General features: G+C 40.8%; 2 protein-coding genes across 2 annotated transcripts; one reads left to right on the forward strand and one right to left on the reverse strand.

Annotated features, from left to right (window-relative positions):
* Window positions 1–32,598: 32,598 nt before the first annotated feature.
* On the forward strand, window positions 32,599–194,450 carry LOC126088540 (eukaryotic translation initiation factor 2-alpha kinase 1-like). The gene is made up of 11 exons (XM_049906719.1): window positions 32,599–32,735; window positions 57,139–57,240; window positions 88,678–88,923; window positions 89,379–89,544; window positions 89,686–89,871; window positions 104,629–104,817; window positions 105,788–106,079; window positions 111,781–111,963; window positions 166,600–166,797; window positions 167,301–167,438; window positions 192,974–194,450. Exons 2-11 carry the CDS (start codon window positions 57,159–57,161, stop codon window positions 193,232–193,234), a joined length of 1,941 nt encoding a protein of 646 aa, XP_049762676.1. The 5' UTR covers window positions 32,599–32,735; window positions 57,139–57,158; the 3' UTR covers window positions 193,235–194,450.
* Window positions 193,926–231,493, reverse strand: LOC126088541 (adenosylhomocysteinase). Its single transcript, XM_049906720.1, has 8 exons — window positions 231,356–231,493; window positions 230,930–231,120; window positions 227,830–227,982; window positions 219,189–219,377; window positions 213,957–214,172; window positions 195,077–195,274; window positions 194,808–195,002; window positions 193,926–194,568 (listed from the first exon to the last, which is right to left on the reverse strand). The coding sequence occupies exons 1-8, from the start codon at window positions 231,381–231,383 to the stop codon at window positions 194,437–194,439; spliced, it is 1,302 nt and encodes a 433-aa protein (XP_049762677.1). The 5' UTR covers window positions 231,384–231,493; the 3' UTR covers window positions 193,926–194,436.
* Window positions 231,494–288,358: the final 56,865 nt, after the last annotated feature.

Here is a 288,358-nt window from a genome sequence, read left to right on the forward strand (position 1 = left end):
CGATAAGCAGTGATTTGTCCATCGGATATTTGTGCGAGGCAGGCGGTGAGAGGAGCAAGTCGCTGATGAGGTCCGTATGTGTGTGGAGATGGCTCATCAGGCAGACAAAACGAACGCCATCGTCAGAAATTCCATGGATGTCCAGGAGGTGATCCACTGAGGTGAACCAAGTCTTCGGGTTATCTTTTTGCAAAGCAGGTAGCTTTGGAAACCAGCCAGGTAACACATGTTGAGGCAGCACTGGCAGACCGAGATCAGTGTGAGCAGAGCAGGACACCTCTGACACTGGAAGTATGGTAGTGATGAATCGTGGTTCGCCCAATGTCTGCGTGGGGGGAGGGGGGGGGCAGTGGCTGCATACATCACACCATGTAGAGAGTAGGTGCAAAATCGGCACGGTGTGTTCAAACTGCATGCCAGACGAAGAACGCGGTGTGGGTGTAATGGCCTATGCCACTGCACCAGCGGGCAGTCAGCGATCACGGCTCAGGCACGGGAGGGGGGGGGGGGGGACTGGCCCAGTAAGTCCCGTGGATGGAATGGCCGGCACCATTACAAAAGCGAGCGGAAATGCAGTCGTGGTGCAACCATAATGTGGCGGTCACAGAAACTGGTGGCCATGTTAAGCTGGGCAAGATTAGGTGGCTGCCGATGTGACTGGGCATAAATAATTGTTCACTTTTAACAAAATTCGGATTAGGCACACTTGTCCACTCATGATCGCAAGCAAAGTTAATGAGGCCCATTACACTTGCACTGAAAGACACTGGTAGATCCATGTGGCGGAAACAATGTAGGCTGGCACACCAAATTGGTAAATAACGAAAACAAGCACAAAATAACTCGCATTCACACGATGATGATGTTGTGGTCACCACTGTGGTTATCACATTATGCTTTCAATATCGTAAATACATTTATTAGACACGAAGTAGGAAGAAAAGAACATGGCAGTACGAATGTTGCACACTGAGAGAGACATTGAACAAAGCAGTTCAAAGAGGTCAGAGTCAAAGATAAGCCTCTACACGCCAGAGACGCCACAACCCTATGGACAAGCAACATAGCCCAACAGACATCAATTGTGACTTAAAAATTCTCAAATGTAGCAACAGCCCTCCACAAAGAGTAATAATTGAAGAAAATTATCAAATACAAAATGCCATAGTTGAAGGAAAACAAGTAATAATGGAATACATAGCTCTCTGCAATGGAACTCTGTTGTCCGTTCTCAAAGAATTATTAGGTAACACCAACACTGAGAGTCCCACCCCCACCCCCCACCACTCATACACACAATCTTCCACATAGAATTAATTAATTCCAGGCATAGCCATAACAGGTTCCAAACCATAATTTTTTTCTTACATAATTTGTCTACATTAAGTTGTATATCGTTGCAGATGACAAAGTGTGAAAGAAATCAGTCACTGTAAAAACATAACACATCAGGAAAACGACACCATGTGGTAAAAAGTTTTGAAGTCTTAATTTTATTTGTTTCTTCGAAAATCTTTAATTACGATTTTAAAAACTAATATTTACAAGTATACAAACAGTTAAGAACATTCTTTATATTTTACAGCCGTAAAATAAAAGCCTACTGATGATCCTGCAACTACAGTGAAACATTTTTGCGAAAAAAAACCAACTTGTGTTTTGCTAAAGGCGGGTCCCATCCAAAAATATATGTATTGTTAAAGCAAACACGGACAAAAGAGCTTCAACCCAAAGACGATTATTCAGACAATATTGTCGTAGCAGATCGTACAACTGAAGAACTTATTGCTAATTTGCATGCTTGCATGGCTCACTTTGATCCTGACAAACCAGCTGTGTTGCAAGTTGACGCTTCCTCTTATGAAATCAGTGTAGTGCTTTCACACAGATTTGGTGATAAAGACAGGCCTATTGCTTTTGCATCAAAAGTGTTGTCCATAGCTCAATGTAACTATTCACAAAGAGATAAAGAGGCATTGGCTATTGTGTATGGTGTCACCAAATTGCACCACTGTTTGTGTGGTAGAAAATTTTACTTAATCACCGATCATAACCATTGCAGTCAAGGTTCATTCGTTGAGGCCAGTTCCTGTACGAACTGCCCAAAAATTGCAAAGATGGGCTTTGTTGTTGTCTCAATACCAGTATGAGATTGTGTATCATCCGACAGCTCAACAATGTAATGTGGACGCACTTTCACGTCTTCCGATTGGCCCTCATACAGACTTTGACGCTTCCGCTGCATCTGGCTGTCACATCGATGCTTAGGGTTCTGAATTGCTTCAATCCTTTACTCTGAACTAAAGGAATATGACACAGGCTACGGAATCTGATTCAGATTTGAACATTTTGCTAAAATACATAAGCACATCTTGGCCTCGCTCACTGCACAGCATAAAGAACTCTGTAGTGCGCCAATACTTTGCACGTCGCCATAGCCTCACTATATGGCAAGGTGTGATTCTTGTTCAAAATGACAGTGGACAGTCACGTGTGTTGATCCCAACGCTTTGCAAAAAAAAGTGTTGCTGGTACTTCACCAACGACACTGGGGGACTGTTCGTACGAAACAGTCAGTGCGTCGACAGGATATGGCAGGGTATGGACACCCAAATAGAACAGATGACGTCACAGTGTCACGCATGTGCGGAAAATCAGTCTGTTCCGCCATAAAAATTATCTGCTTGGCCTAAGTTGCAATCACCATGGCAACGTGTGCACATAGATTTTGCGTGACCTTTTTGGAAAACTCGTTGGTTGATTGTGGTAGAATCTTATACGAAGTTTCTGCTTGCTATGCTAATGAACTCGACAACGTCATGTAGCACAGTTCACGCGTTGTCCTCTATTTCTTGCCTCCAAGGTTTGCCTGAAGTCAGAGTGTCAGACAACGGCCCTCAGCTTACGTCAAATCAATTTGAAACATTCTGTGAACGCAAAGTCATTCAGCATCTATCAGGTGCACCATTCCATCCACAGTCCAACGGTGAAGCTGAACGTTTTGTCAGAACCCTCAAGCAGATGGCCAAACTTTGCACCGCACACACCAGATACCAACCATCACAACTGTTTCTCGCTTCCTATCATTCACATCCACGAGATGGACCATCACCGGAGGAATTGCTTTACGGCCGCCACCATCGGACACTGCTCCACCTGCTCAACCCTCCTCAGCGTATGACGCCGAAGGAAGGCCTCAAATATCGCTTCGCGCCACATGATATTGTGTTCTTCAGGGTTTTTAGCGGCAGCAGACGGTGGGCACGAGGCGAGATCCTTCGTCGACTTGGCGCAGGCATTTATCTCATTTGAGGTCCAGACAGATTATAGCGCCGACATCACAATCAAATTAGCCACTGTCATGTGCACGGTGATCCTTCTGTATTTCTTCCCCCAGATTCATGGCTCCCGAGGACAGTGCGACCACAGCAGCAGCCAGAAGGTGTCAACACGATAGCGCGGGACTATCCCTTGGAGATGGAGACTTCACCTCCTCCGCCTTCTCTCGTCCTACTGATGGAGTTGGACCCATCCATGCCACAGCACCTGACGCCTTCTACACTACTGGTCATTAAAAATGCTACACCAAGAAGAAATGCAAATGATAAATAGGTATTCATTGGACAAATATACTATACTAGAACTGACATGTGATTACATTTTCACGCAATTTGGGTGCGTAGATCCTGAGAAATCAGTACCCAGAACAACCACCTCTGGCCGTAATAACGGCCTCGATACGCCTGGGCAATGAGTCAAACAGAGCTTGGATGGCGTGTACAGGTACAGCTGCCCATGCAGCTTCAACACGATACCACAGTTCATCAAGAGTAGTGACTGGCGCATTATGACAAGCCAGTTGCTCGGCCACCATTGACCAGACGTTTTCAGTTGGTGAGAGACCTGGAGAATGTGCTGGCCAGGGCAGCAGTTGAACATTTTCTGTGTCCACAAAGGCCCGTACAGGACCTGCAACATGCGGTCGTGCATTATCCTGCTGAAATGTAGGGTGTCACAGGGATAAATGAAGGGTAGAAAAAAATGGTTCAAATGGCTCTGAGTACTATGGGACTTAACATTTATGGTCATCAGTCCCCTAGAACTTAGAACTACTTAAACCTAACTAACCTAAGGACATCACACAACACCCAGTCATCACGAGGCAGAGAAAATCCCTGACCCCGCCGGGAATCGAACCCGGGAACCCGGGCGCGGGAAGCGAGAACGCTACCGCACGACCAAATGAAGGGTAGAGCCACGGGTCGTAACACATCTGAAATGTAACGTCCACTGTTCAAAGTGCCGTCAATGCGAACAAGAGGTGACCAAGACATGTAACAAATGGCACCCCATACCATCACGCTGGGTGATATGCCAGTATGGCGATGACGAACCATGCTTCCAATGTGCGTTCATCGCGATGTCGCCAAACACGGATGCGACCATCATGATGCTGTAAACAGAACGTGGATTCATCCGAAAAAATGACGTTTTGCCATTCGTGCACCCAGGTTCATCGTTGAGTACACCATCACAAGCGCAGCATCAAGGGTACCCGCAGCCATGGTCTCCGAGCTGATAGTCCATGCTGCTGCAATCGTCGTCGAACTGTTCGTGCAGATGGTTGTTGTCTTGAAAACGTCCCCATCTGTTGACTCAGAGATCGAGACGTGGCTGCACGATGCGTTGCAACCATGGAGATAAGATGCCTGTCATCTCGACTGCTAGTGATACGAGGCCGTCGGGATCCAGCAGGGCGTTCCGTATTACCCTCCTGAACCCACCGATTCCATATTCTGTAACAGTCATTGGATCTCGACCAACGCGAGCAGCAATGTCGCGATAGGATAAATCGCAATATCAGTAGGCTACAATCCGACCTTTATCAAAGTCGGAAACGTGATGGTACGCATTTCTCCTCCTTACACGAGGCATCACGACAACGTTTCACCAGGCAACGCCGGTCAACTGCTGTTTGTGTGTGAGAAATCGGATGGAAACTTTCCTCATGTCAGCACGTTGTAGGTGTCGCCACCTTGTGTGAATGCTCTGAAAAGCTAATCATTTGCATATCACAGCATCTTCTTCCTGTTGGTTAAATTTCGCGTTTGTAGCATGTCATCTTCGTGGTGGCCGGCCGCGGTGGCCGTGCGGTTCTGGCGCTGCAGTCCGAAACCGCGGGACTGCTACGGTCGCAGGTTCGAATCCTGCCTCGGGCATGGGTGTGTGTGATGTCCTTAGGTTAGTTAGGTTTAAGTAGTTCTAAGTTCTAGTGGACTTATGACCTAAGATGTTGAGTCCCATAGTGCTCAGAGCCATTTGAACCATTTTTTTCTTCGTGGTGTGGCAATTTTAATGGTCAGTAGTGTGGACGCATACCCTTCTGGGCGTTTTCCGGAGTATGTTTCCACCAGAGTGAAGCCCAGATGGCGGAGCACGAAATTCCCTGCAGCCACAGCTTCCGGTCCCTCAGAACGTCAGTTCCCCCGCCGTTGTCGTGCTCCCTACACGATGAGGGTCTGTCGCTTGGGGGGGGGGGGGGGGAGGAATGTTATGGCGTGAAGTCAAGCGCCAGCACGCCTGTCGGGAACGACGGAGAAGAGATGGCTGTGAGAAGACGTCAGCCAACCGCACATTGACCGATCCCTCTCCAGGATGACAACGTGACAGTAGCAGCCCCTATGTGAAGAGGAAATAAGCGCCGTGACCGACTGGTGACGGCCTAGACAACTCTAGTCACTTCACTTGTACTCTCTACGTAGCGCAGACTTGGGATTGTTTATACTCTAGAAGATTAATTATTTTGTATGTCGCCCTCTGCTTGCGTAATTGTCAAAGTTAAGTATTGTAGTTTTCTTTTTGTAATAAAACTCATTAATATTACCTGTTTGAATGTTTGTCTAGCGAGCAGAGTATGCAGGCTTCCTAGACACCACATCTCTGTGACATTCTCCCAAGGGTCAAACCAACTTTTGACCATTTGTGCTGCCCTTCTCTGTACATATTCAATATCCCCTTCCAGTTCTATCTAGTACTGATCTCACATACCTGAGCAATATTCTAGGATGGGTAGTACAAGCGATTTGTAAGCAATCTCCTTTGCGGAGTGATTGGAGTTCCCCAATATTTTTTCAATAAACTGAAGTCAGTTACCTGATTTTCCCGTGACTGAGCCAATGAGATCACTCGATTTCAAAGTGATACTTCCAGGTACTTCTACGAGCTTAGAAATTCTAACTATGACTCACTGATATTATATTCGTAGGATACAGCATTTTTGTTTCCTTTTGTGAAGTGCAAAATTTCGTATTGTTGAACATTTCAAGCAAGTTGCCAGTCTTTGCACCATTTTGAAGTCTTATCAAGATCTGACTGAATACTTGTAAAGCTTCGTCCAGACTGCACTTTGTTTTAGATAATTGCATCATCTGTGAAGCGAGGTTACTATCAATACTGACTGCAAGATCGTTAATATACAACACGAACACCAAGGGACCCGATATACGTCTTGGAGTATGCCTGAAATTCCTTCTACATCTGTCGATGACTCTGCAATCCAAGATAACATGCTCCGTTCTTCCTACCAAGAAATCCTCAATCCACTCCAGATTTCGTCTGATACCCCATAGAATTGTACTTTTGATGTGGGTATGCTACTGACTCAAATGGTTTTCGGAAATCGAGAAATAGTCATCTACCTGACTGTGTTGGTTCGCAGCTTTCAGGATGTCATGTCAGAAGAGTGTAATTTAGATTTCACACTCTGTTTTTGTAATACATGCTGGTTGGCATGGAGGAGGTTTTACTGTTCGAGATATCTTATTATGTTTGAGCTCAGAATATGTTCTAAGATACTGCAACAAATAGATATCAAGGATAATGGATGGCAGTTCTGTGGGTCACTTCTTCTATCAGCCGGACGTCGTGGCCGAGCGGTTCTAGGCGCTAGAGTCTGGAACAGCCCGACCGCTACGGTAGCAGGTTCGAATCCTGCCTCGGGCATGGATGTGTGTGTTGTGCTTAGGTTAGTTAGGTTTAAGTAGTTCTAAGTTCTAGGGAACTGATGACCTCAGATGTTAAGTCCTATAGTGCTCAGAGCCATTTGAACCATTTTGAACTTCTGCTATCTTTCTTGTAGACAGGAGTGACCTGTGCTTTCTTTCAGCTACTGTCTACAGCTTTTCGTTTTAGGGATCTGCAATAGATTACACTGAGATGGCAAAAGTCGTGGGATAGCGATATGCACATATTCAGATGGCGGTGGTATCACGTGCTACCATGCGCAAAAGTATCCGAACTACCTGAATTGTGATCCGCTTGATTTGCATGAAACCAACATAACGTAGCTGTCTAGCGGGTCCTCTAATTGCTTTGCGATACAGTCTTTCGACTATACAAAAGTGATATTACGAGAGACCAGTAGACAACACTGTTCTTTAAGGCAATCAGTGCGATGTAACATCACACCATTATACTGCAAAAACTAGAAAAACACGTAATTAGAGATGACTTAGTCCCTAATTATTGTACAGGTTACAATGATTTTCAAAAGCGTTACCACTCATTATAATCTGAAACAACTAACTATGGCACATGAACTATGTAGCAATCCTTAAACAAAGTAAATGTCTGCATGAACAAGATATTCTGAGATAATGTCTGGACTAATAAACGTCTATGACAGTTCGAAGTATTTTTCCTCTGTATAAGGTTTTCCCGCGCCAGCTAAATGTCCCAGTGATGATTGGTTTTTGCATAAACTGGACGTTAAAGGAACTAGTTAAAGAAAACGTGATAGGCAGCGGTAAACGCTCTATAGAAACCGTAATATTAATGGAGTATAATCACTATACTAATTATTCTTGAAGAATTATTTCCTCACATGTTTGAACTATAAATGACATGACGAAATTTTTTCTTCTGGATCTGGACAGAAACCCAGCAGTCGTAGCCAATACCAACTAAAATACACTTTCGCGCCTGTCCGGGACTTGATCAAGGCAACGCTCATCAATGCTCACTAGCCGTAAAGAGACGTGAAATATAAAGGTTTTCACCACATCTGAACGTGAAACGAAATGACGAAATTATTTCTACTACATCAAAACCATTATCGCCCTGTTAACTAACCACGAAAGACGTTTAATACACTCTCCTGCACAAGTAACCAAGTATGCATGTGTTGAAAATTGGAATGCTATGATTTAAAATGTTGTGACGGGATTTTCTACCCAGAACGTTGTCGGATTGTTAAGTAAGTAAAATCAGATGTTAGAAATCGAATTTATTTACCAGCAGCGAGCTGTATTAATATGAGGTGAGTGTACAATTTGTTTTGTTTGCCTCAAATCGAACCTGGCGCATACTGTCGCTGTTTCCCATCCATAAATAGAAGTTAAGTATCAACTGCTTAAACGAGGATAATGGAATGTAGTCGAATTAAGTCGGGTGATGCTGTGGGAATTAGATTAGGAAATGATACACTTAAAGTAGTAAAGGAGTTTTGCTATTTGGGGAGCAAAATAACTGATGATGGTCGAAGTAGAGAGGATATAAAATGTAGACTGGCAATGGCAAGGAAAGCGTTTCTGAAGAAGAGAAATTTGTTAACATCGAGTATAGATTTAAGTGTCAGGAAGTCGTTTCTGAAAGTATTTTATGGAGTGTAGCCATGTATGGAAGTGAAACATGGACGATAAATACACTCCTGGAAATTGAAATAAGAACACCGTGAATTCATTGTCCCAGGAAGGGGAAACTTTATTGCCACATTCCTGGGGTCAGATACATCACATGATCACACTGACAGAACCACAGGCACATAGACACAGGCAACAGAGCATGCACAATGTCGGCACTAGTACAGTGTATATCCACCTTTCGCAGCAATGCAGGCTGCTATTCTCCCATGGAGACGATCGTAGAGATGCTGGATGTAGTCCTGTGGAACGGCTTGCCATGCCATTTCCACCTGGCGCCTCAGTTGGACCAGCGTTCGTGCTGGACGTGCAGACCGCGTGAGACGACGCTTCATCCAGTCCCAAACATGCTCAATGGGGGACAGATCCGGAGATCTTGCTGGCCAGGGTAGTTGACTTACACCTTCTAGAGCACGTTGGGTGGCACGGGATACATGCGGACGTGCATTGTCCTGTTGGAACAGCAAGTTCCCTTGCCGGTCTAGGAATGGTAGAACGATGGGTTCGATGACGGTTTGGATGTACCGTGCACTATTCAGTGTCCCCTCGGCGATCACCAGTGGTGTACGGCCAGTGTAGGAGATCGCTCCCCACACCATGATGCCGGGTGTTGGCCCTGTGTGCCTCGGTCGTATGCAGTCCTGATTGTGGCGCTCACCTGCACGGCGCCAAACACACATACGACCATCATTGGCACCAAGGCAGAAGCGACTCTCATCGCTGAAGACGACACGTCTCCATTCGTCCCTCCATTCACGCCTGTCGCGACACCACTGGAGGCGGGTTGCACGATGTTGGGGCGTGAGCGGAAGACGGCCTAACGGTGTGCGGGACCGTATCCCAGCTTCATGGAGACGGTTGCGAATGGTCCTCGCCGATACCCCAGGAGCAACAGTGTCCCTAATTTGCTGGGAAGTGGCGGTGCGGTCCCCTACGGCACTGCGTAGGGTCCTACGGTCTTGGCGTGCATCCGTGCGTCGCTGCGGTCCGGTCTCAGGTCTACGGTCACGTGCACCTTCCGCCGACCACTGGCGACAACATCGATGTACTGTGGAGACCTCACGCCCCACGTGTTGAGCAATTCGGCGGTACGTCCACCAGGCCTCCCGCATGCCCACTATACGCCCTCGCTCAAAGTCCGTCAACTGCACATACGGTTCACGTCCACGCTGTCGCGGCATGCTACCAGTGTTAAAGACTGCGATGGAGCTCCGTATGCCACGGCAAACTGGCTGACACTGACGGCGGCGGTGCACAAATGCTGCGCAGCTAGCGCAGTTCGACGGCCAACACCGCGGTTCCTGGTGTGTCCGCTGTGCCGTGCGTGTGATCATTGCTTGTACAGCCCTCTCGCAGTGTCCGGAGCAAGTATGGTGGGTCTGACACACCGGTGTCAATGTGTTCTTTTTTCCATTTCCAGGAGTGTAGTTTGGACAAGAAGAGATTAGAAGCTTTTGAAATGTGGGTCTACAGAAGAATGCTGAAGATTAGATGGGTAGATCACGTAACTAATGAGGAGGTATTGAATAGAATTGGGGAGGAGTTTATGGTACAACTTGACTAGAAGAAGGGACCGGTTGGTAGGACATGTTCTGAGGCATCAAGGGATCACAAATTTAGCATTGGAGGACAGCGTGGTGGGTAAAAATCGTAGAGGGATACCAAGATATGAATACACTAAGCAGATTCAGAAGGATGTACGTTGCAGTAAGTACTGGGAGATGAAGAAGCTTGCACAGGATAGAGTAGCATGGAGAGCTGCATCAAACCAGTCTCAGGACTGAAGACAACAACAACATCAACTGCTTGCTCACCAGTAGTGAGACGCTCGCATGTTTCACTAGAAATAACGGTTCCTATCGTTATTGTTGACTATTCATAACAGACATTAAATATGCAAATTATTTTTCGGTGGTAGGTCAGTGTGCACATGTTAGGGCGTAAAATTAAATTATGTTTGTGCTGGACCAGGATTCCAACCCAGATACGTTCCATTCCGAGACATCCGAATTCGAATTCCAGTCGAGGACCAAAAATTGCAACGTCTCAAGTTCAAATTAAATATGAACACTGTGAACGAAATAACCATTCCTAAATTAAATTAAATAAACTTTTTAGAGCTAGTTTACTGGCGACAGAGTTTGTGCCTTCGGCAGCTGCCGCCTTTGTTATGGCGCCATTTAAACAAGCTCTGACGCTGTTGGTAATGAAGGGATATTGTTTTTAATAGCGGATTCTGAACCACTGTGCGAGATTTGACATAAACCATGTTGGATGGCTCTAAGCACTATGTGACTTAACATCTGAGGTCATCAGCCCCCTAGACTTAGAACTACTTAAACCTAACTAACCTAAGGAAATCACACATATCCATGTCCAAGGCAGGATTCGAACCTGCGACCATAGCAGCCCCGCTCTGCCGGACTGAAGCGCCTAGAACCTCTCGGCCTCAGCTGCCAGCAGAAATTATGTTCATTAGAGGCAATGGTGTAGCCGAACTTCTGTCACAGTTTTGGGGTGGATATCAGCAGATGGTTGTGGCGTTTTGTGGGAACTGGATCATCCGCTTGCTAGTCATTGCTACTGTCAAATACTGGAGAACATAATGCTTCTTTCTGTTCGCCAGAGGTTTTCGGGAGGCAGTATAATATTCCAACATGACCGTTCCCCAGTCCATACAGCGAACTGTGTAAAACAATGGTTTCAAATGAATGGAGACATCGATCTCCTGGACTGGTCTCCAAAAGGTGCTGACCTCAATCCTGTAGGGCACGTATGGGCAGAGATAGCGAAAATTATTCGGCGTAGAAGACCTACACCAACAACCAAGGCATCGCTGCCCGAAGCAGTTCATGATTCATGGGAAGAGCTGTAGCAAAATAACAGATTCATCCGGAAACTTGTTGCCGCTGTTCCCCAAAGGCTAAATGCTGTTGTAGAGGAGGATGAAAACTGGACACGATACTGAATCATTGTGTCATTAGGGAGGAAACTTTATGACAAAAGAACGTTTTGTTTACTGTTCGATTACTCTTATTGAGCATTTACGTTACTATGAACAAAAGGAAAATGTGTGTTTGCCTTCAACTTTTTTCAAATGAAGGTGTAATATAACTAAAGCGAAAACGATTGATCATCACCAGCTATGACATTCAATTGAAAGAAGACCATAATATACACATAACTTAATTAGTCTATGTCACTCTTTTTCAGTCATTCAAAAGTCTATTGATTTTAAATTATTTTGTGATCATTGATCAAGAAGATCAAGACGACTATGGGAACATTTTTTTTTCACGTGGAAAATGACGTCAAATTCGATGAGGCCATCAAAGTGAAAGAATTAATTTTGTGTGACGTCAATGAGAAGACGTATTACTTTGAGTTATTTGTGCAGGCAGGACTCCAATGCCGACGGGAGCATGAAAGAGAGATTATTTTTATTTAATACTGAGTGGAAAACACAATACCGAAAGCGAATAATCAGAAAAGTGCTAGTACGACTCGCACTGTGTGAGTTCTGTACAAACACAGTTATGTACTTAGATAACAGTAATTCCTTTTACTTAATGACCTGGTACAAATTTTTGTATTGGACACCACTTCGGTGACTTGTGTGTCCCTAAACTACTCCAGTCATCTAAGTGGGGAGAAGCCAAGTACAGTTAAGTGGGTAAACCGAAACACGCGATGTTTCTTGCCAATCGTTACATCATTGAGAAGTGAACACTAGGTTAAAATGAAGATTGAAAAATCCATCGTATAAACGAGATTCGATCCTGAGACTTTTCTAATTGCAGGCACGCACTTTACCGCTAAACCAGCAGGCTAAATACTTCGGACCAATATTCGTCTGTAGCTTTTATGGATTACGTTTGCAAGTATCATAACGTTTGACATACCAGGCTGTTTCTTTCGAGAGAAGTACCTTAGGAGCTTAAATTTATTTACACAGCCACGGGACCGTAGACCTTAGCACGCGGCACAAATTTCTACTTCATATCTTTACATGTCCTGAGAACAAGAGGTCTTAGCAGACGGAAAAACAGGCAGATGGATAACAAATGGTAAAGAAAATGTATCATCATTACAAATCAATAATTTTTGGATTTATTCCTTTACTTGTACTTTATTACTTTATGTATCTTCACACACTGCTAAATTCCCAACTTTTGTGGTAGTTCTGTGACGCTCCTGTATGACTGTGGTCTGAACATAGACAAAGGGCATTTCGCGGCCGAATTTACATAATCTGTTGGTAATCCTTAACGACTTAGGGTACTCTGAATTAATCAGACAGACGTTTTTTGTACCTTTATCGTGATAAGTTGTATTTCATTTTTCTGAGTATAGTGCATACTAAATACGGACTTTTGATACTTCTGTAAACGAAGCATCCCCCCCCCCCCCCCCCCCGCCTTAAAAATCGTCGCATGAATGACAAAATAGATATAGAACTACGTGACCACGGGATAGTAAAGCTACAGAAATCACTCATCAGATAAATGGGCACTGCACCTGCAAGTATACCAACTGGATTATACACAAAGTATGCGAAAGAACTTACTCCTTTCGTAACATCATTTTACCGTAGATATACTGATGAGTCATCCTAATGATTGGAAAAAAGCACAGGTTATTCTCTTTTTCAGGAAGGGTCCTCGGAAAGATGCACAAAACTATAGGTCTACATTTCTGACGTCGGACTGTTGTAGAACTTCGTAATATGTTTCATGCTCGCACATTCAACAAGTTTCGGAGTTTCAAAATCTACTCTGTAAGAATCAACACGATTTTCGTAAACAAGGGTCGTGTGCAACTCAGAACGCTCTGTCCGCCCACGAGATTCCAGTAAACAGTAGACACAGGTGACCAGGTAGATGCCATGTTCCTGGACTTCTTACAATCTTGACTTCTTACAATCGTTTGACCAATACTTAAATACTGTCCATCATTCTGAGTCCGTACCAGGTAGGATAGCCAAAATAGGGAAGATCCAAGTATTCCTTTAGTTATTGGATTATTTAGTAAGCACGAAAGCGTCAGAGAGTTGCTCATTCAATTCCACGTGAAGACGCTGCAAAAGAGGCAGCCTCGACGGCGGTATGGTCTACTGTTTAATACGTAGACCGTAGGTAACTTGAATAGTCTGGCAATAAACTGCTTCTTCCTACTTATATGTCGCAGAAAGACCGTGAAGATAAAATTACAGAGAGTCTTGCGGACACAGAGGTTTACTATCAATATATTCGCGCCTGGAGTAAACAAATGTGTCGTGTACCACACACCTTAATGTGGCTTGTGAAATATAGATGTAGATGAAATAATGTGTTATTCGCAGTTTATGAAATGTCTTTGTTGATGTTCCCGTTTTGTAATCAGTGTCATGTTGTGGTTTCATCTGTTTTATTATGTGTCAGCAGTAGTGCCAAAGAAATCCTATGTAATAAAAATTATTTTCACGTATTTAATAGCAAAAATAATATTATTTACTCATTCTGTCAACGGCGTCCGGTGATACTACAGAACCTAATCGCTTCAGGAGAATAATTTTTTTTTTAGTTTGCAGTTCTTATAAGACATTACAACAAAAATTGCTACGACAGCTACTTAAAAGGAGAACCCCGTAAATTATTCCCCGATATTTATATCTGATGTTCAAGTTGCAATCGGTAGCTAATTGGCCTTTACGTTTGTTAATTCAGGTCCATGTCAAAGTGATAGCAACACCGGCCAGAGGTTCGATTCTCACTCGTAGCGTCCATTTTTAACATTCACGAAAAGAACTAATTCACCTATGGTAACGCCAAGTCCAGAATGTTAGGTCACACAGTGGTTCAGAATCCGCATTAAACAAAATATCCCTTCACTACCAACAGGGTCAGAGCCTAGCATGTGCACACTGACCTACCACCGACAAATAATTTGCATATTTAATGTCAGTTCATGAATATTCAACAATAACGATAGGTATCGTTATTTCTAGTGAAACATGCGAGCATCTCACTACTGGTGAGCTAGCAGTTGATACTTAACGTCTATTTATGGATAGGAAACAGCGACAGTACGCGCCGTGTTCGATTCCCGGGCAAGCAAAACAAATTGTACCCTCGTATCATATTGATACATCTCGCTGCTGGTAAATAAATTCGATTTATAACATCTGATTTTACTTAGTTAACAATCCGACAACGTGCTGGGTAAAAAATCCCGTCACAACATTTTAAATCATAGCATTCCAATTTTCAGCACATGCATACTTGGTTAATTGTGAAGGAGAGTGTATTAAACGTCTTTCATGGTTAGTTAACAGGGCGATAATGGTTTTGATGTAGTAGAAATAATTTCGTCATTTCGTTTCACGTTCAGATGTGGTGAAAACCTTTATATTTCACGTCTCTTTACGGGTAGTGAGCATTGATGAGCGTTGCCTTGATCAAGTCCCGGACAGGCGCGAAAGTGTATTTTAGTTGGTATTGGCTACGACTGCTGGGTTTCTGTCCAGATCCAGAAGAAAAAATTTCGTCATGTCATTTATAGTTCAAACATGTGGGCAAATAATTCTTCATGAATAATTAGTATAGTGATTATACTCCATTAATATTACGGTTTCTATAGAGCGTTTACCGCTGTTTATCAGGTTTTCTTTAACTAGTTTCTTTAACGACTAGTTTATGTAAAAACCAATCATCACTGGGACATTTAGCAGGTGCGGGAAAACCTTATACAGAGGAAAAATACTTCGATCTGTCATAGACCTTTATTAGTACAGACATTGTCTTAGAATATCTTGTTCATATAAACACTTACTTTGTTTAAGGATTGCTACATAGTTGACGTGCCATAGTTAGATGTTTCAGATTTTAATGAGATGGTAACGCTTTTGAAAATCATTGTAAGTTGTCAAGCGTTAGGGACTAACTCATCTCTAATTACTTGTTTTTCTAGTTTTTGCAGTATCATGGTGTGATGTTACATCGCACTGATTGCCTTAAAGAACAGTGTTGTCTAGTGGTCTCTCGTGGTATCCATTTTGTATAGCAGTATCATGGTGTGATGTTACATCGCACTGATTGCCTTAAAGAACAGTGTTGTCTGGGTGTCTCTCGTGGTATCCATTTTGTATTTTTAAGCGATTAGAGGATCCGCTAGAGAGCTACGTTATGTTGGTTGCATGCAAATCAGGCTTATCACAATTCAGGTCGTTCAGGTACTTTTGCGCATGATAGTACACAAGGTATAAAAAGCATTGCATTGGTGGAGTTCTCATTTGTACTCATGTGATACATGTGAAAATGTTTCCGACGTGATTAAGGCTACACGACGGTAATTAACAGACTCTGAACGCGGAATGGCAGTTGGAGCTAAATGCATGGGACATTCCATTTCAGAAATCATTACAGAATTCAGCATTCAGATCTCCATGGCGTCAAGAGTGTGACGAGACTACAAAATTTCAGGCATTATCTTGTGTCATGGACGACATTGTGACTGATGGGCTTCACTTAACCACTGATAGCAGTAACGTTTTGTAGAGTTGTCAGTACTAACAGACGAGCAGCATTTCGTGAAACAGCCGCAGATATCCATGTGGAATCTACGACGAACATATCCGTTAGGACAGTATTGCGAAATTTTGGCGTTATGGGCTATGGCATCAGATGACCAACTCAAGTTTCTTTGCTAACAGCACGACATCGCCTGCAGTGTCTCCCCTGAGCTTGTGACCATATCCGTTCGACCCCAGACGACCTGAAAACCCTACCCTGATCTGATGAGTCCCGATTTCAGTTGGAGCTGATGGTAGAGTTCGAGTGTGGTGCAGACCCCACGAAGCCATGGACCCTAGTTGTCAACAAGGCACTGTGGAAATTGGTGGTGGCTCCATAATGGAGTAGACTATGTGTTTACATGGAGTCGAACTGATCACTGACTGGAAATGGTTATGTTCAGCTACTTGGAGACCACTTACAGTGATTCATGTACTCTTTGTTGCGAAACAACGGTAGACAATTTATGGATGGCAATGCGTCATTTCATCTGAGCACAATTGTGCACAGTTGGTTTGAAGAACATTCTGGACAATTAGAGCGAATGATTGGTCACCTAAATTGCTCCAAATGAGTCCCACCCAACATTTATGGGATATAATCGAGAGTTCAGTTCATGCACCAAATACTATACCAACAACGTCTTCGCAATTATGAACGGCCATAGAGACAGCATGGCTCAGTATTTCTACAGGGGACTTCCAATGTCTTGTTGAGTCCATTCCATGTCGAGTTGTTGCCCCACGCCGGTCAAAAAAAGGTCAGTGACGATGTTTGTGGGCATCCTATGATTTTCGTCACTGTAGTGTATAGTTAACAGAGGGGCTAACTTAGTGGCAAACTGAATATAGGATCTGATAGGGGTTCCATTGGGCCCTGGGGCTTTGTTCAGTTTTAATGGTTTCAACTGTGTCTCAGCATCATTAATACTAATATCTATTTCATTCATCTTTTCAGTGATACGAGAATTAAACTGGTGCAGTACTCCTGGATTTCCGTTGTAAGGGAACGTTTGAAAACAGATTTAAGCATTTCTGATTACGCTTTGTTATTCTCAACTTCAGTTCCTGCCTTGTCTACGTTTGGCTGGACACTAACTCTGATGCTACTAACGGCCTTTACGCACGACCAGAATTTCTTTAGGTTTTGTGAAAGATATTTCGACAATATTCTGCTGTGGTACTCACTGAAGGCTCTCTTTATTGCTCTCTAGACTGCCACATATATTTCATTCAACATTTCTCAATCTATAGCAGTGTGCTTTGTTTTATGCCCATTATGTAGTAGTTTCTGTTTCTATAGAGGTTTCTTTACTTTGACTGTACACCATGGAGTATCTCTCCGACCATGAACTGTTCTGATGGGTACATATCAATCCAGTGTTTGGTCAACTAGTCATTTAACTTGAGCCATAGTTCCCCTTCATTTTCCTGTCCTGTGTTGAAAGTTTCGAGTTCCTTGTACTTCCTGCAGCTTCTAGTCGTCTGACAGAAGTCAGGGCGATTTCCAGGTGCTTATTAATAGCAACCAACTCATCTCTTGCCTGAGAACAGCAAACAGAATGGGGCTGCACTGTACCTGGCGCAATATTTTAGTGAACTGTAAAGAAATAACTTAAGCCTGGTGCAGTATATTACATATAGTAAGTTTATACTAAACTTGCTGTTTCTCTTCTTATTTATGTGTGATATGATATAAATGTTATCAGTGACCTTTTGGAACTTAAGTGACTCATAGCCAAAAACGAGATACCTATCGCAACAACAGAAAACTTGGTGCAAGTTTTACTGTTTTTATGAAGCGTTTTTCAGTCATGGTCACAGAAAATTCGACAATGGCGTCAATGTACGACAATTGGAGACAATATTGTGTCATGTGGTAATTGCTGCAAGCATATCTCTCGCTTTTCGACTGAGGTCCGCTAGAGGTATAGTTCGAAAGACCAGCTGGTTCGATCTGTAGCGCTCAGGGTAAGCAAGCAATGCCATCATGTGTAGGTGAGGTAAGTGTGGAGCTCCGACAGCGGCACGATGCAGGAGGTTGTTAGCGAGTGTGTTTCAGTGAGTGGAGTTGTGCGCCATCTCGAGGATGTTGTGGTGGATTTTCTGTTAATTGAAGAGAATTTTTTGACGGTTGTCATGAGTGGTTTTTAGACTTGTGTTCAAATGTGAATGTGGTCTTAAATGTTGCAGTTACTGAATAGGTTTGGGCTGTTGCAATTGCGATTAAGTTTTCACGTGGTTTTAAGTGCTGCATAGATCAGCTGAGCAGGCATTGTATTCGTTAGCTTTGTAACAGTTTGTGGTTTAAATTTACGAATGGTTTTCGGTGCTGTTCAGATCAAGTGGGCAGCTGTTGAGTTCATCTGAATTGCTGTAGTTACTGATTGAAATTTCGTGGATTTTAATTGCTGCGCAGATTAGCCAGGCAGCATGTTGAATTGGATTTAATTTCTGTGCAGCTCAAGCGAGGCTGCAGGTTGATACCGGTGGTCCTGACGGCTGTTGTGATTTGAAGGAATCCACTGGCGATATTTACCACTACTGTTAAGGCTGCAGTAGTAGGCACAGGATTCCATGGATACTATACTTCAGCGATTACGAAATTTTCCGTTATTAGAGAACTCAAATCCGTCTGCATCAGAAGGCAAGGATGATAATAGTTTTAAAATGTAGTGAAATAAGTATATCCTGCAGCTCTGAGTAGCTGCCATTAGTGTATGCTCTAGTGGCGCAAGTGAGTTGCCAGTTCTGGTAGCTCATTTGGCTGCTGAAACAATTGGGTGTTAAGGTACTGTAATTAGGATAAATCCCCAGCTCTCCATTCAAGAGTTGCCTGTGGGTTGGTGCTTAGGTTCAGTACACTCCTATTAAAAGACAGAACTAATGTGACACGATATGTTACTTATTTACAGGAACTTTAAACACAACCACCGATTTATTACAAAATATGCTTTTCAGAACACTCTTAAGTTATGAAAATCTTTGCAGGGATCCAAAATATCTCAAAAATATATCTTTTCACATAAATATAAAATGAAATTTAATTTGTTGTGAGCGAATCTGGAAAAGCAATCCTGAGCTCTTCCTTAACAGAATGACCACAGGCCTGTTATTGTTTTTAAATGTAGTTTATGACTGAAAGATGCTATAAATCAAACAGTGGGAAATCCAAGATGGAATGTAATAATATTATGAGAAGGAAAGTTGCTGAATCGCAGTTAGGCACAACAAAAAGACTCTCACAATTGAAGTTTTTGGCCATTGGTCTTCGTCAACAATAGACACACATACACGCACACACACACACACACACACACACATACACACACACACACACACACACACACACACACACACGACTGCAGTCTCAGGCAACTGAAACCAGTGAGACTGCAGCTGTGTGTGTGACATGCTAAAAATTCTTGGCTTGTAAAAGTAATTTTGTTAAGGGTAACAATTTTCAGTGAAGAAGTGGTCTAAAATGAATACTTTGCTCATACATAAAAGTAATTATGATGTGCATTACGTTCTTGTAGCTGGTACACATAATTTATTTATTTTTTATTGATAACAAATGCTGTACTTAATGTATTATTTTCGTTAGTTTTTAACTGAAACTTATCATACATAAGTGCATTACTAATAAATAACAAATGCAATTAAAATAAATAAGATATTAATAGCTAATGAACCGATAATCACATTTAAACAAAAATGAACTTAGGAAAGAAAGTCCACATGCACCAACAGCCATCCAGCTGTTGTCAAGAATGCTAGTGGAGAAATAGAACACCCTACCACAAGAACTCCTTACCAACCTTGTGGTCATCATGGGAGAATGTTGCATAGTATGAACTGTCTACCTGGATCACACATCCTATGAATAATCATGGCCTGCGTTTTTTAATCTCCAGGGAACGATAATTAATTGCAGTGACCTCAGTGTAACTTTTATCTTTCAGCAAGAGTGTGATTTCTGTTCATCTCATTGCATATTTTTTTCAGTTACCGGAGGGTGTATATTGCACTGTACTGTACTATACTGTAACAGTTCTTCCTATATATGGTCCAACTTTCATCGGCTATGTTACTTGGCAGTGACACATTATGCAAAAGTTACTGCCATCATTAAATTTTGCATACCTGTATATATGAAATGTTTGTTTGGTCCACATGCTTTCCTCAGACTTCCAGCTCCTCCCAGAGCTAAATATCCTCAAATGCATCACTATCCTGTTACACTCATTATTGTGATAACCTGATCCTTAAAGCATAGCACAGGAAATTCAACAAGAAATTAATTTCTATTCTGACATAGCACATGACACTTTGGATTCTGAAAAGTTCTGGCCAAATTTTCCTCATACTAATTTTTTTTCTTCTTCTTCAGACTCTACTTCCAGTTCAGTGATACTTAGGCAGTTGTGGTACATTAATAGATTCATCACTTAAAGCGGTTCTTGGAACTTCGTACATAGACTTTATTGGTATAGTTTGTTTTTACCTTCAAGTATGAATGAGTAAGTTTCTTCAATTCTCCCTCATATATCAAAAAAATCTATGACTATCGCGTTGACCTTGTATATCTTCAGTATCCCTTGTTAGTTCCATTTTGTATAGGTTCAGGATACTACATGTTTCATTTTGCAAGTTACACTGTTTTACATTTCTGAAAATTTAAAGTAAGTTGCCAATATCTGCACCACTTTATAGTCTTCTCAATGTGCGCCTGTACGTTAGTACAGATTTTTTATGACAGTACTTCATTATAACTAACTACATCAACTGCAATAGGTTTGAGTTTATTGTTAACATAGTCTACAAAGTCATTAACATAAACCTAAATAGGAAGGGTCCCAACACGCTTTCCTGGGGCGCACTCAAAGTTACTTCTAATCTGTTGATGACTCTCAATACAAGATAGCATGTTGCATCCTCTCTATGATCTTACTTTCGAAAGTAAACATAGCGATGGTACTGAGTAATATGCCTTTTGAAGCAACGAAATACTGTTTCTACCAGACTGCCTTAATACATGGCTGTCAGAATGTCATTTCAGAGAAGTGTACTTCGGTTTTGAATGACTAATTTTTTTGGAAGCTGATTTTGTCAGAGGTACCTCATTATGTATGAGCTCAGAACATGTCCTAAATTTCTGAAACAAATGGATGTCAAGCATACTGAACATACTTCAAAGTTATTTACAGCAAAACTATGTCTGCTTTCGTGTAAGCCAACTCCATTAGCGATAAAAAAGCTAGCTATACTTCATTCCCTCATCCTAATCATGAACATGCTAGAACTCTAACCTACAGAGAACTGACAAACTGCCTGTTGGCTTCTGTCTCACATTTTTCGGCCGACGTTCATCTGATGATTTTTCTCACGTTTCGCCAACACGAGTGGCTAGCATTGTTAAAGGTTCACCCTCCATTGCTGGTGGTGCTCCGGAGCCAGCTCCCAGCAGCAGACTATATGTACCTGATGCGCCAACGTCCAAGGGCTTCTCCGCCATCATTTCCAGTGAGGTTCTCTGCTACCTGCGACGGTCGTTACTGCAGCACAGGAAGGCAGGTTTCGTTTACCTTGAGGCTTTCTTCTTTCTTGTTGAAGCTGTTCTCGTGTTTTTGTGCTTCTCTGAACAAGGAGGTGTGATAGTTCTTCTCTACGGCCAGAACTTTCGTGTCAGTGAATTTTACTACGTGGTCGGCCTCACACAGCAAGTGCTTTGCCACAGCCGATTTCTCCACGTGCCCCAATCAGCAATGTCGCTTATGTTCTGTGATTCTGGTGTTGATCGATCGTCGAGTCATTCCAACATATACCTTATACTATGCACATATTTCCGGCATTGCAAGTGGGTCCCTCATCTCCTTTGACGACCTGAGACACTCTTTGATCATGTTTGTCGGTTTATAGTCTTTAAGCCGTGTCTGCGCAATGTACGGTCGATTGTGTCGGTCACTCTGGGAGTGTATGGCAGAAAGGTCGTGCCCAACATTTCTATTTCTGATTTGTCACTTCATCAAGTGTTTGTCTCTGTTATACTTCTAATATAATTTGTGGAGTACCCATTGCTTCTCAGAACACTTTCCAAGTGTTGTATTTCGCATTTGATGTGCTGCAGCTAAAAATATACATCTTGCCCACATTACGAGCATATTAACGTGCCTCTTTTCTGGTCTGGGTGGTGATTCGACAATTTGTGCAGGTATTGGTCCGTGTGTGTCGATTTTCAATACACTCTGTGTCCCAGGTTTTCACTGTCTCTTGTGACTAGCACATCGAGAAATGGTAGTTTTTTGTCCTTTTCTACTTCAATGAGAAATTTTATGCTGGTATAGAGACTACTCGAGTGTCTCAGGAAGTCACTGAGCTGTTCTCACCATGGCTCCACACAACGAAGGTATCATCGACGTATCTGTACCACACCTTAGGTTTACAAGGTGCCAAGCCCAGTGCCTGGGTTTCAAAGTGTTCCATGAAGAAGTTGACTGCCAATGGACTAAGAGGACTACCCGTGGCGACGCCTTCCAGCTGTTTGTGGAAGTTTCCATTCCAAGTGAAATAGCTCATGGTGAGACATGCGTGAAAGAGCTTTGTGATATCTTGCGGGAAGATGGAACCGATGTGCTCCAGAGTGTCACTGAGTGGCGCTTTTGGAAACAAATCTGAGGGGGTGTCGTTTGGCGCAAGTTTTAGTTTCTCCAGCTTCTCAATGAAATGTCCTGATTCCTTTATATATGTCTCAGTCTTTCCCACATGTGGCTGGAGCAGAGAGGCCAAGTGTTTTGCCAGATTATACATCGGTGAGCCAGGAGTGCTAACAATCGGTCTTTGTGAAACGTTATTTTTATGGAACTTAGGTAATCCATACAGCCGAGGTGGTCGGGCTTCTGTGTTGCGCAGGTTCCTCTGTATGTACGCCAGCAGAGAAGACGCCTTGATTAACGGATTCGTATTCCGTGTGACACGCTGGATCATTGTCCATATTTGGGTTTGCAGCTTTCAGAGATAGAACTGCAAAGCAACACAAAGAATGAGCGTCGGTCCGATAAAATGTCATTACGTGGGACAGAAGGGAAATTTTACACACTACACATGGAACTTGAGGAAGAGGAATCAGCATTTCATATTTTGGAAAGTCGAAGCATCAGTTTTTTTATCTGTTTCGTCAAATTGCAGCCAGAATTACTGAAAAGGAACACAGTGTTACGAGGTGCCATTAGATCCCGTGAAAATTTGGTCTGTTTTAAGGTTAACTTAGTACCTAGAGCAGTGCAAATTTTTGTGCAATGGGCATCTCTCGCTCAAAATTTTCCCCTTCGAGATATATAGGTTTTCTTTACATGTTGTATTTGGCTAAATAGTTCAAGAGCCTTACATATACCACATAAATATTGAACACTGCCACTTGCAAAACTGTTTCATACACAGTCTAGAGAGCTGCTTAATAATACATAGGCCTGCCGCAAATCAGTATTTCAACAAACAACATGCAGTGTCTAAAGGTTTCTGAGCATTTATTTATGTAACACTACGGATGCCTGACAATATACAAATAAATTCCACCTACTAAACCATCTGATTCTAGCCACAATACTTTTTTCACTTGCTGTCGCAGCCATATTGCAATCCATTTGATTGTATGGTACCGGTATCTATAAAAATCCACTTCATAGATTTAGTAGAGGGCAAGTAATTTAGTACGCTCATGTGGTACAATTCAGACTGCTGTCTCACTGCTTCTGTTAATCTGTCGTCATTTATTATAAATTTAAAAAAAAGAAATAATGAAACGAAATATGAAGATTCTTGCATGGCCGTGATCATGAGGAAATGAGCTTGTGGGTCATGTGATAAGCAAAGGACGGATGACGTCAGTCGTCAAATTTTTTACAAATAAACGTTGACGGTGCTGTGACATTCCATGGCTTGACAAGACGGCCGGTGTGGATTCCACCATATGAAATGCATTGCGGAATGTTTTGATGGGATGGAACGTGACGTGACATGATGGCCAGTGTGAACTGGTCTTTGTGCTCTCATACTTTACATTTTGAACGTATTTCATCACACGATTCACGAAGCATCGCGAGGACGTCATTAGACTAATTACAGTGAGGGTTTACAAATAATTCTTCTTGCGTTCCAGTCGTTAATGGAACTGTAGAAAATCACTGTAAGTAGTTCAATGAAAAGTATCTTCTGTCATGCTTTTCACAGAGGTTTGCAGGGTACGGACGTAGACGTAGAAATACCTGCGACTGAACGAAATACGATTGAAGATCCGTATGAGGTAAAAACAACTCCCATTTAGTTGTAAGTAGAACTGGCGTCATGAGGAGGCGCTAAAACATTTCCCTCTCCACATTTTACAGATGAAGTGTGGCAATATTTGGCAACAAGTGCCCTGATTGATGAAAAAATTGAGTTGGGCTGATATCGAACGAGAATTGTCTTGCATGAGTCATAGATAGTCTCGAATATTCACTCTCTACCACTTACATCCGACGGTTACAAATAATTAAACAGGTGCATTTTCTATACATGACCAGTTATCACTGAGGCCATTCAGCTCCAACGTTCGTGTAAGAATTATCTGAGATGTTATTTAGCGGCAGGTCGGCGCACGCTACAGGCGTCTAAGGCTAGCGAAATGAGGGATGCTCAACTACCGGACCTACCGATAGATGGCTCTAGCGCGAGCTGGCAAGAGATCATATCATTGAGTGTCCGCCATATCTGAATTTGGCAAAAAAGGAAGTGTCAAATGTTTTTCGTTCTGCGCCCTCATAAGTCTTTTATATTGGATGTTCTAGATATGTTCACATCAACATAATGAAGTGTTTCTAATCTAGCGAGAAAAGACAGTAACAGTTCTGCTATGAAATTCCTAAATTCGAGTGTGTTTCTGAAGTTTGACAAGCTGACCTATAAATTGTTTACTATTAATTTTATGAGTGCTTTACTTATTTGCCCGTTTTAAAATACTATTTAAGATTCAATGGAGGTCAACAAATTACCTTGGTTGCCGAAGCTTTTAACTACAGGTAAAATTCGGAAAATAAAGTGTGGAAAACAGTGAAGGCGCCTCTTGAAAAAAAGTTGACATCGTTTGCGTAGGGGTACCTCTACTGACAACAGAAATTACAACTGAGCTATTAAAGTATTACTTACTTATAAACGGAAAAATTGTTATTTTTCTTTATCTGTAGTGATGCATTACCGATCTGGATATATGCTGACACTGTAATTGCAACATGCACTTACGAATTTGGCTCTCTCTTTGATCATAAATTTGAATGCCATGATTTTATTAACGCCTGTACATGAAACGGTGTATTTTAACTGAGTGATAAGGTAGAAGCACCAGTTTTTGACATTGCTTCAGTCTTTGATACGTGACAAGAAATACATTTAAATGAGATAAACACAAAGGCCAACGTTAAGGCTCCTCTTAAATGCATAACTTGTATCATTTGGAAGTTAAGTGTAGTAATAATATTATATTGGACTGATCCATGATGTAGGAAGTGAAGGAACTTGTTGAAAATAACATCGATCACAGCTGTTAATTTTAAGGTTGGGGTGTCTTAAACCTGTAATTTTCCATTCTGACACCCAAACAGTGACTGGTACCATGGATTTATTTTAAAATTGAATTCAAAACATGTCAGCGAGCAAAATTAATTACACTATGAATTACAACCATGGAATTTTATTTCTGTGAATCTTGGTTCCAGTCTTTGACATGGTGTCTATCACTGGAATGACTGGTTGTCATGATATGGCCCAAGCAAAAAACAAACCTGAAAGCGAAAGCTGCAGAAGCTGGCCAGACAGGCACACCAATGGCTGCTACAATCTGTATGAGACAAGGGTGACATTATATTGCAAATTTAGTGTAAAATGTTCCATATTGTCTGAATTTGTCCAGTCCAGACCAGTCGATTTTCTTATCTGCAAAAGTACACTAGCCAATACCAGTGGTACAAAGGTAGTGCCAAATTACAAACTATCCAGTAAAAACAGAAGTATTGCTGGACAATGTACAGTAAATAATATGTAATAACTTGAGAAATTGAGAATTGGTTTGAAGAAATAGAACAGTATTTGGAAAGAGAGTAACGTTTTGAAAATAACAAATGACAAGTAGAGTTTCCGGTTCTTATGAAAGCACGCTTAATTAATTAATTAATTAGTTTATTTATTTTCCCCTCCTCTCTCTTCTCCATTCTCAAGGGAAAAATGTGATAACATAAAAGTGCAAGAAAGTTGTGTACAATGCTGGAAATGATGAAAAAGAAAATCTCACTATGCTTTTAACAGCATATGCTGCTGTAATGCTTGCTCCTCCTAAGAACATGATTTTTTCTGGTACAGACGTCTGATACAACAATTCCACAGAAAAACTTACTTTCAATAGGTGTGGTAGCAGTGCACTCCCATAGGATAACAGAACATTATGTCCTCCAGGAATCACATTGGGTACACCACTTACAGCATAAACTGTACAGCAACTACAATGTTTTGTGAGCAAGTAATACCAGTCAGCATCTTTAATTTTAACATAACTCTTGACTCCCATAATTACCTGCTTATACGTGTGTTTGTACTACAGGTTATTGGTAAAGCAAATACTTATTGAATAGGTATTCACACTTTTAATACTTAGCTGAAATTCTGAAAAAAGTAAATTCTTTTATTACTGTATCACCTCTAAGGTGAATTAAGAGGTACTGACTGGTCTCTTTGAACATTTAATAGAAGCCTTCTTTTTACCTGCTATTGATAAAGAGCCATTCCAAGTTCTGTACAGAACAATCTCTTACATTTTTCATGAGGTTTGTTATTCTGTACACTAATATTTCTTCTTCTAAATGGTAAATATCGCATCCAGACATTGTTGGTATTAAAGGTAATTCATGAAATAAATTATATTTAAACCAGAAAATTAAAGGTTCCACATGGCACATGAAAAGTACCTTGTTACACACATGTATGTACAGATTCCAAAATGTCTGTGAATTTGAGTTACAAACTTTTTTTTAAATAGAAATATGAAGATCACAATACTTTGGGTCTGCAATAACTCAAACATAAAATACTTTAGTTCCCTATGGGAAACTTTGTTCTTTACGTGACTTGTGCAACTGCTTTCACTCTTAATGGAAAACTAAATGGTTTATGACAAAGTGTAACCATTATTAGATAATTTCTGTGAAGTAAGATTCCTTAATGTTAATTCCTTCCTTTGTCATCATAACTTGATAATTTCAGTTCCATATGGGACATATGAACTGAAAAAAAAGAAGAAGAAGAAGAAATGCTTTTATTACTATGACCAAACAAAATCTTTTTAACATGTAGTACACAGTTCAAATCAGCAAAAAGTTTAACTGTATAATTAAGGTAAATGTTGATGAAAATTAGGCATGTAACATGAATACTGAAATTTCCTAGTCCGCAGCTCGTGGTCATGCGGTAGCATTCTCGCTTCCCGCGCCCAGATTCAATTCCCGGCGGGGTCAGGGATTTTCTCTGCCTCGTGATGACTGGGTGTTGTGTGATGTCCATAGGTTAGTTAGGTTTAAGTAGTCCTAGAGCCATTTGAACCATTTTTTTGAAATTTCCTAGATTTCCAAGTGTAACTGTAATCACTGTATTCTGTACTTTGTAGTGCTAGAAACGTAATTCTGTATGGCTCTGAGCACTATGCAACTTAACTTCTGAGGTCATCAGTCGCCTAGAACCCAACTAACCTAAGGACAGCACACACATCCATGCCCGAGGCAGGATTTGAGCCTGCGACCGTAGCGGTCGCTCGGCTCCAGACAGTAGTGCCTAGAACCACACGACCACTACGGCCGGCCTAATTCTGTATGATTATTTGCATTCTCTCCCCCCCCCCCAACATAGGAAAATATAATAGAAAGACCTCCTAGCAAAATAAAGACAAAATTCAGAAAATTAGGTTTTGCCTGAATCAGGCCCCCTTATTCTAGAATGATTCTAAAGTAATAAGAATGCTTACGATCAATTGGAACATTGTGTTCATTCTAGGAAGTATTAAAACAAGAATTAAGAGAGTAACAATTTTATTGCTCTTATGTTGCAGAGTATCCACAAACATTACTGTTTGAATCATAGGGCCACTGCGTACTCCATTAGATCACATCCATTAAACTGTTTTCTTAAACTGAAAAACTCAAGTTAACACAATTATTGAGGGAAATATTTTCTCACACTGAAAGCTATCTGTCAAATAAGTCTCAGAACATTTTTTTCCCATTAATTTCACACAAATCACCTGTTTTTAATGCAAGTGCATATTTTGAGACTTACCAAACAAAAGCGCTGGCAGGTCGATAGACACACAAACAAACACAAACATACACACAAAATTCTAGCTTTCGCAGCCAACGGCTGCTTCATCAGGAAAGAGGGAAGGAGAGGGAAAGACGAAAGGATGTGGGTTTTAAGGAAGAGGGTAAGGAGTCATTCCAATCCCGGGAGCAGAAAGACTTACCTTAGGGGGAAAAAAGGACGGGTATACACTCGCGCACACACACATATCCATCCACACATATACATACACAAGCAGATATAATTTTCCTACGTGGAATGTTGCCCTCTATTATATTCAAGTGCATATTTTGTAACACCAAACAGCTTAAAATAAGCATGTGTAATAAACAATTATAATTTTGTTACAATATCTACACAGGATGTAAAGAGTTAATTTTACTTCCATGTGATTCATGGTTCAAATGGCTCTGAGCACTATGGGACTTAACATCTATGGTCATCAGTCCCCTAGAACTTAGAACTACTTAAACCTAACTAACCTAAGGACATCACACAACACCCAGTCATCACGAGGCAGAGAAAATCCCTGACCCCACTGGGAATCGAACCTGGGAACCCAATGTGATTCATCCTTTGAAGTTCATCATTATACAACAACAAATCTATGGACAAAATAGTTTTAAAAATCTGTCAAAATGTCACACCCATCTGCATGGAATGTCCCATTACATAATCTTTTCCAATTTGAGCACTATACATGATGAAACAATATGAGTTTATTTAACTTCTGCCTTATACTTGATTTGTTGTTTAAAATTTTCTCAGTAGGCTTTTTTTTCATGTGTTTTTAAGCGTGTGCACGAGTACATGGATGCAATCTTACAAACAAGTTGAGCCTGATGTAAGTCCTCAATCCCAATTTCATAATGGTAACCATGACCAAGAGCAGGAGCAGGAAATGGGTAATCTACAAATTTATTTTTAACATAACACAATGCAAAATCTTGGCCAGTATATGTTTCTGTCACATATCCCCAGCAATCACAAACATCTGAAACAGTTTCTGAGTATTGTACAACAGAGTACACACAGTCACTTGTTTTAACCAGTTTTCCCCAGTTAATAAAATTTACAAATGCATTTCTATTGGCCATATTGGGAAAAGCATAGAGATAAATACATTCTAATGCAGATTTAGCTACTGGTGGCTTCAGTATGTGAAGACAGTCTTTGCATGTGATCTGCCTTGAAAGGCACAATGACACATACCCTGCAATATAATACAGTATGTTTTGCTTGTAAAATGAGAACTTAATCTTATCATCAAGAAGTGCACACCACTTCTCTACTTCATTTTCTGCAGCACTTTCATCACTTTCTACTACATGCTTTCTTGCATGAAAATCATAAACAGGTGGCAAACACCACACATTAAAATTTGAGCAATTCCCATTCATTGCAGTGACAGTGTTACCCAAGAGCAACTTTCTCATGAACTGGTATGCATTTGGATTGTTGTTCCAACCACCTCTGGACCGAATGCAGGAAATGGTCTTGTGACAGTTTATAATTTAGGAAATACTTCAGAGGAGATTCAGCACGAAGCATACTTGCCAGAGCTGTATGTGCCTGACTGATTGCATATTGAAAATTATCCCAAAAGCAAAAGTATTTCTTGCATGAAGCAGCAATGGAACACCAATGATTTTTAAGCTTTTGATATAATTTTCAGTGTCTCTGAAAATACCAAGCCAATAAGATTTGTTGTCAAGCCTCAGGGGGCTCTTATACCCTTTACCTAATGGAGTTCTGGAGTTCAGAATATCAAAAATCCTATCAATATAATACAAAAATTCTACTGTTACTTCACTTCCTTTAAAATTTGGATCACCAACCCTCCTCAAAAACTCTATACCATCTGCCACACTAGAACTCAAAGTCTGTGCAGCTAATGAAACATTCATGTTTCTATTTACATAACTTATATGTTGTCCTGATAGTTTGTTGCAAATGTCATACCATCTTCTTGTAGTACCTTGTTCAATTGCTCAATGAAATGCCATCTAATAATGCCAGTTGGAGACTCAATAGCAGATACTTCTGCTAGAGCATTTCTGGCAAACTTAATCATATGACAGATGTCCAAGATACAATAAACATTGTATTTTTCCACAGGATGAGGAAAGTAGCTTTTAAAATCACCCTTGGAAAAATTTAAAGTACAGCCAAGTGAACGTAAAGTGCTTATATTTACCTTACAGCTGTCACATGTAACACACCAAACCCTAATGCCAGAACTATGCAGCCTCTCTAAAGCAGATTTTATCACTGTGACCTGATTATTTGCCTGTACACCAGATTATTTGCCTGTACACCGTTGATAAAGAAATATGCAATCGGGCATTTAAATTTGCCATTAATAGAGACAAGCATGAAAACCAGAGCCTCAGATGCCTCTATTACTTCTTTTGACTGAGGCACTTCCCCACCAAAGTCTAAAAAACCTGTGTATTGCTGAGTTCCTTGGTCTCAAACTACTTGCTTTCTAATTGCCATACTGTCTACAATTAGACATGAATCGCTGAACTGGTCCCTTACAATTGGGTTCAAATCAATGTACTTAAAAACATCTTTTAAGAAGCCAGGTTCACAGTCTAAACTTGCCACCCATTTGGAAATCAATGATTTATGGGGCAGAGGCATTAATTTTTGCAGGTATTCATATGCTGCTGGTGAATAAAAGTAGACAGTCATCGCAAACATTTTCATATTTGTTGTGTATCTATTACTCTTTGAGGAGAGAGAGTTGTTCACTAAATTGCACACTAATTCCACTTGTGTTCCTTTCTGATGATTGAGGAAGTTGTGTAACTTCTCAGGAAGATGCCCCTTCTCCTTCAATGAACTTATGATGTCATCCATGGAAAACACTTTCTTCTCTCTTCTTCGAAGTTTTTCACAGACACACTTCAGTTAACGTTTTAATTCGTGCACAGTGTCTGAGAAAAAAAAGTGCAAGTTTCAGTTGCCTTGTCTTCCATTTCTACTTTCGACTGTATACCACAATCAATTACTGAAGAACCAACTGCACTCTGATATAAATAATTTAGTTCTGTATGATTGAAACAACTCAAGGCTTGATGAAAAAATATTATAAGAAAACTTTGGGGGTGTGAAAACATCCTTATACTAACGTTTTCGACACAATTCGCAGCTTCTGTATTGGATAAAAGGGACATTCTTTCCACGGAAGAATTCTCATTGAGAACATTCTCCACGCAATCAGTAGCGTCTGCAGTGGGCAAATCGAGCACAGATTCCATCACAGAACGCTAAAAACAAAAATATGGACCTGTATTACAACATTGCTTAGGCCTACGTATTCCATTTGTATCCGTACGAAATAAATTCACAAAAGTAAAAATCACACACATAGCAAGGAAATTAATTAGCTACCTCAAATGGAGAATCATCGTTGTCACTCAAAATCCTAACAACATGTCGTCGTGGCTGTTTATTTGGTGGCATCAAATGTGTTGGAAAGTCAAAAACTGATGGCACTGCTTCGGGTTTGAGACGTTTCTTCCACGTTCCAGGGCTCACTACGTAATCATCTTGTCGGAAATGGTTTCCGCAAAGAAAACTGCAAGACGTAGGAATAAAATCTTTCCGCTTCACTGATGTAATCTACGTCTTTAGTAGCTCTGGGTGCTTTAGAGGAAACCTGTTCAAAAACATCGAATTGGCAATCTCACAAGTCTGTATTTTTATCGTATTGATCGGTAGTCCTATTACCTGTGAAATGATATGTCACTTTCCTTACTCCATCGCTTCGTACAATTGAAAGCGGAACAAGAAATCACCATTTCGATAGTCCTTAATTCCTTATACACCGTACACACCGAGAGAAACTTCTTGCCAAATTCGAATATGGCGGGCAATACAGACGACAGTAAACAGCTGGTAGAGCCATCTATCGGTAGGTCCGTTAGTTGAGCATCCCTCATTTCGCTAGCTTTAGACGCCTGTGCGCACGCTTGACTGCGGTGCGGTATCGGCATGTGAGGTCTAGTTTGGACTTGTCAGGTTGCCTTTGTGTATTGTTGGTTAGGAGTGATTTGTGTTAGCCGATAAGCTGAAGTTGGAGAAAAAGTTTCACAGGTGCTGCAGCTGTGAGTATAGTATCAGGCACAAAAATTATAGAAAGGCTGTATTTTCGATTCAGTGTCTCTGTGACATACAGAAGTCAAGTTTTTTTCGAAGTAAATAAGTGGCCAGTTCTGTAATAGCATACGCTTTAAGTAAGAAAATAGAGTTTTTCATTCACAGATTTGTTTCATACATTGAATTGTTATTTAATATAACTGCAAAAAAGAATACATTTGTTCCATTTTGTCAAAGTCTACCCTGAACCCGTGAAATTGAAGACCAGACACTGCTGCTTGTTTTCAAATAGGCTTATGTTTGTTTTTGTTTTCTCCTTTCATAGAGCATTAGTATTCTTTCGTTCATGGAATGATTTAATCAGTGGACATCATGGTAAGTTTGCTTATCAGTTTCATTCCAACCCATCGAAGAATGCGGAATTAAACTTTTGATGAGATAATATATGCAGAATTATTGATTATTCAGAATATAATATTAATTCATTATGGACAGTTGTAAAAAAGGCGGAAACGATGGTATTTCGATTTAGGTAAATAGTGGAAGTTATGAAAGAACATGTACGTGTAGCATATGTTGCACACTGAGGAAGCAATAGATAGAAAATTTAATTTCACACGCATGTTCTTGAGAAATAGGGAAAATTGACACTTTTAAACGAAATAACATCCTTGTGCTTAATAGTATGTGCATTAATGCACAAGAAAGGTGTGACCTTATGATATATGGAGTTCAATTTATGATTATACATTCAGTGTAATTTGTTAGTCTTCATCACTATTTAATCACTTTCCACAATTTTTGCAGAGGTATTGTACTGAATTGTTGTTCCTGTACACAAACGATGTATTTGGCTAATGCAGTTTATGATTTAGAAGGACTTTGTAACTTACCCATTTTAATTACTAGAGATAGTGATTATAAAGTAAATTTTATATTTAATTTAGTAACTTCAGCACACAATAAAGCTGTGTTGACGGCTACACAGTTTGGGATTCACAACTCATCATTCGGCTGTCCACGTTTAAAGCATCAAAATGCATAGCTATTTGTTAGCATTGGTTTATTGTGTAGTGTACAGTAAATAAATATAGCAATGCGGATGTGCCTTTGTAATGAAATGATTGTGTACATTCAGTTATCATCTAAGTAATAAAGTTTTAGATGTAAAATATCGCCAACTGAGATTTTTTGTATCTTCTTCATGTTACTTAATTGTACCAATCCTAACATTTTGTGTAGTTTAAAGTTTCAACGTATCTTGTGTGAAGTATGCCTTAGATTTCTGAGTTTTTCCTAACTATGTTTACAAACAAAACCAAGAAACATTTTTTTCAAGTTTGTCATCACAAACATCTGTGTTCTTGTGTTACAAGTAGGGTAAGTAATTACATAGTATATTTGCACAGTAACATATGATAGTAGAATGCTGAAAAGTGCGCACCCTGAATCATCTGGTCTAGCAATGTAAACTGAATTATCTTTTTTGAAATTATTACCATCTTTTGCACAAACTGGGTGGCATTTAACCAGAAATAAAAGTAAATGGTTCATTCAGATTTACAACAGGACATGACATACGAAAAACAAGTTAAAAGTTTTGGGTGTACTTATTGGTGAAAATTTAGACCAGAAATATTACTTTGTGGATCTTTTGAAATAATTATGTTCAATTCTAATGCCTTAAGAGTAGTTGCCAAATTTTGGTAGACATAAATGAGTAGTCTATTATAGCTTGCATATTTTTATCCTCTAGTGGATATTCTCTTATAGATTCTGGTCAGAGCTGCCATTGATAGTGGTCATGTGTGCGTGAGGGATTACAGAAGTCAGATTCCACTCATCTTTGACCCATGACGTCGTCATATGGCGGAATGGCTATTCTAAGCGTCTAAGCGTACATATAAAGAAAACAATAATATCTCCCTCCAAACTACAATCAAATTAACAGGACAACCACAGGGAAATTTGGGTTTTAGGGTGGGGACAAACTACATATAATAGTTAAAAAAAAACACACACCACGATCCTAAAACACACAATATGACGAACACAAAAAAAGAATTTACAAAAATCTACAGGAATCGGGCGCTTCCCTTGACCTGTGCGTGAGATATACTTGCTTGTGTACTTTTTTCTCCACTGAAGAAGGTTGTGCTCAAAAGCTATAATATGTAAGTGTGTCTTCATTGGGCCTACAGCTCAATGGGTCATCTTTCCCATGAGTATCAATCTATTATTTGCCTATTTTGTTGTGGTCTTCAATTTGAAGACTGGTTTGATACAGCTCCCCATGTTATTTTGTCCTGTGCAAGCCTATCTCAGAGTAACTATACTGCAACCTACATCCTTTTGAATCTGCATACTATATTCATCTCTTGGTCTCCCTCTACACTGTAGACACCCCCCCCCCCCCCACTCTGCCCCCACATTTCCCTCCAGTAATAAATTGGTGACCTCTTGATGTCTCATGATCCTTCTTCTAGTCAGGTTGTGTCGCAAATTGTTTTGCTCTCCAATTCTGTTAAGTACCTCCTAATTAGATATGTGATTATCCATCTGGGCTTAAGCATTATTCTGTACCACCACATTTCCAAAGATTCTCTTCTCTTATTGTCTAAAACGTTTATCGTCAATGTTTCACTTCCATACATGACTACGCCCCATCCAAATACTTTCAGAAAAGACTTCTTAATGTTAAGAAATTTCTCTTCTTCAGAAATGCTTTTATTGCCATTGTCAGTCTACATTTTATATCCTTTTTACTTAGGCCATCACAGTTATTTTGCTGCCCAAATACCAAGACTTATCTACTACTTTGTCTCAATTCCTAATCTGATTTTCTCAGCATCACACTGTATAATTTGACTACATTCCATTATCCTTGTTTTGCTTTTGTTGATGTTCATCTTGTACATTTCTTGCAAGACACTGTCCATTCCACTCAAATGCTGTTCCAAGTCCTTTGCTCCCTCTAACAGAATTAAAATATCATTGGCAAACCTCATAGTTCTGACTTCTCCCTATACTCTAATTCCTACTCCAATTTTTTTTTGTTTACTTTACTACTTGCTCAATATACAGATTGAATAACATCGTGGGTAGGCAACACCCCTGTCGCACTCCCTTCTCAAGCACTGTTTCCCTTTCGTGCCCTTCAACTCTTATAACTGCCATCTGGTTTCTATACAAATTGTAAATAGCCTTTCACTCCCTGTATTTTACCCCTATCACCTTTAGAATTTGAAAGAGAATATTCCAGTCAACATTATCAAAAGCTTTCTCTAACTCTACAAATGCAACAAATGAGAAGTCAAAGGGTCAATATTAACTCGCGTGTTCCTACATTTCTCCGGAATCCAAACTGATCTTCTCCGAGGTCGGCTTTACTGGTTTTTTCATTGTTCTGTTAAGAATTTGAGTTAATATTTTGCAGTCATGACTTATTAAACTGATAGATCATTAATTTTTACATCTGTCAGCGCCTGCTTTCTTTGGAAATGGTATTATTATATTCTTCTTGAAGTCTGTGGGTGTTTTGCCCGTCTCATACGTCTTGCTTACCAGATGGAAGACTTTTGTCATAGATGGCTCTCCCAAGGCTATGAGTAGTTCTAACAGAATGTTGTCTACTCCCAGGGCCTCGTTTGACTTAGATCTTCCAGTACTCTATCAAATTCTTCGTATCTCCCATATCATCTTCATCTGCATCTTTCTCTATTTCTATATTACTGCTGTCAAGTACATCTCCCTTGTACAGTCCCTCTACATTCTGCTTCCATCGTTTAGTTTTCCCTACTCTGCTTAGCACTAGTTTTCTACTGAACTCTTAATGTTCATACAGGTGGTTCTCTTCCCTTCAAAGGCCTATAGGCAGCATTCATCTTTCCCCTAGTGATATATGCTTCTACATCCTTGCATTTGTCCCCTTAGCCATTCCTGCTTAGACATTTTGCATTTCCTGTCTAATTCATTTTTTAGAGGTTTGTGTTCCCCTTCACCTGTTTCAGTTACTGCATTTTTATATTTTCACCTTTTATCAATGAAATTCTTGTGTTACCCAAGAATTTCTACTATGCCTCATCTTTTTACCTATTTGTCCTCTGCTGCCTTCAGTCTTCCATCTCTCAAAGCTACCCATTCTTCCTCTGCTGTAATCCTATCTCCTGTCCTTATCAGTCATTCCCTAATGCTTGCTTTGAAACTCTGACCAACCTGTGGTTCTTACAGTTTATTCAGGTCTTATCTCTTTGATGTCCTACCTTTTTGGAGTGTCTTCATTTTTAATCTACAGTTCAAAACCAATAAGTTGTAGTCAGTATCCACATCTGCCCCAGAAATATTTTAAAATTTAAAATGTGTTTCAGAAATCTCTGTCTTACCGTTATATAATCTATCTGAAACCTTCCATTGTCTCCAGGTCTGTTCCCCACAAAACTTTTTAGCTACCCAGTAATAATATTTTTAGCCACCCAGTAATATTAATAATAATGATATTCTTAGCATATTAGGTCTGCTGTGAGGAACAACAGGCCAGTCAACACACTAATGTAACTGAGAAATGAGAAACTTAACAAATTGCAAACATTATAAAAGATCTTTTAACTTTGCAGTTATGATTAGCACTGCTATAAGAGAAATACATAGTCTAACAAATTCTTCATAATTACTAAAAAACTTATATATTTATTACTGAGCCTGAAGATGGTGACAAATGCTGTGTCTTGAGCCTTGGCATCAAAATGTAAGCTGTTGATGTCCTTTAACGTTAGACTGCATGGAGATTTTCAACTAAGACATAATTTCACAAGTTTATTTGAAAAATATTTATAACCAGGATGACCACACCTTTTTTTTTCTCTGGTAAATGCTGCTGAAACTTCTAGCACAAGGGTTTCCGTAAAATATATCTGTATCTCATCTTTCCATCTAGTTAACAGGATAGGATTCTGGTGAACATACTTCACAGGAAAACTAGATGAAGAAGTAACTAAGAAACAGCAAAAGTCACCATTAATATTATAATTACTTTAACAAGATACTTGATTTGGTTTCTGTTCTGGTTGTAATCTGAAAATTTGTTTATTATAATGATACTCATGCAATACTGGGAACAGAAAGTTGTCTGAAACAGCAGCAAAGTTCCAGATTCCAATTGGAATGGGCTGTAGTATCTAGTGAGGTTATTATGGATTCTGAATGTGAGATTGTGGGTAAAGGTCAGCTGTAGAATGGAAGAAAATCATATAATTAAAACTGGAACCAGAGAAAGGGATTCGTATGAGATTATTTTTCAATGGCTTGTCTAAAAATTACACCCAGTAGATAGTTACAGAACCAATGTACAAGGGCAATGACTAACTAGTACCCTAAACTTTTCAAATCAATTTACATTGAGGAGGGTATGGGCAATGATAAAGCTGTGTTAGCCTCAGTAACTACAGGTATTACTAGAAAAGTTTAAATAAAGTGGAAAATATTTTTGATTAGCAAGAATGACAGTGTAGAAATTGCGGAGTATCTAAGTAGTAAACTTCAAGTATTCAGCTCCGAGGACGAAACCATGATGTACAAATAGGTAAATCTGAAAAGCATTGTAGAATATATCTTAGATGAGTGTGTGGGGAACAGTATTGTGAGGGATGGAAAAAAACCGCTGTAGTTTAACAGCTGCGTTATTAAGTTGCTGTAAAACCAAATAACTTCTCCAATTTAAGTTAAAGTCTGGTAGACAAACAAAACTTGAATGTCTTCACTTAAAACTTCTGGGCTGATAGGCTGTGGTTGAAGTATAAAACTCTCCCCTGACGTTTTGTCTCCGACTGTGGGAGACATCCTCAGAGGTACAGCGGCAAACTGCGAAGAGAACTCGAGGAAGTGCTGATTATATAGGCAGTACAGAGAGCTCCACTGTACTGCCTATATAATCAGTGCTTCCTCGAGTTCTCTTCGCAGCTCACCGCTGTACCTCCGAGGATGTCTCCCGCAGTCGGAGACGAAACGTTTGGGGAGAGTTTATACTTAGAGCACGGCCTATCAGCCCGGAAGTTTTAAGTGAAGGCAATACCGGCCGTGAAAGCTTACATTGTATGATCAAAACTTGAATGAATGTATGGGGAGGGTGAAATAAATTTCAAAATAAAATTTTTCCTAACAATCTGACAAAAAATCCTAATAACTTTTGGTCTTACATAAAATCAATAAATTTTCTGAAATCATCCATTCAGTCAGTGGCACTGAACAACAGAAAAAGTCCAAAATAATAAATTCAGTTTGAAATTCGTGGAAGAAGATAATAAGGTTCCTCTTTTTAATTGTCGAACGAATGCCGAAATGCCAGATATTGAGATAAGTGATTGCAGGGTAGCAAGTCAACTAAAACTGCTGTATGTTGTAAAGCAACAGGATGGGATGAGATACCTGTGAGGTTCAACAAATATTATCCAAAAGAAATTGGTCCCCTTCTAGCAGTAATTTATCATAGGTCACTGCTACAATGAAGTGTAACGAGCAATTAGGAAACACTGCAAGTCAGTCCCAATTTCAATAAGCGTTACCAGATAGACTTGCATAATTATAGGCCCAAATTGTTGCTGATGTCCATTGATTATAAAGTTAAGTAGCATGTTTTATGCTTGTGTGGTATAACATTTTTGGAGGACAAAAATCTCCATAAATATCAGTGTAGATTCCACAAACACAGGCTTCCAAAACTCAGCTTGTGCTGTTAATCTTAAGAGATCCAGGGCACTGCAGATGAAGGTGCTTAGGTTGCTACCATGTTCCCTGACATTCAGAAGCCAATTGGTACAGTTCTACAGAGTCATTTAGTGAACAGAATACACCTTAGAGTATTGGGCCAGATTTTTGATTGAATACAGGACTTCCTTGCAGATGGAACTCAACATCTTGTGCATAATGGAACAAAACTGATAAATGTAAAGGTAATTTTGGGAGCGCACCAAGATGTTACAGGACCATTACTATTTACAATTTATATTAATGATCTAGTGGATAACACTGGAGGATCCATCAGGCTATTCATAGATGATAATGTTACCTACAGGGAGGTTGTAATGCCAGAAGACTAGCAAAATGCAGGAAGACCAGCAGAGCACCAACGGTCCTTGCAGGTACTACCAGTGAACCAGGAACATAAGTAAATGCAATGTACTGTACATAAATAGACAAAGAGTTCCACTACTGTTTGATTAAGCTGTTGATGACAGATAGTTTGTAACTGTAATCTCCATAAAATACCTAGAAATAACCAATTCGAGTGAACTAAAGTTGAATTACCACATAACACACAGTAGATGTCACACTGAGTATCAGTTGAAGGAAATGTAGTATATCCACAAATGCAATGGCTTGCAAAACACTTGTTCACCAATTCTTGAGTATTGTTCGTCATTCTGGGACTCCTAGCAAGTAGGATTCATAGATGAGATAGAAAAGACCTAACAGAAAGTGGTGTGTTTTGTCGCGGGATCATTTATGGAGGTGCTCAGCAAACTCAGGCTGCAGGTATAAAGTAAAGGTGTTGTGCATCTTCTTCTGTGCTGTCCACATATCATTCAGGGGGGGACAATTTCTTCAAAAATACAACACATGAGTCATTAAAGTCCTTCATTGGTTGGAGTTTGGTATAAATGGTTGTCAGAGCACATGGAAAAATCTTCACATGACTATGCCCTTAACATTATTAAATATGTGTCCCGAAGGGGTACAGTTTCAAGATCATCATAACCTAGTTCCATGTGCACAGTGGGTGAAGCACCCACCGGGATTAAAGAACTAGATGGTACATATATAGTAGGCCTAGTGTGATTTTTCTGCTTTTTCTGTAAAAAAATGTAGATTCATCTATAAAAAATGATCACTCTTTGAATAAACTTCCACAGTTTATGAGTCTCATAATAATAGACTAAAACAATGTGACATTACATAATACCATATCCTAATCTCTGCTTGTAAGAAATATAAATTAGTTTTCATTCTGCTTCTGCACTAATAGCCTAAAATTCAAGGTAGCACCATCTGTATGTATAACTACATACATGAAGAAGGTGTCTAAGTTAAGGATAGAACTTTCCAAAACAGACTGCTTTAACTTACCTCATTCTGAAATAAATTACCTTATAATGTTTCTCAGCCATTTGCATAATATTTCTATAGCTATAATACTTTTCCTAAATGAGTGCCCAAGACTTAATGTGCTATATGAATTTCATACCTCTTTGCAGAAAGGCAGAAATAAGAATTAGCAGTTGCAACAGCTAAGGAGGCAATGCTTTGAGACAGTGTCACATACATACAATGGTTGCAGTTCAGCAGGTAGACTGCATCCGTACCCTCCACTGAAAAGACTCGCTTTCTTCTATCCTGCTTCCCTCCCAATCCACTCCTTTGCCATCTTCTGCTGCACAAACTCATCAGCGGCGGTGCCTGTGTGTCACATTCCTATTCAGTTGATTTCTAATTGATTGCCACATCCAGAAGAGTCTGACAGAAAGTAGATATCTGGGCCTCTAGCACACACCCTTCAATCAGAGGAGGTTGAGGTTATACAACATTAAACAGTCACACTCCCACCCGTGACATGTTTCACGTGTATGAGCTTTGGGTGCACATTCTTCCTATGAACTAGAGCGATACCCTTTGTCGGAATTAAAGAAGACGAACTTTCCCCCCAATTATGTGTGAACAATCCCCAGCATTCATTAACTTGTCAAGAACAACTGTTGTCCCATTCATCAATATGCCATGCGTTGAGAAAAAGAAAAAGAAAAAAAAAAATAAAACACTTGATAATTAATGATTCCAGGAAAAGTGCAAATGATTGCACACTGTCAGTTTGCTAATAAAACTTTGCCAATACAGTAACAAAAACTTGAGCTGATAGAAAGACTGCGAGACGTACAATTTTGCCAACACCTTGGTCTAGCCATAGTATTAAATAGACAAACTGTCGGAGGAAGAAGACATCAGACACCTGTATTGGGGAACTCAAGTCCTCGTATGGAACTTATGTAATACCAGATTCATCTGGCATCACATAGACTGGGGTTAGACAATCTTTTTTACCTACCACCCACTTTTGTAACTGTTGGCAGCAAAATTCTCGAAATGCCCACCAATTCCTCAGTAATGGCAATTAAGAAAATGAGGAAGTACCTTTACTTTACAAAATTTATAAAGCAGAGTTGCAACAGGCAAAAGCATATAACAACAATTACTTACCAAATACTTTGTTAAAGGTTTATGAAAATGTTTTTAAAACCCCTACCACCTACTGCCCCCCATGAAAGCTTGAATGTGCCCACTAGTGGGTGGTAGAGACCAGATTGACTACCACTGACTAGGAATTTCTCACTGGTGTCCTCTTCCCATCATACAGCAAACCGACAACCAGGTATCAGCAAATGGCTTGAAGCAGAACAACTCCTTTACCTAGCACATACAATACAGAGTTCAGCCTACGACAACATGACAGCACCATAAGTGTATGTACAAAATAAATTCTGCTGGGGAGTAACAGGCTTTGAAGTTTATCTCACTGCTTAGTATACCTGTAATTCAATTTTAAGTGGAACTGGATTGATTATGGCAAAGATCAGCTTACCAATCATTAGGGAGAACATCAGTTTACTGGACACAATGAAACATGAAAGAATTCCCTTCCAGGTTATATTCAAATTAATTTGGAAACACTTGAACATTGTGGTATGTAATGAAACACAATAGAGACAAATAATAAAATCACTGAGTGCCGTAATGTGATACTGAATGACAATGCAGTCAGTTAACAGAAGTGCACACACACGAATGCATGCATGTGCCCACACATGTGTGCATGCCCACGTAGAATAATTTAAACAAGTTGCTTAGGGGTATGTAACATAAAACATTGTATAAACAAAGTACGAATATCTTCTAGGCAAGGAAAGTGCTTGTTAGTATTTTCAAACTTTCGAATCTTATCTTCTGTGCGTTTTTAACTACAATAATGGATACATTCATGATGCAGGAACTGATTTTAATTAATAGGGAGAAAGTAGCAAAATTGAGCACACAGTTTTAACTATATGTCACCTGTATTCTTTTATAAAATCAAGCTGTTCAGATTTGAGACTGTTGCTGCAGAAGACAACACTAGTATGCTGCCAACACAGATGTATAACTGCAGTTCCCATCTCCAGTCCCATAATTGTTAGCAAGCCGTCACTCATTTAAACACTGTGGACGTGCTTTTGTATTGACTTGGTCATCGTGAACAGCTTGATGAGCATGTACAATGCACTCATCACAGTATCTGGATCAGCAAGCTTAGGCACTTCTCTCTTTACCAAGTGCCAGGTTGGTAATTCACCCATATTGTGCCCCACACAGCACAGTTAATATTGGCACCAAAAGCCAGCAGAAGATACCGCAGACCAGTCACTCACTCAACATATTGAAACAAACAACCAGCAGATGGAATTGCAATCTAGTTGGGGACAGGTAGAAAAATTATCATCTGCTTGTGGAGTCAGTATCATAGTCTTAATCACAGCCTCCTTGTGGCAGATCACTTTCTCCTTCACCGTCCCAGTAACTGAATTGGGGAAAATCCTCACAAGGTCCATAAGACAAGAACAAACCGAAGGTGAAACAGATCTGATAGCTTCAACCCAGCAGATGTTATCTCATCTGAAACAGCCCATGAATGTAGGCACAGTACCTCGCTAACAGACGGAACATAAAGAAATAGCAAAGTAACCGATGCTCGTGTGCCCACACAGGGTAATAATCCAGTGAAATTGTAATGGATATTTTCTTTATCTGGCCAAGCTCCTGAAATGGATGGCTATCCACCTTCTGGATTACTTTGTGTTACAAGAAGCAAGAGTATTTGAAAACCAACATCCAACTCTCAGAAGCTATCACACTTATTACAGAAAATGTCAATACTGAATGAGTCAGGAGTGGACTGCAAGCTGGTGTGCTGAGATACCTGCAGCAAGCAACTACTTTCGGTACTACATTAGAAGTTAAGGAAGTTTGAATTGTAATGACAATGTAACTTCAATACTACATTAGAAGCTATGGCAGTTTGAATCCTGATGGCAAAGCATGAGTATCTTTCAGGCAAGGAAAATGTTTGTTATTATTTTCAAACTTTCGAATCTAACTTCTGTTCGTTTTTAACAACAAAAATGAATTCATAAGTATTCGTGACACAGGAACTGATTTTAATATAGGGAGAAAGTAGCAAGATTGAGAACACAGTTTTAACTGTATGTCACCTGTATTCTTTGATAAAATCATGCTGTTCAAATTTAAGACTGTTGCTGCAGAAGACAACACCGGTGTGCTGCCAACACAGATGTGTAACTGCAATCCCCACCTCCAGTCCCAAAATTGTTAGCAAGCCGTCACGTGTTAAAACATCATGGATGTGCTTTTGTATCAACTTGGACATCTTGAACATCTCGATGAGCTTTTACAGTGCACTCAGCATAGTATTTGGGCCATCAAGTATAGGCGCAACCCTTTTTGTCAAGTGCCAGAATGGGAAGTCCTCCATATTGTGCTCCACACAGCACAGTTAATATTGTTGCACCAACAGCCAGCAGAAGATACCAAAGACCAGTCAGCAACTACTCATTCAACATACTGAATGTAATTGCAATCTACTTTTGGTAGACACAACCAAGAACCATTTCATTTATGCTTTAGTTAATGGGTTTCCATGGTGTTTTAGTCCCAACCTCATCGCTGAACCAGAACATGATGAAACCCAGCACCTGAGCAATGATGATAAGACACATTCTCACAACATTTAACAGTATTCGGCATGCAGCTGAATTTTTGTCTCAGTAATAGGAAAATAATCATCCCTATTTTGAAACCAGAGAAAACATCACACTTCACTAATAACTATGGGCCAATCAGCCTAAGGAATGGCTTATGTACAGTGCTCGAGCAGGTATACCATTTGAAACATTTGGAGATCACAATCCAAAAGGCTTTTGTCCCTGAAGATCTAGGTGTCCTGCAAAATAAGTAAGAAACTACTTTTCACCACTACTTACATTCAACACTGTATGTTGGAGGTTTTTGGGGTGCCTTCTAGTCTTTATGCATACCACAGTCAATGAAGAACAAAAGCAGTCAGCTGGGGAAAAAAAAGTTCGTGTAGTCGCAAATTTTTACACACTGGTAGAGGGAGTGCAATGAGCAACATACTAAAAATCATGACCGATGGGACATGAGTATTGGGATGGAGGGGCATTGAAAAGTCACTTTTTGATTTTTTTTATGAATAGCTAAAAAACTGCAGCTTCTAACAAAAATGTTTTCCGGGACAAAATTAAAGTGCATTAAATTGCCTACAAAAGAAGCTTCTATTCATTTTTTATCTATGTCTAATAGTTTTTCACTGCAGGGGATGGAAAAATCATAGATTATTAAAAAGTTTGTTTTTACAGTATAAAATTAATGTTTAAATGAAATGGGTGAAAAACAAATATTAAATGTATGTACCACATCTAAGTGCGTGGGTGCTGTGTTAGGGAATAAGTTGTGTTCTAGGGATGCAACAGGTTGGAGGGGGGGGGGGGGGGAGGTTGATGTATGTATGGGGTAGAAGAGTGAGAGAAGGTACTTTCCAGTTTTGATATAGCTGATTTCATGAATGTGAAAACATGGTGCCCCAAGAACTAAATCTGAATACACAAAACTTTTTTCTCTCAAATGATTGGTAGTTATCGACTTAATATTTCTAAGTATATTTCAGTGGCCCAAGGTACGTGTGTATATGTTATTAAAATGAATATAGATCCACCTTTTTTGATTCAGCTTCGGGAATCACATCCTCATATAATTAAATCCAACAGATTTTTAAATAAACCTGGAAATATTCACAAAAATATTTGTTCATATTCCCTTAATATTAGCTTAAACAGAACACTGAGAATCTGAAATGGAAAAAAAAGTCAGAATGATTGAGAAAATCCTGTCGTGTATCAGCAAAATAAACAAAAAATGCCACATAAATACACCCCCCCCCCCCCCCCCCCCCTGAAGTTTTGAAACAAGGAATAAACTTCAAAAAATAGTCTTATTCAACACTGATGCCATCTACAACATATTATTTGTTTACAGAACTTCAAGTCTGATCATGTTAATGGAGTTATTGCATTACCACCACGCATTCTGTTTTTTAAGTGTTTACTGGCATAACTAAAACTAAACAAAATGTGTTCTGGAAGGTGCAATTTTTGGCTTGTGTAGGGAAATTATGGCCCATGGCCAGCACCTCTAGATGAATGTGGAAAATTCACATTGTAGGTGGTTGGTAGGTTTTAATAGTCTAGGACTGAATAAAGACAATTCTTATCTCTCCAGTTTGTCACAGTATTGTGCAGCCATACCAAGTGGACTGCTGAATTTGTGACTTTGTCTGCATGTATTTCTGTGTTTGCACACCATAGAGAAGCTCCCAATTCCTAGAGAATTTTGATCCTGAAATGTCACATTATTTGTTTCTAGCGCAGAATTTAAATTTTTAAAAATTTTTTTATTCATGCAGTTGGTTCACAGATTGAGCATAGATGTAAGCAACTACAGTATAGCATTGCCGTGTGCTTCAAAGGCACTAAAATTTCTCTTCCATGTCATTTAGATGTATGATCAATACAAAATGGATAGCCACATAGGGAAGGCAGTCAGCAGCAGAAAGTCACACTGAAAGTAGACTGTTAGATAATGTAATGAATCAGACAAGAGTCCTCCTTCAGAGGTATAAACACGTACACAAACATTCACATACGCCTAACACAGAAACACATCTACTGTCATCTCCGGACACTTTGGCCTGACTGCAGTGAACTGTGATCCCAGTTGGGGCAGGCAGTGGGGGTTCAGAAGAGGCCTGAGATGGAAAGGGGAAGGGGTTGAAGGGTAGGGCTAGGGGAAGATACTGCATTTGTAGTGTGCAGGAACAGGATGGTGGGTTGGTAGGTGAAGCATAGTGAGACAGTGTTGGGTGTGTGTGTGTGAGGGGGGGGGAGGGGGAGAAAAGAAGGTAGAAGCAAGGAAGGGGAAAGAACTATGTAAGTGTAGTGGGGGGACAGAGGGCATGTGTGAATCTAGAGAAGAAGCAGGAAAGCGTGTAGAAGCAGATGGAGGACAGAGGCTAGTGGAGGTTGGAACCAAGGGGCATACAGGAATAAAGGAGATGTTGTGGGGAGAATTTCCATGTGCACAACTCGGAAAGGCTGGCAGTAGTGGGAAGAATGCAGATGGCATGGGCTGTGAAGTAGTCTTTGAAGTCAGGCACATTGTGTTGGCTGGCATGCTCTGCAAGTGGATTGTCCAACAGTTTGGTGGTGGCCATTCATAGCTTTCACAGGTGACCATGCCTTTGACAAGGTAGGAGATGCCTGTGACAAAACTGGAGTAGGTGGCAATGGGAGAATGTATGGATAGGTCTTCTATCTACATCTATTATAGAGATGTGAGCCATGGGGCTAAGGGATATGGGGATGGATAAGGATATTGCATAGGTTGCGTTAGTGTCAGAATAGCAGGAAGGATATTTCTTATACAAGAGGTGGTTGAAACCCTGGTGGAATGTATGATTCAGATATTCCAGTCTTTGGTGGTGCTGAGTGACAGTGAAGGTATGTTGGGGGGTGGTAGGTGTCTGGGAAGACAGTGCTAGAGATCTGTTTCTGGACAAGGCAAGAAGGGTAATTTCAGTCTGCGAAGGCCTCACCCAGAGTGACTTTGCTATATTTGGAGAAGGACTGATTATCATGGCAGATGTGATGACCATGCATTATTTGATCAAAAGCCTGTGGACACTTGTTAGTGGACATTAATATGGAGTGTGTCCACCATTGTCTTTATGATGGCTTGAACTTTGCTGGGGACACTTTCAGTGAAGTATCTGGATTCCTGTGGAACTGTGGCAGCCCATTCTTAATCAGGAGCCAAAACCAGACTAAGTAGTGGTGTAGGACACTGGCATCTGGAGTCAAGTCGATGTAACTCACCCCAGAAGTGTACCATTGAGCTCAGGTTGGGATTCTTGGGCAAACCAGTCAGTTTAAAGAAATTTACTGTCCACGAACCATTGCCTCACATATGCTGCTTTGTGACAGGATGTGGTGTCATGCTGATAAAAACAATCATCATCCCTGATTTGTTCCTCTAGGTGTACACAGTACACAATACTGTAAAAAGTGTTCATATACTTCTGCATTTATAATTTTCTTAAGTGCTAAAAGGAAACAACACCCTAACCACAAAAAATGCCTCCATAATGTAACATCGCCTCCTCCATACTTCACTTTTGGCACTATACGTAACGGCTAGTAATGTTCTCCAGGCATTTGTCAAACCTAAGCCCTTCCAATGCCACAGGATAAAACATGATTAATCAGTCCAAATCAACTGTTTCAATTCATCCACTGTCAAGTGGCATTGCTCTTTACAGCACCTCAAGCGTTACTTAGCATTTACTACAGAAATGTGCTGCTTATGAGGAGCTGTACTACAGAAATGTGCTGCTTATGAGGAGCTGATCGACCATAGTACCTCTTCTTTTTTAACTCCCTAAGCACAGTCATTGTACTAGCTGGACTGCTGGTAGCACTGTGGAACACACGAGTGATTCCTTCTGCTGATTTCATGTGATTTTTTTACAATCACTCTCCACAATGCTTGATGATCCCTGTCCGTCACTATATGAGATCTAGGTTTAGCTATTGTTTTTCCTTCGCATTTCCACTTCACAGTCACAACACCAACAGCTGGTTTGGGCAGCTGAAGAAAGTGTAATATGTCTCTGATGGATTTGTTACTCAGGTGACATCCAACAACTAGTCCACTTTCAAAGTCACTGAGCTCTCCTGGCTGACCCATTCTGCTGGTACTCCTTCTCTAATGACAACACAGTACTCCCCAACTCCTTTTATACTTGCAGGTCTGTCTCTCGTGATATCTAGCGGTCAAGTCTGTTTTACGTAGGGGTGTTTGGAGTCTTTCGATCAGATAGTATGAGTGGTTAGTCTGTATAAAATGGATTATTGGTGTGGAATGGGTGGCAGTTATTGAAACAGAGGTATTTTTGGTAGTTGGTAGGATGGAGGTACTGATTGTGCCATGCTTTGAGATGAAGGTTGTAGGATGGAGGTATTGATGATGCCATGCTTCAGATGAAGGTTAACTTTGAAGAAGGTTGCTTATTTGGTTGAGGAGGACCAGGTGGAGCATATAGGGGAGATAGTGTTGAGTTTCTGGAGGAGTGTGGATAGTATGATCTCACTCTTGGTCCAGGTCATGAAGGTATAATCAATGAATCTGAAATAGATGAGGCTTTTAGAATTTTCGGTGACTAGGAAGGATACCTCTAGATGGTCCATGAATATGTTGGCATAGGATGGTGCCATGTAGGTGCTTGTGGCTTTACCATGGATTTGTTTGTAGGAGAAGAAATTGTCAGCAAGCCATCACAGGTTGTCTTCATGCACAGACACATGTTATATTACTTTTGTGATTTTTTTGTCTTGCAAAGAGGGAGAGTGTCATGTGAATTTAGGATGAATCATATGCATATTAACTGCTGCTATTTTATGATGTTCTGGATACTGATGACTTGATCAGCATGCCAAGGGTTGGACTGACTACTTTCTGCAGCACAATAAGGGTTGAATGAGGAAGTGACAGGGAAAAGATTGAAGACACGAACTTAGCATGGTTCTGTAAAGGCTGACATCCTGCTTGATTGCAGAACAGTGGAAAAACTGTTGCCACATCAAGGAATCATCACAATTTCCCACGAACAAGAAAGACAACTAAGGAAATCAAAGGTATATAGAGACTGCTAAAGTCACAGCATTTCCTGACAGTTATCTTTAAGAAGCCTGTACGCAGATTCCAGAAGGGACCAAATGTACCCCTCCCCCTGCTTGGAGGACACCTGTGAATGTATACTAATGTTCCGCCAATTAAACTCGTGCTGAGTACTTTCACTGATTCAAGGCAATACAGCCACATGCGGAACTTTACCTCTGTAATCAAGTAGTTGAAATAATATAAAAATCCACTTTATAGACTCCTATCTGATAACTAAATAACATATACATCAGCTAAAGACTAGTTATATCACAAAACTGAATGCTTCCCATTTCTTCTGTAACATCTGCTGGGTAGCAAACCACTCATTTGTCGTATGTTTCTACAACACACCAGTTTTGGTCTGTATGGGCTACCAAGGCTTAGAATATGGATCAGTAATGCTATTGGCACTATGTTTGCGAGCTGAATCAGATATCCCACCATTGTGCATTTGACTGCAACATTTCATAACAAATTATGCAATAACAACCTCCCCAATTTGGTCTTGTTTAATAATCTGGTTGTGTCTTGTCCAGTCTGGTCTTGTTTAATACTCAAGGGTTTAGTGTCTTCATAAATCACTATAGGGTACATTTATGCTGCAGCCTCGCAGTTGGCACATAACACCTCACTGCTTGCTGGGAGCCTTGTTGCATTTATGCTGCAGCCTCTACGCTTGCCAGGAGTAATTACCCAGCAGCTGCTCACATTGCTAGCAGAGTTGAGCATGGCACTGTTGGAGTGACCTTGAAGTAGCCAGTCACAGCTCAAGTTTCAGGACATGCAACAATGGTCACAGTGAGAAATATAAACAAGTTTGATATCTTCGCCTGACAAGGACTGTAGTGAGCAGTGGGACAAGCAGCGATGGTGAAGTTTAAATGGGCCGGTAAAACTCAGTGCACTTGTTTCATCATCACTGGGCCATGCAAGTGAGCAGTGAGGTGGCAGCATAAACGCAGCCTTAAAACAGGTAATCGATGGTGATACGCACTAACACTATTTGGAACTTTGGCTCCCTACTTTGGGCTCTATGTACAGAGCTCTTGTCCAAGCTATCACACAGTGTGTAACTGCCCTCAAGATTGATTGGATCTGATCAGAGAATCAGAGGAATTGGATATTCCTTCAACTTTTGGTGTTTATCTCTGTCCAACACAAATACTCTAACTCAGAAACCAACCATGAAGATGGGTTAAAAGTAGGTTCTGTTCATATATACATAGAGGGTCAGGATTAAAACTCATTGCCGTGGCTGAATTTATAGCCATCACAAGAGCCCTTACATTTGCACGTAAACACACATAGTTCTTAGTATCCAGCATTTCAATGACTAGTTGTTAATTGATAGATCAATGTTATTCACTAGTATCAAGTATTCAAGTTCTACTTTTTGACATTAACAACTTTCACGTGGATTCCAAGTCAAACAGAATTTCGAGGATAGAAACTTGCTGATCAGTTGACCAATAAGCCAGCCCCAAAGGAGTACTAGAAGTGATTGTGTGAGGTGAATTGAGGCATGTAATTTTGAAAGATTGAAAATCAGTATGGCAAGCCATTGCCCTCCTAAATAAACTACAAACAATCAAGGTATCCTTTCTTGCAGGATGATACACCTTCTGAACTTCTCAGAAAGAATCAATGGTTCTTTGTTCATTGCATAATGGCCCCACTAGTCTCACTCTCACCCTCGGCCTCAGCTTCATCTGACAGCAAGTGGACCCTTTCTGGTGTGGTTATGGTGCTGTCCCTGTCCCAACAGTAGCTCACATTTTTGTATAATGTACCAGTATAACTGAATTAGTATGAAAACTAGAGTAGAGCGACTTACTACCTTCAGTGCTCACAGGTGATGTGTGAGCATTATATTAGGTCATACAGTTTATTAAGAGAGTGATTGATTTTTATTCTAAAATATAGTGGTATTTACAGTGTTTTACTATCTCTGGGACAAGCGTAGGGGGAGCATCTCTTGCCCTGAAATAGCTGCGCCTCTCCCCCTTTCTGAGACTACTAGTTGTGCTTGGTCCTGAAACCAACATAAGTTATGAATGTTTCAGAATCTTTCAAGCATTCCCCCACTCTTAGATCTTTGAACATCATGTCTTAGACTTTGTAATTGTAAAAAAAAAGGTCAATATCATTATTATTATTATTATTGAATACAGGACACTGTGTCTTGCTGACTACAGAAAAGAGCATGGTGGGTGGGACTGGAATGTGTATCTCGGGCCCTTGTTGTCAGCCCTGGGAAACCGCCAGCTGGACCTTTCCCTACTTTGACAGCCGCCGCCCCCTATACTCACTTTTTTCATTTTACTAATATTCTTTTTGGATAACAAGGCATGTTTTAACTCTGAAAATGGTGATTTTTAGCATTTGCTCTGTTTGGTGTCAGTGTACTCACAAAGCAACTGGATTGATGACTTTGACCTGTTTAGTGGCTTTACATACGCTTTATTCAACTTTTGTTTGTCCAAGAAGCTTTGGCTCATTTAAATGTGTGGTGGAGCTCTCCTTGCTTTCACAGCACCTTTCAGATATAGTTATTGAACCATGGTGGGCCATTCCTGTTATGAATAAGCTCACTTGACACACACAACACTGTTGAATTTTAACCATTGATACTCCACATTTTCAGTCTTGGAGATGAAAATTTGATGCTAACTGCCCAAGCAGCCATCAGTCTATTTCTTCTTGAACTTGCAAAGTATAAATGTTTTTCTGGCTTTCTTAACATTCTTTTTAATACTTTTAGTCAGCATTATAATCGTTGATGCCATCTTCTACATCTCTCTAATATTTTGGGTTTGTTTGTCGTCATGAGATTCAAGTTTGTTATCTAGAGTCATTTCTTAACTGACTGCTCAGAGTCAGATAAGGTGTTCAGTACAATGTCACATGAATCTACACTCCTGGAAATTGAAATAAGAACACCGTGAATTCATTGTCCCAGGAAGGGGAAACTTTATTGACACATTCCTGGGGTCAGATACATCACATGATCACACTGACAGAACCACAGGCACATAGACACAGGCAACAGAGCATGCACAATGTCGGCACTAGTACAGTGTATATCCACCTTTCGCAGCAATGCAGGCTGCTATTCTCCCATGGAGACGATCGTAGAGATGCTGGATGTAGTCCTGTGGAACGGCTTGCCATGCCATTTCCACCTGGCGCCTCAGTTGGACCAGCGTTCGTGCTGGACTCAGTTGGACCAGCGTTCGTGCTGGACGTGCAGACCGCGTGAGACGACGCTTCAGCCAGTCCCAAACATGCTCAATGGGGGACAGATCCGGAGATCTTGCTGGCCAGGGTAGTTGACTTACACCTTCTAGAGCACTTTGGGTGGCACGGGATACATGCGGACGTGCATTGTCCTGTTGGAACAGCAAGTTCCCTTGCCGGTCTAGGAATGGTAGAACGATGGGTTCGATGACGGTTTGGATGTACCGTGCACTATTCAGTGTCCCCTCGGCGATCACCAGTGGTGTACGGCCAGTGTAGGAGATCGCTCCCCACACCATGATGCCGGGTGTTGGCCCTGTGTGCCTCGGTCGTATGCAGTCCTGATTGTGGCGCTCACCTGCACGGCGCCAAACACACATACGACCATCATTGGCACCAAGGCAGAAGCGACTCTCATCGCTGAAGACGACACGTCTCCATTCGTCCCTCCATTCACGCCTGTCGCGACACCACTGGAGGCGGGCTGCACGATGTTGGGGCGTGAGCAGAAGACGGCCTAACGGTGTGCGGGACCGTAGCCCAGCTTCATGGAGACGGTTGCGAATGGTCCTCGCCGATACCCCAAGAGCAACAGTGTCCCTAATTTGCTGGGAAGTGGCGGTGCGGTCCCCTACGGCACTGCGTAGGATCCTACGGTCTTGGCGTGCATCCGTGCGTCGCTGCGGTCCGGTCCCAGGTCGACGGGCATGTGCACCTTCCGCCGACCACTGGCGACAACATCGATGTACTGTGGAGACCTCACGCCCCATGTGTTGAGCAATTCGGCGGTACGTCCACCCGGCCTCCCGCATGCCCACTATACGCCCTCGCTCAAAGTCCGTCAACTGCACATACGGTTCACGTCCACGCTGTCGCGGCATGCTACCAGTGTTAAAGACTGCGATGGAGCTCCGTATGCCACGGCAAACTGGCTGACACTGACGGCGGCGGTGCACAAATGCTGCGCAGCTAGCGCCATTCGACGGCCAACACCGCGGTTCCTGGTGTGTCCGCTGTGCCGTGCGTATGATCATTGCTTGTACAGCCCTCTCGCAGTGTCCGGAGCAAGTATGGTGGGTCTGACACACCGGTGTCAATGTGTTCTTTTTTCCATTTCCAGGAGTGTATATTTTATTCTTGTGCTCTAATCAGAGTATCCCAGTCAGTACCTGAAAGGTTTAATCTACATTTACATACATACTGTCCCTGTAGGATGGAGGGTACCTCATATCATTGTTAATTGTTCCATTTTCTGTTCCACTCACAGATGGAGTAAGGGAAAAATGATTCTCTGTATGCCTCCATATGAGCCCTATTTCTCGTATCTTGTCTTGACAGTCCTTATACAAAATGTACATTGGTGGCAGTAGAATCATTCTACAAACAGCTGTAAGTGCACATTCTCTCAATTTTCTCTGTATTTTTTGTGAAAAGAATGTTGTCTTCCCTCCACATATTCCCATTTGAATTCATCTAGCACCTTTGTAACAATCACGTATGGGATCCCAAACACATGAATAGTATTAAAGAATGGGTTGCACAGTCACCTTTATAGAAGAGCTACACTTTCCTAGGATTCTCACAATACACCAAGGTCGACCATTTGCCTTCACACTACTGTCCTTATGTGCTTGTTCCATTTCATATCACTTCGCTTAATTACACACAGATATTTAATCTACATGGCTGTGTCAAGCAGCATGCCACCAAGACTGTATCTGAACATCACATGATTGTTTTCCCCACTTGTCTGAATAACTTACATTTTTCCCCATTTAGGGCAAGTTTCCATTCACCACAGCAAATAGAAATTTTGTCTTAAGTCATCCTATACCCTTCTACAGCCACTCAGTGTCAATAATTTCCTGTATATTACAGTGTCATCAGCTAACAATCACAGATTTATTCTCACCCTACCTGGCAGATCATTTATGTACTGGGTGATTATAATTGAAGTTTATAATTGAAGTGCACCTATTCACAGAAACATGATAGATATGCTAATGCGTTGATGTGGAAACAAATTAGTTCCAGTTCTGGCTACCAAGGACAAATCTGGTGCTGTACACTGTTTGTATGATTGTATGACATCCATGTTGTCATTTGGCAAGCCATAACATGAGTGAAGAGTATGGTGATTGAGAAGATAGACTGTGAGATTTTAGTGAAACTGTTTTTTGTGAACAGCAGCTTTGAGAGAGTATCAGTGACTGAAAGGTCTGGGGAGATGCCTGATACATTTAAATGGTTTAAAGAACGTATTAATGTAATTTGAAAATGCGGATGAGTTCAGAGTGACACCTGGAAGAGGAATGCATCCTATGCTAGTGGAAATTATTGATGAGACTGAGACTGTTGTTGCTGTAAATTACCATGCAGCATGTGCCTTGGGTAGTGCTGGTGCTCTGAGAGTTGTCCATCCCATGGTCAACAGTACGGAAAAATTTGCTGTCTATTTTACAATGGTACCTGTAAGAGACCCAGACTGTGCAGCAAATGGGACCTAGTGATCTGCAGAAATGTTCTGAATTTGCTATTGGGTTTCTGTCACAGATTGAAGTTGAAGACATGTGACCAACCAATATTCTATGTAGTGATGAGGCACATTCTGCACTACAGGGTGCAATGAATACACAGAACTGCTGGATTTGAGATAGTGTTAAACCGTGTATCGTGCACAAAGAGCCACTGCACTCACTGTAAGTGGCTGTGTGGTGTGGATTCACCTGCACCTTTATTCTTGGTTTGTTCTTCTTTGAAGAGAATACACCCAGAGGACCTGTGTGGTGTACCATGACATGATTCTTCAATGTCTGCTTGTCACTGATATCTCCTTGTACAGTGTATGATTCTTGCTTTGGAAGAAAATAACTGTGTGGAAACCACTGTTTTTCTGCAACACTTCATGTCACTCACCCAGTGAAAGATCTGCTTATTGCAACCTTCCATGAATGTTTTACATCCATACATTGTCCAGAGACATGGCCTTGCAAGATCACCTGATCTGAGTGCATGTGACTTTTGGCTCTGGGAATATCTAAGAGATTGTGTTTACCAGGGACATGTTTGGTCTCTACCCGATCTGAAGGCCAGTATACAGGAACACATTGCTCGGATTCCACCAGAACTGCTGCAAGCAACTGTTTATCATGTAATTTTATGGATGCAGCATCTCGTTGATGTACCCAGTGTTCATACTGAACAAATTGTGTAAGCACCAGTTAATACGAAAATCAATATTACGCCTGCCTCACATGTCTCACCTTTCCTGCCCACATCCCGTTTCTAATCCCTTACATGTGGAAACATTTCTGTACAGCTTTCTTGCATTCACAGTGCCAGATTTGCACCTGGTGGCTGAAATTGGAACTAATTCTTTTTTCAGCATAAATCAGTTCTGCATTAATGCATTAGAATATCTACCAAGTTTTGCTGCCATGTGGTAATTACAGCCCACTCTGGACCCTCTGTGAGTAACTGCACTTTAATTATAGCCTGGCATAGAAAGAACACGAGCACTCCTATCAGTTCTCATGGGCACTCCAGACAGTATCCTTATCTCTGATGAACATTTGCTAGCAAGGACAAATACTGGGATTTATAACATTTTCTAAGTTCTTTTTGGAGAGGAGGAGACCTGTTTTTATTCTAGCTGTTAGTACATTGTTGTATTTCTCTTAACACCTTGTGTGATTTCCTGGCTTCTGTGTACTAGACAGAAAGTGTTAGCATGTTTCCAGTAGACTGTAAGCAGTCAACCATATACTTTTTGTGATTTTTTTTTTTTTTCAGTTGTCAGTATCTATGAACAATTTGTCTTTGTTTCTTGTGAGTACTGTACGGCATGACACGAATTTGTACATAGAATTATTTACATTCTTGTTTAAATAATGCAAGAGGAAGAAAGAATATGTATGTGATAAATGAATGTAATATTAGCATAACTCTCAGAGGTAATGGTAATGTATGTTAAGTGCTTTTCCTTATACGGATGAGGCAGCAGTTACTTCACTTTATAACTGCAACACTGACTGCTGTTCAGTAGTGGAATGTTCGTTAAATAGTCTCTGCTAAACAATGTAGTGTGAACTGCAGAGTGATCATGTAGATGTAGAGATACAGTTATAACCACTCAACAATAACTGCACAGTTCTTCCAATCTCACATTTTGTGTGTGCTATACATATTGCCTGTTTGAAGTTTCAGGTTATTACATTGAAATATTAATGTATAATTTAACACTGTGTTGCAAGCTTGCTTATGGTCTGTTGTTATTTTTTAAAGGATATAGCAAATGTTCCAATATGGATGCAGGATCACATCAGCAGGGAGATGATGAGGATGATGTCTTGCCATCTTTACAAACAGTCACGAATTTTGATGATGGTATGAGCTTTTACTATCATGTGCTATGTTATCTAATATTAAGTAATACTCGTAATAAGTGAGTAAAACTACCAGCACTAACAAAACGTCCAGTGAATTAAGAACTAAACATAAACAAAGAAATATTTGATGATTCTTTAGATATCTGGCAATTCCTCCATGGCCAAAAAGTTTTTACCGTTCTTGGGAAATGAGTTCTGTATGTAGTAACCTGTTGGTTACTGCACCTTTCACTCACAGCAGACATAAGTCGGCCCTCTACGGCAAGTGTAATGCCTGCCAACACTAGGATAGCCTGACCACTGACCGTCGTCAGCAGCATTGCTTGGTGCACGCAGCACTACACCAGTGACACCTGACATGGATAGCATCTTTGTAAGGGCATGCACAGACCTCTGAGCCAGTCATTCTTAAATGTGTTTGAGACGTGTAAAGTACGGGTGTTGTTCAATAAGTAAGGCCCCACATTTTTTTAAAAAGCCATTAAGACACATAGACAAACGTCTTTGGTGGTGCTTCATATTTAATGTTTGTTCTGTGAAGTTTAACCATTCTGGCAGATGGCAGAGCCATAGTAAAACATCAAAAAGGTGTCTACATACGACTCGCATTACAATTAGCGTGCTGTTATTGAATTCTTGTGTGCGAAAAAGGAAACTGTGGTGAACAGCCAAAAATGTTTGTGTGCTGTGTATGGTGATGCTGCAGCTGATAGGAGTACAGTTGTGCGATGGGTAAACAAAGTTACAGCCTCAGGAAATGCAGAAACACAGCTACATGATCAGCCATGTTCGGGATGTCCTGTCACGGCCTCTGCTCCAGACATGCTGAATTGTACGGATGCATTATTCATGCCGATTGGCGCATCACAACTCGATAATTGGCTCTACAGTTGTCAGTCAACATTGGGAGTGTGTCTGCAATGATCGAGACTCTCGGATATTCAAAGAGGTACTCACAGTGGACCATAAGAGTCAAAGAAAGGCCATTTCACCCGAATTGTTGGAGCATTCTGAGACCGATGGAGAGGCCTTTCTGTTACTGATCGCAACGAGGGACAAAAGTTGGGTGTACCACTTCGCGCTGGAAAGAGCTTTTACCAGCACGGAATACATGCTCTTCACAACGTTGGCATATGGCCATAGAATGTGATGGAGACTATGTAGAAAAATAGGACATGAACAAGACTTGTTGATATGTATGTCACCAAATTCTGACTCTTTAACAGTAAATGTGTTCCGAGGAAAATAAATGTGGGCCATTACTTATGAACGACCCTTATACTTTCAAATTATTCTTGTGGATATCACTCCATGACCCATTAAATTGTGTCTGATTTTATGGCCATTTGTTCCTATTTAGAGTACAAGTGGTGACGTCGAGGATCGAATTTTTGTGTGTTTTGGATTCTGTGGTTTTTCTGCCATTTGACTCTTTCATGTAGGCTTTAGTCGGGTCACTTCTGCAACTACAGCAGGTGCATATGGCCATGTTAGAACAGTTGTTGGCTACTTTGACCCAGACTGAGCTGACGGCTGTTCATTTGCTGCTGTTCCCCCTTATGATGAATCCACAGTCACTTGTGCACCTGCCTCCTTTCACATTTTTTTAGAACAGCTTATGATTGTTGTCTCTCATCACACCTGTCATCTTCTTCAACATTTCATGGCATTCTGGGTGATTGACACAGAGGGCTGGGCTCTAAGGTTCATTTTTTACTGTGAGTACCCCCCCTCTTATGTATCAATAACTGTGCCAGTTAGCTCCTCTTCAAAAATCAGCTTTACTTTCTTTTGATGATACGTGTAATTTATGTTCTCCTTTCACCACAACCATATCCATGTGGTCACTGAAAGTGTTAAATCCCACTGATGTCGCAAACAGCTGCAGCAATTGTATCGAGCTTGTGCAGCTGAGCTTCACAACCGCATTTCGTAAGTGTCAGGAGTCTTATGCAGACAGTATGGTCAGAGGCGCAATCATTTGTTTGATCCAAGATAAGGAGGTGTTCCAGTGGAACCCTGTGTTAGAAGAGGTTTTAAATATTGCACAATCTTTCAAGATCTCCTGCTTCTCCAATTAGAGACTTGGCGTGATGTCACCCTTGTTGACAGTATGTAGCCATGGAGCATGGAGACTAGCATGCTGGGAGAAGAACTAGCTGCAGCACAAACCGACATTCGGGTTTGATGCAGAAAACACGTTGTCAGCGACAGAAACAGTGAACACGACTTCCTTTGTGCTCATCAATTCACACTGTATCAGCAGATGGCCTGCCCCAAGTGGTAGGACTCTTGCAAAAAAAAAAAAGAAGAAGAAGAAGAAGAAAAAAGGTCACTCTCTGACCCCTCCCCCACTCTACCTCCTGTTTCCCCTCTACCTCCCCTTTCCCCCTCCACCTCCCTTTCCCCTGCCCCATCCCAGGAGTCATTGCAGGAATCAATGGACACCAATGTTCATATTGTTTGGTCATTGTGTTAACTGTTGTCTGTGGGCCAAAACAAACTTTTCATTGAAGTGTGGGTGATGGATAAGCCATTAATCCTACAGGTAGACACGGAAGCTGCTGTGTCCCTAGTCAACTCACAATCATATGCCAAGTTAGGGTCCCCACCATTGGCATGCATTGTGCGTTGGTTGGTTACAATATAACAAACAGCAAATTCCTATTCTTGAGCAATTCATGGTGGTCACAGTTTATGAATCAGCTGTCTGTTCATACTTGCTGGATAATAATGCAAGTACTGAAAATGTGTGTGGTTCAGATGCCTGTGCTACATTTGGTTTTTATTGTGAATATGGTGCATCTGGTGTAAGATCAAGTGCCCTTTCACAAATTGGATTCCTCGTGTTCTGAGTTTTCGGTTCTGTTTACCCCAGGATTAGGATGTGCAAATAATTTCACGGCACACATCACCTTCAAAACCTCTGCCTGCTCTCACTTTCTATGGCCAAGGTCAGTGCCAGTGGCTGTATATGATCAAGTTAACACAGAGGTGGATTGTTTATTGTTATTTGGAGTGATTAGAAAATTTCGTCGGCTCTTTGGCAACTTCAAGGTCACTACTTACCCCCTGCCTTGCCTGGAGGAGTTGGTCACAGAGTTGGCTGGTGGTCAGTTCTTTCCGAAAACCAACTTGGCTGAATCCCACCTTTATATTCCACTGGATGAGATATCAAACCAGCTGCTTGTGGTTGATACACCTTTTAACACCTATCACTATCAATGGCTAATGTTTGGGGTCACTTGTGCACCTGCGTCCTTTCAACATTTTTTAGGTCAGCTTATGATGATTGTCTCTCATTGCACATGTCATCTTTCAACATCTTTAGCACATCTTTTGAGAGTCATCCCTCATTGCATTAGCTACCTTGATGAGATTGTCATGACAGGTGCTATCGTGGAGGATCACCTACATAACCTCTTTTAAAAAGAGTAACCTGCTATTTGATTGTGTATTGTTATGTGGATGGCTTCCCCATCACAAGTTCCCACATTGCGTCTGCTGTGGCACAGGTCTGGTGTTCTGGCAATTTGTACACCTGATACAACATGGGTGCCCTGACTGTCCAATAGGTCGAACATTGACCCACTTCATAATTTTTATGCGTTGTGCTTTCGTTTCTCCCTCCTCGATTGTCTTATTCTCCTGTCAACGGAAGGATTTACTCCCCAAATCATGGTTTCAATGGCATTATGTGGGGAGGTCCTCTGGTTATTACATCATGGTCATTGGGGGACTTGCATACAGAACTGTTGGCATGCCCACCATGTGTTATGGCCAGGCATCAATCGGGATGTGGAACACCTTGCTGCAGCATGCCACAAGTGTTCCCAGTCAGCAGATGGTGCCGCACACTGTTTTTTGCCATAGTCAGCCCCTACATTGCCTTGGGAAAGAGTCCACATTGATTTCACTGGTCCCTTTTAGAGACTTTCTGGTTTTTGGCAATTGAGGCTTTTTCTCATTTTCCTTATGTTGTTCGCTGTCCATCTGCAACAGCAGATGTGATTGTCAAAGCGTGTCAGAGATGTTCTCCATAGAAGGCTTCCTTGTGGACTGGATTTGGACAATGGTCCTTAGTTCGAGGCACAGTCTTTCAAGGACATATTGTACACACTATGTCATTTGCCACGTCAAGCAGATCCTTTCCATCTGCAATCGAACAGCGAGGTGGAATGCCATCTCTGAACATTTGATATGCAGATGCGCAAGCACTTTGAAGGTACACTTCGAAGGTATCCTGTCAGAGAAGGCTCTCATATTTTTTTAAGCTCTTACTGAATGATGCCAATTGGGGCAAGAGCCCTACCAAGTTCCTGCTTGGTCGTTAGCCATAGACACTGCTCAACCTCTTGTTGCTGGGTAGGTGTCCCCCATGGCACCCCTTTTGTTGATGTTCACGTCTGCCACACCAGTCTGGGCCAGGGCATTTTGATGATGCCCTCATGGGATTCCAGCCATCGTCCACAGCCAGTGTGGTTTCCGTGTCTTCATGTTTTACACCAAAGATTGACTTGTGACATGCCACCAGACCCATTTGTGTCCCAGGATGGGTTCAGGCTCCCCTCCTCATGTTGTGGGACTGACACCTCGTTCTTCATTGGCTTTGGCCACTCTTGAGGGTGGAGGCATCACCGATGGTGGGTTTGCCTCCTGCAGCCAATGCTGGCACCTCTCATGGTGCTGAGCAGATGCTGCTGTTAACAAGGATGGAAGCCAGGTCTCCATTGCCAAAGGCTCTCCACCATCATTGCTGCCCCTGCTGGCACCTGATGCTGTGGAATCTGATGTGCAAATGGCGGCTCCCCCCTCCCCCTCCTGTCGCCAGTCTTGTCCACCAGTTGCCCCAGGGTCCACAAGCAGCAAGGGTGCGATCATCCCACTAACTTTTTTCTGTATGCACTGGTCTGGGCAGCTTGGGCACTGCTCGCACCTGCAACCACCACCCCCAGCACCATTACGAATGCCCCCCAGGGGGCTCACCACTCTTTGGTGAGTTTGTTCGTGGCTACCACTGGGCCCCCATCCTTTGCAACACCTTTTCCCTTTCCATGCTGCGTGTCTATCCTCCTGCTATTCTCCATCCCCTCTGTTGGGGAACATGTCTGAGATATTTTTGGGAATATGTTCTGAAGTTTTAGTAGGCTGAGATCAGAGCAGTCCTTCAACTGTTTTTTCTTTCTTTCTTCATTCTCCACCTCCTACCCTTCCTCTGCTTTGTTTCTTCATCCTCCCTGTACAGTCCTGAAGTCCAGCCCACAAGTTTTTGATGTATAATAGGGGACTGAGTAGCACGTAATTCCCAACCTTGGGTCAACAGGTAGGGTTCGCACAGACCCCCTGGTAAAGGCCAGGCCCAGGGAGAGGTGACTGCAGGCTGTGACCTTCCCAAATTGCCAATTGGTCCCTCTGTCTGGAGTTCAGGAGGTGTGTCCTGTGGTGTGAACAGTTATCTAAAGCAGGTAAGCCTCTCTCTGAGGGGGCCCCCATTGGAAGGAGCATGTCATTGGAGACACTGGCAATCATGGCGGATTTTTTTCACAATGAGTCAGTCACCATCTCAGTCCACGTCTACTAAACATAAATGGAAGTGGCTAAAGATTCAAAGACTCTCATAGCTGCACCTCAGTTCCTCATGGTATCACATACTGTAGGTCAGTCCTTTTCTATAGTTGAGAGACATGTTGATGCAGTTGCAGGCCCTATGAAATCCTGCTCTCATTTATCCAATAGGGCTTTGCTCCTGGAGACCAGTAGCGATTTTCAAGCCCAATAACTGCTTACAGCTTCGCTCCTCCACAGCTATCCTGTTCATGTTGAGGCCCATTGAATGCAGAATTCTTCGTGTGGTGTTATTTACACTCGCCTTTTTGATAGTCTAACTGAGGGAGGAATCAAAACTTACCTCTCTGATCAGGGCATGACTGCAGTCTATCGAGAAATGAAAAAGGTTGATGAAACCTTATTGCCTACACACATGCTTTTTCTTACGTTTGATCGAGTAGTACTTTCATCGAAGATCAAAGCAGGCTATGAAGTCATCATGGTCCGACCATACATTCCCAACCTGATGCATTGCTACCATTGTCAACGTTACAGTCACACTTGGATGTCCTGTAAAAACATGGCCAAATGTGTTAACTTGTGTTAGGGATGCTCATGAGGGCAATTGCCCACCTTCTTCTCCCTGCTGTGTCAATTGTAATCGCGACCATCCCGCCTCATCCCGTGAATGACCCATGTATCTAGATGAGTGGGCCATCCAGGAGAACCAGGTGTAGGAAGAAGTACCTTATCTTGTCGCTCTCAAGTTGTTGGCTAGTCGAAAGCCCTGCATCTCTACCATCCGGCACTCACAGTACCGTTCTTGCTACTCCTTGCTCAACAAAGGACATGGCCACACTGACTTGTGACCTCCAATTTAGCACTGCAGTTGTAAAATTGCACATTATCATGGTAGTATCCCAGTCTCATTCTCCTCTAGCTGTGCAACAAACCACCAAATCTTAGCCTGTGGTGGCAATTGACCTGTTACACAACTGGCAGGCCAAAGAGGACAAAAGGAATGCTCCTGTGAAGACTTTTTATGTCCCTACAGCAAACAAACATCTGAGTCTTCATTTATCAACCACAAAGGCTCTAAGAAATCAAACATAGGCAAGCTGTCTTCCCCTTCCCTGACCTGGAGATCCTCTTCAGTAGTGTGGCCGTTTCACTGGTGCACACCACTTACCGTTTTTCTGCCCTAGAATCCACAGGCCAACACTTCTGTAGATCTTAAGGAACAGGATCTTCTAGTCTGTGTGCCCCGCAGCAGTCTTCGAAGGCTGGCACTCGGTAGATGCCAAGGTGACTGCCCTTCATTTGTTCCCTCCTCCCCAATCCCTGTTATGACTCTTCATAAGTGGAACATTTGCAGCATTAGAACCAACAAGGAGAAATTTATGGCTGTTCTTGGAATCGCAACGTCCACTCTTTCTCTGACTCCAAAAAACAAAACTGTGTCCTTGCGATCGTCTTGGCGTCGTTCATTTTCTTCCAGTCTGCTTTGGTGCCCTCAGGGGCTCAGCATTCATTTGCTGGGTACAGGCTCGGTGACCCCAGGGTCCCTTAGCTGGGGACAGGTAAGCAACTCCAGTCCCCTGACACTGTAAGCTCTGGGCATGCTTCAGCGACCACCATACTGTGCAGCGGTGGAACGTTGTGTGTCTCAGGGACCAGGGATCTCAGCTTGACCGCATGGATCATAAGGACTGCATAAACCTCTATAAGAAGTCCCTCACTCTCAAGGTGTGCTGCGCATTGATGGGATGCATGGCTGTTGAAGTGGATCAGTCGTTAGCGGGCAACCTGTGGGGAACCTACCACACCTCAGTTGTATAAGGCTTACTTAGGCATGTGGGGCTCTGTCTGATTGGACCCTTACTTCCCTAGCTGCATGAGGGACTGTAATGGATTCTTCAAAATTTTCTTTCCCCCTCCCAGCGGAAAGAGTGGGCCGCTGAAAGGTAACAACAACCAGTCTAACAAGAGGGCTTGTGTAGCCATTCTTCCTAAATGGGTCCATTGTAGCAGAATGCATGCTGTTTTGGAGAATGTGTTTCGCATAGTTAAAAGAAGATAGGAGAATATTGTGAAATTTTCACCATTTTACATAGAGAAAGGCTTAGAAGGCATTGCTGGCACATCAAAATCTGTTAAGTTCTTGTGCAATGGGACTCTGTCGGTCGAAACATCTAGCTTCCAGCAAGTAAAGAACCTACAGAAAGCTCAATGCCTCAGGGAGTATGCAATAGACACTGAATTGCGCAACACCTTGAACTACAGCAAAGGTGTTGTGACTTGCAGGGATCTAATTGACATTCCCTGAGAAGAGCTGAAAGCCAAATGACCTCAGGAAGGCATTGTCGATGTGCAAAACATTATGGCGGTCGTGTGAAATCAGGCTCTTTTATCCTTAAACTTTCAATAGCACCAAACTTTCAGAGCATGTCAAGGCAGGTTTCTTACACCCAAGTGTATGACCTTATTTTCCAAATCCAGTGCTGTGTTTTAAACTTTTAGCACACCATGCTTGGCTGTAAAGAGGAAGCCACTTGTGGGAAATGTGGTAAAGTCGCCCCTTGACGGAGTTGGTTGCTCCTCTCCTCCAAAGTGTGTCAGCTGCTCTGGATGTTGAGCAGGGCTGCCGTATTTTCCTTGAGAAATGAAAGATTCAGGAGATCAAAACAACAAAGTGCATCCTGTATGGTGAAGTCAAAAAGTTATAAAAGTCCTTGCTGTCCCCCACATTCACTGACTCCTTTTCTTTCATATTGAAACAGCCAGTCCTTAAAAGTGATGCTGCTACACAAACAGAGGTTGCTACTGTCAGCACTAGCACCTGTGTTTGTCAATGCACTTGTGCTGCTAAAGTTCCTTTGAAGCCTGCCCCTCCCCCTAGAACTTCAGAAAAGGCTGTGGTTACTGACATCATGGAACTTCCTGCCCCTCCACAGGTCAAGTCTTGAGCATTGCCCAGCACTGCTACCACAACTACCACTTCCGAGGTTGTGACTTCAAAGCCAGCTCAGACCAAAAAATCGAAGTTTAACGTGAAGAACCACCCACTGAAGGAGACAAGAGGTACAGTCAGATAATGTTGATATACTATCTGACGTCTCTTTCGAATCTTCTGCAGAGGCAGTGGAGCTTGATGTCGGACTGGGGCAATCATCTCGCCCCAAGACTTAGCTTCCACCCATTGTGGGCTCCCTTACATGGCAGAAAGTTAGGATGAAAGTACTACCCCTGTGATAGGTGGTTCCATTTAGACAGCGGAACATTAATGGATTTAGGACACATGTGGAAGAACTGAAACTCCTAGCCCACCACTGCCCCCATGCTTGTGTTTACAGGAAACACATTTTAAAAGCATCTGATGCTGCTGTACTACAAGGCTATATGCTACATCACAAGGATGACCTGATTGGCCAAAGGAGGGGTTGCCATGTTTGTCAATAATGTGCACCACTCCTCTGCTCTTCCCCTGGCTACTGACCTGCAAGCAGTTGTAGTTGAAATCCATGCATGTTGTAGGATTACAGTTTGCTCTTTTTATTTACCTCTGCTGGATGCAATAGACTCTGAGGCTCTCACAGATATGGAACAATTCCCTCGACCATTTCTCCTCCTGGGAGATTTCAGTATCCATCATGTCCTGTGGGGCTTGATCTCGCCTTGACCTCGGGTTTGGGTTTTGGAGAGCCTTTTGACATCTCATGAGCTGTGCATCCTAAACACTGGTACTCCAACTCATTTCTGTGCTGTTACTGACTCATTCTCGACCATCGACCTCTCTCTTCAGCCCTCACTGACTCTGTTCACTGGGAGGTCATTGATGACCTTCATTCCAGTGACCACTGCCCAGTCTATATTCACATACTGCATGGTGGATTGCTGAGCAGAGTCACCAACATGGATGATTGGCAGGGCTACCTGGCCACTTTTCAGCCAGTTGGAACCACACCACGTGTGTGATCCATAGTACTGCTACTTAACCACTCCACAGTCTTTTGGTCCTCTTAGGAGGCGACATATACCTTGGTGGACAGAAGAGTGCCATTCAGCCATTGTTCCAGATGTGTGGTTCTTAGGTGGTTTAAATGCTGCCTGACAGTGGGCAACCTCACAGCATTTCGAATCGCAAGAGCCAAAGCTTGCTGTGTCATTAAGAAGAGCAAGAAACAGTCATGGCAAGCGCTCTTGGACTACATCAACGGTTCCACTTGTTCTTCAAAAAGTATGGGAAGCCATCTGGAGGATTTCCAGTAAACACAGTTGTTTACCAATAGCAGCAGCGCTGAAGTAGGGGTGTCACATCGCTCAGACACTGGCCAATCATTTTGCAAATACTACAGCTGATGCAAGCCAGGATCCGGTATTTTGTTGCTACTATGCAACTGTCAAGAAGGGCAAGTTGGATGTCAGAGCCAACTGTTCCTTTCTCCATGCAGGAAGTTGAATTACCACTGTCTGAGACTTGTGATACTACACCCGGTCATGACCAAATCCAGTACTGCATGCTTTGCTATTTGCCAGCGGTGTCAAAGGAAATCTTCCTCAAGGAAATCTTATATGGCAGAGAGGCAACTTCCTGAACTCATGAAGGGAGGCGGTTCTGATACCTCTCCTGAAACCAGGAAGGGACGTACATCTCCCAGTAGGTACAGGAGTATCACCTTAAAGGGCTGTGTAGGAAAGATGCTGGAGTGAATGGTTAACTGTTGTGTGGTCTGATTGTTAGAGACCAGACATCTCCTTAGCCCCTCTCAGTATGGATTCCGGAGATATTGGTCCACTGTCGACAACCCAATCCTGTTAGAGGCAGCTATTCAGCAGTCTTTCTTACGCAACCAACATTGTTTCAGTATATTCTTGGATATCAGTAAGGTGTATGATACTACTTGGAGACAACTGCATCAGTGGGGCTTTCATGACCACTTCCCCATCTTCATATGGTCTTTCCTTTCTCAACATTTTTTTCAGACTCGAGTTGGGGACTGGCTCTCAGATCGTTTTGAGCGGGAGAATGCTGTCCCTCAGGGCAGTGTTTTAGGTGTTACGCTCTATGCCATAGCATAAATAGTATGCAATCTATGGTAAGGATTCCTGTACAGTGCTCCTTAATTGGGGACAATTTGGCTGTTTTCTGTTCCTCCTCGCCATCAGTTGCAGCTTACAGTGCAGAGGTTAGAGGAGTGTAAGGACAGTAAGCCCAGTAAGGACAAACACCTTCCTTCTAGCTACCACCGCATTTCTCTCACCAGCTGTGTTTGCAAGGTGAAGGAACATGTAATTCATGGCTGGTTGGTATCGTGGCTTGAATCTCGCAAATATACTAACCACTGCAAAAATGTAGATTTCGATTGCACCGTTCTGCAGTTGACATCTCGTCACTTTGTCAATCCATGTCATTAATGATTTTCTGCAGAAATACCAGTGTGTGGCCATGTTTTTTGATTTGGAGAAAGTCTGTGACACCTGCTGGAGGACTGGTATCCTTCGTACTCTACACGTGGGGCTTCTGAGGCCCATTTCCTTCAGGAATTTTGAAAAGATTGAGTTTTCAAGGTACATGTGGAATTAGCTTTGTCAGAAACCTTCATCCAGGAGAAAGGGGTGCCTCAAGGCTCTGTCCTGAACATCTTTCTCTTTGCCATAGCCATTAACTCTATTGTGGTCTGTCACCTGCCAGGCACCTCCGGCTCCTTTTATGTTGACGGTTCTGCAATCTATTGCAGTTCTCCACAAACCTGTTTCCTTGAGTGGCATCTACAGTGATGACTTAGTTGTGTTTACTCAGGGAGTATCGACAATGGATTTTGCTTTTCCACTGACAAAACGGTTTGTATGAATTTCTGGTGGCACAGTTGGTGTCTTCCATCGTCTTTACATCTTGGGCCTGTTCTTTTTCAATTTGCTGAAACTATGAAATTTCTGGGTCTTGTGCTTGATAGAAAACTTTCTTTGTCCCACGTGTCTTACTTGGCCGCACTCTGTACCTGGTCTCTCTGTGTCCTGTACGTGGGCCGGTGAAACATGTCACTTGACATCTCGCGTGTGGTTGGCTATACTGTGATTGCGAGGTTGCAATAACTACCACCGCACATGCCCACAACTCTGAAGTACATTTTGTAAATGTAAGCTACAATCAACGTTTATATGTTAAGTGCAACAAAGTACGTTTTTCTAAGAATGGAGAGAACGACGACGGAGACTAAGCGTTTGATAGTGTATGAAACAGGGAAATAAAAACACCCGAAGTTAATGACAATATCTGTGAAATGTCGTTCCAAATTGTTGCCGTAATAGCTGCACGTAAAACGTTGTATAATAATGTAAACCTAAGCATACCAAAGAACATGCTGTCGACACTTATAGAAAGAAATAAACCAAAACATGCATAGCCTACCTGATTGCAGAGAGAAAGCTTTAATTCTGTATACATTTACACTCACCAATTGACATTGTCAATGACACAGTTCCATCCAGTTCTCCTTCACTATCATCAGAATCGGCACCAAAACTGTTGTCTTCATCATCATCATCATCATCATCATCATCGTCGTCATCATAAAAGAAATCATTAATTGTTAGGTTTCATTTTAACTGCCGTCTATAGTCTGTGCTTCCATTATGAGTTCAGCAACATGGTCTTCTTTTTACCACCGTGAGGTAACGTCTACAGTAGCAAGACCTTCACGTAACAGTCCTTCCACTTCTGTTGTATTAAAAGTCTTATTGTTACTTCTAATGTACACCTTGACTTCACTCCAAACCAATTCAATTGGATTAAAATGACAGTGATAAGGCGGTAGCCTAATTACCAAGTGACTCTGTTTGCTTGCAATTTCATCTACAACACATTTAGGTGTCTCAGGCTTATTTTGTTTTATGAGCGAGTATAGCAGCAGCTTTGTCAGTCTCATGTCAGCAGCAATGTCTCTCACCTGCAATCGCTGTGTCATAATTTCTTTACGGTCACTAGTGGTGTGAGTTTTATCTAAAATCACGGAATGGTACAGTGCATTGTCCATCAGAAACACTGTTGGAACACTAAACTGGGGCAACAAATTTTTAAACCACTGTAGAAACCGTGGGTGGTCCATATCCTCATGATAGTCACCAGTTTTCTTCGATCGAAAAACTAAAAGTACTTCTGGCACAAAGCTGTTTGAAGACCCTGCATGGGTCCCAATTAATCGGAATCCTCTTCCTGTTGGCTGATGACTGCTGCTATTCGGAGTATCATCTGTCCAGCATTTCTCAACTGATTCTCCAGTGTTGACCCAGGTTTTGTGTAACCATATGACTGAGTGTATGTCCCTTCCTACAGTTTTGTGTAAGAAAATGGTACGAGCTGCAACAACATGAGCTTTTTCAAGTAACAGTTTTCATCCATCTAACTTTTTAAAATGGAAGCCCATACTTTTTAATAACATCTTAAGTGACGTTTCCACCCCCCCCTCCCCCCTGAGAAAAGTTCACTTTCTTTTAAAGAAATTAGCAGCTTCGCTATTGTGGGGTATTCTTTCATTTTATAGTATCCATATATGTGCCGACGAATTGCATCGGATTGGAAAGAATCAGTATCTAAACAGGACGAGGCTGCCTTTTTTTTTTCTTTCCCAGAGTACTTAAAACCACACTGTTTCTCCCACAGGGGCTTTCTTCCACATGGTTTACTTCACTGTCATGTAAGTCTTGAAGCAGCACCCCTTTCCTTATAATTGTTCTTTCACTGAGTCCTAGAGTTTTTGAGGTATGCTCTAAAACTTTATCGGCAGGAATCGACGCATGCTCATGAACAAAAACAAACTCTTTTTCTTGCTCGTAAAACTCACACGTTCTCTGTGGCAATTCCAAAGCCTGACTATTTAATGGCATTCCATGGCACAACAGATTGTTGCTTGGTGAACAACATTGTTTTGGTGACATTGTTTAACAAACGAAAACTGTAGTCGAGGCGGTAACACAACACAACACAACAGCAGGTGTTCGTGCACTAACATATAATGTTTACACGGAAGCCGACAACGTGGTAGCATTGATGCCGGAACCGGCTTTTGTTCAGTGCTATTATTGGTTCAGAAGACAGCACCTTGCATTCCTCATTTATTTGTTAGTTATATTACCAACTCTACGGCACTTGTGTACACTAATGGGTCTAAGATTGACTGTGGTGTTGGGTGTGCTTTCATCATTGGCACCGACCATTTTCAGTATGGGCTTCCAGAACACTGCTCAATGTTTATGGCAGAGCTTTTCACCCTCTATCAGGCCACCCAGCACATCTGGCAACACAGACTTTTTAATTGTGTCATATGCTCCAATTCTCTCAGTGCCCTTCACAGCCTCTGCGTGCTGTAGAAAATCCATCCCTTAGTGCAATGGGTCCAAGAAAGCTTCCACTCTCTCGCTGTTCTTGTGGGTTCTTGGTCACATTGGTCTGACGGGAAGTGAGACTGCTGACGCTGACGGGAAGCGAGATGCTGACGCTGCTGTCAAAGCCGCAGTCTTTCTACCTCTGTCCGCTAACTCTTCCATCCCTTCGGATGATCTCCATGTTGCCCTCTGTCAGCAGGTGGTGTCACTTTGGCATCACTGCTGGTTTTCCCATCATGGGAACAAACTCCAGGAAATTAGACCTCTCCCAGCAGTTTGGCCAACCTTATCTCGGCCCTCTCACCATTAGGAGATCATTTTAGCTAGGTTGCATATGGAGCATTGTCATTTTAGCCATCACCATATGTTGTGATTTCCCACCAATTTGGTCTCATTGTCGTCAACATTTGACAATTCGCCATTTCCTGACTGAATTCCCTTTTTTTAACATTTACATTCTCGTGTATGTTTGCCGTCTGAGCAAATGACGTGTGGGCTGTTGACTGTGTTTCACTTTATATCCATCTTAGCAACATGGCGAAGGACATTTAATTTTTGGTTTGAACTTCCACTGTTTCTACAGCATATTTTGTGGACCTTTCTCCATGAGGAAGACATTGTTCTTAGCTTGCTTTCCTTTTATTGATAGGGCTTAATGTATAGTCACTTTGACATTATTTTACTTCTTGATGATCTAAGGTTATGATATGGGCATTTATAACCTTAGTTGTTTTTGTGTCCTGAGGAAAAAAAAGCTACCTAATTGCAGATGGCAGGGATGCCCCTTCAGTCGCATCATCACAGATGGTGATGCATGGTCTTTCCCTCCGCAAGGAAGGAGAAGTGTAGTAACCCATTGGTTACTACATCTACCCACAGCAGACGTAAGTGGGACAAGTGCGGCAAGTGTTGTGCACACTGACATTCAGATGGCACATCTACTACTACCTGAGGTGGTCATCAGCCCGATGCCCTCAGGGGCCGAGCATTCGTTTGCTGAGTATGGGTTTGGTGACCCCAGGGTTCCTGAGCCGGGGACTAGTAAGTGCCGCCAATCTCCTGTTACCGTAATCTCCTGTTACCGTAAGCTCTGGGCATGCTTCAGTGATCACTGTGCGGTATGACAGTGGAACGTTATGAGTTACAGGGAACGGGGATCTTGGCTTGACCAGCCGGATCGCGAGGATGGTAAAAACCTGCATAAAAAATCACTCAATCTCAAGGTGTGCTGCGCACTGGTGAGATGCATGGCTGTTGAGGTGGAACAGTCGTTAGCAGGCAACCTCTGGGGAACCTGCCGCACCTTAGTTGTAAAATGTTTACTCAGGCATGCTGGGCTCTGTCTGAGTGGACCATTGTTTCCCTTGCTGTTTGTGGGACCGAGATGGAACCCTCAAAATCATCTTCTCCTCCTCCCAGTGGGTAGGGTGTACCACCTGGGAGTATTCACACCCAATCATCCAAACGAATGAGGGATGCTAGCCGTCCTGTTAATCTGCATTGACTGAATTATGTTAACAAGGCTCAAGGAGTCATAAACCAAAACGTGTTTTTGGTCATTAAGAGGAAGGAGGGGACATTTGAAAAAGTGTCCCCCTTCTATATCCATAAAGGCTTGGAAGAACTAGCTGTAAGCTTGAAGTCTGTTAAGCGGCTGCAGAATGGTTCTCTACTGGTGGAGGGCGAAGCAGGTGGAACTACTTACAAAGACTGAAAAATTAAGTGAATATGGCGTAACTGTTGAACTGCATAACTCCCTTAACTCTATGGTCACATGCCGTGACATTATGGATATCGACATAGTATACCGATGCCTCTTCTTTAGTCTTCTTCTTGTTTCTTGTTTATCCCAGCGTCTTAAGATCTCTTGTGAAGAGAGATTTTACAACACATCCAGTAGTGGCGTGGGACAATCAGTGAAGTTACACAACAGTTAGTAATTTAACTTTTGAAACCACTGGTTTATTGGCATTTCTGGAAATAAAATCACTCTCATACTCTCAGCAAATTTCGTGTAACAGTTTGTATGTGTAATGGGACTTATTGTGTCACAAATCCTTCTAATGAATTAATTAATCTGCATTACAGTGTTGCTAAGCAACGTGATAAACAAGATGATATGTGTCTCAAAACAGAACCTCGATATTTTGAATAAACTTTCGGTTCATTTTTGTCAAAATCAGCACTTGTCTCAAAATTAATTTCCAACTTTGTGCATTAAGTCCAAGCATGTTTGCAACTATTGTATGCGATTCACTGGACAGCTCGATCACGTACTAGCATATAACGTATTTCAAATCGAGCACGCAGGTTTCAGATTTCCCTAAACGAGTCTTTTGTAATAATGTGGTATGTCTATCTCATGTAAAGTCGAAATGAAACTGGATTTGTCTCCATTTGGGTCAAAATCACAAAAAATAAAATTCATCGCACAGGTCAGCAAATTGTACATGCACCCTTTTTGCATTCTAAGTGATAACTCATCTCAGAGTAAAAGCCGCACATAAATTAACACTTTTTCATGAACACAAAATTCAAAACACCTTTATATTAAACAGATAAATTATGGCCTGAAATTATTAATTAACATCTCCCAATCTGAATAAAATTCGAGAACTTGTATTTCATAATCAATAAAATGTTATCACTGGATAGAAACTAATAGTTTGCTAAAACGGATTCAAATTACGGTCAACTCATGTCTAGTCAATGTTGTCATGAATTGATACTTGCTTGGAATGAATGAAATGCCTGTACTGAAAAATACTGTCCGTTGAGTAATTTACTGACTTTTATAACAAATTTGTACACTTTGCGTCATTACAATAGCCAAACTTAAACAGGAATGGGCATTACAGGGGATAGTGGATGTGGAGCAAAGGATGTGTAGGAATAATGGAGAAATTGAGAAGGCCGACACCTTTAATTCTCCAACGTTGCCTGACCACACCACTGTTGGTTTCCTCCAACTTAGGGTTAGGCCTTATCTACCTAACCCTATGTGGTGCTGCAAATGCCAGCGTTGTGGTCTCACAACACTGAGTCGCAGGAGTGAAGCGGCCTGTGGGAAATGTGGAAAGGCAGCCCATGAAGCTGGGATTGACTGTCCATCTCCAGCAGTCTGCAGTAACTGCTCTGGGAGCCACCCAGTCTGGAGCTGAGACTGCCCTGTTTTTGCAGAAGAACAAAAACTTCAAGAACCAAAAGTCACCAAGCAGATCCCCTATGCTGAAGCAAAAAAGGAATATAAGGCTACAAAGCCTCCCATCTTTATCACTTCTTATGTGTCCATGGCATAGAAACCTGTTCCTAAGGTTGTGGAGCAAAGGCACATGACAAGCAAAGTCTCTCTCAATGCCCCCTTTCCCCCTCATCCTTGAAGGGACGGGGTGCAAGGAAAGGTTCATGACGTTCGGGTCAAAAGCTGTCCCGAGTGCCATCACATGTCATTATTTCACGTCTGACTGATTAGGAGAACATCATGGAGTTAGATGCCTTGGCTGCAGGCAGTCCCTACTCTCCCCCTCACTCTACAAGTGCTTCACCTCTGTGGTGCAAAGATAAAGGTAAATTAAAACCACATCAATGAAATGGCTCCCATCCTGCAGTGGAACTTGCAGGGGTTCAGGACACATGTGGAGGAACTCCGACCACTGTGTCTGTGTCTCCAGGAGACTCTTTTCCATCAATCGTACACCCTTGAGCTACAAGGCTATGTACTCCACAAAAAGGACGACCTGACTGGAGAGAGAGCTGAGGAAGCATAGGTATTTTCATCAGTACCGACTACCCCTCCTCGCCTCTCTCACTTCCAACGACTTTACAAGCAGTTGCTGTATCGGTGCACATGCATCATCCATTGACAATACGTTCCCTTACTTGCCCCCATGTGATGCACTTGATCAAAAGGCCCTAACCGACCTTATTATATAGCTCCCCTGCCCCTTCCATCCTCTGTGGTGATTTTAATGCACACAATGTGCTTTGGGGCCCTGAAGCTACCTGCCCCAGGTGTAGAGCAATTGAGAGGCTTCTTGTGTCATCATGTGCATACTTGCTAAACGCAGGACAGAGCACTCACTTCTGCACAGCAACTGGGTCGTTCTCTGCTATTGATCTCTCGCTTTACTCTCCAGCTCTCTTTCACACTGCTCAATGGGAAGTGGTTGATGAGTTGCATGGAACTTCCCGATATGGATTCACCGGTCAGATGGGATGGAACCCAAAAGGAAACCATCGCGATGTGTGCTCGCTAGAGCCGACTGGACACTTTATAACCAGTTGGCCCAGTTCAAATATTGTGTGAATGTTGTGGCATGGGTGGATCATATTACCAAAATGATCCACGATGCCACTGCAGCATTCAATCCACAGTCTATCGGACAACGGGAGAGGCAACCTGACCCTTGTTGGAGTGCTGAATGTTGCTCTGCAATCAGAATCAGGCATGCAGATCTCCCTAGGATCAAGTGTTGACCAACTGCAGAGAATCTTGCAGCCTTCCAGGTCGCGAGAGCAAAGTGTCACTGAATTACTCAAGAGAGCAAAATGAGGTCATGGCAACAGTTCCTGAACACCATTAATCATTCTACAACAAATTCTGTTGTGTGGGAGACCATAGGAGAATTTCTGGGAGAGGAGACAGGTGCCCCATGGATGCTATAATGGGGAACGGCATTCTACAAACCAGTCCGTGAGACATTGCCCAGACTATGGCGGTGTATTTTGCCACAGTTACTGCAACATTCAGTTAGGATCCATGTTTCCAGCGCCATAGAGCAGTTGCTGAGAGGTGTAGTTTGGCTTCCGGTCCGCCTATGATGAAGATTGCAACTGCCCATTTTGCATGTGGGAGCTGGATTCTGCATTGTCTACAGCTCGTGACACATCCCTTGGTCACGACAGGATCCATTAGAGTATGCTGCAACACCTCACAAGGCGAAACAAAGCTATCCACCTCACACTTTTTAATGCCATTTAGGCGTCAGGTCACTTTCCCGACTCGTGGTGTGAGACAATTTTAATTCCTCTTTTAAAATCTGGGAAAGACAGTACATGCCCAAGTAGTTACAATGGTGTTGCTCACACTAGCTGCATGGGGAGACCTTGGAGTGGATGGTCAACCATTGCCTTGTCTGGATTTTAGAATCCAGGCAAATCCTTAGTCGCTTTCAGTGTGGGTTCAGGAGGTATCGCTCTGCCTTTGATAACCTTGCCCTCCTGGAGACGGCTATACAACAGGCTTTCCTATACTGGCAGCACCTTCTAAGTATATTTTTTGACATAAAGAAGGCCTATGATACTACTTGGAAGCCTCTTATCCTGGAGCAGCTTCACGAATGGGGTTTACGTGGTTGACTTCCCATTTTTATTCAGTCCTTCCTCTCGCCACGATATTTGAGATAACGAGTCAGTGAATCCTGTCTGATCACTTTCAGCAGGAGAACGGTATCCCTCAAGGTTGCATTTTAAGTGTGACTGCCTTTGCCATAGCTATTAACAGCATCATGTCCATAGTGAAAAGTCCTGTCCAGTGTTCTTTTGTGGATGACTTCTCTGTTTTGCTCTTCTTCAAGCCTCGCAACGACAGTACATCAGTTGCAATTAACTCTTCCACGTTTGGATGAATGGGCGCAGAAGAGTGCTTTTAAGTTTTCCACCGAGAAGTCTGTGTGTGTTCTTTTTAACCATTCTCGTTCCATTTTAAACATTCCTGAGTTGACGATGAGGGACACTGACCTTACTTTTAAAGACACAGTGAGGTTTCTGGGCCTCAAATTTTAAGTTTATGTAGTTACCATATCTTAAGGACCTGAAAAAATACTCACTTAAGGCTTTGTGTATTTTAAAATGTCGTAGTCACGGTACATGGGGAGCAGACAGGACATGTCTGCTCTGGTTTTACAGGGCATTTGTGCGATCCGGGCTCGATTATGGGTGCATGGTGTATGTGTTTGTGAGACCCTCTTATTTAAAGATGTTGGATGTGGTGCACCATGAAGGGATTCGATTGGCCACTGCAGGATTTCCACCTTGGCTTCTCCAGAGGCCCAGACTTATTTTAGACTTGACAAATTTTAAGTAAGATCATACGTCAGATTTTACATTTCAATCTCTGTTTTTGTAACATTTTAGATATGCATCACAGTTTCAAAGTAGTTTACACTGATGGCTTCAAATAAGGGAATTCCCTTGGCTGCTCTGTCGTGTTCCCCGACCACGTCACCAGGACTCGCCTTCCTGAGGAGTATACCATTTTCTCAGTGGAGCCCCACGCGCGGCACTGGAACAGATGCATCATATTTGGGGCAAATGGTTTTTCATTGGCTCCAGTTCCCTTAGTGCCTCACAATCAGTACCCAGCTGAGGAGTTGGTCTGGCTGATATATGGCAAACTGTACTTGATCCAATGGCAGGGTAAGCAGGTGTCATTCTGCTGGGTGCCAGCTCACTTAGGGATATGGGGAAATGAACAGCCCAATCAGGCTGCCAAGGAGGCTTGCAGAGGACAGGATGTGGCTCAGTGTCCTATTCCCTTGAAGGCTGTAGTTTCTGCACTACGCAGGAAGTGCATGCAGTTGTGGGATGAGGAGTGGCTGGTGGTGATGGCCAATAAGCTGCGTTTGGTGAAGTCAACAACCCAGCTGTGGTGTTCCTCCTGCCAGTTGCTCAGGCGGGATGAAGGGACCCTCGCGTGTCTTAGAATTGGGCACTGCCCTCTCACACATAGCTTTTTACTAAGGCAAGAGGATCCTCCGTTTTGTGATGCTTGTGGCATGCACATCTCTATCCACCATATTGTAATGTAGTTCATTTTATATCATGATGCAAGGGCAGATGCAAATACTGGTGGGGATATGCCCTTTATCTTAGTTGATAATGAGACGAGTGTGACTATGGTTTTAAAGTTTTGTGATTTGTCTGGACTATGGTATAAACTTTAAGGCTGGAGGTTTTAGTGTGTTGCAGAGTGGCTCGCTATTCCTTTTTTTTCCTTCTCATCAGCCATCTGCTATATTGTTTTATCTCCTTACACCATGTTCTTCCTATGTCATTAATGTTTTACAACTGACACAATAGTTCATTACGTGATTCTGAGTGGGTAATAGTTTTTCAGCTTTTGTTAACTCCATTTTATGTGCTGTTTTATCTTCCTGTTTTGCGTATTTTACTGACACTCGTCTCAATCTGTTTTCGCACTGGCGCTAAAGACCTTGCTGCCATGTGCCCATACAAACATGTCCATATCCATGTCCATGTCCATGCCCATCAGCCTGGTCACCGGCCGCCATCGCCAGGTCTAGCATGTGCTTGCAGCATTACATCAGTGACACCTGGTCTGTATAGCATCTTTATAAGGGCCCAGTTGTTAAATGTGTTTGAGATGTGTTAACTACTTTTGTTGTATTCTTGTGGATGTCACTCAGTGACCCAATAAATTGGATCTCTTTTATTGCCATGTGTTTTTTGTGTTCCTAGTTAGAGCACTGTAAGATTCACATCTTGCATCACTTCAGGTATCTGACTCAGCAGAAATGAGGGTAAGGTACACATGATTTGTTATATGTGTACATTTCAAGGAAGTAAAAAATATCTTTGGTTTTTGGTATTACTCATATGGGCACTTAAAGCTTTCTTTGGCAATCCAGAATAAAAATAGATGTTTCAAGGATATAATTATTTCCAAGACACTGTGTTCATTAAAACTGTAGTGCTTATACATTGTTAGGGATCTAAGGTAATTACTGAAAATTTTGTCAGGTTACCTTCCATTCAGAAAGCTGTTGCACTCAGCGACTGTTATATTGACTTGTAAATTATAGATTGCAGCAATCAGTCGTCCTTTTTAAATTTTATTGTGCAGATCTAGATTTCGGCTAGAAGCTAGCCATTCTCAATGCACTATTATTTTCACTCAATGCACGTAATGCCTGTTGGTTGGGCTTCATTCACAGTTCATTGAATACTCAATGCATGTAATGCCTGTTGGTATTACATGCATTGAGCATTCAGACATTCATTAAGTATTCAGATATAGGTATTAATGAAGTAAATGAGTGGCTGCAGAATGGCAAAGATGCTGGCTGTGGTATGATGACATTTGTTAAACTGCAGACAACGGTGGTAGTGGTGATGGATTTGCTGACGAAGCTGGTGCATTCAGCCAGTCATGTACTTCATTAATACCTATGTCTGAATACTCAATGAACTGTGGATGAAGCCTGACCAACAGGCATTACATACATTGAGCGAAAATAATAGTGCATTGAGAATGGCTAGCTTCTAGCCGAAATATAGATCTGCACAATAAAATTTAAAAAGGATGACTGATCACTGCAATCTATAATTTACAAGTGAAAATTTTGTTCTGTAACCTATTTTCTTTATTCATTACTCAGAATGAAAGAGAAAACAAGAAAGTAAAACTACTGGTGAGTAGCAGAACTAAAGAAAGAAATTTTTCAGTATAAGATCAGCACTTTTAATGCATACGAAGTATGAAGCTTACTCTGAATTCTTAAGACAGTGGAATTTAAATTATCCAGACAGTATGGAATCGTAGTTCTTCTGAATTATAAAAAATCTGGATAACCGCGAAGTTCAGAAAAAAAATTATGATCCCATAAAGACATAGACTATGTTTGATTCCATGTAAACACACAAACTATATTATTTTCAGATAAATATTGAACACACATAAGAAAAAAAATACCAACAGTGAGTTTTATACACTGAACTATTAAGTAAATTTCTTTTGAACAAGATTTGTATGTTGTTTATGTGCAGCACAACAACACAAACATTTGGTAAGCAGTTGTTCAGCTAAAGTTGTTTCTGCCCACCATTCCAAATAAACCATTATTTTATCCAGGTAGGTTGTTTCCCCTTTATGTGTCAAAATGGATGCAGATTGAACACCGGCTTCGTCAGCCAATCCATCACCTCTATCACTGTTGTCTGCACATTAACAAATGTCATCACCACAGCCAGCATCTTTGCCATTCTGTAGCCTTGTAGGTGACAGTGTTGTAGGTGGTTGTGGGATCACTCATGGAAAAATTCCTGTAGTAGTTGGTGTTAGAGCTGCACCTTTTTTAGATTGAAGTCAGCTTTAGGTGTACCTGCTTAAATGGAGTCCCTCTATCTAAGGGCTGACCTTCAGAGGATGTCATGTTTCCAAATAGAGAAGGAATTAGCATATTTTGTCAAAATATAAGAGGTATTTGAGATAAAGTTACTGAACTGCTTATAGATGTTGACTTTGAAATTATTGCTATGTCGGAGCACCACTTTTTCGACGATTTCCTTGTGGGGTGGGGGAGTGGCCATGTACATAAAAAACAGTATTTCATTTGAGTCCATAATGTACCAAGGCACTGCACTGAACACATATTTGAATGTTGTGTAAGGGCAGTTGAATTTAGTGAAACTAAACTTCTAATTGTTGTTATTTATAGGTCCCCTAACTATGACTTCAGAGCATTTCTGCTTGAGCTAGAGAGGGTTCTTGATTCACTTTGTAGGAAGTACCAGAAATTAGTTATGTGTGGTGACTTCAATATAAATTTTATATATGATGGTGCAAGAAAAAGAATGTTGGTAGATATCCTAAATTCATATGATCTGATGCAGACTGTGTTTTTTCCAACTAGGGTGCAGGGGAATAGTAGCACATCCATAGACAATATTTTTATTCATTCTTCATTACTAGATGGGCATTCTGTTAGTAAAAGGGTGAATGGCCCTTAAGAGCATGAGGCACAAATTTTAACACTAAGAGGCTTTTGTACTCAAACAAATGTCATATAATTACTAACAATATAGGAAAATTTATCAAACAGTAGAGAGTTTTTTAAACCTTGTCAAGGAACAAGAGTGGCAGGATGTAAAATAGTGCTGATAACATAGATGATAAATATAATGCCTTCCTTAACACATTTCTCGTGCTCTTTGAGAGTTGCTTTCCATTAGAATGTCCTAAACGGGGTACTAGCAGTAATAGGCAGCTGCGGGGCTGACTAGTGGGATAAGGATATCATGTAGAACAAAGTGAGAATTATATCAAAATGTTAGAAGTAGTCACAATCAAGCTGCAGTAGCTCATTACAAACAGTATTACAAGGTGCTTAAAACTATTGTTGGGAAGGCAAAGAGTATGTGGTATGCAGTTAGGATAGTTAATTCACAGGATGAAATTAAAACAATATGGTCAGTTGTGAAGGAAGTTTCTGCTCAACAGCACAAGGTCGATGATATAAAGTCAGTTTGTAGTAAAAATATTTCTGTTACTGATAAATCAGATATATGCATAGTATTTCTGAGCATTGCTGGTGAATTAAATAAAATTTAGTTTCTACAGAGAATTGTATAACTTTCTTGGTAAATGCCTTTCCGAGATCGATGTTTGAAATACTCCTCAGTGATACAGGCAAGGGGGAGATTGAGTCAGTAATTAAATCACTGAAGACTAAGGACTCTCATGATTATGATGGAGTGCCTAGCAGAATATTAAAGTACTGTCCTGTATTTAGCCATATTTGTAATTTTTCCTTTAGGAATAGTCATTTTCCTGAATGATTAAAGTACTTATTACTAAAGCCGCTTTATAAAAATGGAGAAAGGGATAATGTAGACAATTTTAGACCTATTTCTATCAGTGATTGCTAAAGTTATTGAAAAGGCTGTGTATGTAAGGATAATTGATCATTTTATATCACACAATTTGCTATCAATTGCACAGTTCGGCTTTAGAAGTCATTTAACAACTGAAAATGCTATATTCTCTGGATAGGTTAAACAAAAGGTTTGAATGCTGGGCATATATTTTGATTTAACTAAGGCATTTGATTGTGTTGATCACAAAATATTGCTCCAGAAGTTGGACCATTAATACTAGGAGTAGCTCACAATTGGTTCACCTCTTACTTTAGCAACAGACAGCAAAAGGTCATTATTCACAATGTTGAGAATGGCTGTGATGTGGGGTCTTAGTGGGGTGCAGTCAAGTGGGGATGCCCCAGGGATCAGTGTTGGGGCCACTCCTGTTCCTTATTTATATAAATGATATGCCCTCCAGTATTACAGGTAACTCTAAAATATTTCTGTTTGCTGATGGCACTAGCTTGTTAGTAAAGGATGTTGTGTGTAACATTGGCTCGGTTTCAAATAGTGCAGTTCATGACCTAAGTTCATGGCTTGTAGAAAATAAACTGACGCTAAAGCACAGGAAGACCCAGTTTTTACAGTTTCTAACACACAATTCAACAAAACCTGACATTTTAATTTCACAGAATAGGTATGATTAGTGAAACTGAACAGTTCAAATTACTAGGTGTTCAGATAGTAAACTGTTGTGGAAAGGCCATGTTCAGGATCTTGTTCAAAGACTTAATGCTGCCATTTTTACTATTCGAACGGTATCTGAAGTGAGGGATCGTTTGACACGAAAATTAGTCTACTTTACTTATTTTCATTTGCTTATGTCGTATGGTATTATATTTTGGGGAAACTCTTCCCATTCTTAAAGGATATTTTTGGCTCAGAAATGGGCAGTTTGTGCAATAAGTGGTGTAAGTTCACGAACCTCTTGTCGACCCCTGTTCACGAGTCAGGGTATTTTGACATTGGCCTCTCAAAAAATAAACATAATAAATAAATACTGTCATTTCTTGTTAACAATATTAGCTTATTCCCAAGAATAAGCAGCTTTCACTCAGTTAATTCTCAGCAGAAATCAGACCTGCATTTGGATCGGACTTCCTTAACTCTTGTGCAGAAAGGTGTGCAATATACTGCTGCAACCATTTTCAATAAGCTACCACTCAAATCCAAAAATCTTAGCAGTAATCCCCGTGCTTTCAAATCGAAACTGAAGAGTTTCCTCATGGGACACTCCTTCTATTGTTGAGGAGTTCCTTGAAAAATTAAGCTGATTCTTGCTGTATTGTTGATTGTGTTTACTTAAACTTATGAATTGACTTTTTCGGATTCATAAACATTTTATTCTTATCTGTTTTTACTTTTATGTTATAATTTCGTGTGCTGACATGTTTCATTTCATGACCTTGGAGATTTGCTCCTCAATTTGGTCCTACGGAATTTCTCGACAAACTTACTCAATAGTTGTCCTTCTCCACACACTTAATATTTTCTAGAGTTCCTTGGTCCATTGGCTGCAAATGTTGTTACATTTTTAGGTAGCAGAAATTTTACTTTGAAGCGACGACCCTGACTTGTTCTACTTCCCGATGTGACAAAGCATTGTCAGTCAACAATATGACATTCAAACACAAACCTTGGCAAAAAATTTTCAGAGAACATGGCTAGGAGGAACAATTTGTGTGTTTTAAAGCATGAGGATATTTTATTTCTCTCTTAACACAGAAAGGATTTTATGTTTCCCAACCGCATTACTGCAAGCCATTATTGTAACACTGTACTTTTTCTTTTTATAGTTTTTTGTGGAGTCATCTCATCTGGAATCTAATGATGTCTTATTGGATAGCATCTGATAAACAAATTCATCAGCATTATAAACTTATTATGGAGTCAATTAGTCAAAGGACATCTGATTTTTTAATTCCTTTTTGAAATTTTCAGCAGCTACTGTAGTCACTGGAAGGGTTTCACCAGTCATTGACAGTTGACAATGTCCGTGTCAATCTATCTACATTTGCAGCCAGCGCTGGCTGACTGTGAAGTTATGATCGCCATTAAAAAGTGTCTTGTTTAAATTTATTCCTCTTTCCTGCAATATTAGGCCTGAACCCCTAAAACCTCTAGTAAAGTACGTCATCTGGCGAGTCATTTTTTGCTTTTTTTGGTTTCCCCCTAGTTCTGTAAACTGTCCTTTATTATCATTTTGGAACAAAAGTCTTCAGTTTTTTCATGCTGCTCTTCCAGTATGATACCACTGGAGTTTTGTTCATGGACAAAACATTAAATATCCTTTTTAGGGTGGATAAAGGAAAATTGTTGGAAAAAATAATGTTCCTCTTTTACGTCTTTTACACTTGCAGCAAATTCAATTTCAACTTGTTAACAGCACCATTGCTAGGATCTGTGTCTGGCAGTTGACTGACTCTAAATTTAATGGTTGTGTCATCAATTGTTATTGCTTTTACTTTCAGAGTATCAAATAAAATATAGTTGCTGTACTAAGAAACAAAAATAATAATGATGATTTTGAGATCTGCATTAATGAGGGCCAAATAAGCAAAGTTCCACTGTATTTATGCTTTCTATTATTTTTTAAAGAAAATAATTAACAAATGTGATACTCCGCAGTGATATTACCTTTATCTAACACTGCAGTTAAGGTGCTAAAATCGTAAATTGATTGTACATTTATGTAGACACTAATACACATAGGGAACAAAATATCATTTTATTCAGATATATTTGTCACTATATTGTGCAAGCTACTTAATAACAAATATTATAGAGCTGTTTTACAGCAGCTATTGTTTAAAATTTCCCCATTGTAGTTTGTTGAGTGTAAATTCTCAAAACTTTATGATGGTGACATATTTCCATTACATTTTATCAATAATTACCCCTTTTTTTGTTGATAAGTACCATGGACATTATCTAATTCAAATGAATCAGTTTTCATTGATTGCTCCAATGTACTGTGTTATTGGCTAAAAATTAATTTCTTTCATGTGTTTTCAGATTTTGTTTTTCATTTACTGCTTTTTTGTAATCTGTGTCCAGTGCTTTCTGTTCATTGTCACTAACTTCAACATTGCCTGTTAACAGGTTAAACAATATTTGACCCTCAATGGAGTCCTGTGGCACCCTATGCTTTATGACCCTGATTTCAGATTTGCATCTTTTCTATTTATTAGTCACAAACTGCTTTTTTTCCATCATAAGATTTCCACTTTGTGTGTCCACATAGCAGTTATTCCGTTAACTAGTGCGACAAGCTTTTAACAGATATAGAAACATTGCAGATACTTTGTATCATTTTGTTAGTCTAGACAAATCAGCTTGAAGTAGATTTTTTGAAACCATGTAGAGCTGTGATAAGTTTACTGTGTTTCATGGGGAATGTAATTAATCTAAGTGCATTACTACTGTATGTCCACAACATTCTGCCACTGGGCTCGCTCATGTTACTTTTCTACATCTATAATTTGCAAACCATCATGAGGTGCATGACAGAGGGTGCATTCCCATTTTGCAGTTATTAGGCATTCTTCCTGTTCCATTCACATATGGAGCACAGGAAGAATGTTTGCATGAATGTCTCTGTGCATGCAGTAATTATTGTTATCTTATCCTCATGATCCCTATGTGAGCAATATGTAGGGGGTTGAAGTATATCCCTAGAGAAATCATTTAAAGCTAGTTCTTGAAACATTGTTAATAGACTTTCTCTGGGCATTTATGCCATGTCTTCAAGAGTCTGCCAGTTCAGTTCCATCAGTATCTCTGTGACACTCTCCCAAGGATTAAACAAACCTGCGACCTTCTCTGTATACATTCAATATCACCTGTTAGTCTTATCTGGTACGGGTCCCACACTCTTGAGCAACATTCTAGAACTGGTCGCATGAGTGATTTGTAAGCAATCTCTTTCGTAGGCTTATTGCACTTCCCCTGTATTCCACCTATAAACTGAAGTCTACCATCTGCTTTAACCATAACTGAACCTATGCGATCATTCCATTTCATACCCCTACAAAATGTTACACCCAGGTATTTGTATTAGTTGGCCGATTCAAACAGTGACTCATTGATATTATAGTCATTGGAAACAACTTTTTTTTTTTAATTTTGAGAAGTGCAAAATTTTGTATTTCTTAACATTTAGAGCAACTTGCCAGTCTCTGCGCCACTTCGAAATCTTAACAACATCTGATTGAATATTTATGCAGCTTCTCTCAGATAGTACTTCGTTATAGATAACTGCATCATCTGAAAAAGTCTGATTTTACTATTAATGTTGTCCGCAAGGTCATTAATATACAACATGAACTGGAAGGGTCATAGCACACTTCCCTGGGGCATGCCCAAAATTACTTCTACATCTGACGATGTCTCTCCATCCAAGATAACATGCTGTGTTCTCCCTATCAAAACATCCTCAATTCAGTCACAAATTTCACTTGATACTCCGTAGGATTGTTCTTTTGACAATAAGCATAGATGCGATACTAAGTCAAAAGCTTCTCAAAGATCAAGGAACACTGCACCTATCTGGTTGCCTTGATCCAAAGCTTTCAGTATGTCATATGATAAAAATGTGAGTTGGGTTTCACATGATAGATGTTTTCGAAATCCATGATGGTTGGCACTGTGGAGGTCATTCTGTTCAAGATACCTCATTGTGTTTGAGCTCAGAATATGTTCTAAGATTTTACAACAAATCGATGTCAAGGTTATTGGACAGTAGTTTTGTGGATCACTTGTACTACCCTTCTTGTAGATGGGTGTGACCTGTGCCTTTTTCCAAAAACTGGACACAATTTTTTGTTTGAGGGATCTATAATAGATTATAGATACAAGAGAAGCGAACTTGGCTGCAAATTCAATATAGAATCTGACAGGGAATTGCAGCCTGGAGCTTTGTTCAGTTTTTCAACACCACTGACACTAATACTCATTTCATTCAACTTTTCAGTGGTACAAGGATTAAATTGGGGCAGTTCTCCTGGGTTTTCCTTCGTAAAGGAACATTTGAAAATGGAATTAAGCATTTCAGCTTTGGCTTTGCTACCCTCAGTTTCAGTCTCATTCACTAGGAACTAGACACTAACTTTGATCCCACTAACTGCCTTTACAGATGACCAGAATTTCTTTGGATTCTGTGAAAGATCGCTTGACAGTATTCTGCTATGGTAGTTACTGAAGGCGTTATACATTGCTCTCTTGACAGCCAAACACATTTCATTCAGCATCTCTCTGTCTATAGCACTACACTTTGTTTCACACCTATTATGCAGTAATCTCTGTTTCTTTACAGTGACTGTGTACCATGGAGGTTTCCTCCCACTATGAACTGTTCTGCTGGGTACATAGGTATCCAGTGCTCGGTCAACTATCTTTTTAAACTTGAGCCAAAGTTCCTTGACATGCTGCTGACCTGCACTGAAAGTTGCAAGTTTCTCGTTGAGATGTGACACTACTGGTTTTTTTTTTATCTAGTTTACTGAACATATACATCTTTCTGCTTGTTTTTAGTTGTTCTTTGTACTTTGGTAATCATTGTTGCCACAACTGTATTGTGGTCACTGATACCAGTTTCGATGTGGACATCCTCAAAAACGTCAGGTCTATTTGTTTCCATTGGATCATATATATTGCCATCATGAGTGGGGTTCCTACCTGTCTGTTCTAGGTATTTTTCAGAAAAGGCATTTAATAAAGTTTCACAGGATATCTTACCACATTGGAGCCAAGTGGTCAACTTTGGCATGCTAATCTTTTTTGTCCAGTCACTCCCAACATAAAATGATGTAATTATGACTTAATTATGGTGCTGTGCCATGCCAAACCAGTAAGCAGTGTCTTGTGCCAGCACTGTGTGATGAAAGCATGGTTTGTTCCCCCACACAGCCTCACCCCTCTTGGCAGCCCATGTCCGGGCAGAACTTGCTTCCTCCACTCCTTGCACACCTCTGAGAATTCGTTCTGGATATTGTAAACAAACTATAATTCTGTTATTTTGTTTGTATATGTTGAAGAACTGATGTGTAGTTGTCTGCATCAACCTTGTTCTTCCAACAGGTAGGTTTAGAGTATGATGTGTCAGTATAGTGCTAAAGTCTACTAAAAACAGAACATAATTGTTGTTTGCGCCTTGTGCTTAGAGCATTTCAACCCAATGTTAATTTTTTCATTTATTTATAATCCTGACTTTGCTCCTGACTTGTTCTGTTTCTTGGATTTTTTTGTTTGTGTACTTACTGCAGAGCACCACATTGTGATCAGAGATTGCTGTTTCCTGAATATAGTCTTATCAATATTGCTGGTGGTGTTATAAGTGATTGGCCTTAATCAACCACTCTCTTAAGACCCTGTTTAGTTCTTGTTTCAGTTTTAATTTCATTCCCACATTAATTTTGTAATCTCTACATATTATAATATTTATTGCTTGAATCTTCAGCAACAATAGCACTGCTTTTTTTTTCAGGCACTTTCGCTGTTACCATTGGAAGCGTATAAACATAAAATTCTTAATTCTTTTGTTCATTATGAGTAAATTAATTTTTTTTTTTATGTTGGTAAGCTTACACATTTAGAGAACTCAGTCTCTTAAAATTACCCATTTTCTTCATTTACGTAGCTACACTTTCACCTGCTTTTAGTAGAAATATTACAAAGGCTAACTTCAAGAATAAGTACCAAGTAATTAATCACCTATTTCCATTTACTAGAAAAAACTCGTTACTACAGAATTATTTTTCACCACAATTCTATTCTCTGGGGTATAATAGATACAGTACAGTTAACTATGAATGAATAATGATGATTATTTCTTGATTTATCATTGTAGGAAATGGTGATGTTCCTGAGCCTACTGATACTGAAAATGGTTTTTGCTTTGAAGATTCTCCAGTTGTTGCAAGTAGAAGTCTAATAAGGCCAGAAGTTACTCGACTTGCTGGAGAAGATGATGCAGGTCTTGTGGTAGAAGCAGAGTTTCCTTCACAGGAAACGAGCTTTTTAATTGAATCATTGGTTAAACAACTTTGCAAGTTCGTAGAGAAAAATACTACCAAACAGAGAGCTCTGTATGATGGTATGTAAATTGACAATTTGAGAAAAAAGAAGTAAACTTTATTTTTATCTGTGGTGTAGACTGGATGATTATAGTTAATAATTTGGCAATGCATGATCATTCTAATATTTGTTCTATCAGTAGGCTTCATTATAGTATGTATATTTTGTTTTTAAGTCTTATAACACTTACTTGTATGTACTCTTCTCAGAGAGCAGCAGGAAAGATTTAGCAGGGTACCTTCTTTTTGTTACCTCTCAAAAAACATATTATTCTTTCAAATAAAGATTAGGAGACATTTTTGCATGTCTCTGAAATTATTGGCTAGTGTAAGTATTCAGTGAAACGCCAATTTCAATTTTGGAAGAATCAAACCATATCAGTTTTTATATTGTGGATTAATGGTGAAAAATATTGGTGATGTGCAATATCATTACATAGCTTGTTTCAACTGTTCAGTTTTTTTTATTTTACAGCTATTTGTCGTATTCTTTACAAACTGAAATTAATTGATGGTACATATGCAATAGAAGAACTGGAGTTTATGAGAAACCGTTATGTGCAAGCAGTTTGGGATCTTCTTCAAATTGCAAAGATAGGAAATGAACCAGGAGCAAATAATAGATTGATCAGTGTTGCCAGGTATGAGTAAACTATATACATAACATATTTTAGTTCTCCCTCCCTCTCTCTCTCTCTCTCTCTCTCTCTTTCTCTCTCTCTTTCTCTCTCTTTCTCTTTCTCTGTATGTTTAATCTTAACATTGGTCTCTTTATTAACCAGGAAAGATTCGTTCAAGAAAGCTTTGCCCAGCAAGCTCCTGGTCCCTGAAAAATTGTTTGAATCATCTCGGTATCAAACGGAATTTGTCGAGTTGGAGTATATAGCTCATGGTGGGTTTGGCTATGTGTACAAAGCAAGAAACAAATTAGATGGTGGTGAATATGCTATAAAGAAAATTTGTCTGAGGTAAGGTTTGATCAATTTCATACACTTCTTCATGGTAAAATTCTGATACTATTAGTGAAATCCTTAATATATTCTCTTTTCAGTTCCTTACATTGATGTAACTTGTTACATGGAATAGTTACTTTCTCTCCTTCACCTGTAAGAGAGAAGTTGATACTTAAAATCATTAACTAATTAAATATACTGTTTTATTGGTGCTCTAAGATTGTCATAGAATTCTAATTTTTCTGTTCTGTCTCAACATAGGGAAGTTAATGATTTTCTTAATTCCTGGTATTACACCTCTGTCTGGAACTGTAGACCAGGCATAGGAGTCTCTGAAACGAACTACCAACACATTAACTTGGACAGTTTGCAGCCAGTTGACCTTTTCATAACAATACATACCTAGGGCAGATCCATTACTTTATGGTAGGCCACACTTGTGCCTCACTCTTACCTTGTACCATACATCTTATAACAACTTAGATTGAGCACTAAAGATCTGGTTGTTAGGTACTTCGAATACTTATAAACATCTCCGCACTGGGAAATAATCATGCCTGGTTTTTTTTACACCAAGTGCCTTCCTGATAACAAAGGTTTCATGACAAGGGAGAGAGCATCATTCACAGTTTTAAAACAGATCTCATTTAGATTATTCTTCCTGCAGAAAAATGCTTCACTACATATGTGAAAATATGCAGACTGTCTCTGCTAATTATTACATACCTCGTGTAACAAGGGCTTGTTGTGTGGTTCTCTTTCCAGAAATTCAGCCTGATTTCCAATGGATTCACAGGTTCCTCTGCCCATACCAGAACCTTTCACCCCACACCAACTTGACATGCTTTCCAAAACCCACAATCATTAATTATGCTGTCATGCTACTGTGGATTGTTACTGCATTCACATTGAAAGGATATCTGCCATAATTGACCAGTGTCAACCCATGTCAAGCAACTTAAATTCCTGCATGAGGGACATCTCTCTCTTTCTCCATTGGCTCTCCACAGTTTATAGCCCATTATCACATGGCTTCCTGTTCCTCACTCTCAGTACTATCTTTCTATGTACGAACATCCTGCAGTTATGGACAACACTTCTGGGATATCTCTTTCTTCGTAAGCTGGTGACATTGTCCAGGACTTCAAAAACAGGTACTGCTCCTCTTTTTCCCCATCAGACGTGGCCCAGCTGCAAATTAGTAGTCCCTTATCACACAGTAAGTGGTAGAAGGACGATGAAACAAAACGTAGGCAGCAAGGCATTGGAAATTTACACCTCATCACAGAATGTGGAAGTCTGAGAGGATTATCTGATCTGTAAAACAGTATAACAAATATAACAATGCAATGCTGGTGAAGGCACAGGTATTTCAGAGTGCACTGTTCAGCACACATTGTTGAACATAGGCTTCCAAAGCAGATGACCCCTACATATTCTCATGTTGACCCAACAATATCATCAGTTATGATTGCAGTGGTCACGGGATCATCAAGATTGAATCGTGGATCAGTAGAATGAAAAACTTCCTGTTGGATTCTGTCTCGGGTTCTTCAGCCGATGTTTATCTAATGATTTTACTGATGTTTCGCCAGCATGAGTGGCTGGCATTGTCAAAGCTTCACCCTCCATTGCCGGTGGTGAACTGGAGCCGAGCTCACGGCCGCAGACTATATGCACCTGGCGCGCCAACGTCAGAGGGCTTCTCCGCTGTAATTTCTGGTGCGGTTCTCCTCTTGCTACCTGCGACAGTCATTTGCTGCAGTACGGGAAGCCATGATCTGTTTACGTTAAGGCTTTCCTCTTCCATGTTGAAGCTGTTTGCGTGTTTTTGTATTTCTACAGCTTCTCTGAACAAGCGTGTGTGATAGTGTTTCTCTACAGCCAGAACTTCCATGTCGACAAATTCTATTACGTGGTCAGTCTCACTCAGTGCGTGCTCTGCCACGGCCGATTTCTCTACCTGCCCCTACCCGCAATGTCACTTATGTTCTTTGATCCTGGTGTTGATTGATTGTCCAGTCATTCCGACATAAACTTTTCCGCATGTGCATGGTATACGGTGTACTCCCGACATTGCAAGCGGGTCCCTTTTCTGCTTTGCTGATCTAAGACACTTTTTGATCTTCCTTGTCGGTTTGAAAATCGCGTTTACGCCATGTTTGCGCAATATACGGCTGATTCTGTCTGTCACTCTGGGAATGTATGGCAGAAAGGCCGTACCCGACATTTCTTTTTCTGATTCCTTACTTCGCCAAATGTTTGGCTCTGTTACACTTCTAATATAATTTGTGGAGTACCCATTGCTCCTCAGAACATTTTCCAGGTGTTGCATTTCGCGTCTGAGGTGCTACGGCTCACATATTCGTCCTGCTCAGATGCATGTTGTGCCACAGGGTGGTCCACTTTGCTCTTGGCCACAGTTTAGTGGTAGCCATTCATCTTGGTGGGCTGCTGGTTGGTAGTCATACTAATATAAAAAGCTGTGCAGTAATTGCAGCAGACCTGATATACGCCATGGATGTTTTCACAGGTGGCCCAGCCTCTGATGGGGCCATTTTGTTGTCTATCTGTGAACTATCACTTAAACATTGGGCGCACAGATCTTACCAATGAGACTCAAGTAAGCATCATCCTGATGAGTACATATTTTATAACCTTTACATCTTTTAAACGAATATAACATACATTTTAGACAGTTTGCAGACAGATATTACTTTATTATACGTTAACCAGTGCAGAATAATTAACTTTGGTTTATATTTTATACATCACAAACGAAATGACAAGAGCTGCTCAAACTCACAAAGCTATTCAGCTATGCTATGCTACTTACACAGCCATCTTACAAACAACTTATAAAACAAACATAAACAAATCAGAATAATAGAACAAATCATTCATTCTGCTGCTAATCTGTCTTGTATCTGTGGAGAACTTTTGTCTTGGCACTATATTGATAAATATAAAATAAATTCTTTATAATAAATTTTGAATTAATTCAATAATAAGATAAATGTGAGCATTTTGTAGCTGACTTCGAGACCTGTCCAATGGTGTGTTCTACACATTTATATTGTGTTTATAGCTTTTGTTACTCTTGTCATAAACAATTTTACACACAAACATTAGTAACTTTGTTAATTAAAACAATGTAGGAAAAGACAGACAGCTACTTACCATAAAGAAGACATGTTAAATTGCAGACAGGCACAGTTAAAAGTCACTCACATAAAGATTTTGGCAGCAGCAAAAGATAAACACACACGATTCATACACACAAGCAAGCACACCTGGCTGCCAACTCCAGCACCTCTGGCCGGAATGCAACTATCACATGGGATACAAGTGGCAATTTTGAGGGGGGCAGGGAAAGGGAAGGGGAAGGGATAGTAGTGTACAGGTGGGGAGAGAGACAAAGGGTATCTGGTGGAGTGTGCATGGACAAGAATGCCAAACAAGTGCAACATCAGGAGGTCACGGAGCAGGAAGGTGGGGAAAAAAGCAGTGAAAAAGTAGAGGAGTGGGGAAAATGGGCAGGTGTGTTGGCAGAGAGTGGCAAATAAACAGGGTGGGAGATGAGAATGGGGAGGAGATGATAGGACAGGGGGGGGTGGAAACTGTTTGGTAGAGGGTGTGAGGACAGTTATGTTCTTTTTAACTACATGTTGTGCCACAGGGTGGTAAACTTTGCTTTTGTCCACAGTTTGACAGTGGCCATTCATCATGATGGACAGCTGGTTGTTAGTCCTACCAATGTAAAATGCTGTGCAATGATTGCAGCTGAGCTGGTAAATGACACAGCTGCTTTCACAGAAGTGATGGGTGGGTGGATTGGGTAGCCTTCACACCTGGGTTTTCCACAGGGACATGATCGTTATGGAAAGGAGTTGGGATTTTGAGTGGCATAGGGATGGACTAGGATGTTATGGACATTGGGTGAGTGACAGAACTCCAGTTTAGGTAGGGTGGGAAGTATCTCAGGTAGGATGTCCCTCATTTCAGGGCATGATGGTAGGTTAATCAAAGCCCTGGAAAAGGATGTGGTTCAGTTGTTATCTATCTTCATGCCCTGGAATGAGGGACATACTACCCAAGATACTTCCCACCCCTCCTAAATTGGTGTTCCATCAGTCACCCAACCTCCACAACATCCTAGTCCATCCCTATGCCAATCCCAATCCCAACTCCTTGCCACAAGGATCATATCCCTGTGGAAAACCCAGGTGCAAGGCCTATGCAATCTACCCACCTATCACTTCCTATTCCAGTCCTGTCACAGGTTTATCCTATCCCATCAGGGACCAGACTGCCAGTAAAAGCAGCCATGTCATTTACTAGCTCTGCTGCAATCATTGCACACATTAGTAGGACTACCAACCAGCTGTCCACCAGGATGAATGGCCACTGCCAAACTGTGGCCAAGAGCAAAGTGGACCACCCTTTGGCACAACATGCAGCTAAAATTAATATACTTTATTTCAATGGCTGCATCACTACCCGAGCCATCTGTAACCCTCCCTCAACCACCAGCTTTTCTGAACTGCGCAAATGGTTGTTACCCTTACAACACATTCTCCACTCCCATAATTACCCCGGCCTCAACATATGGTAACATATTGTCCTCACACCCTCCACCCCCTTGTCCTATCATCTCCTCCCCATTCTCATCTCCCACCCTGTTTATTTTCCACCCTCTGCCAACACGTACACCCATCTTTTCTCACTCCTCTCAATTTTTGCTCCTTTTTTCCCCCCCACCTTCCTGCCCCATGACCTCCTGATGCTGCACTTGTTGGCGTTCTAGTCCCTGCACACTCCACCAGACAGCATTCGTCTCTCTCTCCACCTGTACACTACTGTCCCTTCCCCTTCCCTCTCCCCTTCCCCTTCCCCTTCCCCGCCCCCTCCAGATTGCCCCTTGGATCCCACATGATAGTTGCATTCCAGCCAGAGATGCTGGAGTTGGTGGTCATGATGTGCGTGAGGTATGCATGCTTGTGTGTATGAATGGTGTGTTTTCTCTTTGGCTGATGAAGGCTGTGGCCAAAAGTTTCATGTAAAAGTCTTTTAATTGTGCCTGTCTGCAACTTAACATGTCTTCTTAGTGGTAAGTAGCAACATGTCTTTTCCTACATTGCTGGTATTCTTACGTGGAGTTTCTGATGTTTAACTTAGTTATTTCTTGCTTTGTAAATGTGGTAATAATTTTATTGAATTTGCCTCTTTATTGTGATATCAATGCTGTCATCAGATTTTTCAGAGCATATCTATGAGTGGTTTTTGTGTTTTAGCGTATGAATGTTTGAAGCTTTCAATATTAGCACAGACTGACCTTGGCTATATTATTTGACATTCACAATCATGTGGCAGTACGATTTTAACAAACCATCATGGAAATTCCAAGTTACATCTAGTCAGCAGTCTGCTGGATCCCCCCCCCCTCCCCCCCCATCTTTCCCTTGTGGCTTTGAGCACTCTGCAGCATTCATCCACCTCATGGTAGCTGAGTGGTCAGTGCAACAGAATGTGATACCTAATGACACGGGTTCGATTCCCGACTGGGTCAGAGATTTTCTCCACTCTGGGTGTCCTTATCATCATCATCATTTCATCCCCATCGACACACAAGTTGCCAAAGTGGCGTCAACTCGAAAGGCTTGCTCCAGGCAAACAGTCTACCTGACAGGAGACCCTAGCCACACGGCATTTCCATTTACCCACAAACCCTCAGTTTTTTTTAATACTTTGTACAGTGGACATACCACTTGTAATGCTACAGCTTGTTAACAACTCCTTCTGTTATCTAGTACTAGTATCCTTCGTTGTACTATAAGGAAGAAAAGTTCATTTAAAATAGATGTATTTGAAGGTTAAAAATAAATGCCTCATACATGAAAAGCAAATCTCTTTTGTTACGTGATTCATAAAATTCTCCAGATATTTTGACAACATGTGTTTCATTCACATGGTTAATGTTGTATGTGTACACTGCATAATAAAGACGATAAAAGTTCAACACAGTATCTAGAACAGATAATTCTTAATTCCTATTCTTAATTCCTGCATGTGTAGATTCAGTTCCCTTTTGTTTGTCTGGTGATGATGATGATGATGATGATGATGAAGTCCTATACTCCTTCACAGAGCGTAGGGGAACGATGCGGGAGACCCGCACCGCGGTACTAGGCAAGGTCCTTGTGGAGGTGATTTGCCATTGCCTTCCTCCGACCATAATGGGGATGAATGTTGATGATGAAGACGACACAACAACACCCAGTCATCTCAAGACAGGTGAAAATCCCTGACCCCGCCAGGAATTGAACCCGGGACCCCGTGCTCAGGAAGCGAGATCGCTACTGCGAGACCACGAGCTGTTGTTGTTGTGGTCTTCAGTCCTGAGACTGGTTTGATGCAGCTCTCCATGCTACTCTATCCTGTACAAGCTTCTTCATCCCCCAGTACCTACTGCAACCTACATCCTTCTGAATCTGCTTAGTGTATTCATCTCTTGGTCTCCCTCTACGATTTTTACCCTCCACGCTGCCCTCCAATGCTAAATTTGTGATCCCTTGATGCCTCAGAACATGTCCTACCAACTGGTCCCTTCTTCTAGTCAAGTTGTGCCACAAGCTCATCTTCTCCTCAATTCTATTCAATACCTCCTCATTAGTTATGTGTTCTACCCATCTAATCTTCAGCATTCTTCTGTAGCACCATATTTCGAAAGCTTCTATTCTCTTCCTGTCCAAACTATTTATTGTCCATGATTCACTTCCATACATGGCTACACTCCATACAAATACTTTCAGAAACAACTTCCTGACACTTAAATCTATACTCAATATTAACAAATTTCTCTTCTTCAGAAACACTTTCCTTGCCATTGCCACTCTACATTTTATATCTTCTCTACTTCGACCATCATCAGTTATTTTGCTCCCCAAATAGCAAAACTCCTTTACTACTTTAAGTGTCATTTCCTAATCTAATTCCCTCAGCATCACCCGACTTAATTTGACTACATTCCATTATCCTCGTTTTGCTTTTGTTGATGTTCATCTTATGTCCTCCTTTCAAGACAATGTCCATTGTGTTCAACTGCTCTTCCAAGTCCTTTGCTGTCTCTGACAGAATTACAATGTCATCGGCGAACCTCAACATTTTTATTTCTTTTCCATGGATTTTAATACCTACTCCGAATTTTTCTTTTGTTTCCTTTACTGCTTGCTCAATATACAGATTGAATAACATCGGGGAGAGGCTACAACCCTGTCTTACTCCCTTCCCAACCACTGCTTCCCTTTCATGTCCCTCGACTCTTATAACTGCCATCTGGTTTCTGTACAAATTGTAAATAGCCTTCCGCTCTCTGTATTTTACCCCTGCCACCTTTAGAATTTGAAAGAGAGTATTCCAGTCAACATTGTCAAAAGCTTTCTCTAAGTCTACAAATGCTAGAAACGTAGGTTTGCCTTTCCTTAATCTTTCTTCTAAGATAAGTCGTAAGGTCAGTATTGCCTCACGTGTTCCACGAGCTGCATGTACACTAATTATTGGTTATTTAAAAATATAGAATTTACATCTAAATCTATATTTATGCTTGGCAAACTGCCATGAAATGCATGGTAGAGGCTACAGCCCAATATCCCACTCTCTCTCTTCCCATTCCATTCACATATGGAGCATGGGAAGAATGAGTGTTTTAATGCTTCTGTGCGTGCTGTAATTAATCAAATCTTGTCTTCACGATCCCTGTGTGAGTGATACTTAGGGGGTTGTAGTATATTCCTCGAGTCCTCATTTAAAAATGATTCTTGAAACTTTGTTAATAGACTTCCTGAAGTTATAGTGTTGTTCTATCTTCATGAATCTTCAAGTTCAGTTCCTTCAGTATCTCTGTGACACACTTCCATGGATTAGACAAACCTGTGACCATTTGTGCTGCCCTTCTCTGTATACATTCAATATCCCCTATTAGTCCTGTTTGATACAGGTCCTACACACTTGAGCAGTATTCTAGAACCAGTTGCGCAAGTTATTTTTAAGCAATCACCACTGTAGACTGATTGCACTACCAATAAACTGCATTTTAACACCTGCTTTACCCCCCACAAATGAACCTATGTGATCATTCCATTTCATTTCCGTACTAAGTGTTATACCCAGATATTTGTATGACTTGACCAATTCCAACTGTGACTCATTGATATTATGGTCATTGGATGCTACATTTTTTTGCTTTGTGAAGTGTACAGTTTTGCATTTCTGAACATTTAAAGCAAGTTGCCAATCTTTGAACTACTTTGTAATCTTACCAACTTAATGTTTATGTGGCTTCTTTTTGACAGTACTTCATTATAGATAACTATTAATATTGTCTGCAAGTTCATTAATATACAACATGAATGCAAGGGTCACAGTGCAATTCTGTGGGGCATACCCGAAGTTACTTCTATATCTGGTGATGACTCTCCATTCAAGATAACATGCTGCGTCCTCCCTACCTAAAAGCCCTCAATTCAGTCACAAATGTCACTTGATACCCCATATGATTGAACTTTTGACAATAAGCATTGTTGTGGTACTGAGTAATATGTTTTTCAGAAATCAAGAAATACTGCATCTACCTGACATCCCTGATCTAAGGCTTTCAGTATGTCATGTGAAAAAAGTGTGAGTAGAGTTTCACATGGTCGATGTTTTCGGAATACATGCTGGTCGGCATGGAGGACCTCATTCTGTTAAAGATATCTCATTATGTTTGAGATCAGAATATGTTTTAAAATTCTACTACAGATCGATGTCAAGGATATTGGACAGTAGTTGTTTGGTGGATCACTTCTACTACCCTTCATGTAGATGCATGTTGCCTTTGCTTTCTTCCAATTACTGGGCCCAGTATTTTGGTTGAGGTACCTATGATAGACTGTAGCAGCACAATATAAACAGTACCCAATGTTGCCTAGTTCAAAAATAGATCATCAATACAGTTACACCACATTTGTTTGTATCCAGTTATCTTTTTCATTACTCAATCATGTCTGTCAGCTTCATTATTTTACTTACTTTTCTTATCTCGTTAACTAACGGAATGCATTCTCAAAAAATATCCCTACTGCAGAGACAGGCTCCCTAACCATTGAGACCCTAACATTATTCATTATTTTACTATTTCATTGTTGCTTCATTAACTAATAAATAAACACCTGCTCTGCTTATTCACTGCAAAATTGATTCTACTGAAAAACACTCCACAGTAACAGATCCTTATGCTAAGCCAAACGTAACCCTCATTACTGATCAGACCAAACTATCACTTACAAAAATTATTACTTCACCGTATTCTGTCAAATTGCTTAAGATTTTAGCCTGAAGGGTGATATACATTCAAACTTTGCTTATTCTTTCCACACACATTACTCCAGGCAATTATGTTTAAAGTTGTAAATTCTTAATTTTAAACAAGGCTGTACCATGACACTTCTATACATAGATAGTTATCTCAATATACTGATTGCACTGAACACAAACACGTGTATTATACAATAATTAATATTAAGATCTCATATTTAAGATGGGTTTTACTGTATATTGCCTCTGCTGCTACAACAATGAGCTGATTACTTCAGATGGTAATGTTTTCAGATAAGTTGCACCTTCTCCTCCACATATGCTGACACCTTTTATTTTCCATTTGGTATTACCTCTTTGTTTGACAGAAATTCTTTAAGCATGGTACCACTTTTCTTCCTTCCATCCTCTTATGACTCCATTACTTATAGCTAACACAACATAATATAATATACAGGGTGTTACAAAAAGGTACGGCCAAACTTTCAGGAAACCTTCCTCACACACAAAGAAAGAAAATATGTTATGTGGACATGTGTCCGGAAACGCTTACTTTCAATGTTAGAGCTCATTTTATTACTTCTCTTCAAATCACATTAATCATGGAATGGAAACACACAGCAACAGAATGTACCATCGTGACTTCAAACACTTTGTTACTGGAAATGTTCAAAATGTCCTCCGTTAGCGGGGATACATGCATCCACCCTCCACCCACCCTCCGTCGCACGGAATCCCTGATGCGCTGATGCAGCCCTGGAGAATGGCGTATTGTATCACAGCCGTCCACAATATGAGCACGAAGAGTCTCTACATGTGAAACCCAGCTCGCGCTATTCGTCCACGAGACTCAGAGGGCCATTGACACTGGTTCACAGGTAGATGCCGTGTTTCTTGACTTCCGCAAGGCGTTCGATACAGTTCCCCACAGTCGTTTAATGAACAAAGTAAGAGCATATGGACTATCAGACCAATTGTGTGATTGGATTGAGGAGTTCCTAGATAACAGGACGCAGCATGTTATTCTCAATGGAGAGAAGTCTTCCAAAGTAAGAGTGATTTCAAGTGTGCCGCAGGGGAGTGTCATAGGACCGTTGCTATTCACAATATACATAAATGACCTGGTGGATGACATCGGAAGTTCACTGAGGCTTTTTGCAGATGATGCTGTGGTGTATCGAGAGGTTGTAACAATGGAAAATTGTACTGAAATGCAGGAGGATCTGCAGCGAATTGACGCATGGTGCAGGGAATGGCAATTGAATCTCAATGTAGACAAGTGTAATGTGCTGTGAATACACAGAAAGATAGATCCTTTATCATTTAGCTACAAAATAGCAGGTCAGCAACTGGAAGCAGTTAATACCATAAATTATCTGGGAGTACGCATTAGGAGTGATTTAAAATGGAATGATCATATAAAGTTGATTGTCGGTAAAGCAGATGCCAGACTGAGATTCATTGGAAGAATCCTAAGGAAATGCAATCCGAAAACAAAGGAAGTAGGTTACAGTACGCTTGTTCGCCCACTGCTTGAATACTGCTCAGCAGTGTGGGATCCGTACCAGATAGGGTTGATACAAGACATAGAGAAGATCCAACGGAGAGCAGCGCGCTTCGTTACAGGATCATTTAGTAATTGCGAAAGCGTTACGCAGATGATAGATAAACTCCAGTGGAAGACTCTGCAGGAGAGAGACTCAGTAGCTCGGTACGGGCTTTTGTCAAAGTTTCGAGAACATACCTTCACCGAAGAGTCAAGCAGTATATTGCTCCCTCCTACGTATATCTCGCGAAGAGACCATGAGTATAAAATCAGAGAGATTAGAGCCCACACAGAGGCATACCGACAATCCTTCTTTCCAAGAACAATACGAGACTGGAATAGAAGAGAGAACCGATAGAGGTACTGAAGGTACCCTCCGCCACACACCGTCAGGTGGCTTGCGGAGTATGGATGTAGATGTAGATGTAGATGTAGATACATTTGGTACCGGGGTTGTGTAGACAAGAGCTTTCAAATACCCCATAAATGAAAGTCTAGAGGGTTGAGGTCAGGAGAGCGTGGAGGCCACGGAATTGGTCCACCTCTACCAATCCATCGGTCACCGAATCTGTTGTTGAGAAGTGTACGAACACTTTGACTGAAATGTGCAGGAGCTCCGTCGTGCATGAACCACATGTTGTGTCGTACTTGCAAAGGCACATGTTCTAGCAGCACAGGCAGAGTATCCCGTATGAAATCATGATAACGTGCTCCATTGAGTGTAGGTGGACGAAACTAAAATGAGCTCTAACATGGAAATTAAGCGTTTCCGGACACATGTCCACATAACATCTTTTCTTTATTTGTTTGTGAGGAATGTTTCCTGAAAATTTGGCCATACCTTTTTGTAACACCCTGTATACATAGATAACACTGGAGAAACCTTTTCTAAAATACTCCTGTACTAAAGTACGCTGCTGTACCAAATTATGTGCCAGTCAAAGAAAGAATGTTTCTGATTCACTTATAAACTACAGATAGGATAGGAGAAGAGTTTGACTGCCTCAGGAAACATGAAAAATGAGACAGACAGCTGGGATAAGCATTATCGCCACATAATGAATCGAACACAGAATGTTGAACCCCCTACTTGCTAATCACACAAGAAATTAGTCCCAAATATTAAACGAATCACCAACAAATTGTATTCCAGCAGCTGTCCTGCCAATTCCACAGTTAACAGTACCTCTTGTTTCACAATCTGTTTGTAGTAGCACCAATAAGTTTTATTCCAGACACCTGCGTCACCACTATAAGCTCTGTTTTCTTAATAGATTCAAAAAATGCCCATGAAATGACATTCAAATCACTACCACTGTCCAGTAAACACTTATTAACATGTATACCTTATACCCTTGCCGTTATTACAGGGTGACCCACTTCCTTCTTACTTACCATGTGATCTTCTTCATACTACAAATCCTCATTAATCTTTTCCCTAGAAAAACTACCATCCTGCTTACCAAAATAATTATCAGACACAGTCAAAGGACAGGAAGCATGGTTCTCTTCCTCATTACTACTTTCAAACTCTAACTCTTCATTAGGCCTAATATTATCCTCCTTTATTCTTTCTTTACTTTACACACTGACATCATTATCAATTATAAATTCAAATACCTCGTTCTCATCACTACTGGATTCATGACTGCTATCATCATTACCAATACTGTCAGAATCAGACCCACTTTCACGTTCTCTCTGCTTTAGATTTTGCACCTTTTACACTTTTTTCTGTTTCAGTCAATTTTGAATCTACATTTTCATTTACTTTTAACAATTTTTCCTCTACCACTATTGCACATTTGATTTCTACCTCAGTTTCTGAATCATTTTTTATGTGATCGATTTAGTTCTCAAGTTTAACCCTGTTTTCAGCACAAAATTTCCTGGCAGCTTTGACTTCATCCTTATACTGTTTCTCAGAAGCCTCCACCCTCGTACTATAGTTATCACATAGCTCCTCCTTAACCTTAATGATCTCACCCACTTCAGTACCATTCTGACTGTGTTGGGACCAAAAATTGGGCCCTTATATATCCTCACAATAATAGGCACTGAAACTACACATTGTTTGATGTTTAATTTACAGAAATTACAATTAAAACTTAGCTTGTTCAATTAACTGAATACAGTGAAAACTTCCTTCTTTTTAACAGTTTCTTCTACCACAAGAGTTAAGCTGAATTATTTGTTTAAATTAAATTAACAGATATCATTACACAAACAATACTTTTGATCAAACTGTTAATTACTTTGGAATTAATTAAGGGCTGGCTTTGCTAACATGTTTTCAAATAGAGTCAAATAGATCCTTTAAGAATACTATTAGTTGGTCCTCCAAATGTTTACAATTAGTACAGAATGTATATTTGTTTATAAGTCAACAGTAGAATTTGAGCTATGAAACAATTACTGATTTTACTCTATAACAAAAGATACTAACTAGTAATAGTCAAAATAAATTAGAAAATCAATTACATACATAAAACTCAACATAAAATTAGATCTGGTGCTATATTCTTTAAAACTGATGGCCAGCCTTTCTCTTTTATGAAAATGCAGCTTATAGTCATGTATGTTAACAGTAATTAGTCAAAAATGAAAAAATGAATTTTAAGGAGGCAGATGGTAAAGCAAGAGTGGAAGAAAAAATATCCCAGCTTGCTTCGCCACATCGTTTTGAGCTGTTCTGCTGGACACATATATGTTGAGTGCAGGGTCAACTATTCTTTTAAACTTGAGCTATAATTCGTCTACATGCTCCTGCCTTGTGCTGAAAGAGTCAAGTTCCTCACTGAGATAAGACACTACTGATTTTTTAAATCTAGTTTACAGAACATATATATCATTTTGTTTGTTTCAGCCATTCTTTGCACTTTGCTAATCATTGTTGCCGCAACCACATTATGGTCGCTGATACCAGTTCTGATGTGGATATCCTAAAAGAATCAGATCTATTTGTTGCCATTAGATCTGATATATTTCCATCATGGGTGAGGTTCTAAACTATGTGTTCTAGATAGTTTTCAGAGAAGTCATTCAGATATATTTCACAGGAAGTCTTCATGCTCACCAATAACAAAACTATAATTTTCCCAGTTGACTGTTGGGTGGTTAAAGCCTCCAACGATGATCACAGTATCGTTGGGGAACTTACGTACAAGTGAACTGAGGTTGGCTGTATAAAGTTTTCGATCACATTGGGAGAGGAGTCTGGTGGGTGAGAGAAGGATCCAATTACAGTTCTATGCCCACACTTTATACTGCATTTTGCTCAAACAGTCTCACATGCAATTTCAATTTATATTGCAGTGAATTTGGGTTTCTTGTCTACTGCAACAAATATGCCACCTCCATTTCCTATTAGTCAATCCTTTCAATATACAATGAAAATTTCCACAAAAATCTTACAGCAAATTAATTTCAGGTTTCAAACAGCTTTCTGTACCTAGTATTTTGTGAGCTTCACTGTTTTTCAGGAGTATTTCGAACTCTTGCACTTTGTCGCGAATACTCACCAGTTCACCACTAGAATTTTAATACTCTCCCCTGTGGGAAGCATTTCTTTTGATCTTACACTGGTACATTTGTGTTTCCTACAACTATCAGTATCTGGATTGGATAGAGAGCTGCTTAATCTATAAAAACCTTGTCAGCTCAGTGCCTATACTATTCAGTAATTTGTTACCTTTACTCATTAAAGTACCTATATTCCAACAGGAATTTCCATTACAGTATTTATTTAAAAGTATGTTTGACACAGTTGTAACAAGTAAACTGTTTATCACTTATCTATTATAAAATGTATTTCAGTTTGTGCGCAAGTGTTTCGAAATGCTATAAATATAATAAATACAATTTATTTTCAGATATCACAGGGTTGATAATTTTCTTAAAAGCCTGCAAGAGGTAAAGCTTTTGGCTAAACTGCATCATCCCAATATTGTTGCTTATAAAGCAGCTTGGCTAGAACCGTTCCAGCAGAGTTCCAATTTAGACTGTCAAAGCAGTATTACTGATGATTCCCTTAGCACATCATTAAATGATGCCTCTGATGGGTATGTACTTGTTCAGCTCATTTCTGATTAAAATTCTATGGAGTATATACCACACAATGTACTGAAAATTTTATCACTTTTAATATACCATCGAACATATTTTACTTACTTTCACAGTAACCCTTTGTAAATAAAAAAAGCAAGTGGGGCATGACCAAGCAGTCATGTCCTAAACTCAGTATTCTCACCATCAGAGTTGGTTGTTGAGTTACTCATAAAAGCTGTCTTATGAACACAAATGACAAAGATTTTTGTAATAGTGAACTTAACACTGTTCAGTCAAGTAATAAAACCCGCACTAGTTATTACTTTTGGGAATATTGCTCATAGTAACCTCTTAGGCTCACAAATGTTAGACGTGTTTTCTGCATAGGATGCTAAAACACAAGACAGAACGAAAATGTAGAGTGGAATAAAGAACACACATGATTAATGAATTGAAGATCAACAGAAATTATTGGCAATTAAAAGAAGCAACTGAAGCTTGAGAAAAGAAGAGTCATAATTAGAAACTGAGGAAGAACCGACAGACACACTATAGGCCCCCACCAGGCAGAGCATAACAACAGTGATGTTGATGGATGTATTAGTTTTAGATCATTTGTGATTTAAGCTGTGAAATGATAAGCATTAGTAAATAATCTCTCTCTCTCTCTCTCTCTCTGTGTGTGTGTGTGTGTGTGTGTGTGTGTGTGTGTGTGTGTGTGTGTGTGTGTGTGTTGGAAAATCACTACAAATTATATGTGTAGCTTTTATCTTTTTACAGTTTGGCTAATAGATGTTTCAAAGGCATTGCCAGCACAGTTCATCAGTATATGAAATTCACTACATAATTTTGCATCTTCAGAAAGTTAATAGGACCTCATATGACCTGGTGTACAAATAACTGGAAATGGCTGGATATAATAAATCAAATTTTTAGTTTCTCAAACACAAATGTTTTAAGAAGAATCCCACTTGTTTCTTACAGGATGTCTCCATCAAGTGAGATGTGTAATGGGCAGAGAGCAAATTATGCTTTGTCTGGAAATGCAACATGCAGTAGCAGTTCTCAGAGCAGTGCCAGTGAAAGTCATGAACAAGTAAGCCATGTATCTGCATCACATATGCATCTAAAAAGCAAAGAGAAATCCTATGATTCAGCCGATAAATGCTCTTCAAAGTCTACAAGTACAGAATCCTCAGAAGATAAGGCTATTTGTGTGCCATCCCATTTAGAGGAAATAACATGTAAAAACCTGAAACGACTGATACCACCTGAGGTAAGTTGTAGCTATTATTATTGTTATTGCCACTGTTACTGTTATGACAGCAGTACATAACTGCAAAATCATCTTCTGGAACCTGTAACATATAATAGCACTTCTTTTATATTAACAAAATGAAGACATAAATAAACCTTTTTGTTCAGGGTCTAATTTCAGTTTGTTATGTCTGACCCAGTACTAAAGCATGGAGTGAGTTACTGAAATAAAGTTCAAAAGCTGTCACACTATGCTCGACACAGTCCAGTACACGAATTTGTCTTAAATGAGCAAATACACAATGAAATTAATGAGCCATGTTAATACTGTTATGCAAAGCCAAATTTGTTGTACACTGATTAGATTAGATTTACTTCCATTCCAATTGATCCCTAGTGACGAGGTCCTCCAGTATATAGAACATGTCAGAAAAACAATAATACATGACAAATATTTACAACTAAAACAAATACCGTATTTACTCGAATCTAAGCCGCACTTTTTTTCCGGTTTTCGTAATCAAAAAAACCGCCTGCGGCTTAGAATCGAGTGCAAAGCAAGCGGAAGTTATGAAAAATGTTGGTACGTGCCACCACAACTAACTTCTGCCGTCAAATATATGTAGCGCTATGCGGGCATGCTTTGTAGGCACAAAGATAAATACTGGCGCCAAAACCTCTGCGTCAGTAAATAATTTTTTTAAAAAAAAGTGGAAAACGAGCTTTTTTTCTCCGCCGCGAGTTTCGACCACTGCATTTTCATACATTATCCAACGAAGTAAATACAAATTCCGTATTGTTCATCTTCGAATGTAGCACAATTTCAGTGTACTACGAAAATCTGACTGGCAAGACTGACTGGGATGTTTGTCAATATGGCCAACTCTATGTTCTGAATTTTTTCCTATCTGTGAGAAGAGATGGTTGCTAATCGGAACCTGATGAAATTTGAATCACATACAGTATTCTCTTCACCATAAGAATAATACGAATATAAACATTTTGCCATGTATTCTTTCATGTTTGTTGCTATCTCATTTAAATCCTGTCTGCCTAATAAACTACGAAACTAGAGTGAGACAACAGCAAACGCGGAAGAATATACATATCGTGTCATGTTTATATTCGTATTATTCTTATGCCTAATAGTGATACAGTCAGAAATGAAGCACGGCAAGTGACTAGATTTTTAAATCTAAGATGACTCTTAATTTCTGTGCAGAATTTGATGTAATAAAGAAGCGGCCGCAAAGATTTTCAAATGGAGAAAATTTTCGCCTAACTCTCGTTCAGAACATGTTCTATCATACGCAGTCTATTATTTGATTCTTGTTGATCATTATCAAAGAAAGCAGCAGTGTAAGTAACGTCTCTTGTCATTGTTTCGCTAATGAGACGATTCCCCCCTCTCTCTCTCTCTTCTTTTTTTTTTTTTTCAGTAGTGCGGACAAAAGCAAGCCATGCCGCGAGCCGCAACAGGCCGTAAACATGCACTATCAGAATGCGACAAAAAATGCAAGACACAGTGCAGTAATGCATTTTCAGCTTAAGAGTGACGCAAACACCTATAACAAAGAAAACAGCACTTATCAGATCAAAGCAAAATAAGCAATCGATTCAAACCAGACGAAGCACATGAAAAAGTAAGGGTACCCGTATAAATATGGACGGAGCGCCTGCGCTTAGCAATGGCTACGTGGTAAAGCTTAACTGCTAAGGTTACGACTCGAACCAAACTACTGTAGCTGTATCGTCATTCATTCGACCTAAATTGTATCTCATATTACAATGAACCAGCTTTGTATCGATTTGGAGGTGCGGCCTAAAACCTTTCTCTCCCCTTGAATTTCGAGTCTCAAATTTCAGGTGCGGCTTAGATTCGGGATTTTTTTTTTTTTTCCTTTATTTCGAGTCTCATTTTTCAGGTGCGGCTTAGATTCGAGTGCGGCTTAGATTCGAGTAAATACGGTAAGCTAATTTACCTTCCACAGGTCCCATGTGAAGAATCATCATCATTTTTTTAAACACTGTATGAAAGGATAATTTTACAACACACATTTACTAAGATCGCATTAATGCACTGAATTTAAAAAATGTTTTTTTTATTTATAATGTAATAAACATACAATAGAACTACTACAGTACTTATTTACAAAGAACACATTACTGCACTGAAATGATGCAGAAGTTAGATTGTATTTTATGTATTAACTACACACACACACACACACACACACACACACACACACACACACACACACACACAAAAGTTGGTTCTACTGAGAAATTCATCAATGGAGTTAGAAGGAGTGGGCCACCAATAAATCCTTTAGGCTTCTCTTAAACTTAATGTCATTGGTTTTTAAGATTTTTATGGCTGATTTCTAGTATTAGTTTGGAAAAGTGATATATTTTTAATGACAAATTTCATTAAGGGATAAATATATTGGGAAGCAGTAGTTAATATCCCTAGCTCCCTAAACAGGCTTCTGCAGGATGTTCTTGAGTTCACACCACATATAACTCTTATTTCACATTTTTGTGCCTGGAAAACTTTAGCTTGGCTTGATGACTTACCCCAAAAAATAATCCCATATGACATTACAGAGTGAAAGTAAGCATAGTATGCCAGCTTTTACATTTGTATACCCCCTATGTCTGACAGAATTCATATTGCAAATAGAGACTTGTTTTAGACACTTCAGCAGTTCTATGGTGTGCTCCTCCCAGTTGAATTTATTATCAAGCTGTAATCCCAAGAATTTAACACTATCCACTTCTATCTGCTTGTCACCATATGTTACGCATATACTCGTGGGACACCCCTTACAAGTTCTAGACTGCATGTAGTGTGTTTTTTTTTCAAAGTTGAGTGACAAAGGATTGGCTAGGAACCAGTGATTAATGTCCAAAAATATTTTGTTAGCAGCTCCTTCTAAGACTACACTTGATTTGCTTTTTATTGCAGACTAGCATTCCCAGACATTAGCAGCAACCTAGATCAGTTAGTGAAGTTTGAATTAATTAACAGTTATAAGTGCAAAGTGAAAGCTTCATAAATTGCAAGAGAGTGCTCATTCAGAGTGTCAGTTGCATTTGTCGGGTGCAGCAGATGAGCACTGTACTACATGATACCCACTTTGCAACCATCATCTATGCTGCTTTGATGGAGTCCGTATCAGTAAGATTGTTTGGCAAGGATACAAAATCCATAGCCCTGTTTAACCAGCACTAGTGGTCGTTAACGACCTGGACTAGTGATGAAGTGTGTGTTGTCACTGGTGACACTGGAGTGGGTGTGATGTTGAACTGGCTGATCATTTGCAACACTGCGCTTATCCATATCTCCCAAGATGCAGGGATGGGGAAGGGGTGGCTTTGACTGTCATCATGGTGGGTGCTAAAGGTACCTCTCTTTCGTGACCCAAATATATTGGTAGTCTCCAGAACCCCCTGGTTGCCACTGTGGAGAAGGGCTGTAGTGTGGTTGGAGGTCGTAATACTGTCTACTTGGAGGAAGTGAGGTTTGGGACCTATAGCAGCTAGCAGTCTAGAGTCTGTGTCACAGTTGTTTTGAGTAGTTATGTGTGTGTGTGTGTGTGTGTGTGTGTGTGTGTGTGTGTGTGTGTGTGTGCGTGCATGCGTGCGTGCGTGTGTGTGTGTGCGTGTGTGCGTGCGTGCGCGCGCGCGCGTGTGTGTGCGCGCGCACATGTAGTATCAGAGCTATTGGAGCCACAGCTGACATATTCTCCATTCTTGGCTGTCCATCACTTTTATCAGTTGACACCCTCTTGTGCCCAAAAACAACGATGTCAAACCTGCTGTACTGCTGAAGGTGCATGCCCAGACAGATGAATCTTTATGATAATAGAGAGAGGAATGTTGTTCTAGGACTCATTGAATCGTGTCCAAGAGCATCCTACATCTGCACCTATGGAACAGCTCTGTAAGGCCACAGTCATGAATGAGAGCATAGAGGTTCATAGCAAGAAAACTTTTCAACGTTGATTCTTTGTGGCCCAAGTATAGTCCTCAGAAAACTCTGATTGCCTCTGTGGAGAAGGGTGATTATGTGAGTGAAGGTTATATGACTATCTTGTTAGAGGTGGAAGTTAGGGTTGTGATCTACACCAACTAAAATTCTATGTACTATGTGCAGGCAGTGGTAGTGCTAGCGAAGTGTGCAGCTTTCTCAGGCGTAATTGCCTCGTGCATGTTAGGCTCAAATGTTCTGACCAACTGCTCTGCTTTGGTGTTAATAAAACAATGGTCAGGTCCTAGATATCATTTAGTTTGCAAAAACTTCTGGAATGCCTCAGAGAAAAATCACTGGTCATTACTCAAATAATGGTGGTGTGAAGAGCTCCTTCACTTGCAAAAATTGATGCCACAGCTTGTATTGTGGCTCATATGGTGGTAATTAGTATCTGGGCATTTAGAGAGGATGTACCACTGGCAACTACAATCCCCTTTTGAAAGGGCCAGCAGAATACGTGTGCACAGGCTCCCAAGATATCTTAATTATGAATTATGAAGAAAAATAGTGTACTGAGACCATTCATTCAATATCACTGTCAATGTGTGGCCATGTTGCACATATCGTACCACCCTCTACAGTAGCAGTTCTGTCATATTGATCTGACTGCTTCATTAGATGTGAGGGATTTTTCCAGAATATGTCATGTGTTTGCATCCAGCTGGAATCAGTACACCTACTGTCTCAAATTTTTAATTGGTTTTTATTGGTAAGTGTGAAACCCCTTATGTATTGGTGTGTTGGGTGGTGGGCATTGGGTTACTTAAAAATAGGACCCACTGTTGTAGGCTTTGTGCTGTGCTTTGGGTTAGGTACCAAAGAGTGATGTCGAGAGCTTTTGATCTATGCTGAGATAAAACTTTGTTTTGACCAGATAAACTAGCTATTTCTTTATATAACAGAATATGGCCAATGCTTCTTTTTCAGTTTTTGAGAAGTTTAGTTGTGCTGCTGATAATGTCAATGAGGTGTATGCAGTGGGCTGTTTAGAGATGCTGAAAAGCTCCAAAATTGCCCAGCACCTGCACAGTGTTGGAAAGCATTCATGGCTAATGTTAAACTATATTCAGGCTTCATCATAATCAAACAACAGATTGGTTTTGGAGATTTACCAGCTCACGCTTCCCTCCCCTGTTAAAAAAAAAAAAAGAAAATCCAACAGACTGCAGACCATAAACTGAATACTGCTTTCCCTTACTTGATTAAGTGTGTAGGTACTTTGTGTGGTTGCATTTGGAAGGAAGGTATTTCAGATCTCTGTCCAGCCGTCCGCATTTTCCGTGTTTTCCCTAAACTGATTTAGGCAAATAAAGAAATGGTTCTTTGTGCATAGAGTATTTCCTTTCCTATCCTATCTTTCCTTTCTTTCATGGAAGAGGAAGTTTTGAAATATAGACAAGGACATTAACAAGAAGGCAGACACTTTGTGTGTGTGTGTGTGTGTGTGTGTGTGTGTGTGTGTGTGTGTGTATGTTTTATAGTTCTGGCAGATATGAAAGGCATTTTTGTGATACTGAAGCTTCCAAATTGTTGAGATCTTTCCTGTTTTGTTTCAGAAGTGACACTAGATGTTACCATAGAAGTTAGTTCCCATAGTTTTTGTCAATATAATGTAGCAGTGTTATGATGATATGTGTGGTAGCAATGGTAATTGAGCTGAACCATTGTTTCTGCTATGTTTCAGAGAGATTGTGCCACACTTTATATACAGATGCAGCTATGTGATCAAACACTTCTGCAATGGCTAAATAATAGAAATAATAAAAGGATACCCATAGATATTACACAATGCCTCAAAGGATTTCGCCATCTGGTTTGCGGAATTGAGTATATCCATTCCCAAGGGATAGTTCATCATGACATTAAGGTAAAGCAATTCAAGTAAAACACTTCCTTATGATTTTTGAATTTTCTGATTAAAATTTGTATTCGATCTGTCTGTGTTTATGTTAACACCCTACTGATGATTATTATTTATTATTATTATTATTATTATTATTATTATTATTATTATTATTGGCAAATAACTCGATCAATTTTTAAGGCTTGTTTACGTTCAGACTGTGTTCTGTATTGTTTTTGCTTTTGGTTGCTCTGATATAACTTCCAATTTGTCTACTTTGTGTCTGAAGGTGTCTCTTTCTAGAATGCCAGCTGGTCTTATGTTTGCATTATTTTGGTCCTTTCGAATTTCATCTAGCCGAGGTGTGATTTCTTAAGTGAGGTTACATAATTTGTTATTCTTTTGTCAGTTGATACTCTGGTAGTCGGCTGAGATGGCCAAAGAATTTCATTTGCATTTTCCTAATATCAATTTCAATGTTTGAAAACTTTTCTGTCGTTTTAATTGATTGTAGCCTATACCTGTCTTGGGTATGTTTTCCCCTAGATTTTTCCTGATGATCTTTCTCTCTTCTGTTTTGATGTCTTCAAGTTGTTGTTTTCTGTTAAGGGTTAGCATTTCAGTTGCGTAGAGGATTGCTGGTTTTATGACAGTATTGTAATGTAGAATTTTTGCCCCTCTTGACGTTGATTTTTTGTTGTAGAGGTTTTCCGTTAACCCTACCCCTTTTTTAATTTTTTGGAGGCGATGTTGCTGTGAGATGTTTGCAGTACCTGTTGGTTCGATGAATTCTCCAAGATATTTAAAGTATGGGATCCTGTCAATTTCACCCTATTTTGTTTTCAAGCTTGCAATTTCTGTTTTTGTACAAAAAGAGTTCACTTTTCTCAAATGAAATTTGTAAACCCTCTTTTTCTGCACATTCTTTAAGTATTTCGAGCTGTTTGACTGCAGTCTGCTCATCCTCTCTTAATATCACCAGGTCGTTTACAAATGTAAGATATGGTAGGTAAAGGTTGTTTTTGGCAATGCCCAGTAGGATTGGCTTACAAACCCTACATTTCTTGAGTTCTTTTTCCCATTCTTCCATAACTTTGTCTAGAACTATGTTGAACAGAATAGGAGAGAGTCCATCACCTTGTGTCACACCTGTTTGAATGTCGAAGGCTTCTGAAATCTCCTCCATAAATTTTACTTTAGATTTCATGCCAATTAGTGTTTGTTTTACGATTTCTTGTGTTTTGGGATCTAATTGCCTCTCTTCTAAAATTTGTCATAGTGAGCCGGTCTATTGAATCATATGCTTTTTTGAAATCTACAAATGTGCATACTTCAGGTTTTTGTCTGAGAGCTCGCATTTTGAATATGTATTTGAGGTTGAAAATTTGCTCAGGACATGATCTGTTCAGTCTGAATACTGCTTGATAGTCTGCTACTTTGGGTCCTAGTTGCTATTGTGTTCTATTCAAGAGACAAGCTGATAGAATTTTGTAGGTGACTGGTTATAGAGAGATCTCTCTATAGTTGTTTACATCTTATTTATTATCTTTCTTATGTAGTGGATGAATCAGAACAATTTTCCAGTCATCCTGGACTTTTTCGGTTTGCCCGATGTTTTTGATTATTTGAGTAATTTCTTTAAGTGAATTTGGGCCTAAATTTTTCAAGAGTTCTGCTACATTTCTGTCCTCCCGTATGCTTTATTGCTTTTAGGTTTCTTGATGTGCGCATAAATCTCTTCTTATGTTGATGGTGATGAGTTCTGTGCTAAGATTTCTGGCTGCACTTTCAGGAATCTCTCTTCTGGTTCTGGACAATTTAGAAGCTGTGTCAGGGCCCATTTACCATCTTGTTTATTATTATTCTTTCTTTTCTCAGACGTTATGTCTGGTCAAAAATGGAAAGTGACGCGGACCTTGATCAAGCATGACTTCCTTTTAACTGTACGACATATGTTACATTGCATTTAGGAACTTTCGGGTAATTGAACATGTATCAATAATTACAGATTTCTGTAGTTGTATATATAAGTTTGGGTGTAGCTGTATTGCATTGATGTACTGGTGGATATTGTGTGGTATGACTCCTGTAGTTGATAGTATAATTGGCATAATGTCAACTTTATCCTGATCCCACATGTCCTTGACTTCCTCAGCCAGTTGGATGTATTTTTCAATTTTTTCTCCTGTTTTCTTCTGTATATTTGTTGTATTGGGTATGGATATTTCGATTAGTTGTGTTAATTTCTTCTTTTTATTGGCAAGTATGATGTCAGGTTTGTTATGTGGTGTTGTTTTATCTGTTATAATGGTTCTGTTCCAGTATAATTTGTATTCATCATTCTCCAGTACATTTTGTGGTGCATACTTGTATGTGGGAACGTGTTGTTTTATTAGTTTATGTTGTATGGCAAGTTGTTGATGTATTATTATTATTTTTTAACTGTGCACAACATTTTAGTGGTAAGACATGGGGTTGCATTCTGGAGAACAACAGTTCAAATCCTCATCCAGCCATCCTGATGTAGGTTTTCTGTAGGTTATACTAAACTGCTTAAGACAAATACTGGGATGGTTCATTTGTAGAGGACCTTGCTGAATACATACACATCTCCCCAATCTGCACTTATGCTCGATCTCTAATGACCTCATCATTGACAGAATGTTTGCTCCTAATATTTGTGCAAATGTAGTGTAAATATTTCTTTGCATTTTCTGGCAATTGCTAAAAATGAAATATAAATGACTACATTGTAAGTTAAAATTAAAACGATCTTCTGAAAAAGGCTCTGAAGATGCAGTTTTGTAACTATGATTAGGTGAATAAGCAAGGAGTGAACATTCATCTAGATTGCTTTTATCATCAAATAGACACACTGTTGTAGAGCCACATGCCTAGCCCAGTCACTGAGTGTCACTTGTTGGTCCACAAAGGTACAGGTTGCCTCCTGCAAGTCAGCAGCATGGTGGATCACTTGTGTGATGTGGTCCAACCATTCTTGTTGTTTCTAGCAACTCCTCACATTGTAGAGAAGTGAGGGCTAGGTTAAAATGAAGTCTGAAAAACCATGGTCCAACCAAGATCCAGTCCCTTGGCCCCTCGGTTTCTAGTTATGTGCTTTAATGCTAGACCTCCTTTTTGTATTTATAACCAAGATTTGAACCTGAGAGCTGCAGATTGATATTGTTCGTTGTGCTTTCATCACTGGTTCAGGGCAGATATTCCATGACATATTTCAGATTCCATTGATGAGAACTTCACTCAGTCCTTTTTTTAAAAAAATACAGAGGATGGCCAGTCCTCTGACCTTCTCATTATCATTCCAATTTTAGTATATGTACTTCTGAAGCTAGTACTAGGTCTGACATGTAAATAGATAGCTCATCAGCAGGATTTGATGAGTGAGTTTGCAAATATCAATAAATTGTGTACGTATATGGCCATATCTTTTGAGTGCATTGACTTAGAAGTGGTACCTCTACCTGTTCCTGAGAAAAAGGACTTTAAACAGACAGACAGACAGATCAACAAATGGCAAAGGGAAAATATTTTTTTGTGATGTACTTACAGACTAAGAATTTTATGACTATTTTCCTTTACTTGTACCATGAAACATTGCTTCTTATCAAATTTTATGATTCTAGGTCAATGGGAAGTACCCTAATGGCTTTGATGAGTGAGTTTGTATCAAAATACATGACATAGTTGGCTAAATCTTTTGATTACATTAATGTAGAAGCTTAAATTTTTTACATCTCAGTAACTGACATAAATTTCAACTTGTTACCTACAGCCGTTCATGAGAAAATGGGTCTTAACAGACAGACAGATGGACAACAAAATGATATTATAAGGTTTCCTTTTTACTGTTTGAGGTACAGTACTTAAAAATCAGGTAACATCGAAGAAATTCTGAAGGACTTGGAGGAAATGACATGTTACTTTTTGTATAAAGGGCCAGAGTTTCATCAATTTCCAGTTTTATCGATGCTTGCCTACAATATATAGCCAAACAAGAAAATGGACAAGCTATGGAATGCCTCCTGATATCAGAAATCACTTGGCATCTGTTCATCTGCACCACTTTCATGTAACTGACAGCGGTTGGGTGATCTTGCTAAAACAACAGCACTGAATCCATACTGGAAGAATTCTGGAGAAAAGTTGTTTTGTAGCTGTATCATGTAACACACACCCATCTTCATCTCTTATCTTCTCAAAATCGTCCTTGGCCTATTCTCCAAACTGTATGAAACTACTGTAGACACAATGTTGGCTACAAAGGGTGTGCATATACAGATGTTACAGGTTCAAAATAAATCTGTAAAGAACATCTAGTTTGTACACTGAACTATAGCTATATCAACATAATTTTTCATGAGAAGTATAAAGAAAATTGTATCCCTTCTTCTCCCTGCCATCATTCAGTTATAAGTAAACTTCTGATAACAGGGACAGGTGGATGCAGTGGTATAGAACTGTGCTGGCACTGAACCATTAGGGTACAGTCTATGACACAAAACCTGGCTACTGGTTGGCTGCTGTAGTCAAAATCCCAAGTTGTTCACTTAAGGTGCAAATAAAACTGGCCTCCCTCAGATTCTAAATCTGACCAACTGCACAACATGGCAACAATGTAGGAAGCAGAAGTTTCTGCAAAAAATGTTGTCTTCAACTCGAACTGTTGTAGTGTTGAATCTGCTTGTGGTCTAATGGGAAAGGTTGTGCAATTTAGACATGAAGGTACAAGTTTGAGTCACTCCTTTTATTATTTTTTAACCACATTTCAGATGTTAGCTTCAAGTGTCAGCCTGATGGTACCTCAAAGATAATTTGCTTCACTTTCTAACCAATCAGTTATTGCTAAACCTCCCAGAATCATTTCTGAGAAAGAGATTGTGACTTCATCAGGATCAGAACAGTTTATGCTCAGGAGTTCCTTGCCACACAACAGCCAACAACTGCCAGTCACCAGCCACAAACCATCCTGACATTGGTCTCCTGTTGTCAACTGTTGTCTGCCCAGGTGATTGTGATGCAGTGCACCTTGGGTATGTTTCTACTCTCAAATTGGGAACCAAAAAATTGTTTATTATTGTAGTTGACTATCCTCGTGAATTACCTTCAGTAAACTGTGTGAACAAAGCGCAGTAACAGATATCAAGTAGACTGCTTTTAGTGTGTTTATAGGTACCATTTTTGATTTGAGTATATTGTTGACAATTAATTTCCTGTTGACGTTTGCTGTTGTGTTCAGTAAACTAATGGAAAAAACACCATATTACAATATACACTGTTTTTACTATTATATCCTCATGACAAATGTCAATGTTAATAAAACATAAATTACTGTATATGTAACATGAGTAAGCATAAATCAGCATGATTAATAAGATATTATGAAGTTTGTACTTTGAAATGATCGTTGTTTACGTGGTGTTCTGTGTCACACTCAAGTAGCATGCAAATATGGTAGTTGGAGTAGATGCATAAAAAACCCAGTTAATAAATTATTCAGTGCCACAAATTCATAAATAAAATTGTGTGTTCATAAAACCAAAGAATTATGTTAGCAGAAGTAGAAGAAGGCAAAGTTTCTTAAGATTTTTGCTCTAAGACTATGGGAAGCTGAAAGTAACGAGAAGACTTATGACGGAGAAGTTTTCATAAGATTTCCTTTTTGATTCTGATATGGCTGCATCTAGCTCTGTCACAGAAGAGGTCAAAAGCTGGCCTCCATTGAGATATGCAACCTCCACTTTACAGCTCAACTCCTTTACCTCAGAGCCAGTGAACATCTTCAGCATTCATTTCTCCCTTATTGCCCCAATGGTGGCTAGGACAGACAAATCACAAATTAAAAGACAAGATTAATTGGAATTTCTGTTTGGAACAATTTTTTTAAACTCAAAACCATAAATTAATAACCCAGTGTCCCACGTTAAGTGAAAATCACTCAGATTCAAGAATGGAGATGACAAGAATATATCAAGTGAATTTAGCAGGATAATGCTGTACCATACAGAAAACAACTTGAGGATTACAGAGTTCCCATACATATTCTGTATTGTTGTCAAGTTTCACTTCACTACCTGCAGGAAGAATATGCGCCCACAGTCAATGCGTTTCTTGAATGGATTTGGAAATGAGCGTGGCTTATGTCTCAAATGATACGTCATAGATACTCAGAGGCACCGACTGCAAACTGGTGTGTGTGTGTGTGTGTGTGTGTGTGTGTGTGTGTGTGTGTGTGTGTAAAATTAGTGGAAAAAATGTGGCTGGAGAAAATGCGAGAAAAGAGATAAAAAGTAATACAAGGTAAAATCGCGTCCTCTCTCTCTCATTCAGTCTTACCCATGAGCATCTGCACAATCATACTAGCTCACATCATGGAAGATAGTGTTAGAAGTATTTAAATGTTCTAAAACTAATAAGTTAAAGTATATCATTCACTAAAAACACGGATGAGCCAGTTACCCTAACAACACATTAAAAAAGTCATCTCAAAATTTTAGGCAACAAATTTGGCATTATTTTAATGTACCACATTCATTTGCTGCACAGCTAAACTAGAGGGGAAATCTTTCGCCAAATGAGCTTCCACCCTGTGATCTGAAAATAAAACACAGTCTAGTAAAATGTGGTGCATGTGATCTGTACACTGCATGCACTCAACATTGGAGGGTCCTCTCACTGGAGCAAGAAGCCATGTGTCATAGTGCTGTGTCCTACCTGAATTCAAGTAATGAGGACCTCATCCTCCCTGTGTGACTGGAAAGAGTCACCCACATTGTGGACTTTACAAGAAGCAGCTTGTTATCTGTCACTTACAGCCAATATTCGCATGACTCTGTACCTCAACAGCTAGGTGATAGCATGCAGGAGGACAGCATGCTGAATGAACTGAGGATCGCGACATGCCTCCTTGGTTGCTACAAGTGCTCTTTCATTGCATGCAATACCCATGTGCCCTGGTACCCAGCAGAAAGCCACCTCCTTCCCCAGCCATTGTAGTTGGAGGAGGGCATCCTAGATATTCTGAACTACTTTATCTGCTGGCTACAAGCATTGTAGAGAGTGAAGAGCGCTCAGGGGTTCGGAACAGATAAGGAATTTAGAACATGTTTCATCTGTCCCAGTGCTTACAGGATCACATATAACTCTATGTCAAAGATATTAAAGTATTGAGGCAGTCCGATCTTGAGGACACAATCAGGGAAAACTACAGATCTCTCAGCAGTATCCTCATGTTTAGACCCATCTATAAGTGCACCTACAGAGTTGTGGTGCTCAGCTAGAACATAATAAAATAATGTATTAAAAATATATGTAGGAGTGCAACTTCTCCTATACTGTACTTAATCTAAAATTGCTATGGGCCTCTGCAGTAATCGGGTGGAAGACAGTTCAGATCTTGGAGTTGAGGCTGAGCTCGGTCCACACCAAGTTTCTCCAGCACACTCTGCATGTGGATCCCAAATGGCCTTGCTCCTCATAGACGAGTGGAGAAAAGATGTTCCAGAGATGGACGAGCAACAGTATGGTATGCTGGTAATTAGGAGCAGCGAGGAACTTAAATACCCATTGCACCATGGGGAACTGTCGCTGAATGGTGAGTGGCACTTCACCAGCTTCAGCCACCCATACACTCTGCACCCATAGTCTAGCCGCAATCACATGAAAGCCCAATAAATCTGAAGCAGACATGCCTTGTCCACTCCCCAAGACCTGTGGCTAAGGCATTTTAAGATGTTTTTTGGCTTCTTGGTTCTGGCTTTCTGGTCTCTCAGGTGCAGCAACCATGACAATTTGGAGTCAAAACTAAGGCCCAAAAACCTATAGAATGGTGTCCCTTATGTTCAAATCAGGTAAATTAAAAATAGGCTGAGAACAGTTAAAATGACAACACACACACACACACACACACACACACACTCACACACACACACACACTCTTATTTGCAAAAAAAATTGAAAATCTGCCTTTACAGCCCACCCCTCTGACCTCTGCACTGTAAGTTGTAACTGACATCTTACTCTTGTTACACTGGAGGAAGAACAGAAAACTGCAAATCATCCAGAAATAAGCAGCATTGTACAGGTCTCTTTACCGTATAGATGGTACTGTTTATGGCTATGGCAAAGAGGGTAACATTTAAAACACTGCCCTGATGAACACCATTCTCCTGCTTAAAATGATTTGACAGCACGTTGCTGACTCAGGACAGTTGCCACGAAAATTCCTGTTGGTGGAGCTGCCCTAGAATACAGTGTTTCCAAATAGTGTTGTATGCCTTACTGATGTCAAAGAATACACCGATACACTTGTGGTTGTGTAGGAAAGCCTGTTGAATAGCTGCCTCTAGGAGGGTCAAATTGTCAACAGTGGATTGAAATCTGAATCCACACTGAGAGCAGCTAAGGTCTGACATCCAAACTACATGAGAGTTTTTCCTACACACCTCTGGTAACTACTGGGATACATTTGGTCCTTTCCAGGTGTGAGGAGAGGTATCAAAATTGCCTCTCTCCATTAGTTGGGAAAGTGGCACGTCTCCCATATCAAATTAAAACATTTGAGGAGGATTTTCTTTGATGCTGCTTGGAAATGTTGAAATATGCTGTACTGAATTTGGTTGTAGTGAGTGCAGTATCATGAGCCTCAGTGTCTAATTCAGCTCCCACGTGGAGAAAGGGCAGTTGAAAACTCAGACTTGTTAGATATGAAGTCCAACTGGCCCCTCTCTATGCACTGTAGTGGCAGAACACCTCATCCTGGATGGCATTGGTAGAAGTCATTTCAAAATGCTCTGGGATCATCTGAGCTGTCTCTGGACATTGTTTGGAGATACCCTTGTTTCAGCACTGCTGCTATTGCTAAATGACTGTATTTACTGGGAGTCCTTCTGATGGCGTCTCATACTTTTTTGGGACAAGTGGAATGGGTGCTAGAGTTCAGGAGTGCTTGTCATGACCATTTCTTGCTCTCCTTTATCGTGCATTGAGCCTTGGCTGCCATGATGCAAAAGGCTGTGAGGTTGTCTGCTGTTGGGTGGTATGTAAACTGTCGGAGAGCCATGTTCCTAGCCCAGATCACTGAGCGGCACTCGTTCGTCCACCAAGGTACAGGTTGCCTCCTGTAAGTCAGCAGCATGGGGGATCACTTGTGTGATGTGGTCCAGCCATTACTGGACACTGCTTCAGTGTGCAGACACAGCCAGTTGACTGAACAGCATTCAGTTAGATCTGCTGACCATCGATTTCCACTGCTTTCTTCCAAGTAATGCTCCATCCAGTAAGTTGATCCACAGTAGGAGGTGGTCCCTGGAATGAAGGGCATCAGTTACTTCCCATTGAATGGAGTCTGCAAGAGCTCGGTAGCAGAAAGAAAGGTCAATGACAGAGGACAATCAATTAAATCCTTAGAGCAAGTTGAGTTTGAGCCCCATAATAGATTATGGGCATTGAAGTCACCCAGTAGGAGAAATGGGCAGGGGATTGTTGTATAAAGTGTGTGAGAACGTCAGAGTCTATCACATGCTGCGGACGTAAATACTGTAAGCAGATAGTAATCTTCTGACCTCATGGAACTTCAGTGGCTACTGCTTGTAGGTCAGTGACCATAAAGAGAGTAGAGAAGTGCTGTGTATTATTGACAAACACAGCAATCACTTCCTTGGATATTTCCACAGTAAAGTTATCCTTGCAGTGGAAGTTATAACCCCATAGCACAGGGGCGCCAGTGGCTTTAAAATGTGTTTCTTGCAAATGCAAGCACAGGAGGTGTGTCTGTGCTAGAAGTTTCAGTTCCACTCTAGTGTGGAAGCCATTTGTCAAGGGGTTGCCATTTCACACTCTCCCTCCATTCAGTCAGGGGTGAGAAAGTTGCCCCTGGCAGACTTGACATGCCATTAGCTCTGAAGCAGACTCACCGTTGGCGTGGTTTGATACCTGTTTTTGCCTGTGGTTGATGATTCCCATTTGTTTCTCACATTCGGGGGGGATCTATGATCTCTGAAGTAACTGCAGCTTTGCAATTGCACTGACAAATGCAGGCTGACAGTAACAATCTACATATGTGAAACCGGCTGTCAGAATATGAATTTTAAGAGTGGCAGCAAAAGATGTAATGAATGTGGAAGGTTGCATGGCATTTTAGATCTTTTTGGTCTTGCCATATGGGATGAGCATTGTTGTTTTGATCTCCCATTCCTTCTTTTCTTCAAGATATATTGTTGCAGTCTCTACTCCAGGCGGGGTGGTCCCCACAGTAATTTACACAGTTTGAAGAGGATGGACAAATGGCACCTTCGAGGGCACCCTTGCCATACTTAGCACAAATGGCTCCTCCGTTACATCCTAGTGTGATATGACCAAAGAACTGACAGTTAAAACAGCAAGTTGGATTTGGAACATGGGGCGACATGCTTAAGTGAAGGAAACCTGCCTTTGTTATGCTCTGGGAGTTTTGTGCTGTTTAAGGTCATGGTAAAGGAATCGGATTGTACTAGATCCCCATCCACCCCGTTCATGATTTTTGTACATTGATAGTTACTTCTGAAGCCCACTCATCTTTCTTTCAGTTCTTCCTTGCAAATACCTGTAAGGTCTCTTCATGATACAACACCTTTTCTGTAGTTCAGTGTGTTGTGTAACTCTGTTATGATGGTGTATTCCCCAATGTGTTTAGCTTTCCAATGGTTTGTTGCGTTTTGGAAACTAAAAGTTTCAACCAATTTCACAATCACTTGATAGATTTTAAAGTTGGAACAGTGCCATCTAAACCTATTTGAATGTATGAAAGTGGAACGTTCTCAAAGCTGCCTTTTTTCTGTTTAACTTAAAAAAAAAAACAACACATTCTGACTAACGTGTGCATTCTGTTAGTATATAATACTACAACTCTGAAAAATTCCTGAGTCAAGAAGACTGGCTGCATGAGCCCCCATGCGTTAGATTGGGTGTTGATAGCAACCAGCGTCCATCCATTCCACTGGGTGGTAGAGGAGAAAATTCCGAGGATTCCATCTCAGTCCTACAAGCAGCTAGGGTAATAAGGGTCCACCCAGATAGAGCCACACTTGCTAGGTAATATTGTACAACTAAGATGTGGCAGTTTTCCCAGAGGCTGATACACTGACAACTGTTTCACATCAACAGCCATGCATCTTATCAGCATGCACCACACTTTGAGATTGAGAATTTTTTCCCCATCCTCCTGATCTGGGTGGTCAAACCAAGATCCCTGTTCCTGTAGCTCACAAAGTTCTTTCACTGCAGTATTCAGTGATTACTGAAGCATACCTGGAGCTTACGGTGACAGAGTACTGGTGGCACTTACCACTCCCCAGCTAAGGAACCCTGAGGTTAGCAAGCCAGAAATGAGTGCTGGGCCCCTGAGGGAAATTTAAACTAAACATCATGAATCAATAATAGTCACAATTATTTTAGTTTTTCTGTCTTAAGTGTACTGCTGAAAACTGTAAAGCTAATTCCCAGATCAGAGGATCTTTTTTCAAGCAAATTCCACTGTGTTATTACAGACATTATGAGTAGGCAACGTATCTTTTGATTATTAATGGACTTAAGAATGTTGTTATTGGCACTATCCTCAGAACAGAGGAAACAAATGAAAATACAACAGCAGACCAGTGTCGCAAAACAAGAAATACACAGAGATATTTTGTAATCTTAACAGTTTATAACGAAGTTCCAAATCAAGAAAGTGTACTGTACAGGTAAAACCATTCACAACGTTCAAAAAAAGGGCTCAAAAAGCCAGGAAGACAATGAAACCAACAAATGTGTGCAGTGCAAGTTTGATTCCAGCTTCTGACAGCATGAAAGGAGAAACAGTTGTCATCAGAACAGTGAATAAATAACACGAAACATTGATAGTAATGAGAATATGTCATCCTTAGAGCAAAAATGTCATTCAGTCTATAATTACTGAAGGATACAAGTATCATCTTGTTGTAATGGTTACAATGTTGACACTTCCAATTCAGGCGAATTGCGCCTATCTTGAAGAGCTTTTCAAGCAGCAGTATGCTTAAGACACAGCGATCCCAAGGTAACAGTAGGTTCACCAAGCTGAGTGCAATGCTGATTTTTCTGTGAAGCCTCCCACAGTCAGTGCAAGGTATTGTTAATTTAGTCCCAGGTGAAGTCATATGAATGATTCCTAGGTAGCCGTAATATTTATAAGAAAATTATTGAGGTGTTATGCAACAGCACAGATAGACACACAGTTCTGGAATATGCCGCTGGTTCATGATGCCAAACTTGCACTACATTTTGTAAAAGCTGTCATTGTTAGCCAAATTATAACCCAGACTTAATTTCTACCTATAAAAGACTTGCTCAACAGCGTGCAAATAGCAGTAAGACCCCTGCACTACACACACAACACAGGTCTATTCTATGGCAGTTAAACACAGCAGAATGCCCTCTGTTTGCATTTTTCTGCCAGTGACATAATTTCTTTCGCATTAGACCACCATCTCGTTGTGGAGGTGATGAACAATAGTTACAGTGGATCACACTTTCAAATTCCCTCCTCCCATCCCCCACCCTCACTACGAATGTGTCGTAAATTTATTGCTGAATGCAGACTGGTGTTATTTCAGTATAATTCCTTATTTTAGCTTAATCTCTTTGGTTAACAGATGTTGCAGAATGACCTCCTACTGGTTACAGCATTAGTGACATTAGTGGTAGGTAAATGAAGTTATTTACTCTCAACCTTTGAAGTATTGAGACATTCAAAATGAGTCAAAAAGTTTGCAGACTACTGTTGAGAGATGTTTTTGTTTTGAATTATACCAGTTTTATTATATCTTCAATTTATTATAGTGTGTTTTTATGAAAATAGTAAATGTCATAAAATTTATGAGGATTTGTGTTTATGTACTACAGGAATAGACATTGTGATTTAGAGTTAATGTGTGCTACATCATTCTTCAGTCAGCCAACACACCACAGTGGCATTGCTCCCTATTTATCACCACCATCGATGTTTATAATATTAGACATTCAAAGGGAGTCTACACTCTGTATCGCAGAAGTACCCGGATCGTGCTATATTATTCGGAGGCGACTTCAACCTATCTAGTATAGACTGGGATGTCTATGGATTCATTACAGGTGGTACAGACAAGCCGTCGTGTGAATTACTTTTTAACACATTATCTGAAAACTGTATTGAGCAGCTAAATTGACAGCCAACGCGTAATGGAAATATTTTGGATCTGGTAGCCACGAACAGACCAGACCACATCGACGGTGCCAGTGTTGAGACAGGGATTAGTGATCATGATGCTGTCATTACGACTATGGTTACGAAAGTTAAAAAGTCGGTCAAGAAGGCTAGGAGAGTATTCTTACTAGAAAGAGCAGATAAGCAGTTGTTAGCATCCCACTTAGTAAATGAATCAACTTCATTTACTTCCGGTACAATGGACGTGGAAGAATTACGGGCAAATTTTAAACACATTGTAAATCGCGCATTGGACGAGTATGTGTCGAAAAAGTGGATTATGGACAGAAAAGACCCACCGTGGTTTAACAGCGCAATTTGGAGAATGCTCAGGAAGCAAAGGCAGTTGCACTCGCGGTACAAGAAAGATCAGGAGAATGAGGACAGGCAAAAGCTAGCAGAGATTTGTGCTGCTGTAAAAAGAGCGATGCGCGAAGCATACAACCACTACCACCGTCATACCTTAGCAAAAGATCTTGCTGAAAACCCAAGGAAATTCTGGTCTTACGTAAAATCTGTAAGCGGGTCGAAGGCTTCCATCCAGTCTCTCACTGATCAGTCTGGCCTGGCAACAGAAGACAGTAAAACGAAAGCTAAAATTTTAAATTTAGCATTTGAGAAATCTTTCACGCAGGAGGATTGTACAAACATACCGCCGTTCGAGTCTCGTACAGATTCCTGTATGGAGGACATAGTGATAGACATCCCTGGGGTTGTGAAGCAGCTGAATAGGTTGAAAATAAATAAATCACCAGGTCCTGATGGGATTCCAATTCGGTTTTACAGAGAGTACTCTACTGCATTGGCTCCTTACCTAGCTTGCATTTATCACGAATCTCTTGCCCAACGTAAAGTCCCGAGCGACTGGAAAAAAGCGCAGGTGACACCTGTATATAAGAAGGGTAGAAGGACGGATCCTCAAAATTACAGACCAATATCCTTAACATTGGTTTGTTGCAGGATTCTCGAACATATTCTCAGTTTGAATATAATGAATTTCCTTGAGACAGAGAAGTTGCTGTCCATGCATCAGCACGGCTTTAGAAAGCATCGCTCCTGCGACTCGCCCTTTTTTCACATGATATCTTGCGAACCATGGATGAAGGGTATCATACGGATGCCATATTTCTAGACTTCCGGAAATCGTTTGACTCGGTGCCCCACTGCAGACTCCTAACTAAAGTACGAGCATATGGGATTGGTTCCCAAATATGTGAGCGGCTCGAAGACTTCTTAAGTAATAGAATCCAGTATGTTGTCCTCGATGGTGAGTGTTCATCAGATGTGAGGGTATCATCTGGAGTGCCCCAGGGAAGTGTGGTAGGTCCGCTGTTGTTTTCTATCTACGTAAATGATCTTTTGGATAGGGTGGATAGCAATGTGCGGCTGTTTGCTGATGGTGCTGTGGTGTACGGGAAGGTGTCAACGTTGAGTGACTGTAGGAGGATACAAGACGACTTGGACAGGATTTGTGATTGGTGTAAAGAATGGCAGCTAACTCTAAATATAGATAAATGTAAATTAATGCAGATGAAAGGAAAAAGAATCCCATAATGTTTGAATACTCCATTAGTAGTGTAGCGCTTGACACAGTCACGTCAATTAAATATTTTTGGGCGTAACATTGCAGAGCGATATGAAATGGGACAGGCATGTAATGGCAGTTGTGGGGAAGGTGGATAGTTGTCTTCGGTTTCTTTGGTAGAATTTTGGGAAGATGTGGTTCATCTGTAAAGGAGACCTCTTATAAAACACTAATACGATCTATTCTTGAATACTGCTCGAGCATTTGGGATCCCTATCAGGTCGGATTGAGGGAGGACATAGAAGCAATTCAGAGGCGGGCTGCTAGATTTGTTACTGGTAGGTTTGATCATCACGTGAGTGTTACGGAAATGCTTCAGGAACTTGGGTGGGAGACTCTGGAGGGAAGGAGGCATTCTTTTCGTTAATCGCTACTGGGGAAATCTAGAGAACCAGCATTTGAGGCTGACTGCAGTACAATTTTACTGCCGCCAACTTACATTTCGTGGAAAGACCACAAAGATAAGATAAGAGGGATTAGGGCTCGTACAGAGGCATATAGGCAGTCATTTTTCCCTCGTTCTGTTTGGGAGTGGAACAGGGAGAGATGATGCTAGTTGTGGTACGAGGTACCCTCCGCCATGCACCGTATGGTGGATTGTGGAGTATGTATATGGATGTAGAGGTATATGTAGATGTAGATGAGACAAATACCTAAACTATCATTACTGTCTAATATTAGACAAATAACTAAACTATCATTACTGTCTGTCTGGCTCATTATACAAATTTTACATAAGAGCTTTCATCTTTGACAATCTTTATGACACAGTTGTCTGTTCATTACAGAATTATGTGGATAAATATACAGAAATATAATCACATAAAACAAATAGTATTTTGGTTGTAAGCAGTGCTTGATCTGTAATGGGAAAAAAAGGTTTTGATACTGTGATTTTCCATGGGCTATTTTTTAAGTTTAGACTTCTTAAAGTGTCATTTTTCTTCTTAGGTAGTGGCCCATACCACCACAAATTGAGCACTTGTTATTGCAACTGTTGTCATACATTCAAATCTCACTTGAAAAGTGGTATATCTAAAGCCAGATATTATTTTTCCTTCTCTAGTGCAATGGAAAAAATTACAGTGAAATTACCCAATGTTTTCATACATTCAAATCTTACTGGAAAAGTGGTATATCTAAAGCCAGATATTATTTTTCCTTCTCTAATGTAAAAAAAAAATTACAACGAAGGGCTGAAATAAAAAAAAAATTCATTTATCTACTGCTAATGCTGTTGTCAGTGATACACCAGGTGCACCATCTCTTTACCAAATAGGTTTAGCTAAATCAGAGAACTATACTGAAATAACAGAACATTAGACTGCATCCAATGTAATAATTTCAAACAATGGAAAGTCCAGGCTGGAATATTAGGACTTTTGAAAAGAATAGATTGCTGCTCACCATAAAGACGACATGCTGAGTTGCAGATAGGTACAACAAAAAGACTGTTACACACTAAGCTTTCAGCCAAAGCCTTCTTCAGAAAAGAAAGGGGAAAAAGAAAGACACACACACACACACACACACGTATTCATACAATCAGAAATTGGGAGTGGAGAGGGATAGCAGAGTATGGGTGGTGGAGCTAAATTAATAACACTGTATGCTGACTGTCACGCACTGCTTAGAAAATCAGCACCACGCTCAGCTTGGTGAATCTATTTTGGGTTACTTTATCTTATGTATACTGCACTTAACGTTCTTCCAGCATGGACACTATTCACTTCTGTTGTCAAAGTGGCAGCAGCAATTTTATTTTAATCATTACAAGTAATGATACTTGTCATGTTTTCACTATTTATAGACTGAAATTCAATTTTGGCTAATGATGAGTTATTCCAATTACTGTAGCACAATGGAAAACACAGGATGGAATAACAACAGTATGAAAAGGATAGGTCCCTGCTCACCACATAGAGGAAGCGTTGAGCTGCAGACAGGAACATCGAAAAAAAGACTGTTAGGTATTATTAACTGTTGGACTAAGGCCTTCATCAGATGTAAACAAAACGAAGTGCACACATTGTATAACAGTAATGGAAATTCATTGATGGAAAAATATATAAAATAGTGGGAAGGCTACTACTGTACTGTGACACGCAATAGAGGACAGTTAACACTAGCTTTTGAGTTCTTGCTCTTTTTCTAGTAAGAGTACACACATTCTCAGTCATACAACTCTCAAACATACATGCTACCATGGGTGTGTAAATTTGGGGGTCTGTATGGTTGTGTGTCTGAATGTGTGTATTTTTACTAGAAAAAATGCATCTGTTTGAAAGCTAGTGTTAACTGTTTTCTGTTACATGTTTCTCTGTGCCACACACCAGTCATTCTATAGGTAAGTGATTACCTTTTCCTTATTTTACATAAAATGCACACATGCATAACTTACACAAACGTGGCCATTGTATGTTCAGGCACTAAGGCCCGACCGGTTAGTACATAAGTGCAATCGCCATGAAGACAATGGTTCTAATTACTGTCAGAGTTTTGTGTTCTTTGTTCCTCATTCCGATAGCAGCTGCTTTTCCTTTCATGTGAGCAGAAGTTGGAATTGAACTTGCACTGCACACATTCATTTTCTCCATGGATTTTTGAGCTCACTTTTTGAGTCATTATGTATAGGTTTGTTGCACAGTAGACTTTCTTGATTTGGAACTTAGCTATTTGTAGCTTATAAGGTCTCTATGTGGATTTTTTGTTTCGCAACAACGATCTATTTTTGTCTCTCCATTTGTGTTGCTCCATTTGTGTGCCAACAACATCACTCTTAAGTCTATAACGATCAAAAAATGTTTTTCCTACTCATAATGTTTATAGTATCACCATTGGATAAGCTTGAAAAAAGTGCGTCACATATGAGGAATAAACTTTACAGTTTTCAGTAGTACATTTCTTTGAGACAGAAGTTGTACTCATGTCTGGGCATGCACAAAAACACATTCCTTTTGCTGGTAGTATAACAGAAACTTGCCAAAAACACAGAACATGTTTGGTAACTCTGTGATCCTCGAGTGGCTTTCTAGGTGGCACAGCATTATCTGCTAAATTCATGTGACATCTTCTTGTCTTTTCTATTCAAGAACCTGAGTGATTGTGTGACATCAGGTTATTGATTCATGGTTTTGAGTCCAGAAAGGTTGTTCCATGCAGAAACTGCAACTAATCTTGTCTTTTACGTTGTGATCTTCTGCCCAAGCCACTCTGGGGCAATGAGAAAGAGATGGATGCTGGAGTTGTTAGCTAGCTCTGACATAATGGTGTTGAGCTGTAAGTGATGACAACCATTCCAATCTTGATGGAGGCCAGTTTTATATTTATTCTGTGACAGAGGTACAAGCATTCAGATCGAAAATCAACAAGGACATCATAAGGGAACATCTCATCATAAGTCTATTCACTACTTTCAGTACACATTAGTCTATGAGTGAGAAACTTAAGGTATTGCACACTTGAAATGCCTTTTTCTACTTCTGCCAACATAATTCTTGGATTTTGTGAATATACAATTTTATTTATGAAACTACGGCACTGAATAACTTTTAATTTATTTTCTTTATGCATCTACTCCAACAGCCATATTTCTGTACTACTTGAGTATGACACAGTATAGCATGTAAACGAAGACTGTTTCAAAGTAAAATTTGCATATCATCTTATGAATTCATGTTGATGGACGAACACTCATGTTGCAGATACTTTGTTTTATTAAAATAGACATTTGTCATAAGGATATCATGGTAGGTACAGTGTATATTGTAATAGCATTTTTCCAATAGTTTACTGAACACAACAGTAAACATTGAGACAAAATTAATCATCAACAGTATATGCGAATAAAAAAATGACAACTGATACACATACTCATAGCAGCCTATGTGTGTTGTGTTACTAAACTTTACTCATTTGATTTATAAAAGTTATTTTGTGTGGACAATCATACTACACTTATAAATAATTTTTTGTTCACCAATGCAGAAGCAGAAATGTGCCCATGGTGTGCTGCATTGTGATCACCTGGGTAGATACTGGCTGATGTCAGGCAATTGGAAGTGTGTGGTTGGTGGTCACTGTGTGGCGAGAAAACGCTTTATCATAAATTATTCTGATCTTGATGCAGCCACGAGCTGTTTCACAGAATGTTACTGGGTGGTTTTGCTATTACTGATGGATTAGAAAGTGAAGTAAATTATTTTTGAGGTTCCATCAAACTTATATTTTTAGCAGATATTCAGACTGTGGTAAAAAGTAAAGGAAGGAGTAGACTTGAACTCGCAATTTTGTGTTTTCGTTGTACAATATTTCACACTAAACCATGAGCATACAGCACTACGACAGCTTGAGTGGAAGAAAACTTGTCTTCCCAAAACTTTCACATCCTACAGTGTTGCCAGAGCAAGCAGATGGTCAGACTTAGGCCTCTATTATACTGTCAATTTTATTTTTTGATAAGTCTTATACAAAAGATTTTGTACTGTGCACAGTTCAAATGGCTGGAAACTGCATTACCCGTACAGCATTTATAAGACTGGTGTTGGTTCAGCCCTATTTTCTTGTTGAGCAAAGAGAGCTCTTTAGCACTCTCAGTATTTTCTGCACAGTAACAAGAAGTTGGAGTCTTTTTAGTTCTGTGTTCACTTGCTTTTCCTAAATTTCAGTTAGTGTTGTTCAGTGTCTTCCTCATTAGGCTTATGATACATATGCATAGCATTCTACATCTACATCTACATCCATACTCCGCAAGCCACCTGATGGTGTGTGGCGGAGGGTACCCTGAGTACATCCATCGGTTCTCCCTTCTATTCCAGTCTCGTATTGTTTGTGGAAAGAAGGATTGTCAGTATGCTTCTGTGTGGGCTCTAAATTTCTCTGATTTTATCCTCATGGTCTCTTCGCGAGATATATGTAGGAAGGAGCAATATACTGCTTGACTCTTCGGTGAAGGTATGTTCTCGAAACTTTAACAAAAGCCCATACCGAGCTACTGAGCGTCTCTCCTGCAGAGTCTTCCACTGGAGTTTATCTATCATCTGCGTAACGCTTTCGCAATTACTAAATGATCCTGTAACGAAGCGCGCTGCTCTCCGTTGGATCTTCTCTATGTCTTGTATCAACCCTATCTGGTACGAATCCCACACTGCTGAGCAGTATTCAAGCAGTGGGCGAACAAGCGTACTGTAACCTACTTCCTTTGTTTTCGGATTGCATTTCCTTAGGATTCTTCCAATGAATCTTGGTCTGTCATCTGCTTTACCGACGATCAACTTTATATGACCATTCCATTTTAAATCACTCCTAATGCGTACTCCCAGATAATTTATGGAATTAACTGCTTCCAGTTGCTGACCTGCTATTTTGTAGCTAAATGATAAGGGATCTATCTTTCTATATATTCCCAGCACATTACACTTTTCTACATTGAGATTGAATTGCCATTCCCTGCACCATGCGTCAATTCGCTGCAGATCCTCCTGCATTTCAGTACAATTTTCCATTGTTACAACCTCTTGATACATCACAGCATCATCTGCAAAAAAGCCCCAGTGAACTTCCGATGTCATCCACAAGGTCACTTATGTATATTGTGAATAGCAACGGTCCTATGACACTCCCCTGCGGCACACCTGAAATCACTGTTACTTCGGAAGACTTCTCTCCATTGAGAATGACATGCTGCGTTCTGTTATCTAGGAACTCTTCAATCCAATCACACAATTGGTCTGATAGTCCATATGCTCTTACTTTGTTCATTAAACGACTGTGGGGAACTGTATCGAACGCCTTGCGGAAGTCAAGAAACACGGCATCTACCTGTGAACCCGTGTCTGTGGCCCTCTGAGTCTCGTGAACGAATATCGCGAGCTGGGTTTCACACGACCGTCTTTTTCGAAACCCATGCTGATTCCTACAAAGTAGATTTCTAGTCTCCAGAAAAGTCATTATACTCGAACATAATATGTGTTCCAAAATTCTACAACTGATCGACGTTAGAGATATAGGTCTATAGTTCTGCACATCTGTTCGACGTCCCTTCTTGAAAACGGGGATGACCTGTGCCCTTTTCCAATCCTTTGGAACGCTATGCTCTTCTAGAGACCTACGGTACACCGTTGCAAGAAGGAGTTCCTTCGCGTTCTGTTTAAACATGTAAATTCTGCTAACATACTGTGTGTGTGTGTGTGTGTGTGTGTGTGTGTGTGTGTGTCAGGGAGAGAGGGGGAAGGGGAATGTGCACATGTGTATTGTGTTCATTTTCATGCATTTTAGCTTGCTGGATTGTGCAAAGTCTCTAGAAGACAAATGGTATACAGTATCCAGGATACATTCAATCTCTCTGTAACAGTGCACATATTGGTGATGTTCATCACTAATTTTGAATAATACTACTAATCCAGAGTATATGGAAAGCCATCAGCAGTCAAATGAAATTTGCTTTCTATAACTCTTAGAATTGGATGGTAATCTATCTATGATAACTGTAGAAAGTACTATGCATTAAAAAATGGTTACACAATTTCTTTACAAGAGCTTTGTTGTGTTTCTGAGCTATTATTATTCATTCTAGTAACAAAAATTACACTCTCATAAACATGAAATTATTTTTTACATGAGTTTTAATTGAAAAATTAAAACCTACTGTTTGACTAAAATGTAAAAGTAATGCACAGAAACTAAAACTGTGCTACTGTACACCAATGAAAATGAAGTAATAAACATAAAATTGTGTTTTTTACTTCATTTTTCTTCACACCAAAGATTGCTTTTTAACTGAATTGTCTGTGTGTCATAACAAATGCAGCCATGCATAAAAGGTTCTATGGAATAACTGAAATGAACTTATCAGCAGCATACATATATATATGATCAATAAAGGACTTACATAACCGGGAAGACTTACACACATAATGGTCATAGCAGAGTCATGCAGTAACTGAAGTTGTCTCACATATGACAGGTGCAATACATTCGTGACACAATTCTGGAAGAAAACACAGCATCAAACTCAAGTAACTGTGAAAGCATAGACTTGTAATTGATCAAAATTTGAATAATGGAAGGAGGAAAGTTTGCCACTTACCATATACTGAGGCATTGACTGCAGTGGGAGTGCGTATAGCGCGGGGTCATTACAGTCACCTACAGTCTACAGACACCATTAAGATACTCTCTCATACAGCACGATGAAAGGGGCTATTATGCATGGGGGAAGAAAACACTTTGCAACTAGGTGGCTGAGTGTACCCCTTGGGATCTCCCATCCAGCAGTGCCATTCAGTCTTTCTTTCTTTGGAGACATTGACAGGCACATAGGCACAGGCATAAAGGCAAGATTGAAAATGCTGCTGAGGGTCAGGTAACGTCATTCTATGGTTTTAACCAATACAAAACACACACAAACATGGCTAAATTGCCCCAACTGATTAAACTGTTTCAGCACTGTGGCTTGACTGGGATGAGGGGCCCTCAGGTGGAGAGGGTGAGTCTAGAAAGGAGATGGAGAATGGGAGAGATGATGATATGATTAAGCACAGAAGCATGTTCCACTCAAATGGTGCCCAGTAAGAAGTTGTATAGCTAATTTGTCAAAGTAAACTGAAAAATTCTGCAGTTCAATGATTCACTGGTTGCAATAATATGCTACCACAATGTATGATTACACTTTTTATAAAAATTGAGCAAAATATAAAGTGGTTAAGTAATAGAATTCATACATTGGAGGACGGTTACGTGTGATTTCTTTAAATCATTTCGGGCAAGTGGTTAGATGATTCCTTAAGTAAGCTATGGGGTGTTTCTTTCAGCCATCATTATCTATTCGAGCTAGTGTTTCCTCTCTAATTACACTGAAGAGCCAAAGAAATTGGTACATCTGCCTAATATCGTGTAGGGTCCCCACGAGTACACAGAAGTGCTGTGACACAATGTGGCATGGACTCAGTTAATGTCTGAAGTAGTGCAGGAGGAAACTGACACCATGAATCCTTGAGGGCTGTCCATAAATCCATAAGAGTACGAGGGGGATAGAGATCTCTTCTGAACAGCATGTTGCAAGGCATCCCAGACATGCTCAATAATGTTTATGTCTGGGGAGTTTCGTGGCCAGTGGAAGTGTTTAAACTAAGAAGAGTGTTCTTGGAGCCACTTGTAGCAATTCTGGATGTGTGGGGTGTCGCATTGTCCTGTTGGAATTGCCCAAGTCTGTCAGAATACACAATGGACATGAATGGATGCAGGTGACTAGAATGCTTATGTATGTGTCACCTGTCAGTCATATCTAGACATATCGGGGATCACATATCACTCCAACAGATGACACATACATAAGCATTCTAGTCACCTGCATCCATTCATGTCCATTGTGTATTCTGACAGACTTGGGCAATTCCAGCAGGACAATGCGACACCCCACATATCCAGAATTGCTAAAAGTGGCTCCAAGAACACTCTTCTTAGTTTAAACACTTCCACTGGCCACCCAACTCCCCAGATATAAACATTATTGAGCATGTCTGGGATGCCTTGCAACATGCTGTTCAGAAGAAATCTCTATCCCCCTCGTACCCCACACCATTACAGAGTCTCTACCAGACGTGAACAGTCCCTTGCTGACATGCAGGGTCCATGGATTCATGGGTTATGTCTACACCTGTACACATCCATCCGCTCGATACAATTTGAGATGACTCATCTGACCAGGCAACATGTTTCCAGTCATCAACAGTCCAGTGTTGGCGTTGATGGGGCCAGACGAGGCATAAAGCTTTGGGTCATGCGTGTCATCAAGTTTACATGAGTGGGCCTTTGGCTCCGAAAGCTCATATTGATGATGTTTCATTGAATGGTTTGTATGCTGACACTTGTTGATGGCCCAGCAATTTGCAGAAGGGTTACACTTCTGTCACTTTGAATGGTTCTGTTCAGTCACCTTTCGTCCCTTTCTTGCAGGATCTTTCTCTGGCCCAATAATGTTGGAGATTTGATGTTTCACCAGATTCCTGATATTCACAGTACACTCGTGAAATGGTTGTATAGGTAAAACCCAATTCGTCGCTACCTCGGAGATGCTGTGCCGCATTGCTCGTGCACCGACTGTAGCACCACGTTCAAACTCACTTAAACCTGCCATTCTAGCAGCAGTAACTGATGTAACAACTGTGCCAGACACTTGTCATCTTATGCAGGCGTTGCCGACTGAAGCACCATATTCTGCCCGTTTACATATCTCTGTATTTGAATATGCATGCCTGTACCAGTTTCTTTGGCACTTTAGTGTATCTCAGTGTCAGCAGGGCATTAAATACTAACCATCCCTGTTTCCTTCCATTAAAATCAAACCATTGACCTTGGCAGTGGACTGAAATTGTTGACTTATATTGTAAATGGCACACTAACATTAAAAATATTGGACTGTATGATAGGCCAATATAGAAGTGTATAAAATAAACAAACAGCAAATGGTACATGCCAGTTAATGGTAATTTTCCAGAAGGTTTATAGTCAACAGATGATTGCTAGTTTTTTTTTGACAGTTCATGGTGTAGATGGAAAAATACACAAAATAAGAGAAAGGCAACCACTTACCTACAGCTGACTGACATGTGATGCACAGAAACACATAATAGAAAACAGTTAACACTAGCTTTAGAGCTCTTGCTCTTTTCCTGGTAAGAGTACAAATATTCACATACACAGCCACACAGACAACCAAATGAACACACCTGCCTTAGCCACTAGTCTGATTGTTGATTATTAATTATTGAAAGCCATTGCCTGGGTATATGGAGACGGGTACAGGGCAGGGTAGGAAGCATAAGGCAAACAGGAGATGGCAAGGTAGTGTGAGGCAGGTCTCTTGAGGAATTGAGAAGGGATAGAGAAAGGGAGACGAGGGGAGGAAAGGACAGGAAGGTGGTGATGAAGAGGGAGACAGGAGGGAAGGTATACAGATGGGAAAACTATTGCAACACCAAAAAATAATTAATGTAACAGTAATGAAATTTCGGGAATATATTTGTCTAGGTACCAATGTTATGAAAAGGATAGTTGCTACTCACCATATAGCGGAGATGCTGATTCGCAGATTGACACACCAAATAGACTGTTACAAAATAAGCTTTCAGCCAACACTGCCTTTGTCAAAAATTGATGACAGACACAACCAACAAGCTGTCTGTCCACATAAATGGCCACCAACAAACTGTGGCCAAGAAACAAATGGACCACACTGTTGCTGAACATGCTGCCAAACATGATATCTTCATTTCAATGACTGCTTCACAGCCTGTGCCATATGGATCCTTCCCACCAACACCAGCTTTTCTGAATTGTGCAGATAGGAACTCTCCCCACAATATTTCCTACATTCCCATAACCCTCTTGGCACCAACCTCCATTAGTCATTGTCCTCACCCATCTAGCCCCTTCCCTGTTCCCATCCCAGCACTACACAGCCCTCTATACCACCAACACAGTGAGTGTTTTTACTTCTCTCGTTTTCTACTACCACCACAAGTTCCTAATCGGGACAAATTATTTAGTTTCACCTGAGTGCTTCGGTAGTTAGGTTTTTGAATCTCTGTGTGTTAATCTAATTTATTAGACACAGTTCCTGCATTTTCGTCAGGGTCTACAGTAGAGTTGTGCAGCACATGCCGATAGCCCATGTATCTGCATAGTTAGTTTTCCACAGTCTTTAGTATGGACAGTGACTGTGATTGTTGTGTGTGTATGCAAGCCTAGTTGGTGACACTTCACTCTCAGCTTCAGGCTGTGATGGCTTCGATTACACAGCTTGAGGCTGCAGTGGATGGGCACCACTGTCGTGGGCCGGCCGTGGGGATCCAACAGATATCCAGCACATCCGAGTCCTCTGATCGGTCCTCACCGGTGAACAGCCAAGCTACTACTTGCACTGAGGTTGACACCTCACCTGTGGTCGAGTGGGAGGTCACCCTGGGACATAGCAAGGCAGCGAAAGACTTCCCAGGTGGCCGCATGTGAGGCCTGCCCGGTTTGTCTGACAAACAGGTTCCAGGCACTGTCTATGGCTGAGACTGTTGCTGAGCCAGATGCTGTTACCTGTCCTGTTTCAGAGGAAACCTCTCAGCCTGCAAGACCCAGACAATCACAGAGGGTGGGATTATTGATAGTTGCGAGCTCCAACTTCAGGCACGTTATGGGGCCCCTTAGGGATATGACTGCAAAGAAGGGAAAGAAAACCAATGTGCACTCCATGTGCATACCGGGTGGAGTCATTCCAGATGTGGAACAGGTCCTCCTGGATGCCATGAAGAGCACAGGGTGCAGCCAACTGCAGATGGTTGTTCACGTCGGTACCAATGATGTGTGTCACTTTGTATCAGAAGAGATTCTCTCTGGTTTCGAGTGGCTAATAGAAGTGGTAAAGGCTGCCAGTCTTGCTTGCAAGATGAAAGCAGAGCTGACCATTTGCAGCATAGTCAACAGGACCGATTGCAGACCTCTGGTACAGAGCCAAGCTCAGACGGTTGACCATGTAGGCTGCAGATTCCTCAACTTGCGCCAAAGGGTGGTTGGTTTTCGGGTTCTGCTGAATCGGTCAGGTGTCGACTATAGGCAGAAGGCAGCTACACGGGTAGTAGGGGCCGTGTGGCATGGACTGGGCGGTTTTTTACTTAGACGGTCTCAGGCAAACACAAGAAGGGCTTCAGTCACAAAGGGTGCAGGCCGAACATAGGAGGAACGTAGGTTCAGGAACCATTGGTATTACAGTTGTAAATCGTCATAGCTATGTCGGGAAAGTACCAGAGCTCCAAGCGCTAATAGAAAGCACTGATCCTCAAATTGTTATAGGCACTGAAAGCTGGCTAAAGCTGGAGATAAGCTCAAGCGAAATTTTTGTGAAGAACCTAACAGCACTCCGAAAGGATAGGCTACACATGGTTGGCGGTGGTGTGTTTGTTGCTGTTAGAAGTAGTTTGTCTTGTCACAAGAAGTAGATAGGTAGTATGGGCAGAGATCATTGTTGGCAACCGGAGTAAAATAATAATTTGATCCTTTTACCAACCTCCCAATTCAGATGATACAGTTGCTGAAAGGTTCAAGTAAAACTTGAGTTTGATTTCAAACATGTACCCAACTCATACGATTATAGTTGGTCGAGCCCTTAGTGTACCCTCGATATGTTGGTGAAAATACATGTTTAATTCTGGAGATATGCATAAAACATCGCCTCAAATTGTGCTAAACGCATTCTCTGAAAATTATTTCGATTACTTACTTCATGAGCCCATGCAAATAGTAAACGGTTGTGAAAACACACTTGACGTCTTAGCAACAAATAATCCTGAGTTAATAACGAGCATCAAATCAGATACAGGGATTAGTGAACACAGGGTTGTCGTAGTGATATCGAATATTGTAACCCCCAAATCCTCCAAAAATAAACGAAAAATATACCTATTCAGAAAAAGCAGATAAAAATTCACTTGACTTTTTCCTGAGAGACAATCTCCACTCCCTCCAAATTAACGATATAAGTGTAGACCAGATGTGGCTTGAATTCAAAGAAATAGTATCAGCAGCAATTGAGAGATTTATACCAAAGAAATTAACAAACGACAGAGCTGATCCTCCTTGGTACACAAAATGGGTCAGAAAACTGTTGCAGAAACAACAAAACAAAAATGCCAAATTTAAACACTCGCAAAATCCTCAAGATTGGTGATCTTTTACAGAAGCTCGAAATTTAGTGCGGACTTCAATGCGAGATGTTTATAACAGTTTCCACAACAAAACTTTGTCTCGAAACCAGGCAGAAAATCCAAAGAGGTTCTTGTTGTATGTGAAGTATGTTAGCGGCAAGAAACAGTCAATGCCTTCTCTGCGCGCTAGCAACGGGGATACTATTGAAGACAATGCTGCCAAAGCAGAGTTACTAAACACAGCCTTCCAAAATGCCTTTACAAAAGAAGACGAAGTAAATATTCCAGAATTCGAGTGAAGAACAGCTGCCAACATGAATAACATAGAAGTAAATATCTTCGGAGTAGTGAAGCAACTTAAATCACTTAATAAAAGCAGGTCTTCTGGGCCAGACTGTATACCAGTTAGGTTCCTTTCAGAGTATGCTGATGCATTAGATCCATACTTAACAATCATATACAATCGTTCGCTCGACTAAAGATCCATGCCCAAAGACTGGAAAGTTGCACAGGTCACACCAATATTCAAGAAAGGTAATAGGAGTAATCCACTTAATTACAGCCCCATATCATGGAACACATATTGTGTTCAAACATTATGAATTACCTCAAAGAAAATGGTCTGTTGACACACAGTCAACATGGGATTTGAAAACATTGTTCTTGTGAAACACAACTAGCTCTTTATTTGCATGAAATGTTGAGTGCTATTGACAAGGGATTTCAGATCGATTCCGTATTTCTTGATTTACAGAAGGCTTTTGACACTATATCATACAAGCGGCTTATTGTGAAATTGCATGCTTAGGGAATATCGTCTCAGTTATGTGACTGGATTTGTGACTTCCTGTCAGAGAGGCCACAGTTCATAGTAACTGATGGAAAGTCACTGAGTAAAACAGAAGTGATTTCTGGTGTTCCCCAAGGTAGTGTGTCATAGGCCCTTTGCTGTTCCTTATCTATATACACGATTTGGGAGAGAATCTGAGCAGCTGTCTTCGGTTGTTTGCAGATGACGCTGTCATTTATCGACTAATAAAGTCATCATAAGAACTAATAAAGTCATCAGAAGATCAAAACAAACTGCAAAACGATTTAGAAAAGATATCTGTATTGTGAAAAAATTGGCAGTTGACTCTAAATAATGAAAAGTGTGAGGTCATCCACATGAGTGCTAAAAGGAATCTGTTAAACTTCGGTTACATGATAAATCAGTCAAATCCAAAGGCCATAAATTCAACTAAATACCTAGGAATTACAATTATGAATAACTTAAATTGGAAGGAATACATCGAAAATATTGTGGGGAGGGCTAACCAAAGACTGCACTTTATTGGCAGGACACTTAGAAAATGTAACAGATCTACTAAAGAGACTGCCTACACTATGCTTGTCCATCCTCTTTTAGAATACTATGGGAGAGAGTGTCACTGAAATGATACAGGATTTGGGCAGGACATCATTAAAACAAAGGCGTTTTTCGTTGCGATGGAATCTTCTCGGAAAATTCCAATCGCCAACTTTCTCCTCCGAATGCGAAAATATTTTGTTGACACTGACCTACATAGGGAGAATCGATCACCACAATAAAATAAGGGAAATCAGAGCTCGTACAGAAAGATATAGGTGTTTGTCCTTTCCATGTGCTATACAAATTTGAATAATATAGAATTGTGAAGGTGGTTCTGTGAACCCTCTGCCAGGCTCTTAAATGTGATTTTCAGAGTATCTGTGTAGATGTAGATGTAGATCTAGATCCCCCACCCTCCGTCTAACCTCCCGACTGCACCTAGCTTCTCTACCCTCTCTGCACCTCATCCTGGCACACTCCCTGTAGTACTTCACCATCCATCCCCCACCCCTACCCTGCTATCCCTCCTCCTTCCCACCTCAGAAATCTCCTTTACTTTAGACCATGACTGCAAAATATTACTGCAGCAATAAAACATTAAGTTGCAAAGGAAATGCACAATTTAGAACAACAAAACACAGTGCAACACAAAAGGCTGCCAACAGCCAAATGTATGAAAGACTTTAGGACGAAGATTATGCAATACTTAGTAACGACAAACTGCTTTCGACAAGCGTGATGTCACAATGGTTTACATTAAGTTCTTTTGAGCAGTTCCCAGCGGGTTTATGCGCATGCGAAGTAGTGTCGCATGTGAGCAGTACCTTCTCCTGCTTGTGGCTGCTAGAAGTGTGGTCCTTAGCTGTATCAGCAATAGCAACAAACAGCCAGATGCTAACCAGAAAAATTTTCTGGTGTGCCCAAGCTGCCAGATTTGCTCATGCACAGAGCAGTCTGAGTTGTAGTGGGATGGGTAGTAGTGTCCACATGAACCGTGTTTATATTTGGTGATTTTGCTGTTTCCTCTTCATTTACAGCTCCCAAACCAAATAAAACTAAACGTATTTCTGTGGCCGGGAGCTGTAAGGTGGATTAAAATGCATTCACATAATTACGGAAAGCTAAAATATGTTATTACTTTCAGTTTTGTGATTTTATTTCATTTCCAGGTTTTTGGGCAGTCAGGCATTAATTGCCTTGCAGAACAATGAATTTATTTTTGTCGATTTGGTAAAAAAAAATTATTTTAATTAATCTTTTCTGCAGAGGCAGTCAATTTATTTGAAACAGTATTTGCTATTGTTAACTGTTAGCGGAATTTGAAGTGTATATTTTTATCGTGTGGGATGTATGGCATTATGCCGTAATAAAGAACTAAACGTAATGTGGTGTCACCGCCAGACACCACACTTGCTAGGTGGTAGCTTTAAATCGGCCGCGGTCCATTAGTACATGTCGGACCCGCGTGTCGCCACTGTCAGTAATTGCAGACTGAGTGCCACCACTCGGCAGGTCTAGAGAGACGTACTAGGACTCGCCCCAGTTGTACGGACGACTTTGCTAGCGACTATACTGACGAAGCCTTTCTCTCATTTGCTGAGAGACAGTTAGAATAGCCTTCAGCTAAGTCCATGGCTACGACCTAGCAAGGCGCCATTAACCATTTCTAGAGATAGTCTCACTTGTATCATCAAGAATGCTGTATACAAATGATGGATTAAAGTTAAGTATTCCAGCAGCTACGTACTTTTCTTTATAGCATTCATTACGTATCCTGTTGCAGACCTAAGCAAGCCTGCGTGTGTAAACGCGTGCCTTTCGGTTACCCGTCACTGTGGACTGGCTGTCTTGTCAGTCCACAACACATAACATAATAACAGAACTGATATTCCAAGAAAATTTGCATCCCAAAAACAACACCCGAAAGTTTAATATCAGGTTGGGGCCTACTTCTTTGTGAATCTGGACATACAATGTGCTCTTTAAGCCGAATCATGCATTTTAGTGTGGTTTATGAAATTCCGATGCTCTTGTAGTACCCTCTGATGTCCTGTTTCGTTCATGACATATAATATAAAATCTCTTAATGCTTTATATGTACAAATGTATGGACTACATTCATCACTGTAGCTGCACGTGCACAGTAACACCGTTTTCTAGTGCTCTCTGACAACTGCTGAAACGAATTCTGACAGGTCACGGGAAAATATTACAATTGGTGGTTTGAAAAGTGTTATTTTCAAAGTACATTTCATTTCTTCTTCTTCAGTAGCTCTACAGCCCTTGGTGAGCCTTGGCTTCTTCAACAATCTTCCTCCACGCTTCTCAGTTATTTGCTGCTCTTTTCCACTCCCGGACTCCCATATTGCTGATATCCATTATTACCTCATCGATCCATCTTCTTCTAGGTCTCCCTTTTCGCCTAACTGAATGGATCATACCTTTCATCATTTTCTTTGGAATTCTATCCTCTGCCATTCTCTCCAAGTGTCCTAGCCATCGTATTCGCTGTGATTTCACAAATTTTACTATGTCCCTGCCTTGTATTCACTCTTGTAATTCGGCATTGTAGCGTATTCTCCAGCCTTCTTCCTCCCTTATTGGCCCATAGATTTTGCATAGTATTTTCCGCTCAATGCTTCTTAGAGCATTTTTATCGTGTTCTGTCAATGTCCATACCTCTGAGCCGTATGTGATAACTGGGCGGACTAGGGAATTATATATTAGCAGTTTAGTTTTTCTTGTAACAAGGCAATTTTTGAAAAGCTGCATATTTGCAAAGTAAGCTCTGTTTCCTGCTTGTATTCTTTCCCTTATAGCCTTTCCAATACTGTTATCATTTGTTATTAGGGCTCCCAAGTAGTTAAAAGAGGACACTCCATTGCAGCATTTCCCATTGATGTTTAGGTTTTTAGGGGTTCTTCTGCCCTCAGATTGTGACATTACCATATATTTTGTTTTGTTTTCATTTACTATGAGGCCAATTTTTAAGGCTTCTGTTTCCATTGCCCGGTATGTTTCTAGGAGTGTATTGGTATTTCTTCCTACTATAGCAATGTCATCAGCGTATGCACATATCTGGCTAGTTTTCATAAATATAGTGCCTCTTTTGTTGATTTTATTTACTGCACTATGCAGGGCTATGTTGAATAGGACAGTGGAGAGACTATCCCCTTGCTTCACACCTTTATTAAAGTCAAAGCTATTACTTGTTCTGCTAAGGACCTTTACTTTTGGTCTTGTCTCTGTCATTGTCATTCTGATTAGTCTTATTAATTTAGCACATATACCAACTTCTTTCAGTACTCTGTATAGTTCTTGCCGATTTATGCTGTCAAAGGCTTGTTTGAAATCGATAAATAAGAAATGCAGATCTATATCATATTCATAGAACTTTTCCATCATTTGCCTTATCACAAATATTTGATCAATTGTTCCTCTGCCTGGTCGAAAGCCACACTGATATTCCCCTAGTATGCCTTCTGCACACTTCTGTATCCTTTCGTTTAATATACTTGTGAAGATCTTATAAGCTGTACTTAGGAGTGTTACACCTCTATAGTTTTCACATGCTGTTCTGTCCCCTTTCTTATAAATGGGGACTATTATTCCAATTTTCCAATTATCTGGCATAGTTTCTGTTTCCCATATATCTGATATTAATGTGTGCAGTTCCTTTATTACAGCCTCACTACCAGTTTTTATTAATTCAGCAATTATGCTGTCTTCCCCAGAGGCTCGATTGTTTTTTGACTTGTGCACAGCCTGGGAGACCTCTTGTAGTGTTGGATTTCTTGCCTCATTGGTTTCATTGTCTACTTCCAGCTCCACTCTTCCCTCCTGTGCAGCTGTCTCTTCATCTTCTAGGCTGGTGCTTAGTGTATCTTTGAAATACTCTGCCCATCTTCCCACTATCTGTTCTTCCTCCCTGATCATTTTCCCATCTTTACTGGAACATGCCATTGTTTTTGGTTGGAATCTATTCTTCATTTTGCCTATGGCATGATAGAACTTTCTTATTTCACTCTGTTCCTTTAGTTCTTCTAGTTCTTGAAATTTCTTCTAATTCCACTCTCTTTTCTTTCTCTTGCACAGTCTGTTAGCTCTTCTCCTTAATTCTCTATATTGTTCCACATTATTTCTGGTTTCTCTCTGTAGCACTTTTGTTCTTGCCCTGTTCTTTTCCTCTATTGCTGACCTGCAATCTTCATCAAACCACTCCTGGGTTCTTCTGTTCCTTCTTATGCCTATTATTTCCTCTGCAGCATCCTTAATGGCTTTTTCAAACCTGTTCCACCTTTCATCTACTCCTACTGTGGTCTCTTCATTGCTCAACTTTCTGCTTAGTGTTACTTGGTATTTTTTTACTTCATCAGGGATGTTCAGTTTGTCTGTATTCCATTTCGTCATCTTTCCCATTCTGTTGCCCTTTGTTAGTGACAGTTTCTCTCTCAAGACTGATTTTATCAAAAAGTGGTCTGAATCACAGTTTGGTCCTCTGCAGCTCCGTACATCCGTAACTGACGTGGAGTGGCATGCAATCACTAAAATATGGTCAATCTGATTGACTACTCCATTGGCTGCAGACTTCCAAGTACCCAGATGGATCCTTTTATGTGGAAAGCAGGTACTTTTAATAATCATATTATTCCTTGCTGCGAATTGGCATAGTAAGTCTCCATTCTCATTGTTTTCTTCATGTAGTGAATATTTTCCAGAAACTCCATACGGATGTTCATTCCTCCCTATTTTTGCATTAAAATCTCCTATTACTAGCATCAGGTCATATTTAGGTACTGCACAGCATACTTTTTCCAAGTCTTCATAGAACTGTTCTTTAATTATATCCTCTTTTTCCTCTGTTGGTGCATGTGCATTAACTATTGATATATTCCTAAATTTACCTTTTGGTCTGAGTCTGCACATCCTTTCATTTATAGGTTCAAATGCTAGAAGGCTTTTCCTAACTTCCCTAGTTATTATAAACCCTGTTCCAAGTTGGCCTGTTCTTTCTTCTGGTCCACTATATACCAATGAGTACTCAGGTTTATCTATCTGCCCATTCCCCTGCCATCTTATTTCCTGTAGCCCTACAATATCATATTTGAATTTTAAAATTTCATTGGTTATTTCTTTCATTTTTCCAGGCTGAAGCATTGTCCTCACATTCCACGATGCTACTGTTAGATCCTTTATCCGTTTCCTTTGCCGGGGTCGTGATACATGCTTTCCATCCAGTTTCCAAGGCTTCTGTTGAATTTCCGTAATATTCTTTTTTTTTTACAGTATGGGGTTATTAGCCCCGTGCCCAACCCCCAACCTGGAGGACCAGGATTTGTATGAGGTTTACTCCTATAGGGAAGCTGGCTTCACTACGCCTCTAGAGCCCTCCTTGCCCTATGTTGTGGGACACACTTTGTCTGGCTCCTCTGTCGAGACCAGTCCGGCTTGGGAGACCCTGCCAGTAGCTATGCTACCGCCGGCATAGCTCTCGACTTCACCGAAGCACGCAAACCCTCCCACCCGGCACTGAAGGTGCCTACTATAGGGGTACATTTCATTTACGCAACATGAATTATGTTATGTGTATGAACGTGCTTTGAATTTCTTAAATGACAGTGTGTTTGAGTCTCATTTAAAGCTTAACACTTTGAGGGCCAGTCACTTTGAATAATTTCGAGATCAGAAGACCAGACATTTATGTCATTGCTTAAAATTTTTCTGGCACATTTGTATGATTTATCGAAGTGTAACACATGCATAAAAGTCAAATATTGTATGTGAAAGCTTAGCTTTTCTTGTAGCAACACTGTGTACATTGAGTTAAACCATTAACTTTTCTTATTTGTGTGTTTGTGCTACTTAACAGTGATGTTGCTAAAGGCTGATTGGATCACATATCCTATGGTCTGAATCACTACGTTTACTTGTGACACATCTTCCGAAAGACAAAAACCGAATTTCGGAAACCGCTTTAAAAAGGCCACTCCGTCAGCATTAGCTGAAAATTTTTAAAAACAAGATGAAACCTGACGGCCCCTAGCAAGTTTCAATACTGGCTGCTGCGTTTACAAGGGAGTGAAAATTGATTGCGCAATTGGAAAACTGGCAACCAGAAGTGGATTTCCAGAATAAATTTTCAAGTGTTTACATGACCACCCAAAGTGGTATTGGGAAATCGGTTTATGAAATTTGGTTTCGGGAGCCCCATTTAATGTGGCAAAAATCTGCTATCATCGGCTGGAGAGATTGTGTGACATGAGCTATGATTGGCTTTCAAAAGCGCATCGCAATCTCAATTTCAATACTTCGGAAACTAACGTTCTGTGTTTGGTACTACATACTTAGGTAATAAGAAAATATGCAGCGTACATGTTGTTGCACATCAAAGAGCTACCCAAAACGCATTTTTTTTTCCTGGGGTTAATCTCCTAAATTGCCAGGAAGTTCTACGCCAGTGTATAAAATCTTAACCATTCAAAGGTTATAAGTTTTACAGTTCCAAGGGAAAGTATACTGTCACTTAACACAGGAAATGTGTATTTTCACCCGGGAGAAAGTGTATTTTTAACCAGGAAATCTGGGAATTATTTTTCCTTCTCTGCGTATACACCCTACTAAGGTATCCCTCATTTCAGGGCATGGGAGGTAATCAAAGCCCTGGTGAAGGATGTGGTTGAACTTTTCCAGGGGAGGGTGATAATGGGTTGTTAAAGAAGTGTTGGTCTGTGATTGGTTATCAGGGTTACTGGTGTTAGAGGAGGAGATGGCGCAGGAGCTGGATCGGATATTGTCTGTCGAAAAGGCTCTGGTAAGGTATTGACATATTTTGACTGCAGATGTGGCATTGATAAGCGGTGAGGCAGTATGGAAGAGACTTTATGATATGAAACAGGTAACAGCTGTCAAAGTCAAGGTACTGTTGATGATTGGTGTACTTGATATGAAGAGACATATTTATGGAGCCCTCTGAGAGGTGGACATGAACATCCAGGATGGTGGCTCATTGAGTTGAGAAGGAGTGAAATGGATTTGGGAGTAAGTGTTAACGTTACGGAGGAAGGAGCAAAGGTTGTATCTGCCATGAGTCCAGATCATCAGAAGTCATCAGTGAATCTGAACTAGATAAGGGATTTCATCTGTTGAGTGGATGGGAAGTATTCTTCCAGATGGCACATAAATAAGTTAGTATTGGCTGGTGTCTTGTGAACACTCATAGCACACCATGGATTTGTTTATGTATTTTGTCTTCGAAAGTAAAATAAAAGTGGGCCAGGACATGGTTGGCTAGGAGGATTATGAAAGGGCTGGTGAGTTTGGTATCAGGAGGACACTGAGAAATGTAGTGTTCCATAGCTGCAAGGCCTTGGGCATGGGGTATGTAGTTACATTCACAGTGACCAACAAGGAGTCTGGTCATAAGGGGACAGGAACTGTAGACAGGTGGTGAAGAAAGTGAGCAGTGTCTTGAATGTATGATAGGAGGTTACAGACATTCAGATCTATATAGTTAAATAACATCACGAAGCAAACTTCATTTTGTTAAATTTGGTAGTTGATGTTCCATTTGTTGCAACCACTGACATTGCAGTTCTGTTACACAAATTGAGAGCACCTATATTTTTATGTTCAGTAAATTGAGTCCCTCTGCAGCCCATTCAGTGAGGACTTCATGAAATGTCACAGTATCTGCAAATAGCTACAAAATATGATTCCCTCCCTTTCTTTTGCTTTGCTGGCACCACGGCTGAAGCCTGGAGAAGCCCCTCACATACTGCTGTTTGGGAAAGAATAATTTAAGATGATCCTGGCAGTTCTAACTACATAAATGAGGAACTTCACTTTAAAGAAAATTTCATATATTCTCGTCTTCAAAAATGTAAACATGAAGAAGAAGTTCTTCAGACAATTCTAAAGTTGGTATACATACCCCAGTAAGTTAAATGTCGTGACTTGTCTGAAAGGAATCTTTATGTTCAAATCAAAATAATTGCACAAGAAAATAAAGTTCACCTGTAAAGTTCAAATTTGCTCATCCAAGGTAGAACTTAGAAGAAAAGTTATGATATGAAACTGACAAAGTCAATACGCAATAGTTTCACTTCTCTTATGTTGTTACACACATGGCTCGTGATAACAGCTAAAAATGTTCTTTCCTGACAAGCAATATTAAACTAAAAGTCAATCAATATTTGATACTATAACTATGTAAATCAACTCAGTCACTCATGCAATGCACTTGCATACACTGAGGTAGGTAGTGGAGTGATAATACATTGGACATTTAGGGAACAGTAGTTCAAAGTCACATCCAGCTTTGTAAGTCCCAGCATGAATCGAAATTATTCTATGTTCAAGCTCTGCACAATACTTCATTTGAGACAGACCGTCCTAGGGCACAAATCTCACATCATGTTATATCAAAATGCTCTGTAGAACCTTAACTGACATTGCTCAAAATTTATTCTTGATTGTTGTGATTAGAAGGCAGTGTGCTTCTACTCATAAAGCTAAGTGCTAATTAGCATCTCCATGACAATCTGATAATACTTTGCCACTGGAGCTGTGAGCAGAACACATCTATGTATCCAAAATCAAACCTAGGTAAATAAGCGGAATCAGGGCTAGTGTATGATTTTTTTCCTCTTCAATGTAAAGTGTTTTCTTCTAATGAAACTGGAAAAAGCTCCTCATTTTCACTTGAATGGAAAATGTATCAGTTTCATATACGAGTTGTCTAGAGAAAATCATCACTTAATCACTGTGCATGGAGATCTGAACTTATAAGGCTTCAGACTTTACAGAACAATGGAAAAACTGGTAGAAGCTGGCCTCAGGGAAGATCAGTTTGGGTTCTGGAGAAATATAGGAATATGCTAGGCAATACTCGACTCTGCGTCTTATCTTAGAAGACAAGTTGAAGAAAGATGAACCTAAATTTGTAGGTTTAGAAAAATCTTTTGACAGTGTTGACCACTTTGAAAGTAGCAGGGGTAAAATACAGGGATTTATAGGTCATCTATAATGTGTATAGAAAGCAGACTGCAGTTATACAAGTCAAAAGACATGAAAGGTAAGCAGTAACTGAAGAGAATGTGGGACATAGCATAAGCTTATCCCTGATGTTATTCAATTGTACATTGTACATCCAAGGAGAAATTTGAATTCATGGAGAATAAATAAAAACTTTAAGATTTTCTGAGGCATTGTAATTCTTTCTAAGGTGGAAAATGACTTCGAAAAGCAGTTGAACAGAATGGTTAAGGTCATGAAAGAGGTTATAAAAGAAATATTAACTAAAATAAAACAAAAGTACTAGAATAATGTTGAATTAAATCAGGCTATTTGGAGGGAATTAGATTAGTAAGTGAGACACTAAAAATAGTATATGAATTTTTCTATTTGGGCAGCAAAATAAGTGATGATGGCTGAAGTAGAGAGGATATAAAATGCAGATTGCCTCAGAGAAGGAAAGTTTCTCAGAAAAAGATGAATTTGTTAACATCAAAAATAGATTTAAGTGTTATGGAGGCTTTTTGAAGGTATTGGTATGGAGTATAGCCTTGTATGGAATTGAAACATGGACGATTAATAGTTCAGACTAGAAGAGAATAGGAGCTTTTGAAATACGGCACTACAGAAGAATGCTGAAGACTAGATGGATAGATCTTGTAACTAATGAGGAGGTACTGAACTGAGTTGAAGAAAGAAGAAATTTTTGATACAACTTGACTAAAAAAAAGGTGTCAGTTGATAGGTCATATTCTGAGGCATCAGGAAATTTGATATGGAAGCAAGTCTGGAGACCAATGAATGCAAACAGTAAGCAGGTACAAATGGCTATAAGCTGCAGTGCTTACTTGGAGCTGAAGAGATTTACATAGGATAGACCAGTGTGGAGAGCTACATCAAACCAGTCTTTAGAATGAAGATGATGACAACAACAACAACGAGACCCCAGTTTTGTCCAATCTCATTAAATGATCTGCCCTATAACATACTGCATAATGTAGTTTTGTTTTCAACACTTTTGGCACTTAGTCTATTAATATTTGAGTGGAATATGGGGAAAAGTACAATGAGAATGTTTGAAACTGATGTTCTGGGTGAGCTGTACTATTAAAGAAACATCTGTTAACAAGATTTCAGCTTTGCAAATGAAGTTTGCTGTGATTCCAGAGACAGTGGCAAATCGTTAAAAAAGAATTGAAGTTTGGGATTTGGCATTCGTACAATTCTCTGTTGAATGCAATAAAAATGAAATTATATGTTGCTGCACAAAATTTCTGCATAATGCAGTATTAAACACATAATTTTCTCGGACGGTTTGCAAATGCAGTGCAAGAAACTCTAAATGGAGTTTTGGAATATCACGCTTACTTCCTCTTTAAGTGTTAAAAGCCTTGTAAGACAAGGTTGTCAAGATTATAACTGTTTGAGAGTAAACATTTCCTAGTATGTTGGCTATAGAGAGGTTTGTGTGCAAACTGTAATTTTGTGTGTACAGATGACTCAGATGTCATATGACGTTTGTCACAAATAACAAATTTACAGAGTATGCTGTATGAACTGATATATATTCTTTTACAAATTAACAGATACTAGATTTTGGTATCTTCATAAACTACAGCAAAGCATGTGGCTGCATAATTAACTAAAAATGTAGGAAGCAGTAGGCTTCGAAGTCTATCAGAGCACTTGATAAATTTAATTAGAAACCCGTACAAAAATCAAGAAACAACAGAAAGTATACACAAAATTTTGGGGGGTATGGAAATGCATTAGACAGGAGTGTATAATATATCCTTTCCTTTTCAGTTTGTGAAGAGTATAACAAATGAGGACTGCAGATGCAACACATATGGAAAAAGAATGGGAAGAGTTTATTCAATAGTTTAAGCTGTGCTGATTACACAACACAAAAAATAGGACATTACAAGTATTTTGGAGAAATACAAAAATAAATGTAAAAATAGGCACAACTCTAAATTGTAAGGGAACAAAATAATAGGAATGAAAATTAACATAATAACTGTTTAAGAAATAATAGGGGTAGTTAATAAAAACCAATTTTTAACATTTATTATTTTAAAAAGCAGCTCATGTACTGAGTAAATAATAAGAAGAAAGAATATTGTTTGGAAAAGCTACTGAATCTAACTTACGTAAGTTGTTAAAGGAAAGATAACTGTCACCACCAACCAAAATAAAAATGGCAGAAACCAGTATTTTTCCAGTATTCCTATATGGATGAGAGTTTTAGACAATGAAGAAATTAGATCATAAGAAAAATAGTTATTTTGAAATTTGTCTGTGGAAAAGAATCCTATCATGGACTGAAAAGGAAACAGAAAATAAAACAAAAAAGCCTTAGAGTCCGAAATATTGTAGATGAATCTATGATATGTATCATGAGAGCAGTACTGCATCCAGGTATATATGCAGGGACACTGTTCATCAGGTTGCCGGAAGTAAAATGCCTAGATCATAAAAATAACAGTGGTTTTATGCAGCGGTAGATCCATTCCTCCTCCTCCTCCTCCTCCTCTTCTTCTTCTTCCTCCTCCTCCTCCCCCCCACTTTCCAGTTGTTTTGCGGAATCTTCCAGTGAATTCTAAGTCATTTTCTGATGTGCTGTTTAGCATTCTCTGTCACATCTATCTTAAACTCTTTAAAAATTTATTTCATAGATAATTCTTTTGTTTTCACCTTTCTTTCTTTCTCCGTATTCATCTAGTATCTGTTACATACACTGTAGCTATTGCTATAGGAATTCTGTGTTTTGCTAGTCCCATACCACTTCCCAATCACTCCATAATGAGACCATCGGTTAACACTCTTCCTAAGACATATTTCAAACTTAATTGTTGTAGTAAAAGATGGGTTCGTAGTCTAGGAGTTCAATTTCATGTTCCCAATCAGACGTTTTGTTTCATCCATGTCACTGACACAAAAGCAGCATCTTGTGCAGTATATTTACCATTGCAATATATGTGCCATTCCAAATAATAATATGTTCTGTGTACATTCCACCACAGAACCTTTGGACAATATGGCATTCTATATATATATGGATACTCTGCAAATCACATTTAAGTGCCTGGCAGAGGTTTCTTCAAACCACCTTCACAATAATTCTCTATTATTTGAATCTCAGTACAGCACCTGAAATAAACGAATACCTATATCTTTTTGTGCGAGCTCTGATTTCCCTTATCTTATTAAAATGATTGTTTCTCCCTATGTAGGTTGACGTCAATAAAATATTTTCACATTTGGAGGAGAAAGTTGGTGATTGAAATTTCATGAGAAGATTCCGCCCCTTCCCCACCACAATTTCTGTGTGTTCCTTCCAATTTAAGTTCGTAATTGTAATTCCTAGGTATTTAGTTGAATTTATGGCCTTCAGATTTCACTGATTTCCAGTGTAATCAAAGTTCAGTGGATTCCTTTCAGCACTCATGTGGGTGATCTCACTCTTTTCATTATTTAAGGTTGATTGCCAGTTTTTTGCACCATACAGATATCTTTTCCTAGTCATTTTGCAATTTGTTTTTATCTTCTGATGACTTTACTAGTTGATAAATGACAGCATCCTTTGCAAACAACCTAAGACGGCTGCTCAGTTTGTCTCTGAATCATTTATATAGATAGGGAACAGCAAAGGGCCTATAACACTACCTTGGGGAATGCCTGAAATCACTTCTGTTTTATTCGATGACTTTCCATCAATTACTACAAACTGTGATCTATCTGACAGGAAGTCACGAGTCCAGTCACATGACTGAGATGATATTCCATAAGCATGGAGTTTCACTACAAGCTGCTTGTGTGGTACAGCGTCAGAAGCCTTCTATCTAGAAATATGGAACCAATTTGATATCCCTTGTCAATAACACTCAACACTTAAGTATGGAGCTATTGTATAAGCATACTCTGAAAGGAACCTAACTGATGTACAGTCTGGACCAGAAGACTTGCTTTTGTTAAGTGATTTAAGTTGCTTAACTATTCCAAGGATATATATTTTTATGTTACTCATGTTGGCAGCTGTTCTTATTCGAATTCTGGAATATTTAATTCATCTTCTTCGGTGAAAGACTTAGGGAATGCTAAGCTTAGTGACTCTGCTTTGGCAGCTTTGTCATTGATAGTATTTCCCTTGTTGTCACGCAGAGGAGACATTGATTGTTTCTCGTCACTAACATACTTCACATACGACCAGAATCTCTTTGGATTTTCTGCCAGGTTTTGAGACAAAGTTTCGTTGTGGAAACTACTACAAGTATCTCACATTGAAGTCCGAGCTAAATTTCGAGCTTCTGTAAAAGATTGCCAGTCTTGGAGATTTTGCATCCGTTTAAATTTGGCATGTCTTTTTAGTTGTTTCTGGGACAGTGTTCTGATCTATTTTGTGTACAAAGGAGGATCAGTTCCATCGTTTGTTAATTTGTTAATTTATTTGGTATAAATCTCTCAATTGCTGTTGATACTATTTCTTTGAATTCAAGCCACATCTGGTCTATACTTAATTGTTAATTTGGAAGGAGTGGAATTGTGTCTTAGCAAGGCATCAAGTGAATTTTTATCTGCTTTTTTGAATAGGTATATTTTTTATTTATTTTTGGAAGATTTGGGGGTTACAATATTCAATCTTGCTACAGCGACCCTGCATTCGCTAATCCATGAATCCTTTTTGATGATCATTATTAGCTTAGGATTATTTGTTGCTAAGAGGTCAAGTGTGTTTTCACAGCTGTTTACTATTCTCGTGGGCTCATGAACTAACTGTTCGAAATAATTTACAAAGAATGCATTTAGCACAATTTCGGGTGGGGTTTTATGCGTACCTCAGATTTAAACATGTATTTTTGACAACATATCAAGGGTACCACCTGACACCCCGAGGCAACCTCCCACGTGAACACAGGTGAGGGGTCAATTCAGTGTGAGCAGTAACTGGGCTGGCCACCGGTGAGGACTGATTGGAGGACCCAGATGTGCTGGACGTCTGTGGGATCCCCACGGCCGGCCCACAACAGTGATGCCCAACCACTGTAGCTTCAAGCTGTGTAACTGAAGCCATCACAGCCTGGAGCTAAGAGCGAAGTGTCACCAACTCGTCTCACATCTGCACACAATAGTCGCAGTCCATATCTGTACTAAAGACTGTGGAAAGTTACACTACTCAGACAAACGGACTATCAATACATGCTGTGGAACTCTAGTCTAGACCCCAACGAAAATGCAAGAGCTCTGTCTAATAAATTGGATAAATACACAGAGATTCAAAAACCGAACCACTGAAGCAATCAGGTGAAACTAAATAATTCATCACTGATTAGGAACTTTAACATGCAGAAACTCAAGAACTAAACTATCAAAGCACACAGATGAAATTACACAATTCGGTGCTGGTTAGGAACTCATAAAAGTCACAAAATTGGCTACTTCCCTGTTGCTGCTTCTCTCTTGGTTGGTTGCTGCTGCCGCCTGACATTACTTGAACTGATTGTACATCTCCCTTGTCCATTTTCTTTACTGAATACATACATGCATACAGTGTGCTATGGAGCTTTTCCACCATTTGCCACAGTGGTTGATTGACTGAGATGTTGTTACTGCCAAAAGAAATGGGCATGCTAAATACTAGTGATGTGAAGCACTCTCTGCTCTGCTATTCTAAAGCTGATTGTTGTTGTTGTGGTCGTCAGTTCAGAGACTGGTTTGATGCAGCTCTCCATGCTACTGTATCCTGTGCAACCTCCTTCATCTCCAAGTAACTGCTATACCATACATCCTTCTGAATCTGCTTAGTGTATTCATCTCTTGGGCTCCCTCTACAATTTTTACCCTCCACACTGCCCTCCAGTACTAAATTGGTGATCCCCTGATGCCTCAGAGCATGTCCTAACAACTGATCTCTTCTTCTAGTCAAGTTGTGCCACAAACTCCTCTTCTCCACAATTCTATTCAGCACCTCCTCATTAGTTACGTGTTCTACCCATCTAATCTTCAGCATTCTTCTGTAGCACCACATTTCAAAAGCTTCTATTCTCGTCTTGTCTCTATTCGGGAAGACAACAGTTCAGTCCCATGTCTGGCCATCTTGATTTAGGTTTTCTGTGATTTCCATAAATCGCTTCAGGCAAATGCCGGGATGGTTACTTTGACAGAACATGGCCGACTTTCTTCCCCATCCTTCCGTAATCCGATGACCTCACTTTTTGGTCTCTTCCCCCCAAATCAACCCCCCTCTTTTTATCTAAACTATGTATCATCCATGTTTCACTTCCATACATGGCTACACTCCATACAAATACTTTCAGAAAAGACTTCCTGACACTTAAATCTATACTCTATGTTAACTTCGACAGTCATCAATTATTTTGCTTCCCAAATAGCAAAACTAATTTACTACTTTAAATGTCTCACTTCCCAATCTAATTCCCTCAGCATCACTTGATGTAATTCAGCTTCATTCCATTATCATCATTTTGCTTTTGTTGATGTTCATCTTATATACTCCTTTCAAGATACTGTCTATTCCATTTAACTGCTATTCCAAATTCTGTGCTGTCTCTGACAGAATTAAAAAGTCATCAGCAAACCCCAAGGTTATTTCTTCTCCCTGTATTTTAATTCCTACTCCAAATTTTTCTTTCATTTCCTTTACCGCTTGCTCAATATAAAGATAGAATAACATCGGGGATAAGCTACAACCCTGTCTCACCCCATTCCCAACCACTGCTTCCCTTTCATGCCCCTAGACTTTTATAACTGCCATCTGGTTTCTGTATAAAGTGTAAATAGCCTTTCACTCCCTGTATTTGACCCCTGTCACCTTCATAATTTGAAAGAAAGTATTCCAGTCAACATTGTCAAAAGCATTAACTAAGTCTACAAATGCTAGAAATGTAGGTTTGCCTTTCCTTAATCTGTCTTCTAAGATAAGTCATAGGGTCAGTATTGGCTCACATTTCTATAGGAATCCAAACAGATCTTCCCCAAGTAGGCTTCCACCAGTTTCTCCATTCTTTTGTAAAGAATTCTTCTTAGTATTTTGCAGCTGTGACTTACCAAAGTGGTAGTTTGGTAATTTTCACATCTGTCAACACCTGCTTTTTTGTGATTGGAATTATTATATTCTTCTTGAAGTCCGAGGGTATTTCGCATGTCTCATACAACTTGCTCACCAGATGGTAGAGTTTTGTCAGGGCTGGCTCTCCCAAGGCTATCAGTAGTTCTAATCGAATGTTGTCTACTCCTGGGGCCTTGTTTCGACTCTGGTCTTTCAGTGCTCTGTCTAACTCTTCACGCAGTATCGTATTTCTTATTTCACCTTCATCTACATTCCCTTCCATTTCTATTATATTGTCCTCAAGAACATCGCCATTGTATAGACCCTCTATATACTCCTTCCACCTTTCCCTTCTTTGCTTAGAACTGGGTTTCCATCTGAGCTCTTGATATTCATACAAGTGGCTCTCTTTTCTCCAAAGGTTTCTTTAATTTTCCTGTAGGCATTATCTATCTTACCCCTAGTGAGATAAGCCTCTACATCCTTACATTTGTCCTCTAGCCGTCCCTGCTTAGCCATTTTGCACTTCCTGTCGATCTCATTTTTGAGACGTTTGTATTCCTTTTTGATTGCTTCATTTACTGTATTTTTATATTTTCTCCTTTCATCAATTAAATTCAATATTTCTTCTGTTACCCAAGGATTTCTACTAGCCCTAGTCTTTTTACCTACTAGATCCTCTGCTGCCTTCACTACTTCATCTCTCAAAGCTACCCATTCTTCTGCTACTGTATTTCTTTCCCCCATTCCTGTCAATTGTTCCCTTATGCTCTCCCTGAAACTGTACAACCTCTGGTTCTTTCAGTTTATCCCGATCCTATCTCCTTAAATTCCCACCTTTTTGCAGTTTCTTTAGTTTTAATCTACAGTTCATAACCAATAGATTGTGGTCAGAGTCCACAAATGCCCGTGGAAATGTCTTACAATTTAAAACCTGGTTCCTAACTCTCTATCTTACCATTACATAATCGATCTGAAACCTTCCAGTGTTTCCAGGCCTCTTTCATGTATACAACCTTCTTTTGTGATTCTTAAACCAAGTGTTAGCTATGATTAAGTTAAGCTCTGTGCATAATTCTGGCAGATGGCTTCCTCTTTCATTCCTTACCCCCATTCCATATTCACACACTACTTTTCCTTCTCTTCCTTTTCCTACTGTCAAATTCCAGTCCCCCATGACTATTCAGTTTTCGTCTCCCTTCAGTATCTGAATAATTTCTTTTATCTCATCATACATTTCTTCAATCTCTTCGTCATCTGCAGAGCTAGTTGGCATATAAACTTGTACTACTGTGGTAGGTGTGGACTTTGTGTCTATCTTGGCTACAATAATGCATTCACTACGCTGTTCGTAGTAGCTCACCTATGCTCCTATTTTTTTTATTCGTTATTAAACCTACTCCTGCATTACTCCTATTTGATTTTGTATTTATAACCCTGTATTCATCTGACCAGAAGTCTTGTTCCTCCTGCCACCTTACTTCACTAATTCCCACTATATCTAACTTTTAACCTATCTGTTTCCCTTTTAAATTTTCTAGCCCACCTGCCCGATTATGGGCTCTGACATTCCACGCCCTGATGCGTAGAACACCAGTTTTGTTTCTCCTGATAATGAAGTCCCCCTGAGTAGACCCCGCCTGGAGATCTGAGTGGGGGACTATTTTACCCAAGAGGACGCCATCATCCTTTAACCTTACAGTAAAGGTGCATGCCCTTGGGAAAAATTGTGGCTGTAGTTTCCCCTTGCTTTCAGCCATTCGCAGTATCAGCACAGCAAGACAGTTTTGGTTAATGTTACAAGGCCAGATCAGTCAATCATCCAGACTGTTGCTCCTGCTACTACTGAAAAGGCTGCTGCCCTCTTCAGGAACCACACATTTGTCTGGGCTCTCAACAGATACTTGTCCATTGTGGTTGCACCTACAGTACGGCTATCTGTATGGGTGAGGCATGCAAGCCTTCCCACCAAAGGCAAGGTCCATGGTTCATGGAGGGGGGGGGGGGGGGGGAGCTGATATTAATCACATATACAGTGTGTGTTACTGATGCCTCAATACTAGTTTCTTTTAGCCATCCAGAAGAAACTATGTGCTGATGGATTTAGAAATGTAACTTCACCATCAGGAACATGCAAGCAGTCCTGAGTATGTTCAGAAATAGATGAAATGTAGGGAACCTCGCAAGCTTTTACATCACTAGGGCTGAAGCCAGACAAGTCTTAAAGGAGATTGTAGACAGAATTCCTAATACTCACAAACAATTCCACAAGATGAACAAATGAATGGGATTCAATTAGGAGGATATTAAGAAATAAAATTCTCGTCCAAAATCTAACATACTGAACAGTGGTGTTCTGCACAAACAAAATATAGGAACGTAGCGACATCCATTCATAATGTAAATCCCAATTTCTGTCATTATTGGGAATACATGAAGAGTAGCACTTCTCACCCAACAACTCACAGCTGTACAGCTGACCTCTCTGCACATGGACACTGTAATCTGTGCTATCTGGCAAAAGAAATCCTATGTTGCCACGCATATTTACGGTGGGAAGCAATTATGACACTACTTCTAAAATCAGGAAAGTACTGAGTTCCTCAGCACTCACTAGATGTACAGGAGTGGTCATTGAACAGATGATTAACTTATGCCTATTGAGTACCACTGAAACCATAGAATTAATGTACTGTTTTCTGTCTTGGTTTCAGGAGTACTGCCACATGCACCAACATTTTCATCCAGCTAAGAGTGATAAGAGTCTTCCCTGCACAGACAATACTTTATTAATATCTTCTTTGATATGGTGACAAAGTATCATCTGTTACTCAGATTGTGTTTTATTATCACCTCCTCATATTACTGCTGTTCTTCCTCCCTGAACAGTGGTTTTGTTATTTAGATAGTGACATGCATTCCAACTAATTCCCTCAACAGATTTATGTCTCCTATGGTAGTATTGTCAATGTTGTACTTTCCTGTATTTCCTTTACAGGAGGAAGGCCAGTGCAGTACTAATTATTTGTGGACAAATTTACTATTGGTTTCTGCCCAGAGCCCCAAAACCACTGCTCACTAGTCCCAGTTGATACGTAAGAGGTTGGAAACCTGGGCTGATATACCTGATTTTAAATTTTCATGAGATAAACTGTTTGTGTATGTTGTAACTATACTTCAGATGAAGTGCACCAGTCTCAATTATAAAACTTCTGTGAAGTTCTTGGCACTTGTCTCTAACACAAAATTCTCATGGCTGCCTTGCTTTGACAATTTGAAATATAGCTGTGTGAAGGCCTTCGGTATCCTAAAGTACCCCAATAGTAAGAACGGGTGCGGATTGAATCAGTATTGTCACATTTTGAACCTTCATTCAATCATGACTTGCATATTGTACAGGATCATCAAGACATTCCTGCGTAAAGGTACTGGATGCAGTCAACAAAGAGGGCATTAGACTGGCCACATGGACCATCAAACAAGCCCCGTAACGTAGTCTCTGAGGTACACAGCGGCATCTCCTCATAGAGTGACATATAGGTTGAGTTTGATATTTGCCAGAGTCTCCTTGCATTGGTGCTGTGACTGCATAGAAAGTAGTGGAAGTTTTACAAAAACTGTCGAACAATACAGCTATTTTCCATCCAAACAAAGAAATAAACATTCTTAGAGGTACTTGGTGTTGCAGACATTAGTTCTTAAACACAGATGTAGCAAATAACCTCCATGTTGGGGTACAGTAAGATAAGTGTTACTTAATTGTTTTTAAGTTTTTAACAGCATTTTACCTGATAACAACAAAGAGGGCAACATGGGACAGGTACCCATTTATTTTCCTTTGTAATGTAATTAGTTTTTAATCCACCTACTAAACATCTTCTTGGTGTAATATGCTAAGATATGAGCAATTACAAATATACTGGGATGGATGAGGTCTTAAAATATTGGGACATTCCTTGCATTTTCTTCCTCCCTAACTGCTTTATGGGCAGTCTAGCACATGGACCCAGGAGATGAAATATTCCAAACAGTACAAAGACAAAAAGAGGAGGTGATATGTCACATGGACATAAGGAACAGAGAAGCAAAGCAACCTGCCAGGAAAACTGCTGCTCATCATCATATCTGCTTGCAAGCTGTTCGATCATAGTAGGTAATGCAGAGGGCGATATCTGAGTGTAGGAGGAAGTAGGGCGAATTTACAAGCGACAAGCTGTGGTCAGTATAGCTAACAATCTGACAGTTGTGCATTTTCTTCCAGTCTCATAAGATACATGGAATAGTCCTCATGTCAGACACTGCCCACTGACTTGTCTCTCCAATAAGACCAGCTAGAATGATAGAATGACTCTCACAGTACAGCACATTTAAACTTCCTGTGCTGTAAATGCTAAAAAGAGGCGAAACATTTGTCATTCCAAGGATTTACTTTCGATTCTAGGCAGTGATCAGATGATGGATAAAAATTATTAAACTTCTGTGGTTTACCAGAACTTCTCACCAATGTGTTTGGGAGAAATAGCCCATATTAAAAATCTGAATGACACTGGTCTCAATATGTTATCTTGCGGAAAGGGTTCCAATGATGTCGGTGTTTAGTGCCCAAAAAGAAATCTATCAATCCATCCACTCATCAGTTTGCCCAAAATCTGATATTTGTTGGCCATGTTACAGGAAGAATGGAAAAATTTCTGCTTTCCTTGTCTATACATTAATGAAAAATTACTCTGTTTCCCCATTTAGCCTGAGAGTAAAATTCCACCCTGCTCCTGGTGGAAACAGGATAGTTATATACTTGACAGTGTGCAACGAAGTGCTCACCTTGTGGCAAGGATAGTCTGGAAATGCCATATTATTTGATGTTACAGAGGTTAGAACAGTGGTGGAAGACAACTGTGGGTAGTATAGGATGGGTATTAGAAAGAGAAGAGCTCATTTGTGGGCTTCACTTGAGGAAGTTGTAGCCTTGGTGCCAATAATTATTGAGGCATCTGAGGGCTGAGTGTCAAGGGAGGAGGCATAAGGTGTTTTTTTTTTTTTTTTTTTTTTTTTGGAAGTGGGAGCTGTATTTGCTGGAGGGTGAGAGGAGGAGACTATCTGGGAGATATGATTGCAAACAAGGTGCATGGGATTGTTGATATAAATGTTGAGGAATTTTGATGATGGAACAAATAAACTTGCCTCAGAAAGACTTGGCCATAGATAAGGGACTCTTTGATGTGGAAGAGGTGGCATCCATCAAACTTAAGGTATTGCTGTTTATTTGTCAGATGTGTATGGTATGAAATGTGGATGTAAAATGAAGGACTTCTTAAAGGAGAGTTGTTTGGAATTTGGAAAAAGACAAGGCGTATTTGAATTGGGAAAAGGAGTTCAGCTCCTACAAGAGTGGAAGAGAAGTTTTTAGTATGTGTCCAGCATATTTTGACAGATGTGCCATCATGTACCATATTTGTATCATGTAACAAGCATCTTGTGAGGAATATATATATATTTTCCCTCTAAAAAAAAAAAAAAAAAAAATATATATATATATATATATATATATATATATATATATATATATATATATATATATATATATATATATATGGTTATAATAGAGGGAAACATTCCACGTAGGAAAAATATATCTAAAAACAAAGATGATGTGACTTACCAAATGAAAGTGCTGGCAGGTCGACAGACACACAAACGAACACAAACATACACACAAAATTCAAGCTTTCGCAACAAACTGTTGCCTCATCAGGAAAGAGGGAAGGAGAGGGAAAGACGAAAGGATGTGGGTTTTAAGGGAGAGGGTAAGGAGTCATTCCAGTCCCGTGAGCGGAAAGACTTACCTTAGGGGGAAAAAGGGACGGGTATACACTCGCACACACACACATATCCATCCACACATATACAGACACAAGCAGACATATTAAAGACAAAGGAATGTTTCCTTCTATTATAACCATATATATATATATATACACACACACATGGCCTTTTGGACAAGATGCTGTGTGTTTCTAAATATTTTAGGGATGACAAATGTCTATCATTTGTTGAGTTTTATCCACTTGACATCTTGTGCATGAGGTAGCATAAAATGAACATGGTTTACAAGTTTAAAACCTGAATATGGCAGCTAAAACTGTTGAAACTGGTTGTGTTGAATAAAAAATATTTTGTGCAATCTTGGCCATTGAATGGTTTTTAATGAAGAGAACTTCATTATGCAACCAGACTTAAAAACTGTCATTGATAAGGGGTTGAGCTTTTGTGTGTTAGGAAGACTTCTTCCAAATTACTCATGAGAAGTTTGGCATAAGACAGAGAGACAGAGTCATACTGGTTCCTATGGTGGTTCCCCTTGATTTGTTTGTAGGTCTGTCCCTTGAATTTGAAACAGTTAGGGTAAGGATATATACAGTATTTTAGGGAGAATGTACGAAAATGTAAGATTGCTACTTACTATAAAGAAGACATGTTAAATAGCAGACAGGCATAATTAAAAGACGCTTACACAGTACGAAAATGTAAGATTGCTACTTACTATAAAGAAGACATGTTAAATAGCAGACAGGCATAATTAAAAGACGCTTACACAAAGCTTTCGGCCACAGTCTTCATCAGCCAATGGTAAAAACCATTCATACACACAAGCAAGCACACCTTATGCACACATGACTGCCAACTCTTGCAGCTCAGGCTAGAATGGCTGAATGGCATTCTGACCCAAGTTCCCGGGGTTGGTGGTCATGTGTGCATGAGGTGTGCTTGCTCGTGTGTATGAATGGTGTACGTTTCTCTTTTGCTTATGAAGGTTGTGGCCAAAAGCTTAATGTAAGTATCTTTTAATTGTGCCTGTCTGCAACTTAACATGTCTTTTTTTACAATATGTAGCAATCTATCTTCTTGTACATTGTTGATGTCCCTACCTGGAGTTTCCATTGTTCAACATTTTAGGAAAATTTTCATGTGAGCATTGGAAGAGGTAATGTTCTATAGATGGGAGGCCATGCACGATATTTGTGTAGGACAAGATTAAATGGATGGCAACAAGGAGGGCTGCACGTATGAGAGGTGTAGGGATGGATTTGAAATGTTCCAATAAGTGGTTGAAGTATTTTATGTAGAATGGGTAGCAAGTAGGTTGAGTGAAATAGGAGGGTTTAACTGTTCTGTGGAGGATGTTTTGTAGCTCAATCTGGCCTGCTTGCTATTTTCTTACTTTCCCACCAGTATTTGAATTCTGAGACAGTTTTCACAGGTCCAGTTGTATTAGTTTAAATACTTCAAATGCCATTCAGTTTTTCAAAGTAGTTTTTTATAATGAAGACAGTGAGTGACTGGTTATCATTTGCTATATTTGTTTGATATTTAAGTTTATAGATATTTACATACATAGAGTGTACCTGGGCCTAGTTTCTTGGAAGCATTCATTGTCAGCGGAGTACTGTGTGTTCAACCCCAGTGATTTCCAATGTTTCCACTGGGTGCTTTTGTGGGTACATGTTTCTGAAAAACAGAGCTTACAAAGAACTGTAGACACAGTAGAAGTACTGGAAAATGTAATCTGCACCTTGGACACCACAAAGATTCAAAGGAAACGCATTTGAACTTTGTCATCTGAACATAAGAAAGATGAGTTTCTCATATTACTACAGGGAAATGAATAATCGGAAGGTATTTCTGCTTGTGTATTGTAATTAAAGTAACATCCTTTTGAAGTCACAGACATTATGCAGTGGACCTACAAGGATGCAAGATAGTATTTCATTACTGTAAGTACAATATAAGTATAATGGGATTTGCTATATATTAAAAAACTGGAATGATGTACTTTCCTTCTTTTCCCTCTCCACCTCAAGTTGGTTTTTAATCAGTCAGTGAATCAAGGTGCATTTTATCAAAGACTGAAATATGCAGTAGCAACACTTTTCTTAAGTGAAGATAAACAAGTGATCTTTAATTATAGGTCCATCTCCCTCCTTCCCATGTTCTCAAATGTTTTGAGAAGATGGCATACCACAGAAATTGAACCACTTTTCTGACCATAAGCTTTTAATTATTGTTCAGTTTCACTTCTGTTAATCTACACAAAAAGCAATACATGATCACAAACTTAGTTAGGCCATGATTAAACAAGAACAATTACCTTGATGGCATTTTGTACAACCTTGCCAAGGCCTAAGTATGTGGATATGGCAATGCAAACTGAACTGAAACTTACATACAAGAATTTCATAATTTTAAAAAAGAAAGAGAACTAAACGACTAAATCTACAAATTAATATCTAAATTTCAATCCATTGAAGGGCTGCCTGTATCATTTTACAGAAATCTCCTAGATCTCCAGGGTGAGACTATATGCTGCCCCTTGTTACAATATTTTCAATGGTCTGATGTTCATTGCCACAGTCACATTGAGAAATGAAGCATTTCCCCATCTCTGGAGGCTTTCTGCACAAATGCTGTGGCTTGTACAAATCATGTTAATTGTTTTCTAAGCATGCCATTGTAATTAAGTGCCAGTTGGTCTTGTGTCTTGTCTTATGTGGGTCTAGTATTCATCATTGGCAATATTATTCCGTGTTTCTGACCACTTCTTGCTCTTGTTGAAATCCACTGCTTGTAGCGATGCTGCCAGTATAATAGGTGACTGCCTTTATTTTAATCAATTCATTTTAAGTGCATGCATGTCATAGTGGATTGGGAGCGGAGGAATTGTAATTAATTTTTCATATTGCTTGAGAAGGGCGTTCTGTCTTTGAAGATATGATGGCTTAATGTTGTTTAGAGTTGGTAAACAGTAAAGAGGGGTACATCGGATACAGCCTGTTCTTGTCCTCATTGCTGTTTTTACCTGAATGTCATTTTTTTCACGTTTGAACTATTATGCCACAATGGAGCTAGCTGTGTTTAGGTGAACATCAATTTTTCTCGCATTTGAACAATTATGCCCTAATGGAACATATTACTCAGCAGCAGAGTAGACGAGTCCTACGAAAGAGCATCGTACTGTTGTAACTCTTGCACCCCATGAGGAACCACTCAGTTTCTGTCTGATGTTATTGCATGTTCTCAGCTTTTCTGCAGTGTTTTCTATGTGTTTCTTGTACGAAAAGGTTCTATCAAGAGTTACTCTCAGATATTTTGGGAAGTCTTAGTGATTGAGAACATGACCATTAAAGGTGACATTTCACATGAAGAGTGATAAGAATGATAGCTAGTCTTTATTAAAATGTTCCTGATACTCAAGATAGAGCAAGAGAGAACACAACCAAGACATGAGACAGTTGAACATTGTCCATAAACCCACACATAGCACCATGAAATAAATATCAAAGCCATCATGTGCAGGACCAAAAACCCTAGAAAAAGTCCCTTCAAACTTGAGAGAGGTAAACAGTAAAAATATTTTCACAAATTATATCAAAATTTGATAGAAAACTATTACTACAATAGTAAAGATTTTATGTGCTCTACAATTTAGTTGTAATTGTTTGTTAGTATGCCTTACTAAAGTAGCTTGCAATGTTTGCTTCTATCAGTTAATATGTAACTTGACTTCACACATTTCTAAAGGATTTTCTTAATTACGAGCTTAACAGAACATAATGTATGAATAAATAAATGAGTAAGTAAGTTTGCGTGTATATGAAAACAAACTTAATTGTCTCTCTTTTTTTAATTTTTTTCTAGCCAAGCAATATTTTTGTAAATAGTGAGCTGAGTCAAGTCCAAGTGGGTGACTTTGGCCTTGCATGTTTTCTGCAACATTCACACAAGGATGTTGCATTATTATCACAGCCAACGTTGTATGGTGACCACAGGAATATGGAAATTGGAACAAAAACATATGCTGCTCCTGAACAGCTTGAAGGTGTTTGTAATCAAAAGGTAAGCTTAAGAAGAACCTTCTCAACATCTGATTCATTACGATCTAAACAAATGTTGGTCATTTCTGATCAAAACAAACAGTCAGGCAAAGGTAGTCTGAGTCGTGTGCAGCTATTTTTCATAATAATGAAAGCATTTCAAAGCTAGCTTTCAGATATCAGTAAAATGCTGCCAAGTGTCACTGCTTTTACTTTGCCATGGCAGTGAAGCTTCTGTTGTATACCCTCTTTAGTCATAACCACTGTATTGTATGTCTAAGTTGTACAGTTACTTGTAACAATACTGTGAAAAGGAAAGTTGCTACTCACCATATAGCGGAGATGCTGAGTCGCAGATATTGTGCCTATTTGCAACTCAGCATCGCCGCTATATCGTGAGTAGCAACTTTCCTTTTTACAGTATTGCTGCATTCCATCCTGGGTTTTCCATTGTTTGATTGTACAGGTAATTGTGCTTTTTAAATGTTATCACATGTCATTGTAATATTTTGTGATTTATTTCAGAGTGACTTGTATAGTTTGGGAATTGTACTGTTTGAACTGCTTCAGCCGTGTTATACAGACATGGAGAAGAGCATTCTTATAAAAGATCTAAAAGATGGTGCTGTGTCACAGGAGTTGTGTGCAGCAGCACCGGAACTGGTAAGTCATTATTAGGCACGTTCACTTGAAGTGTGTGTTTGCAGTTAATTTGTTGCTAACTGTTTCATGTTAGATAATATAAATATAACTATAATACCAGTTTCCAGTTGTTCTGTTTTTCACTGAACTTTCTCTCCACTGTTAATTAAGCCTATAAAAACTGTAGGCAGGTAAATAGTCCCAAGCAGTTGAGTAACAATGACACTATCTGTACGTAGCATTATGCAGTCCTCACTCACACAAAAGATTATGACCGACATTTCTAGGTATTTGTGAATAAAAAGTTATGTAACCTGTATTCTGTGATTTTCATGTGGAAATAATAGTGAGTGCACTTGAAGCTATCAGCAGGTAACAAAGTTGAGTTAGTCTCTGTTTCTAGATACACTCCTGGAAATTGAAATAAGAACACCGTGAATTCATTGTCCCAGGAAGGGGAAACTTTATTGACACATTCCTGGGGTCAGATACATCACATGATCACACTGACAGAACCACAGGCACATAGACACAGGCAACAGAGCATGCACAATGTCGGCAGTAGTACAGTGTATATCCACCTTTCGCAGCAATGCAGGCTGCTATTCTCCCATGGAGACGATCGTAGAGATGCTGGATGTAGTCCTGTGGAACGGCTTGCCATGCCATTTCCACCTGGCGCCTCAGTTGGACCAGCGTTCGTGCTGGACGTGCAGACCGCGTGAGACGACGCTTCATCCAGTCCCAAACATGCTCAATGGGGGACAGATCCGGAGATCTTGCTGGCCAGGGTAGTTGACTTACACCTTCTAGAGCACGTTGGGTGGCACGGGATACATGCGGACGTGCATTGTCCTGTTGGAACAGCAAGTTCCCTTGCCGGTCTAGGAATGGTAGAACGATGGGTTCGATGACGGTTTGGATGTACCGTGCACTATTCAGTGTCCCCTCGACGATCACCAGTGGTGTACGGCCAGTGTAGGAGATCGCTCCCCCACACCATGATGCCGGGTGTTGGCCCTGTGTGCCTCGGTCGTATGCAGTCCTGATTGTGGCGCTCACCTGCACGGCGCCAAACACGCATACGACCATCATTGGCACCAAGGCAGAAGCGACTCTCATCGCTGAAGACGACACGTCTCCATTCGTCCCTCCATTCACGCCTGTCGCGACACCACTGGAGGCGGGTTGCACGATGTTGGGGCGTGAGCGGAAGTCGGCCTAACGGTGTGCGGGACCGTAGCCCAGCTTCATGGAGACGGTTGCGAATGGTCCTCGCCGATACCCCAGGAGCAACAGTGTCCCTAATTTGCTGGGAAGTGGCGGTGCGGTCCCCTACGGCACTGCGTAGGATCCTACGGTCTTGGCGTGCATCCGTGCGTCGCTGCGGTCCGGTCCCAGGTCGACGGGCACGTGCACCTTCCGCCGACCACTGGCGAGAACATCGATGTACTGTGGAGACCTCAAGCCCCACGTGTTGAGCAATTCGGCGGTACGTCCACCCGGCCTCCCGCATGCCCACTATACGCTCTCGCTCAAAGTCCGTCAACTGCACATACGGTTCACGTCCATGCTGTCGCGGCATGCTACCAGTGTTAAAGGCTGCGATGGAGCTCCGTATGCCACGGCAAACTGGCTGACACTGATGGCGGCGGTGCACAAATGCTGCGCAGCTAGCGCCATTCGACGGCCAACACCGCGGTTCCTGGTGTGTCCGCTGTGCCGTGCGTGTGATCATTGCTTGTACAGCCCTCTCGCAGTGTCCGGAGCAAGTATGGTGGGTCTGACACACCGGTGTCAATGTGTTCTTTTTTCCATTTCCAGGAGTGTATATATAACAGCTGGAGAAATGTATGCTCAATTTGATGTTGATATTTGCCCAGTAAGAATTTCTTAGAGTGTGCAAACTTTTTCTTTAGTGCTTGGCTTCTTTGTTTTGAATTGGGAGAATTTGCAAGATTTCAGATTGCTATTTTTCTGTATGGCTATGACTACAGATACCTTAGCAGTTGAACAATGTTGTGCGTAATAGCCCTTTAGAGATCAATAAAGGTTAGGGATCATTGTACTGTCCATTTACTTGTAACTGGAATGAAGTATGAAGCAGTTTCCATCATGTTCACTACTGATGACCCCTCAGAAAAGGAATGTTTCCATTTACAGTGAAGGTTCTTTTGGGAAGACTGGACTAACATCATGGGTAAAGAAAGAAGTGGATGACTAACTGTTGTGGTAAATTAACTTGTTACAAAGGTTGATGGCAGTCTCAGATAAAAGGGTCTGGTCACGATTACAGAATTATCGGTCAGTTTCCCTCAGATATAGTGGACAATTTATGAAAATGTGACTGATTATCTTATTTATCACAAATTTTGTGGACAAAGACTGAATCCAGCAATACAAAGAGATTGGGAGCAATGTTAACATTCCTTATTAGTACGATGTAGGAGGAGACAAATTCTTGGATCACGGGTTGCATACATCAATGCTGTGGCAAAAAATCTATCACTGAAGTGGGGCCACACTAGCTTACCACCGAAGCACTGAAAGTGCTGCAAATAATTTTCTGTGTGGAAACTAATAACAGTTGTTTTTTGGGACAGCAAGGGGGTACTTTTTTGGGGGGGGGGGGGTGTTGGGGTGATGATGATTGGGAATGGATTTCATCAACGTCTATCACAGACTACAATATCCAGGCAGTCGAGGAACTGATTTGCAGCACTTTTAGATTTTACAATGATGAGGATGCACACAAATGCGGTTCTTGAAAGGCTCCATGACCAAGGAGCATGTTCCTATCGTTGAGGAATTGGTAGAACACTTTGACCGTTCTTTATAAAGACTTGGTAACTATGTCGAAAAATAGTGTTATGTATCTGTGTCACTTAAGTGTTGTGGTCCATTCAATAAGTTATTTAACTTACTTTTTGAAGTCCATGGTTTCTCCTCAGTGCATATTAAGACTAAACTAAAGTAATCAAACAATGATAAGAGAAAAGGCAACCATTCACATTATAGAAGAGGCCTGAACAGCAGATATTTGCATGCACTAGCAGTTGATGACTCCCACATTGCTTGCGAAGGAAAAGTGATTTGAGCTCAATCCTATGATAACTTTTCAATCACTGTCAGTGCCATCTCACTTGGTAGCTCAGCTTTTGCTTATCGACATACACACACACATGCATCATACTTTTTTTTCCCTTTTTCTTGCCCTTAACTCTACATTAATGGATTTAAAAAAAACCTGAAGACAACCCCCTTTTCAATTATTTAACTTGTCAGATGTCCCTCTTTATACAGGTATTCAGTAAATGCTTATCTTTTATTTCAAATATGATAGAAAACCTATTCTGGTATGGCAGCCATATCATAACTCCAGGTATTTATCAGTTAAAGCTTCTATTACAGATGACTGGTGCAAGTGAAACATTACTGCTTTCATCTTCAACATGACTAGTTTTACAAGGTAGACTCCCTATCATACTCCCTCAGGTTTATTGGTAAGGTGACTCAGTGGAAAGCCTGTCAAAAACTGATTTATTTATTTATATACTTGTTTCATAGATCTGTACATGTGAGCAAGTCACTCAGATGTGGTACGTGTCAATGTACATAATAAAAGACATAGAATAAAGACATTGTTATAGTATTAATAACAGTGCACAAAAGTCATACTTGTTGTTGTTGTGGTCTTCAGTCCTGAGACTGATTTGATGCAGCTCTCCATGCTACTCTATCCTGTGCAAGCTTCTTCATCTCCCAGTACCTACTGGAACCTACATCCTTCTGAATCTGCTTAGTGTATTCATCTCTTGGTCTCCCCCTACGATTTTTACCCTCCACTCTGCCCTCCAATACTAAATTGGTGATCCCTTGATGCCTCAGAACATGTCCTACCAACCGATCCCTTCTTCTGGTCAAGTTGTGCCACAAACTTCTCTTCTCCCCAATCCTATTCAATACTTCCTCATTAGTTATGTGATCTACCCATCTAATCTTCAGCATTCTTCTGTAGCACCACATTTCGAAAGCTTCTATTCTCTTCCTGTCCAAACTATTTACCGTCCATGTTTCACTTCCATACATGGCTACACTCCATACAAATACTTTCAGAAATGACTTCCTGACACTTAAATCTATACTCGATGTTAACAAATTTCTCTTCTTCAGAAACGCTTTCCTTGTCATTGCCAGTCTACATTTTATATCCTCTCTACTTCGACCATCATCAGTTATTTTGCTCCCCAAATAGCAAAACTCCTTTACTACTTTAAGTGTCTCATTTCCTAATCTAATTCCCTCAGCATCACCCGACTTAATTCGACTACATTCCATTATCCTTGTTTTACTTTTGTTGATGTTCATCTTATATCCTCCTTTCAAGACACTGTCCATTCCATTCAACTGTTCTTCCAAGTCCTTTGCTGTCTCTGACAGAATTACAATGTCATCGGCGAACCTCAAAGTTTTTATTTCTTCTCCATGGATTTTAATACCTACTCCGAAATTTTCTTTTGTTTCCTTTACTGCTTGCTCAATATACAGATTGAATAACATCGGGGAGAGGCTACAACCCTGTCTTACTCCCTTCCCAACCACTGCCTCCCTTTCATGTCCCTCGACTCTTATAACTGCCATCTGGTTTCTGTACAAATTGTAAATAGCCTTTCGCTCCCTGTATTTTACCCCTACCACCTTTAGAATTTGGAAGAGAGTATTCCAGTCAACATTGTCAAAAGCTTTCTCTATGTCTACAAATGCTAGAAACGTAGGTTTGTCTTTCCTTAATCTTTCTTCTAAGATAAGTCGTAAGGTCAGTATTGCCTCACATGTTCCAGTATTTCTACGGAATCCAAACTGATCTTCCCCGAGATCGACTTCTACTAGTTTTTCCATTCGTCTGTAAAGAATTCGTGTTAGTATTTTGCAACTGTGGCTTATTAAACTGATTGTTCGGTAATTTTCACATCTGTCAACACCTGCTTTCTTTGGGATTGGAATTATTATATTCTTCTTGAAGTCTGAGGGTATTTCGCCTGTTTCATACATCTTGCTCACCAGATGGTAGAGTTTTGTCAGGACTGGCTCTCCCAAGGCCGTCAGTAGTTCCAATGGAATGTTGTCTACTCCGGGGGCCTTGTTTCGACTTAGGTCTTTCAGTGCTCTGTCAAACTCTTCACGCAGTATCGTATCTCCCATTTCATCTTCATCTACATCCTCTTCCATTTCCATAATATTGTTCTCAAGTACATCGCCCTTGTATAGACCCTCTATATACTCCTTCCACCTTTCTGCTTTCCCTTCTTTGCTTAGAACTGGGGTTCCATCTGAGCTCTTGATGTTTATACAAGTGGTTCTCTTATCTCCAAAAGTCTCTTTAATTTTCCTGTAGGCCATATCTATCTTCCCCCTAGTGAGATAAGCCTCTACATCCTTACATTTGTCCTCTAGCCATCCCTGCTTAGCCATTTTGCACTTCCTGTCGATCTCATTTTTGATACGTTTGTATTCCTTTTTGCCTGCTTCATTTACTGCGTTTTTATACTTTCTCCTTTCATCAATTAAATTCAATATTTCTTCTGTTACCCAAGAATTTCTACTAGCCCTCGTCTTTTTACCTACTTGGTCCTCTGCTGCCTTCACTACTTCATCCCTCAAAGCTACCCATTCTTCTTCTACTGTATTTCTTTCCCCCATTCCTGTCAATTGTTCCCTTATGCTCTCCCTGAAACTCTGTACAACCTCTGGTTTAGCCAGTTTATCCAGGTCCCATCTCCTTAAATTCCCACCTTTTTGCAGTTTCTTCAGTTTTAATCTACAGGTCATAACCAATAGATTGTGGTCAGAGTCCACATCTGCCCCTGGAAATGTCTTACAATTTAGAACCTGGTTCCTAAATCTCTGTCTTACCATTATATAATCTATCTGATACCTTTTAGTATCTCCAGGGTTCTTTCATGTATACAACCTTCTATCATGATTCTTAAACCAAGTGTTAGCTATGATTAAGTTGTGCTCTGTGCAAAATTCTACCAGGCGGCTTCCTCTTTCATTTCTTAGCCCCAATCCATATTACCTACTATGTTTCCTTCTCTCCCTTTTTCTACACTCGAATTCCAGTCACCCATGACTATTAAATTTTCGTCTCCCTTCACTATCTGAATAATTTCTTTTATTTCATCATACATTTCTTCAATTTCTTCGTCATCTGCAGAGCTAGTTGGCATATAAACTTGTACTACTGTAGTAGGTGTGGGCTTCGTATCTATCTTGGCCACAATAATGCGTTCACTATGCTGTTTGTAGTAGCTTACCCGCATTCCTATTTTCCTATTCATTATTAAACCTACTCCTGCATTACCCCTATTTGACTTTGTGTTTATAACCCTGTAGTCACCTGACCAGAAGTCTTGTTCCTCCTGCCACCGAACTTCACTAATTCCCACTATATCTAACTTTAACCTATCCATTTCCCTTTTTAAATTTTCTAACCTACCTGCCCGATTAAGGGATCTGACATTCCACGCTCCGATCCGTAGAATGCCAGTTTTCTTTCTCCTGATAACGACGTCCTCTTGAGTAGTCCCCGCCCGGAGATCCGAATGGGGGACTATTTTACCTCCGGAATACTTTACCCAAGAGGACGCCATCATCATTTAATCATACAGTAAAGCTGCATGCCCTCGGGAAAAATTACGGCCGTAGTTCCCCCTTGCTTTCAGCCGTTCGCAGTACCAGCACAGCAAGGCCGTTTTGGTTATTGTTACAAGGCCAGATCAGTCAATCATCCAGACTGTTGCCCTTGCAACTACTGAAAAGGCTGCTGCCCCTCTTCAGAAACCACACGTTTGTCTGGCCTCTCAGCAGATACCCATCTGTTGTGGTTGTACCTACGGTACGGCTATCTGTATCGCTGAGGCACGCAAGCCTCCCCACCAACGGCAAGGTCCATGGTTCATGGGGGGAGTCATACTTATTAGCTTAAAAACTAGTCAGCATAAATGTGAAGATAGCAGTTTCATATTTAGGGCATTATTGCATCTATTTTAACCTTGAACAGTAATCAAAACTTCCCACTTTGGGTTTAAAAGTGACCCAAAAATGGAAATGAGAAAAACAGGAATTTTTACATTAGGGCATTATTACATTAGTTTAACAGTAAACAGTGTCAAAAAATTTAAAATCATCTTTCCAATCTGGGTAATTTACTTATTTCTCTGAAAGAATTCCTCTAGTGAATAAAGGGAGGTCTCAAGTAAATAATTTTTCAAGCTACGTTTAAATACTGATGTACTACTCCTTATACTTTTGATGCTGTTGGGTAAGGAATTGAAAATTTTCGTTCCAGCGTACTTTACCCCTTTCTGAATAAGTGTCAAGTTCTTTAACTCACAGTGGAAATCCTCTTTTCTTCTGGTGTTATGTTCATGATGTAGGCAATTCGTTTCATACTGAGTGGGGTTATTTATTATGAAGCACATCAGTGAGTATATGTACTGAGACGTTGCTGTGAGTATTTCAAGTCGTTTAAAAAGATTTCGACATGAGGTTCGTGGGGGTACACCACAAATGATTCTTATTGCTCTTTTTTGTGCTGTGAGGATTTTCTTTGCGGCAGGTGTATTGCGCCAGAAGATGATGCCATAACACATGACTGAATGAAAATAGCCAAAGTAAGCTGACTTTGAGATGGTAATGTCATTGAAGCGTGACAAAATTCGTAAAGCAAATGTTGCCGACGTCAGCCGTTTTAGTGTTTGTAGAACGTGATGTTCCCAGTTCAGCCTACTGTCCACGTATACGCCTAGGAATTTTGATAAGTACACTTGCTTTATCATCTGATCATTCTGTGTGATAACTATTTCTTTTTGGTTTTTGTGGGTTGTCTGGAACTGGATAAAATTGGTTTTTTTCAGGTTTATTGAAAGGGAGTTAATACTAAACCAACCCAGAACTTCTTTAAGGATATCATTGACCTCGGATTCTAAGTCAGTAGTTGACACATTATCCACCACAATGCTCGTATCATCAGCGGACATTGTAAATTTACACTTCTTATTGATGGATAAAGGCAGGTCATTAACATATATGAGGAACAGCAAGGGCCCAAGCACTGATCCCTGTGGCACTCCATGCTGCACAATTCCCCACTCCGAGTCCACTATATATTGTGATACACTATCTGAAACATCTAGAATAATCTTCTGCTTCCTATTTTCGAGGTACGATGTTAACCAGTTCCCTACAGGTCCTATAATTCCATAATGACAGGCCTTCTTGAAGAGTATCTGGTGATCTACACAGTCGAACGCCTTTGATAGGTCGCATAAGACACCAATTGGCAGCCTCTTGCTGTTTATAGACTCTAGAACATCATTTGTGAATGAGAAAATTGCGTTATCTATTGAAACTCCTTTTTGAAAACCAAACTGCTGACTATTAATGATGTTCAGGTCACCAAGGTGTGCCACAATCCTGTTGTACAGAGCTTTTTCTAGGACTTTTGAAAATGTTGTTAATAGAGAGATAGAGCAATAGTTTGATACATTTGTAGCATCCCCTGCTTTGTATAGGGGCCTGACAACAGAGTATTTCATTCTGTCTGGAAACACTCCTTGTTGCATGGATGTGTTGCAGATGTGAGACAAAACTTCGGTCACTTCACTACAGCAAGCCTTCAACAGCTTGCTTGAAATATTGTTGATACCAGCAGAATGTTTATTTTTCAAAGACTGTATGATTTTTTTGATTTCATTGGCAGTAATGGGAAGCACACTTATTTGACTGAAAGGTTCTGGAAAATTATTTTTCATTATACAGGCAGCTTTATCTACAGAACCATGGCAACCTATCTGTGTTGGGACAGTTAAAAAATGTTGGTTAAATATTTCAGCAATTTCCTCACTATTAGTTATCTCTGAGTTGTCAACAGTTAAAACAATATTTTTGTCTTTGGTGTAGTTTACAGTCCCTGTTTCTCTCTTTATCGCATTCCAGATTGTTTTAATTTTATTTTCAGAATTAGTAATTTCAGATGCTATACACATACTTTTAGAGTTTTAAATTACTTTGGCAAGAATTTTACAGTAGAGTTTATAATGTTTTAGCTGAGCAGGGTTGTTAGAAGTCTTTGATGCTATGTAGAGTTGTCTTTTTCTCTGACAGGAAGCTATGATGCCCTTAGTGAGCCATGGTTTTTTTGCAGACCTAGCAGGTTGGACTCTGTATGACTTTTTTGGAAATACACTTTCAAAGATACCTGCTATCTCATTTGTGAATAAATTGTATTTTGAATTAGCAGTTTCTGCTAGATAAACAGGTGTCCAGTCAGTATGCTGAAGACATGATCTGAATGTTTGAATAGCTTCCTCACTTATTTTCCTTACTGTTTTCCATCTAAGTGAGGTGTCACTCAGAGGAATTCCCAAGCTGTTGAAAGTAACTCGTTGTCCGTCATGGTCAGACAGACCATTTAAAAACATTTCAATATTAATATGGTTGACTTTACTCTGATCAACAAAAACGTTATCAATGAGAGTACTGGAAGAGCTTGTGGTTCTGGTGGGCGAGCTAACCACGGGAACAAGGTTGTACGTGCACATGAGATTTTCAAACTCCACCTTGCAGCGAGAATTAACCAAGAAATCTATGTTCAAATCCCCAACAACTACCATGCCCCTATTTTTTCTACTTAAGTACAACACAGATCACGCATGAAAACAGGAAGAAGGTTTACTGAAATGCGAAAAAAGGCAGGATAGAAACAGTGAATAGTCCAAGCTTAATAAGTGCAACATTGAGCAAAGTGAAAGAGCAACAGCATCGTGGTTGAGTGGTCACGGTGCTGGACTACAAAGTGGCAAAGGCGTGTTCAAAATACCCTGGTGCATATTTATTATTATTATTATTTTTTTTTTTTTTTTCACAGCATTATGAACTGTCCTTCCAGTCACTGAAATCTTTATCCGCTTTCTGTACTCTTGGAAGTTGTCTTGCTACACACTGGTTATAGAGTATGAGTCAGGTGATAAGAATATATCACCATCACAAGTAAATGTGATGAGTAGTGAGAGCAGGCAAGATACCACATAGACACCTCACAGAAATGAAAACAACAAATAAACAGGGGTGAACTATTTTATAACAAAGGAATTCCAGAGTCAAAACGTCCAAAATGGAAGCAGCTTCAAAAACATGTTTTGACAGAGCACAGTGAAACTGTCGCATTCATTTGTTGCAGCTTATATGACAAACTATTATGTTTTCATCATTTCCTTGGGAGTGATCACATGCACATTCATAAGAACACCTAAATTGAGCAAGGAGGTATATCTCTCACCAGACATAGAAATTAGGTGCATCGATAAGAGATTCCTATCATATGATGCACATACTGTCACTAATGCTGTGTATGACACACCAGATGTGTTTTTGGATTCGGTTGACTTGTTGCCTTGTCATCAAATGTTTGTGGTTCCCATTCGAAAACCACTTCCCTTCGGCTGCTAATAGCATAGTTATGCAGAATCAACTTTTATTATAGGTCCCTTCCTTACACCTTTCTGTTGCAAACAGACGTTACACCACGACACAGACACAAATCTGAATACAGATAACAATAAAAAAAAAAAAAAAAATTAATAGCATGTGGGAGCTTCAAAAATGGCTTGCATGCTCAACGTTCCAACACCGTGACAGCTTTACTGAGACACTGTTGCTGTTCACGGTTGCTATTTTGCTACCCCCCCCCCCCCCCTTTCTTCCTGTTTTCATGCTTGAACCACATTCAGTTTTTGATGGGCTGTCCACTGTGCCCTCTTACCACTAAGTCAGAGGAGGGTGTGATAGGGAGTTTCCTCTGCATCTCAACGTGATAATACCAATTGCATCTAAAGAGCGTAACTACACAAATGGAATCAGGTGATAATTCTAAAGATGCCACAAAATTCCATCATTAAAACATATCTACACTCCTGGAAATTGAAATAAGAACACCCTGAATTCATTGTCCCAGGAAGAGGAAAATTTATTGACACATTCCTGGGGTCAGATACATCACATGATCACACTGACAGAACCACAGGCACATAGACACAGGCAACAGAGCACGCACAATGTCGGCACTAGTACAGTGTATATCCACCTTTCGCAGCAATGCAGGCTGCTATTCTCCCATGGAGACGATCGTAGAGATGCTGGATGTAGTCCTGTGGAATGGCTTGCCATGCCATTTCCACCTGGCGCCTCAGTTGGACCAGCGTTCGTGCTGGACGTGCAGACCGCGTGAGACGACGCTTCATCCAGTCCCAAACATGCTCAATGGGGGACAGATCCGGAGATCTTGCTGGCCAGGGTAGTTGACTTACACCTTCTAGAGCACGTTGGGTGGCACGGGATACATGCGGACGTGCATTGTCCTGTTGGTACAGCAAGTTCCCTTGCCGGTCTAGGAATGGTAGAACGATGGGTTCGATGACAGTTTGGATGTACCGTGCACTATTCAGTGTCCCCTCGGCGATCACCAGTGGTGTACGGCCAGTGTAGGAGATCGCTCCCCACACCATGATGCCGGGTGTTGGCCCTGTGTGCCTCGGTCGTATGCAGTCCTGATTGTGGCGCTCACCTGCACGTTGCCAAACATGCATACGACCATCATTGGCACCAAGGCAGAAGCAACTCTCATCGCTGAAGACGACACGTCTCCATTCGTCCCTCCATTCACGCCTGTCGCGACACCACTGGAGGCGGGTTGCACGATGTTGGGGCGTGAGCGGAAGACGGCCTAACGGTGTGCGGGACCGTAGCCCAGCTTCATGGAGACGGTTGCGAATGGTCCTCGCCGATACCCCAGGAGCAACAGTGTCCCTAATTTGCTGGGAAGTGGCGGTGCGGTCCCCTACGGCACTGCGTAGGATCCTACGGTCTTGGCGTGCATCCGTGCGTCGCTGCGGTCCGGTCCCAGGTCGACGGGCACGTGCACCTTCCGCCGACCACTGGCGACAACATCGATGTACTGTGGAGACCTCACGCCCCACGTGTTGAGCAATTCGGCAGTACGTCCACCCGGCCTCCCGCATGCCCACTATACGCCCCGCTCAAAGTCCGTCAACTGCACATACGGTTCACGTCCACACTGTCACGGCATGCTACCAGTGTTAAAGACTGCAATGGAGCTCCGTATGCCACGGCAAACTGGCTGACACTGATGGCGGCGGTGCACAAATGCTGCGCAGCTAGCGCCATTCGACGGCCAACACCGCGGTTCCTGGTGTGTCCGCTGTGCCGTGCGTGTGATCATTGCTTGTACAGCCCTCTCGCAGTGTCCGGAGCAAGTATGGTGGGTCTGACACACCGGTGTCAATGTGTTCTTTTTTCCATTTCCAGGAGTGTATATATCAGTTGTTCTGTTGCAAACTTACTTATGTACAGATAGAGCACAGAAATGAATATGTCATAGGACACCTCAGAAGGCAGTGCGAAGCAGAGACTGATAGGGTTGAAATGATTTAAGTGTTATAATATTGTTATTAATGTAATTAAGGCTTCTTACAATGGATTTCTTACAGAGTTTGAGGATATGGTCTCGAATACACACCGAAAAGCTAAAGAAACTGGTACAACTGCCTAATATCATGTACAGACCCCGCGAGCATGCAAAAGTGCCGCAACATAATGTGGCATGGACGCTACTAACGTCTCAGGTAGTGCTGGAGGGAATGACACCATGAATCCTGCAGGACTGTCCATAAAACTGTATGAGTACGAGGGATGGAGATCTCTTCTGAACAGCATGTTGTACAGCATCCCAGATATGCTCAATAATGTTCATGTCTGGGGAGTTTGGTGACCAGCAGATGTGTTTAAACTCAGAAGAGTGTTCCTGGAGCCATTCTGTAGCAATTCTAGAAGTGTGGGTGTCTCATTGTCCTGGAATTGCCCAAGTCCGTCAGAATGCACAATGGACATGAGTGGATGCAGGTGATCAGACAGGATGCTTATTTATGTATGCGTCACCTGTCAGAGTTGTATCTAGACTTATCAGGGGTCCCATATCGCTCTAACTACACACACCCCACACCATTATAGCTCCTCCACCAGCAGGCTGTCTACGCAGGCAAGGGAAAAAAAATTCCCGGATATCCCAGTTAAAAATAAACTTTTCTCATTTTAAGTGACAGTATACTTTTCCTCGGAACTGTAAAACTTATCAATTCTTTGAATGGTTATGGTTTGATACACCGGCATAGAATTTCCCGGCACTTTAGAAAAGGAAACTCGGGGAGGGGGACACGTTTTGGAAAGATGTCTGATGTGCAGCAATATGTACACTGCATACTTTCGTATAAATTCGAATTCCACCAAACACCACATGTTACTTTCCGAAGCATTGAAATCAAGATTGCAATGCGCATTTGCAAGCCAGTCATAGCTCATGTCACGTGATCTTGCCAGCTTATGACAGCGGCTATTCAGAGCATAGGACACGTGATGCAGTCAGCCGATATCAGCATCACTGTTAAGTAGCACGAACACACAAATAGGAAAAATTAATGTACACAGTGTTACTAGAAGCAAAGAAAAGTTAACATAAAATAGTGGTCTCTAAGATTAATAAGCTGCAAGAGAAGCTAAGCTTTCATATATAATATATAATTTTGCGCGTCTTACACTTTAAGATACAGCACACAAATGTGCCAGTAAAATTTTTGACGACGACATAAATGTGTTATCTTCTGTGATCAAAATTATTCTAAATGGTCATCCTCAAAATGTTGATTTTTAAATAAAAGTCAAACGCTCTGTGATTTAAGTTTTGCCAGACAGTGCCGCCAGGTAACAGATGTCACCGTGCTTGCGCAGCTATGATGATGCAGGAAGCCCGTATGTTTGTAAGTGTAAAACATTAAAAGATCTTACATTATGTCATAAAAGAAACAAGACTTTAGAGGATGCCCAAGAGCATCGGAATTTCGTGAATCGTAGTAAAATTCGGCTTAAAGTGCACATTCGTAAGTCCAGATTCTGATGTAAATTTTCTTGAAGTACCAGTACTGTATTATCTCATGTTTGGTTCTTTATTATGGCATAATGCTGTAGGTGCTAGATGAAAACGTGCACTTGAAATACAGCAAACAGTTGAAACTAGCCAACAGTGCAGAATTAAACACTTCGTTTCGAATAAATTGACTGCCTCAGCCGGAAAGTTTAATAAGAGCCAAATTTTTTTAGCAAATCAACAAAAATAATTTCATTGTTCTACAAGGCGATTAATACTTGATTGTCAGAAAGATGGAAATAAAATAAAATCTGAAACTGATAACATATTTTAGCATTCTGCAATTATGTGAATGATAGCTCCCGGCCACAGAAATCCTTTTTGTTTTCATTTGACGTGAGAGCAGTAAATGAAGAGGAAACAGCAAAATCACTAAATGTAAACACTGATCACGTGGAGACTACCCCCTTCCCCACTCTAACTCACACTGCTCTGTGCATCAGCCCCAAGTCTACGACATTTCCAAACCGGTCCAATGCTAGATAGTGGCCCCTCCCCCTCCCTCAAGCGTTTGAGATAGGATGTCAAAAATTTAAAAATAAATATTGAATTTTCAAAAATAAGTGCATTTTGTAGTGCACATCTTTCTGAGGAGTCTCATACATAAAACATATGTGTTCGAGGAAGTCTAAGACATGTTATTTGATCTTAAGTCTGCCAAAATGGAGTGCCACGCCTCTTCACACAGCTTTCTTTTATCGCACATCACTGTATTTCGCTCTGTGGAATTGAAATGTGTATATTTTGTAATGGATGGCATCAAACTATATCCAGGACAGTGGAAATTAGAATGTCCTGCGGTGCCTCTCGTGCTCCCGTTTGGACGGTTTGACATCCTGCCCCTCTTTTTTCTTTAAAAAAACAAAACTGCAGTTAATACTGGATGGGATTATTTGTAACCGGGAGAACACGAACTCTTCAGAAAATTTGCACTCTTTATTGCCTATTAGCTAATAACTTGCTGTTTTGTCTGACATAAAATTAACCAGCAAAGACAAGAGACAAGCAAGACAGTACACATTTCTTCAATCTTTAAGTCCTAGCATTTTTTTCTCTCTAATCTTACTACAGCTTTACATGGCATAGCTTCCCTTTCTGGGAAAGAAATCTATTACCCCAGTAAAGATCGTCTACATGAAAAAACAAAATGTCGTTGTCTAATACTGGAAAAAGCTGTAAAAACAAATAGTATCCAAGACTGGTGCGGTTACTCGATCTGATTATGTGTATTTTCTCACTGTCTGCTAGATAAAATGAAACAGACCTGCCTAATATTGCAGCAATTTTAACACATACCAAATAAACGAGACTGTTTTGGCAAGTACCTATATCAAACGCCTATTAGGTCTGCTACAAGCAAAAAGTTTTATATTAGGAAATAGTTTCACATTTCATTCACACGCTCTAGCTTCTGAAGCATGAGATCGAAAAGTGGCATTACGAAAGTTTTATATAAATTTGGAATTGTCATATTCATCCATAATTTGTGTGATGTCCCTGTTTCTTCTCCATCCTCTTTCTAACAAACGATCTTCTCATCACTAATTCTGTAACTATTCCTGACAGTGCCAAAACTTATTCTCCGGTTAACTTCACTAACCTTGCCAGTCATCGATTAGTTATGCTGCATTTATTCTCCAGTTAGCGTTATCCGTGCTACTCCCAGAATAGAAATTTAGCGACTGTAAGCCGGGCCTGTACAACTGGCCCTTACTAATGTAGCGGTCTGGCCAAACATTTTCTGTCAAAATTTCACTTTCTTGGATACACCGAGAATAAGTAATATTTCTTACCTGTTATTCCTGTTCAGGGTGTATACGACCCGGGAGATCCGAGAAAAACCTGGAAATGTTTCATTGTTTTTGTTTTCAGTTAAATTTTTGTAATTTTGACTGGTAAGAACCAATACTCTAACACAGGATATTACTGTATCCCGCTACTGCAGAGTAATACTGCAGCAATAAAACATGAACGAGAGAAAAAACAAAAATCAAACTTAAAACTGCAAAGGAAATGCGCCATATACAACAAAAAAACACAGTGCTCATACAAGCGTCTGCCAACAGCAAAAAATGTCAAAGTCTTAAGGAAGACTATGCAATGCTTCGTAACAACAAATTACCTCCGAAGAGCATGGCATCACAACTGTTTACATTAGGTTCGTTTTAGCAGTTAAGAGTGGGATCATGCGTATGCGCAGTTGAGTAGTAGCTTCTCCCACTTCTCGCTACAGAAATGTGGCTATTGCCTGTGTAAGCAGTCGGAGCAAGCAGCTAGATGCTACTGGGAAAAATTTTACTGGAGTACCCAAGCTGCCAGATTAATGCATGCGCAGCAGGCCCAGATCTGGGGGGGGGGGGGGGGGGGGGGGTGATATATTGATATTCTTGAGGGGAAAAAACCTTGTTTCACAAAGCGCTTAGCATACAGCGCACGTTAGTCTATCGATTATTCATATGAATATAATAGAGGGAAACATTCCACGTGGGAAAAATATATCTAAAAACAAAGAGGATGTGACTTACCAAACGAAAGTGCTGGCAGGTCGATAGACACACAAACATACACACAAAATTCAAGCTTTCGCAACCAACGGTTGCTTCGTCAGGAAAGAGGGAAGGAGAGGGAAAGACGAAAGGATGTGGGTTTTAAGGGAGAGGGTAAGGAGTCATTCCAATCCCGGGAGTCATTCCAATCCCTGTACTTCCGCCTCGACTGACATCTCTGCCCAAACTCTTTGCCTTTACAAATGTCTGCTTGTGTCTGTGTATGTGCGGATGGATATGTGTGTGTGTGTGCGAGTGTATACCTGTCCTTTTTTTCCCCCTAAGGTAAGTCTTTCCGCTCCCGGGATTGGAATGACTCCTTACCCTCTCCCTTAAAACCCACCGAGCGGGGTGGCGCAGTGGTTAGACACTGGACTCGCATTCGGGAGGACGACGGTTCAATCCCGCGTCCGGCCATCCTGATTTAGGTTTTCCGTGATTTCCCTAAATCACTCCAGGCAAATGCCGGGATGGTTCCTCTGAAAGGGCACGGCCGACTTCCTTCCCAATCCTTCCCTAATCCGATGAGACCGATGACCACGCTGTCTGGTCTCCTTCCCCAAACCAACCAACCTTAAAACCCACATCCTTTCATCTTTCCCTCTTTCCTGACGAAGCAACCGTTGGTTGCGAAAGCTTGAATTTTGTGTGTATGTTTGTGTTTGTTTGTGTGTCTTTCGACCTGCCAGCGCTTTCGTTTGGTAAGTCATATCATCTTTGTTTTTAGATTATTCATATGACTTTGAAATGCATCCCTGTCGGTTTTTGAACACATTCTAAGTTGATTTCTGAATGTGTGCATAGTGTACATGATGTCTCTGTCAGGGGAATCCTCGTTGCATCTAGAAGGCCTAACTTTCCTACAGACAAAAGGGGCTATATGAGCTGAGCGGAGTAACGCTGAACAGATGAATGCGAACTGCTGTCTGTGTGGTTAATTGGGTTTGCGAATGATGAGCGTTGTTATAATTACTAGCGAAATCCATAGACTCAGACTACCGGAGTGGAAATAAACTAATTACAGGTAAGAAAGATTACATATTAAAATGGCTCTGACCACTATGGGACTTAACATCTGAGGTCATCAGTCCCCTAGAACTTAGAACTACTTAAACCTAACTAACCTGAGAACATCACACACATCCATGTCCGAGGCAGGATTCGAACCTGCAACCGTAGCGGTCGCGCAGTTCCAGACTGAAACGCCTAGAACCGCTCGGTCACTGCAGCCGGCGATTACGTATTACCTTCTCGGTGTATCCAAGAAAATGATATTTTGACAACAATATTTTGACGAGATCACTATACTAGTAAGGGCCAGTTGTACAGTCCCCCGCCAGCAGCCGCTTTAAGTTCTATTCTGGAAGTAGCATGGAAAACGCGTTGTATGAACACTTAACAACGCCTAGCCAGAGAATAATCGCGGGATAATTAAACTGCTGATTCTGGCAGAATTAGTGAAGTTAACCGGCGAAATTGACAGGAATAGTTACAGAATTAGTGATAACAAGACTCTTTGTTAGTTGAGGAAGGAGAATAAACGGGGAGATCACACAAATTATGGAACAATATGACGATTCCGAGTTTGTATATAAATTTCGTACTACTACTTTTCGATCTCATGCTTGAGAAACTGGAGCGTATGAATGAAGTGTGAAACTATTTCCTAAAATAAAGCTTTTTGCTTGTAGTAGGCCTCATAGGCATTTGATATTTGTACTTTGTGAATTATATTCTGTCGTTTGTGCAGTATTAGAAGGCCTATTTTGTTTTATCTAGCAGAGAGTGACAGAACAGACGTAATCAGATCGAGAAATCACACCAATCTTGGGTCCTATTTGTATTAACAACTTTTTCAGTATTTCTATTTTTCATGTAGCAAAATGTTTGATGAACTTTGATGAGGTAACAGATTCTTTCGCAGAAAGCAAAGCACGCCATGTAAAGCTGTAGCAAGATTAGACAGAAGAAAATTCTAGGAGTTAAGGATTAAAGAAATGTGTATCGTCTTGCTTGTCTAATGTCTTTAATGATTTTATGTATCCTATATTTAATTTTAGGTCACACAAAGCAGCAAGTTGTTAGCTGATAGGTCAGGGTGTCAACGTCTCGGGACAACCAAGAGATCCGGGAAAAACCCGGGAATTTTTTCATCCGGGAGAAAACTGGGAAAAACCCGGGAATCTTTTTGACTTCCGGGAATTTTTCATTGTTTTAGTTTTCATTTAAATTTTTGTGATTTTGACTGGTAAGAAGCAATACTCTAACAAAAAAATTTACTGTATCCCGCCTCTGCAGAATAATAGTGCAGCAACAAAACATGAACGAGAGAAAAAAACAAAAATAAAACTTAAGTCGCAAAGAAAATGCGCCATATACAACAAAACACAGTGCTCACACAAGCGTCTGCCAACAGCAAAGTGTGTCAAAGGCTTTAGGAAGACTGTGCAGTGCTTCTTAACAACAAATTGCCTCCAATGAGCGTGACGTGACAGTTTTTTACATTAGATTCATTTTAATGCAAGATCTTTTAATGTTTCACACGTACAAACATGCGGGCTTCCTGCGTCATCGTAGCTGCGCAAGTGCAGTGACGCCTGTTATCTGGCACTCTCTGGCAACTCCTGAAACGTACCTTTCTAATAGGTCACGGAAAAATATTGCGAGTATTGATTTGAAAAGCGTTACTTTCAAAGTAAATTTCCTTTTATGTAAGATAAACTATGTGAGAGAGTGTACGACAAATTTCTTAAATCACAGAGCGTTTGACTCTCATTTAAAAATCAACTCTTTGGGGACGACCATATGAAGAATTTCGAGCCCAGAAGATCAGACATTTACGTCATTATTAAAAAATTTTCCTGACACATTTATGTGATGCATGACGCGCAAAAAAGATCAACAATATATGTGGAAGCTTAGCTTCTCTTGCAGCTTATTAATCTTAGAGACCAATATTATATGTAATAGCTTTGCTTTTCTTGTAGCAACAATTTTACATTAATTTAAGCCATTAATTTTTGTTATTTGTGTGTTCGCGCTACTTAAGAGTGATCTTGCTATTGGCTGACTACATCACGTGTCAAATGCTGTCATCAGCAGGCGAGATCATGTGACATGAGCTGTGACTGGCTTACAAAAGCGCGTCGCAATCTCGATTTTAATGCTTCGGAAAGTAACATGCGGTGTTTGGTGGAATTCGAATTTATACCTTCGTAACACGAAAGTATGCTGCACATCAAAGATCTTTCCAAAATGTGTTTTTGCCCCTGAGTTTCATTTTCTAAAGTGCCGGGAAATTCTATGCCGGTGTATAAAACCATAAACCGTAAAAGGATGGATAAGTTCCGAGAAAAGTATACTTACACTTAACATGGAAAAAGTGTTTTTTTCATCCGGGAGAAAGTGTATTTTCAACCGGGAAATCCGGGAATTATTTTTCCTTGTCCATGTAGACACCCTGTAGGTAATAAAGGGTGCAAATTTTCTGAAGAGAGTTTAAAAAGGGGGGCGGGGGGGATGGACAGGATGTCAAACCGGCTGACTAAGCGTGAGAGGCACCACAGGACATTTTAATTTCCACTGTCCAAAATATTCACGTTTCAATTCCACAGAGCAAAATACAGTGACATGTGATAGGAGAATGCTGAGTGAAGAGGTGTGGCACTTCACTTTGGCAGACTTGCGACAAATAACATGTCTTACATTTCCTCAAACACATGTGTTTTATGCATTAGACTCTTCAAAAAGATGTGCGCTACAAAATGAATATAGTTTTGAAAATTCGATTTTTTCCAATTTTTGATGTCCAATCTCAAACGCTTGAGGGAGTGGCGGGGTATTGCCCCGGTTCGGAAATGTAGATCCGGGGCTGTTGCACAGAGCAGTCTGAGTTATAGTGGGGAAGTGGGTAGTCTCAACATGACCCGTGTTTACGTTTAGTGATTTTACTGTTTCCTCTTCATTTACTGCTCTCACGTCAAATGAAAACAAAGATTTTATTTTATTTCCACTTTTCTGATGGCGAAGCATTAATCGCCTTGCAGAACAGTGGAGTTATTTTTGTCGGTTTGCTAAAGAAATTTTCTTTTATTAATCTTTTCCACTGAGGCAGACAATATATTTGAAACGAAGTATTTAACTCCACACACTGTTCGCTGCATTTCAAGTGCACTTTTTCAACTTCTAGCACGTATGGCATTACGCCATAATAAAGAACCAAACATGAGGTAACTTAGCACTGGTACTCCAAGAAAATTTACATCCCAAAAACTACATTGAAAAGCTTAATATCAGGTCGTGGCCTACTTCACTGGGAATCTGGACATACGAATGTGCACATTTTAGTTTGATTCACGAAATTCCGTTGCTCTTGGAGCATCCTCTGATGCCTTGTTTCTTTTATAACATAATGGAAGATCTTTTAATATTTTACACATATGAACATACGGGCTCCCTACGGCATTGTAGCTGCGCAAGCGCAGTGACGCCAATCATCTGGCAACTGCAGAAACGAATCTGTTTGTCGTAGGTCGTGGGAAAATATTCCGAATGGTGGTTTGAAAAGTGTTGCTATCAAAATAAATTTCCTTTTATGCAAGTTGAACTATGTGCAAGAACGTACAATGAATTTTTTAAATTACAGAGCGTTGACTCATTTAAAAATCAACTCTTTGATGAATTTTGAGCCCAGATCAGACATTTAGGTCATTATTAAAAATTTTACTGGCACATTTGAGTGATATATCTTACACTGTAATACGTGCATAAAAGACCAACATTATACGTGAAAGCTTTGCTTTTCACGCAACAACACTATGTATATTAATTTAAACCATTAGCTTTCTCTGTTTGTGTGTTTGCGCTTCTTAACAGTGATGTTCCTATTGGCTGACAACATCACATGTCCTCAGCTCTGAATACCCACTGTCATCGGCTGGCGAGATCACATGACATGAGCTATGCCTGGCTTACAAAAGCGCCTCGCAATCTGGAATTCGAATTTATACTTCCGTAATATGAAAATATGCAGCATACATGCTGCTGCTCATCTAAGATCTTTCCAAAACGTGTTTTTTTTTCCCCCCCTGTGTTTCGTTTTCTAAGGCGCTGGGAAATTCTATGCCCTTGTATAAAACCATAACCATTGAAAGGACTGATAAGTTATACTGTCAGTTAATAGGGGAAAAGTAGGTTTTCACCTTGGAGAAAGTGTATTTTTAACCGGGAAATCCGGGAATTTTTTTTTTCTTGTCCGCGTAGACACCCTGCTGTTAGTTGTTTATTTCTACTCTGGTAGTCTGAATCCATGGATTTCGCCAGTAATTATAACAATGCTAATAATTCGCAAAAGTCAACCGCATTGGCATTCACCCGTTCGGCTTTATTCTGCTTAGCTCATACAGCCCCGTCCCCTTTTGTCTGCAGGAAAGTTTATTTCTAGATGCCACAGGGATTCCCCTGGAGAGACATCACGTACAATATGCACGCATTCAAAAATAAACTCGACCTTTATTCAGAAATCAACATAGAATTTGTTCAAAAACGAACAGGGATGCATTTCAAAATCACATGAATAATTGATAGACCAATGTGCGCTGGATGCTAGGCGCTTTCTGAAACAAGGTCTTTTTCCTCGAGAATATGAATTTGGCGCCCTCTTCCTGTGAAATTGCCGCCTGGGGCAGATACCCCGATTTGCCCACCGTCCCCTAGATCCAGGCCTGTTGACCACACGTGTATCTGGCAGCATCTTGCTGCTATTGATTATACAGCTAACTGCCACACTTGGGTAGCCAGAAGTGGGAGAAGTTACTACTCATACGCGACTCTACAGCACTCGAGCTCGCTCATAACGGCTCAAATGAATCTAATGTAAGCAGTTGTGATGTTACGCTCACCAGAGGCAATTTGTTGTTATGAAGCATTGCATAGTCTTTCTAAAGCCTTGACACAATTTGCTGTTGGCAGGCACTTGTATAAGAACTGTGTTTTGTTGTTGTATATGGCACATTTCTTTTGCAACTTGCTTTATTTTCATTTTTTCTCTTGTTCATGTTTTATAGCTCCAGTATTATTCTGTAATAGCAAGATACAGAAATATCCTTTGTTACAGTACTGGTTCTTACCAGTTAAAGTTACAAAAATTTAACTGAAAACTAAAACAATAAAAAAATTCCCAGGTCATATACACCCTGACCAGCTTAACAGTCCCCTGCTGACATCAGGATCCATGGGGTTGTCTCCATACCCGTACACGTCCACATGCTCGATACAATTTGAGGAATACTCGTCCGACCAAGCTACATGTTTCCAGTCATCAACAGTCCAGTGTCGGTGTTGCCGGGCCCAGGCGAAGCATAAAGTTCCGTGTTTTGCAGTCATCAAGGATACATGAGTGGGCCTTTGGCTCCACAAGCCCATATCAGTAATGTTTTGTTGAATGGTTCGCACACCGACACTTGGTGGCCCAGCATTGAAATCTTAAGTAATTTGCAGGAGAGTTGCACTTCTGACACATTGAATGAGTCTCTTCAGTTGCCATCGGTCACTTTCTTGAAGGATCTTTTTCCAGTTGCAGTGATGTCAGATATTTGATGTTTTACTGTATTCCTGATATTCATGGTACACTCTTGAAATGGTCATACGGGAAACTCCCCCACTTCATCATTACCTCAGAGATGTTGTGACCCATCACTCGTGCACCAGCTATAACACCATGTTCAAACTTCCTTAAATCTTGATAACCTGCCATTGTAGCAGTAGTAACCAATCTAACAACTGCAACATACTTGTCTTATATAGGTTTTGCTGACCACAGCACCATATTCTGCCTGTTTATGTATCTCTGTGTTTGAATATGTGGCGCTTCAGTGTATCTTGTGAGCACATCAGAGAACTAACTTAAAGCTGTGGATATGCTTCAGTGGTGAACTAGCGGCATTATGCTGTGTGTCACAGGGAACAAGATCTTGGCTTGCTTTGCTAAGCTTGCATGCATGCATCATGGTGACTTCCATGAATGTATGTGTATCGGTCAGGTAAGGGTAAGTTCCCATTGGTCATGTGTGTGAGGACTGGAGAGCATTAAGATCTGCCAGCGGAAGAGGATGATCCTGTAGCAGTGTTGGAATGCTTGCTCCATTCCATATTCAGAAGGTACAGATCTCCTCAACACACAACTCTAGAAGTCCCATAGGATATTATTTGCATATGTACACTATGATAGCAACTGTTTTAGTGTGATGGGAACATTACCTTTGCCGTCTCCCACCTGGTGGTGACTGATGCAAAGGTCTGGGCATGTTTTAGTAACCACCTAACAGTAAGACAGTGGTACGCTCCACAGGGAATAAGAACTTGGCCTGTCTAATTCATATGCTTATGTATGAATTAAATAAACCTAAACTTCAAGGTGGACTAAAAGCCAGTGGGTAGTTTGGTGTGGATGCAAAAAGTTACTGGTAAGAAACTTACGCTGGACCTCAGTTGTAATTGGGGGAGGGCGGCACTACATCTTACAGTGGCCAGAGCCGATTATAACACCTGACAATATGCTCACTGGTTGGCCACAACGTCAAACATTTGTCGTCTCCTGTTGCCGACACCTTGGATCCACTTGGGGTTCTGGCCAAAAGTGGGAGCCCACACAGTAATCAGGCTGCATGCATGGGTGGTTAGCTCACTTGGTCAGGTGCAGTCAAGGTCAAAGGAACTGTGCACTTATAGAACTGTGCACTTATAAAATTTCAGCCATATTACATCCATTTACAGAGGTGGACTGGTATGTTGCGAGGGAAGCTGGTCAGGACTTCACTGGAGTTTAATGTCGTCATTATCTTGCGCATATTCATTTTGGAGGTCCTGACTATCTGCCTAGCTTCAGAATTTGTCACTTGGCAGAACAGGGCAGTGGTCAGATGCTCAGAGACAGACAGACAAATACAGTGCCAGGTCTTGTTGTAGGCAACAACATCTCGGTTGGAAAAAAAGAGTCAAGTCCAGGTAGAAGTGCGTTCTCACAGCGGACAATTGCGAGTGTAAACCACCCACTGCCCACTGCTCCAGTTGTGACATCAAGTGCAAAATTTACTCGACATCCACGGAAAAATATTCTGAATGAACCCATATTTTTCCGTGGATTTGAGTAAATTTTTCACTTGATGTTGCAACTGGAGCAGCGGACAGTGGGGGGTTTACACTTGCAATTGTCCACTGTGAGAACGCACCTCTACCTGGACTTTAATCTTTTTCTGACCGAGATGTCGTCGCCTACAAGACCTGGCACTGTGGAATCGAACTGAAGACGCAAAGTAGACCTAGTTTTGTTTATAGTAATATGCCTTTTACTCTGTATACCCGCTCATGTAGAAAAGTTTCTAATGATGAGAAAATACTGATTGGATGAAAGAACTTGGTGTACTTATTGAGAATGTAGCTATAACTGGCGATATTATTTCTATTATAATTATTAATAAAGAGTTTTCCTTGACTCCTGTAACCGGGGGCATCAGCCTAAAACTGCTAGATGTACTTCTGGTAATCGGGGCTCAAGGATGCAACAATTTTTTAAAATTAACAAAGCATAGTGCCGCACTGCCTGCTGGGCGCCTAGCCGGGCAGTTATGCAACCCGCTTGGCTCGACGCTAGGCCAGCGCTCTTAGTATGACTAGAGCGCGCGTACGGTATATTGCCCGCAGAGTCTAAGTCCGTTATCAGTGCCTTATGTAATCAACTCTTACTAACCCTGCACAGAGGGAGAGGAGCATCTAATTTTAACCTCTAACTCTTGGAATTCATCTAACAAAAATTTAAGCAACTTAAAATACATTACTACACTAACTAGAGCAGGGTTTAACTGCTGATAACTTTCATCATCATCATCTTACGAAGATTAATGCATCATATCAACAATACTAATATCTGCATTTAACCAATAATTCACTTACAGGTTGAGATGATGATACACTTGACTTCATGCTCTTTGGACAGAAGACCTACATCAAAAGAACTGTTGGCTCAGCTGGATTACTTATCATGCCACAATACTAATGAGAGCTCAGTAATAAAACATCTGTTAAGTGAAATAAGCCAACGTGATAAAGAAATTGAAGAACTGAAGCATGAAAAGAGACAGTATGCGCAAGAAATACTGGAACTGAAACTTAAATTGGAGAGATATGAGACTTTAGATATGTCATCAAAAATTTAGTGTAAATCTTTCTAGACTTTACAAATGTGCTCAACTTCTACTCATTGCCAGATGAATAAAAGACAATGCCCAGTATCTAGCTATTTGGTATCAAATACTCTAATTAGATAGAGAAGATGTGAGGGAAAGTGGAGCCATGAAGACCATGTGCCAATTTTAAAAACTTTGATTAATTTCATCATAGTGTTCCTTTATTATGTTTCATTATCACTACCTATTTATTGTACCAAATGTTAATAACATGATAAAAAAAAGAGTGCTTTCTGGGTGGTAGTGGACGAAGCTTATGACAGAAGAGAAGATTCAGAAACTGAGAAATCTTAAGCATTACGTTAATGTTACACATGTGGCAAGTTAGATAAACCCAAATCATGGCAGACAGGAATTTAAATTCAAACTACTTAAATTTGTTTCATGTTTCAGTAAGTGCTTGAAGATACTTCTGCACAATTTTTGTTTTGTGGCTACTGTGCTTATTATTGTCGTTTTATTTCTACTTAACTTGTCCACCATACTTGGTGGTTTCACTTTTGGAGATTCATTTTTGCCACATTACTTAAATTCTATTTGTACAAGATGTGTGTCTCTTTAAATGAATGACAAGACATGTGATCTCTTACATATCAGTATTTAAGGATTAATGTTACTACAGAAGCAATAGGTTAGGGCTTGTTGGAATGATAAGGATAAGTGAAGTAACATGACTTTATTATAAAATGTACTTTTGTATTTGTTGAATAAAATTCTTTTTACAAGAAAGCTTCAAATGCCAGTAAAAAGTATCACACAAGTGGATGTATAACATAATATGAGCAAACTGCAGTACAGTCAGGTTCTATCCAGTAGTTAACACTTCAGGAAGTGTTCTATAAGTACATAAATGAGACTCAATGGAATGCATGTAGGGATAAATTGTTCTCCTTTTAGAAATAAGATGTGAAACATTTGAAGAAAGTGAAATGGGAGGGGAAGGGGAAGACTCACTGGCATGTGGCCAGTTGTTACATATTTCTTACAAATAAACAGACACAATTTATGGCTTGCCAAGGGTATTCATATCACACACAAAAGAGAAATTATAAATACATGCATTCCACTGACAAAATGCAACAGGGAAATTCAAGTACCACACCAGTGTGTTCTGAATCAGCCAAGACATCTGACAACTGTCATATTCCAGAACAGACAATTCCATTTGATGTTTAATACCTGTAATGGTCTGGTTTAAAAGGCCCATCAGTTGGAACACCAAGATATTTAGACTGCTCTGGTGTTAATTTAGTAAGCTTCACTCCTAAGTGTTCCAAGTGTAGAGCTGCGACTTCTTCATCCAGCTGTGAAAAAGTTTAGTGTTGAAGAATTTATGAACAATGGAAGCAGAATTATAACTCAAAGTGATTCTCTTAATGTTTTGTTGAATTAATTATAAAGTAACAAAACAATTTTTATATTTGTTTTCTATAAGATATTTCGAACTCAATTCTTTTAGATTAAAGCAAAATCAATGAAGTATTTACATTCTACCAGAACTTCTACAACATATATCAAAGTCTGATATCCCAAACATATTTACCTTCTTAGGAAGCATGTGAACACCAACAGGGTATTTACCAGGTTTTGTCCACAATTCTATTTGAGCCAGTACTTGGTTACTGAATGAGTTACTCATAACAAATGATGGGTGGCCCATGGCACAACCCAAATTTACCAAACGACCCTCAGCAAGAATAATTATATGCCTTCCATTTGACAATCTGTACCTATCCACCTGAAACAGCAGATTTAGTCTGTACACATTCCAGCAGGTGGCTATACACAGAGAAAACAATGTTCCTTTCTTACCTGTGGTTTAATGTTTATCTTTTCAACTGCATTTTTCTCAAGCCATGTCACTTGAATTTCACAATCAAAATGGCCTATGTTACATACTATAGAATCATTACGCATATTCAAAAAGTGATCTCCTGTTATAATGTCCTTACAACCAGTAGTAGTTACAAATATTTGGCCTTCCTTGGATGCTTCATCCATTGTCGTCACCTGCAAGTGTGATGTAAGAAAATTCTTGATAAATTAATGAAGTATACTTAGGCCACAAAAGCTAATGATGCAGAAATTAAGCCATTATTCAATGCTTAGACCGCCAACAAAAGAATTATGGTGGCCAGTAACAAATTTTACTAACGAAGTGTCAGCAGCCAATGGAATTTTACTAAAAATAATTCAAAATGAGCTATTACAGAAATGTTATTCAATTTTTGGTAATGTACTCTATGCTTTCTATTGGGAAATTCTACACAGCAACTACATTAACATTATCAATTTTTCCAATTTCCGTTAGTGTGGAGCAGTAAATAGAGGAATTGTGTGATCAGAGGGGGGGGGGGGGGGGGGGGAAGAAGCATTATTCCCTTCAAGTCATTAGCAGGCAAATAATTGACCATATCATATAGCTATCTACAATTACTGAATATTATAAGACTGAGTGAGGCTCTGTGATGGACAATGCCTCTTTCGTACGAATGTGAGTGTCCATTTTCAGATATGAGGCAAGAAGCCTTACATTCTGCAACTTTAACCTCATGTAATGAGGGATGGGTTCAGATCAGTTCACAGATACACAGGCGGGTTTTGACACTTTGCTTTACATCACCAGTAATTAACACTAAAACAAAAGGAAACTGTGCACCCATTGTCATAATGCGGAGCAGGAAGATTTATCTGATGTTCGAAAGGGCTTTCAGGCCAAGGTTGGAAACTCTTCCTAAGTGGCTAAGTTTGTAAATCGTTCGCATGCTGGTTTAAGTATACCATGGCATGGCAAAATGTCGCAATCCAAAAACTGGCACCGGGGCAACCACCGCCGCCACCTTCTTCTTCTTCTTCTTCTTCTTCTTCTTCTTTCCTGAGACTGGTTTGATGCAGCTCTCCATGCTACCCTATCCTGTGCAAGTTTCTTCATCTCCCAGTACCTACTGCAACCTACATCCTTCTGAATCTGCTTAGTGTATTCATCTCTTGGTCTCCCTCTACGATTTTTACCCTCCACGCTGCCCTCCAATGCTAAATTTGTGATCCCTTGATGCCTCAGAACATGTCCTACCAACCGGTCCCTTCTTCTAGTCAAGTTGTGCCACAAGCTCATCTTCTCCTCAATTCTATTCAATACCTCCTCATTAGTTATGTGTTCTACCCATCTAATCTTCAGCATTCTTCTGTAGCACCACATTTCGAAAGCTTCTATTCTCTTCTTGTCTAAACTATTTATCGTACATGTTTCACTTCCATACATGGCAACACTCCATACAAATACTTTCAGAAACAACTTCCTGAAACTTAGAAACTTAAATCTATACTCGATGTTAACAAATTTCTCTTCTTCAGAAACGCTTTCCTTGCCATTGCCAGTCTACATTTTATATCCTCTCTACTTCGACCATCATCAGTTATTTTGCTCCCCAAATAGCAAAACTCCTTTACTACTGTAAGTGTCTCATTTCCTAATCTAATACCCTCAGCACCACCCGACTTAATTCGACTACATTCCATTATCCTCGTTTTGCTTTTGTTGATGTTCATCTTAAATCCTCCATTCAAGACACTATCCATTCCGTTCAACTGCTCTTCCAAGTCCTTTGCTGTCTCTGACAGAATTACAATGTCATCGGCGAACCTCAAAGTTTTTATTTCTTCTCCATGGATTTTAATACCTACTCCGAATTTTTCTTTTGTTTCCTTTACTGCTTGCTCAATATACAGATTGAATAACATCGGGGAGAGGCTACAACCCTGTTTTACTCCCTTCCCAACCACTGCTTCCCTTTCATGTCCCTCGACTCTTATAACTGCCATCTGGTTTCTGTACAAATTGTAAATAACCTTTCGCTCCCTGTATTTTACCCCGGCCACCTTTAGAATTTGGAAGAGAGTATTCCAGTCAACATTGTCAAAAGCTTTCTCTAAGTCTACAAATGCTAGAAACGTAGGTTTGCCTTTGCTTAATCTTTCTTCTAAGATAAGTCGTAAGGTCAGTATTGCCTCACTTGTTCCAATATTTCTACGGAATCCAAACTGATCTTCCCCGAGGTCCACTTCTACCAGTTTTTCCATTCGTCTGTACAGAATTAGCATTAGTATTTTGCAGATGTGACTTATTAAACTGATAGTTTGGTAATTTTCACATCTGTCAACACCTGCTTTCTTTGGGATTGGAATAATTATATTCTTCTTGAAGTCTGAGGGTACTTCGCCTGTCTCATACATCTTCCTCACCAGATGGTAGAGTTTTGTCAGGACTGGCTCTCCCAAGGTCGTCAGTAGTTCTAATGGAATGTTGTCTACTCCCGGGGCCTTGTTTCGGCTCAGGTCTTTCAGTGCTCTGTCAAACTCTTCACGCAGTATCGCATCTCCCATTTCATCTTCATCTATATTCTCTTCCATTTCTATAATATTGTCCTCAAGTACATCGCCCTTGTATAGACCCTCTATATACTCCTTCCACCGTTCTGCTTTCCCTTCTTTGCTTAGAACTGGGTTTCCATCTGAACTCTTGATATTCATACAAGTGGTTCTCTTTTCTGTAAAGGTCTCTTTAATTTTCCTGTAGGCAGTATCTATCTTACCCCCTAGTGAGATAAGCTTCTACATCCTTACATTTGTCCTCTAGCCATCACTGCTTAGCCATTTTGCACTTCCTGTCGATCTCATTTTTGATACGTTTGTATTCCTTTTTGCCTGCTTCATTTACTGCATTTTTATATTTTTTCCTTTCATCAATTAAATTCAATATTTCTTCTGTTACCAGAGGATCTCTACTAGCCCTCGTCTTTTTACCTACTTGATCCTCTGCTGCCTTCACTACTTCATCCCTCAGAGCTACCCACTCTTCTGCTACTGTACTTCTTTCCCCCACTGCTGTCAATTGTTTCCCTTATGCTCTCCCTGAAACACTGTACAACCTCTGGTTTAGTCAGCTTATCCAGGTCCCATCTCCTTAAATTCCCACCTTTTTGCAGTTTCTTCAATTTTAATCTGCAGTTCATAACCAATAGATTGTGGTCAGAGTCCACATCTGCCCCTGGAAATGTCTTACAATTTAAAACCTGGTTCCTAAATCTCTGTCTTACCATTATATAATGTATCTGATACCCTTTAGTATCTCCGGGATTCTTCCATGTATGCAACCTTCTTTTATGATTCTTGAACCAAGTGTTAACTATGATTAAGTTATGCTCTGTGCAAAATTCTACCAGAAGGCTTCCTCTTTCGTGATAGAGGTGAATCGTGATAGAGGTGAACAAAGGCTGCGAAGATGTGTACAGGCAAATTAACGTGCAATTACTGAGCAACTGACTGCCAGATGAACCAAGGGGCCTCTATTAAGCAAACATTGCTGCATATGAGCCTCCACAGCAGGTGCCTGGTTCATGCAACCATGCTGAGTGCTGTTTATTGGTGGTGAAGGCTGGATCTTACATGCCAGTACTACAATAGGACTTCCACTGAATGGTGACAGGTGGCCTCTTCCGATGAACCTCATTTTAGCTCCATCGGCATGAGGCCTCTAAAGTCAAATGCATATCAACAGTCATCAGAAGGGTGCAGGCCAGAAGGGGAGTGTTGGTCTGAGGAAAGCTCTTCTGGCATTCCCCGAGTGAAACTGTCATTTGGGAGAGACAATGAATCAACACAAGTATTAGAGATCGGCATCTGACGTTTATGATCGCTTGAATTTCTCAGTGTATGTAGTTCCGCTTAAGTCCTGCAGATGTCAATACAGCCATTTTGGACAGAGCAGTTGCACTCAACTTCCTTGAAGCTCATTCGAGTGTGTCATGTTCTACTTGCCTGGTCGTCTACTATAGTTACACAAGTGCCACTGATTCACCCACTATAGGATCTTGGCACGAACCTGACATGAAGGGCGGTGTGAAAGCAAAACTTTATTTGAAAGAATATATCCTGAGTGCGAAAGACGACGGTTGTAAATGTCTGCGAGAGATTTTTTTTTAGTGACACAGAAGGATGTGGTAAGTGTTCTGTTCTCCTTACACATCCACCATAACACATCTAAAGGCACATATCTGCAAAACATATGAAGTACAAGTTCTGAAGCATTACCAGTTTCATTGAAAGTTATGGTGATTAAAAAGGGCTTCAAACTGTGTGCCAGAGATCTTCACCCATATCTATTAATATGGGGTGTAGGATTTCACACTTTCAGGATCTTGTGAATGTTGGTTCAGTATTGGTACACAAAGACATCTCCAACATCTTGCTTCATCTTATGACAATATCGTGAAACAGTGAAAGACAAGCCTATGATATATGGAGAGTGCATGAATATGGATGTACTGTGGATATATAACCGATACATCTACTTTATCAAGAAATCTGGGGAGATTATTGACAACTACACAGATGAAACATTATTCAAGCTGTTAGGAGTAGATCCTCAGTATTTTAGTAAGATTTCATTTCTCAGTGACCAAGGCAGTAATATCTGCAAGACGCTGCAGCCTTTCAGCATTGTGTAAACATTACACACGTTTTCAACAGTCCTGAACCACATTTTTGGTGAGTTATTTGATAAATGAGGTTGCAGTTTTTTATTTCCAGACTTACACTGCCAAAGAAAATATCTGTTTTATGAAGAAAATTGGCCACATGAATTAAATACAGAAAAGCTTGAAGTATGAAATGGAGAGTAGGTGAAACATTTGTTTAGGATACTAGTTTGCAGTTAGGCAGCGTAATAAAAGTCAGTGTAATAAAAGTCATGGAAATGCTTCTGTCTCTTGGTAAAATTACTGATTATGACAACATTTTTAGAGCCATTCAAAGGTGCAATAAGAATGTCGGAAGGTGACAAGCATGCAACATTTCAGTTTGTTTTGTTATGGGTACACAGGCTGAAAAGTCATAGTAATACAGGGCTCAAAGATACAGAGATATGTTTAGATTACTGAAGAGCCTTTTTTTTTTGTTTCATAAATGCTGTGTGACCATAAAATGAAAAAGGCACTTAATTGCAAAATGCCAATTTCAATATCTCCGGAATTTTGGTAGTACAATATGGCTGTTATATTGTCATCTATTAACTGTAGATACTACGAATGCTGATGAGCACTGTCTCCATCTCTCAGAGGAGACAGTCAACATTCGGACATTGCACAGAATAGTACCATTTCTGTGGTCACCCTTTCACTTACTGAAAATTGTGTCTCCGATAGAAATGAGACATTAGATACTGTCAGTCAAATATGTTATGAAATTTCAGTTCCTCGTATGTTAGAACAACATGGCAGTAATAACTTACCATATTTTTGTTATATTTGTAGACATTTATTTAGGATTGTTTAGCACATGACAGCTGTGTTCAGCAGCTAAAACCACAAAGTCTCTGCTTTCACTGTGATCAGACTGTTTGAGATGTCAACTTTTATTTAACCTGAATGAAAAGTGGTGATAGCTTGAGGGGTGACAGCACAACCACAGTCTCTTTCCCAAGCTATCCAATTTAGTGAGAAGAGTGTTTGGTGTTCCAGCCTCAAATGTGACTAGCAAAAGAAATTTCAGTGTGGCATGGAAACTTTTCTCTGCCGGACAAAGCAGATGTGAGCCAAAATGAGTCAATTCACTGTAATTATGGTAACAAGGAGTAATTTGGAGATAATTTTGTTTAGGTGGTCAAGTTCACAGATTTACATTTGAATCAAAGCATATGATAAATAATTACAGTCACATTGCTGTTTTTTTTATCATTAAAAATTGGTAGTTACATAGAGTCCCTGTCAAATGCCACACTGGTTCCAAATATCAGATATTTCATAAAAAATAAAATAAAGTTTCTCTTATCAATCACAATTACAAATATATGTCTATAGTGCAACCAAATGGATCTGAAAAGAGTTCCATCAGCTAGTGAAAGCATGTCACGGGCGACACCAGCCTGCAGACACACAAAGATACTACTGAAAAAACTGCAACAGCAGTACAGCGAGAGCTGCCCTCTCCATGGCGCCTCATTCAGTCACAGCCTGCCACTTTGAGCATTTGCACTCTGGCAAGCCCATGCTTGAACACAGTGGGCAAGTATAAATGAACAAAACACCCTGTCTGCAGACCTCTAACAAGTTTAACATCCACCCTTCAAGACCATACTCATCCCCATCCGCAGTTTTTTTTTCTCTTAAGCATATTAGCAGCTACCAGCAAGGCAATGCAATTTGTCACACGGCTGGCAGTGTATTTGCAGGGTTTGAGGAGTACCATGAGGAATTTACTGTACTATCTGGATTTAAACCCAACTGAGAATTTGAGACCATCTCAATTGGGTTGTTCATGACAACTGAAACCTTGTGCCACTGGCCTTGATACTGGAATTGGCATGGCTATACATGCTTGTTAGTACTTTCCAGAACCTCACTGACAGTGAGGTCTGCACTACAAAAGGTGGTTATTCAGGTTTATGATAAGCTGTCACATGTGACTGGACAGTCTAGTTCCCAATTGTGTCACGCCAAATATTTAGGATACATGACCCATATTTTTGCTATAGGAAATAAAGGTTTTGGTGATATCTAGTAAACTGTGTAGATGATGTCCTACAGGTCAATTCAGAAACACTCTTCTGCACAAGACAAGCTTTCCTCATCTCTATATCAAGAAATAGTATATCATTCAACAGCTCATTAGTTAATACTATTTAAATGAACTGGATACTGTTGCTATAACCAGAATCCCATTAGCAAATTCAAAGCAGTAGTGATAACACTTGCAATGTGTTGCTGACAAAAAATGCTATACTCTTCATGTGTAAGCAGAATCTGGTTTGACCATAAATGGGTTGTTTTCATGAATTTAATACATGTTGCCAAGGTTTTTTTTAAAAGAAGTTTGATATGCAAAACAGTTGACAAGTTCAAAGTTAAAAATATTTTGAAAGGATCATATCACTACCCACTGATGTTTGGTACTGTGATGAGCCCTTGAAAACTAACTCCACTCTCAATCAAAGATACACTACTGTCTCCCATTTACTCAACAGGGAAGTGAATAAACAACCAAATGTAGTACTAATCTTACTATGTGATTGAAGTGTTACCTACAATTATTACTTTGCCATAGATATCTGTGACAGCTCATATTATGTAACTATTATCAAAATGAAAAGTTCCCTGAGGAAATTATAAAGTTACAAAGAGAGGAACTGGCAGGCCATTATCTTTCTTAAGAAGGCAATATTCCAGCACTGCCGATTCCAGCATTAATCCTAGCTTTCAGAACAATTAAATCCTTCCTCGTCTAGGGGAGAGAGAGAGACTGAGGAAAGATTGGAATGGGTGGGTACTTGATTGATTAGGGGGCTAGGGCAGAGGTCCAAACACCGAAGTCATGAATCCCACGATCTAAGGTGACAGAAACTAACACAAAGAGGAAAAGATGTAGTAAAGGCACCAGAAAGAGTGAACAACAGGACTGGGCGACAGCATGCAGTACCCTAAAGGCACTATGCACGATGGGGCACCAACACTGCCACTAACCCATCTTCATACCAAAGCATAGCATAGCATAGCATGATCGCAACACACCAGGTGAGAATGACAAGAACGGTGTAAAAACCTAACAGTACAAACCAGACAAAACAAAAGGGAAAAAGGAGTTGGGGGTTGTGTGACCTGGTCGGTGTGGAGGCAAGGGCAATGGCCTCTCATGCCCGCCAATGCTAAATGAGGTACTGTGAGTTAACCATGCAGGTGTCATCTTAACACCCACATGAAGAAATGTGGAGGGTATATTTAGTGTGAAGGGCTGTAAGGTGTGGGCAGTCCAGCAAAATATGGATCACCGTGAGGGGGGAGAAGGGGCACATTAAAAGGGGGCAGCTCATTATGGAGAAAGTTTGGCCAATATGAAGACAGCAGAGGATGGTAGATTCCCACCAGGAGAGGCAGAGGGAAGAATGCCACTTGGTGGCACGAGTTAGCCCATGACTGAGCAAAAAGGATTTTGACATGAAACCACAAATTTGCCTCCACAGGGATCACAAACAATAGGGGTAGGTAGCTGCTGCTGCCGCCTCCTCCTCCTCCTCCTCCTCCCAACCAGATGATAGGCAAGCTCATTACTGAGGATACCTTTGTCACCAGGAACACAAAGGAAACCAAGCGAACAAACAGCACACTCGAGACCAGCGAGGAGTTCGTGGACGGCAAAGACCAAGAGGTGGGGGGAGAAACACTGAGCAATAGCCGGAAGGTGACCAGTGGCCAAATTGATACCACTATGGTGTAACAGGCCTAAGAAGAGCAGTTTGGAAGGGGCACTTGAGCCATAAACTTGGTAACCATAGTCCAGATTGCAGAGAACTAACACCCAATAAAGGCAGAGCAGAGTAACTATCCACACCTCAAAAGGTGTGGGCAAGGAAGTGAAGGACATTTGAATTTACAGAAACAGCCAATCTTCAGAAGGCAGATATAGGGCATCCAAACAAGCTTGTTGTCAAAAAGAAGGTCCAGGAAATGGAACTGGGGGACCATTGTGAGGTGTTGGGCGCCAGGTACTTCTTCAGATCAGGATGGATAATCGTATGGTGATAGAAATGCACCACCTGCAAATGAATGGTGAGAAGTGAAAACTGAGTCCACACAGAAGCATTCCGAATAGCACTCTGGAGCTGTCATTCCACAAAGTCCACCGAGTGGAAACTAGCCCGGATACAGAAATCATACACATGCAGAGCAAGGGGGTGAACAATGGTCCAGTGGAGGCCTCTAGTCCATTAATAGCTATGAGAAAATGAAGCCCTGGGTCTTTGGAGAGCTGAGAATGTTGCAACCCAAACTCAGAACAACCATTAAACATGAACTGATGGATAAAAAAGTCAGGAGGCAGTCCTGAGAACCCAATCCACACAGTAACTAAGATAATATGGCACCAGGCCATGTCATAGGCCTTTTGAATATTGAAGAAATCTGTGAGATGACGGCACTGAGAGAAGGCCTGCTGAACTGCTGTTTCCATTCGAAGCAGGTGATTGATCAGAGATCATCCCTCCCAAACACCGCACTTGTAAGGGGGCAAAAGGTCCTGAGCTCCGAGGACCCAGCAGAGTCAACGAGTCACCATTTAAATAACTCACAGGGGATGTTGGCCAGACTGATCAGCTGCTAACTATCAAGGGACAACAGACCCTAACTGGGCTTAAGGAAAGGAACCACAATACTGTCACTTCACTGAGAGGGGAAAATGCCTTTGCGCCAAATAATGAAGCCCGGCAAGATATTGTTGTTTTTAGTTTGATTTGGTTTTGTTTTGTTTTGTTTTGCTTTGCTGCGCAAAAAACAACTGGGGTCATACGCGTCCAAGTCAAAACTATAGAACACAAAGAAACACTAGTTAAAAAACGACTAATGTCAGTCCCTATTGACATAATAGAAGACAACTAAAAACAGGCACATGGAAAAAGAGCTGAAGCAGACACCATACTGAAATGGAGGTCCAAAACTAAAAATTAAATGGCCTTTGCCATATTGCTTTAGCAGATTGCATCATTTGCTGAAACGGCCGATAGCTCAGACGGCAAACCCAAGTGGAAACGTAAACAGTTAAAAAAGGGCATTCCTTCAGGAAGTGGGGGACAGTTAAAACTCTGGCTAAATGTGTACAAAGTGGTGGGGTAGCGCCACTTATCAAATGACAATGGCTAAAAAGGCAGTGCCCAATACGCAGTCTAGTTAATATGAACTATTCCCAGCAGGAGTGCTGAGAGGAGGTCGTCCAAGCCGCTGGGAGAGACTTAACTAGCCAGAGCTTATTCCCATGAAGGTAAGACCGCTGGCGTTGCCAAAGGGACACCACCTCCTGACAGACGGCAACACAGATATCACTGGAGGGAATTTAGGAACTCACAGACTGAGGTATGTGGACTGCAGCTTTGTCAGCAGCCTCCTTTCCTGTCATACCGAAATGACCAGGAACCCACAGAAACATCACACTGGTGCCACAAAGAGTTAGCAAGTGACAGTTTTCCTGGACTCGCTGCATTACGGGATGGACAGTGTACAGTGCACAGTGCACACAGACTTTGAAGGTCACTAAGTGAGTCTGACCAGAGGACACAATTGAAAAGTCTGCGTCGCCGGATGTACTCCACGGCCTGATACAGGGTGAAGAGCTCAGCTGTAAATGCTGAGCAGATTGCCAGAAGCTGATATAATAAGACACTGGTGCCAATGATGAAGGCACGCACAGCTCCACGGGCAGTACGAGAGCCATCAGTGTATACAAAGGTACTATCACGAAGTTCTGTGCAAAGGCTGTGAAACTGAAGACAATAGACCGAGGCTGGAGTAGCATCTTTAGGAAGCAAACGAAGGCCGAAGTTAACACAGGCCACTTCACGAAACCAAGATGGTGAAGGGTCTCTCTCTCTCTCTCTCTCTCTCTCTCACTCACTCAAACAAACAAAAATGGGAAAGCTGCAAGTAGTGTGAAGTTAAGCCACCGTAGCATGTGCCGAAAGCGGACTGCAGGAGGTAATAGAGAAGAGGGACCCCATCCCATACAGGCAATCTAAGGAATCATCAAAGAAGGGGACATAGGATAGGTGGCCATGCATGGCAGAGAAAGTCGTAGTGGTAGGACAGTGGTATTTCAGCAGCTTCAGCATACGGACTGAACTGGGCTAGTGTAAAAGGTGCCTGTTGACACTGACACACACGCACACACACACACACACACACACACACACACACACACACACACACACACACACACACACACAGCATACATAGTTGTTTTGAACAGACAAGGGACCGGTACATACAGAGGAGGGCAGTTTGATCAGCCCCCCAGGAAATACCATTGAGGAACTGTGTACAGCAGGCTGCCAGGTAAGACACATAGAAGGATCAAGAGTGTTTCCTATTGAGCACGAGCCCTAGGAATTTCGTAGTTTCAACAAATGGAAGGGCAACAGGCCCAAGATGTAAAGATGGTGGGAGAAACCATCCACCAGAAATTCATACAGACGGTTTTGTCAGTGGAAAAGTGAAAGCCACTATTGATGCTCCAGGAGTAAAGACGATCAAGACATCACTGAAGATACCACTCAGTGAGACAGGTCCATAGAGAACTGCAATAGATGGCAAAATCTTCAACAAAAAGGGAGTCGGAGATGCCCGGCAGCAGACAAGACCATTATAGGGCTAAATGGCGATAGCAAAGAGTACGACACTCAGGACAGAACCCCGAGGCACACCGTTTTCCTGGATAAAGGTGTCCGACAAGACAGTACCCACACACACTTTGGAAAAACTGTCTTTTAAAAATGCCAGGAAACAGGGCAGGTACCCACAGAAGCCCCACATGTAAAGAGTATGGAGGACACTAATTCTCCAGCAGGTGTCGTGCCTTCTCCAAATCGAAAAACATAGCCACAGTCAGATATCTGCTGAAAACCATTCATGACATGGCTGGACAACGTAACAAGACAACTGCAGAATGCCGCACTCTAAATCCCCAAATGTGCATACATCAGTAAATTGCTAGACTTGAGCCACCACACCAGCTGGGCGAGAATTTTACATTCCATCATCTTGCAAATGCAGCTGGTAAGAGAGATGGGGCAGTAGCGAGAAGGACGGTTTTTGTCCTTACTGGGCTTAGGTATGGGTATGATGGTGGCTGCATGTCAGCGTCCGGGAAATGTTCCCTCTGCCCCGATGCGGTTGTACATGTTAAGCAGAAAGTGTTTGCCCGCAAGAGATAGGTGCTGCAACATCTGAATGTTGACGCCGTCCGGCCCTGGGCCAGAGGATTGGGATGAACTGAGAGCACGATCTAGCTCCTTCATAGTAAAGATGGCATTGTAGCACTCACGATTCAGAGAAGAGAAGGGTATCACCCAAGCCGCCTCCGCTTGTTTCCGATGGAGGAAGGCAGGGTGATAGTGGGAAGAGCTCTAAACTTCTGCAAAATGGTGGCCCAAGGTGTTGGAGATAGCACTAGCTTCTATGATGACACTGTCCGCTACTGTCAGGCCGGACATTGGGGAATGGATCTTGGCCCCAGAGAGCTGTCGGAGGTTGGTCCACATGACAGAGGAAGGTGTGAAAATGTTAATAGAACTAGTGAATGAAGGACAGCTAGCTCTTTTGCTATCCCGAAGAACGCGACGACACTTTGCATGCATCTGTTAATAAAGAATGCAGTTTGCCATCATAGGATGGTGGTTAAAAAATGCAGAAAGCATGTCTCCGTGCAAGAATTGTGTCGCGGCATGCCTCAGTTCAAGAAGGGACTGGGACATGATGTGGTAAAGAGGAAGTGCAGGGAATGGAACGTTCTGCAGCAGTAAGGATAATGTTTGTGAGATATTCCACCTGGTCATCACAACTAGGGAAATCTTTTTCTTTGAAGGTCGTCAGGGAGGAGTAACGCTGCCAGTCAGCAAATGGATAGCACATGGGAAATGGTCACTCGAGTAGGTGTCAGAAAGAATGGACCACTGAAGCTGGGCAGTGCACAAGGATAGATTCAAATGGGAATAGGTATGAGAGGAGTTGGAAAGGAAAATGGGTGCGCCAGTGTTAAGGTAGAAGAGATTAATAAGTTGGTTAAGCAGGTCAGCCAAGAAGGCACCTCTCTGATACGTGTTGGGAGAACCCCAAAGGGGATGACGTGCATTAAAGTCACCTAGTAGCAGAAATGGGGGCGGTAGCTGCCCTGGTGACATCAAACGACATAAGGACGTAAACAGTACAGAGGGAAAAAGACAGGCGGAGAAGGAAAAAGCGAACTGCAACAGCTTGAAGGTAGGTAGTCAGGAAGGTGGGTTGACTATGAATGTCATCCCGTATGAGAAGCATGACGCCCCCGTTAGATGGAATGCCAACCTCAGAGAAGGTCGAAATGAATCGGTAAGCAATGTGAAAGCTCAAAGCGGTCACTAGGGCGCAATTTCATTTCCTGAAGGCAGAGTACAAGGGGATACTGTGATGCTAAAAGCAGCTGTAAATTCTCCTTGTGGGACCGAAGACGGCGAATGTTCCATTGGAGCAGAGTCATGATGATGAGGAAGAGATGCAGCGGTGTCGCCACCTGCAGAGTGACAGCCGGGGAAAAGTCGCCACTACAGGGCACAGAAGCAGTAGGATCCTGCTCCGTGGGGTCATCAGCTTGCTTGTGCAGTCGGCCTGTGGAGTCTAACCCTGAAAAACGGTCGGTGGTGCGCACCACTCCGGGGAACAGATCCTCCAGTGTCTTCCAGACTGGATGCTGTCACAAGTCAGTTGGGGAACCCGTAGCCTGAGCACCCCACGTCATCCACATCCGCCAGTTCGTTTCCCCTAATACCCACGTGACCCGGCACCCAGCAGAAAGAAACCTCCTTCCCCTGCCGTTGGAGGTTGAGGTGGAGTAGGGCATCATGGATGTTCTGGGCGACCGTATCTGCTGGGTACAAGTGTTGCATGGTCTGAAGGGCACTCAGGGAGTCAGAACAGATGAGAAACTTAAGACTGGGAACACATCTCATCTGCTCCAATGCCCACAAGATCGCAAACAAGTCGGCATCAAAGATGGTAAACGCCGCAGGAAGCCTTAACTTGACGACTCGATCAGGGAAAACAACAGCACAGCCAACAGAGTCCCCCTGTTTAGAGCCATCCGTAAATACTGGTACATGGTCGGCATGCTGGTTTAAAATATCATAAAATAAGGAGGTAAAAACAAACGCAGGAGTGCAGCTCCTCCGGTACTCTGACAAGTCTAAAAGGACACTGGGTCTCTGGAGCAACTAGGGAGGCAGGCCAGTAAAACCCTGGAGTTGGGGTGCCACATGCTCCACACCAAGGGACTCTAGCAAATGCTTGGCAAGAATCCCAAATGGTCTCGTTGCCCTGGGACGACTGGAAAAGAGATGTTCCATAGATGGTCGGGCAACGGTAGGGTACGCAGGGGAGGTAGGACAGGCAAGGAATTTACACACCTGTCGCACCATGAGGAGTTTCCGCCGGATGGCGAGCGGCGGTTCCCCTGCCTCAGCACACAGCCTGGGGATGGGACTGGTACGGAAGGCATCAGTGGCCAGCCTGATACACTCATAGTGTACTGCGTCAAGAATCTTCAGATACAAAGGCCTCGCTGACCCATTCACGGTGCATCCATAGTCAAGACGCGACCGGACGAAAGCCCTATAAAACTGCAGCAGACGCGCCCGATCTGCTACCCAGGACCAATGGCTCAGACACTTCAAAATATTCAGGGCCCGCACCTTGAGGTCTTTAAGGTGCAGCAACCACGACAACTTGGAATCAAAAGTGAGGCCCAGGAACCTCACAGTGTGTCTAAAAGGAAGAATGGTGTCCCTCAGACGCAATTCAGGGGAGGTAAAAAGACGTCGAGAATGATTAAAATGAAAAACACACACTCACACACGTCTGCAGAAAAGGTAAAACCCGTCTTCGCAGTCCATGCCTCTAATCACTTTATCATAAGCTGCAACTGCCGACTAGCAGTGACAAGACCGGAGGAAGAACAGAAAACAGCAAAATCGTCCACAAACAAGGAGCACTGGGCAGGACTCTGGATAGTGGACGTGATACTGTTAATGGCGACGGCAAAGAGGGTGACACTTAAAACGCTTCCCTGAGGAACACCATTCTCCTGCACATACAAATCAGATAGCACATTACCAACCCGATATCGAAAGAGGCGGTGGGAAAGGAAGGACCGAATGAAGATGGGGAGATGGCCACGAAAGCCCCACTGATGGAGTTGATTGAGGATAAGGCAGCGCCAAGTAGTGTCATACGCCTTATTAATGTCAAAGAATACACCTAGACAATGCTGGTTACATAGGAAGGTCTGCTGGATGGCCACCTCAAGCAGGGTCAAGTTGTCTATAGTTGAACGACATCTCCGAAAGCCACATTGAGAGTGGCTAAGGAGCTGCCTGGTCTCGAACAGTCAAACCAGGCAATGATTGGCTATGCGTTCCAACGTCTTCCTGACACAGCTTGTCAAAGCAATACTGGGATGCGTTCAGTCCTTCCCTGGTTTGAGAAGGGGAATCAAAATTACCTCCCTCCACGAGTCAGGGAACGTGCCGGTAACCATATCATATTAAAACAATTCAGGAGAACTTCCTTGGATGGCAGCAACAAGTGCTGCAGCATGCTGTACCGGATTTGATCATGACCGGGCACAGTATCATGTGCCACGGACAGTGCCAAATCCAGTTTCCACATTGTGAAGGGGCAGTTGTAGCATTCAGAATTTGGAGACCGGAAGTCCAAGTGACCCTTCTCGATGGCAGTGCGGTAGCGGAAGAAATCTGGATCACAGTTAATAGTGGCGGTAGATTCTGCAAAATGCATGGCCAGTGTCTGGGCAATGTCTCTGGGCGCCGTGAGGAGACATCCCTGATGCAGCAATGCCATGACAGGTAGTTGGCTGCGTTTCCCTTAAATCCTCCTGATGGCTTCCCATACATTCGTAGAACTAGTGGAGCGGGAGATGGAGTTAAAGAACGATTGCCATGACCATCGTTTGCTCTCTTTAATCACTCGCCGCACCTTGGCCCTTGCCACTTGAAAGGCCACAAGCTTGTCAGCTGAGGAACGGCAGTTGAAGTGGCGCAGAGCTGCACGGCGGGCTCGGATGGCTGAGTGTCACTCAGTGGCCCACCAAGCGACAGGACACCTCTTGGGATGACCTGAGGACCATGGGATCGACAATTCAGAAGCATGGGAGATCACGGCTGTAACATGGTCGACCCATTAGTGGACGCTGGCAGGGTGTTCCAAAACAGCCAAATGGCTGAAAATTGTCCAGTCAGCTCTGCAGAGGTGCCACCTGGGCAGCACTGGTAATGCCACAGCCTCATCCAGGAGGCGAATCCAAAGGGGGGAGTGGTCACTAGAATGGAGGTCAGCAGCAACCTCCCACAGAGCAGAATCTGTGAGTGCTGGAGAGTAAAAGGAAAGGTCAATAGCTGACGATGACCCAGAAGCAGTTCAGAAATGAGTGGGAGCACCAGAGTTGAGGATGCACAGTTCTTCAGACTGTCATGAGGCTTTCCAGAACGCGACCCCTGGGGCAAGTAGTATTAGAGCCCCATATGACATTATGAGCATTGAAGTCCCCCCAGAAGGAGAAATGGGTGGGGGAGTTGGCTAATAATGTCTGTGTGAGCCCGAGTCTATTGCATCCTGAGGCGGTAAGTAAACAGAACAGATTGTGAGCCTCCGCCCCACAAGAAGGTCAACTGCAACTGCTTGCAAGTCCGTAACAAGAGGGAGCTCAGATGAGTGATGCATGTCACAGACAAAAACCGCAACACCACCCTTTGCCCCCCCCCCCCCCCCCCCCCTCCCATCAGATCATCTTTTCGATACACGGTATAGTCCCGTAAAGAAGGACCATCAGTGGCCTGAAAATGTGTCTCTTGGAGACATAAGCACAAGGGGCGCTCTCTTACAAGAGGAGTTGTAATTCGGCCACATGCGTCCTGAACCCATTCAGGTTCCACTGTAATATGGGAGCCAGTGATCAGGGTGGCTGAACTTTCACCCTGCCTCTGTGCTTTGGAGGAAAGCCCGTACTGGCCGGAGATTTATTCCTGGGGCGAGAAGATCGCCCCCGGTCGACATCAATTTCCATCAGCTCCGATGGCGACCCAAAGGAGATGTCAGACAGTATGATGGCCTCGTCATCAGACTGACCCTGACTAGTCTCCTCAGGTCGCAAAACCTTCACCTTTGGCGTCTGCCTTGGGGGGGGGGGGATGCTTAGAATGTAGAACCTTGTCAACAGTTGGAGTTTTACTCGTCTGGGCAGAAGGCGCCATATGGGGAGGGGCAGGAAGTACCCCGATGTCGGCAACCACGGCCTTGTCCGACGTTGTGGGGAGAGCTGCAGGTTGCAAAACAACTGCAGCAGCACAAGTGCACTGGCAAATGCAGGTATTAATGCTGACACTAGCAACCTCCGTTTGTGTAGCAACAGTGGCCAACTGTGCCGGTTTCTGCAGAGCGGAAGTGAAAGATGTTGTAAACACAAGAGGCTGCATGGCCTTAAAGAGCTTCTTGGCCTCACCATAGGGGATGCGCTTAGATGTTTTGATCTCCTGTATCTTCCGTTCCTCGAGACAGATGGGGCAGACCCGGCTTCAGACAGGGTGACTCCCAGAGCAATTCACGCACTTCACAGGCGATGAACAATTGGCTCCTTGATGGGCAGGCTGACCACATTTACCACAAGTGGCTATCCCATTGCACCCCAACGTAGTATGTCCAAAGTGCTGACATTTAAAACAGCGCATTGGGTTGGGGAAATATGGCCGTACTGGCAAACGTAAGAAACCCGCTTAACATGCTCTGGGAGTCTCAGGTAACTGAACATGAGAAGAAACGAGTCGGATTTGACTAGGTCCCCATGGACTCTTTTCATAATATGCTGCATGTCAACAATACCTTCGTCAGCCCACTCAGATTTCAACTCGTCTTTGGGGATATCCACCAAGTCCCTACATGTCACAACACCCTTACTATAGTTCAAAGTGGAGTGGAGCTCTGTCTCTATAGCGTACTCTCCAAGACAGGTTGCTTTCCGAAGAGAAGCAACTTGACGGGAACTAGAAGTCTCACCTAACAAGGTCCCATTGTGAAGACGCTTCACAGATTTCAGTGTTCCTGCAATTCCCTCAAGACCCTTGTGGATGTAAAAGTGAGAAACCCCCTCAAAGCTACCCTCCTTCCATTTGACAATCAAAAACACATTCTGGTTATCAGCATGTGCTCTGTTACGACAGTCTGATACATCACTAGTAGCACCAGGCGCTGGAGGACTCCCAGCACGAAGTCGCTTTTTCGATGGGGCGTGTTTTCCTACCAGTGGCCCACCCAATCCATTGGTAGGGGGAAACGTAGAGGTCAAAGGGTCCATTGCGGTCCCACAAGCAGCTAGGGAACCAAATTTCTGCTCAGACAGAGCCCCGCGTGCCCGAGTAAGCCTTATACAACTGGGGTGCGACAGGTGCCCCAGAGGTTGTCCGCTTGCGACTGTTCCACCGCAACAGCCATGCATCTTATAGGCGCGCAGCACACCGTAAGATTGAGGGGTTTTTATAGAGGTAGACCTTCCTCGCAATCCAGGTGGTCAAGCCAAGATTACCATTCCCCGCAGCACACAACATTCCACCGCCGCGCCATACGGTGGTTCCTGAAGCATGTCCGGGGGTTACGGTGACAGGAGACTGGCGGCGCTTACCAGTCCCCAGCTCAGGACCTCGGGGTCGCCAAGCCCGTACTCGGCAAATGAATGCTGAGCCCCTGGGGCCATGATAAAGCACACAGGTGGTGGAACACAGGCACTCCCCTCATGGAGTGGGTGTCCAAATTCACCACATAGAGGGTTTACTGTACAGGGGAAAGGCATGTGCCCGAAATACGTATACTGGCAAAACCTCATGGATGGCAGTATGTCCAGCTTCACATAACACTGAAACCATAATATTGAGCTTATCTGGAAGTGTGAACCGGCATATTTATATAACTATTAGCTGCACCTAAAGTAAAGTGTGGTTCACTGTTACAGGCCTTATTAATAATCATAATGCCATCAAAATTAATTTTCCTCATCATCATGCACTTAACACTCATTTAAAAACAAATGATGTTTCTTTAACATAATCCATATATCATTAACTTACCTCATAGCCTTCCATTGAAGCCTGAAGTGCATTTATTGGGTCAATTTCTGTAATTATGACCCTACCGCCAAATGCTCTAAGTGACTGAGCACAACCTTTGCCTACATCTCCATAACCAGCAACAACACAAACCTTTCCTGCTAACATGACATCCGTTGCTCGTTTTATGCCATCTATGAGGGATTCTCTACAACCATACAGATTGTCAAACTTGCTCTGAAAATGAAATGTTTCTACTTTAATAACTGTTGTAATGAATAGTAGAAAACACCAACACACAAACGCAAACACTAGGCACCAATGCTCTAAAACACTAACATGCCTTGCCTAGATAGAAAAGGCTAAAAAATACCCTTTCAAGTCAACAAAAGGCAGTACTGCTTCAATGAGGTGTTTAGCACTCAATCTGTAGGATTACTCAACATTTATCTGTAGGATTACCCAACATTTAGTCAGCAGTAATACCATCCCTTTAGAGATATCACCTAAAGTCTCTACAGAAGAAAAAAGAAACTGTAGTAAGATCAATGTCTTAACAGTTCCAGATTTGATGACCTACCTGTGTGGCTTTAGACAAATTAATCACCCAAATTCTGCTCGTAAATCTGAAATAATGTCTCCTGTGCACCACTGTGTATGGTGGACATTTAGACTGACAGAGTGACTGCTGAAATGGGCTATACCAAACTATCAGTAATTCTTCTACAATTTTACAGGGCATGGTACATACTACACAGATTTAAACATAAATGATATTACTGTTAATCATCCACTTACCACTACATACAAATCCTATAAATGAAAATAATTACTGATAATATAATTTAAATGGATAGATAAAAAAATCTACTTACAAAGCGGCAGCAGGGAATGCACACACAGAAGGGGTTAACTTTTACAAGCTTTCGGAGCCAGTGGCTCCTCCTCCTGGCAGAAGAGTTGAAGGGGAAGGAAGAGAGGTGAAGGAAAAGGACTGTAGGGTTTTAGGGAAAGGAAAATAGTTCAGAAAAGTCACCCAGAACCCTGTGTCAAGGGAGACAGGACGCCTGGGATGAGAAGGAGAGACTGATTGTTGGTGACTGCATCGAGCAAGATTTGAAAACCTGAGACCTTAAAGGTGGAAGACAGGATAATATGCAAGACAGAGATTACTTCTACAACATCTTGCACAAATTAATAAGAGTGAAAAGCCAAGCACATTATATGTAACTGAGGTGGAGGAGGGGCAGTGAAAAGCCAATAGAAAACGAAAAATGTAGAAAACTAAAATGGAGTGAAGAATAGAGTAGTTAGTCTAATACATGCTGAGGAATTTATGTAAAATAAGGCCATGTGGGTGGCGAGAACTAAGGACATGTTATAGTGTTAGTTCCCACTTGCAGAGTTTAAACTCTTGTTTGGGGGAAGACTCCAAATGGCACGTGTGGCGAAACAGGCACTGAGGTCATGGCATGTTGTACATCATTTTCTGCAACAGGATATTGTGGGTTGCCTGTATATACCCTCTGCCTTTGCCCCTATATCCTGAATGATAACTGGGTGGTAGTCATGCCGATGTAAAAGGCCAAACAGTGTTTACGCAACAGCTGGTATATGACATGTATCGTTTCATATACTGTCAAAGAGAGAGCCACCTGGGAAATGACATGTTAGTGCTTTGCAGTGAATGAAAGCAGTATATGGAAATAAACATTTAAATTGCACATATAACCAAAATAAACTGAATTCCACTGGGAAAGTTTAATAATGATACTTATTGCTATGAAATTTTGTATCAGCAAAATGACAAAACCTGCTACAATAAACAACAATACAGCACACACTATTATTTGATTGCTATGAGTGACTGGGCATGAAACTAGCAGTTTTACATTTTCCAGCAACCTATTCGAAACAGTTGAGTCAAGATATTTAATAATAATAATAATAATAATAATAATAATAATAATAAAAATTAATTATGTCGAGCAGTACAATTAGAAAAGCTGTTACTCTGAATAGCTTAGTGATATTAAATGACTATCTTCTACTATTAGCTTAAGATTTACACGACTACAATGGTATTTACAAAAGAGTAAGTTATTTACATTTGAACCAACAAAGGCCTGTTTATAATGAACACTGCTACTTGCCGCACAGCCAACAAGGGTTCCCAATTCTTTACTCTACACAATTTGTTACTTTGCAGAAGTTAACTATTCATCAAGTGGGTACAAGCTCAATAAATAGCAGTAATAAATTTTAGACATTGTTGATAAGAGACATTTTTTAATTTACTTTTGAATTTATAGATTTCCAATATCTTCTGGTAGTTTAAATTACACTTAAACTGAAACTATTATTTGCAATAAATACCATAAAGTGAAATAGGGGTTAAAAATCAGCAGCTAGATAATTGCTAAATGAGACTGATTTTAATTTTCAAGGGAAGAATCTACGTCAGCACATGCGTACACACCGGGGACACATGTATAAACCATTCTTATTAAGTGTCCGGTCACTCCTGTAGTTGATATTACCACAATCAATCATTCAATGACATTTGTGCACTTGCAAACCCTTGATTAAGACTGAAAAGATAAGTTTTTTCTTTTTCATTGATTGTGAATGTTCCCACATTTTTATGCACAGAAAAATAAAATTTCAGCACAAAATCATATAACTTATGCATGAGAATGGCAGTTTGGTAAGCGTCTTTAACCAATGGAAGATAGGTAAACTTCCAGCAATTACAACATGGTGTATACAGGGACAAGGAAAAAAAATTCCCAGATTATTCCCGGATTTCTCCCGGATATCCCGTTTAAAAAATATGCTTTTTCCCGGGCGACTTACTGTCACTTAGCACAGAAAAAGTTCCCTCGGAACTGTAAAACTTATCAATCCTTTGAATGGTTAACGTTTTATATAATTGCGTAGAACTTCCCGGAAAAAAAAGAAAAGCCGGAGCAGAGAAGTTTTGGAAAGACCTTTGATTTGCAGCAACATATACGCTGCATATTTTCGTATTACGAAAGTATAAATTCGAATTGCACCAAACACAGCTTGTTAGTTTCCGGAGCGTTGCAACCGAGGTTGTGATGTCCTTTTGTAAGCGAGTCATATCTCAAGCCACGAGATCTCGCCAGCCGATGACAGCAGCTATTCAGAGCATAGGACACGTGTTATAGTCAGCCACTAGCAAGATTACTGGTTACATAGCGCGAACACACAAGAGGAAAAGTTAACGGTTTACATTAATGTACACAGTACCATATATCTACAAGAAAAGCTAAGCTTTCACGTGTAACATTGGTCTTTTTTTGGTGTGATATACTTTAAGATACATCACACAAATGTGCCAGTAAATTTAAAATTGTGACATAAATGCCTCGGCTCGAAATTCTTGAAGTGGCTGGTCCTCAAACTGTTCAGTTTCGAACGCTCTGTGATTTAGATATCCATCCCACTTTCACACACGTAACATAATTCATCTTGCGTAAAAAGAAATTTACTTTGAAAGTAACGCTTTTCTAACCACCGTTCGCAATACTGTTAGTTATAGGTTCGATTTACCAGTTGCCAGAGAGCGCGAAAAACGAATTATTGTGCGTGTGCAACTGCAGTGGTGTAGGAAGCCCGCATGTTCGTGTGTATAAAGCACTAAGAGAGCTTACACTACACCATAAAAGAAACAGGGCATCAGAGGATACTCCAAAAGGCATGAAAATTTCGTGAATCATACTAAAATGCATAATTCGGCTTGAAGTGCACATTGGTTTTTTCCAGATTCACAATGAAGTAGGTCCCATCTGATATTAAGCTTTTCAGTGTGGTTTTTGGGATGTAAATTTTCTTGGAGTACCAGTACTCTACGATCTCATGTCTGGTTCTTTATTATGGCATGATGCCATACATGGCAGAAGATGATAACGTGCACTTGAAATTCAGCGAAAAGTTGGAATTAGCTAATACTGTAGAATGAAACACTTCGTTTCAAATAAAATGATTGCCTCAGCGGAATTTCTTTAGCAAACTTGCAAAAATAACTTCATTCTTCTGCAAGGCGATTAATGCTTGACGGCTACTAACTTGGAAAGAAAATAAAATCAGAAACTGAAATTAATAATATAGTTTTGCCCTCTGTAATTATGTGAATGCATTTTAATTCACTTGATAGCTCCCGGCCACAGAAATCCGTTTTGTTTTCATTTGACGTGGGAGCTGTACACGAAGAGAAGCAGCGAAATCACTTAACGTAAACACGGGTCACGTGGAGACTAATCCCCTCCCCACTACAACTCAGACAACTCTGTGCAAGCGCGAATCTGGCAGCTAGGGCGCGCGAGAAAAATTTTTCTAGTTTGCATCTGGCTGCTTGCTGCTACTACCGATGCAGCTAACAGCCAAACTTCAAGAAGCGGGAAGCGAGAGGAGGTACTGCTTATACGCGAGTCAAATGCGCATGCACAACAGACCGCTGGCAACTGGTCAAACGAACCTAATGTGAACAGTTGTGACGTCATGCTCATAGCAAGCAGTTTATTGTTACGAAGAATTACAGTCTGCGCCCTACGGCCTTTAACATATTTCTGCTATCTGTAGATGCTTGTGCGTGCACGGTGTTTTGTTGTCGTAAAATGCACATTTCCTTTGCCACTACAGTTTTATTTTTTTCCCTCTCGTTTATATTTTATTGCTGCAGTATCATTCTCCAGTAGCAGGATACAATAACATTCTTTGCTAGAGAATCAATTCTGCAGTCAAAACTACAAAAATGTAACTGAAAAGCTAAAACAATGAAAAATTCCCGGAATTCCGAAAAATTCCCGGGTTTTTCCCGGTTTTCTCCCGGATGAAAAAATTCCCAGGTTTTTCCCGGAATTCCCGGGTCGTATACACCCTGTACAAGTAAACCAAGTTATGTAAAGGTGTGAGAAAGCACAATGGCAATGAAAACATTACCAAATTTTTAAAATGTTTCCTACATTGACAGATGGACAACAGGATAATATTTTTTATTTGGAAATTTGCAGAAAAATGAATTGTGTACTGAAATATGACTCAGTTCTTGATTGCACAATGTTTGACAAATTACACACAGAAACAATTTTATGATCTGAATACGATTGCCAGCATAATCTAATGTCATTGTATAAACTTTTAATCTGGAAAAATAAATTTTGCACTGAAACTTTACAATTTAATTTTAAATCGTGCAAGAAAATTGTTCTTTTCTTTTTACAAGCTTACCTTTGTTACAGAGTCATTCACGTTAAATGCTGGAACCTTTAACATATTTTCTTTCATCATTTTATACAGGTTATGTACACCAGTCGTCGTCTCTTCAGAAATGCCACGTATGTCTTTCAGATACTCTGGGTATTTTGTGTGCACCAAATTAGTCAAATCACCACCATCATCCAGTATCATGTTCAGGGGCTAAAATCAGAAAGAAGTTAATTTCCACATATACCAACATTACAACTGTACTTATTAAAACTGAAGAGGAAGATAAAACTGATAAAGTAACTATTAGAAAACATTAACAATTAATTTCCAATGTTAGTGACAAATCATTGCAACTGAAACAGGAAAGTGTAACTAAAACTGTACACACATTTTTCAGTGATGCTTGGACATACTCGATTTCTTAAGTTTCTTGGAGAGTGTATGGAAATCAAATACAGCTATGGTTATAATTTATCAACTTCAAGAACTGCACTACTGATATCTTGCTCTCGGCACAATCCTGACGAAGTTGTTGCCAAGTGCTAGTGTATAGTGGCAAAATGCAGCTGTAGGGCAATAGCTGTGTTCCAAGAAATGTGGAAAACTTTCACTGCAGTCAAACCACTGTACTCTAAACAACTTCACTGGATTTAGATCTATGAAGAAAAAAGTTTTTTCCACCACTCAAGGCAGGCACATATATATATATATATATATATATAATAGAGGGAAACATTCCACGTGGGAAAAATATATTTAAAAAGAAAGATGATGAGACTTACCCAACAAAAGCGCTGGCAGGTCGATAGACACACAAATAAACACAAACATACACACAAAACTCTAGCTTTCGCAACCAACGGTTGCCTCGTCAGGAAAGAGGGAAGGAGAAGGAAAGACAAAAGGATATGGGTTTTAAGGGAGAGGGTAAGGAGTCATTCCAATCCCGGGAGGGGAAAGACTTACCTTAGGGGGGAAAAAGGACAGGTATACACTCGCACACACACACATATCCATCCATACATACAAGACACAAGCAGACATTTATATATATATATATATATATATATACTTTCCTGACGAGGCAACCGTTGGTTGCGAAAGCTTGGATTTTGTGTGTATGTTTGTGTTTGTTTGTGTGTCTGTCGACCTGCCAGCACTTTCATTTGGTAAGTCACATCATCTTTGTTTTTAAATATATATATATATATATATATATATATATATATATATATATATCTTTGCCTTTACAAATGTCTGCTTGTGTCTGTGTATATGAGGATGGATATGTGTGTGTGTGCGCGAGTGTATACCTGTCCTTTTTTCCCCCTAAGGTAAGTCTTTCTGCTCCCGGGATTGGAATGACTCCTTACCCTCTCCCTTAAAACCCAAATCCTTTTGTCTTTCCCTCTCCTTCCCTCTTTCCTGACGAGGCAACCATTGGTTGCGAAAGCTAGATTTTGTGTGTATGTTTGTGTGTCTATCGACCTGCCAGCGCTTTTGTTTGGTAAGTCTCATCATCTTTATATATATATATATATATATATATATATATATATATATATATATATATATATAATAGAGGGAAACGTTCCACGTGGGAAAAATATATTTAAAAAGAAAGATGATGAGACTTACCAAACAAAAGCGCTGGCAGGTCGATAGACACACAGACAAACACAAACATACACACAAAATCTAGCTTTCGCAACCAATGGTTGCCTCGTCAGGAAAGAGGGAAGGAGAGGGAAAGACAAAAGGATTTGGGTTTTAAGGGAGAGGGTAAGGAGTCATTCCAATCCCGGGAGCGGAAAGACTCACCTTAGGGGGAAAAAAGGAGGGAAAAAAGGACAGGTATACACTCGCACACACACACATATCCATCCTCATATACACAGACACAAGCAGACATTTGTAAACATTTGTAAAGGCAAACTCTTTGCCTTTACAAATGTCTGCTTGTGTCTGTGTATATAAGGATGGATATGTGTGTGTGTGCGAGTGTATACCTGTCCTTTTTTCCCTCCTTTTTTCCCCCTAAGGTGAGTCTTTCCGCTCCCGGGATTGGAATGACTCCTTACCCTCTCCCTTAAAACCCAAATCCTTTTATATATATATATATATCAAGCACTGGAGAGGTGGGACGAGTACCTCAGCAGTCCAGTGGCAAAATGGGGAGAGGAGGAGGGCAAGGGCAGGTTCAGGAAACAAACAGCTCTAATTGCAAAGTCTAGAAACGGGATGTAATTTTGAATGTACGACTGCTATAAGGAAGTACCAATTTTTCTCGTTACAATTTTTTTCTATTTGCAAAGTCTACCAGAAAAGGTAATTCCAATATGGGCAATACTGCAGGACAGAGAACATCCTCTGGGGCCTTCCACAATGAAAACTATGCTCTAATTTACTGCGAGTCCGGTTACTAGTTATCAAGGCTACAGTTGCAATAAATTCACTTTTTATGGCTGGATTTTGTAGGCCCACTTTATTAAATGGCGACAACTGGTATGAGATTGTATTATTTTTTACAAGGCAGTAACACAATCTGCTATAGATTTTACACAAAGATAATTTGTAGTGTTTGAATTTTCTGAATGATAAATGTCTAATTTTTTAAGAATGGATAGCTTAACTGTAGCATAAGAAGTCAAGCTTGTTCTCATTTCTGCCATACTAAGTGATTTTAAAGCATGGACTGCACGAGTGACATTAGTAAGTCCACTATGTAGTCTTGTTCAAATATTTATGTTTTTGCACCAAAAGGAACTTTACATTTTTTTGTAGATATCAAGTATGAAATAAGTATTCCATGTAAATGAAATTCCACTTAAATACCCTACGGTATGGTCACAGGAAGGTCAGTATACCCTTTCATTGCAGTAAGTGGAAGATTGTGATAGGTCTGATGTGACAGGTCCTTTTAAGCAGAACCATAATTGCACATGGTGTACTTTAAATTTCAATCGTAAAGGAAAGTTACAAATATGTGATTATAGAGAAATATTAGGACAGTAAGAGAGCTGCTGCTCTTAAAGTCTATATGATGAATTAAGGGTAATAATAATACGAAAACATGTATATATTTGCCTGTTATAACTTACAAACAAGTACCTTACAAAAGCAAACCCAAAATTACACAAATGTTTTAACTAGGTTTAGGAATGAGAAGGAAACAAAAGGAATGATTAATATAGTATGCAGTACAAGTAAAAAGAATGACTCATTGTAAACTTTCACATTTGAATTAGATTACTTAAAAAACAGAGGTACTCTTAGTTATATGGCATGCCACCTTGTCTATAAATAAGCAAGCATATCTACAATTTTAATTTGTTTATGCTAGTTAAAGACTACAGAAAAATGTCATTTTTATGCATGTGATATCCTGTAGTAGTTCAAATATTAGTTTTGTATTTTATCATTCGACGTATATATGCTGCATGAAGCTACCAACACCACACGGAGTGCCAAGGAGGACGTTACATACACATCTATGCACTTACTCCGCAAGCCACCATTAAGTCCGTGGCCGAGGGTACCCTGTAGCACTACTAGCCATCTCCTTTTATGTTCCACTCTTTAGACAGAGCACAGGAAAAATGACTGTCTATATACCTCTGTACAAGCCCTAATTTCTCTTATCTTACCTTCATGGTTCTTACGCGAAATGCATGTTAGTGGCAGTATGACTGTTCTGCAATCAGCTTCAAATTCCAGTTCTCCAAATTTTCTCAACAGTGTTCCTCACAAAGATCATCATCATCATCATCATCATCATCATCATCATCATCATCATCATCATCATCATCATCATCATCCAAGGATACCCATACATGTTCTAGAAGCACCTCAGTAACATCTGCATATTTTTCAAACCTATCAGTAACAAATCTAGTAGACTCTCTGAATTGCTTTGATGTCTTCCTTTAATCCAGTCTGGTGCTGATCCCAAACAATTGAGCAGTACTCAAAAATAGGTCGCACTAGTGTTTTATAAGCTATCTCCTTTAAAGATGATCCACACTTTCCTAAAATTCTCCCAATGAACCAAAGTCAACTATTCATCTTTTCTACCACTATCCTCATATGCCCATTCAATTTCATAATGCTTTGCAACGTTACACTCAGATATCTAAATGGTGTGACCTTGTCACACAGGACACTTCAAATGCTGTATCTGAACATTACAGGTTCCTTTTTTCCTGCTCATCTTCATTAACTTACATTTTCCTTGCTTTTAGAGCTAGCTGCTATTCATCACACTAACTAGATATTTTATCTGAGTCCTCTTGTATTCTTCTACAGGCACTCATCTTCGGCACCTTCCCGTTCAGGACAGGATCAGCAGCAAACAACTGCTGACTGCCACCTTTTCTGTCTGCCACATCACTGAGGTATATAGATCTCCCATCACACTTACCTGGGGCACTCCTGACACTACCTTTGTCTCTGATGAGCACTCACCATCAAGGACAACATACTGGGTTCTATCAACTAAGAAGTCTTCAAGCCACTCACATATTTGGGAACCTATTCCACATGCTTGCAACCTTGTTAACCGTCTGCAGTGGGATGCCATGTCAAGTCCTTTTCATAAATCTAGAAATATGGAAATTAATGTGCCTGTTGCCTTTCATCCATAGTTCACACTAAATCGTGTGAAGAAAGGGCAAGCCGAGTTCCAAACAAGCAATTCTTCCTGAAACTATGCTGATTTGTGGACATAAGCTTTCTGGCCTCTATGAAATATATTCAAACTGAGAATATGTTCAAGGATTCTGTAGCAAACTGCTGTTGAAGATACTGGTCTATTCTTTTATCCCTCATATATGGGAGTCACCTGCACTTTTATCGACCCTGGGGACTTTGTGCTTGGTGAGCGATTAGCAATGAATGCAAACTAAGGGGCCAATGCTGTAGAGTATTCTTTGCGAAACCAAACTGGGATCCCATTTGGACCTGATGATTTTTTTGTTTCCAACTCTTTCAGTTGTTTCTCTATGCCAGGGATGCTTATTACCATTACTACGTCATCCATATGGGACACTCTGTGACAGTCAAACAATGGTCTTTGTACTGTTGTGCTGCACGAACTATTTCTGAAATGCAGAGTTTAAAACTTCCGCTTTCGTTTTGCCATCTTCAACTGCCACACCAGACTGTTCAATGATTGATTGAATGAATGGAAGCCTTTGACCCACTTAGCACTTTGTCATAGTACCAGAATTTTCTCGGGTTCTCAGCCAGATCTTTTACTAAGGTATGACAGTGGCAGTAGTTTTATGCTTTGTGCATAGATCTTTTCACAGATGCACGAATCTTTTCTAGCTTTTGCCTGTTGCCATCTGCACATTCTCTCTTGAAACAACAGTTCAGAATTTTCTGAATTTCATTGGTAAACCAGGGTGGTTCTTTTCTGTCCTTAACCACTTACTAGGTGCATACTTGTCCAGAGCAAGATTCACATTCTGCTTGAACTTGGCCCATAATTCCTCTGTGTCCATCTTAATGAAACTAAATTATTGCAATTCATTGTCTAAGCGAGATGCTAACATTTGCTTTTCTATTCTTTCTAGCAGAAACACTCTCCTCACCTTCTTGACCAATTTATTACTTTTCATAACAACAGTCGCTATAACAACACCACAGTCATTAATCCCCGTCTCTGTACTGACTCCATCGATAAGGTCAGGCATGTTTCCAGCTACAAGGAATGTAAGAAAGATGTGATGGCGCAAAGCTGTCATAAGCCTTATGAAGATTGAAGAAAACTGCTACAAGGCGGTGGCACTGAGGAAAGGCCTACTGAAGCAGATAATTGACTGTAGACTGTCCCTCCTGAAAGCCATATTTGCCAGGAAACGAAACTCCCAAGATTCGAGGACACAACAGAGCTGATGAGTCACCATCCATTCAAATAACTTGCAGGGAACACTAGTCAGACTAATCAGCTGGTAACGATTGAGGGATGATGGATCCTTACCAGGCAGGAACCACAATACTGTCCCTCCAATGAGAGTGGAAAACATCTAGAGCCAAATATGGTTGAACACCCAAGGAGATATGGTTACTGTGCAGGACTGAGGTGTTGAAGCAATTGGTTAGGGACGAAATTGGGGCCAGGGGCTTAATTTTGGGAAGAGGAGAGGGTCAGAAGATGTTCCCATTCAGGTTCATTATACGATTCTGCCTAACAAGGGGTAAAACCTATGTTGAAAACTTCAGCCCCCAGTTTCCAGAGGAGGATGGCAATGGGATAGGAGGCTGACACCAATGCTGTTGCAAAATGGGCTGCAAGATGTTCCACAAGAACTGATGGATCCATACAAAGACCACTTGGCAGCCTTGGCGGGTGCAGAGTGTAACGCCAAAAATGGTGGTGGTGGGAATAATCTTATTGGACATATCATGGATGAGCTTGTCAATACAACCTGACAAAGAAGAGGTAAACGACGTGGGAGTTATACAGAGGTCAATCAGTGCAATGGAAAGCCCAGCAGAGTACACTGGGCTTTGGGAGATGGGAAGGGAATGAGGGAATCCATGGGAATTGGTTGCTATTGCAGAGGCTATCACACGGTAACCAGCATAATAAAGAGAGAAGGGAGGGAAAGTCAGTGGAAGATCAATGGCAGAGAAATTGCCATAAGCAGACTAAAATGGGTATGGGAACCATCATTAAGGTGGCACAGATCGTGGTCCACAAGAAACCTGTCTACGAGGAGACCTCGGCTAGACAAAAAAACAGTGACCTACAAGGGGTGATGGCCATTAAAATCCCACAAGAGAAGGAGGTGAAGGAGAGATTGAAAATCATGACTGCGGAGTCCATGTGGACCTGGACAGCAACCACTTCTAATGCGGTATGAAGAGGGTCCACGTGTTAACAACCTCTGTACAGACCAACATGCAAATGCCACCAGAAACCCGGTTCCGACAAAGCATGGAACCTAAGTGAGCACCAGCATGAGATTCCTGAAGAATGACAAGCTCTGGATTGGAAGGTGACTAATAACCATTTCAATGCCACTGAATAAGTAGAGAATTGGGATCCAAATGGGAGGTAAATGGTCTGAAGGTGGTTACGCCAATGGGTCATTATACGCTCCAAATAAGGACGGGGTGGCAATCATAAACAAGATGTCAGACTAGTTGCCATGGTGAGTTGGCACCTCTGGGGGCTCCGGAGGGGCCTTGTCCCGGTACTGCTCCTACTCCTCTTTCATAGGTCGAGGAAGTAAGGGCTATATCTTATTCAGAGGCCCACTTCACCAAACTCGTCTGATAGTTTCCACACAAAAATAACGGCTTGGTGGCGGTGAAAGTGTCCCTGTCAATCCTGGGGTGAATCAGCTAGCAGAGAAAGGCTCTCACCTCAAGCCAACAAACCTGACCCTTCTCCCTGTGTGCAGCCAGGGAAGGGTAGGCTGCAAGGTCATAACAAAACCGCATTAAAAAATCCATTCCAAAATAAAGAAATGGTCGTAGTCGAAGAATGACCACTTTTTTTGGAGCTTAATGTGTTTTGCCACCATCCTCATACCACCCACTCTAATCAGGGGCTCTCCCTGTACGCGCCATTGCTGGGAGTTCTGATGCTGCAGAATAACAAGCAATCACTCCTAAGTTACATGCTGAGGCAACATCTCAGGTATCAGAAGTGCGATCCCTGTGTTAGGATGCTCAAACGAAAGGGTAAATAACGACCCTACCACACAGGCTGAGTACCATGCTGGCTATGTGGCATTAAAAGACAATGGCGTTCAAGAAAAATGAAAGAGGCAGTACAGCCAAACGCTGAAGATGCAAAGTAAGGTGTTCTTCCTCAGATGGCTCACATTACAGTGACAAAATTTAGAAGGTGAGGTCAAACCCCAATGGGGGACCCAAACACCAAAAAAGAACAAGAGAAACAAAACCATACAGTAGCATGAATCAGGAGGATAGGTGGGCCTATGTAAGCCAGGGCTCCGAGAGAGGGGAAGGAGCGAGGGCAGGGAGTAATGGGCCCAAGGAATGGAATGCAGCTCGGGAACAAAGAAAAGACCACAACAGTTTGGGGCTCTGTGTGCACCTGCACCCTGCAAGAACTCATGAAAGAGCCACAAGCCCCCCCGAGGGGAGGGGGGGTGTTACTGCGACAAACAGAAATGAACGCATATCCATCATCCATACTGATACAGACAGCAGTTACAGTGCAGTGTAATGATAATGTGTATTCTCTCTTGGAACATCCAAAAAAATATAATAAGGTTTCCTATGCATATCCATCTTCATGATCAATAATTTGATAATATACCTGGAACAAGTTTTTCCAGTCATCACCACTTTAACGACACTCTCTCTCTCTCTCTCTCTCTCTCTCTCTCTCTCTCTCTCTCTCTCTCTCTCTCTCTCTCTCTCCCCCCCCCCCCTCCCCGTGTGTGTGTGTGTGTGTGTGTGTGTGTGTGTGTGTGTGTGTGTGTGAAGTGGTGATCCTTTTTTTTTTTTTTTTTTTTTTTTAAAAAATCAGGACACTGGGACAAAGTTCAGTGATAGGATGCTTATACTACCATCTATCCTCCCCTTTCTGAGCCAAATAGTTGTAATGAAAATTGTTTGAAACTGTAGTATATCATTACCAATTATCTGTCTCACAGACGTATCAATCAAAACTGAATACCTTATTGTCTTTAAAAACAAGTGTCTGTTCAATGCACCATATATATTCTTCATCCGTTTCTCCCTTCCAAGCATACACTGGGATGCCTCTCTTAGCGATGGCGGCTGCAGCATGATCTTGGGTGCTAAATATGTTGCAGCTTGACCACTGGACCTATGAAAAAAGTTAAACACTAGAAATTTCTGTAAATGGAACTCTGAATCTTTATAACACATTCTGATTGCTCAATGTTCTCTTTTAAAAAGAAAAGAGAACACAAAATAATATTTCCTACATGAGGCACATTGGTAGCCCAATGACAAAACCAACAAGGATATGAAATGAAAATGATAAATCTCAATTGTCATGACAGATGGCAAGATAGGCCTAATATCTATAAATGCAGTCATGCATAATGGCAGTTGAGATTAGGCTTGTTCTGCACATCTACACACATAAAAAAAATAAATAAATAAATAAATAAATTAAAAAAAAAAGTTAGTTTTGCATCACCCCAGTTCCCATAACTCCTGACGACAGACCTTGACTTTGGATATTGTATCACAGACACAGTCCCTTTGACTGTTCAGAGATGTCACTAAACCCGCCCAAAGACGTAAACAACCATGCATGAGCAGCACATATTAGATGGACGTGGTTCGACAGCCGATCAGAAGTGGAGGTACACAGCTCGTCTTGTCTGTAGTTCAACCATGCCTAGACAGTCAACATCACAGTTTGATCACGTCCGCATTGTTACTTTGTGGCAGGAAGCGCTGTCAACAAGGAAAGTGTCCAGGTATCTCCAAGTGAACCTACGCGATGTTGTTCGGACAAGGAGATACAGAAACTGTTGATGGCATGCCTTGCTCAAGCCGCCCAAGGGCTACTACTACAGTGGATGACTGCTACCTACGGATTATGTCTTTGAGGAACCATGACAGCAATGCCACTATGTTGAATAATGCTTTTCGTGTAGCCACAGAACGATGTGTTATGACAAACTGTGTGCAAATATACTGCATGATCCGCAACTTCACTCCCAACACCCATGGCAAGGTCCATCTTCGCAACCATGACACCATGCAGTGCGGTAGAGATGGGCCCAACAACATGCTGAATGGACCGCACAGGATTGGCATCATGTTCTCTTCACTGAAGAGTGTTGCATATGCCTTCAACCAGACAATCATCAGAGACGTGTTTGGAGGCAATCCAGTCAGGCTGAATGCCTTAGATACACTGTCCAGCGAGTGCAGCAAGCTGGAGGTTCCCTGCTGTTTGGGGGTGGTATTATGTGGGACCGATGTACACCGCTGGTGGTCATGGAAGGTGCAGTAATGGCTGTATAATATGCGAATGCCATCCTCTGACCGATAGTGCAATCATCAGCAGCATATTGGCGAGGCATTCGTCTTCATGGACGACAATTCACGGCCCCCCATCATGCACAGCTAGTGAATGACTCCCTTCAGGATAATGACATCACTCAACTGGAGTGGCCAGCATGTTCTCCAGACATGAACCCCATCAAATATGCCTGGGATAGATTGAAAAGGGCTGTTTATGGTCAGACGTGACCCACCAACCAAAGCTGAGGGATCAACACCAAATCGCCACTGAGAAGTAGGACAATCTGGAGCAACAGTGCCTTGATAGACTTGTTGACAGTTTGCCACGACGAATACAGGCATGCATCAATGCAAGAGGACGTGCTGCTGGATACTGGTGTGTACAGCAATCTGGACCACCACCTCTTAAGGTCTCCCTGTATTTTGGTACAACACGCAATGTGTTATTTTCATGAGCAATAAAAAGGGCAGAAATGATTATGTTGATCTCTATTCCAATTTTCTGTACAGGTTCTGGAACTCTCAGAACTGAGGTAATGCAAAACTTTTTTTTTTTGGTGTGTGTGTGTGTGTGTGTGTGTGTGTGTGTGTGTGTGTGTGTGTGTCACACCTTCTGACAACCAACAAGTGTTCAGTAGAGTTCTTGGCTCTGGATGACTTAACCAATGCGAGCATTAAATGTGATCACAGTGAACTATTTAGTCAATATTTATACCATTTATTGCATATTGTCACAGCTGATTGTGGTGGTAAGCTACAAATTATGGACAAGCAATTAAGAGAGACAATTTGCAGTACACATGCTTTCATCAAGTTCACAGCACTTGCACTTGCACTTACCGCAACCATTGCTCGGAATCGGCAACAACACAATCCTCGTTCATGTCTTTAGCTGCACGAAATGCCGTCAGTTGTGGTTTGGACTATATTTAATACTTACTGAAGTGACTGCCATTCAAGAAAGTGCACAGTCTCTGTGTGAACTTGGAAAACTGCACAAATTCTGTGCTATACAATCACACAATTATAAATTTTTCAGCTTTGTATGAACAAATAAATGGAAGCTGAATATGTTCAAGGAGTAACTCAACAGATGTATTAAATGAAAAACACAGGACTGTGCTTAAATTGTTTAACTCTTTTTAAAAAAAATTAATTCATTAGTGTGTTGCTACTGTGTAAGCAACAAACAGATGCTGGTCTGGCAACATTTCTCTCTAATAGCACCCCTCTGCTCAACACCAACAATACTTAAAAACCTGCCACATAACTGATTGCCCTGTGGAAGATCAGATATTAAAAAAACCACATATGCTAGGATTCTATAAGAGAATGCAAATGGCTCTGAGCACTATGGGAGTTAACTGCTGTGGTCACCAGTCCCCTAGAACTTAGAACTAGCCTACTTTAACCTAACTAACCAAAGGACATATCACAAACACCCATGCCCGAGGCAGGATTCGAACCTGTGACCGCAGCGTAAGAGAATGAAGTCTACTCCTGTATTTGAAAATGAACAGCTCTTTGTAACTCAATGTTTTTGCTGGACTGAGAAGACTATTCACAAACATACTGCCATAATAAACAGATGACAAATTGTGTATAGCCCATTTATTATACCTTGAAGTAGATGCACTTGCAACATATCACTTCTTAGGATATATATATTAAAAGTTACCTTATACGCTGGTATTGTCAGTGAGTAAGTCCATGCATTGCGTCACTTAGTACTAACCAAGAAATTAAAGAGTGTAACTATGTTTACCTACCTCAGCTCCTAATTCTAACAGTGTCTCAATCAGCACAGCAGTTTGTATAGTCATGTGAAGGCACCCGCTTATCCGAGCGCCCTGCAGAGGTTTTTCTGCTCCGTATTTCGCCCGGATAGCCATCAGTCCGGGCATTTCATTTTCAGCAAGCGTAATTTCCTTACGGCCCCATTCGGCCAGGCTGATGTCAGCTAAATTTACAACAGAAGAGTCTTCTAAATATGCACTGCTTTAGGAAAAATTACGGGAAATATTGGTAAAAATTCCCACAATTCTCCATGTAACAAAAATATTTCCAACAACGATAAAGTATCGCTGAAAACGTGTCACTCGCCGGCAACAGCACGTGTTTGTTTCTAAGACCGTCTAGTAAACACGTGCGTTGACAAGACCTGTTACAGTTTCTTACCAGTTGTACGCACTCACCTATTTTATACGGTGGTTTAGAGACCATGTTTCTCTACTCGAAAAACACAAGATTCCTTCCTTCCTATTCTCCCAAATCCCCGGTAACACGAGCGCGCTTTATTTATATAACGCTCTTGGTCCAAAGACAATTGCACCTCAGAGTGCAAACGTGCAGACATACATTCTAGAACTATGTATCAATATGCACATAATTTTGGCGCCAATATTTTGTATGTAGGAATCCTAAATTCACTTCTGACAAGACAGACAAACTAGTTAAGATAAAATAAATTTTCACAAGTCCTTATTACCAGTGCCAAAACTATGAACATCAGCACAGTAATGGTCATTTTCCTACTGACGGATATAAGCAGCACTCATTTTGCTACTGACGAATACTGTGCAGCGATCAAACAAGATTCGTCTTTTAGATACATACAATCATAAAATATTAAAATGTTAGACAAGATAAAGAGAAATCAGAAACGGAGAATAGTCATATTTGTTTATATTTCATCAACCCAGTTAACTGTAATTTATAGTCAGAAGCTCGAATACTGCAGCAATAAATTTGAAAACAGTTGATATATAAAAATATGTACTTACCTCAGATTCATTCAATGTTTATTTACCGTGAATTGCATGCGATTCCCAAATATTGCTTAATAAATGTGTGTTCCATAGGGCACTTCCAATAATGTGCAATTCATGACTTCCACACTTGGATTCACTAATTATTAACACCTTTTCAGAATATGGTTCGAAAATGAGTACCTGCAACAAACAGATTGTTTTTGTCCTTGTTCCCCTGATGTCACATCATTAATCTAAAATGGCTTTGTCATTTTATAACATCAGTGTCAGGAAGACATCTATTACAGGCCATTATATTCACTAGTAATCTAAAATCAAAGTCAGTCAAAGACTATAAGCCTAAATGGGTGCAATAAAGTTCATCGTCAATGGGTGTCTCTTCCCACAAATGAGACCTTTCACTTGAGCTTCAAAATCACCATCTTCTTATGTAACAGTATGGGGTTCAGGCAAGAATGAACAAACCAGTGGTATAAATTAGAGCCTAGACCCTTATCTACTATTGTCCACCATCGCCAATTCTAAGAAGAATTCTTCATGCTAACAATAAGTCTGCCACCAGTGTACAAATTATTCTCTTGGCAGCTCATTAAGACTGCATCCACATGCCATACTGCCAATTTATGCTCATGGGCCCAGTTCAGGTACAAGACCTTGAGACCTTTCTTTATTTTAAACGGCTCAGTATACTGAAAACTTGACATCTATTTTACACACCAGCTTTATTTATGTTCTGCATTTCTCACAGTCAAATCACTGGGTAGAAAATATCACACTAGGTAAAATTAAATGATAGTAATGCTTAAAATAGGTGAAACAAATGAGACGAATGTGACTGGATAAGTTTGAAATAAAACAACAGAGGATGTTGCTGTAAGCCCATTGTTAGTTTCAGTGATATCTGGTTATTTTCCATGTACTTATTTATTATCTATTGTGACAGTACCAGACATATCATTTTGTCTTAAATTGTGTGATTAAAATTAAAACAACATCTTGTAAATGAAATTTTATAACGCTACATTTGACATATCATTACGTTTGGTAAATAACAGTGGAACACAGATTTTATCATAATAGCAAATCAAAGTGTTTTATAAAAATCGGTATGCCCAACAAAAATATTTTTTTGTTTGTACCAAGTAATTCAGAGACTTATGAACTTTGCAACATATTAATATTATTAGTATGTACAGAGCAATTATGTACATCAATTATCATTTTTTTAAAAGGCCATGATTCTTTTTAGGTCCTTGAATTTTGTGATGCAGGAGTAGTAGTGATATTAGGTTGAAATTGGTGATTCAGTCACCAGGTTAATCTCTTGCACAAAGTTAGTTGCTCATCACCATACACACACATGAAAAATATATCTGTTGTTGTGTAGTACAAACAAGTTAAAGCTTGTCCAATGCCATTCTTCAGAAATGACTGATGAAATTTAAGTGTTGGAAGTGCATACTTATCTTTGTTATTAGGTATTGTCAGTCACATATCGACTCCATAAACCACAATCTTCCTTGCGAGCCTGCTGTACGTGTTAAGCTGCCAGTCTCTCTATCACTGTTTCCTCCCACTCATCTTTTCATGTGATGTTCAGCACATGTGGCTTGACAAATTGGAAATCTTGGGTGATGACTATTGCCTCTGTAGTACTCGTTAATGCCGTTTTGGAGGAGCAAGTATAAACATTCCACATTGGGAGTTTATGACAAACGAAAATATTATTTTCATTTGATTGACAATTTATTTCATATAATATATACAAGTTATTTCATAATACCTGTCATAGAATATTTCAGTTACATATGGCCACTGCATTAAATGTAAATTCTGTACAGTCATCCTGAAAATGGTTTTAATACCATATTTTTAGGGTTCCATACCTCAATCAGTAAAAGCAAAGCCATTGTATAGAATCACTTTGTTGGTTGTCTCTCTGTCCCACAATTAAGAACCCTTTTCCGCAGAAATGGGTAGACATATCAAATTAAAATTTGTGTCACATACTAAGGTCTATGGTCTCTTAGTGGTGCAAAAAATTTAAACTTGTAGGTAATTGCGACCAAAAGATATGGCTATTTATGTTACATACTAAGTTTTGACACTCACAGACTCACTCATCAAAACTTATAGGATACTTCTCGTTGCTCTAGAATGATGAAATTTGACAAGAACCAATGTTTCATGGTACAAATAAGAGCAAAAGTACCAAAATTTTTAATCTGTAATTACATCATACGAAAAAATTATTTTTTGTCATTTGTTATCCAACTTAAAACTTAAAATTAAAACATTTTGGAAAGCTTTGTAATTCCTGGAGAACGATACATTGCGTGGTCGATATCGATAACAACCGAAAATAGTCGATATTTTAGATTCCCAGTATTGATGAACTGTCTATATACATAATTAAGTTTCTATGGAACCCTCAGTACTTGAATCCTAATCCCACTTGGCCAAATTTTCACTTTTAGAGCGTATACAAATGTTAAACACACTGAGTAGCTGAGAAAAAGAAACTTCAAAGCGCTTGCTTCACCAATGAAATTGGTAGGGAACAACTGTTCCTGGTTAAATAGCTATCAACATTCAGGAGCAGGATTTATGTTTCAAGAGACAAGCTCAGTTAATTTCTGAACAATTGAGGGTTCCAGAGTCAAGTTTCTCCTCGAAATAAATTTTTCCACTGGGAACTGGTGCAAATATGAAAAGGTATTTTCATTGCTTCTAAGAGCAGAATATTGATCTGTACTAAAGGATTCACTTTTGTGTAATTTATTTAGTGCTATTTGGATGTCACTGTGGTAGAAGATCACACCACAATCCAGTGGTGTTCACACCTGCTATCAGTATAGGTTGAGGGTTGTTGTGGCGTAAGATCCATCAACGATGGACCAATGCATGGTGCACATTTGTAGCTGTTCTAGCCTCAGAAGTAAATGTTTAAAATGGACAAACTGTAACAACCCAGCCTGTTCCACATCATTACGTTTCAGGATGGCCAAGAGAAACTGGGAGGGAGTAGGTAGATTCACATCGGGGCGTGCAGTGAAATAGTGGTAGGATTGTCAGGTGTGTATTCAAGCAGCCTTATACAGCAGTCTGGCCCACCTCACAGCCACAATGTGTGCATACAAATGCAGCCAATTACAGTGCGCACTGACACCTCAATCACGCTGATGACATCTGTTGCCCTGGATCATGGCAGCAGCTGCTGTGACGCTAGTGCCTCCAACAGGGGAAGGCGAGTGTAGCTGCCCAGACCCTCCAGAGTCAGCTAAGCACACTTGTGCACACTTGTTGTCCCCATATCGTGCGATAGCTGACACAAAATGTGCTGATGCCGTGTAACTGTGACCCGGACCCCCCGCCCCCCCTCCTGGGGTAGGCATGATGGTCGACGATGTCCAAGTCCCTAGGAGGCTGTGAGGGTAAGCCTCCCCAGCTGGATCATAGACAGTTTCTTGAAGTCCATTGGCTGGAGTCGCTCAGAGGGCACAAGTTAGCTGTAGCCCAGCTCCCAGCTTCAGTGAAACTTCTCCAAAGTCCCACTGCGCCTTGTGCCAGAATCAGTGAGTCAGTCAGCGACCCATAGACAGCCAATCTTCATCACCAAAGGTGGATCTTGGTTTCTCTGAAACTCAAAAGCCTGTAACTCTTCTGGTTTAAGGTGCCAACAAGTTGTGGCGCGCCTGAATGTTTTTAGCCCCTAAGCTCGATTATTTATACCCTTATAGTCACGTTTCTGATGTAGTCCTACTGGAGGGGGATGAGTAAGTGTGCCTCCTATTACTTGTCCTGTCAGCTAGCTCACTCTCCCCCAAGTATGGGTTACTAGGCCCATTTAAATTTGCAACATGTGGGTTGCCTGGCAGCACGCAAGTGCTCTGAGTTAGAAGATATTACTTCACTCTTCTTCATACTGTGATGCAGCATTTGGTGTTTTGCACACTTCATCTGTGACTGATGTAGCAAACACATCTAGCCAGAATGTTTTATGTAATGTCAGCAATACTGCCCAGTGGCTTACTAGATTAACACATTGCCCAAGCTGGCCTCTGTTACAAGGCCATGGCTGCAACTAAAGTTTAAAAAATTGACAGTTCGCATGCTGAACTTTTTGGGGGCATGTCTCCCCTCTCTTGAAAGATTTGTCCTAAATTTCCAAGATGAGTCTTTAATTAAAATTACTCTTCAGCCACAGAAACCCCTGTACCATGTTGATGGAACTCCCAGCTACCACCATGAGCTCACCCCATTGGTTTCTCCCTTATCCACTACTAACATGACCTTACTTTGAAAGTGCGGTCTCCAGAACCTTTTTATAATACAAGCCTTAAACTAACGCTTATACTACTTAACACAGAGGTTTTACTTCCATCTACTGTGCCCTTGGCCTATGCTGGCTACCACTAGACTGGCAACTGCTGTGTTAGAGTATCTGTCGACTGTGCACATCTGTATTTATTATAGAAATAGATTTGCCAAGACCTAGTACAGACATGTCACTACCGGAAGCTGAAATGCTTATTGACATAATCTTGTGTTGAAGATTTTCTTGAAAATTTTCAACATGTTGTAAAATCTGTTACACTGAAATTTTCTCCTACTGTGATTTGATAAATTTATCTAATGAGTAAATAAGTTCAGGATTGAGGTTGGCATTGAAGTAAGTCAGATTCTGGGTGAGTAATACCCTTCATCACTGGACTGGCCAATACCAAATGTTGTGTGTCAGTGCCATGACAGCTGTACCAGTGAGTGTGGTTTGAGGGCGGAAATCCTTCCTGGCTATCTCACAGGCCATATTGTTAATGATAATACTTCTTCCTAACAACTCTAATTTTCTCAACCCCTCAAGTTTCCTTTTTTCCTAGAAGTTTCCCCACACAGTTTCTGGCAAAAAGACCGAGTACAGCCAATACCATATGGGCAAAATTTCCTTTTCGCAACTTGTCTCATCCGCTTTCCCTAAAAACATACTCGTCTCACATCAGCCTGTATCAGTCTGTCTGCATAGACAACGATACGCCCTTGAGTGCACTTCTCCAAAGGCACTAATGGCATTAACACATGAGCTTCGCTACTATCAGAAATCAACAGTACCTCCTGTGTTCTTATACATATCCATTTACTATTACCCACAAAGTAACCAGCTGAGGAAACAGTCCAGCCACCATCTCCTTCCTCCTTCTGAAACAAGTAACTAACGACAAATAGAAAACGAGAAACAACACCAACGAAAACCAGACGGTAACCCTGCAATAATAAAAGAAAAATACTCTTGATAATGATATGAAAACACTGAATCCACCCAAATGCAATACAATGGAAAGCGCACATAACACAAATCAAGAATTCATCTGCACCAAAATAACATTGCAAAGAATCTAAGAACTTAAATAATTACATGACTTCAAAGCATAAGGCATGTCTTTTGCCTTACGTTTCTAACCACTAGAGATTCCTTATTTCAGCCTATTTCACCTTTGTGTACTGGGTATATCACAGATAATTGTGGTATTGCACCCACCATGCCCGTAAATGTTTTCTCCAAACTGATGTGCATGATACACGTTTTTGTAGGAAACTGTACCTTTACATTAAGTAGTGAGGTAATCTCCACGACCTGCTATGGTCTGTGATATTTGGTCAAGAACTTTTTTGTGTATAGGGATTAGTGGGCAGTGTCCACTGCCCTATTCGATACTGTGGTAGTCTGCCCATGGGCCTGTTCAGCTGTTCCTGGCGCTCCAGAGCCTTTGTGTTCGCCTTTTGTACGTTTCTCCATATCTCCCATGTTCTACTCGTAATCTTCTTAACTGATTCGCAGTTTGGTTATAATTTAGGCCTTAAAACGCCAAAGATTGATTGTGTCTTCATCCTGTACTCTACCTCAAATGGTGACAGCATGTTTCTGTGTGAATCTTTGAGCTGTACATGGAAACAACACATGGAAGATGGATATCCTAGTCCTTGCGTCTAGCATTCACACAAAAGTTTAGATTTTCGAAACGGTCTTATGGACGCGATCCATCCTACCATTGGTCTGAGAGTGGTACAGAGTCGTTCATAACTTTTGAAAATGCAACAAATGGCATAGCTGTTTATTAAGTACCGAAACGAAGTTCGTACATTGATCCATGGCTACTGATCAGGCATTCCAAACTTCAATATCCAACTGTGCCAAAGTAGTATCCTGTTGCTCCAGAAATAGAAGGTCGATGACTGTAAGAACAAACCTATCCCCTGCAGATGTTCTGTTATATGGTTCACAATGTCGAGTCCAAGCATTGCAAATGGCTTCGACGCCTCTGGTAATCTCTGCAATGGGATTTTCGGGTGCGAAATATCCACTTCCTGTATGCATAGTGTAAGTTAGTAGCCTTTACTTCATATTGTGTTACCTTAATTACAAACCTGGGAATGTGAACTGACAACCTAAATGTACTACTGAGCTCAAAGCCTGATCACTTACATGAAATTGAAAAGAATCCTGTGTATGTGAAAACTGATCTCATTCATAAGCAAATAAATAAGCAAATCAATACTTTCATGCTCAGTCGACTCAGTTGGGTGCAAACTGTTTGACAAGAAAAAAAAACGTAACTTTATAAATAAAGAGAAGGCACAAACCAAACTGTAATGTCGACCTGTATAAGACTGTAACTTGAAATGTACGAAAATTTCTGCACTGACATATGGCCCTGGTAAAATAAAGAAACAGACAGAACCTACATTGTGCAAAGGAAACGAAACAATAACATATTATGAATCTCACCTGCAAAATAAAGTACCAGGATAAACAGCAACTCAGCAAGACTCTGAACCCAGCAAGACTCTGCAGGAGCTAAAAAAAAAGTGCTGCTAAAAACTAACTGCAGTTGGTCCAGACAAATTGGGTACATAATCTTGTCACAGAATACCAATGAAACACATGAATCAATCTTCAAGTTCTGAAATTTCATTTAGGAAGGAACTTATTAAAGAAAACAATTATAGACTCTAATACGAAAATTCATCTAATCTAATAACTTCCATGGTACAGTAAATTAACTCAGAAGATCAGTCAATAGAATAACTATGAAAAATTTGACTGTGTTGAACGTGAAGTGGACCAACAATAGGAGTCTACAAAAATAAAAATAAACTTTTTGCCTCATCAAATAATACCTTGCCTTTCATTTCAAAACCTTTTGTATTTTATCGCATCTTAATTTATTTTATTTATTTATTTATTTAAGAAATTTATTTAAGAAAATTCTCTCCTTCTTATTTATGATTTCCAGTGGTTTTATTTAGGTTTTAGCTTCAGTCTTTTAAAAGCTAAAGAATATAAGTCTTTGGTTTTAAATACCACAGGAGATCTAGATATATGTCCCGCAGTGTCGATCTCGCTGATACTCCTCATTGGAACTGCTCCACCTGAAATTTCTAAAATGTTTATTTCGTTAGGAAGATCGTTCAGCAGAACTATGTGCTATGTTGTATGATGCATATAGTTTGATGTGTCTAACTTTTTTATCAACGAAAAGTTTATTGCTTCTGAGATATTCTCTCGAAGAATATTGACCATGAAAAGATGCAGCCTCGCACTATCGTTCCACACTGCACCTCCGATCGATCTCCATCACGTGATATCTAAAGAATGTTTGTCCCATCTTTTATAAATCGATAAATACACACTTTGAATGCGTATTATTTTCTTGAATATGTTTCTTGTGCTGTCGACTAACTAAACATTCACAATGGAGCTTAACAGCGTTGCACAACAATAGCAAAATCTCTCCAATATAAAACACGTCCGATCTCTGTAATTGCTTCACACAGAGTCCTCAAATTTACACCTTTGGTTACTTATTCCAGAGAGATGCGTCTGTAGCACAGAACGTCCAATTCTCACAGGCAGTTTATACTACTCTCTGCATTAATAATTCGCCGCACCTGAGTCAAAGTTTTTCACCATTTATGATCCATTACAGTATGTCCATATGCTATCCAACCACTGGTCTGAGCCATCATTCCTCCTTGTAATAAATCTGAAACTCACAAAATTCCTAAAATGCGACTGTGTATTACATTGTAAAGTTAACAGAAAAAATCCTCCTGCTGCACACCACAGCTATCCACTACTGGCTGTCAAAGATTCTATGACTCCACAGTGCTGCAGTTGCAGACACAGATACTGTTGCTAAACAAATGTTTCTCTGACCACAATTCTTCGAGTATATTATTTTCCTTTACAAATATTAACACATCCAATAACATCATAAAAAATAGCCATATTACAATAGTACACAGTCTCTAACATACTGCTCCTGGTGCACTTCCCAGTCCTCCACCAAAAGCATTCCACAACATGGCCGCCTCAACAGCTGAGTGGTCAGTGCGACAGAATGCCATTCAAAGGGGCCCGGGTTCGATTCCCGGCTGGGTCGGAGATTTTCTCCGCTCAGGGACTGGGTTTTGTGTTGCCTTCATCATCATCTCATCCCCAGTGATACACAAGTCACTGAAGAGGCGTCAACTAAAAAGACTTGCACTAGGCGACCGGTCTACCCAACGGGAAGGCCTAGCCACACTGCATTTCATTTCATTCCACAATGTGCCTATCTATGGTACATCGGCCACCATACCTGATAACACATAATCATGAGCCTGCTCTAACACTTCCATTTAAAAAATTGCCAGGAGCACGACACGTGGTCCACATTTGGTGACTGCACAACATAAATATATAACATATATATATATATAAAGTAGCTGAAACTTAAAAGTCTGACAGTCTTTATCATCCGCTTGTGCTTGTTGCCATTCCCACACACTCTTTCCCACTGTACTCATCACGGCCACTTTGTAACTTAATGTGTCTACATTTTCGTGTTTTCTACTTGAGTTATGAACAACTTCATAATCAAACTCACTAAACTTGATAGGCCAAAGTGTTAGACAACTAGATGTGTCTTTTAGATCGAGCATTCGTTTCACTGATGCATGGTCAGTCATAACTTTACTTCTTCTAAGATACAACTAACACCCGAAATACATAATACCGTATTTGACTACTATCATTTCTTTTTCAGTTGTTGAGTAGCTAGGTTTTGCATTATTCAACTGCCTCATAACGTATGCTACTGGGTACTCCTGTTCATTGATCATCTGATCCAAAATACAACCAACTGCCTCATTAGAAGCATTAGAAGCACTCTTTTTCAAAATCTGAAGAAACCTGTATATGTCAACTCAATGCATCCTTTAGTTTCTCGAATGCTAGCTGACATTCTTGCGTATACTGAATCTTTACAGCCTTTCTGAGTAACCTGTTCAAAGGTTCAATTGCTTTTACAAAATCCTTTATGAATTTACCATAGTAGCTGCATAAGCCAACGAATGACTGTATCTGTTTAGTCGTCTCTGGTACTGGAAAATTTTAACTGCTTCTGTAAGATGAGGATCAGTCTGCACATCGCATATGTCCCTGAGTTGGGCAAAATAACACTTGTGCATTTTCAGCATCAAACATGCTGACCATAAACAACTAAAAACATGTTTCAATCATCTCACATGTTCTTGTATATCCTTTAAATAGACTATTATGTCATCTAAATAGACCATTCAGGTCTTAGGCTTTAACTCTCTTAAAACTGCATCTAATACCACTGTAAAACAGCAGGTGCATTTTTTAAACCGAATGGCATCTGCTTGTACTGATAATGCCCATATGTTACAGTAAAAGTCTTTGGTCTATTGTCAAGTGTTGCTTTTACCTGATGATTACCACTTTTTACATCCATTGTAGTAAAGTAACGACTGTGACTCAAACTATCGGATGCTTTCGTAACACACACATCAAGAAAGGTTTTGCATCACCCCAGTTCCCTGAACTCCTGAAGACAGGCGTTGACTGTGGATAGTGAATCACAGACACAGTCCCTTTGACTGTTCAGAAAATGACATTTAACCAGCAAAAATATGTAATCAACCATGCATGAGCAGGGACTATTAGATGGAGGGGTCCGACAGCCAATCAGTTCCAGTCGTTCCACCAGGAAGGAGGTACACAGTTCGTGTTGTCTGTAGTTTAACCATGCCTAGACGGTCAATACCGCGGTTCGACCGCGTCCGCATTGTTACTTTGTGCCAGGGAAGGGCTGTCAACACGGGAAGTCTCCAGACGTCTTGGAGAGAACCAAAGTGATGTTGTTCGGACATGGTGGAGATACAGAGAGAGATACCGTCGATGACATGCCTTTCTCAGGCCTCCCAAAGACTACTACTGAAGTGGATAACTGCTACCTACGGATTATGGTTCAGAGGAACCCTGACAGCAACGGCACATTGTTGAATAATGCTTATCGTGCAGCCACAGAACGACGTGTTACGACTCAAACTGTGCGCAATAGGCTACATGATGCGCAACCTCACTCCCGACGTCCAGGGCGAGGTCCATCTTTGCAAGCACGACACCATGCAGCGCGGTACAAATGGGCCCAATAATATGCCGAATGGACCGCTCGGGATTGGTATCACGTTCTCTTCACCGATGAGTGTCACATATGCCTTCAACCAGACAATTGGTGGAGACGTGTTTGGGGGCAACCCAGTCAGGCTGAATGCCTTAGACACACTGTCCAGAGAGTGCAGCAAGGTGGAGGTTCACTGATGTTTTGGGGTGGCATTATGTGAGACCGACGTACACAGCTGGTGGTTATGGAAGGCGCTGTAACGGCTGTAAAATACGTGAATGCCACCCTCTGACCGATAGTGCAACCTTATTGGCAGCATATTGGCGAGGCATTCGTCTCATGGACAATTCGCGCCACATCGTCCATAGCTTGTGAATGACTTCCTTGAGGACGACATCGTTCGACTAGAGTGGCCAGCATGTTCTCCAGACATGAACCCTATCGAACATGCCTGGGATAGACTGAAAAGGGTTGTTTATGGACGACGTGGCCCACCAATCACTCTGAGGGATCTACGCCGAATCGCCGTTGAGGATTGGGACCATCTGGACCAACAGTGCCTTGATGAACTTGTAGATAGCATGCCACAAAGAATACAGGTATGTTACAATGCAAGAGGACATGCTAATGCGTATTAGAGGTACCAGTGTGTACAGCAATCTGGACCTCCATCTCTGAAGGTGTCACAGTATGGTGGTACAATATGCACTGTGTGGGTTTCATGAGCGATAAAAAGAGCGGAAATGATGCTTATGTTGATCTCTATTCCAATTTTCTGTACAGATTCCGGAGCTCTCAGATCCGAGGTGATGCAAAACTTTTTTTGATGTATGTGTTAAGGACTGGATATGCTTCTGTAATGACCTGTGCATTTAGAATCCTATAATCACAGCCAAATCTACCTTTTTTCGTACCACTCGATGATTTCTTATGGACAATTACAATATTTGCATCCTGGGAACTATCGCTAGGTTCTGTGATCCCATATCATCGTTGCTGTTCAATGAACTCCTCTCTTAATGGCTGTAAATATCTCGCTGTGCGATATGGTTTCCGATAAGTCAATGTACTATCCCCTGCTGGTATACAGCGCTTAGTTACCAGAGTTGCAGGTAATCGCCCATCTGTAGAGAAACAAGTCCCCAGACTTCAATAATACCTTTTCCACAGCTGCATGACCCTGCCTTTCAAGTGATCCAGCGTCTCATGTAACGCTGCCACGACGACAGTTTGCGTCTGGCTTCTACCCACACATGGCCCATTGTAGTCTTCTTCGTCTGATACTTCCAGAATGGCTATAATTGTACCTTTTGACTGACTAACTTCACCTCTGCCAAATTTATCTATGCTAACTGGAACCATATATTCCCCATTAACATCAGTTGTGTGCACTATGCTTCTGCACACAAAACAGTGTAAATCATCCAACTCTTCATTACTTGAGAATGGGTCAACCACATACAAAGTCCCATAAGGCAAACTGGTACCCACTGAAACGTACAGTACCTTTCCTGTACCTGCCAGATTTTATTCTGCTGATCAGTCTTTAACAAACTCGTGTACAGTTCAGTTGACATCACCTCATAACAGGTGAGCCTTGCGACATAGCTTTATTTGCAACTTTATCACCCAAGTGAAACAAAGCTTCACTGAGCTCAACCATGCATTGTCAAAGATCAATCCTCATACGTTTGTCGATAAAATCTAGTTCGAGACTTACTGAGTATCCTACATCCACATACGTTAAGACTTCCATTTCCCCCATTGGTATAGTCAACTACCAACATAACCAATGACACAACACTACTATCGCCAATGCCACGTAACTTATATCGTGGTGGCGCAGTCTCCTTCTTCTCACTAGGTTCAGACACATGCACGCCTGTGTCTACAGGAAACCTCTGTTCCATGTCACTCACTAAGCCCACTAAGCAGCATTCCATCTGTGCACTGAATTGTGCAGTGTTAAAATCTATCAGGACTGCTTTCTGACTGTTGAAGCGTTCACATCTGAGTCGAGGAGCTGCTTCCCACTCAGGTGGTCCACTTACTCACTTGAGTAACGTGTGGTTGCTTATACTGTTTCTGCATATGGCCCTTACGTCCACACCTATAGCACCTGACCTCAGAATTGAAGACATGGTGATCTACCCGTTGCTTCATGGCGAAATCTGTTTCCTTCAATGGCGCTGCAATTCTAAATGCTACTGTTAAATCACTCAGATTCTCAGTGCAGACTCTTTGTGACATTTCTGCAGGAATTTCACGCAAGAAGACGTCTAGCGCCCTGTTTTCTGCCTCCTGTAGTAACAGCATAGTGGTCTCTGCATTGTGGGTAGCATCGACTTTGCGAATCCCTTCGCAAAATACTTCCACCGACTCATTACATTTCAAATTCAATGTACTGAGAGCTTCTCGCGAAAAAGCTACGCGCTATTTTGTTTTTGGTAACGATGGTGCAGTCCAGCAACCAGCTGCCGAAATGACTGTGCTTTGCTGACGGTCTCATGCATACCGTATATGTCTTCGCTTCCTCTGTTAAACGTAAGTTAGCCACACGAAGGGTTACTTCATTTGACCAACCGCTCATTGCAGCACTAGCTGTAAAATCATTAATGAAAACCAACACGGCTGCCATTGTTTTAGCCGAAGAGGAATCGAAAAGTGCAGCTAGTGATGGGTCAAAAGAAAAAGAAACTACCCCCAACTATACCTTACTCTCCCTTGACTCAGGCTGCGACTAAACCTATTGGCTTCCAAAGCCTCAAATCTACGAAGGAGGTCCTCATACTCCTGTTTTTCTGAAAATTTTCCTGTGTTAACTCCTGCACTTGCTCTGTTAGAGCAGCAGGAGACTCTGTACTAGTAGCAGCAAAACATGTTTCTAACATTTTGCGTACTTTACCTCTAGTGTAATTGGTGCCAGAAACACAAATAACCCACTAATACTCCAAAAAAATTCATGAAGTACTTTCTCCCACGTATCATCACCCACCTACACTCTGAACAATCGCTAAACAAGCGACCAACATGTCTACACGTGAAACACAACCTTATTGCTCAGAAATTCATACCCTGCAAGAGTGCAAAACTGACACCTTACCGGTGAGTCCACTAATGCATATGGCCTTGCAAATGTAACCTTACACAAACTCTTTCCCGTATTCCACTAATACTGAAGTTAAATATAAACAAAGTGAAGCTCACTACACCCCATTATGCTGAGCCATTACTACTGAAGTGGAGGTATGACAAATACCACTGTCCATATGCACTTTACTAAAGTACCCAGTCTTTATGCTCTACATCACACCACAGTGACTGGGCATCAACAGCTGCCCAACAATCACTTCTCTCAACAAAAAAGAAAACCTGGCTGGTCGTTTGTCTCTCGACTGTTCAGAGTGTAACTGGGTGATGATGTGAAGGAAAACGTTTTTTTGAGTGTGTTAATGGGTTATTTGTGTTTCTGGTATTAATTTCTGTAGAGGTAAAGTTCGCAAAATTGTAGAAACGTACTGCTACTATTAATGCACTTGTGTCGTGAAATGTAATAACCACTTGCTGATACCAAATGTAATGATCCAGTCTATTTGAGGTCGCTACCCATCGGGTGAGGGAAAGGGCAGATTCACACTAGGGCGTGCAGTCAAATGGCAGTAGCATTGACAGATGTTTATTGAAGCAGACTTATGCAGCACTCTAGCCTGCCTCAGGAATGTGCTGTGTACATCCAAATGCAGCCACTTGGGGAATATGCTGTCGCTCCAATCATGCCGATGACGTCTGTTGCCCCAGGCCATGGCGGCAGCTGCCATGGCACACATGGGCTGCTAGCAGGCAAAGACAAGAGTGGTAGCCAATGCCTTCCAGAGCCGTGTTGGTTAAGCAGCCCCACTTGTACCCATTGTCCCCACATCATGCGTTTGGTTGCAGTAACCGATGATAGATATCCTTATACCGAGCAGAAGTGCACTGGTCACTCCCAGGGGTAGACAAGGACAGTGGCCGATGACATCTAGGTGGCTATGAGGTCACAAGGGCACATCTCTCCCAGCTAGATCATAGACAGCTTGCAGTTCATTGGGAAAAGTCACTCAGCAGGCGGAGGGGGGGGGGGGAGGCTGGCTGTACCCCAACTTCCCACATAGGTGAAACTTCCCTGAAGTCCTACAGCACCCTTGCCACAGGTAAGGCACGCCTTGGGCTGGAACTCGATGATACTGTCAGTGGCAGATGTGCAGTCAATCTTCATCACCATGGTGGGTCGTGGTTTTTCTGAAACTCAAAATCCCATAATTCTCTCTGGTTCAAGATGCAGACAGAATGGTGGCTCCACTGAATGCTTTGAGACCCTAAGCTCGATTATAATTATTTATACCCTTATAGCTACGCGCAGTCTTACTGAAGGGGCAAGTAAGTTTCCTCGCTATTACTTGTGCTGTCAGCTTTCCTTAGCTTGGTCTGCCCTAAGCACAGGTTGCTAGGCCCAGTTGAATTTACAACATATGAGTTTCTTGGTAGCACGCAAATATTACTTCACTCTTGGTCACGTTGTGTTGCATCTTTTGGGGCTCTACACACTTCGCCTGTGACCAGCTTAACAAGCCTGTCTGGCTAGCATGTTTTTACACACTATCGACAATGCTGCCAGTGGCTTATCTCGTTAGAACATAACCCTAGCTGGCCTGTACTGCCTGGCCATGCCTGGCATTAAACTTCAAGCAATTTACAATTTATTTGCTGAACTCTTTCAGGGTGCTGCAATGCCATGCCAGTTGTGATTCACAGAGTAGCTCCAAGAATTTTATAACTGAGGTTAGTAACATGGAATGGTCTTGCAACTTCATCTGTGGAGCAAGATGCTGTACATGTTTATGAGTAAACACCATTATCTGTGATTTGTGATGTGATACTGTTAGGTTATTTTTACCAGCTAACCATGTAATAATATGAAAGTAAAGTGCATGGTAGGAATCCTGCAGAGAGATAGGCATATCGCCTTCATATTACAGTAGTTTGTCATGATGTAGAAATCTCACTATTGGCAATATGTTTGTTACTAGCTTAGCACTCACTGCTTCGCTCCCATCGACTGTGTGGCTTGTAGAGATTTCTTTTGTTTTTATTTACTCGAATTGTGTGTTGTTCAAAAATTGCAACGGATTGTAAGCTTTTCAATCTAATTAAGGCCATATAAGCACGGTCTTTCCGAATGTACTTCTGACCAGAAAGCGATTCTGGTAGCGGTGATGCAAAGGTTTTTTAATCATGCCTTTGCGTTCTTCTGGAGATATTTCCACATCAACATTCATTGCATAACAAATATTTCTTTATATCCAACAGAGAAGTGTAATACTAATTTCCATATATTTAGCTTTAAATTTTTTAATTTAACAGAATATCTTCTTAAAAATTTTCATTCCATAATGGATTCCCTTAGGAGACGAATCTCCAGAAACATTGAAACATGTTTTTTTTTTTAATTTCTAACTGAAATGTCAATTACCAATTGTCATAGATGTAGTCTTAAAAATCCTTTAGTAGTTCCTTATTTTCGAAAAACTTTCACTCACTGTTTTATTACCTTAATGGTTGAATTTACAAAAATGCTGAAAGACTTATTTTTTATTTTCTCACTGAGAAACTAAACGCCAGTTTTCGAAGTTCTGTCTTCAAAATTCCCTTAATAGTGACATACTTTCAAAAAGCCTTTCGTCCCTTATTTCACCCCCTTAGGAGTTGGATTTCTGACAATCCCTCCTTAAACAAAGCCTAAGTATATGATCTGGCCCCTCTCCAAACTTGAAGTTTCTATCCTTAGTGGTTTGGGCAGGACAGTGATGAGTCAGTGAAACAGTCTGATCCTATTTCAGCCCATTAGAACCTGAATTTCCAGGAACAGTGACTTGTGTATATTTTATTTCTAACTGTGAAGCCAAATTCAAATGTTCATAGATTTAACATTAAAAATGCTTTCATAATAACATATTTTCATAAAAAAACCATCCCCTGTTTTACTGCCTTAGGGGATCGGTTTCCAAAAGCACTGAAACACGTATTTCTTTATTTGGAACCAAGAAGTCAAAGACCAATGTTTATAGATGTAGCTTTAAAAATACTTAAATAGTGCTTTGATAATGATATACTTCCAAAAAAAGCTATCACCCAGTATTTCACTCCCATAGGGTTAAAAATTCCAAAAATGCTGAAACACATATTTCTTTATTCCTGACTAAGAAACCAAATACTAATTTTCGTAGGCCATGCTTCAAAATTGCCTTAATAGCGACATTTTCTTTTAAAAAACCCTTCATCCCCATCGAGTTGGAATTTCGAAAAATCCTTTTTTAAACGACACTTACAGTTCAAGATTCACACCTTCTCCAAATTTGAAGTTTCTGGGTGATGATGAGTCAGTGAGTCAGTCAGTCGGTCAGGACACTGCCTTTTATGTATGGAGATTTAGTACTGGATGAGTGCCACCCACTGAGGAAGGCCTTATAATGTTCTGCACATCACAGCTCACCTGCATTTTACTGACAATGGTTTTTAATTTTTCTTCTACATCACACATATAAAACAATGAAATTTAGGGTTGAAAGAGATCACATGGCCTCATTCGAGAAGTGCTGTAAACTTAATGCAAAAATTATTCTGTGAGGAAACAAAATTAAATTATTTAATGTTTATAATAATAATAATCAAATACATATAGCAGCTTCCACTGATGCTGCCGATTTCTCATTTAACTGATGAAGTAACAACACAAGTCATGAGAATAAATCAATAGTCAGTGGGAGAATAAGTTTCAGAAACGATTATTGGAGATCATTTTTTATGATTATGTTAGGTAATATCCTTATAGTATAAGTGTACTCAACAGTTTCCATTCCACTTTTCGGCTATAAAGCAAAATATAAACTTCTGCCTCCTCCCTCCCCACGGAATAATTTCTATATGCTCCACAGCCCTAAGTTTAAAATTTTGTTGCAAATGGTGATACCGTAAAATATGAATGAACAGGAAAAGAGTGAAAGAAATTGACATTCCACATGCAATATTTAAACATTTTTAGTTATAAGATGCAGCTCACCCAATTCGTCGTTTTTTTATTCGTTAAAAATGTAGATTAGTTACGATTACAGTTTATGTCAAAATATTATCTAATTTAAAAGTTGTTCAACTAATAGTTATGTGACAAAGTTGTTATAACGGTTTTAAAAATTTCAATGTAGATTTCTGTGTGTTGTGTAGATATTGTTTAGTACTTTGCATACGAGTGCATGAAATAAATTGACATGTAGCTTTAGTTAATTTTACTCATTTGTGAGCTGGACAAGAACTTTTTATTTTCTGGACTAAAGTATTATTATTAATTTGAACCCTTTTTATAAACATGGAAAAACATGCAGTTAAGTTAACAGCAAGAAAAAAAGGAACTTTGCGAACAAATCTGAAAAACATTCAGGTTTGCCCAAATTCTATCTACCTGTAAGCCAACAAAGTCATAACATCCAGAGCTTTTCACAACACCTGCCAGCACAACAATAGTGACAGATCATCCTCTTGAACTGATTACCAAGGACAACGAGACGATTAAATTATTGAGTACAGCCAAAACCGAGACAGAAATGAATTTATCTCGTTGGAAAAGGGACGACCTAAGACCACAAATCAGTTTCACACCGGATAGTGACGAAACTTTAGCGGTAAAGTAAAGGATTTCCGTTGTAAATGATAATTTAAAGAATGCCAGCACTTTCACTGCGTTCTTTTATTTCAAGAAGGTAGGTAATGTAAAATAGAATTGTCTTGTCTCACGACCTTTGGAAACAAGTTGCTTGTAAGTAATTCGAAATAGAATGATTAATGTATTCTCAGTCGACATATAATGTTTAAACTTTCCCTTGAGTCCTCGTTGGTGAAACTTGTAAGAGCCAAAGTCAGGCAGCTGATGAATTTTCTGGTTTGAAAGAGACATCACAGGGAATTGAAAAGCATGAAGGTAATGCAAAGCTTGATATGAGTGTTGAGTCACGATCAGTAACTGATACAGGGGCACTGACAGTCATTTGAAGTTCCAGTTCTTTTTTCGAGTCATCAGTCTTCTGACTCATTTGATGCAGCCCACCACAAATTCCTCTTCTGTGCCAACCTCTTCATCCCAGAGTAGCACTTGCAACCCACGTCCTCCGTTATTTGCTGGATGTATTCCAATCTCTGTCTTCCTCTACAATTTTTACCCTCTACAGCACCCTCTAGTAGCATGGATGTTATTCTGTGACGTATTAACAGGTATCCAATTATCCTGTCCCTCCCTCTCGTCAACGTTTTCCATATATTCCTTTTCTCTCCGATTCTGTGCAAAATCTCGTCATTCCTTACCTCATCAGTTCTCCTAATTTTCAACATTCGTCTTCGCCTGTAACACCACATCTCAAATGCTTCGCTTCTCTTCTGTTGTTGGTTTCCCAACTTCATCTACTTTGTGACCATCAGTTCCAATGTTAAGTTTCTCGGTGTTCCCATTTGTGCTACTTCTCATTACTTTCGTCATTCTTCGATTTACTCTCAGTCCATATCCGTACTCATTAGAGTGTTCATTCCATTTGATAGATTCTGAAATTCTTCTTCACTTTCACTGAAGATAGCAATGTCGTCAGGGAATCATATCATTGATATTCTTTCACCTTGAATTTTAATCCCATTCCTGCACCTTTCTTTTATTTCCATCATTGCTTCTTCGATATACAGACTGAACAGTAGGGACGAAAAACTTCATTCCTGTCTTACACTCTTTTTAATCCGAGCACTTCGTTCTTGGTCATCCACTCTTATTATTTACTAGTTCTGGTTCTAGCACATATTGTATGTCACCCATCCCTCTCTATAGTTTTCACCTATTTATCTCAGAATAACCAACTTTTGCACCATTTTACTTTGTCGAACACTTTTTCCAGGTCGAAAAATCCTATGAACATGTCTTGATTAAACTGACCTTCATCTGATATAGCCTCAGTTTTCTTTTCCATTCTTCTATGTATTATTCTTGTCAGCAACTTGGATGCAAGAGCTCTTAAACTGATTGTGAGATAACTCTCGCACTTTTCAGCTCTTGAAGTGCTCAGAATTGTGTGGATAGTATTTTTCTAAAAGTCAGATGGTATATCGCCAGATTTATACGTTTTACACACCAATATGAATAGCCGTTTTGTTGCCACTTCTCCTGATGATTTCAGACATTCTGATGGAATGTTATCCATCCCTTATTTGATCTGAAGTCCTCCAAAGCTCTCTTAAATTCTGATTCTAGTACTGGATCCCCTATCTCTTCTGAATCGATTCCTGTTTCTTCTTGTATCAAATCTGACAAATCTTCCCCCTCATACAGGCCTGCAAAGTACTTTTTCCACGTACCCGCTCTCTCCACTCCATTTATCAGTGGAATTCCCATTGCACTCTTAATCTTACTATCCTTGCTTTTAATTTCACCAAAGGCTGTTTTGACTTTCCTATGTGCTGAGCGGCTGCAGTGGCCGAGCGGTTCTAGGCACTACAGTCTGGAACCGCGCGACCGCTACGGTAGCAGGTTCGAATCCTACCTCGGGCATGGATGTGTGTGATGTCCTTAGGTTAGTTAGGTTTAAGTAGTTCTAAGTTCTAGGGGACTGATGACCTCAGGAGTTAAGTCCCATAGTGCTCAGAGCCATTTGAACCATTTATGTGCTGAGTCATTCCTTCCGACAATCATTTCTTTTTCGATTTCAACACATTTTTCTTGCAGCCATTTCGTCTTAGCTTCCCTGTACTTCCTATTTATTTCATTTCTCAGTGACTTTTATTTCTTTATTCCTGAATTTCGCTGAGCATTTTTGTACTTCCTTCTTTCATCGATCAATTAAAGTATTTCTGCTGTTGCCCATGGTTTCTTCGCAATTACCTTCTTTGTACCTATGTTTTTCTTTCCAACTTCTGTGATTGCCCTTTTTAGAGATGTCTATCCCTCTTCAGCTGAACTGCCTACTGAGCTATTCCTTATCGCAGTATCTATAACCCTAGAGAACTTCTAAGTGTACCTCTTCATTCCTCAGTACTTCTCTATACCACTTCTTTGCACATTGATTCTTCCTGACTGATCTCTTAAACAACAACCTTACTCATCATCGCTAATAAATTATACTCTGAGTCTATATATGCTCATGGGTATGCCTTACAGTCCAGAATCTGATTTCGGAATCTCTGTCTGACCATGATGTAATCTAACTGAAATCTTCTCATGTCTCCTGGCCTTTCCCGAGTATACCTACTCCTCTTGTGATTCTTCAACAGAGTATTTGCTATTACTATCTGAAATTTATTGCAGAATTAGTCTTTCTCCTCTCTCATTCCTAGTATGATGGCCATACTCTCCTGTAACCCTTCTTCTACTCCATCCCCTACAACTACATTCCAATACCCCATGGCTATTAGATTTTCATCTCCTTTTATATACTGAATTACCTACCCAGTATCGTTATACACTTTCTCTATCTCTTCGTCTTCTGCTTGCGACATTGGCATGTATAATTGTACTATATAATCACTGAACTGTTCACAGAACACATTCTGCTCTACATTCCTACTGATAACGAATACTACTCCCATTGTATCATTTTCTGCTGCTGTTGACATTACCCTATACTCATCTGACCAGAAATCCTTCCTTCTTTCCATTTCACTTCACTGACTCTCACAATATGTAGACTGCGCATTAGTCAGCATTCCCTGTTTCAGATTTTCTAGCTACTCTACCACATTCAAACTTCAGACATTCCACGACCCAACTCGTAGAAAGTTATCTTTTCCTTGGTTATTCGGTTTTTTTTCATGGTCACTTCCCCTTTGGCAATCTCTTCCCAGAGATCCAAACGGGGAACTATTCTGAAATCTTTTGCCAATGGAGACGTCGTCATTACACTTTTTCAGTTACAGGCTACATATGCGTCTTTAATGCAGTGGTTTCAATTGCCTCCTGCAGCCTCATGTCGTTGATCATTACTCATTCTTCCTTCCTTTAGGGGCAGTTTCCCACCCTAAGGGTAAGAGAGTACCCTGAACCCTCTTTCCACTCCTCCGCCTTCTATGACAAGCCATTAGTAGAGTGAGAGTTACTTCTAATGTTGGAAGTCTTTGGCAGCTATTGCTGATCATTTTTATCCAAACTTTAATCGGTGATACGATTCGATACTGGATCTGAGGATGTTTTGATTACTAATCAGCGATGCTATCCCTAGTCCACAGTTATGCCATTCAGTTAAATAAATAACATGAATAATGTGCTAAACTTCTGTAAAGAGCAGTGCAGTGATCCTATTTCTCTCACCAAATCGGACTCCCTGATTCTCAACATAACAGTCACTACTTAAGGATTTCGGAGTTACTGTCTGTAGATGACCCTTTGTTGAGTGGTCACTTAGCCACATATGGCTATTTATTTAGATAAATAAATTGCCATTTTTATATAAATGATAGTTATTTAGCCCAGTATGGTTACCTATATATTAACACGTTTTTATTAGGTCGCTTTCTTGTCTGTTTGATACAAATTTTGCAATTGATTTAAACTACTTTTCCGATGAGCTACAGACTTGAAACTTTCATCATAGCTCAGAACAGGATGAAAATGCAATATTAACCTGCTGTTGAGTCTTGTGTGTGGTGGACTGTACTTAACCTTTCTGTCTGCTTGTCTTTTCGGTACAATTTTTCAGTTAAAATTTAAACTAATTTCCTGATGACCTAGAGACTTTAAACTTCCAATAAAGCGCAGAAATGGATCAAAATGTTATATTAAGTCTCATTCGTTTATGGTATGTGGTGAGGGTACTTTGTTTTTCTGTCCATTTTTCTGTTTGTTACAAATTTTTTGATTGATTTCAAACTAAGTCACCAATGAGCTAGAGACTTGGAACTTTCAGTTTAGCTTAGAACTGGATGACAACGCGATATTTCCTCGCTTTCTTGCCTGGCGGAGGGTACTTTGTGTCCTACCACTATATACCCCTTTTTCTGTTCCAGCAGCAGTGATTCGTGGCCTCTGTCTGAGGTCGATTATTTTTAATTTTTATCTTCACTTTCTTTCCATGATATATACGTTAAAGAATGCAATATATTGGTTAATCCAGGTGAAGAGTAATTGAAATAAACTCTAAATTTACCATAAGTCCCTGTTGTATTCTCATGCAAATGTTGAAATTGACTGAAAAATTTCACTCACACGAGCCTATAAAGCAGCAAATAATTATTTAAATAAAAACTTCTTAATAGTAAACATTTTTAACATGGACTAAGAAGTGTAAAATAATTTCTCCTAGCCCCAAACAGATTCATAACCCCATACAAATAGTCCTGAAAATTTTTGCTTGTAAATTTGTTATAGTTGTGACAACAAACGTAAAAATTAAAACAAAAAACGTGGGTCACATACAGTAGGTAATCGTTAGGGGTGTAGTGAGTAATGTCGTTGTGAAAAATCACACAACAGATCAAATACGTATCCAGAGCCATAAAACTGTTAGTGACTGAGTTGAACTTATCATGCATCAGTTGTGTGTGTACTGCAGGTGTCCCACATCTTTCTTTTTAACTTTCACAGGTACTGTCATAACTACTAAAAATTTACAACCGAAAACTTTCAAAACTATCTGTAGGAGGTTAGAAAACTGGTTGGCGCTAGGAGAAACGTTCGTATACTTTTTAGTCTGTGTTAAAGATGTGTTATATTAAAAAGCTTTTTTATTTGAATAAAATGATATTTGAATAAATGATATTTCACTGGAGGGTCATCCTCTAACCTTAACTCTGAAATCAGCTGGTTATTTTATGTATTTAAATAAATAAATTGCCATATCTGGATAAATGACAACTCAGAAAAGGGTCATCTACTGATATTATTTCTAAAATCCCCAAGATACTCTTATACTGAGAATCTAGAAGTTTGATTTTATGAGAGAAATATGGAGACAAGGAAAGCTCTCCCTTCCATAACTTGTGAACAAGCAACTGCACTAGTGGGAAACAAGATTCTGCAAATAATTGTTGAAGAAATACAAGTGGCTATATACTTAGATGGGAATGTTGATTCAACACAAGATGTAGGAAAGAAGGGGAGAGGTAGATTAGTCCAATCAGAATCATTTAAAGTTGTGTGTCATTATCATTATCCCTGTCCTTTTACTTCTCAGCACAATTCATGGTGGAGTGAGAGAAGATTAGTTGTTGGTAAGGGTCTGTATATGCTAAAATTTCTCTAATTTCATCATTCCAAGAGATTTTTGTTAGACTTTTCTCGGAAAAGTGCTCTCAGGAATTAGCAGTACGTTGATGTGTAGAGTTTGGTATGAATGTTGTCTGCCGTAAAAACTACTCTTAAAGTAAAAGTCTACACTGATGTGGGTGCCCATTGATACACAGTGAAGTGGTATAAGTCAAAGGATACCACATAATATGGTATCAAACTTCCTTTTGCCCAGCGCAATGCCGCAACTCGACGTGGTATGGGCTCAACAAGTTGTTGGAAGTCCCCTGCAGGAATACAGAGCCATACTGCCTCTATAGCTGTCTATAATTGCTAAAGTGTTGCTGGTGCAGGATGTTCATGAACTGGCCTCTCGATTGTGTCCCATAAATATTCGATAGGACTCATGTCCTGTGTTCTGGGTTGCCAAATCATTCTCTCAAACTGTCCAGAACGTTCTTCACACCAAACGCGAACAATTTTGGCTCAGTGGCATGGAGCATTGTCATCCACGAAAATTCCATTGTTGTTTGGAAACATGAAGTCCATGAATGGCTGCAAATGGTCTCCAAGTAGCCGAACATAACAACTCCCAGTCAATGATCGGTTCAATGATCGGTTCAGTTGGACCAGAGGACCTAGTCCATTCCATGTGAACATGGCCCACACCATTGTGGAGCCACCACCAGCTTGCACAGTTTCTTATTGACAACTTAGATCTATAGCTTTGGGGGGATCTTTGCCACACTCGAACTTTATCATCAGTTCTTACCAACTGAAATCGGGACTCATCTGACGAGGCCACGATTTTCCAGTCATCTAGGGTCCAGTCCATATGGTAATGAGTCCAGGAGAGGTTTGGTTGGTTGGTTGATTTGGGGGAGGGGACAAAATATAGAGGTCATTGCTCCCCCAAGAGAGGAGCTGTAAGAGAAGTCGTGCTGTCAACAAAGGCACTCGCTTCGGTCGTTGCTGCCATAGCCCACTAACGCCAAATTTCGCGGCACTGTCCTAACAGATAGTTAATTTGAAGGCCGTCGGCCACTCCGATGCCTGTGGTGAGTGGTAATGCTTAAAATCTGATATTTTCATCACACTCTTGTCACAGTGAATCTCCTTAACGCCTTCCGAAATGGAGTTTCTCTTGTGTCTAGCTCCAACTACCATTCCGTGTTCGAAGTCTGTTAATCCCCATCATGCAGCCATAATCACATCGGAAACCTTTTCACATGAATCACCTGAGAACAAATGACAGCTCTGCCCTTTTATACTTGTGTACGCAATACTACCGCCACCTGTTTATGTGTACATCGCTATCCTGTGACTTTTGTCACCTCATTGTACATGCAGAATTCACAACAATAATTTCCATGTGCTTAAAAGTTAAAGGTCGCAAAATGAGTATGGAATTCTCCTTTGAATTGCCACCTAGTGCCATGAATTTAAGTGTGGCTTGCAGAGTATGAAATTAGGTTAGATGAGTATGCTTTGTTGTCAGTGTTTTCACACATTATTAACAGGTGCTACAAACCGTGATTTTAACAGGAAGCAATGAAAATTTCTGTCTTTTTCATCAAATGTGTGAGTACAAAAAAAAAAAAACCAGAATATATTTATAACGTATTTAAATCGAGCGGTTCACATATGGATTCGTAAGTACTATAAAATAGACATGAGTCCACAGAATACCATGTGGCAAAACCAGTTTTGTTTCATATGAAACAGAAACAAATATAGAATCATTTGTGCCACCGAATATTGTGAATAAGAGCAAAAATTAAGCAGAATACAAGCAACATATTTACAATGTAATTCAATGAGCGCAATACACACAAGCAGGTCTTAATAAGTATCGTAATTTCCACTTGAAAACAGCCACACCGTTGAAATTGTAATACTGAGTTTTACAAATACATACAGTTTACCACCGCACTACCAGACGCACTCACAAAGTATAAAAGAATAATTTTATTATCTAGTACTCGTATTTCACAAAGCAATATAGCTTACTACACCGCATTTTTCCGAATTAGAAGGTCATTGCTAGGCCACTTGGAGTACTACTGTTGTGGCGTCAGTAGTATAGTTATGCAGGTTCTGGCGTGATTTTATGGCCTGCTGACGTCATTGGTGACGTCACTGATGAGTCATGGGTCACTCCCACTGCCGAGAAACAGCCCTGACTTACTCCTCCAAGTTAAAGCCCAAACTGTATGCTGTGTAGCAGGAACACTAGCATCTCTATCTAAACAAATACCTATTCCACTGTCTCAAAGTTCACACTCACCTGACTGACTGAGAAGTCTGCCACCACTTTGTCTGAGGTACCCCTGACAAGAGACTAGATAGGAAGGGAACAATTGCGTCTTTATTTAAACAACCACCACAGCCAGGAGGTCTTCTTCTGGTAAGCTCACAACCTGTGGACCGTCTTCGAATACTCACGGAACTGACAGAGTTACGTGCTGCTGTATAGAGCAGACCAGTGAGACTCACTGCTGGCAACAACCACCTCACAAGTGTTGCAGCGTGGTCCCTGTCACTGAGAGATGGAGTTCGCTACTGCAAACCTCAGAAGTTACACTGCAAGTGTTGTATTTCAACTGGTCATTAGGCACTTCACAGCTGTTATGTCATGTGTAACTCTCTGCTTTCACCTGGCCAGCATCATGTTAGGAATGCAGGCAGATGTTTGTGCCTCCTATTACTGCACTGCTGTTGCCAGAAGGTTGGACACAGCTGTCATCTGCAAGGTGAATTATAACTATTAAAGTTGCAATAAATATAGATGATGAAAAATCAACATCTTACGAGAGTAAGGGCCTGTATCTTTCTTATCCATAGCATTTTAACAAGAAAAACTGTCACAAATATCATATGCTAGACCACAGTGCATCCTGACAACATTATCCGGAAGGCTTAGGCAAATAGAACCCACAGTCCATCAGTGTAATGGCTAAGCATGACGCTCACAGCACACTTAGGCTATTGGTCACCTGTCGAGATTGAAATGAGATGTCAGGACGACAGTAGATTTGTTTAATTAACTTCTTTATTCAAGCCCTCAGCTGCATATGTCTGGAACTGCTTGGTGGAGGAACAGACATCCGGAATTGCTGACACCACAAATAGCAGGGCTGAGCATGGCATCACTTGAATGCCGCTGTCACCAATGTTTCCGCCTGCGACTGTGATGACGGTGTGGCAACGCAGCTGACCATTCCACAGAGGCGGCCATGACCGCCTTCCAGCAAGCAGGCGCCTCTCTGCTCCAGTGGCTGCTGCTTTTGTGACTCAGGGCCAGCTGTGAACAGCAGACCCCATACTGCATTCGAGGATGTTGTTCCGGGTGTCACAGACTCGTGGTGTATGCTATGATACTGAGAGGAAACTATTGTAGTACATGAATGCCTGAGTAGTTATACACTCCAGACTATGTTCGTTTAGGGCTTAAGACAATCCAAACATTTTTGTCGTAGCAAGTATATTGCAGTATTGGCTGTTGCTGTACTACACCCAGCTGGCTCTGATTTGCATTGCTTGTCAGCCATGTTTTTCTTCGCAACACATAACACTCTGGTCCTGTTGCAACTCACTTCCGCTCTAGCGTCCTTTTCGACCTAATATGGTCGATAAGTGTCACTATGAAGCACGCCGGCATTCTGCCACCTACACAGCCGCAATCAGTCACGGTAATGAAATTGTGTTCGTAAGTGACGGACGTGGAGTGGTACTTCTATTAGCAATATGGGATATACACACAATATGGATAATACTGACATCTTCTATGCTGTTCCTTTTGCAGTACACAGCAGCGCCCACAGTTAGGAAGACACCCACAAATTTCGACAACTGAATTATCACGTTAAGATTTACCTATGGGGGAAGGACAAAGAATTGTGGTACAGGTGTGTTCAGTACTCCGTTTGGAATCATGAGATGAAGAAATTCGCTAAGGCTATTTTTATGATGAGTCAATTCAGAGGCATGTGGACGTTTAATTCGTGAAACATTAATGCTACGAGGTGCGGCTAGAACAAAACTGGACTGATGCTGGAAAAAACATTTATTTACAATTCTTTACAATTTCATGTTATCTCCCTCAATGTACTCTCCTCCTCGGTCTCTACACCGCTCCATACGAATTTTCCAGTGTTCATAGCAATGCTGCAGATCATTTTCGGTAAGTCCATACATTACTTCCGTCGCTTTTTCTTTTACTCCTTCAACAGTCTCAAATCTAGTTCCTTTCAAAGCTGACTTGACTTTAGGGAAAAGAAAAAAGTCACAGGGGGCCAAATCAGGTGAGTAGCGTGGATGATCTAAGATGGGAATGTTGTGTTTTGCCAAAAACGTCTTCACTGACAACGCACTGTGAGCTGGGGCATTGTCTTGGTGAAGGATCCATGACTTTTTTCTCCACAAATCGTTCCGTTTTCTCCGTACTCGCTCATGTAGGGTAGCCAGGACGCTAATGTAGTAATGCTGATTCACTGTTTGTCTCTCTGGTACTCAATCAATGTGCACAATCCCTTTGATGTAAAAAAAAAAATCATCATTGCCTTGAATTTCGATTTTGACATTCGTGCTTTTTTTTTGTCGTGGAGAACCAGGAGTTTTCCAATGCATCGATTGGCGTTTAGTTTCGGGATCGTAAGTAAAAAACCACGATTCATCGCAAGTAATAACATTTTGTAAGAAGGTGGGATCACTTTCAATGTTTTCCAGGATGTCAGCACAAATCATTCTTCGGCGTTCCTTCTGTTCAATTGTGAGACACTTTGGAACCATTTTTGAACACACTTTGTTCATGTTGAAACTTTCATGAAGAATCTGCCTAACACTTTCCTTGTCAACTCCTGTTAACTCAGACACTGCTCTGATTGTTAAACGGCGATCTTGTCGAACAAGTTTACCGATTTTTTCAATGTTTGCATCAGTTTTTGCTGACAATGGTCTGCCAGTGCGAGTGTCATCACTGGTGTCTTCGCGGCCATCTTTAAATCGTTTAAACCACTCAAACACTTGTGTTCGCGATAAACAATCATCGCCGTACACTTGTTGTAACATTACAAACGTTTCACTTGCAGATTTTCCTAGTTTGAAACAAAATTTGATGTTAACACGCTGTTCTTTCTGTACACTCAACATTTTCCGACGCACAGACAAAACGTCAACTACTTAAAACAGACGCCACGGGCAGACTGAGTGCAGGAGGCAGATGAAACTCGAGCAGTAGGCGGAGCGAGAGTCACGTGACAGACCACGCGACTTTCAGCCTTATTGCATTCGTTTTATTGTTTCACCAGTACTAGTCCGGTTTTTTTCTAGCCACACCTCGTATACTTTACACAGAATCTATTGAGAAAAGGCTGCAAGTTGAATATAATGTATAGCCCTCGCCAGTAGAATTTTAAAAATTAGAATCTAGAACTGATCGTACAAGCGTCTTCTGTGCTTTTCCCTTATAGTACACAACAGTGCCCCACCTCACATCAGCTGGGAAAAGATCGAAACAAATTTTGTGGTACGTGTGGAGGCATTCTTTTTGTGAGACTTTACTGAGAACCATTAGATATGAAATTGATACAATCGACAGCTGCACGTTTACCACAATTACAAATTGATCAATAACGTCAACGCAGGAAGCAAGATCACAGTGCAACGCAAAACTCTTCCATTCATCAAGCACATGTCCAAGCCAAATCAGCCAACTTTGTGCTTAAATCGATAAATTTTTACGGAAAGATGTGAATTCTCGCCATACTGCTACACTTTCGTCTGAACTACACATAAATGTTGCCCAACAAAAAGGACGTCTATGATTTCGTGCGAGACCATCCTCTAAAATTGATCGTACTATTGTCTTCCTTTATAGAACATGTCACTATCGATGTATATGTGTGTGTGTGCGTGCATGTGTTTGTTGTAGAATAGGGCATGATGAGAACGTAAGAACCTCGCTAAAGAATCTTTACTCGATGGTTTGGCATGTTTTACACAACGTATAATGACATCAAACTTTTCCACTGGATCTATGATGTCAGAATAGAAGATGACAATGCAAGATGGCTGACCTGAAATACTGGCTCCATGTCTTTGGAATCCCATACTGCCCATACTGGGACAGACTCTATGATGTCAAACTACGAGATGGCGGCCGAACATGTCTGGCCTGGAATATTGGCTCTGTGACGTTGGAATCTAAGACTTGAAATACTGGGACAGGCTTTATAACGTCAGAATACGATATGGCGAGTGAACATGGCGATCAGGGCATACTGGCACAACTGAAAGACGACAGGATTCAAGACTTGGAATACTACTACTGGCTCTATGACATCATAGCCTCACAATCCAGCTCAAACCTGTCGGTGTATTTGTAACAGTGTAGCATCCGATCATGCAGATCCCTCGAAGGTATACAGTCAGTGGCTCCTAATTCTATGTTTTCATCCTTCCACTTTATATCTTAAACGAACCTTGGAAGGGAAAGCTGCTCCACCCTATGCCAGCTCACTTCCCCCCCATCCCCTCAAGTTCGCGTGTGCTATGCTCCAATAGCCATCGACACCCTCTCTGATATTACAGTTTAAACAATTTACTCCTCCACACCAGCTACGATAAGTTCAAAAGGTGAGGAAATTAACTTACCCTAAGTTTAAAATAATGGGAAGTCTGCTGGCTTCCTAACTACAGAACACTCGTCCTGACGTGAAAACTGAAAAACCCATTGATGCAGTCTGTATGGGCGATGCATGCCAAATGATACAAAGCCCAGCATCATAGCTCAGACTGTTTTGTCACATGTGTGTGGTAGCTCGGGGTGACGGATGGTGCCAGCTGTGTCCCCTCTGCTTGTGCACGAGACACGGGCAGACATCAGATACTCCCACATCAGCCAATGAATGAAGCACACACCATAATCAGAGTCCAAAGCTGTAGCTAACATTCTGCGAGAGCTGTAGGTGAACTCATTGACGAAATAGTCGTGCGCTGTAGACCAGCGTTTGAGATCCGAACGTACAGTGTGCTACAGTAACGTCATAGCGATCCATATTACAGAGTACAAGTCGCACAGATTCACCACGCTCAAAATCAGTTGGCAGAGGCACATTTTCGTTCTCCTTGCTCCATACACAGTTGGATGAGCAAAAGGGGAGAAGCCACTCCTCTCTCTCTCAATGTGCATCTCAAGAAAATCAAGAGATGCACATTCATCCTCCTGATGGTAGACTGCTCCCTTCTTATAGCCAACATTTCAATGCAAAAAACAGTCACCAGTGCCAGACGCTAGACCACAGCACTCCCTGTATTTAACACAGACCAGAAGTCAGGAACGCTAACTTTATGTTATAACACATACTTGACACCATAATCGAAGAGCAGTTAAGATATGTTCACTATAGACTGAATCTCCCCATAGGAATCCACACTGCAGAGTACAAGGTGACACAGGTTCACCACAATTGAACGCTTAAAGTTACTTCACAGAGACACATATCCATTCTCCCACTGCTCCATATGTATGTGAAATTGCAAAAGGGATTGACTAGCAACGATATTCTACAATGTGTTGTATGCATGTTCACTGAGTATACATAGTCCTCTTAACAGAGTTTAAGGCTTATCTGAAGCAAAGTCTCTAACAGCACACACACACCAGAAACTGCACATCACACATCTCATTTCTGACGATTCTTAGAGATGCTTGTACATATAAATGCGCTATATTTTTGTACCATACTAGCTTTTGTAGTAACAGTAGTCGTAGATTCAATAGATTCAAACAGTAGGCTCCCTTGGCTAATTCAGATTGCAAAACATACCCAATTAACTGTAGGATTGTCAGCCAGGTGTGTCATAGCGACCTACACACTCTTTTGATGGCCGGCAATATAAATTTTTTAACTAACGCCAATTTTCGTCGTAGAAATGCCTTGGTGTGATGGAAATTTTTAAATACATGCAATAAAACATTAAACTCCAGCCGTCGTTCCTATAAGCAGAATGTGATCTATTGTCTGGGCCGGAACTGCATTTTTAAGTGATTCCCCACATAAATTATGTTTTACTATGTACATAGGACATCTAAGATCTCCAGCAGATCTTTATCCATGTATCATTTAAGCACGTTTGTTTGTATTAACACTGAAGCATCACGTGTTTACATTATTCCGAACAAAAAAAGAACACAGCGTACTGTACGTACGGAACAGTACTGATGCAATAAAACAGCGGCTCGATGTGGTGACCACCAACATCATTACAGACGTTGTACCTACGAAGCATGTTATAGTATACACTCTCCGTCGCACCTGGTGTCTCTCCAATTTCTAGTGCCAGCAGATCTTCCTCTGTCTCTATAGTAGGTAGACGCTAAATGACGCCAGACGACCGTTCTGACGTAGCTTTTGTGTACTCCATCGCTGACCAGGACAACCAACTCTTGAGATTTTCCTCTTTCCCTCAGCAGACATGGACGCGTTACACAGCTGAAATGAAACGATCCAGATACGGGTTCCTATTCAAAATATCATATACTCACTCTCCTCTACAAGTCATCCAAGTTTCTAACGAGAATTCCGAATTCATGTATGTCTCTAGAAACGCCAGAGCAAGCAGCTATGCATAATGTCAGAAAGCAAAGTCATCCCATACCAGTGAAAGCGGCTGATGGAGTCTTCTGTCTCTGGAAGACGTACCCACATTCCGAAATGAGAACGGTTGACATACACACCAGCAGAATTGATCTTAAGCGGGCAAATCCTACATAAGGCTGAAACAAATCTTTTGGTGTGATCTTCAACACTCAATTCCTTTTGTGCAGCCCAGGGAAGGACTTTGAGGCGTTGTGAACCATCCTATTCGAGTCACTCTGAGTCTTAACACGAGGGAAACTGAAGTAATAGAATACAATTTGTTGTAACAGTTGACTGAAGTCAACATCTTCTCTGTAGTGTAATTTCACACCAACGATTAGGCACACACTTTATCATGCAGCTGACAGTTCATCTTAATAATACGTAATATCAGATCTAGCCTACTTGAAGGAGGGCAAAGTAGGAGGCGATAGTCACAAATCTATTAGAAGAGGTACTATATCACGTGTTATGCCAACATACACTATGTGATCAAAAGTATCCGGCCACCTGGCTGAAAATGACTTACAAGTTTGTGGCACCCTCGATCGGTAATACTGGAATTCAATATGGTGTTGGCCCACTCTTAGCCTTGATGATAGCTTCCACTCTCGCAGGCATACGTTCAGTCAGGTGCTGGAAGGTTTCTGGGCGAATGGCAGCCCATTTTTTACGGAGTGCTGCACTGAGGAGAGGTATCGATGTTGATCGGTGAGGCCTGGCACGAAGGTTCCAAAACGTCCCAAAGGTGTTCTATATGATTCATGTGCGGACCCTGTGCAGGCAAACCCATTACAGGGATGCTATTGCCGTGTAACCACTCCGTCACAGGCCGTGCATTATGAACAAGCGCTCGATCGTGTTGAAAGATGCAATTGCCATCCCCGAATTGTTCTTCAATAGTGGGAAGCAAGAAGATGCTTAGAAAATCAATGTAGACCTGTGCTGTGATAGTGTCACACAAAACAACAAGGGGTGCAAGCCCCCTCCATGAAAAACACGACCACATCATAACACCACCGCCGCCGAATTTTACTGTTGGCCCTAAACACGCTAGCAGATGACGTTCACAGGGCATTCGCTATACCCACACCCTGCCATCGGATCGCCACATTGTGTACCGTGATCTGTCACTCCACACAACGTTTTTCCACTGTTCAGTCATCCAATGTTAACGCTCCTTACACCAAGCCAGGCATCGTTAGGTATTTACCGACGTGATGTGTGGCTTATGAGCAGCCACTCGACCATGAAATCCAAGTTTTCTCACCTAACGCCTAACTGTCATAGTACTTGCAGTGGATCCTGATACAGTTTGGAATTCCTGTGTGATGATCATATTCCTGCAGTGGTGGTGGGAAGAGTCGGCGACACATTCGTCTGTCAAGATGGTAGCTTTCCGATGAGAGAGCGAAAAGATGGTTGGAATCCTAAGGTATAGGCTTTAGACCTGGCTACAGGGAAAGTTTCGTAGTAAGTAACATTTAAATAGAACCTTCTGGAATGTAAGTTCAAGAGCGACAGCAAGTTGGAGCCCTACTAAGCTACAGTTTGTCATGTACATCAATGAAAAACCAACAGCTGATGCGATACTCGATTCACCAATTTTGAGTTCGGCCAAATCCAATTTATATGATAAAATCGCAGCCTTTTAGATGCTTTCTCACTGATTTTAGCCAGTATACCTCCTGCTATTGCACTGTACCCTCATGTAGGAGAAATCATTTGCAGCCTGATGCTATCTCTCATGGAGATGGACTTGATGAATTTACCACATAGATTACTATTAAATGTACCACACACATTTCAAAAAAGTGTTTGTCAGTTGGACTCGTGATTCTACAAAGAAGTTGAAGACTGTCTATATCATGTGATATGATGATTCACAAGCATGTATAACTGGAATTATATTTATTTAACAGGTTATACATGATATATTGTTAATACAAGTACCACTCCATGTTAGTCGCTTACGAGCACAATTTCGTAACTGATGGACTTGATGAATTTACCACATAGATTACTATTAAATGTACCACACACGTTTCAAAAAAGTGTTTGTCAGTTGGACTTGTCGTTCTACCAACAAGTTGAAGACTGTCTATATCATGTGATATGATGATTCACAATCATGTATAACTGGAATTATATGTATTTAACAGGTTATACGTGATGTATTGTTAATAGAAGTACCACTCCATGTTAGTCGCTTACGAGCACAATTTCGTAACTGGAACTGGCTATGGCCGTGTAGGTGCCAGAATGCAGGCCTGGTGTGCTCCACACCTTACCACGCCTCAGTATGCTATGAGCATCGTGCTTAGCCGTTACGTGGGTGGACTTTGGGTTCCATTTGCCCGCACTATCTAGATAATATCGGCAAGACGCACTGTGGTCTGGTGTGTGATATTGGTGATAGTTTTTCGCGTTGAAATGCTGTAGATAAGGACGGTACAGGCCATTACCCTCCAAAGATGTTTTTTCATCGTCTATATTTACCTCGTCTTTGATAGTTACGATTCATCTTGTAAAAGTCAGCTCTGTCCATCCTCCTGGGAGTGGCAGTGCAGGAATAGGAGAGACAAACATCTGTACGCATTCATAACGCTATGACGTGATGCTGGCCAGGTGAAAGCAGGAGGGTACAGGTGACCTAACACCTGTTGGAGCGTCTAATGACCAGTTGCGAATATGACATGTGCAGTGAACATCTGAGGATTGCGGTAGCGAAATCCGTCTTTTGGCGAGAAGGAACACGCTACAGCACTGGCGAGATGGCTGTGGCAGCAGTGTGCCACGCCAGTCTGCTCTCTACGGCAGTGCGCAGTCCTGGCCGTCCCGTGAGTGATCGTGGACACTCGACAGGTGTTGAAATTACAGGAAGAGAGCCTCCCCAGCGTGGTGTTTGTTTAAATAAAGACGCAGTTGTTTCCGTCTTAACTTGGCTCTTAGTAGAATTACCAAGGACAGGATAATGGCAGACTTCTCACCCAGTCTGGTGATTCTGAACTTCTGCGATAGTGGAATAGAGAGCTCTTCCTGTCAAGGCATTTGTATAAACAAAGGTGCTAGTGTTTCTACTATGCTATGTACAATTTGGACTTTAGCTTAAGGGAGCAACTCAGGGCTGTTGTCTGGCATTGGGGGCAGCCCGCGGCAGGGCAGCTGCCGGGGCTAGTGCAGTGCACATGGTCTGTGGGGTAGGCTCTCAGGGGTGGCAGCAGAGCGTGTCCCTTCCTTCCATCTCAGCGTACTGTTAAAGGGGAAATGGAGTGTGCATCTTTGAAAGAGTAGTAGTTTGGAGGGAAAACATGTCAGCAGACAGGTTTGGACTTGCACACAAAACTCTGTTATCATAGAGTGTGTCTCAGTATTTGGAATCTTGGATTTCCTCCCCCAGTATTCCAGGTCAGCCATCTTGCATTGCCATCTTGTATTCTGACACCACAGCAAGACTGCACCAGTATTCCAAGTCTTGGCTTCTGACGTCGTACTATGATTGCACCGGAATTCCAGGTCGGTCATTTTTTATCCAGATCGGCCATCTTGTGTTGGTCATTTTTTATCCATGCCCGCCACCTTGTTTTCCGACATCATATCAAGACTGCGCCAGTATTTCAAGTCTTAATTTGTAATGTCATACTAAGATTGCACCACAATCTCATGTCAGCCATCTTTTGTCGGTCATATTTTACCCAGGTTGGTTATCTTGCATCGCCATCTTGTATTTTGATGTCACAGAGCTTGTCCTGGCGTTCCAAGTCTCAGATTCCATGTCCCAGTATTCCAAGTGAACCGGCATAACAATGCATCATTTCGAATTTCCGCCCAATTTATACTTAGGACAACTGCCCTACTTCTGCACTACAGCAGTTGGGCTACTTTTCAATTTCCCGCCAAAATTTTGAACTTTCTGCCAAAATTTCTATCATTTTATACATAAGGCAATTGGCCTTTCTCAGATGGGGTGGGGTTTTAGGGAAATCTCGTGAGTAATCGATGACGTCAGCGTGCCAGAAAATCAGGGATGTAGTCTTTCACCCCTACCGTTCAATTTGTATATCCAATAAGCAGTTATGGAAATACAAGAAGGGTTCAGGTGTGGGATTAAAATTCATGGTGAAAGACTATACATGATACGATTCGCTGATGACATTGTTATCTTCAGTGAAAGTGAAGAAGAATTACAGAATCTGCTGAATGGGATGAGCAATCTAATGAGTACTGAATATGGACTGAGCGTAAATCGAAGAAAGACAAAAGAAGTGAGAAGTAGCAGAAATGACAACAGCGACAAACTTAACATCAGGTTTGATGACCACGAAGTAGACGAAGTTAAGGAATTCTGCTACCTAAACAACAAAATAGCCAGTGACGGACGGAAGAAGGACATCAAAAGCAGACTAGCACTGGCAAAAACAGCATTCCTGGCCAAATTAAGTCTACTGGTATCATGCATAGGCCTTAATTTGAGGAAGAAATTTCTAAGAATGTTCGAGATATCTACATCTACATCTACATCTATACTCCGCGAGCCACCTTACGGTGTGTGGCGGAGGGTACTTATTGTACCACTATCTGATCCCCCCTTCCCTGTTCCATTCACGAATTGTGCGTGGGAAGAACGACTGCTTGTAAGTCTCCGTATTTGCTCTAATTTCTCGGATCTTTTCGTTGTGATCATTACGCGAGATATATGTGGGCGGTAGTAATATGTTGCCCATCTCTTCCCGGAATGTGCTCTCTCGTAATTTCGATAATAAACCTCTCCGTATTGCGTAACGCCTTTCTTGAAGTGTCCGCCACTGGAGCTTGTTCAGCATCTCCGCAACGCTCTCGCGCTGACTAAATGTCCCCATGACGAATCGCGCTGCTTTTCGCTGGATCATGTCTATCTCTTCTATTAATCCAACCTGGTAAGGGTCCCATACTGATGAGCAATACTCAAGAATCGGACGAACAAGCGTTTTGTAAGCTACTTCTTTCGTCGATGAGTCACATTTTCTTAGAATTCTTCCTATGAATCTCAACCTGGCGCCTGCTTTTCCCACTATTTGTTTTATGTGATCATTCCACTTCAGATCGCTCCGGATAGTAACTCCTAAGTATTTTACGGTCGTTACCGCTTCCAATGATTTACCACCTATGGCATAATCGTACTGGAATGGATTTCTGTCCCTATGTATGCGCATTATATTACATTTATCTACGTTTAGGGAAAGCTGCCAGCTGTCGCACCATGCATTAATCCTCTGCAGGTCTTCCTGGAGTACGTACGAGTCTTCTGATGTTGCTACTTTCTTGTAGACAACCGTGTCATCTGCAAATAGCCTCACGGAGCTACCGATGTTGTCAACTAAGTCATTTATGTATATTGTAAACAATAAAGGTCCTATCACGCTTCCTTGCGGTACTCCCGAAATTACCTCTACATCTGCAGATTTTGAACCGTTAAGAATGACATGTTGAGTTCTTTCTTCTAGGAAATCCTGAATCCAATCACAAACCTGGTCCGATATTCCGTAAGCTCGTATTTTTTTTTCATTAAACGTAAGTGCGGAACCGTATCAAATGCCTTCCTGAAGTCCAGGAATACGGCATCAATCTGCTCGCCAGTGTCTACGGCACTGTGAATTTCTTGGGCAAATAGGGCGAGCTGAGTTTCACATGATCTCTGTTTGCGGAATCCATGTTGGTTATGATGAAGGAGATTTGTATTATCTAAGAACGTCATAATACGAGAACACAAAACATGTTCCATTATTCTACAACAGATTGACGTAAGCGAAATAGGCCTATAATTATTCGCATCTGATTTATGACCCTTCTTGAAAATGGGAACGACCTGCGCTTTCTTCCAGTCGCTAGGTACTTTACGTTCTTCCAGCGATCTACGATAAATTGCTGATAGAAAGGGGGCAAGTTCTTTAGCATAATCACTGTAGAATCTTAAGGGTATCTCGTCTGGTCCGGATGCTTTTCCGCTACTAAGTGATAGCAGTTGTTTTTCAATTCCGATATCGTTTATTTCAATATTTTCCATTTTGGCGTCCGTGCGACGGCTGAAGTCAGGGACCGTGTTACGATTTTCCGCAGTGAAACAGTTTCGGAACACTGAATTCAGTATTTCTGCCTTTCTTCGGTCGTCCTCTGTTTCGGTGCCATCGTGGTCAACGAGTGACTGAATAGGGGATTTAGATCCGCTTACCGATTTTACATATGACCAAAACTTTTTAGGGTTCTTGTTTAGATTGTTTGCCAATGTTTTATGTTCGAATTACTTTTTAGCTCAGAATGTGTTCCAAGATTCTACAACAAATCGATGTCAAGGTAGTTTTGTGGATCACTTTTGCTACCCTTCTTGTAGACACATGAGACCTGTGCATTCTTCCAGTTACTGGGCACTTCTTTTATTCGAGGGATCTATAACAGATTATAATTAACAAGGGAACAGTTGCGAATTGGGTATAGAATATGGTAGAGATTCGTTTGGGCCCTGGGCCTCTGTCAGTTTTAACGATTTCAGTTCTTTCTCGCCACTAACACTAATATCTATTCCACTCGATTTTTCACTGGTACGAGAATTAAATTATGGCTATACTCCTGGGTTTTCCCTTGCAAAGCAACGCTTGGAAAGAGAGTTAACCACTTTTGCTTTTGTTTCGCTCCCCGCAGCTTCAGTTTCAGTCTCGTACCAGATATATTTAACCACACAACTCTTACACTTCAGCAAAAAGGTGCCAGTGTGTGCAAACTATAGGAAAAACCTTTCCAGGGAGGGACCCCTTTGGGGTCTTCTAGCGAACCACACCAGACGACATTCGTTTTTACAACTCAGTCACAGCTCAAATGTGGAAGAGTGGTTCTATAGAGCGAAAATCGATTGTAGGAGCTGAATTCCGACAGCCAAAACAACATTTATAGAATCGATATTGGAGAATGTACATGACGAGCCAGAACTGGTGTTCTGATAATAATGCTCGTATAACAATGCCATGAGCTATGATGCATGTGGTGTGGTGTATGATGGAGCGCTACTGGTCGCCAGTTCAGACCAGACTACCAGCAGTTATTTGTTATTTATTATTTATCATTTCCGAAATATTCTTGAAGTATCTCATGTTTATAATGTATGTGTATTATGCAATGTTCGTTATTTGTATAAATACCAGCATTCTGGAATATTCGTTGTTTGTGTAAATAGCTGCACACTCTCCCCAGCAGATCAGTTCTGTTCTGGCTGTACAATGGTGTCAATAATAGACGTACTTTCAGTTCTAAGTGTTGTACTTCACTGACGGCCCTCCCTTCATATTTTGAATTGGTTACAGTTTTGAAATGGCATTGTTGGGTGAAGTTTCTGGGTACTTCAAAACATCTACATCATTATGGCTCCAGTTGCACAATATAACAGCCCTCGCTTACATGGACAGGAACCGGAATTCAAACAGTACACCATTCCTAAGATCCGTATATTGAGGACACAGACAGATTCCACCACAGCAGTAAGTCAGCCACACAGCAAACATCCCATAGCTGCTCTCTGGAGACGTTGGTCAGAGCCAGAGGAAATAGCTGAAAGGAATCGACTGAGACGCCATATAGAACAGGGGGTGGGGGATATGAGTAAGGCAAATGTGTACTTTCACTTGGGTGACACAGTCCAACTGTGGTTTGAGAGCAATGAAGAGAATTTCAATAGCTCAGACGAATTCCAGGCGGAACTGAAGAAAATGTTTGGTGACCATCAGCAGCAAATCTGCATGACAGAAGATCAAATGAAGAACAGGGTCCAATGTCATGGAGGAGAGTAAGTGAGTAAGTGAAGAATGTTTTGGCCATTTACCACACTGTAAATACGAGTATGACAGAATCCGACAAAATCCCACACTTGATGAAAGGAGTTACAGAAGGCATGTGCGAAGTTATTTGGCTAAATGATGTCACAACAACAGAGGAATTAACGAAGTGGTGCTACCGAATCTAGGAAATGCAACAGAAAATAATCAGGAAAAGAGGTATGACCGAATGCTGAATGTGGTCCCCACGGCAGTTGTGGAAGACCATCATGAGCTCATCTCTCTCAAACGCCAAATGGTAAGGGAAGAGATACAGCCGGAAATGTCAGACAGTGTGCACAAGAGATAGCAGCCAAGGATATCGACATCATATGTCAGGGAGTCAAAAAATACCCCAGCGTCCGGCCAGTAAAACTAAAATCAACTTCTCCACCAAGCACAATGCTACACAGAAAAACAGACTTTTGGAGGCTGGAGAACAACACTCTGATATGTTTTCAGTGTGGACGCCCTGGACATATTGTGCACTACTGTAAAGAAAGAAGACGAGCGTGCAATGACTGTTATGCCACAAGACATCGAACACCAAAACAGTCCTAAACACACCAGTCGACTGCAGACGATTACACTGATGAGCCAAAACATTATGACCACCTGCTTAATATCTTGTTTGTCCATCTTCGGAACGAAATAACCACTGATTCCGCGTATCAGGGAGCCGACTGTTTGTTGGTAGGTTTATGGAGGTATGTCGCATATTATGTCAACGCACTGGTCATGAACTTCGTGTAAATAACGGGCCACTGATTTGCGTATGCGGTGATGGCGCCAATTAGCGACCCAGGATTTACATCAGGTGAATTTGGTTGCTGGGACATCAACGTGAGTTCACTATAATGCTCTTCAAATCACTGTAGTACGGTACTGTCTTCGAGACATGGACAGTTATACTGCTGAAAGATGACATCGCACCAGGAAAGGCATCAAGCATGAAGGGACGCAGGTGGTTCGCAACTATCAGCATGTGTTTGATTACAACCACATGTCCCATGCAAGCGCAGGAGAATGTCCCCCATAGCGTAATACTGCTCCCAACAACCTGCATCCATGACGCGCTGCACATTTCGAGCCGCATTCACCTCGATGACGGTGTTTGTGGAGACGACTGTTGACCTATTGCAGCAAAAATGTGATTCACCCAAAGAGCTGACGGTTTCCATTGAGTGAAGGTCGAATCTTGATGGCACCGTGCCCACCGTAATTGGCGATGTCCTTGGATCAACATGTGATCACTTAGGAGAGGTCTGCTGCAGAGCTACATGTTCAGCAATGTACAATGAACGGTGTTCTCCAAAACACTTGTGTATGTACTAGCATTGCGCTCTTTCAGCAGAGTTGCCACAGATCAGAATCTATCCTGCTTTACAGTACATAAAAGCCTCCAAACCAAACGTTCTGTGAAGAGTCGTGGACGTCCAGCCATTTAGCCCTTAGCAGCAGTTTCATTCTACTTCTTTCTGTAGATGCTCACGACAGTAGCACATGAACATTTGACCAGCTTCACTGTTTTCTAGATACTCGTTCACAAACTAGGCGTAATAATAATCTGTCTTTTGTCAAAGTCGCTTACCTGAATGGATTTCCACATTTGCAGCCGATATCTTCGTTAGGGTAACACCCGTCCATGTCTGCTCCACATACATAGTTTTGTTACCGTGTCACGTGCCCGCAATACCGGCAGGCGGCATCCAACGTCGCGGTGGCAGTAGTCATAATGTTCTGGCTTATCAGTGTAGAGTCAACCTATGGGATGAAGTCGCTCCCTAACACTGCAGTCATTCTCTGTTACCCTACAGTGGAATCAGCCACCAACCTAGCTGCAAAACTAACCAAGGAGTCCATCTGTAGAGGAGAGGCCGATACGGATGGAAATCCTTCATGGACAACATTTCCTTAGATGTTGGAGTAATGGGGCTTGGAGAAAATGCACCCAGGACGCATTGTTGCCAGGTTTCCTCGATTCCCTCCACACCTCCTAGCCCCTTATGAAATCATAGAACATCGGAAGATGCCCTTCCCCTTTCGTCCTTCATTAACTTCTCTGCCATAGGTCAGTTGCCTAATGTATAAAATGGTGGGAAATTAAAAAAAATGGTGGAAAATTCAAATAGTCCAATTGTGCCAAGTGTAAAATATTAGAAAATTCGAATATAAAAGATGGTGAATTATGCTATTGGTTGAAAGTGCAAATTGGTTACTTGTGTGAAGCATAGAATGCAACATGGCAGAACCATGGAGATGGGCCCAGGTTGCAAGGTTATCAGATTTCGTCTGTCCTATGTCATTAGATATCAAGACGGTGGATCTGAGAGATTTGAGTCCAGGCTTCATCACTGTCAGCTTTCCTCGGCCTTATGATGGCAGAATCCAATATGGCGGACCTAGATACACTGGCCCAGGCTGTATGTTTGTCTGACTTCACATTTTCTAAGTTTAGAATCCTGTCCTGGTAGGAAATTAAAAAATCATTCATTTTCCCCCTCCTATGGTGTTACAACTCAGAGTCCACTAGCCCCCTTGCCAACCCTGTCATAAAACGTTAAAACATTGTCATTCTTTTTCTTCTACATCGGTTCTATGCAATATTTTCTAAATAACTGTTTTTTTATGCATTGAGTTCAGTTTGTATTGCACATGAACCATTTAGAGAACTAACAAATGTAGGTATGTTATATGTTAACTGCTGTGGAATTTTTGTTTATACTAGCAGACTCAGATGCGGTGTGCACATATACCGGGTGATCAAAAAGTCAGTATAAATTTGAAAACTGAACCACCATCATTCCTCAACAATAGCTGTAGTCGAGGAATAATGTTGTGAACAGCACTATAAAGCATGTCCGGAGTTATGGTGAGGCATTGGCGTCGGAGGTTGTCTTTCAGCATCCCTAGAGACGTCGGTCGATCACGATACACTTGCGACTTCAGGTAACCCCAAAGCCAATAATCGCACGGACTGAGGTCTGGGGACCTGGGAGGCCAAGTATGACGAAAGTGGCGGCTGAGCACACGATCATCACCAAATGACGCGCGCAAGAGATCTTTCACGCGTCTAGCAATATGGGGTGGTTCTAATAAAACCCCATGTGATTCCAAGCATGTGTCTCAATTTTTACCTCTCTATGTACATTATTCCGTGGTTTATTAAGTTTTCAAATTTATACTGAATTTTTGATCAACTGGTACTTGTCTAGATGTCTGACTCCTTCTCCTCATCATGAACTTTATGTTCCAACAGACCTGAAAACGTCACTGAAGAGCAGTATAACATGCATTTGCCATAGATTGAGTCTGTCCATCGCAGTCCACACTGCAGTCTACAAGATGTGCATGTTCACAACACTAGGACACTTTAACTAAGTGCACTGTGATGCGTCCTAAGCTATTACTGTCATCATATCATTTCATAAGGTGTTGACGATAAATACACTGCCGCTGCTGAAAACATATATAACATGAGGGAATGGAGTGTAGTTGGTTGTAATGCAATCCTCAATGTGTTTCAGTTTGATATACAATTGATTCCACCCATTATGAATGAACTGTTCCTTTTTTACTTGCCGTACATGCTCTATTTCCACTATAACACTGAAGTCTATAGCAGATACTAAAACAACATTATCAAAGTTTGAGCTGTTGGTGATCAACTGATCAGTAGTGCTGAACAGTAGCATTGTGAAACAATTTAACTGATGCTTGACTAGTAGTGCAGGTGTTGGATATAGTGAAAGCTTAAAGTCTGGAAACAATTCTGCAACCTACTTCAACATATCAGGCCCTGCATCAGAGATCTTGTCAGTGTGCTGACATAGCGGTGCTAGTGATGGATATAGTGGATCCTCAGAGTTTGAAAACAGTCTTTCATTTGATTTCCACTCCAATATGTTGGGAGCTGTGTCATGAAGCATGTCTACTACTGACATGAATTCTGTTGTTTCTCAAAAGTATCAGGCACTGCTTCGTCTACATAAGTGAGCTGTTGTGTTAAGGGAGACATAAAAGAAAACCATAGGACCACACACACAGGTACACATACATCATGATAACAATAATAAACCTTAGTACTTACTTCCAACTGTGCAAGAAAGATTTTTCGATTTGGATGTGGTAGACCTCTGATGACACTTCATGACAACCAACCTTCCACTATGGTGTACAGAGCACAAGTGGTGAGTCCACTTTATGGATCGTGAGGCTGTACACTGAGGTTCAGTGGAAAAGTAAGGGACTGCAGTATCATAGAAATTGGAACACTTATTTTGGTCTCCACCTGTATCAGCAGTTCACTTTCGATCACCATCTCGAAGTCTGTTGTCATTGATGATATTCCGGATCTCTAGCTTGAATTCTGTCATCATAGGTCCACCGTCTTGCATTACCATACTGGATTTTGTACTTAGCACAAGTGACCTACTTCGACTGTGACATTGTACACTACTGGCCATTAAAATTGCTGCACCACGAAGATGACGTGCTACAGACAGCACAAGTGACCTACTTCCACTGTGACATTGTACACTACTGGCCATTAAAATTGCTGCACCACGAAGATGGCGTGCTACAGACGCGAAATTTAACCGACAGGAAGAAGATGCTGTGATGTGCAAATGATTAGCTTTTCAGAGCATTCACACAAGGTTGGCGCCGGTGGCGACACCTACAACGTGCTCACATGAGGAAAGTTTCCAACCGATTTCTCATACACAAACAGCAGTTGACCGGCGTTTCCTGGTGAAACGTTGTTGTGATGCCTCGTGTGAGGAGGAGAAATTCGTACCATCACGTTTCCGACTTTGATAAAGGTCGGATTGTAGCCTATCGCGATTGCGGTTTATCGTATCGCGACATTGCTGTTCGCCTTGGTCGAAATCCAATGACTGTTAGCAGAATATGGAATCGGTGGGTTCAGGAGGGTAATACGGAACGCCGTGCTGGATCCCAACGGCCTCGTATCAGTAGCAGTCGAGATGACAGGCATCTTATCCGCATGGCTGTAACGGATAGTGCAACCACGTCTAGATCCCTGAGTCAACAGATGGGGACGTTTGCAAGACAACAACCATCTGCACGAACAGTTCGACGACGTTTGCAGCAGCATGGACTATCAGCTCGGAGACCAAGGCTGCGGTTACCCTTGACGCTGCATCACAGACAGGAGCGCCTGCGATGGTGTACTCAACGACGAACCTGGGTGCACGAATGGCGAAAAGCCATTTTTTCGGATGAATCCAGGTTCTGTTTACAGCATCATGATGGTCGCATCCGTGTTTGGCGACAACACAGTAGAACGCACATTGGAAGCGTGTATTCGTCATCGCCATACTTGCGTATCACCCGGCGTGATGGAAAGGGGTGCCATTGGTTAGACGTCTCGGTCACCTCTTGTTCGCATTGACGGCACTTCGAACAGTGGAAGTTACATTTCAGATGTGTTACGACCCGTGGCTCTACCCTTTATTCGATCCCTGCAGAACTCTACATTTCAGCAGGATAATGCACGACCGCATGTTGCAGGTCCTGTACGGGCCTTTCTGGATACAGAAAATGTTCGACTGCTGCCCTGGTCAGCACATTCTCCAGATCTCTCACCAATTGAAAACGTCTGGTCAGTGGTGGCTGAGCAACTGGCTCGTCACAATACGCCAGTCACTACGCTTGATGAACTGTGGTATCGTGTTAAGCTGCATGGGCGGCTGTACCTAGCTGTACACGCCATCCAAGCTCTGTTTGACTCAATGCCCAGGCGTATCAAGGCCGTTATTACGGCCAGAGGTGGTTGTTCTGGGTACTGATTTCTCAGGATCCATGCACCCATATTGCGTGAAAATGTAAGCACATGTCAGTTCTAGTATAATATATTTGTTCAATGAATATCCGTTTATCATCTGCATTTCTTCTTGGTGTAGCAATTTTAATGGCCAGTAGTGTATATAAACTCAGTAAGAAACAACTTGGTTGCAGCTAAGACATCCTTCGTAATACCACTGCAAATGTAAATGTCTGTACACTTGTAAAAGCTATGACACTGCTTCTACTAATAGTACTACATCAACAAGATCAGTATTTGGGTGACACAGAACTAGTACCAACTTGTCATGTTGGGTCTGCCCTAAAGCTCTCACTGATCTCTACAACTTGTAGGTGTCTAATGAATTTTACTGTAACATAGAGGTCTATTAGGTATTGGTCATAATTTTCTTTAACAGGAGGCAATTTGTTACAATTGCACTGTAACATGGGGTAATTCGTTATAGATTCACTGTAACATAGGAAGTTTGTTACCATTTTAAAGTAACATGGGTTGATTTGTTAGTATTTTGCTGTACCATGGTGCTTCGTTTTACAATTTCACTGTAACATGGGGCATTTTGTTGCAATTAAATTGTAAGACAGAGTAATTAGTTATAATTTTTGCTGTAACATAGGACATTTTATTGCAATTTTTCTGTAACTTGGGGCATTTCGTTACAATTTTTCTCTGACATGTGGTCATTTGTTACAATTTTGTCACAATCTTTACTGTAACACAGGTATTGTGTTGCAAGTTCGATGTAACATATAGATGTGAGGCGTTATGTGGTCTCTGCACGAATTGTTCAGTTTCCAATATACTTTGCTTCATAAAAAATATTCAAAGTATGAAATTCATCCAACAAATTTCAGAGAAGCCTTCAAAAATGAAACTCCATAAGATATGGAATAACTCTCAGTTCGATGATTGTTGGAAATATTTCAAAATCTAACTATAGCTGAACATATTTCAATGTCTCACAACTTAACAAATTAGCTGAATTTCCTCCAAATCCACGCGCACAACAATTTCACATCACTCCTCCTGATCCTCACAATCTTGACCAGCAAAATACCTCCTGCACAAGTGCCCTTATAACTGTTTGTGGCGTAAGACATATGAGTCATATTCCAGTGGCTAGAGGAGCACCAGCACTGATGTCTTACCGTTACATTTATCTGATGTGAAAGCATCTGGAACGTTATTGGTCGTTATCTCAGCATCCACCATTTAATGGAATTGTGTGTTAAACATGCAATGCTAGATGCATCCAGAAGGATCTTCTGTAGTACTGCTTTGCTAGCGTGTTTGATGTGCCTACAGCACCAAGTTGTCATGTATAGTAGTGCTGTGTCAGTTGCAACGGCAGATCCTCGATGTCGTCTCCATCCAAAACCTTTGGTTAGCAAGAGACTTTTAACACCAAAGTCGTGTTTAAGGAACCTCAGCTGAATACGGCAAAAATGAACTAAAAGTATTGTGGAGACGTGCCTTGTCTGTGTCTAATGATTAACTGGCCGCACGTTTCCAAAAGAGTGTATGGTGCCACCACTTACCTATAACTGCAAACATATGACACTTATCACCATTCATCTAGTACAGAGCATGGCACGGCTTTCATCAATCGAAGGATTTACTCTGTCGTACCTAGAACTCTAAGGTGGAATTCGGATGCAAATAAACACAAAAAAACAAAGATTGTGGTACAGTAAAAGACGCAGACTGTCCAATATTAAAATAGGACAATCTACCATTAGCCAAGTAAGTGCATTTAAATATCTTGGAAGCACAATAACTGAAGACTTGAGATGTCACCAGGAGGTGAAAACTCGATTTGCCATAGCGAAGGAGACATTCAACAGAAAGAGGAGACTCTTATGGGGCAAATTAGATAAAGCTCTAAGGAAAAGGCTTGGCAAATGTTTTGTCTGGAGTGTGGCACTATATGGGGAAGAAACATGGACGCTGAAACGAGAGGATGAAAAAAGGTTAGAAGCATTTGAGATGTGGATGTGGAGGAAAATGGAGAGAATAAGCTGGATGGAAAGAGTGAGTAATGTAAGAGTATTGGAAAGGGTTGGTGAGAGAAGATGTCTGGTGAAGTTCGTAAGAGAAAGGAAAAAGAACTGGTTGAGACATTCATTGAGAAGGGAGTGCTTGCTAGCAGATGCTTTGGAGGGATTGGTTTGTGGGAGAATACTGAAAGGAAGAAGAAGATACAAGATGATAGACGACATAAGGGGAAGAGGAAATTATGCAGACCTGAAGAGGATGGCAGAAGACCGGACAGCCTGGAGAACTACCATGTGAAAACCTGCCTTTTGGCAGAACACTGATGATGATGATGATGATCTAGAACTACTCGCAACACATACAGGTAAGAGGCTTACACGTTGCTCGTACTGAGCTACAAACTGTGATCTTAAAAATGCTGCTATGGTGACCACAATTTCCTTAGTTTGAACCCAAAGTGCCCGAAAACTTTTTTCAATGTACAATACAGTGATTTCGACATAAAATTGAAAAAGTCAAGCTGTATTCCCTATTGACGTTGGAGTCTGTCACACAAAAAGCGAATGGGCGATGTGAAGTTCACTATTTGTATGTAGCGTCTTTCTGACTAATATACAGACAGATTTCGAAGGAAAAATTGATTGATATGCTGGAATTTGACCCAAAACTCAATGACTTTGGTATGAAATTCAATGATTTCCACGCGAAATTCGCTTATTTCGATGTAAAACTGACTTATTTGTTGTATGTATGCGGTATACTGCGTATGTCCATTTCCTCTTCTATAGTTTTAGAATGTTGCCTTTCTTCGTATCAGTTCATCTCCGTACTGATGTTCGCATACCTTCATTTCGAATCTTCCTGCCTCGCTTTTCATTGTGGTAACCAAGAATTTTCTGAATGCTGGGCTCGTTGTAAACATCATTGTAGACTCACATGCATTTGGCTCAGTATCATTTGTTGTTTGTAGTAAGGATGACTGGAGTTTAACTTCTTGCCTGCATCAGTATCATTAGAGATTCAGAAATAAAATGCTAGCTACCACTGACGACGATATAAATCTGTAGTGATCTTGTTCAAGAAGCCACATCTGAATACATTTGCGTTGTTATTGGGTATTGCACTTTATTTCCACTATTCATCAGAGCGACTTAGAAATCTCGTGCAAACATGTAAGCTCGTTGAAAACACACCTTTCTAGAAAGACACTTCTAGAGGTTATCTTGGAGTGCTTATGAAGTAAGGACGACAACAGATATCGAACGAAAAGAGTGACTTAGCGCTAGGGTCGTAATGATGTGAAATGTAACGGTATGGAGCAGGTTTGATGCAAAAACGAAAACAGTGACATAAGAACAAGATTAGGAAAAGCGAATGAAATGGATTTGTTGGAATGGTTCTCGAAAATGTTGTATACTGTGAAGGAAACGGCATAGAAGATGCTAGTATGATCAGTTCCAAATTGTTTGTTTGCAGTGCTTATGAATTAAGCGCGACAGCAGATATCTAACGAAATCAGAAATGCCCTGCTACACACATAACACGTATGCTTAGCCCAGACGGAAGTGTAACGTTAGCGAGCAGGTGTGATGCGAAATTTATTGATTTTGTTGCGATATTCATTGATTTCATCGCAAAATTGACCGATGTCGACGTAAAGTCAATGATTTGTTGAATGTATGCAGTATATCAAATGGTTCAAATGGCTCTGAGCACTATGGGACTTAACAGCTGTGGTCATCAGTCCCCTAGAACTTAGAACTACTTAAACCTAACTAACCTAAGGACATCACACACATCCATGCCCGAGGCAGGATTCGAACCTGCGACCGTAGCAGTCGCGCGGTTCCGGACTGCGCGCCTAGAACCGCGAGACCACCGCGGCCGGCTGCAGTATATCGTGATGTTCCACACTGCTAGCAGATAGAAGTGCCACCCCGCACCAATTTTTTATGAGCATGAAAACCTCTTACAGGGGTTAGAGTCCTATTGCCAAGTCGGGTGCCACTGCTATCCCTGTGCTCTTAGCCAGCAGAAAAAACCACTAGTCTTGAGCACAGCTGCTAGTGGTCAGTTGGACTGTGTGACTAATGTAGCTGCACTGTGTTTATGAAGGGTGGCTCTCTCTCTTGGACTGCAGGTAGCAGAACGGACTGGGTGCTCTTGCATGCCACTGGATCACTGTGTTCAATATCTAGATGGCGCCCGTTCCTGCACTTGACGCTGCCAACTGATTTTTCTTGTTGAAATGCTGTATACAAGTAGGTTATAGACGACTACTGTCGTAAAATATCCTTCTCTTTAGGGCACATGCATCTGCTATGTTTTTGATGATCGTGATTCAACTTGTAAAGTTTTCATCCACATGTCAGGTGCATATAAGTTAGTTGGGTTTAAGGCAGAACTGTGGCTTGGCTATGAACAAGGCATGTTACTGCCCGTATTAATAGCTGCCAACCATGCCATACATAAATTTTTTTGTTGAACTTCATTAACGTAGAGCCTAAATTATCTTTTTTCTTTAATTTTTGGCTGTTTGGCCACTGTAGAAGTTATCCCCAGGAGGATGAATGTACTTCTGTGACATTTTGAATTTCCTTTCGGAATGCTTATTTGTGCTCTTGTTCATTTTAAACCAAGCAATGGAAATCGGAACTACTATCTTGCACTACATATTAGTGAACCGAGTCGGCAGTATGCATGCGATGCAGTGGCCTGGCACGGTTCTCTGACTCGTAGCAGTCTATGGTGACCTCGCTGATGGAGTGGCGGCGATAGGGGATGGCGTCAAACTTTGCGATCGCCACATTCAGAGACCACAGAAGAGACCATATCCCATTTTTGTTTAAATAAAGATGCATTTGTTCATGTCCTATTGCTGCTGTAAATGTTTGAACAGCAGATAATTTTAAACTTAGAGCAAGTCATTTCGAAACTTAGGAGGAGAATATCAAACAACCACACAGGGTGGGCCTGTTTCCCTGGGTCCTCCATCTAGGTTTCCCTATTCAGCACAAGTGATCTACTTAGATTTTCAACCAATAGGGTAACTGACCATTTCGGATTTTTGAATTTCCCACCATTTTACATTTGCCACAATTGGACTGTTTGAGTTTTCCAACTATTTTTGGATTATCCCACTATTTTACATACAGAGCAAATAAGTCATTTTGAATTTCCTGCGAATTTTCGGATTTCCCTCCATTTCACATACAGTGCAATTGAACTTTGATAGAGGATTTGGGGGAATGGGAGTGGGAAACGGAGCAATGCTGCATAATATCATGGGTGGGAGGGGGAATCAGGCAACAATGTAGCCTGGCGTCGTCCAGATGCTGTCATGAAATCTCAACGAGCAACCTATGCCGCTGCTAGACGATTCAAGACATTCTTTTTCTGTAACGTTGAATGCTTATTCTCGTCAGTTAAAGAAGACTATGTTCCGTGATACAAAAAAAAATTATTCTGTAGATCACAATTAGTAAATATACCATCAGCTGACAGAAACATGTATTGCAAGAATAACCATTAACAGCAGAACGCAGCCTTTCGAATTTGTCGCTTTAGCAGAATGTAGTCGTAACGTTATGGTGGGATAGGATTTCTGGCAGGCATCACAAGCATTCACAAAACGTGCAAGATCGGAGATCAAGACAGACGAAGCTGTTCCAAGAAGTACATACAACAAAGATCGCTCAGGGCGGTTTTTAGCCATTGAAGAATTTGTCAACCCATCATTATCAACGAGATGAGGTCCAGTCGTCAGTCGATAAGCCCAGTTAAACTGTGGAGCTTCAGTCGATTGCAAAAAGCTGCTCATGCTCATAACAAAAATCTACATGTCAATGGCGATCACGAGCATTGTAGGTGGTCAAGGAGAAGTTTGAAAAACTAATTGTCATGAGCAGCCACAACTTGTGTGGAGGAACAGCCAAACCAGTCCAGGAAGAGGAGCTTGGTGTCACAGACGAAGAATCGGGCGCCGCTACCACAACCGACAATGTAGAGAAGGAAGTTACTATCGAACTACCAAAACGATCTGGCCTGAGCAAAGAACAACGTCAGCAGGTGATAGCCATTCCGTCTCAGTTTTTCGGTGCTTTCAAATTCGGGGTGGAGAAAAGACAGCCCAAATGGACATGTTAAGACATCGTAACAAAAATGGGGACTATCCGCCAATAGGCCAGTGCTCGTATGGGGTGTCGTAGGCTGAACAGTGGAAAATCTAGGAGGAAGTAGAGAAGGTGCTGCTGAACCTTCAACGAGTCCTTGGTCCTCTCCTGTGGTCCTGGTGAAGAAGGATGGCACATGATGTTTCTGTGTCGATTACCAACGACTGAACAAAATTCAGATGTACAGAGTAGAAAACTGAAGCTACATGCGATGTTGTTCGGGCAAGACTCAGTGTCAATGGTGGGCATAAACTTATAACCGGATCTTTCCATCGCCCACCAGTCTCATCCCCTGATGTAACTGAGGTCTTCAGAGAAAATTTCACCTCGGTGGTATGAATGTTTACTTATCATACTGTCATCAGTCCACGAAATCATTGGACGAAACATCGACTGGAGTGGTTAGATTTTTGTAAGTCGTAAGCATGGCAAGACACCCTGTGAAACAATAGTAATTGCCTTTTCTGAAGTTCAGCTAGAACAGATCGTCTTGAATCCCTCTCATCATCAAAATATGTTATAGAGAAAGACAATAAATAGACCTAGACACTTTGACGACGTCAGCCTTCAAACTGGTGTCAGTGAACTTGAGGTAGCTATAGCATCAGTGCTTACCAATGTGCAAATTGTAACAAAAACAAGTAAAAATTTTAGATGTTCAGCAAACTAAATGAAGAGGCAGTATCGTCGTATCGCAATGAGAAACATTAACTTTTAACTCTGGTTATGAGCATGTAGAGAAAACTGTGCCGGAAGTTTAGAAGAATAACTGACCATACAAAAATTGATGAGCCAAAACGTTATGGACACAGACCATCGCAATGTCAAATGCCACGTGCTGGCGTTGTGCACACGTGGCGCAGTAAGGAAAGTATATAAGCGAAGCTGAGACGAATGAGGTATCATAGCGACGTTGGGCTGCTGGAAAATCTGCTTTAGCAGAGGGCAGGATATTATGGCCCGGCGCCTTGGAATCAGCATCTTGGAACCGGCGAAGATACTCGGCTGTTTGCGTGCTAATGTCGTGAGCATCTACGGGAAGTTTGAAGGACGGTAAGACCCCGAGTAGGCGTCAAGTTCTGGACATCCACGTCTCGTCACAGAACGTAGATGTCGGAGGCTTGCCCATTCTGTAAAGCAGGAGAGACTTCGCAGCGGACGACGCCTATGTGTCCTGTTATTGACCCAACGACATCGTCAATTACAATTACAGTGGACACGGAATAATTGAGACTGGACCACGGACCAGTGGAAATGTGTGCCTGAGGGGATGAATCATGTTTCTTGCTCCAGCAGTTCGATGCTCGTGCCCAGATACATCTGTCATCTAGGCGAACGACTGCTTGAAACATGGCTGCAGGCTAATGGGGGAGTATTGTATTACCGTAGACATTCACCTAAGGTTCAGTTCGACACCACTGCACGATAAATGTCCGTGGCTACGGTGGCTTGAAGAGGGTGATAGTGAATTCTTGTTGATGTCATGGCCATCAAATTCGACTGATTTCAACCTGACGGAGCCAGCTCGCACCAAAAAAGCACTAGTCCGTAATTTATGTGTATTGTTCGATCTGTGCGTAGAAATCCAGTGCTAGCTACCTCCGGAAATCTACCAAAGACTAGTACAGTCCTCACTACACAGAAGTTTTGGTTCATCAGTGCATCTATCTAGCAGAACACCTCGCGATGGGACAGACCCCCAATGGTGTACAGTCTGAAAAAATAAACTTCTACAAAAACTTCCAGAAGAATATAATAATTCCAATTCCAAAGAAAGCAGGTGCTGACAGGTGTGAAAATTACCGAGCTATCAGTTTACTAAGTCTCGGTTGCAAAATACTAACACTAATTCCTTACAGACGAATGGAAAAACTGGCAGAAGTCGACCTCGGGGAAGATCAGTTTGGATTCCGTAGAAACTTAGGAACACGCGATGCAATATTGACTTACCTTAGAAGGTAGGTTAAGCAACGGAAAACCTACGTTAATAACATTTGTAGACTAGAGAAACCTTTTGACAATGTTGACTGGAATACTCTCTTTTTTGAATTCTGAAGGTGGTAGGCGTAAAATACGGGGAGCGAAAGCCTATTTACAATTTGTAAAGAAACCAGATGGTATTTATAAGAGTCGAGAGGCACGAAAGAGAAGCAGTGGTTGAAAAGAGCGTGAGACAGGGTTGTAGCTTATCTCCGGTGTTATTAGATCTGTATATTGAGCAAGCAGTAAAGGAAACAAAAGAAAAAATTGGAGTAGGAATTAAAATCCATAAAGAAGAAATAAAAATCTTTAGGTTTGCCGATGACATTTTATTTCTGTCAGAGACATCAAAGGACTTGGAAGATCAGTTGAACGCAATGGACAGTGTCTTGAAAGGAGTATATAAGATGAACATCAACAAAACCAAAACGAGGATAATGGAATGTAGTTGAATTAAATCAGGTGATGCTGAGGGAATTAGATTGGGAAATGATACAAAGTAGCAAATTAGTTTTGATATTTGGGAAACAAAATAATTGATGACCGTCGAAGTAGGGAGGGTATAAAATGTAACTGGCTACGGCAAGGAAGGCGTTTCTGAAGAAGAGAAATCTGTTGACATCTAGTATAGATTTACGTGTCAGGAATCCACTTCTGGAAGTATTTGTATGGAGTGTAGCCATGTATAGAAGAAAAACATGGTTGATAAACAGTTTGGATAAGACGAGAATAGAAGCTTTTCAAATGTGGTGCTACAGAAGAATGCTGAAGATTAGATGGGTAGATCACGTAATTAATTGGGAGGTACTGTATAGAAATGGGGAGAAGAGGAATCTGTGGCACAACTTGACTAGAAGAAGAGATCGGTTGGCAAGGCACGTTCTGAGGCATCAAGGGATCACCTATTTGGTATTGGAGGCAAACGTGGACGGTAAAACTCGTAGAGGGTCACCAAGAGATGAATACACTAACCAGATTCAGAAGGATGTAGATTGCAGAAGTTACTCGGAGATGAAGAGGCTAGCACAGGATAGAGCACCATGCAGAGCTGCGTCAGACCAGTCTGTGGACTGAAGACCACAACAACTAAAGAAACTGCAACTACAACGCAACCGGTTTACGAGCATACATAGCGCTATAAATAGAGAAATGCTAAAGGAAACACGCTTGGCTGTCAGGAGAGAAATGTGTGAAACCTTCAACGGCTATCGAAGCAGAAATACCTCTCACAAAACCCAAAGAAATTCTGGTTATTTGTGAAGGCTTCAAAGTTAATTTCCTGACACTCATGGATGACACTGGGACTGAAATTGAGAATAACAAAGCAGAATCAGCAATCGTGTAATCCGTTTTCTCATGTTTCTTCACAAAGAAATACCTGAATAAGTACGAGTAGAGTCTGCGCTCTGAAAGTTCCGCAAAAATTTATTACGTATATAGATAGGTCATCTACAGGTTTTGATGACTGAGTTTGCTAGTATCAGAATACGAAGCATAAAAATTGTCGTAACTTTTGACTGCCTTGACTTAGAAGCTTAATTTTTTTACTGCGCCAGGGAACCGTAGACCTTAGTAATCACATTATTTTCATCTTGATATATCTACCCGTTCGTGAGAAAAAATTGTCTTAACAGATGGACAGACACATAGACAGACGGACGGACAACAAATGTCAAAAAATATTTTTTGTGTAACATAATTACAAATTAACAATTTTTCAGATTTTTTTCCTTTACTGGTACTGTGAAGTCTTACTTCCTGCCAAATTTCATGATCCTAGGTCAACAGGAAGTACCCAATAAGTAGGGTGACCATATTTTCTTCGGACAAAAGTGGGCCTTTCATACATTTTCTTGGCCAAAAAGTGGGACAATTTTTATTTCTCATTAAATATCACTTTTAATGCTAACATTTCTTCTTCCTCTGCAAATATAGCCTTCACTGATATTTGTGTGTGTGTGTGTGTGTGTGTATGTGTGTGTACAAAACCAAACAAAGAATGGAAAGACTGGAAAGAAGTACATTTCAAGTTTTCAGAAATTTACTTATTAAGAAATGTAACATTTATAACACAGAATGTAGAAAGACATACAGTAACAATCACTACAAAAAAGTTCTTAGTGAACACAAGGAATTTATGGTTTTGTGGATTCCACACTGCAATCATATTTCTTCAAAGATGAAATTTCATTCAGCAACTCAGGTTTGCCTAACAGGTACGA

This window comes from Schistocerca cancellata, chromosome 6, assembly GCF_023864275.1.
Source record: "Schistocerca cancellata isolate TAMUIC-IGC-003103 chromosome 6, iqSchCanc2.1, whole genome shotgun sequence".
Lineage (NCBI taxonomy): Eukaryota > Metazoa > Arthropoda > Insecta > Orthoptera > Acrididae > Schistocerca > Schistocerca cancellata.

Excerpts from the sequence above, each read along its gene's own strand:
- LOC126088540 (XM_049906719.1), top strand. The coding sequence starts at position 57,159 with ATGGATGCAGGATCACATCAGCAGGGAGATGATGAGGATGATGTCTTG. Across the intron at positions 88,924-89,378 it reads ACAGAGAGCTCTGTATGATG|CTATTTGTCGTATTCTTTAC; the intron begins GTATGTAAATTG and ends TTTATTTTACAG. Across the intron at positions 89,872-104,628 it reads ATAAAGAAAATTTGTCTGAG|ATATCACAGGGTTGATAATT; the intron begins GTAAGGTTTGAT and ends ATTTATTTTCAG.
- LOC126088541 (XM_049906720.1), bottom strand. The coding sequence starts at position 231,383 with ATGGTCTCTAAACCACCGTATAAAATAG. Across the intron at positions 195,275-213,956 it reads CTTCAATGGAAGGCTATGAG|GTGACGACAATGGATGAAGC; the intron begins GTAAGTTAATGA and ends TCACACTTGCAG. Across the intron at positions 195,003-195,076 it reads AGATAAACATTAAACCACAG|GTGGATAGGTACAGATTGTC; the intron begins GTAAGAAAGGAA and ends CTGCTGTTTCAG.